At 47.1% G+C, this 272513-nt stretch overlaps 2 protein-coding genes across 8 annotated transcripts; both read left to right on the top strand.

Annotated features, from left to right (window-relative positions):
* Nucleotides 1–35954: 35954 nt before the first annotated feature.
* SRGAP3 (SLIT-ROBO Rho GTPase activating protein 3) lies at nucleotides 35955–161300 on the top strand. 4 transcript variants are annotated; one of them, XM_074879241.1, is made up of 22 exons: nucleotides 35962–36196; nucleotides 98023–98215; nucleotides 102426–102588; nucleotides 113515–113577; nucleotides 119236–119421; nucleotides 120856–120984; nucleotides 131863–132084; nucleotides 132586–132687; nucleotides 132943–133140; nucleotides 134504–134588; nucleotides 136990–137017; nucleotides 142323–142353; nucleotides 143026–143086; nucleotides 143486–143563; nucleotides 144651–144785; nucleotides 148208–148313; nucleotides 148595–148822; nucleotides 150281–150360; nucleotides 153016–153196; nucleotides 153781–153930; nucleotides 154299–154626; nucleotides 157059–161300. In XM_074879241.1, exons 1-22 carry the CDS (start codon nucleotides 36130–36132, stop codon nucleotides 157473–157475), a joined length of 3231 nt encoding a protein of 1076 aa, XP_074735342.1. In that variant the 5' UTR covers nucleotides 35962–36129; the 3' UTR covers nucleotides 157476–161300. The 4 variants fall into 4 exon arrangements, 3 of the variants coding, with proteins under 3 accessions (XP_074735342.1, XP_074735341.1, XP_074735343.1); XM_074879240.1 differs by lacking the exon at nucleotides 142323–142353 and adding an exon at nucleotides 140235–140337; XM_074879242.1 differs by lacking the exons at nucleotides 142323–142353; nucleotides 154299–154626 and adding an exon at nucleotides 140235–140337 and having other exon boundaries at nucleotides 157059–157232.
* A 30570-nt stretch (nucleotides 161301–191870) lies between these two features.
* On the top strand, nucleotides 191871–249864 carry RAD18 (RAD18 E3 ubiquitin protein ligase). Of its 4 annotated transcripts, XM_074879235.1 has the most exons (14): nucleotides 191871–192025; nucleotides 192131–192212; nucleotides 195737–195798; nucleotides 197247–197317; nucleotides 205764–206119; nucleotides 208242–208341; nucleotides 211082–211266; nucleotides 215166–215242; nucleotides 215946–216006; nucleotides 223039–223173; nucleotides 226374–226530; nucleotides 239099–239161; nucleotides 240994–241113; nucleotides 249331–249864. In XM_074879235.1, the coding sequence occupies exons 1-14, from the start codon at nucleotides 191966–191968 to the stop codon at nucleotides 249431–249433; spliced, it is 1632 nt and encodes a 543-aa protein (XP_074735336.1). In that variant the 5' UTR covers nucleotides 191871–191965; the 3' UTR covers nucleotides 249434–249864. The 4 variants fall into 4 exon arrangements, with proteins under 4 accessions (XP_074735336.1, XP_074735337.1, XP_074735338.1 ...); XM_074879236.1 differs by lacking the exon at nucleotides 240994–241113; XM_074879237.1 differs by lacking the exons at nucleotides 240994–241113; nucleotides 249331–249864 and adding an exon at nucleotides 239853–240976.
* The last annotated feature ends 22649 nt before the right edge of the window (nucleotides 249865–272513 follow it).

Raw genomic sequence — 272513 nt, 5'->3', positions numbered from 1 at the left:
GAGAGGGAAGGTGTGGGTTTCATTCCATCAGTTTATTTTTAATGTGTGATTCGAGTCTGAAAATACAGAATTAAAACCTTGGAATTTGGGTCATAAACATACAGGAGAAAGTTTCTGTGAAATGGCTTCTTTGATGAGAACTTAAAAATAAGCTAAAGCGGAGAGAACCACTGGGTTCAGCTTCTTCTGAACCGGAGCTGGCACCTTGTGAGATCTTTTCAGCAGGGTGACAGTGCCACGATGCAGGCTGTGGGGGTGGCCGCGCCGGCGTGTATCCCCACGCATTACGCCCCTGGTGACTGCTGCAGCAGCCCGTGACACTACACCTTTACTGCAGCATTTTCTAAGTTGTAGATAAAGTCGGGGTGGTTTGCCGGCATCCTGCTTGCAGGCCTCTGCCCGCGGAACAGTGAGGGCCGGCTGGGGCAGCTCCCGCACTCATCCCGCTGCAGCAGCAGGGAGCCTAGGCAGGCCAGGGCCCACGACGTGTGTCTTGCTGCTCGCGTTGATTTTACAGCTTTTGCTTACCTCTGTGCTGCCACAAGGCCTGTAGCAAGGGAGAGCGTTGTGATTCAAGTAGGATAAACTAACTCAGCTTGCTGAGCTGCTTTCAGTAGCAGAATTTTCAGCATATTTTGATAAAGGTGTTTGCCAGACGCTTAAATTAATTCCATATGTCTGGCCTAGCAGCAGCAGCTCTGACCTTTCCTGGTTGGTCTCAGATTGAAAGGTGAGAACTGGTAATCAGCCTGCTATGCTTCAGCTCTTGAAATGTGTCCAGGCACCACTCACAGAATCATTTCCTGCCAGTGGCCAGGTCCTACATTAGCTGAAGACATCTGCTTGTCTGATACCTATGCGAGGCTGTTTCTTAGAATAACACCACACTTTGCTTGCAGGTTTCCTCCGAACATCTCCTGACGTGCTCTGTAACTGTAGAGCTGAAGCATCCTTCACTTTGAAGAGGTGGAGACGTTACCTTTACAAATGGCAGACGCAGCACCGCATGGCACAATGCGTGACAGTGGGTGCAAGGAGGAATTTTCGCCTAAGGATTCAGGACAAACCCTCCCATGTGGGAGGCACGCTGGCAGGGTAATACGTGTGACTGCGTTAACGTTTTTGTTAAGATCTTATCCTGAGTAGGGCCCCATGCAGGCAATTAGAGGATAATCCTCCCATGTGATCTGGAAGGTGCAGGCTCAGCTGTGTGAGTGTCTGAGTGTCCTCAGCTGCCACTGAAATTGCTGTATTTATTGAACTCTTATGAGAATTTTGAGGTTGCATTCAGTGGGAACATGGTGGTGCACTGTGGTGATGGCATCTGCTCAGCACTTCATGAGACAGAAGAGAGTTGACCCTGGCAAAACTCAGAACGGTTTCCATGGAATCTAAGTATTTTAATTTTCATCCTTTGATCAACCCTTGCTTATAGAAAGCTCCTGTATATTTCAAAGCCTTCTTGAGTGACTGTGAGGTTAAAAACTGGTTTTCAACTGTGTATTATTTCTATCTCTTTCTGTAGAAGCAGACCATAGATATATTGGTAGTTGGTGCTGCATAAATATGTAAGCTGGGACATAGTGTTGCAAATGTTGGTGGAAAAAGAAACTCTTGCCGTGCTATCCTGTGGGAGTCGGTGTGTGTTGTCAGGGTGGTACTAGCATACGTATTCTCATTTATCCAAGCAACCAGTGTATTTTTTCCAGAGTTGTATTTTGATGCCCATTATGAACCCCTTTTTCAGAGCCAAGAATTCGAATTGGCTCCCAGAAGAAGAAACGTTCGGTCAAAGCAAGAAGGTACTGGTTGGGTAGATCTGTTAGACTCGTTTACAGACAATAGCGCTTCCTGATGAGCTGGCAGCATCGATTTCATGGCTGGTTTAGTACCTCCCTGAAGAAGAACATTGCTGTCCATTTGTCTGGAAGGTTTTGAACGCTGGGTGAGTTGGGTCTGTCCGTTTGGAAGGCATGCTTCAGATGGCAGGCTGTACCCCGGAGGGCACGGTGGTTTTCTTCACTCCTGCTCTTCAGGGTTAATCAATAGAATTGTGGAAACAGCGATCGTCCAACTTAAAAAAGTGTCCTAATGTTATCCTGGAGTAAATTATTTGTCTCATAATATTGGCACATAACTGAAGAACATTCACAATAAACCTAACTTACTAAACCCAATAACTTATCCTATAATTAGGACTATAGGATGAATATAAAAAAAGAACAATCTGGATTTTATGTCGTCATGTACCTCAGAATAGGCACATGGCTGTGCACAGCAGCTGGACGGTTGGTTTGGCACTGACTTGCTGTGTGACTTTGGAAGAGTAACATAAGCATAATTTGCCAATTTGTTTTAAAAAAGCATGGTTCAGATCTCTGTATGATGAATTGGGGTTTTCTTTTAATTTTTATTACTAGCTTTCCACATGAGAAAATTCTGCGTTTCTGGCTTTTTTGGGTGTTTGGGTTTTTTTGAAGGTGACCTGCTAGACAACTGGATGGATTCTTTCAGTTCATACCTAGTAAGGCAACTTGAGTGACAAATCTTTCAGAAGTGTATGATTTTCCAAAAATGTTGTTTGACTACAGATAGTGAGGCAACCAACCAAACAAAAAGCCCAAGAGCCTCAAGCAACTCAGCCAAGTACTTTCCTTTCTCAGAAGTTTGGCTGCCACTTTCAGACTGCTTCTGTACCACCACTCCCCTATTTTGCAGGGATCAGAGTTTTCTCCGGAAAGTCTCTGGAGTCCTTTGGTGAACAGTTGTGAATTTCATAAGTAAAAATCAAGCAAATGAATCCCTGGTTGGCTCTAGGACAATGTGAGAAGGATGCGCTGTGTCGGGGACAAGATGCGAGTCAGTTTTCAGCACAAAACGTGGGGCTGGAGGAGTTTTTAGCACGGAGTGTGACGGGTGGAGATGACTCTGTGTTTGCAAACCGCTGTCAGGCAGCTTGGGAGAGCGGCTTCCCCTATGTGCTGGTGGTGAGGGGCTGCCACGGCTCAGCTCACCCTTGGAGCAGCTCGAAACTGCAGTGCCAGCCTTCCAGCCCACTCGGGGAGCGGGAGCGGTGGGCAGCACGGTGGTGCGGGCTGCGGAGGCCTCGCAGCCTCCCTTCCTGTCGTGCCAGGCTGGCAGAGCACCGGGCCGGGAGGCAGGGCTGTAGGCCGTTCAGCAGCAGCACTCTTTGTGGAGTTACTTCACTTTTCTTGAGGTTTACTATTTCCATCTGTGGGAGAGAATATTGTATTTGGGAATCTCCAGCTGAAGTATAAAGTAACATTATTTTGAAACCCAGAGATCAGAAGAGGAGGGACTTGGCAACTCAATGGTTACTGGATGGGGGAGAATTTGTCAGTACTTACTGTAGGTGAGCCCTCAGCCTGAGTCAGAGGAGGTGTGAACTGAGGCTAGCAGGTGATAAGCCAAGGCAAACAGTTAACAACTTAGAGTGAGAAATTGTATCACAACCCCTTACTGCTGGAGGTATTCTGTTAACAAGGGGACCTCCTGCCTTTCCTGTCCCTCCTAGATTTTGCACATGAACAAATAAGCTGCAATTAGCAACTTCTGTAGGGGCAGCAGGAGTGGTGGCAGAGCTGCCTGCTCCGGAAAGTCAGATAAGTGATAAGACGATACAAGAATGAGAAGCTCACACTACAAAACAAAAGATGTGCTTAAAATATCAGACTGATGAAGCCGTTCAGTGCTGGGTAACGTACACCTCTGCCCAGAGAAACCAAGGTTTGTCCTCTGTACGGTTTGTTAATGAAAACTCTGCTGATGGAGCCTCATCTAGCAAGAAAATGCGCACGTAGAACTTCACACCACGGAGAGTTTCATGAAAGCAGTGAAAGGTGTCCAGAGATCTTGCTTACCTTGGATCAGAGGAACTGAAATTAACTTATTGCTAAGCCTGGAGTGCTGGCTGGAAAAAACAGGCATCCGTGGCTCCAGACATACTGTCCCTAACTTTGGTAGCAGAAGAACTAATATCATCACGATTTTATTTGGGGTGTTTTGTGGAGACTTTGAGTTAAACCTCAGGGCCAGCAGAGCTGAATACCTGAAACATCCTTGAATGGAAAGAAGCATTTCAAGCATCCTAGAAATGATTCTTTGGCAGAATGGCTGAGGAGGAACCACAGTACCAAGGCCGATGAGACAGCGAGGAAAGAGAACATAAATGGATTAGGAGTACTGACTTGGGGTAGGATCAGGGCTCCCCAAACAGTCAGCACTCTTGTCATTCTGGGAATTACCAGATAACTGCTGGTGAATTCTGCATCCTGCAGAAGCCGCATGCTAAGCAGCAGTGCTGGCGCTAGCACCACGCTGTGGCCTTTATTTGGTGCTATAGTGGAACCTGTGTAGATCTCACCCGGGTTCAGTACAAGTCTATTCTGCGTGGGCTTTTGCCTCCAGCTCGGTGCTGCATGAGACCTTTTTTGTTTCTGGCAAGTCACAAATATATAACATTTTCCAGCTGTCTCTGTCCTTGTACTAGTGTGCCACACTGCAGGACAGGGCAGGATTATCTCTTGATTGTGGTGACAAAACATTTTAGATCCAAGTCTGTGAACAGGAGAAACACAGTTCCACACATTTTCTTGTGGAGATGAAGAAAAGCACACATTTATGTAAGAATGACTGGCTTTCTATATTCTGCTTATTTAACCATAGCTTCTTTTAAAATACAGGTGAAAATAGTAAGTGAATTAATTTCTGGGATAACCTCATTGGCTTCACTAGATACATTTGAGGCTCATCTCAAGGTAATCCTGGGTTCACCCTGATAATCAAAATCAGCAGAAACTCAAGAAATAGTAGTCTTTTAGTCTATTTCCATCTCTTCCTACATCCATAAAGCATCCTCCCTCTGATGAGCTATCTGAGATTCCCATATCACAGATCATATCAGCTTACTGCTAATGAAAGTTAGTGCCCTGCAGCCCACCCTGTATTTGGGTCTTGCACATGGACAGGAAATTACTGCACTGTCTGCATGACTGTGAAGAGAAACGCCAACAAAATTGTATTCATATGATGCTGAATGTTACTAAAAAATGGCTTCCCAAGGTATTCCAGACCTGTGCAGATTTTTATAGATCATGCTCCATTTGGCAGTTAGAGGGTAAAAAGGAGGGGTGGTTGGACAGCTGTAGTCACAGGTAGCTGAAGCCTGAAGCCTTATTTGAGTATGGATGAGCAGGATCCCATTATTGTTAAGTTTTCCTTTGATTTTGGAGGAATATATATTTTAGAAAATTAAATCCTTTGAAGAGCGCACTCAGGAAAAGAGTTGCTTGTTATTTCAGCTAATACAGAGCTGGATTGTATTTTTGCCTCTGGGAAATGGATTGGGCTGGTCTTTTGTTCAGAGAACAGGGCAGTGGTAACTCCCAGCTCCAGCCACCCAGTCTCCAATTCTTGAGCAACCATTTTCCTTCTCTGTGAATGTGTGCAAGTCAGTCTTTAGGCATCCCAATCCACTTGTCAGGTGCCTCCAGCAACTGAAAAGTCTTGTCTACTCTTGTAGGTACCTAAAAGCCGTGGATACCTAAATTTCTGTTAGCAGACATGAACATAACTGCTGAATTCCTGAAGCTGTTCATCAGCTTGTACCCAAAGCCTGGGAGGATTGTCAGACAAGACCTTCTCTTTCTCCAACTGGCCCATGGAAACTGATCCAGAGATATCAACCTCTTGCTTAAATCAAAGCGTGTCTCCCCTCCACCCCAACCCCTCCCAAAAGAAAGATGCTGAGACCTTTTAGCTTTATGGGCTGTCTTTCATCTTGTCAGTCAGGGGAGGAAGCAGGTCCATCAGAGCTCCTCTTCTGCATGACCTGGAGAAGAAGGCTTCTTCCAGGGTGTCCTGGCAGTTTGTTTCAGCCTGGGAGGGTTCAGTTTCTGCTGTTGCAGTTAGCTCTCCAGGCCTCAGCACTTACTGGACCATCAACTGTTCTGGGAGCTGAGGTGCTTCCCTGAGACAAAATGGACCTGCATTGCAGCTCCACCTCCAAACCTGGCAGGGCAAGTGGTGTAATCCAGCCTGTGGGGCAGGGGAAAAGCCATTTTTCTGAACAAAAAGATGATTTGTCTTACATGCCGCAGGCCAGGCAGGGAATTTTGAGTGAAAACTCAGAAGTGTCTAACTGCTCTGGGGCTTGAGCCATACCCCTCCTCTCTGTGTTTCCTGCCTAGCCTAGGTTTAGATGGCTTTCTGGATCCCTTGTTGACTATTTAACCATTCCCTTCCGTTGTGGCAGTGTGAAGAATCTGGCTGCACGCCCCTGTCTGAGCTGTGGATCCCCCTAGCAGCAGAGCATGCACACCTACACCATCCTGTCGTAAAGCAAGCTACCCAAAGCCCAAATTCCAGTGATTTTCAGAGAGTGGTGAGCTCCAGTGTGATCACGCACTGTAAATGGAGTCTAGCCTCTTACGTCATTTAGACATATCTGAAAATATTACCCTCTCTGTCACAGTGCTCCACCTCTGAAACATCTCAAATAGCATTCCTCTACCTCAAGAGTTATGAGAAATTCAGGGAAACTATGAGGCATGCAAAAAGCTGTGGTAAATAAATAAATGCCCAATGAGAAAGAGCAAAAAGGTGTTTGAACTACACCAGCAACTTCTATGTGTTCGAACCCTGAGTAGCCCAGAGATGCCAGACACCCTGATAAAACCCGGCAAAGGGGCCGGTGGCCACCATGGCTGGCATTTGGGGCAAAGCAGCTGTGGGTCCCTCCTGGAAACCTGTGTGATTTCCACATGTCCTCCCTTTCTGTGCAGTCTGAAGCTAAAAGTGAATCACCGGCACTTTGCTGGACAGCACTTGGAGCGTTTAAGTGAGCTTGTGCTCTTGTAGAGCCTTATATTAAGCACTGGTGTGACCTGCAGGAGAGGTGTGCCCTGGGGGGGACACTGCAGGGCCACCCCTGGGCCCCCACACTGGGCCGGCACCTCAGGAGGTGCTGGAGTCGGGAGGGACACCCACCCCCGGGATCTGTGCTGGAGCGGGGCGGTGGCACTGGCCTGTGCTGGTGAGCTGGCTCAGCAGTGACATTAACTTGACAGCCCTCAGATGGTAACTGCTCCACTCATTCATCACTAAAGATCCGATGATTAACAGGTGAAGAGCCCACCAAGATGAATTCAGCTTTGACAGGAGGAAGGATACTTCCTACTTCCTTAGGGAGAATTAGACTAGCTGGTAAAAGGACTGGATTTAATTGGATCAGGCTTGGGTTTTGGGGCAATGGAAAGCAAAACAATACCAGTTAGGGAAGAAATTTCAGAAATGAAATGGGGTTCAAATATAATTTAGTAGATTTCTTTTCCTAAAAGTTAATGCCAAACATTGCATTCTGCTTCCTGGCAGTTTTTCCTTTCTTTCCACTGCAGGCAGCCTGCGTGCTCTCTCACCATAAACCTGTGACCTGAGGAAGGATCTGAGCTGCTATGGCTGTTGGTTTATGGGCTCAGTCCTCAACAAGTACAAGAATTTAGAAGAACTTGGAGAAGGTGAATTTCATTTCCAGCACTACCAAATCCATCTCTGAGGTCTTGTGACCATTGGCCTCAGAGAGATAATTTTCAGAAATACAGAGTAGATCGTCTGTGGTTTCAAATTTCTTCTCCTGGAGCCATATGTGGTGTCTCAGAGGGCTGCCTCCTGCCTCCAGAGGGTGGTTTTTTAAAATATATTTATGTTTTAACAGCTTGAGGCTATTAAACAGGTAGTGTGAGCCGGACTTTTCATTGTTTCAAAGCAACACCTCCACTGGTCCTTGACTGACGTCAGAAGCTGGCACAGCATGTTCCTCATCAAACTGCCTAATTGGGGCTCTTGCTAGCTGCCTGGAAAGTAGGTTTTGGCTTAGTCAGCCTCATCCTGGAAGGACAATTCAAGGTGTGGCTGTAAGAGAATAGATGCCTCCAGTTTGATTTCTGACAGGATAGACCCCTTAGCTGGTTATTTTTATTGGGATCCTTAGTGACACTGAGAATGAGAACTGTGTGGGATCTTTTAGACAAAACCCGAGTTCCTTCACTACTGAGATGAGATGTTGATATATTCTACAGCTGTGTGGGTTTGGCATACTATGTTAAAAACAATGTAAAATTCTTTGAACTTTGGTTTTAAGGAACCACTTCTGTGACTTCTGGTCAGGTCTGTTACATGAAGCTCCACTCAATAACTCCTGCATCCAACCTCTATCTTCCGTTTGCCTATAGCATAGCTTTGAAAAAATGACCTTTATGTAAAACCATCAACTGGAAGAGAATCCTTCATGTGCAAGTTAAACTGCTCCCGTGATTAATTATTCTTACTGCTTTTTGACAAAGACCCAGTATTTTATAGGTCTGTTAAATACAGTGCACGCCTGATGTTACTTTCCAAGGCTTTGGAGCAGAGTGTGTTCGTGTATCTTGCTGGGCAGAGGCCAAATTCTCTCCTTGAGGAGTGATTTTATATAGAAAGGAGAATGTTCCAGCCAGAAAAGCCACCCCCTGGATTAAGACTGCAGAATTCCTGGTACTGGATCAGGCCCTGATAAGTCAGATCTTTTCTACAGAGGAACATCTGATACAGCAGAATGTTTGTTCTCATTCCCCGTATGAATATATTGCCAGGCCCCGACACGTGGCAGAGATATTTCTTTCTTCCAGCTCCTGTAGCTGATCAGATTACAAGTTTAAACCTGAGGAAAAACACCATTATTGCTTCACATCCACAAATGTTTCTAGTCCTTGGGAACACTGCTAGGCCTGGTTTGGAGAAGGACATTCTGGATGTCACTGGACTGCAGTTCCTTGTCTTGCATGTGACCTGGCAGTGCTTTCTGTCCCTTCTCCATCTGGGGGGAGCTGTGCTGTTCATTCAGTCATTGCTGCCAGTAATTTTCATGTAGCTTCTTACTGGGAACAAGAAAGTTCTCTGCAACAACAGCAAGAGTAATAACCACGGTGAGACTGGGAGTGTGGAGGGGAAGTGACAGTATGGAAGGGGACATTCTGCCCAGCGAGAAAGTCTGACACAGAAATCATAGTAATTAGGGTATGAGAGAGCAGAAGTAACAAATTGGCGGCAGAGGACTGCTGGCCCTCATGGAGGGCAAGGAACAAACTCTTCCTTTGAGTGATGTTTCATGTTGTTGTATGCCAAGAGGCGCCAGCACCACCACACCGGTTTCGTGGAGGTGTGTGCAGGTTGCACCTGTAACACCGAGGGAATCAGAGAATTCTGGTCTTACGAGTGACCGCAGAGACTCACTGCCTGCTGATTCACTTAACTCCCCTTGTGTTCGTAAACGTGAGTGATTCATTAGACCAGAACTTAGGCTCGAGTAATGGATAGTAAAGAATGGCAGGTTTGGAAGATGAAATGGACGATGATAATACCTTCATTGCTGAACAGAAGAGGGGAGAGTAGCACAAAGCCCACAGCCATGCTCTGCTGGGACGAAGCTGAATTGTCCTGGTCTTCTTTTTGAAATAAGGTCTGTTTTTCTGCACAGGAAGACTGTGAAAGAAATCAGAAGCTAAACTTTACTTGCAGCTTCTTGTACAATAAGTTAGTAGCTAAATCAAAACCTGTCTTTATTGCTATGACATTGATTTATTGATATATAAACCAAAAACATTATCTCCTCTTTATTCCATTTCTTCATAGCTAAAATGTCTCCAGAAGGAGCAACCAAAGTCTCTGGGGTGTTCTAGGTCCCTTGTTAGAAACTGCCTGGCTGGTCTCTGCATGTTGATGGATCAGAGTTGCTCCCAGGTGCTGGCCAAGGCTTGAGTGTTTCGAGACCTGCTGAAGATCATACAACATATCACAACAAGGCTCGGATTCCTCTGGAGTAATAGCAAACTTGCTGGCATCTGGTTTTGTATTTAAGTAGATGCATTGGGAAGTGAAATCAAAAGTTCGTTCTTCCAGTATAAAAATGTTCTGAACAGTATGAGCTTTTTAGTGAGAAATGCACATGAGGGTGTCAGGCTCTTTCCTGCTGTAACCTCTTTAAGAGAGTGCAGCTTTCAGGGGACTTTGGGCCATGGCAGCTTTACTGCTTCCTCTTCAAATATCACTCTTGCTGCGTGCTTGTTAGTACTGGTTCTTCCTCCCTCTTCGGTACTTCACTGCTACCTGGAAGGCTGCCATGGATTTACCACCAAGGTGTGGGTCAAGCACTGGGATTTGTTCAGATAACCTTTTAACCTACAAGCATCTACTTGGTAACTGACCGCCAAATTTACTTTGAGATAACTTCCTGAAGAGAAGATTCTTATGCGCACATGAATGAAAAAGAAGGCAAAGATGAAGTAGTTTACAATTCAAAATTTTTCATGAGATTGTAACCTCAGATGGTGCTGGTGAGGCCTGAATGAAGCACAGATAGATGGCCTGTGGTGTCAGCTGCAGACCAGCCAGCCAGGTCTAATCAGATCCAGAGCTTTGTGCTGTCTCAGTGGTCTGTGTGGGGAGGAGAAGGGGCTGCACAGTTCGGGAGCTCTCGCTCTGCCAGCCGGGGATACAACTTCAGGGTACTGAACCCCCTTTGACATCCAGAAAACGGGGATTTGTCAGAGTGCCTGCTGAGCTAGCACAGGCTTTAAAGACTGGAAAACTAGTAATCTCTTAACCAATTTCTAACAGCTCTGGAAGCAAAACCACCATGTGTTTCTAAGATTTTCTGTCTTTGTACCTGGCTCACTTTCCTTGGGGAAGGGAAGGGGGGAAGGAGTGGGATACATGCACATGTGTGTTTCTTGTGATAGGACACCCTGGGGTGGGATCTTTGAGTAAACAGGGTCATCCACACCCCACCTTTCGAAACCCAAGGCAGCTCTGCACACTGTTCAGTCCATCTTTTGTTGAAACTGCCTTCACTGGAGAGCAGCTGTGATGGCTTCCCTGCCTGTGACCGTGCTGAATGAAAGTCCCTCTGCATAAACTGCCACAAAACATACCCAGGCTTCACTGTTGTCAGTAGAGATCGTGGAATTACTGCAGGGGATCTGCCGTGCCACTGCCAAGACTTGCCTACATTTGTAATATGTTCTCCATTAATGACAGAAGTTTGTCTCCTTAAGAATTTTTAGTGGAAACAGCAAAACATCATCAGGTGGCTGCTAAGAGAAGCAGCTCCTCATTTCCTTGGGCTGTCACATCCTTCCATCATCAATCAGAACTTCCCCATACAACCAGCACACGTGGCTGGGAAAAAGCCAACGTTTGAGCTTGATGTGTTCCCGTAAATGGTGTTATGCAGCTGCAGCACTGCCCACAGCACTCAGAAGTTACTAAACACTCTGTGTACATGTGCTGATTCTTTCATCAGGGGATCGTTGCTGTCTCCTGCTGGCACTGGGTTTGTGTACTGCTGGCCTTGCCGTGACGTCCTGGGTTTCTGCGCACGAGTGTGTGCAGGGTGGCAGCATGTCTCGGTGCGGAAGTGGAGGTGGAGGTGTTGGTATGAGGAGCACGTCCACGGGGCCGTGCTCAGAGCCTCAGCCCAGAGTGCCGGACTCGGTGGCTCAGTCCATGCTGACCATGGGCATGGGCATGTTCCACTTCTGTCTGACTGGACAGACCCATTCCCCCCACAGCACGGCCGGGGGGCTCTCAGCACACTGCCTCTGCTTCCACCAAAACACGATCTGGCCATTACCCGCTCGCCCACGTTCATTTTCATGTGTGGGCGTGTGTGTGTATATTAGAAAGTTGCTTTCTGCTGAGAGGCCTGAATCAGAAGGACTTTTCGGATCCTTCCTGTGGCTGGGGGTTTTTCATGTCTGTTTCGGCTTCAGTCAGCATTTCAGACCGAGCAGGCTGCATTCACGTGTTTTAAATAACGCAGCGTGATCAAGAAGACCACACACAAGAGAATGGCTGCAGGAAGAGGCTGTTGCCACCGGCCGATGGATAATTTAAAGGAAGCAAATCTTCTGCTTTCTCTCTGCCACTTTAAGAAAGTTGTTTAATTGAAAGGGAATTGTAATAATGAGAATCTAAAAGGGCTATCTGCTTGTCCCAGTTACCGCTGTTCAAATCGCAGCCTCCGGCTGCTCTAATGAATGCACCATCGCAGGCTATGGACATTGCTGAAGCCAAAGTCTGTTTGAAGGCAAAATATTATCAGTTGGTCTAATCACAGCTGTAGTGGAAGGAGAGGGGAATAAAGTCCATGGCAACTTTTTGTTTTGAATTTTACCCCCTGCCCCTTCTGCCCGCTAATAAAAGAAATTCTGCAAAACTTATTAAATCTTTAGAGCTCCATCTTTCCTCCAACTCCACCGCTAGCTCTTCTGCAGCCCCCTGCAGCTCTGGCACAGCTGTGGTGTTTGGCTGTTCGAAGCTGCGGTTGCCGCAGGCGCCAAGGTGCTGTGCCAGCCGTGCTTGGGTGCAGGAGATGAGTGAGGAGCCCCATGACCCTCCTGAAGGTCCAGTCCCAGTACCTGGCCACCCCCCACCTTTGCCTACTCGGGGAAAGAGCGGCACCGAAAGTTCTTCTGAAATGACAAAGGACCTATCTGGCTCCCCAGGGCCCTGCTGGCGCAGCAAAGGCAGTGAAGCCGGCCTGCCAGGCTCTCTCAGAGGAGACTTAGGTATTTGTAGAAGAGAAATGAGCAGGTTTGGAAAAACCCCACCCCAACCCCAGTTCCCTGGACATGACAGTAAAGGTCCTTTCACTGACAGCAGCGGTTTGTCTCAGTGGGGGGTCGGGCGTGCTGGTTAGTCTTTCCCCACCCTGACTGGAACAGCGGTGCTGACCTCGCTCTGGTGCAGGCCAAGCCTGGAAGATTCCTCCTCACCAAAACACTCCGGCCCTACATGACATTTCAGAATCGTAAGTCACTGTAAATGTTTTCAGTGACCAAACTGGACAATTTTCTAGCAGGCCAGGAAACCTCACGCTTTTTACTAATTAGGTTGATTTCAGCTGTGAAGCATGAAATTCAGTCTCTTTTTTAGCATCCACTTTTATTTTTCTTTCTGCTCTTTTTATTCCAATAAATTATTTTGAGTTTTGCTGAGTTTTTTCTCTTCTAATGTTCTTTGACAATACTTTCCTCAGTCTGATTACATATTAAGGGGTTAGGGAGCACATTTTTTATTGACTGTTGAAATTTGCAACTGTTTTTTATTTATTTATTTCTTATTTATTTGTTGGTTTTGTTGCTGCCAGCATCATGAGCTTTCATTCTGCCCAACTTTGTCTCTGGAATGTTTTTTTTAAAATATATTTTTATACCTTAATATATACCTTTAATACCTTATATACCTTAATATATACCTTTTACACCTTTAATATACCTTCTTCTTTTGCTGCTGAGGCTAAACAGTCCCATTTTTCTCTATTCTTTTAATGTCTCCTTGTCTTTTTCTGAGTCCCTCTACCCTTACAACACTTCCAAGAAATAAGCTGCCCAGAGGGCGTGCGTTGCACCAGGTTTGTGTTCCTTCCCTGTGCCCCACGGGCATGATCTGAACTCCACAATACCTTATTTTGGCCTGAATTCTGCTCCTGGCTCTCCCATCCCAGGGTGATTCTGCTGCTCCGCGATCCTAGAGCGGGTGTCCGGCATTACGTGACAAGAAATGTGAGTGCTAATCGTGCAGCAGAGCGGCTTGTGTGGCAGGGGTGGCGTAACCCCGGGACGAGGGCTCTGGCCTTGTCTGTCACACAGTAGACGTGTGAGAATCGTGTGGCAGGGGCTGGGTTGTGCTGTACGGGCACCAGCTCAAGGCTCCATGACAAGGGTGGGGATGCACCTGTGAGGTCTCTCCGTCCGTCCAGCCCAGCGTAGTCCTCATTGTCCTCCATCCAGGCTGTGTGGCATCCCACAGTCACCCCCTCCTGCCTTGCTAGCTCTGTTCAGTATTTTCGTTCATGGTTGGGATGATAGAGACAAGATTTTATTGGTTTTTCAGACGACGCTGAACTTGGGGGAACTCCAGGAGTGTTGGAGGAGAGGATCAGGATTTGACATGAGACCAGGGTGATGAGCGTGAGGGCTCTTCTCGGGCAAGGACATGGAGCTGCAGAGCGCGGGGTGCAGCGGTGAGCTGGCGCTGCTGGGGAGGCTCTGCAGGAAGGAACCTGGGGATGGCGGCGGGTCACGAGCTGGGTGTGAGGGAAAATGGGCAATCCTGTTTTGGGGAGATGAAGAGGAGGGTGCGACCAGCAAGCAGACGATGCAGGCTGCCTGCTCGTACTGGCTCTAATGGGGCCTCGGCTCTTTCTAGATTTGCATGTTGCACTTCCCAAAAATGGAGAGTATTCAAAAGGTGAAAGGAGCATGGTCTAAAAAGCATGACTTCTAAGAGAATTTGACCAAACTGGAACTGTCTTTTCTTAAAAAAAAGAGGGGAGAAGGAAAGGGAGGAGGTGTGTGCAAAGATAACACAATTTAAAAATACTGTAAGGCTAAGAGCAAAAGAACAATCATTTGCCTTTGGGCATAGCACAAAGGTCAAAACATTATTTCCTTTAAAGTGCAGCTATAAATACTGAGATTAAGTGCCAGAAGTTAGTTCCCACTCTTCAGCCATGCTGAGGCTAAAGGTGCACGGGGCAGAGGAGACTTTCCTGACAGGCAGGTACCTAAACTCCTCTGCTGACACAGGACCTGTGGAGCAGGAGTTCCTACTAGTCCCATTCCTCTTTCTTAATCCAGAATTCTTAATTCTTAGTCATAATTCAGAAGGGGGGGGATAATCTTGTTGTGGCCCTGCAATGGGCATCATTATGTTTTCTGTTACACTTGACGTGTCTGATTAGTTACTGAGTCCAAAAGGATGCTGATGCTACATGAATGTACAACTTCTGTGAGACACTGTGGATACTGATGAACATCTTCATAGTTTGCGTTTGTGTTTTACTAATACCTTCCATGTGAAGCTTTGTTTTCCCAACAGCTAATTTGTTAGTGACTAAATTGAGACCTGCCAACTATCACTTAGGGGCCTGAATAGAGTAAAAAAGAATTATAAAGCCTCTCCCAGAAAAGCTATCTTATAAAGTCTTTTAAATTATTCTCTAGGATGGAATCTTACAGGTTCTATAAAGTATTGCAATATCAAAAGAGATCTATTAATTTACCTGCTGTTGAACTCTCTGTGACCCTGCTATGGGGATGCAAGGATGTGTAAGACTCTGAGCTGTTGTTCCAACGTCTGTCGTGTTAAACCATACGTTCAAAAGGTGTATTAGATGCGCAGTAATCCTGCCATCTCTGATATTTGGAGCTGAGAAAAATGGTTTCATCTTCTTTTCTGTGGAACCAGGCTGTTGTATTCAGCGTGGTGGCATGTATGTGCTTTGACCTCTTTCTTTCTCTGAAGTCATTGTAATAAGCACCTGTCAGTAAAACTGTCCACACAAAAAAGCTGTTGTTTCAGACCTTCGCTTGTGGCTTGTCAATTGTTTCCAACTCATCGTTAGTCATTTCTGTGGTAGAAAAAGCAGAATTATTTTAGTGCATTTCAAATAGACTGCACTGACGTTTGAGGTGGTGTATGGATTGGGCATTAACAGCGGTGTGCGTGGCGCAGCGAGGCTCCACTGACTTTACTGGGAAATTACAACTTCTTAAACAGCAGAAGCTTGGCAAAAATTTGAGTGACCTTCGTGACAATGACTCTGCTGAGAATTATCTTGGCCTGCATATAACCTGTATGGGCACTGCAGCTGAACTCGACTGTGAACAGTTGGGCTTAATTGTAGTCTGAGTTCTTCAAATATGTCCTACATAAAAGATCTAAATTATGTTACCAAATGGAAATCCTTCTGTTAAGAATATTTGAAAGAAAATTGGCACACACTTACACACTTAAAAGACCTTTTGGGGAGCCTGGGGTTTGGGGTTTTATTTTTAAAAATCTGTTAAACTGATCTACTAGTAAAAATTCATTTCTATTTTAAACATAACTGCTTTTAAGTGGGAAGCCTGCGCTGTCTTTTAACATGTGAAACAAAGTTTGATCACCTACTTGAATTCTATTTTGCACAAAAATGTGCCTTTGCAATCATATCTCTGTGCTTTTGATTTCGTAGAGTAGACGAGCTGCTCAGAAGTGCCTGTAACCGGAGTTCGTGTTGACAGGAAGCTGGGCTTGCTCTGAGTCACTCTGAAAGGGGGTTTCCATGAATGAAATGACTGAATCTTATTTATTCTTTGTGAGCCTGTGTGACACACATAAAGAAACTAGATACAACGTTTTCAGTGCGAGAACTCTCCAGATTCATCTGTGTCTTTTAATGGGATATGGCCAGTACTTAATTTGCTCCAGTGAACTGTGTTCATTTGCTGGCAGAGTTATTTTCACCTCTTGGAGCACTAGCATGTGCAAATCAGAAATCTCAAGTAGAAAAGCATGTTTCAAGAGAAAATATCATCTGGACAGTGAGAGGTCTGAACGCTGCAGATGTGGACATAACCAAGGTGAGAACAGCGTGCGATGGAAGGACTTGCATGGAAGTTGCATCACATTGGCATTAACTTGGTGTTCCTTTGTGCTTTGAGATTGCTGGATGCAAAAATCCACGTCTTTACAAATAATTTTTCAGGGTATTTGTACATAAAGAAAGTGAAAGCAATATCATGATTCAGGTAATGCTTCCACCTGTGCTTCACTCCATTCTTAAAAAGAAATTATTATGTGGAGAGAATACTCGACTCCTGCACATGGAAAAACAATTGGAAGAGAGTAAGAAGTGGAAAACTGTCTGTGTGCTTCCACCTCGCTGGGCAACGTGGGGCGGAAGAAGAAAGGCTTGTGGGGTTCTGAGGATTCAAAATGGTGATACTACAAGAAATTGTGGTTCTGCATCTAGGTGTGATAAAAAGAGGAGCTGCTAAGAGATTTAGCTGGCGTTGTGGCTGCTGCCAGACTTCTGAACAATTCTGAAAACATTCTTGAAAAAAAGTGCAGTACCTTCACCCCCATTGTAAAGATAGAGAGTGGGGGAAATGACCATTTTAAACTGAAAGAAAAAAAAAAAGTTGTGATATCTTTCTCACTTTTTTTAAAAACCCACCACCTACACGTGAATGATTTTGGAGCCTGCCTGCGTTTGTTCTGAGTTTGAACATGTCTGCTGCAGTGGGATTCCTGTTCCCATTGTCTACAGCGGCACAAGGACTTTGCAACTGTGCTCTCTGCTTGCGTTTTAGATTAACAGCTTTGAATTACTGCTACGTGAATTCTGGCTTAAACCAATTAAAAAACCTGAAGAAAGTGTCCAGACCTTGGTTGTCTCCCCTTGAGCACTTGACAGAAAATGAGCAGACAGGGCATCCGAGAGCTGGACACCCTGGACAGTTGCTGCTTAACCTCCTCGGGGCAGCCGGGGTGGGGGGACACAGCCCCCACTGCAGCGCGGGCTCTGGATCTGCCTGCCAGATGGGAGCTGCCCGTGAGGCCCAGCTGGAAAGCTTTTGGAGCAGTTGAGGAAAATCTGTGACTGACTTTCCCCTCCCATTCCCTCTCCGCCGTGTTTATTCTACGTGCTGGCAGTTGCTGCTTCAAGCTGTGGCTTGAGTCGTTGCACGTGCCTTGCCCCGGGACCCTCCTCTCCCTCCCCGCGGGCTGAGCGACCTTTCCATCAGTCTTGTCTGTGTGTAATACTGGCATCGGGAAGGTGCCTGCCTGCAGTGCGGTGCCTGCTCTTCTGGGAGTGTGCGGGGGGCACCGTGATGAGAAACAGCAATGTGTAAACCCAGCGTTTTCTGCTGTCTGTTCTCCTGCCAAACTCAGCAGTTCCTTTGGTCCTTGGTCCCTGCACAGTTCACACCATGGCTGGTAGAGAGTCATACATGCTGCGTGTTATTGTGGGGGGACAGACCTTCCTCTTCCAGGAGAAGAAGTAATCCCAAATAACACGTATGCTTATGCCGCGCCTTCATCTGTAATCACTTTACAAAGGTGATGTAAGTAAGAAAGATGAAAACTCAGGTTTGATAATTAAGGTTCCATTCCCAACCTCCAGTCACCGTCAGGGTCTCATGAAGCACCACCAATCTGGATGAATTCTTCATACATTCACGTGCTCTTTTAGGCCGGAAACAAACCCCTTGCACGTTCTGGTGTGCATATGAACTTTCCGGTATTATTGTGCTGTGATGAATGTTCTCTTTAAGCAGATACCTGACTGATTACTTCACAGATTCTGCATTTTTAAGAGGCTGAGGGGAGATGCCTTCTGAGTTAGATATCGTTGAACTCAACCTGTGAAATCAGCTGTGGGGAATCCAGGCTTCATTTGAGCCCCAGTTATCTGGCATCAAATTATGAAGGTATTTTAAAGTGAAAATGGGAAAGTTTTGCAACTCTACAGGGAGCAGAGTCTAAAACGAACTCCAGGTTTAAATTTTCTCACTGTTTTTCTGCAATTTAGTGATTTGTTTGTTCTATAACCATGACTACGTAGCTGTTAGAAGCAGACTTTTTTCATCAAATGTGGCTCATATGAAATACTTGCAGTCCTCACAGTAATTCCTGGCTCATTAGTCTCCCGGGCTGCGGACACCAATCCTCTGGCAAGGCCGCCTCGCTTTCTAATGCTGCCCCGCCAGTGCCGCGCCCTGTGCTGGAGGGAATCTCTTCAGTGCAGGACAGCGATTTGTCGTAGCTACAAAACAATGAAGAGAATCAAGACGCGTTATTTTGGAACGCTGAAACACGACGGATCATCCAGCTCGTTTCACAGGGCCAGAGGATGACCCCTCTGGAGTAGTGAATCCAATTTACTGCTGATACAGGTCATTCCCCCAAATTCCTATCTGTGGGTATAAAAAAAAACTTCCACAGAGTTACACCTGTTACTCATGTGTGTTCATTGCTTTTGCCACTTGTGTGTGGTGTGGTTTTTATTTAATGTACATGTGATACAGTTTCCAGGGACCAGTTTCCCTGCATTTTGGGGAAGGCTGCAGTGAAAAATGACCTGCAGTGTTATGCTACAGTATGTCAGATGTGGCTCCCAAATGGGAATGAAAAGTGGTGTTTAATCAGCTGTGCATTATTCTGTGGGGTAAATCAGTGGAAGTGAACTTTAGGAAGGTGCCAGTGGCTTTCCTTGCCTGTTGAAGTGCTTTCACATTGTGGGAGAGAATGGAGGGGTCAGTCACTATTTCTGCCGACCTGGTTCTTCTTTTTTAACCTGGATACTCCATGAACTGGAGCTGTTTTGGATGAGAAGTGATAGTCAAGGGCACAGGGAGCAACAACTCTCCCCCCATGTTCAAACCTGAACCTCACTCATAGCAAGCCTTTTGTGGATTAGTGATATTTAAGTTCGTGCAGAATGTGTTAGAGCCAAAATCTTGTTGTGTTGATGCAGAGTTTTTGTAGCATTTTTAAAACCTGTGCTGTTGAAGGGCCGCAGTGTTTCGCGTGCTGTTCTTCTGTGGCCTGGCTCAAGTTTGCTGGTTATGAAACGAGTGACAGTGCTGGGTGATTTTCTCAGGAAATCGGGCTCCCTCTGCTCTGGCCCGCTCTCTGCGCATGCAGCATATTCTCTATGAGGCTGCAGCAGGCTCTGGTGCGGGTGTCAGCTCCATTTCCTCCTCTTAGGTGCGTGCCAAGGGCTGGATGCCAGAAGCTGGCAGTGAAACAGCTCTGGGAAGAACCTTGCTCAGGAGATGAAAGGGGACATGGGAAGGATGCCAGGGCTTGCAGAAACAAGACACAGCAACTGTCAGGCTGGTGGCGGAGAAAGGACCGCATCTCCCGGCACTGTTTTCCTTCGTCCAGTAGAAGGGAAAGGAGCTGTTAATGCTGGAGACAACTTTTAGTCTTCTTCTGTAAATATTTCTGGGCTATCTGCATATCTGCCTGGGGAAAAAACTATCCCAAATCCCAGACAAAACCTCTATGCAAACATCCTGTTCCACAGATACTTCAGAGCAAAAAGAGAATGAGCAGCTATTAGATGAGAGGGGTGGTGGTGCTGTTTGGTGACTGGGGAAGGGGGCTGCTGCCGTGGTCACGAGGGTGCTGCAAGATCCCGCGCAGCTTGGGCTGTGTGCCCGGGAGCAGGAGGAGGCGGGAAACGCGTTTGTAAGGAAAGCAGGGGGGACTGAACAGGTCCTTCAGCCTGTGACATGAGAAGAGCTTTGTAAGTGGCTCTTTTTGGGTTATGAGAGAGGGAGGGAGGGAGGGAGGGAGGGAGTGTGAGAGAGGATGGAAAAAGTAATATCCCGAGTGCAGGTAAATCAGCATCTTGTGACAAGAATGAAGTGTGGGCTTGTATGTACGACTTGGTTGACATTTAATGTGTCATACAGAAAGTCAGACTGCAAGCATTAAAAAATCACGAGTTAGTTCTTGAAACCCATGATGCTTTCTTTAGAAAAATGAAATTACAATTAAAACAACAGCAGCTGAGGATATCGCTCGTCTGTGATATTTGAGCCTTTACTATGCTCTTGGATTATATTTTTCAGGATTTTTCTCTGCAGCTTTGAGGCAGGGAAACTTAACTAAAAACTGAAATGAAAGATCAATTTGTTATCACCGACCGCCAAGGCCTGCCTCAGCCTTGGTCCCGGGGCCACTGCTGGCCAGTCACCGTGTCTTGCTGCATCTCCTGGGCGGTGCAAGGTGCAACCCACTCCTGGCCTGGCCGGTGCACCAAGCGGCTCTGCGTTAGGCCGCCGTGGGAGGCAGACCAGCATGGTCTTGAGCTCAGTGTGGATGAGCAGGCGTACATCCCTCAGCGAGTGCATGCCAAGTGCCATTGGCCGTGGGCAGCCTGAAGTGGGTGGTGTGGACCGAGGAGCAGCGGGTCTGGGACCAGTTTTGGGCTCTGCTGGCAACGTGCTGTGTGAGTTCTAGCGAGTTTTGTGTCTTTGTTTCCTCTCACCTCATCCTATCTGTTCTGAGTTTCATTTTGTCAGGACAGGAATATCAGGATTATCTCTTTCTCAAGAGCTAAGTGCCTCTCTGAAGTATTCTAAATTAAAAAAAAAAAAAGGAAGAGCTCTTCTCTCTTCACCCTAGCCTTTATTTTAAATTAAAATTCCCCCAAAACATTGCCTCTCATACAAATGAAAATACTGGCCTTGAATCCCTGTGAGCAAGCAGGCTGTAGTGTTGTTTGTGTTACTGTTGAGGTTGCCAGTTAGATCTGACAGCAACATTTTGCACCGATTCTGGGCACATGGACAGCTGGCAGAGCGCTGCTGGGTTCCTGTTTTACACGTGTGTTTTACTCCACTCCTCAAGTTTTGGAGCTGTTGCATCCAGAGCACATCCCTGCAATGCCAGGGCTTAGGCACAACTGCCCCACAACGCGGGGTTGGGTCCTCACCCAGGAGAGATGTGTTCTTACGGTGAGAGCCAGCTGGGCATCGCACCTCTGCAGCGCTGTGAGGTTCCAGGACAATAGTGCACAGATCCCTCTGAAGCCTGAGGCAGGTACTCAAGGTCGCTGCCGTGTTTTCTAGTAGTGAGATGAGTAAAAAAGCCCATCTGGCTGTTTGAGAAGCTGTGTCTCCACTTTGCCTTTGGAGATTGCTAACTCGAGTTTTTGCTCCTGATTTTCAGAGGTCATGCCTTGATTTCTGGGCTGTGTTTCTGGAGAGCCCTCAGTAAATGGAAGTTTTCCTTTTCGGAATAGTACAGTCCTGAGAGGTCTTCTGTGCCTTGGGAACACTGCCGCTGGGGAACACTGCCGCTGGCCTACGGACCCCATTACTTCCCGTTTCAGAGAGTCTGTAACTTGGGTGAATTAAAAAATGGCAGCCCAGTTTTGGCAGGTTTAGTCCTCGGCTGGAGCAGTGCGGTGAGCCGGGCCACTGCGCTGCTGGAGGTGTCTGCTGAGGAAGAGGATGGTGAGGAGGGGTGAGGAGGCAGCAGGGCAGTGGCAGGGTGACGGCACGAGGCCACGCTGATGGTCTGCTGGCTCCACACGAGGCCTTGCTCGGGTGCATCTCTCGTTGAGGGGCAGCACATTTGCTTCGCCAGGGGAGTAGTTACGGATGGCCCCGTGCTCCTGCACCCCTTGATGGCGCAGGCCTGGCTCAGCTCTAGGACTGCCTCGCTGAGCAGTGTTTCGCTTGTTTGGGAGTGTGGTCTTTTTCCTTAAGACTGGAAAACACAGATATTAAAAGCTCACAGGAATTTACAATAAATTTTCTAGTATTGTTTAGCCAGTCTTTTATTATACCATGTACTTTTTATGTCTTGTGACAAAATATCTTTTGTCCTCTTTTCCTCCTCGAGGTGTTTGAATCCAAGTACATTTAAGCATCTATGAACCTGTATACATATAAAAAATAGCTAATGGATATGCCACTGTCACCATAAACCAGATTTTTCTTACTGCAGTGATTAGAGGGAGGGTAGGAAAAGGAAATATATCATAATGATTGGCACATGAGAAACTAGTGCCAAATCAGCGCCAACACAAATTAATGCAGCTTTCTCTGTGGGAAGTGGCCGTGGCCGTGCTTAGAACATGCCAGGGCATTCCTGATCTCGTCCAAGAGGAGGGATTCACATGCACCTCACCCCACGGGAGGCACCAGCCCTGCGGGGGGCACGGAGGGCGCTGCTCAGCTCTGCCGGGCAAACCTACAGTGCTTCCAGAGGAACAGCCCGCTGGTGACAAACACGCTGTTTCTCTGCCCGCCTTCGTGTTCCACAGAGCTGCAGAAGCAGCGCAGTCAGTCAACACATGGCGAGTTTAAAAAAAGGGGAAGGAGAAACCAAACATCAGGGTGTAACTGAACAACAGCAGGGCTGCTATTTTTGTCAGGGCTCTTGGAGCCTTCCTGACACAGTCCCACGCAGTCGCTGCAGCTCTAGCGAACACAGCGCTTCATCTTTGCATAGTGCAGCTCTCCACTAGGAGAACCTGCTCCAATACAATTGATTTTACTGCTATTGTTGAAAATCCCTGCTCTCCTGAGTCCCCCTGTTGTGAAAGCTTCCCCAGCTTATAAATAGCGTCTCTATTATGTGACACTTGTCTTTACTCTGACGCTCTGGCAGCCACGGCTGGGCAGCCTCTCATCACACAGTAAATCTGCTTTTAACTTTGTCGGAACAAAAGCGTAATGTAGTGTGCAAAACAGAAAGAGGGAGACAAAAGTGATAAAAATCAAATTAGATTCACTATGCACACAAATTTTCAAACCCAAAGCACAGCGATGCTGGGAATTCAGGGAAGAAGCCGGAGCTTGACAAACAAGGCATCAAAGCAGGTTGCTATCCTCGCCTCCCTTCTGGAGTCGCGTTGCGTTCTGCGGGCAGGGCTCAGGCAGGCTCGCCCACAGGTAGTCACTGTGCTGGGTTGCAGGACTACTGCCTTTCCTCACCGGCTGGCCGGCCCCAGCCCCGTGGCAGCACGAGGGCTCCGTGAGGCCCCTCTCCATGCTGAGCCCAAGCTGCAGCCTGTGCTGAGGTGCCAGGACCTGCAGCAGGCTGGAGGGAGGATTGCTGCCCTCGCAGGCGAGGCGATGGACCCAGAGACCCTCGGCAGAGGGGGGACGTGCAGGGCTGGGGCACGGGGACACCTCTTGCCGTGGGCGTTTGCCCAGACCCTTCTGCAGACCCAGGAAGGGCGCTCGGCCAGTTCCAGGCATGCTGGAATGGTGTATAGGAGCAAAGTTCTTATGTGGCTTCAGCTGTTCCAGGAGAGTTTGATCGACAGGAAGGAGCCTTTCCTCCCAATGGGGAGGCACATCTCTATCAGCACAACTCTGTTGGGTTCAGGTGTCCCTTCTTTTCTGTTGTTCCCTCCAGCACGCAGGGGTGGAGTGAGCTGGCAGTGTCTTCACATGGTAAAAAAAGAGAACATGGGTAATTATTACTGTGATTATACAGTGAGATCCCAGAATTAACCCCATTGTGATGGATGGCTTAATGTGGATAAGAAAAAGATGGAGAGGAGAGGAGAGGAGAGGAGAGGAGAGGAGAGGAGAGGAGAGGAGAGGAGAGGAGAGGAGAGGAGAGGAGAGGAGAGGAGAGGAGAGGAGAGGAGAGGAGAGGAGAGGAGAGGGGAGGGGAGGGGAGGGGAGGGGAGGGGAGGGGAGAGCAAGAAAGAAGAAGAAATGGGAGGCAGAGGTAAAACAGAAAGTACCTGGTTGCCTGCTCCAAGGCTGTGGGCAGACCTGGGAGATGATGTGCGGATGGGGCTGAGGTGGGGAAGAGGTGAGAGCCCCTGTTATGTGAACCTTGTGTGAGTGGGCCAGGGCAAGTGTGTTTACCCAACCCATCATGGTGTGTAGGTGGACAGTTACACTGAAATTTCTCATTTTGATCTCTTTGCTGCACTTCTCTTTCTCATGGTTTCCCCTTTATCAATGCTTTTCACTGTCCTAAGCAGCACTGAAGATGTAATAAGAACATGGTCTCCTCTGTTTTAAGAGATGAAATTATGGTAATAATAATTAAACAGGTGAGTCAGATCCTCTGTGATCATTCTTTCTCAAAACAAAAAAAAGCACCGACCACTCTGCTTCCCCTGCCTGTGCAGGTTTGGAGAGCTGTACAGCTGAGCTGTGGAGGAGAGGAAGGGCTTCCTCCTCAGGCGTGTGTTACTGAGAGGGGGTGCTTAAAAAAAAACCCAAAACTTTCCACTCTGCTTCAGGAAATGACACTGTCGTGCTGGAATTTACAATGAAGTTGTGAATGTGGCTGGAGCCCAGGGCTTCTCCACGAGAAGGCCCCTTGGCCAGCTGTATTCAGCTCTAATGAGAGGGCTCAGTTCTCCCTGAAAGGCGCGTTTTCCATTTGGCCCCTTTTCCTTCATCAATCGCTGTCACTTTAGACAGGAGGCCCGGCACGCTGCTTCCCTTGGGCCTGCGTGCCGCCCCAGGGCTGCGCTCCGCAGAGGACAGGCTGGCCTACTAAAATGCATCACTGAGCCCCCCGAACAATAGCGCTTTGTGTGAGCAGCACAGTGCAGTCTCAGTTTCCCAGGCTTTTTCTTTTCTCTGCTCCTCTCCTGGGCTGGAAGCCCCCGACGGTGCGGGAGCGGGCAGAGGCTGCTGCCACACAAAGAGGTGAGGGTTGAGGGGGCTGCCAGGCAGTGCGGTGTCCCCTCCTCCCTAGGGCCTGGGCCCAGCTGCGGGTCCCTGCGGGTCACTCAAGTACAAAGACCTGAGTAATTTCAGCCAGAAATGTAACCCAGGGTGCAAACAGGGCTCTAACAACAGCTGGGCACAGGCAGCCCGGGGTCGTTTCGGTGAGGGCAGCGTGCAGTGGCGTGCCATGACCTGCTGCAGCGTGCCAGGTGCTCGGCTGCTCGCTGCGAGAGGCCTCCTGGTACTGGGACTCACTATTCCGCAGTGCTGTCCCAGACAGGTGAAGATGCTGGAGTGAAGAGCAGCAAGGTGGAGTTTAAAAAAAAACCCCATAAAAATAGGCTGAATCTCCACAGCAATTTGATGGTGCTCATTAGCACAGACAGGACAGCAGCAATACCTGGCCCACACACAAGCTTTGCATCAACACAGGAGACTACCCCCAGAGGAAAGCGGGAATGCCAGCTCCAGTCAGACCAGGAAACAGGGATGCGCAGGGCCTCAGTGTCCCAGATCAGACCCCATTTCTGTCCCGGTGGGCCCTGTGCCCACCCTCATGCTCCTGCTGCCTCGTGCCCCTCACTGCTGCCGAACGATGGGGGCTGTTGGGCACACCGGGCCCTGGTGAGGCACAGGCTGCCGAGCGGGGAGGCTTATCAATTCTTAGTTCTGTGTGTTGTTGGCAAATGAAATCAAGTGCCATGTGAGGATGTGCCGTGCTGTGACTCTGTTTTGTTGCAGGGACATTTGGGGAGTGCCACGCCCGGGCCGGGAGGGTGCTGGTCCCGTGGCAAAGGGGCTGCTTCAGAGGGGCACGCAGGGACATGCGCCCCATCCCTGGGCAAAGCTCTGGCGTGGCTGCACTCCAACTGTGACTGAAGCAGCTCCAGGCTTTGACCATCCTGCATGTGTGAGATCTGGATCCCAGAGTGCCTAAAAACACGATCAGGGGGTTTCATAGAGCAGATGGAGAAACGGAGATCGTGTGTGACCAAATTAATTGCGAACGATAAATAGCAGGTGACCCAGATGTCAGAAAGCAAGTCAGCGCCCAACAGCCACTGACAGGCTGGAGCGTTTCGGTGGTGTCAGCTGGACCCGAGGCACGTGGGACCCCAGCCCCAGAGCTGCTGCGGCCGATGCCCCGAGCCCTGTCCTCAGGTGCTCCTGTGCTGTCTGCGTTGGCTGGAAAGAAAGTGGTAGGAAAAGCTGCTTCTTATTTATAGGGTGCGTGGTCACAAGCAGTCCCGATCTGCAAGGCGCAGAGCCACTGGTGATGTAAAGGGATCGAGGAACGGTGACATCTCCCATCTGATAAAAATGGGCTCAATCCTACAAAAGAAAATTGCTGCGGTACAACCTACAGAGAGGAGCTGAAAACACAGGTCTTTGTGCACCAGGCTTACTATCTGCAGGATCCAGCGTTCGGCTGCAGTCACTGATACTGCTGGGTGCGACTGATTGTTCATAAACAGTAATTCAGGGATGATAAAAAGATGTTGTTAAAAGAGCAGCAAGCTCCTCCTCTAGTGCAAGTTCTTTTTTTGGTCTGTTGCTACAGCAACTCTCTACTAAGAACAAAGATGACAGCAAGATATTAAATTTTTCAGCAACTCAATTGACTCTTGATTTGCCTTCTTTTTTTGCCTTCAGTAACTGAATCCTACTCCACTAATTGTGTTAGTTCTCAGATAGAAATCATGCCTTCCTGCGACAAGAATTCCTGTGTTTTTTTTCTCCTTCCCCTTAGAAACCAATTAAATCAAATTAACTTATTTAAATCAGTGGGTGATTATAGACACTAGATTTCTTGGCTTTCTTTTGCATGTGGACATCATGTATTTTAAGCCACAACTCACATTCTGTACCAAAATCCTCAAAGCCTTAATATTCTTTAAGAAGAAACAAACAGTTCTTGGCAAGTTCGGTTTTGACAAAGTTCAATTTATGCCAATGGCGCAGATCAGAAATGTATAATCTAAATTACTGTAACAGAGGTCGTCTGAATTCATGAATGTTAAGATTGTTTTTAAAACACTACTGCATTTCAGTTCTTTTCCCCGACCCTGTGGTGTTTCTTTCTTATCGGGCAGACGATGAGGCGGCCGCGGGGTCTGTACCTCTGGGGGTTCACTTCTGCACATACAAGGACACCCCGCTGCAGGGGGACGGTTTGGCAAAGGACCCGCATGGCTGTTGGCGGGACCCGCATCTCCAGAGCCCCAGCACTGGGCTGGCGGAGGTCAGGGGCTCCTGCGTGGAGACCGTTAGAGCTGAGCCTTCGGAGCAGCTGTTCTGCGGTGCTGTGTTGGACTGTGCCCACGTGTGCCACGTGTGCCGGGCGCTGCTCCGGGCAGGGCTAATTCTGCTCATCCTGGCGGGAGGTGGCTGCGAGTGTGGGAAAGGCCGGTGAAGTCTGTCTTGGTGACACAAAATGTGGGCTGCTACTAAAGCTGTGATGGACTCCTGGGAGCAGGTAACCAGGGGAGAACAGCAGCATCCCAGATGGGCAAAGCACGGGTCACATCACATCCAAATTACAATTCCAGCTGCAAGGAGCTGAACAGGTCAGTAGCGAAGCCCTGATGTCCTTGGGGAGCCCGGCTGGAGAGGGCTTGGGAGGGGCTGGACAGCGGCAGGCACAGGGGGAAAGGGAAATGGGGAGGAACATCAGTGTGCAGGGAAAGGGGGGGGACTGTCACCTGTGGAGTATGACATATTTAGCTTTAATTATAACTAGCAGTATAGCTCAGGCAGCTCCAGCTTCAGCATGGTGTGTACCGGAGGGACTGGCCCAAGCAGAAGGTTGGGCCACCACAGTTTTAGCACAAGATTAAACTAAGGAAGTAGAGCAACGGCGTGAACCAGAAACAAGGTTCCTGCTGCTTTTTCCCTGAAAGCTGTTGTGCAAGAGCACTTATCAATGGACTTAAGTAGTCCAGGGCAAAGGACTCCAACCTGTCCTGTGGATGGGACTTAAAGAGCTACCTGGATTGCCGATGCATACCCTGGGTATTAACATGCACATGGCAACGTTGTGCAGGGGATGTCCTTCCTGAAGAGCCTGGGACAACAGACCCCCCCAACCTGTCTCAGGGGCAGCTGTGGATATCCTAAGAGGAAGGATGTGGGTCAGTTTGGAGGCTCCAGCTCTGAAGACGGGTGTCTCCAAGCCCCTTCCACCACGGCTCGGGTCCCTGCACCCATCGGAACGGGCACTGGGTGCCCCTTCCCTGCAGCAGCGGCTGCACAGGCACCAGCAGAACCTGCAGATCGCAGCAGAGAAACGAAAGCACAGCTTTGACTGCACGGTCTTGGTAATCTCCCCGAGGAAATCAGAGGTAGCAGATCTCTAGCAGGAAACTGTCAGCAAGAGACCTTTCACAACCGCTTGAGCAATGTGCAGTGCAACTTTGGCCTTGCGCAGTTACACCAAATTCTGAGTAGATCGTGACTCAAATGCCTTTTACAGGAGAATTATAGCTACTGGGAAGAATTGCTGTTGCCAAGTTGTTTATCATAATACCTCGCACTTCCAGTTACCAGCAAATATTCCCATTTCTTACAGTGACTTGAATTATTGACCAGCGTAATGCTAAATTCTACCATTACTACAAAGGCTTAAAAATGGTAACAGTAAAAAAGACAGGTATCCAGGTGGGCTCATATTTTTAGAGTGCTCTTTTTCTTCTCTGAATATTAATGTCTTCAGAGATACTACACTCATATTTTTTGAAGTTATCCTTCTACTTACAACTGAGATGTTGGAAACCCAAATAAAAATAAAAAGCAAACTTCTAGGATGCTTTACCTGAAAAGGAACATGCTTGCTCTCCAAATTACATCCTCCTACGCGAACTGTTTGTCAGGCAAAGAAGCCCTCTTTGCTAAGAGTTCTGAGTAAAAATAGGCTTGTTACCTGTGGACATTAGTGAAGGTAAACTGCAAATAACCTGGAGAATAGATGGTGGAAGTTGCTTACAGTAAATTTGCTGCACCCAGTCTTGTCTGGTGCTGTCCACAGCAGATCACTGTTCCAAAAGATTCCCAACACTGCTGCGTTGGCTCAGGGCTGTTGTTGCAGGACACAGGGCGAGCTCCAGCACAGATGAGCCCCTGGCCCTGCCACCAGCTTCAGCACCACAGCTCGTGCTGAGCGTCACTTCCAGGACTGCTAAGGAGGGAGTCCAGGTCAGCTCACCTTGTCCTTGTAGATCTGCACTGGAAAACCCACATAGTGTAAGAAAGCCCGTAGATGGAAGTGACAGCAACTGCTTCTGGTTTCCTTTTGTTCCCCTCACAGTTGCAGCTTTTCTTTGTTCATGACCCCATGGACACCGCTCTCTCCCGTGCTGTTCGAGGTGTGCTCTGTCCCTCCAGGATTGCAGTGAAGCAGTTACAGGTTTGGGGTATTTTGGTGCATACTGTGGGGCTGCTGGGAAGGGCCATCTCCAGTCTCCTGGTGGGAGAGGGGAAGAGGAGGAATCTGCAGGATATGTCCGGGAGTCAGAGCTGTAGTTGGTGATGCAGAGTGCAGTAGGCAGGCTATCAAGATTCGTATGAAGCACGGGCAGAAAGGGGCTGCTGTTTCCTGGGTCTGCTCCCTAGTTTGTTCTTCCAGCTCTGTATCTGGCTAAGGAACCATACCAGTACCATCCTAGAGAAACGCGACACATTTTTCATCTGAGTATCTCAAATGGCTCTGGAATGTCTCAAGCCTTGCAGCCTCCCAGAGTTTTCATACGGAAAATCTAAGGCATATGGAAATCAGGATTTGTCTCTGGATGCAGTTATTTTGGGTGTGAAGGCAGGATCCATCGGTATAGGTATGTCAGTGCCGAGTTACAATGGCACTTCACTACGCACAGACAAAAAAGGGCACAGAGGGAGAACTAGTTCTCTTGTTAATATGACAAGATAACAGCACTTAGCTGGCAGGAAGGAGGATACAAAGTTCAAAAAACCAAAGGTGATGTAGCGCAGCACAAACATGTCTCCAACCCGTTTATTCTTACAGTGGGAAACATGTACGTGGAAGTCTTTCCAGCGGTCCAGCTATACTGATGCCCTGCGACATCCGCAGAGCAGACACACCATCAGGGCTGGATTCATGTTCCCTAGTTCATATTTTGTAGATTTCATTCCACAGCTGATCCCCCTGAAGCTGAGTGCTCTCTGTGTGAGCAGTCTCCCTGAGGCTGGCTGCTCTCGGCCATTTGCTGAAGGTGACACAAGCCTGAGGAAGAGCCCACATCTCCTGGCGACTCCTGAGCCCAGCCCGGAGCAGTTGCTGTCACCAAGCAGGGGGCTGCGGCAGCTTCCCAGGTCGGTTGCCCAGGGTCCTGCGACAACCTAAGGTAAAGGTTGTACCCCTTCCCCAACCCCTCACACCAAGGTATGGTAGAAACCTGCCTCTGGAAGATCTCAGGAAGGTAGAAAGATCAAGGAAGAGCTGGGGTCACGCAGCGTGAGCTGCCGTACTCTGGGATGGGTCACGGCGGCAGTGCCGCAGCTGTTCACACTTCACGCGCATGAAGTTGTGGAAGGTTTTAGCCCACAGCTCCATGTGGGTATCAGCTGGGGCTCAGCACGCCCACCCAGCCTGGCTCCAGCCTGCCCTTCCGAAGCCTCCCTGATGTGGGAGCTGGTACCGCCACAGGGGCTGCCCGACTTTCGGTAATACTGTGCCACTACCTCTGGAAATGGTACCTGCATGTCCTTCTAGGGCAGCCGTGGATATGTTAAGCATATTGTGAAACACAGGCTGAAGCTGGAAACAAATAGTGCAAGGCAGCTTCTGCCTAAAGAATTTTCCTTAATTTAGGAGTTGCTTTAAGCAAACATTACCTCTGCTTCCTGAGCACACACAAGGCTACTGCCCTGGAAATAACATGCATTAGCCTTACTGGAGTGACCACGTTGCCATAGTTACTGTTGGTTTCTCTATACCTCAAGCTTGAAGTATTTATTATGATTAAAGCCCATCCCATCCCATTCTTCATTTAAAAATTCTGTGTTGGAAGTGTCACAAAGTGAATTACAATGTAATCCTTCCTTTTAAAAAGCTGTTTTAAGTAGAAATTCCACAAATGATCTTAGACATTGATATTTATTAAAGATCATTAATTTGTGATTTGATTATTTTTCCTCAGATATCACTGCTTGTTTATTCTTAGTGATATCTGAATAGCAGAAAATCCTGATGCTATTATATAATTTCACGATTGCTTTTTTTTTTCTTTTACCACTCTATTGCAGACCAAGATGTTTTACAGCCTCAGATATTCAACTTTGACCTCAGAGGCAGCCAATCTGGCAGGAAAATCAAAATCTGTCCTATGACACAGCTTGTTATTAGAAAATTTTGGTATTTGCTCTATACTTGTGAATGTTACAAGGAGAAGTAACTGCTGCTGGGATTAATCTGTTACAAAATGGCCTGTGCTTCTCTTTTTCTGTTTTTGTTGTTTTTTTTGTGCAGAGAGCAAGCTCTGAACTCTAAGGCCCCAACCATACTGGCCTTTGCTGCAGAGGCACACAGCATCTTTATCCCAGTGTGGTTTGTTACAAGCACGTAATTATTATGCAAGTGAGCTTCCCTTGCTCTGGGACATACATTGTGTAGGACAGATCCTGTCACGTCCCAAGGGCACCCTCTCCAGAGTCCCAACACTCCTGGAGGTTCATTCTCTGACACCCCTCAGCTTTCCTTGGCTCCACTTCCCAGCCCCGCTCCCAGCACAGCCCCGGGCAGTCTTTTTGCCACAAGGCTGACCCCAAGCTTAGGCTGGGACTCATGCAGGGCGTCCAGCCCCTTCCCGATTCCCTGGCAGGGAACGCAACCGCATTTGTTGCTTGCAGACAGCTGGGTTTGTGCTTGCCCGTGGCTAGTGCCAGCGGCAGCCCTCTGCCCCAATGTGTGTGAGGCTGCGGGCGAGGGGTTTCCAGTGGCATCACAGTCAGACCCCCCAAGGCCGACAGCTGTGGGACTGTCACTTGGCTTCCAGAATGTTTGTTATTATTCTTCTTTCGCACTAGAGTGGTTCTGCCAAGAGCTGTGTTTTTATGTGGAGCAAGATTTACTACCGAACTCATGCTTTTGGAGCAGCGGGTAAACATTTAGTGTGAATAGTGAGCATTAGTGGTGAGGATTGTGTGGGTCCTCTGTAGCGGACTGAGGTTTATCTCCTGACCCTTTTGTTTGACAGGTGATTTATTATGGCCAGTAAAATGCCTGAGACACTCCCATTTTCTCCTTTCTTCAATTACAATGTCCTACTATTTTCTTGTTTTCATGCCTGCACCCAGACACCCTGGGATCAGCTCCTCGCCTGGCTCAACCCGTTCCTCTCTTATGGCCTGTTACATGTCTGATTTTCTGGACAGAATCCCTCTCAATGAAAAATCTCGCCATGTTCCCATCTGTACAAATTTGTGTTATTTTTCTATTTTCCATTATCACAGCTGCTAGGAGCTTAATAGATCTCTGATCTTTTTTTCCATTTCCCCATGTCAGCTGTTACATTGCTCACCACCAAAAACTCCTCACCCAACCTAAGTAGAATTTTGGAGATAAGTTTGTCTTCCAGCCACCTCCCTGCACACAGCATTTTGACTCGTTCTTGTCTGCCTTTTGCATCGTCCATTCTACTACACAATAGCGTGCCGTACTGCTGGCCCGCTCATTTGTCCCATCCCACCATTCTCAGCACTGTGAAACTCCTCAGACGGAGCTAAATTGTATTTCAAAGATATTTTGACACAAAACGTTAAGGGTATTGGTGAGTGGTGCAAACAAAACTGGAGCGAGGGGCAGGGCCGGCGTGTTCCCTGCACTGCTGAGGGTTTACAGCTGGTCGACAGACACGGAGTGGGCACAGCATCCTGGTTTCCCCATCCCAAACTAACAGCTTCCCCTCCCTCACCTCTTTTCTTTATCTCAGTTCAGCAACTGATGTTTTTCCTTCCAGTGAAGGACAACTGAGGGGTTGACACTCCTCCGCTTATGTTTCCCTAATCCAGCCCCACCTTCCTGGCTGAGGACAGGGAAGCACCTGGGTCCCTCCTGCATCCTTTCAGCCCACCCCAGGATTCCTCACAGCCTCTTTCTTTCTCCACTTGTTTCCTCCTGCCCCTTTCGTGCTGGCTGCACCCAACCCTCCCCCCATTCCTACCCCTTCTCCCCACTTGGCTTCCTTGGTTCCTCTGTGCCCGGCTCAGGGATCGGGGGCTCACCAGCGGCACCACTGCCTCACCAGGGTGTGCCGGGGCTGCCCTGCGCCCCGCTCCCGCCCGGCAGAGACGCTCAGTCAGGGACTCCAGTGGCTCTGTGGGTCTGCACACTGGCACAAAGTGAATCCCAGAGAGCAGCTCCACCGAGTCGCTTGCTCGTGTCCCTGTCGCTTTGCGCCTTGATGGCTGCCGTCCCCACTTGCTCACCTCCTGGGGAGGTTTGCTCCTCCGAACCCCAGGCTGTTGGAGCAGAGCATCACCCCGCTTCATCCACACAGCAAACTGCTCCTAGAGACCCTCACCAGCTCACGGGCTGCTTCTGCCCCGCCACTAAAGGCTGACTATGACCCATGCTCATAGCCGCTGTTCCAGTGCCCCCTCCTCCCCTGCGGTCCCTGTGCCCTCCCTGTGCCCAGCGGGGGTGTAAAGCAGGTTGCTGTCCTCCCTCTGCGAAAGGCTGGGAGCTCCTCAGCCCTCACGGCAGCCGGGAGCAATGGCTGTTCAGCCCCACAACCCTGAGCCTTGGCGTTCCGCAAAGGCCGCTGCTTCCCCCAGCCGCGCTTTCTTTGTCTCCCTCCCCTCCGGGTCTTTTTATGGCTGCTGGAAATGCAGAATGCTCTTCTGTGTTGCCTGCTAGGGCTAGGTAAATTATTTGTTTAATAGGCTTGGTTTATTTTTTGTAAGCTGGCAGAATAACTGTGAATCATCAAATCTCCCTGAATTCACTCCACACAAGATGCCAACAAAAGGATTCATTATGCAGAGCAGTAACCGGAGTGTAGCTGGGGTTGGACAGAGAAACCATACAGTGGGGCTGGCTCCCAAGGGCTGGATACGCAGGCGCTGCCGGCGCAAGGCCTAGTGTGTGCCGCTCTGAAAACTCATTCCCGACAACACTCTCTGTGTTTTATCATGACGCTGGGTGTCCCAACTACTCTTTCTTACTTGATCAGCAATGTCCTGAAAAAGAGCCTTCAATAGTATTGCTGCTTCTGTGAGAATGAACATTTTTTCCTTTTTTTCCCCAACTGTTAACAAAAAATGACAAATGTATTCAAGTGCAGCCCCTTTCTCAAAACAACTTCTGGGTGAAATTGGAGAACTCAGTGGGATCAGACCCTTAGTTTGCAAAGGGGATTCCTCTCCCGTCCACCCACTCCCTGGTCCCTCGTACGTCACACCCTGATCTTGCATGGGGCTCCGCAGTGAATGCGTGTGCTGCAGTCATGTGCAAGGCTCTATTTCTGCAGAAATGGTGCCCACAAAGAGGAGATTTTCCAACTTTTACATCCCTAATTTAGCTGTCTCGGCTGCAAGCTTTCAGCTCCCAGCCCGGTGGGAGGGGAGGCTGCTCCCACGGGTGCTGGGGACCCCTGAGCGAGCCAGTGCCTGCCCAGAGTGGGTGTTGCTGCCTGGCTCCCCCGGCCACGCAGCATCGTCCCTGCTCCCCTGCCCAGCCTCGCACATCGTGTATTTCCAAACATGATTTGCCTAAAATACATGTATTTCAGTGATTGCCCAAGGAGCCAGGGCCAGGGTTAACGTAACGATGAATTAAGAGAAGGGAGAATGAACCTCTACCTCCACGAGCCAGCCTGCAGATGCACCACAGGGCGATGCTCTGTCAGGATTACCCAAAGCAGGACTTTCTCTCCTCAAAATGGCCTTTTACGTGTGCACTGGGCCAGCTCCCGGGGCTGGAAAAGAAAAAGCACACTTGTTTGTTTCTCTGAACAACAGGGTTTGCCGTGTTTTGGGACCTGGAGCTTTCCCGATGCGGTTTTAAAAGACAGCGCCAGTCAGAAGATAGCGTGGCTTGTGCTGAACAGCCCTTGAATTAAATGTACACCATCAACCTCCCCCGTGCCGCTGCGCTCGTGCCCGTTTCGTGCTGGTAAATCCCTCGCGGCCGAGGTTTTGGCCTGTGGGTATGGATCCGGCGTGCCTTTGTGGAGGCGAGGGGCGGCTGCGTGGGGCGGCGAGGACAGGGGTGCCTTGGAGGTGGGGTACGCTGTGGCCCTGGAGGCACGGCCCAGCGCCCCTCTGCTTCCCTGCGGGGCACGTCACCCGGGTGCCTCAGCCGCCAACTGTTTTATTGTTAATCTTGTAATAGCTGACACTTTTGCTTCAGAGGAACAACTTCTCTAATACGGAAAGCTTATCCGTGCTAAACCAGCGCGGGCCTTCGGCCCTCGCAGCTGTGACGGCGCGCTTCCCGGGAGGCTGGAGCACCCGGTAACGGTGACGGACCCCAGGCGCGGTGCGCGGCTGACGGGGTGGAGCGTTCGGGGGGTGCAGTCACCGCGCCGGGAGAGCGCGCAGGGCCGCAGAGCACCCCGGCGGGGCCGAGGCAGCGGCCCGGGGGCGGCGGGGACCCCCCGCCCTCCCCGCGCTCCCTCAGCGGGGCCGCCCCCGCCCCACGGGCGTCCCCGGGGTCGCCCCCCCCAGCCCGCAAGGGCCGGACCCCGCCGGGGGCGTGGGGCGGTGGGAGGAGACAGGGCGCGAGGCCGCCCGCCCCGCCCCGCCCCTCGCGGCGGCCCCGCCCCGCCCCGCGCGCAACCTGAGCGCGGGAGCGGCGCCAGGGCCCCGCCTCGGCTGGGCTCGGCTTTGCTGGGCTGGGCTCAGCGCGGTGCGGTTGGGCTGGGCTCGGCGCGGCGCGGCGCGGCGGGTCCCGCCGAGGTCCGGGCGGTGCGCGGCGCCGCCAATGAAGGCAGGCGCGGGCGGCGGCGGGGCCGCGAGTGGCTGAGGCGGCGGCGGCGGCGGCGGCTGAGGCGGCGCGGCGCGGTGCGGAGGGGCGCGGAGCGGAGCGGGTGTCCCGGCGGAGCCCGCGCCCTCCCGCAAGATGTCATCGCAGGGCAAGTTCAAGAAGGACAAAGAGATCATCGCTGACTACGAGGCGCAAGTCAAAGGTGCGGAGCGGGGCCGCTGCATTGCGGGGCAGGGCGGCGGGGCCCGCCTTTGTGTGCGGGGCGGGCCGGGCCGGGCCGGGCCTGGCTGCGGGGTTCGGCGTCGCCCTTTCCCGCGCCTCCTCCGCGGGCCGTGGCCGGGGCGGGCGGCGGCTCCGCGGAGGTACCGGCCGCGGGTGCCGGGGACGGGTGGGGGGAGCCCGGCGTCCGGGGCGGCTGCGGTCGTTAAATCATTAAACCCCGAACCTGGCCCGTTAAATGTGACCGGCGCCCACCTGGGCGGCGTCCCCGCTCCGAGCAGCCGCCGGCCGGGGGGACGGCCCGCCCGCGCCTGAGGAGAGGAGCTGAGGCGGGGTAGGAACGGCTGTTGAAAGGAGAAACGTGGGTTTTCTCGGTGTTTTTGTGCAGCCCCGATGAAGGCCTCCCTGGCGGGGAGGCACATTGATCTTGCAGGTCTTATGTAAGGAACTTTGCCGTGCGGCAGGCCCAGCGATCTCGGTCGTTATTATGCAAGTGCCAGTATTGCAGGGTGAAGACCTTTGAAGCAGACCGCTTGATTTCTAAATATTGCAGAAGAGTATAATTAAAGGTTATGTCTGTTGAGACCACTAAGCATCAAATGCCAGGCTCCAAATTAATTTTTATTGCAGCTAGTCTTATTATAGAAAAGTTGGTACCCTCTGAAACATCACAGATGTCTGCAGTCTAGTGAAAGACTGACTGTGTTAGAGTAGCTGTAGTCAGAAAAAAATTAGTCTGTTAGCCACCTCTCCATTACAAAAATAGGATTTTTAGTATCGGTAGCAAACTGTATTAACTGATGTTTTTGAATAACTTCAGTTTGTAAATCTACTCCTTATTGTAACAATTTCTAATTGTGTTAGTTGATGACAATTCCTTTTCCCACTTTCAGCTGGAGGATATTTAATGCATACTTAATGCCTTTTCATTAAGTTGCCTCCTTCGAGACCCCCTACTATTATATAAAATTGTCTCCAGTCTTCCTTTGGCTGTTTGTTTTATATAGGTATGCGTTCACCATTCTGTTGTGTTTAAGACAGTTAATGAAAAATATAAAATAGCTTTTCTGCAGCTTAACCCCTGAATGTGCAAACTAAACAGCTTTCCTATTTTCTCTAGAGGTCACTTAGCGTGTCGTCTCCTGAGCTCAGCTGGGTGATGTCTTATCTGCACGTACCCTGCTTTGGAGAGTGGCTGCTTAAGTGCTGCAGTGCAATGCCAGATGGAGGGATTTTGGGGAAGGGGCTGTCTGTTGATTCAGTGCCATTGTTTACTTTCTTGCATTTCAGTCTTTTGTAGTTGGCTTTGAAGAGTGATGTAACAGTCACAACATGCTCTGCTCAGTGCCAATTACCTTTCTGCTTGTGTGTAATTTGGGCAAATTGATGTTATTGCACCCTGCAGTTAAGCAGATGAAATATTCTTTTAGCCTGTGGTATTGTTCTGTTTTACGGGAGGGGATTTGCATTTATTGGTAGAGCCTGTCCCATGTTTCCACGTTGCTCTAGAAGATGTGCTGGGCTGGGTGGTTCCTGCTTCTGGGATGCTGGGGGCTGCAGAGGGGTAGCTGGAAGCAGGACTGGGTCTGATCTGTTCCAAAAGCTTCACTGCAGACATCTCCAGTACTTTTCCTTGTTGTTGTTTGTAACTGGAGTGCTCACTTGCCATGATCATTCTTGGCCCGACTTCTGTAGCCTCATGGTTTCCATATGTGAGGCAGTTAATTCTGGGGTTGTATATAAGGGTATTTTATTGCACCACAGCGATCACGTTTTGGGCTGCTTTTCTGGGCAGCTGTAATGCAGACAGTTTGCTGATGGCCTGGTAATAATTTCCTTGATACTATTCTGTGCCTAATTATACCTCCAGAAATGTCAATTTTCTGATTTAGGTTATTTGGTCTGTATTTTCATCTGAATAAAGGTTAATTCGGATGTGGTCAGGGCTTAACTGTGCCTGAAGCTGGGGTGAGGCAGGAAGAGTCAGACAACAGGGTCTGCATGTGCTGCCTGCCTGCTGCCTTTGAGGTGGTGGCAGCTCTGTCCCTGAGATGCATCGCGTCTGTCACAGGCCCAGCGTGGTCTCAGGGTGACCTCGGTGAGGTGAAGGAGCTCCGGTGCTCACGGCTGGTCCTGGCAGCCACCACTCTCGCTGTCACCTCCCTGCGGGGCCCAGGGCGGCTCGGACCTTCCTGCCTTGCTACACTGTCAGAGGAGGATAACGTCCGACTCCAGAGGAATCGGTGCAGAGGTCTGTTGTAGCCTGTGATTCGTCGTTAAATAGGGGCAGGGGAAGAAAATGTAACTGGGCAGAAAGGTTTAGTAAGAAGTCAGTGGTTGTTGTGTGTTGGTAGGGACCTGAGGGGGGCCAGGTGCCGAGGACGCTCTGCAGAGGGAACGGGGCTTTTTCTTTGATTAGTTGCGTACCACACGTGCAAACACCACAGATCTGTGTGTCGTCGGTGTCAGCAAAACCTGACATGGGGGAGGGTTTGTCATCATCTGAACCTGCTCCTGAGGCTGTGATGGTGACCATAAACACCCACCTCTGCCTCTGCTCCCCTTCTGCGAGGCCTCCTCTCGCTTGGCTCAACCTAGGGGTTTCATGTAGGCTGCCTCGTTATCCCAGATACCCTGCTTGTTTCCTTCTGGATCTGGTCGTTATTCAATTTGTATCTGAATCCCTGCTACCCTGTTGAAGACAGGTATGCAGGTCTCCAGAGAAAGACTAAAATGGAGAAGTAATAGTGAGAAAGAAAGAAAAGGGGGAGCGGTGGTGAGGAAGACTAATGGAAAGAAAATGTTGGTGCAGAAGAGCTGAGATATGAGGATGATAAAAGATGAAAACTTGAGGAAGTGATGTCCTGTTATGGAGCATGGGGCTGAAATCTGAATGCATACAGTGGTGGTCCCCGTGGCATGGTCAAGAAAATAGCAGGGAGAAAGGTGGAAAACTCTGCACGTGAACTCCAGGGAATGCATTGGCATGGGTGCCAGTGAAAGTAACTCACAGCAGAGGTGTGTTTAAAATGCATTTAAAGGTGGATGGCAGAGGGGATGGGGAATGCTCAGGGTGTTGGCCAGCGCAGAGGCTCTCGCAAGGCAGTAACCATCTAGCAGTGCCTGAAGTGCATAAAAAACCTCGAGGTGCCCCAGTATTGCTAGAGGAGCCTGACAGGCAACTGGGGATAACAGGATGGAAAAAAAAAAAAAAAGAGATGTTGCTTAGACTGATCTTTTAGGAAAGTTCTGCTGAAAGCCTTCTTGCTCGGGCTGTTGGGAGGTGGAGTAAAGGCCCAGAACTGTTCAGGGACAGTCTGTCAGTAACTGCAGCGTGGGAGTTGAGCCCTGCCCTGACATCCCACGCGCCAGGGTGCTGCGGCCCCAGTTAAAAAAATCAATGAGTCCACGCTTTGTGTGGGGAGCAGGACTGGTGTAAGCAGAGCTTAACTGGTGAATAATCTTCCTGCACAGGGGTGATTTATCAGCCATAACGAGTGTGTATCTCCTTTCCCTCCCTGGAGAATTGTGTCTGCTGTTCTCATGGTGGGAAGGAGTTGTCCTGAAAATGCTTTGAGAAGATAGAGGCTGTGTGCGGGGCGTGTGCCTGTGTGTGCCGCACAGGCTCCGGCTGGGGGGCTGGGGGGGCTGGTGGGCAGGGTGACAGGGCGCTGGCAGTGACGCGGAGTGCCCGAGGCTCTGGGTCAGTGCCGCTCCATTTTGAGGAGTGGAAGTGCTGAATCGTTGGTGCCCATGGGTGCTGCAGGCTGGCTGTCCTCACAGCAATCTGCAGTGTTTGCCATCTGCCCGTGCGTGGGGCCTGCTCTCCGTGAGCTCTCCTGGACATGCGCCTGCCCATGGCCTGGTGTCTCCTGTCGGCTGTCGTGCTGTTGGTCTGTCCATCCTGCTGCTGCTGACCCGCATCCTCAAGCTGTTGGGAGAGGAGAGGGCTGGCCCCTGGACTGGCAGCAGATGCTCTCTTGATGGTACCAGAAAGAAAATATTAAGGATACTTTTTAGGAGGCAGTTTCTTATTTGCCTTTCTTAGATTGGCAGAGAGGAATGGTTGGCTTAAAAATAAATGCCAGTAAAGATATGGCTGTGTATTTACAACTGCCACATTAAAGCTACTTGCGGAATACAGAGCACAGTAGATCCTTAGATGCATAATTTAAAGAGAGTGTTTTCAGACGTACAATTTTAATTGGTCTATCTGGCCAGAAAGATAAATAAATGACTTTTCCTCATTACTGTCGAATGCATGATTTGTTGCTTTAATGCAGCAAAACTAAACAGTTTTAATTATGTAGATGCAACTGTCTATGGCACAGCTTTGTAAATCTTGCAGAAAATTGGGCATTGTGTTGATTGGCTGTTTAATTTCAGATTGTTTCCTGAAGCTGTTCTTTAACCCTGGCAAAATTCAGGTCATTGTACAATGGATTTGGCTATTGTTGGCAGGAAGACTGCTGTGAGTCACTAGCAGCATCTTCTGCTGTGTGGCTGGCAGGTGAAAAGCATCCCTGGTGATCCGAAAGATGGTCGTCTTTAAATGGTGCAGCTGGCTGCACAGTGACAAGGGGATGATTTCTTGCACTTTTAGGACTCTTAGTTGCTGTGTAAATTGATAAAAGAACTAGAGTTTTGATGGATTTAGCATATAAAGACATTAAAAAGGCTTGCAAACCTGGGGCCAAAGAAAACTAATGTGTGTTCTTCCATTTTCCTAGGAGAACTGTAGCTTAGGTTAATTTACCATTGCTTGTTAGCTTTGTTTTACTTTTCTGTTGCAGTAGCTGCATCCCTTCTTTTATGTCTGTTCTCGTTTCCTACCTATTGCTCTCTTTCCACTTTGCTCAGAAAATTTGGGGAAAATTCCCATACCAAATTATGTTCTGGGATTATGGCTTGCTCAGGAGGTAAGCTTGGCTCCCAATTGAAGGAGGCATTGAGGCTTGAAACATGACAGCCCATTTAATAAAATGCTTCTGTGCAAAAGATGAGAAAGTTCCACCCCTTTGGGTGGGCTGGTAGGAAACTGCTAAATATTAATCACAGAAACAGATACAAAATTTCCACTGGCTTAATTATCTTCCCTCACAAAATGAGGGGCCGTGTGACCCGAGGGCCAGCTGGCATGCCTTGGCACAGCTCTGTCAGCTTCGGGGGAGTTGTCTGCAGCAGATAGCAGATCCTGATGAATCAGATCTAGTTTCTACTGTGAGGCTTCAGAATAACCGCTCAGCACTGCTCCTTGTTCGGTTGATTCCCATACAGATTTATTTGTTGTTATCTTTTGCTTACCCTCTGTTTCCTCAGTGGGGTCTGACAGCGTGGCCTTGACAGATGGGTTTTACACGAGACCTCCGTGAGTGGGACTGGGAGGGCCGTGTGAAGGGAATAGTGGAGAAGTATGTATGTGATTCATAATAAAGATTAATTGGCAGTCTCTAATGGAAACAAATTGAATCTATCGGAGATGTTTCCTGCAACGCTAAGGTCCGGAGCACTTTGATGGAGGCTGGGATGGTTCAACCGAGTCAGCAGGTTCCTGCATGCGGCCAGCCATCAGCAGCTCTACAGAGTTGCTGGTGGGATGGACCTTCCTGAAATGCCTCAGATCTGAGCCCCTCTGCAGTCAGACAGAGAGGAGAAGGAGTTGCCAGCTCGCTGAAATGCTCTGCAGCATGTGTACATGTGTGCTTGGGCACCTTGCTCTGGGTCAGAGGCAGCCGGTACGTGGCCCAACGCTCTCGCCGCCAGCTCTGCGGGTTCGGCACTGGGCGGTTGGCCTCATGGCAGACAGTGGAAGCAGAGTGTGCCAAGGCACTGGGGCTGCTATTTCTTGTCAAGATGTCGCTAAACCCAAAGATTCCCTAGGTGCATGGCTCTGTTTCAATGGGGAGCTGGGTGGAAAGCCTGTGTGCTGGCCTTCTAGCAGAATGTGGGGTGATATTTTGAGAAAAAGACAGGTGACATCACTGGAGTGTTTGTTTTTTTTTCCTGGTTAGACACAGCTCTTTGGCCCCAGCTGAAGCTGTTTAAGCAAACACAGCAGAGTGGAGGTGCCTCTGGCAGGATAAGCAGGAAAGCATTGCTTTACTTCTAAAGATGGAGAAGCCAGCAAAGAGAGTGATCAGGGGACAAGCCAGGAACCTTTTTCAGGACTTGCTTCTGCTGAGTCTAGGTCGCTGGCTTCTGCTGCCAGCCTGGGCCTTGTCTCCCAGCACCTCATGGTATACCTACGTGACATGATGGTGGGTGCGGGAGGCTGTGCTGCTCCTGCTGCGTGGTGAGTGAGCGGGGAGCTGAAGCTCTGGGTTAAAGCTCATTGGTGTGGCCAGACCCCCGGAATGGGGCAGAAGGTGCATTTAGCAGCCATGGTTCCTAAACCCTTGGATTCATGTGGAAGCATCCATGTAAAATGGAAGCCAACGGCTGTTCTTGCAGCCAACAGCACGAGGCAGAGCCTGCACTTCCCACAGGGAGGTTGAAGGCGCGGCCATCAGGCTTTGGTTCAGAATTTTTTTTCATTAGGGTGACTTTCTTCTAATGCATGAAAAAAATGAAATCCAGCCGTGTTTGGAAGCACGTGGTGGCGAAGAGGCCTCCTTTGGGCTTTGCTCTGCTTTGGACGCCCACTTTGTGTCCCTGAAGCCCTGCCCTGGAATGGGGCCTCGCGTGGGGACCAGGAATGAGCGTGCCTGTGGGTGCACGTGGCCGCAGCGCACTGCCCTGAGCGGGTCCGTCCGTCCTCAGCAGCTCCTCTGCCTTGTGTGCGTGAGGAGCAGGAGGGGGGTCTCCAGCCTCTCCTTACCTCTGTGCCTGGGGGGTGTCCTGTGGTCAGAAGTGCCAGACAGTGAGTCCAGCCCAGAGGTGGTGGCTTGTCCTTGGGAATGGGTCTGGTAGCGTGCAGGAGCTGGCATCCTGCAGTGCTCGGATGCCTCTGCGGAGAGCTGATTTCAATAGAAAAGAAGGGTCTCTTGATCCTTGTGAACCTGGCTATTTTTTTTTCTGGTGGCTGGCAGGTACCTGGGTGCAGCAGGGGCTGTTTGTCAATCTACCCTTCTTCCTGATAATGGTAAAAACCTCTTACAACACTTATTCATGGCCTGTAGCTAGTCCTGGTTCCAGGTGAAGAGTTTTAAGGGCCATAAGAGTGCAGCACCAAATGTGCTTCAGGTGCTTAACAGATATTTATAAGCCTCTGCAAGGTGTGATATTTTAAGTTCTGTGTGCACAGTTTCAGCACCTGTCAGGAGCAGGATTTACTCTCCCCTTCTGCTGGCCTGCTGAAGGTGGGGGGAAACCCTCCCCCTGGAGCTCTTAAATTTTCGCATGCCTGGCTTTGGCTTTGTTTCAGTAGCTGTTTGTCAAGCTACCACCCACGGCTACAACAGCAATCACCTGCTGAAATGTATTTACCGACTTCAGAGGTATTTATGCTCCCGAGAGGTGGCCGGTGACTGAGTGGTTCAAGCAGGCAGTGCCCAACATCAGGCTTGGGGCTGGAGAGGGGTGCAGCGGCCTGCACAGTCACGTCCCTTGTGCTGATCTCCAGCAAATCGGGCATGAAGTAATCTCCCCTTTCTTACAGCCTGGGTGGCTGTTTAATCCCAGGAGGATTTTGCTGAGCTGCCAGAGAATTTTTCTCTTTGAAAAAGATTAATATTTCTTACTAACAGCTATGGTGTTGTGTGTGCCCCACCTCTGTGTATTTTATTGGTGTGTATCATAGCAGCAAGGGAGGACATAGAAACGAGTAAACAGCGTGAGCCCACGCAGTGACAGTGCTAATAATGGTTTGTACCTGTCACTGATGACCTCCTTAGGGCTTCCAGTCCTCACCAAGCACCCTGCTTTGTGTCTGCAGTTGTTGGATGCACTTCAAACTGTTCACATCTCCAAGAGCCTGATTTGTAAACTTTTCTCTGAAAAACTGACCTGAGATGACTTATTTTGGTGTCCCTTTGCTCACCTCTAAGGCAGCTGCAGTGGTTTGGGAAGACGCAGGTACTGAACAGTGTATTGCAACGCACAATTTTAGGAAAGGGAGTATTGAAATAAAATTACTGAAGGAGTCTACGTTGTTGTAGTATGACTCCCTGGGCTGGGACGGAGTTGGTGTGATGGGGGTGATGTGTTCTTCACTGTGCTGTGGGATTGTTTAATGGCTGTGAGCGGTCAGCAGCTTGGTTTTAGAGTTCATGTGAAAAATGGCACCATCAACAGCAGAGCAGCCCTTGCCTGCCAGGCTGGGGAATATACAGCCTTGTTCTTTATCCCAGTGTTGTCGTTACTCATCAGTGAGGAGGCAGCTGTTAGGATCCCATCCATGCGGGGAGGGAGAGGTTTTAAATCATCCTCTTTGTTTTAAACCATTCCCTTTGTGTTAAAACATCCTCTTTATTTTAAATCTCCCCTTTGTTTTGAAAACAAAGATATGTAAAAAGGTGTGGTGTTACAATTCCATGCTTCTGTCCTACCCCCTTTGAGAAGGTGGGTCCCCAGATTTAGCTCTGTGGGCGCAGCCTCGTCAGACCAGAGCAACAGCAGCGCCTCTTGGCTGGTGCTTGTGTGTGTTCGGATGTGGCTGTGGTGTCTGTCTGTCTGTACTGGCGTGAGTTCCCCAGTTTGGGAACTCCTGGCCTGGGAGCAATTTGTGGAACCAGAGAACTGGAAACAAGAGAAATCAATGGCTGTGAAATTCTCTTGCTTACACATCTTGTGCTTTGAGCTGCCTTAAAACAATGTGCCTCCCTGAATGACAAAACTGTTCCTGTTCACTTTACTGATGTCCTTTCCTGACTGCTGAAGCCACACTGACATTCAGGGGAGGTTCTCCAGGAAGGCGTTTGGTGCTGCAGGCTGTTAGTCTGGGCGCTGGAGAGTTTGGGAAAACTGCGCAGCCTCTCTGTGCCCTACGGCATCACAAGGGAATTTGCATTAGTGTCTGTCACTCTCCTTTCCTTTGGAGCTGAAGAATAGCTTTGAAGAGAGGAAAAAAAAAAAAGGTTTTACTTTCCTTTTTCACCTAGGCCTTTGTGAGGAACAGGCATGTATGTGGCAAGGGATTGCAGTTGCTCTAGTGCATCTTGCTTCTCAAAGTAGCTCTATAAAATATTGCTTCTTCTTGTAGCAGTGGCAGGTGTGCAGGAAAGCTCAGTAATTTTCTGTTGGAACAACTGCAGAGTTAAACTGTCTACAGTTTCTTGCTTGTGTCTATATCAGAGAGATGAGAGGGGAGAGGAGGTCGCTCCTTAGTTGAGCATCCCTGATATTTTAGCTCTGTCCCTCCTGGCCTCTGAGCCTCAGTGGCCTGTCTGTAAAACAAATAGAGAGGAGACAATGCAGCTCTTTGGGTGGCTGCGAATCCTGCTGCTGCTGGGAACGCTCCAGGCTGCAGCTCTAGGGCAAGGATTTAATCCATATGGCTCTTACTTTGGTTATTATCTAGATAGCAGAGCTAACTGTAGTGATTAGGTGAGACTCAATGTTGTTTTACTGTCTTGTATTGTAAGAGTAAATATTTTAAAAAGAAAACAGGATACAAAACCATGTAAATGACCAGAGATCAGGGGACCAAGGTCTGGCTTTCATGATTCCCACTAAGGGAAAAGGGAGGCTGGTTTTCTGCTGCATTTCTCAGTCTGTTGGACCAGCTTCACCTCTGAGATCTAGCTTTGTGGAACAGTACCATGCATTGGAGGGCCACAGCAGAAGTCCCCGTCACGGACTTTGTGAAACTGCAGCTTCCCCTTCACCATGGAAGAGCCCCAAAGATTGGTTTTCTTTCAGATGTTGTAGCACTGATTAGCTTTGTTTGAAGAGTTATTTGTGGTCTTGAGGCTCTTCTGTGGCGTGGTTAGAGCCCAGGCTGATGTTCTGCTACTTGGAACAGCTCATTTAGAGAAGATGACAGCAAGAACAGATTTCTTAGCTCAAGATCACCAGTTAGATAATTTTAGGTTGCTGGCCTTGTGTGTGTCTATGTAAGCTTACAGTGGGTCAGCCCCTGAGATCCGAGGGAACTCATAGCAACGAGTTACTTTATATATTGATGGTGTTGTTTAAAGCTTCCGGCTCAGACAAGATCCTACTGCAGTAGGTAGGACTTGCTGTCCAGCGTTAGTGACCTAATGGCTTTAAATGAACTGTTTTTTGGGAAGAAGTCTGCATTTGAATTTTTCTCCACCCCTCTTTTCTTTTTTACTTCATGGAAATTTAATTCTGTGGTGAGGCTATAATTTAATCATTGAGATTACAGAAGAACTCTTACAGAAGAGTAAGAACTAGAGATCAAACTGGTGGTGTGGCTGTCTAAAGCTTTTGTGTTGGCAAAGGCTCTAGAGAAAATTCAAGATTTTTGTCTGTGTGAAAAAAGGTTAATTGATATTTGGGAAGAGCCTAAAAGATGTTTAATTCAAGACAGCTTGTTACTGTTTGGAATTTTAAAGATACAAACTTTTATCTGATATAGAGAGAAAAAAATCCAGCTATCACTTTACAGTATTGGCAGTGTAGCAGGATTAAAGCTGCACGAGAGCTTGAAGGTTGGAGTTGTGTTGCTAGACAGTGATGATCAGGAGGTGAAGCCTTGCGCAGAGTTCTGTTTGGGAATGTAGCCCTGTGGCGGGAATGCAGTGAAACAGTGGGCTGTAGCTCAGGCCAAGATGGAGACGGTGCTGCTGACCTTTTAGTAAACCACTTTGTGTCCTTAATGGGAAGTGATACACTAAACCTGTGTGAGAGTGTCGAAAGCCACTGTGTTCAGCTGGTCAGTTAGGAAGAAATACTGTCCGCAAGATTATCCTGCCAAGAACAGAGAGTAGGTTTAGCTTTTTCTTAAACTCCCCATCTTCTGTTGTTTGCCCTCAAGTGCTGATTAGTTACCCCAGATTTATGCTGGTGTGGCAGCAGGTGACCCACGGTTGTTGTGGAGTTGTGTTTCTGGACCTTGTAAGCTGGGTGGGACTGTGTGTTCAGTGGGGGCTCTGGAAGGGTGCTGGGGGCCACTTGTCAGCAGTGGCCTCCGCTGCGAGGAGATACGTGTTAGTTCATGAAGAAGTATTGGATCTTCTAAGAAAATGTTATAGTAGGCAGCTGGTTTCACCTCGCTGTTATTTGGGAGGATGTGCAAGCCCCTCTGGAGAGACAGCGTGCCCTGAATGACCATGAAGGGGTGGGAAGGTCCTGCTCTGGCCAAAAGATAGAGACTCGGCCACTGTCGAACATAGTGCTGTGGGTTTGAAGCGAGTCATCTTGAATGAGTGGGACATCCCCTGTTGACTTTGGTGTGTGGTGCTTCATGCCCTTGAGATCATGTGCTGCAGTCCCTGCCTGCATGAGGGATTGTGCAACGTACATTGAAGGTTAGAGAGAGTTGGGGTGAATCCTCCACCTTGCTTTCTTACTGCAGTGACTGAAGCCTGTCTGCACCCATCCCTCCAAACAGGCAGTGGTGGGAAGTCTGGCAAAGGCTGTGCCCTTGGTGTGTCTCTTCCTGCAGGTAAAAGACCTCATTGGTTGTCACACTGAGTACTGCAGCAGTAATGCGGTGTACAAGAGGGTGCTAATTGCTTACTCAGAAGTTACTTGCATGTTGCTGCTCAGTAGGGTTGCACTCTACCAAGTACAGGCTGGAGTATCGTGATGTGTTCTTATTTTGCAGTGTTGCCTAATGATTATTTCTTTCTGGAGCTGGGCATGTTTTCAAAAGGGCTGAGTACTTTTACAGTCAATATTATGTACAGTTAAGCATGCTGAGGTCAGCACAATTGAATATCATGCTTCAGGGTGGAATGTGATTGCTAGAGAGATCAGAAAACAGTTTCTATCCACATGTAGAGCATTACACAATTGGCTGGATACATTACAGTTTCCCCTGCAGCATCAAAGCAACACTCCAAGAGAGGCTCATGGATTAAGTAACATTGGCATTTCTGTAAATACCTGTGTAATAGTTTCAAAATGTTAAATAAGAGTATTGATGATTTTATTTTCCCAGTGCTTCCAAGAGGCAGGCAGGAGCGTTCTGCCTGTTTGGCTGACGGGGTGATGCATAGGCATGGAGACTTGGGCTCCTAGTTAAGAGGAGGAGCAGAAGTTGGGTCCTTGAACTCTGAATCTTACACGAGGGCCAGAAACTGCGTGTGCACCGGCCGTTTGCTTCGGTCAGATGTGTCTTCTGTGCTGCTGCAGCAGCTGGGTAGAGTGTGCGCCGTGTGATTCTCCTTTAACCATCTGTTGGAAGCTTGGAGGTTTTGTGAGGTCTAAAAACCCGGCTGATCTGCTGATCTGTGGCGATAAGTGACACCGAGGTCCCTCGCTGCCTCTTGCCTGTTTTCTCGACTCAACCGCCGCTTCCTGTTTTCAAGTGAGATTGTTGGCTCCTCGGGGCAGGATGAAGTGTTCCTCTGTCTCTGGTGCAGAAATAGAGGGATCTTCACCACCATGGCACAAGTAACGTGTAACTTCACATCTTGGAGATGTACTGCAACTCCAGGAGAGAGCAAGCTGCCATCTGAGATTACACCCATTGTGGTGTAATCATTCAGGTGTTGCACAGAAGTACTGATAATGGGACAGAGAGCCTCGTTCTGCAGTGGAAACCAGTTTCTGTCACACCTTGGGGGAACCGAACTGTGTGCTGAAGCTGGGGCTGGGTATGTGCGTCAGCCAGAGAGAGATGGAGAGGGACGGATTCATAGTACAGGTCATTGTGCAGCAAACGGCTTGTAAGTGTGCTGTGAAGGGGTGAGGTCTGTGCATGTCCGGTGTGGCACCCAGAGGAAACTAAGCCTGAGAGCCCAGTTAGAGCTCTTTGAAATGACTCTAACAATCATATACAGAAACTCTGCAAGATTAACCTTTTATTTTGCCAGATTTTCCTTTAACCATTCTACATTTAGTTTTCCACTAAATACACTAAATGTTTTGTAGGGACTTTTGTATTGCTCTGTTCTTTTTTACCACTAAAGTGAATGGGACTTCGACTGTTGTAACAAATGAAATGAAATCAGGATCTCCACTGTAATTGTATTTTTCGGATAGTTCAGGAAGAACCCAAGGAGATGTGGCAAAACCTGAACAAAAATAAATAGCAGTGTTGAACCAGTTTTAACTTGAACTGTATCAAGTGAATTGAGAAGCAGGCTGTCAGCAGCAGGTTCTTCCAAAGCATTTTTTGTTTCTTTTAACATCCTTGCTTGATGGTGTTCTGAGTGATTCATGTTTTTAAAAGCAGTTTTTCCTGCGCAGTGCTTCTATGCTCTTGACCTACTCTTGCTAAAATCCCTAAAGAAACAATAAGCAAACAATACTGTAAGTGAAAATGTCATATTATAAACCCCTGCAAGTGAAACCATAACAAAAAGAGTACTCATGTAGTCATTGTTCTTGTGGGATGGCAGTTTGAGATACACTGTTGGAATAACAATAATCTGTTTCATGTAAGAGGTCAGCTCAAAACTAAGGGTGAGTGGGAAGAAAAGATAAGAGAAATGCACAGTGTTTGCCTCTCGTCCTAGTCATACAGCATGTTCTTGTACATCTCATGGACTGTGCTGCTGGTGTAGTTGGTTACTGCTTTACAAATGCTTTTCGAATGTGGTGAGAAGACATCCGTGTCAGATGGGAGAGGAACGTCTAGCAGATGGCATACCCCTCCTGAGGCACCGGGTGGAAGGAGATAATTTTGCAGGTCACAAAACCAGAGAGTAACTTCTTCAGAATTAAACTTTCATTGAGGATTTAAAAAAAATTCAGGAACCTTTCTTGGAAACCACTTTACACAGATAGATAGATATGAGTGTTTGTTTGCCGTTTTCCATTTTCAGACCCAAATGTGCTCCCAGTCACCTCGGAAGATGTCAAGCCAGGCTTCTGACACTCGTGGCAAATGTCCTTTTTGACTCTAGAACCAATGTAAGGTGTCCAGCTAGCTGTGCATCGTAGTGCATCCAAACACATCGCACCTCTGTGTGCCATGGTACTGCGGAAATGAGGGGAGCAGTGGACATGCTTGGGGTGTCTCCTTGATGGTGGAGAACACAACAGGGAGCCAGCTCTGCACTCCCGCTCCTGTGCCAGGTTTGGGAGCAGACTGGCACTGTGACTTTGAGTGGTGAGGCTTCTTCACACCAAAGCTTCTTCACCTGGACAATGGGGTTAGTGATGTCTCTCTTGCACTGGCTGACACCCAAGAGATTTTCTAAGGAGGGACAGTGTTTTGAGGGTTTAAAGCAGTGTATTAAAGATGAGGCACACCAGCAGAACTGGTTCTTTGGTTTGAACATGGTGACACAGGACCCTTATTTATCAGCTGTAGCATGTTCTTGTTGTGGAGGTAATCCAGCTGCTCTGGCAGTTTGCACAGAACTGTGGTGATAAGCTCCATGAGGGAGCAGTGGTTGGTCATGGGAATAGTCACAGGCCTTCTCCATAGGGGAGTTCCACGGCTGCATCAGAGCCAGGTGTGAACCCCGGCTGCCCTGTTGGTTCCCAGTGTGTGTAGTCTTATCAGCCTGCCAAGAATTGATGTGGAGGCTGGTCACATTGTCCCTGGTGAGTGTTTGGTGCAGTGTCCTTGTCCATGGTGTACCTCACAATGACAATGAAAAAGACCACCAAAATAACTACTGAGCCTGCAGAAATTCATGGTGGCAATATGACTTTGAAAAAAAGAAAAAAAAATCTTCAGTGACCTCTTCCTTAGCTTTTTCAGGGGTCTTTACCAGACTGCACGTGTCCAGAGCTCGCTGGAAAGGGCTCTTTGTCCCCAGTAGCATCTTCATGTGAAGACTCTCAAGTTTCCCAGTAGCTGAGGTGTTCCTCATAAGCCTGCCATCCCAATGACTTGCCAAGATGGAAGGACAGCTGATCTTTGCAGGTTCTGAATTACCAAGGTGTTTGCTGTGGCTCCACTTGCAGCTGGAATGGGCCCGAGACATGGAGGAGGTGGCAGAGGCTCTGTTTTCTTCTGGAATCACGCTGGCAGTGCTGCTGGGTTTTCCTGTTCTAGCTGGCATCACTAGGCCCATCTCAGGATGAAACTGTTTGTGTATCATTGGTAGCACTTTCATCGCTCTCCTCTGCTTTTGTCCCTCTCGTAAAACCCATTCAGTGTTGCACACTGTGGGAGCTCTGTGCTCTTTAATTGTTGTTTGTCATTGTGGGAATTGCTTGTTCTAAAACCAATTACAACCTGACAAAACTGATCTGCCTTATTTACAAATACATCCATCTGGTTGTGGACTGCCTGATACCACTGCCAGAATAACATGAGGCCTTTATTGCTGCTGCTGAGTTATTGAAGGGTTCCCGTGCCGGCATCATCTGGGGCTGAGTGATGGCTTACTGCACGCGTGTTCTTTATAGGACAAAGGGAATTAATGTTTAAAGTAACAAATCCTATGTAAACTGAATAGAATTAGTGCTGTTTCTCGGCATCAGCTGGCATGGAACCTCATGGCATGTTTGGAGTGTGCAAGGTGATGGAGGGTGCTCACGTGGTGGCTGCAGTGCCAGGACTGCTGGCCAGCCGGGGAGGAGCCTGGTTGATTCCTAATCTTCCAGAAACTTGTTCAATAATTGAGGTAGGACTAGATTTGTCCTTGAAAGCTGCTGTCTCCTGGTAGGTTTTGTGTAGAAAATAGGCAAGAGAAGTAGGCAGGCGTCTGGGGTGTGAGACTCCTATTTCTGTGTGTGTTTCCAGAACTCAATTTTGAAAAGGCTCAGAAAAGGAGAAAAATGGATGACTGGTGTCAGGACATTGGATCTTAAAAGCCATCACAACTGGTAGCCAAAACTGTTTCAGACTATTTTCATTTTTCTATGAATGTTCAGTTGTAGCTTAAAAAAGATCCAAGACATTATGAATCAGTACTGATTTCAGCCTCAGGCCAGCAGTTCAAAGCTGAATATAGTGAATTTTAGAAGCACTCACTGAAAGCCTCTATTCCGTGTTTACTATGTGAGTTATCCACAAAGGGTAGAAAATGGAGACATACGTATGTAAACAAATTTAGCATGAGGGAAACAGGGAAGAGTTGCCCCCTAAATTAAGTAATTCAAATTAGTCTGACTAGGTTTTGACATAATGGGAGGTGAGTGAATTAGTCATTGTGAATAATATATATGATAAATTCAGACCTATTTTTGTTTGCAGCTTATCTAGGAATGAGCTTTAACTTTTATATTTATAAATAATCACTCAGTTTTTGCTGGCTGGCTGAATAACTGAAAATTCATAAATCAGTATGAACTGGAAGTACAGAATACTGCAATCTGCATATGAAAACCTGTGTTTACATGAATCTAAGTGGTGTTTTTTTTTTGATTCCCTGTCACCATAGTAACTGAACATTTTCTATAATGGTGAACTAGTCTTGCAATGTGAGTGTGAGATAGGGACACTTTCATTTTACATCCGGGGGCTGAGATGGTGGACCAGATTCTTGGGGTGCCTGGTACCTGCTGGTCCCTTGACATGAGCTGTGAAAATTGGGTGTGTGGAGTCAAAGTGGGTATTTGGTAGTGCTGTGGTGAGTTGAACCCAAATCCTCCTCATCAAGGGTGGATGCCTGGGTCTGTCAGTGCCAGGAAATAATCTCCAGCTGTTTGGCCAATTAAAGGTCTGTTTGAGAAAATACATTCCTGCCATAATTTTTGTGGCAGAAATGCACTGTAATGTGGTCTGGGCAGTGGCTCAGCAGTTGCAGCCCCACGGTGCTGCTGACTTCTCTCCTGGCTTGGTGGTCCTGGCATGGTGCTCCTGGTCCCCTCCATGCTCCCCAGCTTTGCTTTTAAGTAGTGTGAAGTTGCTCCATGGGCTCTTGGTGGCTGTATATCCAAAATGATGGGAGACCTGCCCCAAGCTGTGAGCATCATAGTACTGGCCAGCAGCAGCCTGTGGCTCGAAGTGACCGGGTTGGTGGTTTTGGTGACAGATGTTCCCCAAATGGATCAAAGCCACTCGTGCCCATGGCAGCTGCAGGAGCAGGATGGGAATGGCTGCTGTGCCCGCTCTTGTGCTGCGTTGCCTGTTTTAGCTCAGATCTTTAGTATCACATCAGCATGGGCTTTTGGTGTTGGGCTTTTTGAAATTGGTAACAGCTATCGTGCTGAAACTAGTGTTTATGTTATAACCCGTGGTTTCCCTGTCATTCTTGAGCAGTGCCTGTTTCCTGTTGCTGGCAGGACTGTTAAGAGATTTTTAATACAAAATTTTCTGAAATTAGAGACACATAACAGCCCTTTGATTCCCCCTCCCCCCCCTTTTTTTCGCTCTGTTTAACAGGCTGTAGTTTATTGCTAAAAATTGCAGATACAATGCTCCATGGGGAAAAATATTTTTTTGACAAAATGATTAATGTAAATACACATAGTTTACAGTTCAGTGTGACAGTTTGCTGGTAATCTGTTGGCAGGGGTATGTTCTGCAGTCCCCCAGCCTCTCTTTTAGCCCTTTATAAATATCAGTCAAATAAGGATGTACCACTGAGTACAGTGGACAGCTGAAAGCAGGAGAAGGAAAGGCAGAGAGAAAGCAGAATAGCGATACGAAAAGAGAACTTGCATCATCTCTTGTAACATGAGCTTTCAGTATGCATCAGGGCTAAGCTCTTATGGTCACTGCAGCTGTAAAATAATGCTGTATTTTCTCTTCCTTCTCTCTTAGGAGAATCAGTGTGCCGAACGCGGCTGTGTCCTGCAGGCAGGGTGCATAACGCTGTAAGGTGGTTATGCAGATCTTGGCTAATGTCCTGTTTCTCAGTAGCTGATCAGCCTGCGTTGGCTTCAGCTGGATCCCTGTGGCCCTGTGGCCCTGCCACTGAGTGTGTCTGCTTGGGGGTCTTCTGTTAAAGAAGCCAGAAATGTGGAGATTCTCAAAAGGAGACAGATTTTACATTGTTATTAGCATGGGGGATTGATTTTTGTTCACTAGTGTTAAAAACAAATAGAAAATCATACTTCCATGATGATGATCTTTTCCTTAAAACATAATTATAGCTTTGTGTTATACAGCTGTTCTTTATCCAGCAGTTAATAAAATATCCTAGCTGGAGGCAACTTACTGGACATAATTTATATGTAAAGGGATCTTCTGACATTTTTTGGTGGGAGAGGGGGAAAGAAAATAATCCATTAACACAGTAAAATTATTAGGATAAACCCCATGTATTTTAAAAAATTTCACTTGCTTATAATTATTAATGAAATCTGTGGCTAAATTTGCTTCAGTATTTGCACGTTGCTTAGTCTGGACAATAAAACAGGACTGGACAACTTCCCTACCCTGTTTACTTCAGTTTCAATGTTGGTTTGAGTCAAAGGCTCCTAAATTAAAGGAAGATTTTTTTCACTGAATTCAAGAGTTTGGAATTAATCCCTAATAAGATATAGTCACTTAACAGATAGACTGACATTATTGCCGGGAAATACTAATATGTAGCCTTCCACTTTTTCACTGAAGTGATAGTATTTTTATTTATAACTTACATTTTAAAAACTTTCAATAAAAGTGTAAATCTCAATTGTGATCTTAAAATTCCCAGTGTTGTTAGAAAAATAAGATTGTTTCAAAGTGCCTCAGATGTCTTCTTCCATGCACTCTGCCTCTCCTGGTTGATCTGTCCCTGCCTGCTGCCTTCCTCAGCTTCAGCATATTTTACTTAATTAGTTCCCTGAAGGCCATTATGTGTGATTTTTCCCAAACAGGGAACGAGCACAAGGCCATCAAAATGATAAAGGCCTTGAGAGCTCTGGCTGCTGCTTTGTATGCTCAGATGAATGAGACACCCCCCTGCCCCTCCTTCTGAGAGGCAGCATGCAGCTCTTGGGAGAAGTTTCTTGTTTATTTCACTAAAATATTATCAGCTGTACCCTTTTGTACTAATAACTTATTTTCCTGTGTTTGTAAGGGGAGGTTTGTGGCCTGCCAGAGCCCCAGGCAAGCTGAGCGCTCACTGCCGGCGCGTGCCCTCAGCGGGGCAGGCCGACCCGGGGAGCCCTGGCCTCCTTGGCAGGTCTGGCCACCCTGTGCTGGGGAGGATGGAGAGGTCTCGACTGTCCCTGGCTCTGTGGAAGAGGCTGCTTAGCCAAAAAGACTTCAACCCATTTCCCTTTAAACTAATATTTTATCTATTGGCTTATTAAACCATGTATTATTTTCCCCAAAAAAGCTGTCTCTGTATCTTTAGATCTTGCCGGCAGCATAGACATTTTCGGCAGATGCTCATCTAATCTGTTGATAAAAACCTGCAGTGATGGGAGATCCAGCATCCTCCTTGGTTAGTCTGTTAACAGTTTCTGATTAGACCACTTTTTTTTCCCCAGTATGTAAACGAAATATTATCTTGTGAAAAGAAGCTGACTTGTTCATGTGTTTCCCTTGGTGCTTATAAAGACCAGTTGATCAGCCACCCTTGCACAACAACGCCTCGTGTGGGGGAAGACTGTTACCATGTCTTCCTCCAGTTCTGTCTTTCTCAGGCTGAGCAAAACCTCCCTCTTGAAAGGAAGCCATGACACGGAGCTGTGTTTCCACTATACTTTACTTCTACCAGTTAAGTGCACAATGGATCAGACCTCAACCTGTTTTAACTCTCCTGCAAATCAGATTGACATCTGTACTGCCATGTGCTAAACCCAGTAGACATCCTTTGTAAAACCCAATAGTTACATGGGCTAAAGTGTTACTACTTTACTTAGCAAAGAATTTAGAAAGTAGCATAAATCTCCTTTTATATCCATTATTGCTCTGTGAATGAGAGAGGGAAATGTGAGTTGCTTTTTCTGGACCTGATGAGTAGGTTTCAGTGTGATGGATGATGGGTGACGCTTTCACAACCCATCATTCATGGAGGTGCACAAATGGAAAAGCAGCGGTGCCTTGGCTCATCAGCATACACGTTTATCATATTGTTTAAGGCAGCCTCATTAGCTGCATCGGCTGTTGTGCTCTGTGCGCTGGGGTGACTTGGTAATAAGTGATGTGTGGCCTGGACTCAGCAATGGGAAATGACATTATAAAGAAAAACTGTCAGCTCTTAGACTAAGCCTGAACTTGAATAGAAGGGGCAGCACAGGGAAGCACCAAGACTTTAAAGAGAAAATAGCTTCAGAGCAATCATAAAACTTTTCTTGGAGTCCAATTGTATCCTAGGTGAAAAAAGCAATCATTGCAGCAATCCTCCACCTGAAATACTTGACTGATGCTTTCAAGGAAGTTGCTGTGTGTTCTCAAGTGAGAGGGGTTGATAGACCAGATGCTTGTGCTGCCATTCAGAGGGGCCTCGAAAGGCTGGAGAGAAGGGCAACGGGAGTCTTGTGAAGTTCAGCAAAGGGAAGCACCAAGTCCTGCATGTGGGGAGAAACACTCCCAGGCGCCAGTGCAGGCAGGGGACCGACCAGCTGGCAAACAGCTCTGCAGAGAAGGACCTGGGAGGACAAGAGGTTGAACATGAGCCAGCAATGCGCCCTTGCAACAGAGGCCAATGGCATCCTGACTGCATTAAGGTCTTGTCCAGCAGGTCGAGGGAGGTGATCATGAGCCTTCCCCTCTGCTCAGCCCTGATGAGATGCATCTGGAGGGCTGTGTCCATGCTGGGCTCCCCAGGACAGGAGACACATGGACACACCAGAGCAGGTACAACATGGAGCCATGAAGATGACCAAGGGACCGCAGCATCTGTCACATGAGGAGAGACTGGTGAAGAAAAGGCTTGGGGGATCTTATCCATGTACATAAATACCTGATGGGAGGGAGTGAAGATGACCAAGCCAGACTCACCAGTGGCATCCAATAAAAGAGCAAGAGGCAGTGGGCAGAAGTTGAAATACAAATTCTGATTAAACATACTGTAAAATGTGGCATTTTTTTGTGGTTTTTTTTTTTGTTTAAATGATGATCTAACACTAGAGTGGGCTGCCCAGAGGGGTTGTGAAATCTCCATCCTTGGAGCTGCACAGCACCTGTCTGGTCACAGACTTGGGCAGCCTGCTCGAGCTGCCCTGGCCCCCAGTAGTGGGGCTGGGCTGGAGAAGGGTCTCCAGAAGTCCCTGCCAGCCTCAGCTGTTTGGTGCTTCTGGAGATCCATGAGGTACTCCCAACAAGGACTTGTCAGTCTAAATGGTTACTTGATTTTCTCCTTGCCTTCCTCCTCCTGAAGATTCACAGTCGATTTGCCCCTGATCCCGTGGCTCCTCCGTCACTGTACTGCCTCCCCGACACCGAGCCCTGACAGCCCCTTCCCCATCTCGGTGCTGAGCCACAACTGGCTCTGCCAGAGCGGGTAAGAGCAGGTGCCTTGGGTCATCCGCGCCCTTCTATTTGGACATTCTGCAATTTGTACAACAGCTTCAGCTCCCTCTGGGCAGCCCACCTGGGCATTTGATCATAGTTTGAAAACAACTGCCCACGAAGTTTCCTCGGAGAAGGAGCTGCGGTGTCCTGCTGGCTGCTCTGGTGCTCCCCCTAAGCAATGTACTAGCTTGGGCAGATACCGGCATCTTCTGGCGTGCTTCACTGCTCTAGGTGAGACAGGTCAAAATTATGCTAATAAGTAGCTGTGAAGTGCTTCAATCCACTAAGAATACCTTCTAACCTAATAAAACCAGAAACATTAAATATCTGAGTAAACATGCTTTAAGCTACAAAATTGGTTAAATATGTGTGTAGGACTATATAGGTGGATCTCCCCATGCAGCGGAAAGCTGTATTTATGCCCACCCCTGATCATCAGTTGTTCTTTCCTAAAGAAAATAACTACAGATTACAAATGTAAAACATACTGAAATTGATTTCCTGCTTGCAGGTTTAAAGTGTGATTTTGAAATAGTGAGTGCAAATCCGTCTGCTCAGATCCAGACTCTAACTTGCACACTTGCAGTTTTGTAGCAGAGTGTGTTTTCAGGAGATGATTTTGGAGCCCAACAGGTGAGTGGAAGCTCCAGACAGCTTCTGAGACCTCGATTTTAGAGAAGGGAAGTGCTGGCTCTTAGGTGTGGGGGAAGCGTTTGGGGAAGGGGGAGTGCTTATATACATACCTGGGTCAGAGAGACAGAACAGGGAGTGCTATCTAAGAGTGTTTCAGCATCCAGTGATTTAGTAATTACTGTCTGATTACTATCCTGCTTCTTGCTAATTTGACTGCATCATGCTTATATACATAGGCAGTGCAGATATGAAGGTTGCGTGTGTGGCTTTGAATTTTTTTGTCTTCTTTTCAAAAAATGGGAAATAGCCCTTTTTAGATTCATTATACTGTTACAGGTTAAACTTCCTAAAAAGTGCATTAATAAAATAATGGTGGGCTGGACTCCAACTGGATTTAAAATGTTTCATATAATTCACTAATGTCTTTCCCATCATGATGCCAGAATGTTTGTCGTGACTTTGAGGAGGTAGCAAAAGCAATTTGGGGAGAATTCGGAACTGTTATTTATTTTAAGCTGTATCTAACGTCTTACTTGTAGAGCTTCCTACCATTCCTAAGAAGGCACTTAAATGTTTCTTCTTGTTCTTGTGTGCCATTTAATCCAATTAGTGTGCTGGAGGTCCCCCTAAATAGCGCTGTGTGAAGTTATTCAGTTTAATAAAGTTTAATGGAAATTATAAATGTTAAATGCTTGCTTGGGGCAATGTGCGGCACTGACTGTGCTGTGCGGTGATGGAACGGTGTGCTGCAGCCTGCAGTGTCACATTTTGTGGCAGTGCCCGTGCTGATTCAAGCAGTTCCTGCTCCTGGCCACTTGCCCTGGCCCTGCAGGGACCTGGTGCTCACTGGTACTGAGCTCTGCATGGCCATCAGAGGAGCAGGACACTGAGAGTTAATGACAAATATCTGTATGAGTACGACCTTCTGTTTTCTTCCGCTTGTTGGCAATATCTTCTTTTTCTTGGTAGTATCTTTGTCTTCCTCTTCTTGGTAATATCTTCTTCCTCTTTTGTCCTCCCCTGTGAGGACAGGCTGAGAGAGTTGGGGGTGTTCAGCCTGGAGAAGAGAAGGCTCTGGGGAGACCTTAGAGCAGCCTCCCAGTACTTAAAGGGGCTACAGGAAAGGGGGGAGGGACTCTTTATCAGGGGGTGTAGGGGTAGGATGAGGGATAATGGTTTTAAACTGACAGAGGGGGATTTAGATTAGATATAAGGAAGAAATTCTTCCCTGTGAGGGTGGTGAGACACTGGCACAGGGTGCCCAGAGAAGCTGTGGCTGCCCCCTCCCTGGAAGGGTTCAAGGCCAGGTTGGACGGGGCTTTGGGCAACCTGGGCTAGTGGAAGGTGTCCCTGCCCGTGGCAGGGGGTTGGGACTGGATGGGCTTTAAAGGTCCCTTCCAACCCAAATCATTCCATGATTTTTTTGTAGGATCATGGATCTTTAATAATATAGATTCCTATAGGATTTTGCTAAGAGAAAACCTTCTTTGGTAAAATCATGCTTTAGACCAAAAGCAGGAGCTATGCTTCTGTCACTCTTTGCCATACTGAGTAACTCCTCGCTCTTGCAGTAAGGACACAGCTACCCTCCCTGTTCCTTTGTCTGTGGTCAGGAGGTACCCTTTTACTGGAGTGGGCATCATGGGCAAGAACTGTCAGTGCTGGTAAAACTTAGTGTTTTGTCCTATTTTGCATTTATTAGCATGCACTAATTATTCATAGGAATAATTAACCTTTACCAGTTCACATTAAATTAGATCAGTTTTGAAAAGCAAGCAAGAGGAGCAGGGAATGATAATACGTCAAAGTGAATAAAGGTATGGCACAAAAGAAATGTGGTGCATTTTAATGGAAGAAATCGTATCAAGTCACTGTCAGCTTTTTCCTTCAAATGGCAGTTATTTGAACTCAATTTGATTGTTGGTGCTAAAGGCAATCTGTTAAATGTGCTCCCCACCTCAAAAGTCCGTTCATGTTCTTCATCTCACTTCTGTATGTCTTTGACAAGGAAAACCATCATCAAAGTATGAAAATGGACAAAAAGATGTGCTAGGCCATTCTGGCATTAGTAAGTTGCTTGCCTGTCCCTAAACAGGTAGGCTTGAAGTCTCAAGTGCTTTAATTATCAGGGAGCACATGAAGTTTAGGAATACAACAAATTCTTGGCTGCCTTTGGCCACAGGGATGGGCACTGAAGTCTCCCTCATTGCCACGGTGTGTTTCTTCTTCTGTAGGGGTGGAGGTTTTGCCAGTACAGTCAGATCTGGGTGTCTGTTTAGAGGGTCACATGTCTGCAGTGCTGTTAAATGTTACTGCCTCTAGATCATTGTTGGTCATTCCTGACTTTGAACTGGGCAGTGAAGATGAAAAACCTAGTATCACATGAAACACATGGCCTAAAAATACTTCCTAAGGTTTTTTGCTCTGGGATACAGTGGGCAGATGCTTCTCTGAAAGCCAAATGTGATGTGATGAAATCAGTGTCTTGGTAGACAGAGATATTGAGTGAGTAATCCTTAGAGAAGGACAAGAAAGGGCAAGATGAAGTTTAGGTTAGAGGACAGAATGAGCAGTGGAGTGTAGCTGGAGGTTTCCGTGGTCATGCGCATGTTGGAAGAGAAGAATAATGACCTTATATTGGTTTACTGCTCGCTATGCTTCAGAAGTTAGAATCTTGTTTTCTCAATTCAGTGAGAGAAATCTCTTCTGTTTTTCCAGTGAGCTTGAAACTGCTCCTGTGCGTGATTGCTGCTGGTGTTTGATCAGCTGGTGCTGCTCGGCAGAAACAGTCCAGTAGCTTCCAGTGATACTGGTCAATATTGACTGTTCGTAGCCAGCACAAATCATCTTTTATTGTGAGCATCTGAGAAAAGAAACGGTTCTTGCACAAAAAACAAGTACCAGTGAGTTGTATCATATATAGTTCCTGGATTAATTTGCTGACTGACAAAATTTTAGTACCTAAGAAGAAATCTCCATTCAGGAGCATTTGTCAGGGTATTGGTTACACACTTCACGTGCAGGAAAGGGTGAGTGTCAGTTTGATTAGACTCAGATAACGTGGTGTGTCGGTAGAGACAGAGTTGGGATGCTGCTCAGGCTGGTTTTGTGTATTCTGCTGCAAGTCATTAATACGCTGCAGCACATTCCACATTAATTACTGACGGCTAAATAAGTGAGTCCCCTACATTTATTTGTTCACTGCTTCATCTTTGTGCTGTCAAATTCAAATAAGGATGCGCTCTGTGTGCTCTATCTGTGTTCCACCACAGAGGCTTGTGTTAAAGGAAAAACACAGTTATAGTCTGATTGTAGTATTGATGGCAGGATGTAATCATAAAATTCGGAATTCATATGAGAAACAGTCACAGAATGTTGCCACCTTCATTTGCTTAAAATTTTATATTTAAAAAAGCCTGTCTACAGCATAAGGATATAAGGAAAATACAGTTTTCTACCAAAAGTGCTTCAATATTTAATTTGATTTATAAATGATTCGGTAAGCATAGATGTGCAATAGCAAAGGATGAATTGAAATAAAAAGATTGTGAATGTTTTCGTTTACTTTGGGATCCAAACCCGTGAGATTTGCTGTCTGGGGCCTCAGGAATTGCTCTGACTGTGCTGCGTTTCCCCCTTTCCAGCAGCAGGTGCAATTCCAGGGGGGATTTCCGTCTGTAAAGTGCTATCTGACATTGATGGTGAGCTGTTCACACTGGCAGGTTTTCTCTGGCACTGCCAATCGGGAGCTATAACTCTCTTTAAAATAAATCTTGCATCAGGCAAGGGAGGGCTTACCATCGTTGCTTTGTGGCTTTGGGTTTGGACCACCCTTCTCCCGCAGCAGTTGGAGTAAGCTGGGGCTCTTCAGGCTCCCACCCTCTCACACCTAAAGCAGGAGGGAAGCTGTGTGCTCGCTGCAGCCAGGACCCATCTGGGAGGTGCTGCTGCTCAGGCTGTCTGCTGGCCGGCGGAGCCACGGGCAGGACCCTCCTCGCTCTCCCAGGCTGCCCTGAGCCTGGCTTTTGAGCCCTTCGCCAGACAGAAATCACTGTATTACCTTTAATCTCATTCAGGAGGCACTGGGTGATGAATGAGACGTGAACAAAACCCAGTCCTCCGAGGTGCCCACTCTGCTGGTGCTGGACAGACCACTGAAGAGGCTGCTGGTAGCAGGGGCAGGAGGATGGACGGTCCCTTCAGGAGATGGTGGAGCACAGCTTGGGGGGATGGGGGGCATATGACACAGAGCTGGGGCTGGAGGAGGGGAAACTCAAAACGATGAAAAGTCATTTTTGATGCTTTGCTGTTGCTGTCAGGTGCGGGTGTTGGATCCTGAGATGTCTCTTTGCTTGATGGAGACTGATGGCCCACGGTGCAGCGTGCCCGTCTTGGGCTGACGGTGGCTGGCAGCACCGAGGGGTTGCTCCGGCCTTGCTCTCCCTGGTGCTGGGAAGGGATCGCTGCCTTGCCGAGGGTGCTGTATCACTCGTGTTTCTGACTCTCTTGACAGTTGGCTTATAGTATGCTGCTCAACTGGGAGAAACCTCAGATTAACAAAAATGGATACAAAGTAATTGGGTTTATAAGGACAGGTGGCTGCTGCTGGTATGGAGGAAAACTCCCAGATCATAATTTTGACGTTCGATCCTGATCCTGAAGTCTGTGGTGCCTTTATAGTAACGCGGTATTACCTTACAGCCTTGGGGTGGTGGTTTGAAATAAAGGCTTTTTTCTTTAGTATCCTTAGGATCCCATGACACTTGGAGATAAGAATATGCAGGGCTGAATTCTAAAGCCAGTACTGATTAGGGATTTATTATTTTTGATTTAGCATTACCGTGTCAATGGCAGTTGTAGGATGAGTTGTGGTTGGACTGATGGATCTTGCTCCCTGAGACTTTCAGATGCCTGCTCTTCCCTGATGCTGGTCTGACAGGTACCCAAAAGCTCAGAGGCATGCCCTTCCTGCTCCTGTGTGGTGTCTTGTCCATCTTGTGTCTCAGTAATACTGAAAATACCCGTGATCTGTCAGTGGTGACTGGGGTGGGAAGAGTTCTGCCCAAGGGGGTGGGGAAGCTGCGGGGGAATGCTGACCCACACAGAACCCTGAAAGCAGAGGGCTGGGTAAGTGGGGTTTTGTCATGTGTTTATTAAAAGATGGTTCAAACCACAAAAATAGTGCAGTGGAGAAGGGAGAATGTGCTCCCTGCGTTGGGAGCTCTGGGTTTATGCCGAGACGGAGAAGAGACTGTTTAGGGACAGGGAGGAAGCATGTGTCCTGTGTGTGCTGAAATACAGTGCTGCAGGTGGGGAGTCTGATCTGAATCCCAAACCCACTGGTGCCGTGTGAGAGGCTGCTCTGGGGCTGACTCCTGCCCCTGTGCACAATGAGGAGACAGACCCACATCCACCTTCCATGCTGCCTTTTGTCCTCCCAGACACCTGGTTTGCTTGTCTTGCTCAAGAGACAATTGGAGGAGGCATTTTATACAATAATTACACGTTGAGTGGGGAAATGATGAGATTTAGGCTTTAGTTTAGGTCTTAGCTGTTGAGTGAAGAGATGGTGCTAAACAAATTTCAGAATCACGTAAATTTGGGCAAGTTGATGTATGGGAGAGAATCACATATGGAGCAAAGCAAGGAAAGGATGGCCTTACAAGGAGCCTGGAGGATACCCATTTCTCGAGAGTTAATCCAGGCGAGTGGTGATTGGTATCTGAAGGGCAGAGGTTAAAGGTGCTACTGAATGAGCTGATGCACTTGCCGTGAGAACTGGGACAACGTCCTTTGTAATGCTGTTCACCAGAATAAATGATGACGACGTGATGCACAAAGGGAGCTCGGCTCCAGGAAAGAGGAGAGATGCAAGCTGGGACGCGATGGCGGGCAGCTGCTTGCTGGCCAGGGAGGAGCACTCACAAAGAAGCTCTGGTGCTGAATTCTGCTGTTTTAAGATGAGTAAAATTGTGGCTGATGCCCTCAAAACAAAGAGACCGGTTAGAGCAGAAAAGATAACGTGTTTGGAATGCTACCAACGTACAATATATTCTTCTACATGTATAGGCTCAGGGAATTATGCTTAAAATAGCTGAGCCTACAGGCTACTTGGACAAGGCAAATATTAGTAACATTAAGTTGTCGTCTTGCTAAGCTTGACTTGCTGTTGTTATCAAGGTCATTTCATTGCGTGCTTTGATAATCATGAGGTACTTGTCTAACAACTTTGTACTTCAAAAAAATTTTTTACTTTAGAATGAAAACATTTTGCCAGATTTCTGTCAAGCTGTCAGTGGGGTTTCATACATGCAGGAACAATGAATAAACACTTTCAAAGTCATTTTACTTCTTTTTTGCTCTTAAGCTGACAAATCAGGAGAATAAGCTTTTTTCGCATCACATAGATCAGGCAGAGGAAGAGAATAATTTTCAGAGGGACTACAAATGTGCTGCGCTGTTAAAGGAGGCGAGAGCCTCTGATCAGTCACTGCTGGGAGTGGACAGGGGAGGGTCAGTTCCCTGTGTTTTTAGAAGGCTGTTCCAGAGTCAAACCCAATCCTAAAAATGCGCTAGAGATTGTCCGAGGATTTTGACCCCTAGAGATGATCCTGGGACCAAGGGAAGCTCAAGATACCTGCCCAGAGAAGCTCAGTATTTCAAAAGGGGGTTCTGGGAGAGCTTGGAAAAAAATTTTCCATGTGGAATACAGACTCATACAATAATGCATTAAAAGATGATGATGCATGTAAGGCAGTGCTGCTACCTAAAACCTGTATGTTTTAACTAAGTATTAATACATTAATTCCTAGCAATTTCTTAATAGGTGCTAGCCTGTTAGGCAGAGGCCTTCTCAAAGGTTTGGGGACTGTGCTCCAGAAAAGGAGGTTGAGTGTTTCAGTATGAAGAAGGCTTGACTGTTGAAGAAACATCATTTCTGAACAGATACTTTTTTGTTATCATGATTACATGGAAAGTATAAATATAGATATAGATTTAAAAAAATAGTGTTTGTCAATCAGTTCTAATTGGCCAACCTGTGGAAAATCCCTCATCTCTTTGTAACACGTTTCCAGTTCTTACTGCTTTCTTTAGTCTCTTTCCAATTAGCCTAAGTTAGTGTTGGAGATACCAGTGTAGCGTGAATAAGCAGCCTAAGACCAAATGAAAAGATATACAGGGGAGAGGATTGAAAAGAAGCAGTCTGTTAGCTCAAAATAGACAACAGCAGCTCGGTGCTTTCTGCATCTCTGCCTATAAATGCCCCCTGCGTCAAACCAGGCATGTGCGGAGTTGGCAGCCCTATGTGATCTCTCATCTCTTGCCAAACTGTACTATTTCTAACAGGTTTAGCCAGGTTCTGTTCCTTTGAAGTTCTGAAGGGGGTAGGACGAAAGAAAGCGCACCACAAGGAAACACCTAATACCCCCCACCCATCTGCACAGAAAGAGGCCAAGGGTGTCTCTTCTGTATCAGTTTTGGAAGGGTGAAGTGTCAGAATTACATGTTTGAGTGATAAATATCATATTGTCAAAAGCAAATTTAGTTAAAGCAGCTTCTAAATAAGCAAGGAACGATAGTGAATTGGCAGAGAGAGGGTATATAAATCTGTAGCTGATGCAGCAGCTGCAGCTGGGATGGCAGTTAGGGGAGAAGTGAGCCGGGAGGCTCTGGGGTGTACTGAGAGATCCGCAGGATATTTTGAGAAGCTGTCAGATAGAAGAGAGCCAGAACTAGTAATTACAAGGTGCTCTCAAGATGCATCGTACAGAGTTAAATGGTTGATTTCGTTTAAGTCCTCTGTTGGATTAATGAAAAAACTGAAATGGTGACTCAGACTTGTACTTCAGTTCTGCAGGTGGTGGAAGGGAGCTCACTCAGATTCCTGTGCCCTTCCCATGCACTACTGCAACGATGCTGTTGCTTTGCATCTGTATTTCCAGCACTCTGGAGGCAGAGTTCACAGCAGCAATTAAGCCCTTAATTTAACAGAGTCTTGAAAGAGAAAATCTACAGTGACTAGCTATGTGTGCTGTTTTTGAGAGGTGCAGAGTTTTGGGCCTGACTGCCTTCAGGAGGATGCACTCGGCTGCACCCGCACTCACCCAGAGCCAGAGGGCTGATGCCTAACGAGCAGGGCAGCAGAGGTCCGGGCGCTGTGGGATTGAAGAGGTGCCTAGGGCTGATCCCTGCTGCAAGTCTAACCTGAGTAAATAAAATGGGATGTGGAATCTTTTAACTATTCCTGGCAAACAGATGAGAGTGAATGGGAGAGATGTCAGAGAAGACCCCGCTGGGTTCCAGCGAATGTTGTCCGCTCTGCAGCATGCGTGCCAGGGCAGCAGCGCTGGCAGCAGAGGAGCTGGGCATGGGGAAATGGAGGAGAGGGCAGGAGGGAACGCCAGACAGGGACAGGGAGGAGAGAGCAGAGAGGGCTGAACTCCAGTCTCAGCTGAAAGGGGAGGGATGGATGGGTTAAAGGCTTCATTCCTCAATGTTGCCGTGCACAGTGAGCACTGACAAGGATGCTGGTGTCAATAAAGGTGGCAGGATCGAGAATTACCTGCTGCAAGGTTCTCGTGGAGAGCTGCATTTCAGCACTCACTCGTGGGCCCTGGCGTGTCAGCTCTGTGGTGTGCTGTAACTGGGGCAGTGGTGATGGGAAACGTGCGCATGGAGAGCAAGCAGAAACCTTAAAAAATAGGAATTCTTAAGTAGGGGAGAGGATTGGGAGATTCACGAAGGCAATCTTCCCAGTAAAACACAGAGCAAAACAAGGAAGCATACAGAGCATGAGATAAATTGGAATATTTTTGGCTAATCCTTAAGGCTTGGAATTTGTGTTTGCAGCTAGAAGGAGCGGGGGAGAAAGAAAGGGAGCTGTCTGATCTCCTGGAAAAATGAATTGGGGGAAGCTGGAGGCCAGGGATGAGGCATGGTAGTGCTGGGATGTGTCCTGCAGTGGCGTTCTCAGAGGCTGGACCCTGTCCTCAGGGACAGCTCGGGTTTCTGCTGTAGCAGGCTGGGGAGGCGTAGGAATGCTGAAATGCGTTGGGGTTTTCTGTTTGTTTGTTTTTTGGAAGCATTGCGTGGTCTTAAATAGTAATGCATAGTGTCCAGATGGCAATAGCCTTCCTAATAGTTGCCAGGATTAGGGCAGTAGTGGTTTTAATGTCAGTTGTTCTTCCAGGGAGATCTGTGCTGGGGGAAGTCAGTGATGTAAAGAGTGCCGCTAATGCAGAGGCAGATAGCATTTTTCTCCCTTGTGTACTGAATGGTTTAATTTCTAAGAACTTGTCTGGAGGAGACATTTGCTTTTCTGTTACCCCTGCTTTGCTGTAGGGCTTTTCTTCATGGTGAAAGCATCTGCGCTGTTTATTCTTTTGTTGTTGTTTTTTCACCAGGTTAAATAGTTAAGAGTTGAAAGTAAGAACAGTTGTCCTTCTCCATGGGCAGGCAGAGAGATAATTCACCCAGGCAGTGACCCAGGGCAGGGTGAGCACCGCTGGCCTTGCAGGTAACGCACAACAGTCCTGCCCTGCCATGCCACTGCCCCTTTGCTGTGGAGGTGGCCCAAGTTTGACATGAATATTTGTCAGCTTTTTCCATTTGTGTGAGATGGTGTGTATGCCCACCTGCGTGCCAGTTTACGCGTGGACCGTGTGTATTTGCCATGACTGTGCAGCAACTGGAATAGGGAAGTGTGGACCTGATTTATGTATGCAGTCGCTTGGTACTCACCGAAGGCCCTCTGTGTGGATACAACTGTGCATGCTTTTTATGTGGCAGATAATTTGGAAATAAAGGGCTTACAGGCTTCATGTGTGAGTTTCCCCTACCTTGATGTGGTGGTGAGTCTCTGGTCCATGGGAGCATCACAGAGTTTAATGAGTGTGAAACATTTTGATCCTCCTGCGGAGTGGCAGATGGAGGAATTGGTGGTGGGATTGTGTTTGAAAGCAGAGGCAGAGCAGTGCTGGCTGGCGGAGGTTTTGGAGCAGCATGCCTTAGTGCTAAATGGTGGGGATGCCTTGAAGGTGTCACAGTCACAGCTGAGGATTCAGAAAGATTAAAGGGAAAGTAATGTTTTGATGTGCTCTTGCTATTGAAGATTATTTGGTGACAAAGTCATGAAATGTGTTATGAGATGTTTATTTACAGAGAGATTTGTTTACGTAATTGCTTCCCTTCGCCCCTTGGAGTGGACATCTGCAGTCATATCTTTTTTTAAACGAATGGTAGAAACCAGGGCTGACAGTTTAATTCATCCCCCATTTCCCCCACTACCAGGGGCTTGTGCCCACCAGCACGCTCCCTGTGTTTTCCCCACTCTGGCTCCAGTGATGCAGTGATGTGGTTTCTCACACTTCCTTTTAGTCTTCATTTTCAGTGCTCCAGGTAAAAATCTGTTGCTTTATTTGGAACCATCCCTGCGTGTCCCCCGCTTGCACCCAGAGCGCTGCTGCTGTGGGGTGGGCTCTGGGGCTGCCCCTGGCCGCGGGACCAAGCCCGGGCCCAGCGGCCACAGGGAATGGGCTCCGCCACCGTGGCTTCTGCCAGCTAGGCAGGAGGAGAACGGTGGGCAGCTGCCTGGGTGCTCCGGCACCCTCCAGGCACACGCAGGCTCTGACACAAATAGCAAGTTCTGCTGATGTGCAGAAATCTGTGAATTTTGACCTCGGTTTGGTGTTCCTCCCTTTGCTCCACGTTGTGTTGTTGGGTCCCTGACATCCCTCTGAATCTCTAAATTGTGGGATTGCATCTTCGGAGCGAGGGGTGTCCGCACGGGGTGGCGGTGGCACAATGAGGGTTGCTAGTGGCTGATTTCACGCCTTCTGTCTCCTCTGTGTTTTGCTAAAGTCTGAATTTCAGGTGGGCGGGCAATTCATTAGTCTCTGCCACATCTATGCAGATTGCAGTCTAAGCTTATTTTAGAAGAGCAAAAATCAGGAGCAATTAGCAATCTGCTTCAGGAGGAACGCTCTGTCGCGTGCAAAGGACTGGACTCTTGGTTAACTTCAGGCAGCATATCCCCATGGCAGCCTGTGGGGCAGTGGATGTACATCAGTCTGACATTTACCTGCAAGTGTCTCTGCTGGCAGCCAGCAGTTGAAATAAAGCAGTTGCAAATAATTAATATGGGAGTTCCTGGGCTTGCTTTTTTTTCCTGATGTATTTTAGATGTAAGGTGCAGTCTCGCAGTCTCACAGTCTCAGATAAAAGAAGGGAAATGTGACAGCAGGGCTATACGGAAGAGGCAGATGTGTCCACAGCCTGAGGTTCAAACAAGGCTATGAAACCCCCCGAAGGGCACAGGCTGCTGGAGGACGTCCCGTGGTGCCGTGTTGCCCAAGCTGCCAGTGGAAAGCTGAGGTGGGGATGCCGGGTCAGGCAGTGGCATGTGCCAGCTGACACTATACAGGAGTTCAGAACAAAGGTTGGATCTGCTTCTAGGTAGGTAGCAGTTCAAATAAATAAAAAAATAAAAATATTTGCTTTACTCTGCTAGGATGACATGTTATTTTTTTTTTTTTTAAACTAAGTCATTATCTGATTGGTACTTCAGTCAGCCTGAAAGCCCCATATTTTTACCTTGTTATGACCAGGTATGAATGCAAAGAATTGGAGAATTCTGCACATCTGAATGTGAGCAGAAAAGGAAGGTATTTTCTTTATTAAACAGTGCCTTAACAGAAGGAATGCTTACCTCCAGATCTTGACTTTCTTGCATGGATGATAAAAGGCAAGCATGGCAGGAGAGTTCTCCAGAGAGACATGGCAGAAATTCTGGCTATGTGCATACCAAGGGAATAAAGTAAAATACTTGAGGGATTATTTTCTAGAAGTGACGGACACCTGCAGAGACAGCTGATTTTAGCCGGAGCTGTAGCTGTGGGGAGCGCTTTCTGTTCAGATGGTACTTCAGGAGAAAGCCACATACATTGGTGCCCATCAGTTGCCTTCGCCTGCTGACTCGCTGCCTCTCGTGAGCTGCCGGAGTACCATTGTAGCACCAGTGCCTTTTCTGATGTTGTGGGTGGAAATTTAACACCCTTGTACTACAACAGGCTATTTTTGTGTTTCGTTTGTATTGTTTATCTATAACCATCTGGTTCTGCGTGCACTAATAATAAAGCCTGGAATGGTGGGGAAAATGGTGAGAGGAGACAATGTGCTTTACACTGATTTTCCCTCCTTTAGAAGGGAGTAATGTGATCACTTCATACCAGAGGATGTGATGACTCTCACAGAAATGAAGCAAGCGAAGGCGATTATCTCAACTTTGTGGGTGGCAGCTGCACAATCCAGTGATCCCAACACGATGCATATTATTAGCCTCAAGTTGAGCTGTCTGCAGCCTGAAACACGCTCCAGGTCTGTAGCAGATAATGAATTATGATGAAGTTGTGAATTATTTGGCTGGATCCTGTCTGGTAGGGAAGGCCCTTTGGACACGGTCTCCCCACAGCTGTTGGCTTCTCTGTTGTGTGTTCTTCACCTTCTGAATATCCATGCGGTCCTTCTGCTGTGCAGTGGTAAGGTACAGCAGGTCTTTTTTCACCCTAAAATGGAATTCAATTAAAAATAGACCTGTGTATGAGAATGGGCACCCAACCCAGCCCAATTTTGAGAGTAAAACAGTCTCATTGAATATTAAACTCCTGCAGAGTGCAGCACTGCAGTCTGTGCTGACTGTCCATCCTGGAGGAAGTTTTCCCCTTTGTTTAAAGGGTCTGCTGGTTTGGATCAAGAAAACCCATCAGTCATTTTTTTTAACTGCATCTCTGTGATAAGGACGGTGCTCGGAGGCCTGCGGGCCATATCTGGTGTGCGAGGTGTCCTTTGGCTGCCCCTGACATCAGCGGCTGCCCAGAGCTGCAGCTGGGGACATGAGGGGTCTCTGTTTTTGCGTGGCAGTCGAGGGCTGGCCCCCTCTCAGGCAGCACTGCTGTCCCCGCTGCCCGTGTGATGTCTGTACCCCTGGGATGAGCATTGGTTAGGGCCCCAATCAAAACCGTATTTCATTTGGTTTTACAAAGCCTAAAGCAGGTCTCTCCCCTCCCTCTCTGTCCCGTGCTGGAGCTGCATATGCTGGCGCAGTCTGAGGCTGGGTTCGCAGACATCAGGGAGGGCTGTGCTGGTTCTCGCCTCTCAGAGGCACCGAAAGGTGAAATTCCTTCTTATCTTTATGGTTTCTCTCTGCAGTTTCCAAGCTGGCTGGATCCAAGGACAATGTACTTTCAGTGGTCATGGCATAGTTCTCCCTTGCTATTTCAATATTATGCTTTTTCTGGGAATGGAGGAGGAGTGAAGAGGAGCGTCAGCCTTGGGCTGACGTTTGGCTGGTTTCTTTTGAGGCTTCGGAGGAAGCAGCACCGTTGACCCCTGGCAGCAGCTGAGGCTTTCCCATCCTGTGCTGATGAAGGCAGCAGGCACAGCACCCTGTGCTTGTCTTCAGCCCTTCTCTTCTGAGCTGGAATTGCGAAGGCACAGTGGGGATCATTAACTGGGAGGACATGGAAGAGCAGTGTTTCTAGGTGATCAGGACACGCTTCAAGTGAAGCACAGTCAGCCCCTGGAAATGCACGGGACGTTTTTGTCTGGAGGCATAATTTTCTTAAACGTGTCCCTTGGTACCATTCCATCCCAGGCTTTCCCTCTGTGCTTATACTTCCAGGTGATTTGGTTTAACCCTTCTCCTGAAAGATACACCCATTACCTTCCTGTCTAAGGAGTCTGTGTTACAAAGCTGCTGATTCAGGCATTTCAGTGGGAGGTTTCACTTTAATTGAGATTCAAAGTGACTGCTCTTACCACTACTTTTCTTTCAGACTTACAGCACAGTGCCGTAGCTGGAGAGCCTCGGGGTGATCTGGGGAGCTGCTGAGGAGGGGCTGGTCCCATCCTTGGCATTGCTCCTGCTGGTCTCTCCTCCTTGGTGCGCAGAGGCGGAGTCCCCACCGGGCTCAGGACATGAACTCAGCTGATCCCACGTGTGCCCTTCACGGGTCATGGGATGTTGAAACTCTGAATGGGGAAACACTTTGGTGCCCTGAGGAAAAGTTGTTGCAGTCCTTGGGATCTGGATGAGCTGTGAGTTAATGCACGAGGTATCTATGCTTGCCACAGACTTGAAAACAACTGGGGTCTTGTGCAATTTGATTGGTATTTACAGGCAGGGTGTATATGGGGTGTTCGTAGGTAGTCTCATTCATTCTTTCACTTATAATGGGAAGTGTTGGGCAGCCTTAAGTATATGTGGTGCTCCACCCACTGAGAATGAGGGATTGTATGGAGAGGCAAGTATATAAGATCTATAAGTTACCTTCCAAAGAATTCCTCATACCAGGAATCTGGAGTGCTCTGGTGGTTGGTTACACAGTCTGACAGTTAACCTTCTCCTGGGCAGTCCTCCTCAGGCTTCTCTACACTTCAGGGCTGCTTAAACCTCCCCTCTAACATGGTTTGCATGTTGACTTTCCCTGCGTTTTATCTTCCTCTTCTGTAGTGCTCTGTACTGGGCTCAGCCTCTGCAATGGGACCCTCGGATCCACCCAGAGCAGTAGGACTGGAGCACCGCTTTGTTACGCTGCGGCACGCTCTCCTCCTCATGCACAGCTTTGAGGCTATTGCCTGTGATTGTTTTTCTTTAAAAGTAATAAGCCTCTGCCCTAGAGAGTAAAGGCAGCTGATGCCCTGCCAAACTGCCTGGCCCCTGAACAAATGGTGCGTGGGCTGCTCGGTAGCCTGGGGATGCCTTCGGAGGAGCTGGTGTGTGCTCCGGCAGCCTTGCCTGTGCCCCTCCTGTGCCTGCAGCAGCTGACTCCACTGACCCTCCGGGGTGTAAATTTATTCTGCAGTCCGAGGAGCTGTGCTGGTCTATGAGCTGAGGATCCCAGCAGCAGAGACCAGCTCGCTGGCTGCAGTGGGTGTTAGCTGGGACGCACTCACCTGGAGCACATCCAATCTTGGCCTTGAACTCAGGAAACCTCACGAGCCTTTCTTAGCTAGGGTTGTCCTCTTCCTGACTCGATCGTGCTCTGGCGGGGGCAGCAGGAGAGGTGAGGCAGGCAGGCATCAGAGCTTGATAGGGGTGGAGGTCTCCCTCCACGGCCTAGGAAGGGATGTGACACCCAACGCGGTGGCACCGAGGTGGTGGCACTGGGGAGTGCTGGGCACGTCCGTGCTGGGTGCAGACTTTAGGGAATCTGTTGCCCGTGATATTTTTAGGAACATTAAATCAAGCAAATACAAGAAATTGGGCAACTGTTGTTGTCAGACATGCCGATTTCTACACACTCCCAAATTTGAGTCTACTGTTTTGCAATTCGTTTTTATTTGCCATTTTTTGTGTCCTCCTCAGATTGTAAGAGTGAAGTTCAAGCTCGTTTCCACTGCAGAATGGCATGGTGAGGGACAGAGCAGTGGCAGAGAAGTCCGAGGAAAGACTTTTTTTAACCTATCCATAAAATTAGTGTGGCTATCCTTCCCTCCTTCTCAGAGATTTTGAGGCTTATATGATTACAATTTATAGGATGCTTTGAGATATTAAATGAAAAGTTCTTTAAGGAATTATTATATATTTTTAATGCATGTAGAGGTGTAAAGCATTAGCCTGGAAGAGAATTGCTTCAGTGGATCCATGAATGCACAGATTTTTTCAGGCCAGAAGGTGCTGCTGAATAATCTGGTCTGATTTCTGTGTATAATATTTTATCCTGTCACTGCTGTATAAGAAGTTCGGTAGCTCCTGCGGATACCCAAGGCTAACTCTAGTAACTGACTGTAAAGCTCCGCTCTCTTAATGATCTGTGAAATCTTTCCATGTCTGGATTAAGGAATGTGAGGTGCTGGAGTGAACCATTTAATGATCTTCTCCTTTATTCCGTTTCAATGACTCAGGGCGTGATTCACATTCTTGTACAGCTCTCTTTCTTTCTCTGAGTTTGAATGCATTCTCCTTTGCATCTCAATAGCCCCAAAACACAGAGCTCCGGGTTACGTCATTTAGGGGCATTCAGTGTAGAAAGGACTTTCTCCATCCGATCCCACAGAGACAAAGCCCGCTCTGAATGCGCTGGGGTTTTCATGCTGGAGAGGGGCAGATAAAGCCTCTGGAGCTGATGGAGCCTGGGGCGGGAGGGCGGCCGGAATATCTGTTTTCTCTGGAGGAAAAAAACACCATCTGTTTTAGTGAAACTTCCTTTTGTTCTTCTTAAATCTTGACCAAACACAACAACAGATCTGCTTGGCTCTTTTTAATGCTTTAACCGGTTCTTACGGATTTCTTGCATCTTCCTTGTATTCCTAACAGAAAATAGAGGAGGAACGAACCCAGGGAAGCCAGCTGTTTCTCTTTCCCGCCTGCTTAGGCAGCAGCTGGGGACAGGGCTCACTTGGGCAAGCCCCTGGCTGGTGGCACACAAGGTGAAGGCGGAGGCCAGATCCCCCCAGAGACCCGGGCAGCAGAGAATTGCCAGGAGCGTCTGGATGCTGGAGGCTTGGAACGGACCTCTTTGAAGTTTGGCTTGTTTAAAACCAACACAAACCAAAAAACACCAAACCCCAGACCACACCAAAGTCTTGTGTTGCTGAGTATTTCCTTGGGCTCACTCCACCTCAGTCCTATAAATTATCCTTCCCAGTGTATCAGTGTAATCAATACAGGGCTGTGTAGCCCAAACAACAGGGTATATCGGGCAGTAAATGAAATTTACTTCCTCGGTGTGGTTCATGGTCAGACAAAAGTGGAGACAGATGTGGCCAATTCAGCCTGTGTGTAACTTTGCTGTAATTCCCAGAGGATGCTTGGGCTGCTGGTACGTGAATGCACACTGTGCGTTGTCAGGTTTTTATGCAGAACATCCCTTGGTGGCAGAGAATGCTCATTCTCCTTCATGCAGGAAGAACAGTTCCTTTTGCTGTGGTTTATGTGGATTTCTCCTTAGAGCTGGGTGCCCAACCCTCACAAAATCTAGAAAGAGGAGGACTAAAGGGAAGAAAATATGGAGAAATCAAGCAATTAGAGGGATTGGTTAATTAAATAAAGGAAAGAGTATAAAAGTCAAGTAGAGGTGCCAAGACAGTGACGTGCAGAAAACAGACTCTACAACTCGAATAGAGTTATAAAGCAGGTATGTTTACTAGGTGTGATTGGAATGGGTCATTAGCGATCTCTAGAGGACAGCAGTAGGGGGTTTGCTTACTGTTCTGGCTTTGTTCAAAATTTAACTAATTCGTTGTGGTAGGCCGTATTCTTGTCAGTCGCACTTCGTCTTTATTTTGTTGTCTGTGCTTACAGGGTACCTATGGCGCAGCTCTGCTGACCTTAAGAGGTGTGCTGGGGGGTGCCCGGTGCTGTCCTGTACTGGTGTAAGGCCCTGTGGTTCATGGTCAGGTTGGTGCGGGCTTCTCTCCATGTCCCTGATCGCCAGGCACAGGACAGCCAGCCCTAACTGGGCACGGACACCTGTGCCCACGAGCAGGTTTGCAGAGACTTCAGAATGATCTAGGATTGGAGTCTGCTGCTGCCTTGGGGTGAGTGGCTGCTCTTCCTTGTGAGGGAAGTCCTACTGTGTGTGGGCTTTGACTTGAGGCTTCATTTTGAGAGCAGCTGACTCGGCTTCCTCTTAGGAGACTCTCACTGAACAATTTCTTCTATGCAATTGCACCATTTTAACCTTCCTTTTTGCAGTAACTGCCCATTGCAAAAACCGGTGATATCGGAGTTTTGTGATGAGCATGACCTTCCTTTAGGCTGCCAGAGACTGCTGCTTCTCCAAAGAGTTTCCCTATTTTGTGTTCAGATATGAATTTGGGGTTGAAAATGGAAGAAGCAGGGCAAGAGAGTTTTTTGCTTATGTCCACGTTATACCATTTTGAGTATCTCTTTTTGGGCGTTGTGGCCTGTGATGCTGTTGGAGCCTGTGATGGTTACATGTCAAGGGGTGGGAGCACAAGTGTGGATGCAACTGATGGGAAGAAGTCAGGGACAGTTTAAATCACTGGTGATGTGCAAAGATTGTTATGAATAGTGAGGGCAGATAATACTTCTTGTTTTTACGTGAACTTGGTCATCGTCTGCTCTCAGAAGACTCTCCACAAGAAAGAATTATCTGTTAAGAGTGAGGCTGTATGTTCATGGAGAGATTATAAAGTACATCCTAAGTATCCATGCTTGCCTAATTTTTTTTAGCTTTGCAACAGCAGACCTGCTTCTTAAATACTGCTTATCCCTAAGTTCAGGGGACATGGTATGTATGTTCTTGCTCCTGCTTTCTTTAAAAGAAAAAAAACCCAACACAAAAATCTGAAAGTCCTGTTCTGAGCTCCCACCTCATCTCTTAGATTTGGTGTCAGGGGTTGAGGGCCTTGTGTCCATTTTTACACATGGCAATGAATTTCGTGCAAACTGTGGCCATGTTTTTTGATGAAAAGAGCCTGAGTTTTCATTTAATTGCTTTCTGACTTCCATGCAGACACCTCCATTTGAGATATGGCTTTTTGAGGTTTACTGACAGTGATATTATACCGAGCTTTATGTGGCCCTTTTAAAGTTGTTAATGTGGAATGGAGACTCTTTAGAAATCAAAGACATAGCGGAATAGAATGAAAACTATATTTTTATCTTTATAAAAAGATGGAAAAATACCATACTGAGTGGAGAGACCAGTCAAATTTAGCAATCTGACAAACATTTCATATCCCATTTATTTTTCCAACGGGCTGCAGCCTGTCTGGGTGTGTGCATCCAATTCTGGTCTTCCAAGGAGGGGTCCCAGTCTGGCTGGAGATCTGGGAGGTGCCGTGCCTGGTGGCCTTGCCTTAGGGAGTGTTTTCATCTTGTTTTACTCTGAATGCCAGGGTAGAACAGAGCAGGACGCAGTGAAAGCTTTCATGTTTACTCTTCCTCTGGCATGCCTGGCCCTGCTGGTTTTCCCATTTACCTACTGGTTTTTCATTTTATGCTTTCTTAAAAGATCCTATGAAAGACTCCATGAAGAGAAGATGTATTCTTTTTAATTGTAGAGGGAAAACTGCAACTATAAATAACTTTAAGAAAAAGAATGATGCTAGATTTTCAGATTAATGATGCCAACTTTTGTTTCAGTTTTAATCAGAGATGTCTACATACTGTTAGCATAGAAGAAACAGCAGTTTGATAGCAGCTTTTTGTACAGACAGGAGCGGCCGAAGGGAAAGTCAACAGCAAATGCACTGTGGTTACATTTTCTGTGCCCATTCCCCCATTACAGTGCTTCTGGCGATGCCAATGGGGTTTTTGTGATCCATTGTCCACGCTCCAGCATTGCTTCTTTAGCTCGCTCACTCATTTATTGCAGCTTTCCAGGCTGTTGTGTCTGGCTGTGCCGCCCAGTCGCAGACAGTGCTCTTGCCAGGAGGACGTGGAGGGTGTGTGACCGCGGTGCTCCCACTGTGTGTCTTGGGGAGTTATTCTCTGTCTCCTCTTTTGTATAGAGCTTGGAGATGGAAGACACCGCAGTGTTTGGCAGGCACGGGGCTCTAACTCGACCAAGAGCTGCGCTGCTCCTTCCCTATGCACTCCAGGGTGGTAGCGATAAAGGCTAACTTTGTTCAGTGTGCAGTGTCTGGCTAATGTATCTGCTGACATGGCAAAAACCACATGTGACCAAATAGCTTTTGCAGTTTTCTCCTCCTGGAGTCTTTCAGCACTTACCTCCTCTACGGAGAAAGGCAGAAAAAGGCTGGAAGTCTGTCAGCACAGCCTGTGTTTTTTGGGTGCCGTTCCAATGAGACTGGATACCTCGGCATGTGGGGTGCACTTTGGGCTGATTTCCTGATGTGCATCCTTGGTTGAGGGACCCACACAGCTTGGGGCCTCTGCAAGGCTCAGTTTATTCCCCGACCTGCCCTTGGCAGGCAGCTGCCGGAGAGATGGGGGCTGAGGCACTGTGAGTGCAGCCGTGTCTGGTGATAACCTGCTTTGCTGCTGCTCTCCGAGGAACCCTAATCCTGCTTCTGGCTGGTCTCCTTGCAAAGCTGGAGAAAACATAAAAATATGCATTTCTGCTGCCTAAATTTAGCCCCCAGAGCTTGTTTGGTCCCAGCGGCAACTTGTGGTAAACCACAGCTTGAAAGTGAGGGTCAGCCACATCTCCAACATCTCCCTGACAAGGACCTGGGTAAATACCTGCTGCGTGGACTCTGGCTGTGCACACACTTCTCTTCCTGGAGAGAGGAAGGGAAGAGAGCCAGTTTGGGTTAATTTGTTTAGTTTCTGTGGTACAGAGTGAAATAAAACAGACCCTGTGCTGAGTGCCAGGCAGTGCCGGGAGTTACCCCAGTCTGGGTCTGAGAAAGCTAGCTCAGATACCACGGCCAAATAGCCTGAAAAGTGCAAAGCTCTGCTGAAATTCCACTCTGTGGAAACAGGTTCTCCTCTGTTGCTGCAGATATTTTTTTTGGCTGGAGCAGGCTCCCCAGACCTGGTCCCCCCTGCGAACTGGGGCTGGCTGGGTGCCTCCTGGCCACGCAGCCCCTGAGCTGGCCAGGGCATCGTTTCCAGCAGAGCTGCCATCCGCACAGAGCCCCTGGGTTTGTTCCAGCTCTTGCATGCCAGGGCTGATTTCACTTCTCACTTGGTCCCTCCTTGCCTTTGCTTGTTTCCGTTTAACCAGTCGCATCTCCGCTAACTTATGTTCTGTACTGCTCAGAGGTGGCTGTAAAAAGGTGTATTTTAGGGGACTAGTTAAATGTGTTCTTGCTGCAGTTCCTTAGGGCTGGATTCTGCCTTCAGCAGCACTGGAGCGATCCTGGTGGTGGTTTAAGGTGGACTGTATCACATTTTTCCTCACTCTTAATGGTAGACCCTAGCTAGTTGCAGTGGTGAGTAAGGGACTCAGGGTATTGCATTACTTATATTGTGATTTTTACCATAATTTCTATTTTTAATGCTTTCTGCCAAAGCTAGTATTGACAGCGGCTGTCGAGTTTGTTACCTGGGTCCCGTGTTTTCCTTGCTTCAACTGTGTATCTATGGCTGCTTCATCCACCGCCATCGCTGCTGTCCCCAGCACTGCTGTGAATCTCGTATATCTGAGACAGACAGACAGTGGAGGTCTGTCAGCCTCTGGAGGAGGGAGCTCTGGGTCAGCGGGCCCTTCACAGGGGCAGCCTGAACCATGTGCCCCACAGTGTGCTCCTGCAGGCCGTCACCTACGGCCATTCTGCAGTGTTGCAAGCACTGTCCTTTCTCATTACAGTGGATGCCCTTCCTGGACAGATCTGCCAATCCACTGCCTATGCTTACGCTGTAAATCTGGTCCATGTGCTCTGTCAGATGTTCTGCCTCCTTCTGCACATCCCAGGAAGAAGGGACACTCACGCACCCACTGGCACTCTCTCGCTCCTGCTTGCTATGTTGCAGTCTGGTTTTGAGACGTACTTTCTGTGCCAGAGTTTTGTTGCAAAATCCTGAGTCATTTCTGGCTAACTGATATGGCAATTTTTGTTAAGGAAGAAGGAAATTTATTCTCCAAAAAGAATTATTTACTCTGAAAAGCCAAAATGTTCTACTTGGATAATTCAGTGTCCTGACCTGTTTTTTTAAGTTATTATGTGGTTGGCTTTCCTGTACTGTTCACAAAACCTTTGGCCAAAACTTGTTAGAGACGGAAATTGAAGAGGAGACCTTATGGTGAAGGTAAAACTCATGTTACCATGCAGAATTCAACTGCTCAGTTGCTGAAAATTGCTCTTTGAAGACTGGATCTGCAGGTGGACCAGGAAGCAGAAGTTCTGTCCATCAGCCCTGGTCTGTAGGCGAGACTAAGCAAGGTGGGACCTATGTCTAAAGCTGGGCTCTGTGCTGAAGTCAATGTCTGTCCCCGCTTACACTCCTGTGGCTCTGACAGAGATCTGCTTGGAGGAGACGTGCTGCAAGACGACCGATCATTGCCTGCCAGCTCTGTTCTTGAGCGACCAGCAAAAACTGCAGGATCCTGCGTGTGTGTCAGAACAACTCTAACTCCCAGATGGTTCCAGTGGGAAGTTCAGATTCAGATGTGTGGATTTGGCCATCTTTTCCGTCAGTCCTTCCTGTGTCATCATCTTGCCTCTGGTGGAAGTGTCCGTAGTTACCCTGATGGGACTGGGATGTTTCTTCAGTTATTGGAAGACTAAATGACTAAATTCTGCTTTTTTTCCCTCTCCTCTCTAATAATGCTGAACATCTTGCCAAATTCTTTAGAAAACAGTGTAGTCATCAGCGCATTGAATTCATTAGGGGTTGATGTTTAGACAGTGTGTGAGAGCAACCGACGCCCCATGGAAAAATTTGCAGTACATGCACTTGAGGACCAGTTTTGCTTATGGATTTATCTGGGTGTTTTCTGTCCACACTTGAATTTGTTTGTCTTACTAGGAAAAGAGATTTTGAGTCTGGAGTTCAGCTTTTAAAGTTATTTTTTACCAAATAATTTCCCTTTGCTAATTTTTATAGGCAATATCAAAAGAGCTTTTTGTCTATGATAAAGCATAGCAGCCAGGTAGCATGAGCCATCCTGCTCCTGGCACGTCTCCTGTTTCCCAGCCTGCTTCGATGGCATGGCAGCCTTTCCTCCTCGAGTGAGGCTTTCTCCTGGGAGTGGGTTTGCCTTTTCCTTGGTCCCAGAAAGGACAGACCACGTTCTCCCCTGACAACACCCTGCTCCACACCAAGGGCCTCAGGGGAGGTGGCCGCTCTGCTGCGGTCGGTGTTCCCAAGGCTGGGGAAGCTGCGGCCAAGGGCAGAAGTGCCCGTGGGTGTCTGGTCTGGGTGCTCCCACCGCCGGTTCTCCTGGACGTTAGGCTTACGCTTCCCATCTGGTGCATGCGTGTGGTTTGAAGGCCTGTTTCTGTTTTTAAATGTAGCATAATTGCAACATACCATTATATTTGTCAGACAGTCTTTATCCGTGGAAAGTTTTGGTCCTGAAGCTCTAAAGTTAAGAATAAACACTGGTTTGTGTTGGTTTTTCTCCCTTTCCTGTCCATGGAGGGCATTGTTGTCGAGCTTGGCAATGCTGTCTGCAAATGGAAGAAAACTGGGTGCTTTGCTTCACCCAAACACTTACTCTTCCTTGCTGCTGGGTAGTGCCTCTTCATGAGCCAGGCTGGCTACTTACAGATGTGCTTCCAGAGTTAGGCTGTAAGGGGAATGCACTGTCAGTAACTTCTGTAGGTTTAGAATACAGAAGTTTGTGATGAATGCCATCACCTTGCCAGCTGAAGTGGCCGCCATCCTGTGCGTGGGTCAGGAGGAGAGAAAACGGGAGTGCATTAAGAGCAACATGTGAGATCTGCTGCCACAGTGGCCTTCGGTGGGAGAGCTTTGGCTCCTTGTTCTTAAGTGCTTGCCCAGCTTATTTTTAATTATTTTAAGACTTCATTGTCACCACCTCAGTTTTGATCTTTGTTTCAGGCATAGAGAAACTGCCCTCATCTTCCTTTGCTCTCTACGTAAAACGAGGGGCTGCTCAGTGGCTCGTGTGAGGAGGATCTCTCGAGGTAAAGGTGGGCTGAGCATCTCCAGGGTGTTTCAGACAGACCTAAAAAGAAGCAACAGTCTTGCTGCTGCTACTGGTAGAGTGCTGTCATGATGGAGAGGAGAGGCTGATGGAAATAACTGTGTTGGTTTTGAAGGCTTCTTTCATCCTATGAGCTGGAGTGTGAGAGAGACTGGGCAGACCACCTCCAGGGACTCAGGGGGGTCTAGTGATAGTGTCTGGTGCACACTCAGGAAAACAGTTCAACCTTGGCCCTGCTGCGGCTCAGTCCCAGCATGTTGTTTTGAGCGAAACCTTGTTTTTTCAGGAGTCTTTGTACTTCCAAAGAGATAATGTTCCGGGTAGATGAACTGGGCCAGTTTTGCCATCAGTTGTTACTCTGTCTGGTGAGAGGGCTTGCGGCCGGCAGGATTGTGGGCGAGATCTTGGTTGAAGCTGTCCTGTTGCAGCAGTCAGGGCAGGCCATGTGGGACCCCCCATGCTCTGTCCAGCCGAGCTGGGATCACGGTGTGGCCGCCGGGAGTGGGGCTCAGCCTGGTGCTGTGCACGGGGTGAGGAGGTGAGGGATGGGCAGTGTGGCAGGGAGCCCCTCCCCAGCCTGGCTGCCTCGTGGATGCTTTGTGATGTTCCCCAGGCTTATTTACAGCACCTTTTGGCCATGGGGAGTGGACGTTACCTACATCTTAAGCCAAACTCAGTGCTCTTGTATGCTTGGTGTCTGCTTAAACCAGGGCTAACTTGATTTGAGAGGTTTCTTGGGGAAAAGGTTGATGCCATGACGTTTTCAGTGTATAGGTCAGAGAAAAGTTATCACTGCATCTGTGTCATGGTTTTTTTTCCCCTTTTGTTCATGGCACCACTGACTAATTTAAAAGCCACTGATGATTTTGATTATAGGTCCTGCACAGCAGCAAATGCCTGGGTGGGAAACCTTGTGCATGTGCAGTCCCCTACAGTGGGAGCCTGTGCTGTCTTAGCAGTTGCATTTTGTCTTTAATGATTTTGTAGCAGTAGGCTTGTTTGTCATCTAGGAAGATGTTTTATGACCTAGAAAGATACGTGAATTCTGGCATCTCGTTTCTAGTGGAATGGAATTCCCCTCTCTGAAGTTCTGATGAACAGTAAAACGGAAATAGCTGTGTTAGCTGTAACCAGAGTATCGGAAGTTCATAACCTACTTCTCATCAGGCTTGTTCTACTCCTAAATCCGCTTTTCTCATGAAGAATGCCTTACTAACTTATTTTCTTAAAGTATAAAAGCAAAAAAATTATTCACTTGGGTTGTTTTCGAAATTTTATGACATTTTCATTTGCATTTTGAATAGCAATATGGAAAGGAAAAAAAAAAAAGACACCGGTGTTTTCCTGAGCCTGGCCTAACCTGTTGCCCTTGCTACAGTGGTGTCCTGGGAAATGCTGGATGCTGTAGGGTGACTGTCTGTGCTTTGTTTGAAAAGAAGAAAGGGATAAGGGGGAAGAGTTTCTCTTGTATTTGATGTGGAGCTGGGCGAGGCTGCAGCATTGCCTTCAGAGCAGAGCAGCCACGTGGGTGCTGTGAGTCGGGAGGGCCCCCTTTGGAACGAGGCTTTGCTCTAAGCTTCGGGATCAGGCGTTCTGACCCCCTGGGGTTCACGCACACCTCCAGGTAAGGTTTCTTCTCTCTTGGGTCCCACTGATGTGCTGTGTTATGGCCTTGAGTAGCTGTATGTTGTGTTGTATGGCTTGAACCCTCCTTGCAGGGGGGTTGTATGTTGCGCTGGTGGAGGAGAGGAGGTGGGACAACTTCTGCTCTGGCATCCACCGCCCCATCTCTTCTCTTACCTCATGGTTGCTTTCTAGCAGGAGCCCCAGCACAGACCCTGTGGCCTGGAGAGGAGGAGTGAGGTGACCACAAGCAATGCCTGGTGCTTCAATCCAGCTCTTGATGTTTCTCCAGACCACTGTGCTGGTATTGGCTCTGGTCAATCCAGGTTCTTGCTCTGGTTTCTGCAGGCTGCTAGGCAGGGCTGCAGGAAGAAGAGACTGACTTGTCTGGCAGCTTTTTTCCGCTGGTGACGTTTCATGTTAGGGTGCAACTGCTTGGGAGAGCTGGAGCAGTGTCAGAGCAGTGGACCCTTTGGCTCACGTTGCTTTGCAGAAAGCTGCCTGTTGTCCCTGTGCAAAGGCATTGGCTGCCCCAGCAGGGAAAGTGTGAGCACCTCGCTGGACCCTGCTGATCAGGCCTTACTCGGGGTGGCCTCAGGCTTGTTTGTACTAGGACACAGGAGCTGGCAGGTTTCATGGAAAGGGCAACACTTGCTGCCCTTGGCTCAGCTTCGTGTGCTTGCCCGAATTCCCATGGGGTCAGGAGGCCCCTGGTCTGCTGGGATTGCAGCAGGACACTGTTTCGGGAGTGCAGGGCAGTAGATGGGGTTTATGCTCAATGCAGACAGCTAGACAGCCATTATAAACCCATTTTTACCCACACTCCACTGGGCCCTCTCAAAGGGGATGCATGCAGAGATAATTCTCATAGCCATTGATGTGAGGGGCTGACCACAGTATTAAAATGTTAATGGAAAAAACCTAATGAAGGACAGTAAAACACTAAAGAGTGCCCCCTGGTACGCACCCGTTCGCCCTAGAGTCTGTGTTACCTGTCTTGGCCAGGGCTGCTGCGCCCAGGAAACAGGGCCAGCAGAAAACAGCCCAACCAAGTTATTTACCTGTTCATTTTTCTGTGGGTGAGTTGGGTTTCAGGGGAGTCTTGGTCAAAACAAAATTTGTAGGTAACTGGAGAGAGCAGGTAGGAGAAAAATAAACTGCGAGCAGTCGTTAGTGTGTTCCAGTTGTGTTGCTGCCAAAGTCAGCAGGGGAGGGCAGTGACCTCCTGCCTGGCTGCTGTGTTGCTGGGAGGAGAAGCTGCCCGGGTGTCACCTTCCCCTCCCCAGGCGGTGCTGGCACGGCCGCTCCTGTGACAGAGCGTGTTGAGGTATTATAACACGGCCCCGACGGCTTTGGGCACCCACCCTCCAGTATAACCGTGCCCTGCTCTCGAGGGTACCAGCACAGCCTGTTCCCTTCTGTCGTGTTGGTTTGGTTGGGGTTAGTTTGACGGGAAGGATGCCTTGTTTAAAACTCCTTATGCAAATATCCCTATAGAAATGGAATTTTTCTTTGTGGCTTGGCTGCTTTTTCCTGCAGGTGTGGTAGAGAGCCCGCTGGTCTTGCAGAAAACCCCAGAACCTGGCCGTGCCCCCTCCAAGGACCAACCGGCGAGTGAGCAGGGGCTGGGGCAGGATCCAGAAACCGGCTTGGTTAGCAGCAAAACCAAGGTGGTGTTTTCCTGACCCCGGCTGCTCCGAGCTGCCAGTCTGGGCTTCCAAACCCCGTGACCCCACATCTCCTCCCCCCAGACACTGCCCCCAGGCCCCCCGTGCCCTGCCCCAGGCTCCCTCCAGGTCAGGGACTGTCCTGGGGGAAGAAGTCACTCAGGTCAAGATCTAATTTCTTCCGCTTTCACTTCCTTTTTCAGTAGTTACAAATAAGAGGTTGCCTTACAGCCTAGCAAGTAACGGTGTAAGGGCTCAGCGTGGTAGAAGGCAAAACCAGGGCCGTTCAGTGGAAGTGCCTCTGGTCTGGTGCTGCGGCCGGGAGCAGGCTGGCTCCTGATGCACTCCCTTAGGCTGAGCATTGTAAAAAAAATTTCGTGAAGTAGAAAAATGCCAATGCCACATGGCTTGTTTTCAGATTTGAGGGAAGTGTTTTCTTCTCTCTGTTTTTTTTTTTTTTTTAAATCCAAAACTTCTAGTTTCAGATAAAAGGCTTGTCTCATTCTTTGTCTTACTAAGAGCCCAATCTCTTGGCTTTTTCTAGACAGGGTTGTTAATAATGACATGTAAGGGAAGGAGGGAGGCTTGTCTGCTTGCTTTGGGCTGTTTGCTTTCACACTCGTTCGCCACCACTGAGGGCACGGTGCCAGGGAGTGGGAGCATCCCGTGAGCATGTCGTGTCGCCTGGGCTCTCGGGGCTCTGGCCTGCCTGTCGTCCTACGCTCGTAACTGTCCGTGGGGCTGAGCATTGCGCCGTGGGGGTGCTGGCCGCTGCCTGGCCGGGGGCACATGGGTTTGGTTGGTGTAACAACCCCTTGGCATTTTAATAATTAATTCAGGCGAGTGTGGCACTAGATGGGGGTGAGGGTGGGTGTGTGTGAGGGCTCCCCCAAGGGAAATGGTGCACTCTCTTGGAAAACAGGATGATAAAGCACTGAAAATATACAAGAGGTAATTCTGTGGTGAAGAGGGCTGGGCTTTTAGTGAAGACAGCACATGGGTCGTCTGAAGAGGAAAATAAAATAAATTGGGAGTCAGATGGCCTTCTTATTGTATTCCATGTTTGTAGAACTGGATTCTCCTCTGAGTCCAACTTGCCATTCTATATTTGCAATAAACTATTGGGTCTAATCCCAGTTGTGAGGAAAATAATGGCTTTTGTTGCCAAACATATTTTCTCACTTGTCACAAATCAGTGGGGTGAAACATATGTTAGAGGAGTGGTTGTCCTAGGCTGCCCGCTTGGAAGATCAGCCAGCGATGCTGTTCTCGTGGACAGATAATCCAGCATCCTCAGCACAGCCAGGGCTGGTGGGTGGGCTGCACCCCAAGCCCCAGTCCGGAGGCTGGCAGCAGCAGGGCTTGCTCCTGCCCTGTGGAGCATGGTCCTGCCGGGTGAGGAGGAGGAGGTCTCTGAAAGCTTTCATCCCAGGCCGTTGCTAGAGAAACCTCGGCTTTTGTCTGTCCCTGTCTGAGCAGCTGGAGCCTGGCACTGGCCCGGCAGGGGGCTGGGGAGGGGGTGGCATGCCAGGACTGATGTCCCCCTGAGGAGGGAGGGCTTGCTTGTGGGGACCCGGCCACAGGCTGCAGCTGGTGGGGCCGGGGGCTCTGCTGGCTGGAGCATCACTGCTTCTCTGCTTGGCTCCTGTGGTCTCTTGCATTTCAATTTGGGCTACACACCTTCCTGAGTCTTAACTACCCAGGTTTTCCCACCACCTGTTTTTCACCTGTTTTTGCCCATGTAGAATTGGGTTTATTTAATAAGCCCATCCTAAACTTGTCACGCGTTGCCCATATGTGAACTTTGCAACAGGTCCAGGTGCTGGTCCTGGCTTCTGCACGTGATCTCACCTCTTCCGGCAACAGGCTCTGCCGGGACCCAGCTGAGTTTCCGCTACTGGAGTAAGCGTGTGGGTGGTTCTAAAGCCGCGGTGTTGGGCTGCGAGTGTCACGTTGAAGGTACAGCAGCAAAAACTGCCACTGTTCATCTCGTGGTGTTTTGACCTAAGATGGGACAAGTAAGAGTAAACGTAGCTGTGAACCATCATACCTTCTGCTGCTTAGCTTGTGGTTGCTTCAATGAAACTTACTTTGATTTTTGTTTAAGATGTTTTACTGTTTATGAAGACAGTAATTTCTAGAGTAGCAGTATGCTACGAATCACTTCTGGTGTTGGTTTCCACTGTGGTTGATGCCAGTTAAGGAGCTTGGCCCTTATCAGCATTTGAGGTAAGAAGTGTTGGAGCCAGGGGTTACTGTGAGAGAGGGAGGCTTGCAAAATAACCGCTGGAGAACACAATTATCTCTCTTGCTCCATTTACTGCCAAAGGATGAACTCCCAGCTCCACTGAAGCTGGTGGGAGTTTTGCCAGTCTCAGCTGAGGCTGGGATTTCAACATGGTGTTTGTAAATGCCTGAAATTCAGATTCTGCTGCCCAGGAGAATGTGTGAACTGTATGAAGACATGAGGAGTAAGTGAATAATAATTAATAATAATGAATACCACTGGTAAAAGTTGTGTTGAGCCAGTGGCATTCATCTAGAGTTTAATTGTTATATTTAAAAAATGAGACCGTATGGAAAATATCCTTCAGCAAGCTGAGGGTGGGACAGGCTCTGTCTTCATCTTGACCTCTTGACATAAGCATGTTACTTCTGAGTGCTCAAATTGGCCACGGTTTGTCCCAAATAATTTTGTTCTTTGTAAAACACTGCATCATCTGTGTTGTCAGAGGTATGCTATTTGGATATGTGTAATCATTCTCGGGCTCAGTGCATGGCTGCCAGCATTGTCCTCACTGGAGAATGGATGAGGTGGACAGCCTAGGAGAGGAAAAGCTGAGACTTACCCGAGATGTCAGCATCAGCTCAAACAGCACTTTTCTGAAGTCTTGAGAAGGTTTGGGAAGTTGTCTTCACTTTACTCTTTCACTGGCACTCCAGTGAGTATCAGTTTCCAGCCCAAATGCAGAGGTCCCTCAAGGCACGAGAGCTGGTCTTGCCATGGTGGCGATCACGTGAACCCCAGCATTTTTGAAGGTCCCTGTTCCCAGAAGTTCTGCAGAAGTGGCCTGGAGCGTCAGCTTGTCTCGGGCCGCCATGGAAGATGATGGTGATGTGCTGTGTGCCGTAGGCCTGGGGTGCTCATCATCCTGCTGTGGCCCCTATGCGCGATGGGGAAGGGGGCTTAGCTGCAGCTGGTGGGCACACGGGGCTGGGCTCGGTGTTGCCATCTCCCACTGGCACAGGTTGCTGCAGGTGTCCAGGGCCAGTGATGATCAGACCGTGGTGGAGACAAGTCTTATATTAAGAAAGCAGCCAAAAAATACCTTTCCCTGGAGATCTTTCTGTCACTTTGCTCAACAGACTTCTCTGTTGACATCGAGCACTGCCTTCATGCGCTGACACTGCAGAGGCTGATGCCCGGCAGAAAACACTGTCTGAGCAACTGTAAACCTTGCATCGGAGGAGGAACAGCACCTGCATGGCAAGGATTGCTTCCTCTGTGCGGCTCTTTGCAGTTTGCTGCAGAAGCATGCTGTTTTGCTGCAAACCATACACAGAACTTCAGCCAGACTCAGCATCGTAGTGGCCATAATGTCCAAACGTGCTGCCTCTGAGCCCCTGCCCAGCTGTAGGCTCATACGGGTGGCAAGGACTGGCTACCCGGTCATCCCACCCACCCTTGCTCACAAGCAGCACCATGTTACCGTGTTCACGGCATTACTGACTGCTACTGCCAGAGTAGCTACACCTTCTCCCATGCCTCCAGTTGGCTGACCCAAAAGCTTACTGATTTTTCCAATTTCTCACCTAATTTCCTTCATGGCGAGTTTACATCTATTTATCTTACGCTAATACACTTTCATCAGTTTTAAATTGCTCCTTTCTTGGGTCTGCTTCCCCAGAGGCAGCAATTATATATGCACTAGGCTGTTGTTTTCCTGAGCTGGCTTTTGAATAGCTCTGTCAAGTTTTTGGGTGGGTTTTTTGGGGAGTTTTTTGGCATTTTTTTGATGTTGCTATTCATTTACAAACTTGCCAAAGGCTGAATATGAAACATTTTTCTCATCTCTATGCTGTCTGTAACACTCGCGTGCCGCTTGGCTGTTGGTGGTGGGAGGCTGTTTGCAGTGGCTTTATCCCTGCTCAGGCACATCAGCCTGTGCACGGCGCTCTGTTGCAGGGCTGGCTGTGGTGGTCACACACGTGTTCCTTCTGTGTACCCCCTCAGAAGCCTTTCTCCGGCTTTCAGAGGGGAGTGAGCGTTCTTGGGGGTCTTTGACTCACCAGGGACTTCTGCTGTATTTGAGATCTCATTAGTCCGGTTTGACAGTGGGGCCCATTGCTGGGGCTCTGCAGAGCCACACTCCCCTGCGTTGGGCTATGTCGGATGTGGTCGTGGTGGCCGTGGTGGTGGCTGTGGTGGTGGTGATCGTTCTCCCACCTGCCATCCCGGGGAGGCTGCTGGGTCCCAGGGCTGCAGCACGTCTCCTCGGGAAATCTGATTGCTGCTGACATCTCCCGTGGTTACGTGTGTGGTGTAAGAATGATGAGTGGTGTCGGCTACAATAGAGGCTAATTGATTTGAAAATATTTACCAAAACCAAATCCCCAGATCTTCTGATTGCAGATGTTCCCTCTCTCGGCTGGATTAGCAGTCCCGCAGCCTGTCTTGAGCATTGCTGCTCTCCTTGGTTTGCCAAGGAATTTTGTTTTCTCCAACATCACTGCCGCTGTGTTTCAGAAGAGCTGAGGAAATCATGTTTCTTGCATTTTCTACCTCTGATCCTGCATTTTAAATAACAGGACTGCTCACAGTGGAAACTCCTTTCTTCTGAACAGAACGAAACAAACTGGGAGGAAAAAAGCAGCAAATCTTGAAAGCCAGCTGTCCTGCAGAGTTCAAGGGGACTCGGAGTTTTTTAGCACCCTTGTTTGTCGAATGGCTCACTCTGTTCTCCTTTGGCACTGTTGGTGATTTCATATATTGCAAAATAAATTATGGAACCGTTTCAGACAAACTATTGTTGGAAACGTGACCAGCTACACAATTTTATTTGATGTTTTGCTTTCTGCTTTTTGGCAGATGCTTTCAGCTCCTCCTAAAGCAGTTTGGTAGGTTTTTGTTTATTGATTTCTACTAAAAGTTCCTATAAATTCCAAGTTCAGAAACAGAAATTGCGAGGTGGCGGTTTTTCTCCTGCAGACCTGCAGCATTTCTGTTCACATCCTGATGGTGCTGGGCAGAAAAGCCAGAGTTGTAGAGTTTTCCTAGGGAGGTTTGCTCTCCATGGCAAGGAGCTTGTTTTTAATCTAGCAAGGAAAGCTCTGAACACAGGATATTAAAAAAATCATGTACTAGTTGAACCAAGAAAGAGTCTGAGCCCAGTTCGGGTCATTTCTTTGAGACATTTAGCTTTCACAGAATAACTTGTTAGTGATGCTTGCTGAGGCATCCTATTTCCTTTTTGTTTGCCAGATTATTTTTATTCAGTGTAAATAAGGACCTGCTGCCATTATGTGAATTACAGGAGCTACCAACCTGCTACTGTGTGACAGTGTCTCCTGTACACATTTCTTCAACTGCGAGTAGAAGCACTTCTCCTATTGCTGCAACTTCTTAGTAACCGTTATGCAAACATGTGCAACTGGGGAGGTTGGGCTGACTGAAAATGGTGTCTCGTTAGGTTATAATGGCTCCTTCCAAAGCTTTGGGGAAGAGGAGTGCAACTGAGAGCGTTGGCAGTCCAAACCTGGGCCTGCCATTTCCATTAACAGCCAAAGCAACCACTCCATCCTTTCGGAGATGCTGCGCTGCTCCGTCAGCCTCTGACGACTGACTCTTGGATCACTCGGGATCAGACGCTGAGCCAAGGGTTTCTCATTTCCAGTTGTTTGAGAGACAAAGAGGCTGTTTGGCCGGGTAACAGTGGTGCAGAGGCAGGGCCATGTCCAGCTTCCCTGGGACTGCGGGCAGACACGCTCCTGGCCATGGCCCATGGGGAGCTGTCAGTGTCCCGGCTTGGGGCACCAGCGGTGTGGGCAGCCCTGCCTGAAACCTTTAGCTGAGAGGACGCCTGCTGCCGGAGACCAGGAATAAAGGGGTTAATCCTTGAGTGGTAGTGGACTTTTTAACAGTTTAGCTCTTTCTGTGTAGACTTTACCATAGCCCAAGAAAACATGAACTCTTCTGTTCCCAGCTGCCTGTGCTTTGGGCTTGTCTAACTCCAGTCGTTTCTAACAGCCAGTTCTCGGCGAGGCAGGTCAGTCGAGTGCCTGGAGATGACTCCCCTCTCTCCAATTACAGAAGCACAGTTAGTGATCTCTTCCCGTGAGTGTCCTCTGCTTTCTAGCTCTTGTCTTCCAGAGTGTAAGCTTTTGGGGTCAGGCACTGAAGAGATACTTGTCTAACATGGAAAACATAATTGGCACTCGATTGAAGGTTATAATTAAAGGCCTGTTAATCCTCCCATGATGGACAGGACTGATGCAGCTCATGCAGATGCTGCTGGCTAGAAAATTGGTTGCAAACAGTGCTGGTAAGGACAGTGCAGGTTTTGGTCTGGATTGTCAGCTGGTGCCTATCAAGGTGTCACCCTGGACATTAGTAGAGACCTGTTGGGTTTGGGTTGAGCTGGGGATCCGCTCTCTCTGTCTCCGGTGTGTGAGCAGAGGGGGAGGCTGGACGGTATCGGGATCAAACAGCAAATGGTGGCTGCTTCGTCGGTGGGGCTGGTCTCCAGCTCCACGGTGCAGGCAGGAGAAAATGGATGTCCTCCAAGTGTTCCTGCCTGTTCCCTAGGCAGCAGGCATGAAGGGTAGAAAAAGGCTTTTCTGCCTGCCTGTATTTTTTCATGATTATCTGAAAAGGCTACTTAAGAGCAAGTTCATTTTAATTGAAAGGAGGGTGCCTCTTAAATGCAGCAGCAAAGTAATGATGGAAGCAGGGGAGCGACAATGCTGGCGCTGTCGGGGGCTGTGTTTGTGAGTGGCTGACTCAGAGACCTCCGGAGCACCGAAGAATGTCGTTTTCGCTGTTATTGCTTCTGTCTTTGCATTAATGATGCTGGCAGCCCTTAATTTTGTTTTTTACCACAAACCTTTTCCGTTTAACATGCAGCAACAGCTCCTGGGGTCAGTGGCCATCTCCATTTATTTGTGTGACTGCTCGTAGCTGAGTAGCTTCAGGGCCAGGCCTAGCGGGCTCTCCATGTCTGGCGAGGCTGCCCTTGGCCTCCGTGCCCTTAGACGGTACTGGCTGGCTGAACTTCTGCAAGGGAACTTGAAAGTGTCAGAGCAACGCCTTACAGGAGTGGGGAAAACAAAGAAATTCTGTTGACAAAGGTCAAAATGCACCTTGCTGATGCCTGGGTACCCAAGAGCGTCCTCGCCCGCCAGTGGGACTGACGTGCCACTGCTGAGTCCTCCCCGGTACCAGGGCTCCGGGGCGAGCCAGCGCCCAAGGGATGATGGCAGGGAGGGAGCTGGGTCCTGCCGGGCTGGCTGGGGCTGGTGCTGGGCTCGCAAGTGCCTGGCCAGTGGTCCAGAGGCGGTGACCCTTGCTGAGCTCGCATGGTGGTGGCTGGCTGCGGGTCCCACGGGCACATACTGCAAATTCCCGTTTCTCGGAGCAGGGGGTGGTGAAAGCTGCAGGAGTTTCGGTGAGTCTCTACGTTTGCTGCTGCTGTCTGAACTGCCTTGAATGATCCCTGCAAGAGTCGGGGAGAAATCTTTGTGCCAGATATAAAGATCAGACGAGCAGCGGTTGCTCAGATCTGGAAAAAAATAGGAAGAGGTAAGAAATTGAAAAGATTGGAGAAGCATTATTGATATTCCTTGTATTTCTGTGCATTGTCAGGGTTATTAAGAGCTGTTCTGGAGACCACCTCGGGTTGTAATCCACTATGAAAAGAGAACTAGAGATCAAATCTGTGTTTTTAAATAAAAATCTCTATCAAACTTGTGCAGGAAGGCAGAGCTCTGTAAAGCAAGTCCTGTGTTGGCACCAGCAGGAGTGGGAACGTAAGATCCATATGGGATGTAATGAAATTTCCACTGACCTTGCGTGGGAAGGAAACTCTTGTCGACAGGGGAACGTGAAGGTTTTAAAAATGTTTTGTAATGAAACTGGTACCTTTGTATCCTGTAGGAACGCAGCAGTGGGTTTCTAAGAGGCTTAATTCAAAGGCGGTTACTCTTTGCCACCCTCAGCTCCAGTGAATGTCGTCGTTAACCCCAGAAGTTGTGTAATGGGGAGACTGCTTGCCTGCAAAAGGGGGTGCGCGTGAGGCAGCGCTGTGAGGCAGCAGGCGTGCCGTACCCCGGGAAGCCGCTCTGCTGAGCTCGGGGAGTGACAGCACCAGCCTGCTGTCGCCCATCCCGGCTCTGCTCGGGCGGGAAGCCGGGGAGCTGTCGGGAGCCATGGCTGCGTAGGTGGTCGTCTGCTGCTGATCCCAGAAGGCATCGCAGCCCTTGCATGGCACAGAGCCCCTGAAGAGCTGTCTTCCTGATGAAATCAGAGCCGCAGTGCTGTGTACACGTGATCTTTCTGTAAAGCCTAGGCTATTTTTCAGCAAATGGTGGAGTCCCAGCTACCAAGGACTGGACCAGCTTTCAGGTGTGATGAAGCTTTCTGGAAGTTCACTCAGCTTCTCCAGGCATTCCCGCACATCTCTATAGCAAAACCAGGCTAAATATTGCTGTGTGGCATTAAAGCATACTTCCTCTCTCCCCAGAGAAGGTGTTGTTGCAAGGGGAGCAAATCTATTTTCTGTGTATGAGTGCAGATGTGAAGAGGGAGGGATGGAGGAGCAGCATTGTTTGTGAGGTGTGCAGCTCTGTTTTGGCACAGTGCTGGATACTGTAGGAATAGGATACGGCTTATTTTGATGCAAGAGTAAAGACCAAGACACTCTGACGTCAGTCATTTTGAGACCTCATTTGCAATGAGAATTCAATTTCTTTTTCTCCATTCTTTTAGCAGCCATATATATATTTTTAAAAAGGGTATTTCTAGCATTGCTTATCTAGTGGAATTGTCTTTCATTTCAGGGTGCTCTGCAGCTCAGCTGTGAATGAGGGCTGATGTTTGTGTGCAGCAGATGCCCAGTCACAGGGGAGCCCTGACCGTGCAGCACTGCCTGGGTACAGGCAGCAGCTGTGCTGAGCATCCCTGTCACTCTTTCTCCTCTGCCTGGGGCCTTGGCCCTTCTGGCTCCCGTGTCCAGCGTCCTCGTGTCCGCAGATGGGATGAATGTGAGTCAGAAATGAGTTGGAGTGCATTGGCTACACAGGGACACCACAGGCAGACATCAGGAGTGGCGTTGCTAGTGGCCAAGTGCAGTGTGCTGAATCCCTTGCCAAGACAGTGCATGAACCTCAGATGCATTTTATGAATAACTGTGCTATCCTCTCATAAAGTGTCAAGAACACAAAGGAAGTACTGTAAAAGCAGTGCCCATGGAGGATCCCACATAAGGTGACTGATTAACTTCGGAGCTTTCAGCGTTCGTTACTTCCAAGGAGCTTTTGGTTTTTAGGTGACCTTCACGCAGCCTGCAGCCTCCAGTCCCATTACTGCCATCGTTAAATTACCCAGTAATGAGATTGCTGCAGGTGTCCTTGTTCCTGCAGCTCTCAGAGTTCACCTGTCAGGCTGCGAGTAGCTCCGTCTCGCACGATAGTTGTTATACAAAGAAACGTTGAAAAATAACAGATTGCCAGATTCTTATAATGACAGTTTTAATCTCCTCCACTTGGGATCCTCACAAATTTAAAGAGCTTGAAATTGTCCATAAATCTTTTGTGATTTCAGTCAGTGCTTTGTGTCATCATTACTTCATAATTAATTAATTCATCATCCAGTATGAAGTAATGATTATCTGGATAGGACCTTGCTGTAGCTATGAAGTTGTGGGACAGCCTGATGCTGGCAGTGGACTGGTAGGGCTAGCCTGGCTTATGTGCATATATATATATACACATATGCATACTGAAGATTGTTTCACACATTGAAATGACACCACTGTATTGTTTTGGTTTAGGTCATTTTGCTTCCCAGTTATGATGCAGTGATTTCAAGCGCGCATGCTCAGGCAGTACAGGTATTTTTAGTTTGCTGAGGCTCTTGAGGGTAAGTTACCATCTGTCGTCTTACCATGTTGAAGTTGCAGAAGGAACCAAGGGTGAGGTCTAGCCCTCTTGTCAAAGGGCTTTACTAGTTTTAGGACTTCCTCCTTAGCACAGGCTGAGTCCTCCCATCACATAGGCAGCGACAGTTCAACGTGCTGCAGCCTTGCACCAGAAGGTGCCCAGGGGCCGGCAGTGCCCACGGGCTCCCATAACATCGCTGGTGGAGTCCCTGGGAGCTGCTTCCTCTGCCAGGCCAGCGTCCTGTGGCATGGCAAGATCCCCGAGCTGCATGGAGAAGCGTTTGAACTAAACAAGCACCCACAAATACCTGTCATCTTCCTCCTGTCATGTCCGTGGGCCGCTTGGCTGATAATCGAGCCTGAGACGCGCTGGGGAAAGAGAACTTGGGGCTGCCCAGTTCAGCGAGCCCTGATGCCCGCCATAAGCATGAGTTGTGTTTCTCCTGTGTGAGTGTACATGGTGGTGTGCACGTTTGTCATCTTGTTTGGTGGTGCACTGGGTTTGGGAGCTAACTGTTAGTGCGTGTAAGCTCACAAGGTGATGGAGGGAAAGCTGTGAGCTGTAGCCTGGATGCTGCCTGTGCTGGGATGTGATGCTCATTGAAATGGTAAGCTTTGGTGCCACCAAAATCATGTTCTTTCCCCTCTTGCTCTCGAGTCCTCTGTTGCCCCCCCACCGCCATCACCTCCCAAAAAGGGCCAGAAGTTTGGGTGTTTATAAATCAGCTAAACTTGATGTTTCAAGAGCTCCCTGTAGCTGAGATCAGGTGTGGGTCTGGTCCGTCACGTTAAAAAAGAGATGTCTCACTGAGCAGCGAGGCATGGTGCGAGTGTGCGGGTGCACTTGGGGAGCAGCCGGCCGGCCCCAGGCTTCGATGGCCAAGCACAGGATTTACCCTCTGGGTTGCACAGATCCGCAAGACCATGTAAGGAGGCTGTAGGATACTTGGACAAAGAGCAGGTGGAGGTGGGGCCTCACCCTCTTGTTTGCTGGGCTGCAGGGCTCGATGGGGTCCAGGCGCTAATTGGGAAAGGAAGAAATAATGTTAGTGCAGGAAAGAGGGAGTTGAGTTGTTGGTGGTGCTGTTACCGCTACCGTTAGGCCAGCAGTGAGCTGGTACATCTGTGGGAGCCAGGGAGGGGACGAGGTGGGACGGAGACTCTCCGAGGCATCTCTGTGTGCTGCCCTGCCCTGTTCTGGCCCTGTTGAGCCCCGAGGGTGCACACACAGGCAAAGGGGGCTGGCATGGGGCTGAGCTCCTCCGATGGCTTTTGCTAGGGACACTTCACGTTGGGGTCCATCAGCTACGGGTGACCAAAGTGAGAAAAATATACTTAATCACAAACCTTAGGAAAAGATAAAGAATACGTTGTTTGTTACAGATTGCTTATAAAAATGTTTTTAGCACTAAAGAGGCTATTTCTGTGGATGGACTGAAATGGCTGCAGGTGCCTTGTCTGTTGAGCAGAGTGCATTTCTGTGCACCATTCTCACCGCTGGGGAGAAAGCCAGGTTCCTCAAGGTGAGCACGTGCAGTAACACGCTGTTGCTGGAGCTGGCCTGCTCAGCTGGGGTGTCCGACTGCCTTCTGTGGTGGGGAGGGCCGGGGGCTGCTCTCCTCTCTGCCCCTGGGGTCTGGGAACAGGCAGTCGTTGCATGGACCCGTTTCATCATCCAACCTTGGTGATTCTGGCTTGTCTGATCTTCTGCTGTGCAGCTGTCCCCTCTGGAAGCCTGCTCAGCCTGATTGTTCTCACTCTGAATATATTTTTTTTCTACTGTCTAGTCTCATTTTTCCCTCCTGTTTCCAGCTCTGCACGCCGCCTCCCCGCAGGGCTCCCCTTCCCACTGGGCAGAGCCCAGCTGCAGCTCCTGCGAGAGAGCTGCTCCCTGTGCAGGCTTCCAAGAGCTGCTAAAAACCTTCCCTGCAGTTGGGAAGCCGTTTGGAAGGTGTATGTCCATCCCACCCCATGCCACGGGCTCTGCACTGCTCCTCTTGCAGAGAGGGTGAAGGGTCTGGCTGCAATTTGTGAGCAGTGTTTCCTTCTCTGGTGCTTGCCTGTCTTCCCAGGATGAGCCCTGTGTTGGGGATTTGCAGCTGAGAAGGGGGAACTGGAAAAAGCACAATTGGTCTTTTACTGTGGGAGAGAAGCAGCCTCAAAATGAGTGTGCCCAGGCTTCCCTGCCCTCTCCCCCTGCCCCACAGGCGCTGCAGAGCCTCTTCGGCGAGGGCTGCGGGGCTTGTGGGGTACTGGCACAGTGTCTGAAGGTCCGTATGAGGAAGCAGAAAAACCTGGGACAGATAAAGTCTGTGTTATATGAACTGGAGTTTGGAGGGTCTGAAAGACTTTTTAAGCCTTTGAGCCAAAGACGAGTGTGATTTGCCTGTTAACCTGGCAGAGCTGGGGGGATGGATGCGGGTGAGAGGAGTGTGCGTGTACAGTGCCAGCCTCCTTCGGGTCACTGTCAGACGTTCTGTAGGCATTCAAAAGATCGTTTATCAAGAAATAATGCATTAGTTTATATGCAAAGAGTGCAGGATTTCAGGTAGTACTAGATAAATTGAAGTATCATTTTCTAGTTTCCAAAAAGGCAATTGACAAGCTCTGAGGGTTGGTCTCTGTATACTTACACAGCTGTTTATTTTGACAAAGAATAAGGTTTTAATGTGAGACCGGCGAATGAAATTCTTCAGCTCTCCCTTGAAAAAAAAATCTGTTGGCTTTAGCAAGCCTTGAATTAAACCTGAGGCTTGTGAGGGAGCCTGCTCTAGCAGAGCCTATGCGATTTGCTCTGATTCAAGGAACGACAGCCCCTGGCCAGTGGTTGTTGCTGACGTTGTGTTTTCTTCTTCTCCTCTCTTGTGTGCATGCAGAAATCCGAACTCAGCTGGTCGAGCAGTTCAAATGCCTGGAGCAGCAGTCGGAGTCGCGCCTGCAGCTGCTGCAGGACCTGCAGGAGTTCTTCCGCAGGAAGGCTGAGATCGAGCTGGAGTACTCCAGGAGCCTGGAGAAACTGGCTGAACGATTCTCCTCCAAGATACGCAGCTCCAGAGAGCACCAGTTCAAGTAAGGAGGCGTTCTCAGGGGCAAAATGATGGGGCTGAGACTGCCTCAAACACTAGATATTTGTAGCTGCACAGTCCAAAAGTGGAGTAAACTAAATAGCATCAGTAGTGACCTTGTCTGTCTTATCACAGTGCAGGGTCCACAAAAAGGCAAAAAGTTTTTTTTTCAGGACTTTCACTAAAGTGGTACTGACCTGTGCTGCCTGAATTACACTTACTATGCACTTCTTTGAGCAGTACAATAAAAATATGGATCAGAGACTCAGAAGGAGTCAAGCCCCTTGATTTTTTTTTAAGAGGCTTGAATTCAGCCACTGGTTTGATTGTGCGAATAAGGGTAGGCCCTTTCTGTAAACCCTGGTTTCGTATGTGGTCCAGTCCTTAGATATCAGAGTGCTTCACGCTGCACACAGATCTGCTTACAGGCTCAGGCTTGGAAGCAGTTTCTGGAAATGTGATTTATTGCAGTTTTTTAAAATGAAGTATGTATGTTTTCTGTGTACACACCCGTACAGTGTTGAAGCTAGGCAAATCCATAGTGGAAATATTTTGAAACAAAGCTTTGAAATAGGAGGTATGAACTGGATGCTGGAATTGTGTGAAACTCAAACTGATGGTGGAAATTGTAAAATCCGTGAATGTGTGAATATGTGCAAGTTTTCAAAAGCAGACTCTTTTCAGTTTCACCACACTCCCAAGCTTGGCTAAAACAAAAAGGATCCGAAAAACTTAAAAAAAAAAAAACAACCCCAACAAAAAACCCCAAAACAAACTAGAGGCAGAATTTAAATCTGGAGGTAACTGTTTTGTGGTGAGGATATGCAGCTTGTGCTGTTACGCTGGCTCGCTGGTGGCCATGACTTCAAGGCTCCTGGGACCACCACGGTCCCGTTGCTGCTGGAGCAGCGGGTCCCTGCTCTCCAGGTGTACCCAAGTGTGCCCACTCAGAGCTGCGGGGCTGGGCTCTGTGGGACGGTGCTCAGTGTTGGCACGTGTGTGTTGGTAGCTGTCAGGGTTTTCCTCTTCCCACAATGGGCTCTTCCTGGCATTTCTTGGGGTGCAGGTCTTGCTGGGCAGCAGCAAGACAGATGCTCGTCCTGGCTGCTTCCTGTGCAGCGTGGCAGCTGAAGGTCCCCACCTTTGCCTCCCCTGGCTGTAGCATTTGTCTCTGTCTCTTCTTCTGACAGCGACGTCCATGAAATAGTCTTTCAACTGGGATTATGCCCTTTGCTCAAGATGAAACTAGTGTCATTCATTTCAGTGGCCAAAGATGACAGCCACTGTTTAGCTCCTTTCCCAGAAAATTGAGGGTTTTGCCTGTCTGCTGCATTTAGCCTTCCTAGCCCCTGGCTCATTATAGTATTTTTCTTTCTCTAACCTCTTGTGATTTTTGTTTTTTCCTGTTTCAGCTGCAAGAGCAGTGATTTCTGCTGTTACATTACTAAATCCTATTTATTCCATATTACTAAATCCCATTTAATCTGTTTTACTTGGTCTCTCTAGTGAGCAAGGCTTTACTGTTGTCTTATGCAAAATTCTGCTGAAGACAAATTGCCATTCAGATGCTGCCTGGTCTTTTTGCATCTGGCTGTTGCTCATCAGTTGTGCGGTGCTGGGCTGGCGCTGCCGTATCCTGCGTTGGGGATGTCTGTCCAGGGGAAGGAATTGGCTGGTGTGGGCTCGGGAAGGTGCTCTTGTTCCCAGATGGGGAGCCCATGAGGGCTCGGGGTGGGGTGTGTGTGCCTCTCCCATCAGCTGAGAGCAGCGTTACGGCACTGCCATCGCTTACTGTGCTTTCGCTATTGGAAGGATGCTGTTGTGTGGTGTCTATGGGTAACAATGATTCTCCACCTTTATAAAACACCTGGGCACAAGTGCCTGGTGGTTTGCGATGGTGTTTGCAGTGTTAACAGGGTCTGCTTGGTTTCAGAGCGCGCTTCTGCTGAGTCCTCCCTGTCTTGCTCCCTGTTGAGAGACTCCCTTAATATATTTTTCTTCCAGACTGCTTTGTACCTGCTCTTCATCACGTTCATCTGCACTGCTTCCCCAGCTTCCTCATGAATGTCATTATTCTGATGAGGCTTTTGACAGTGAAGAAATAGGGTATCTCCAGCTCTTTGTCCCTGGGTAGCCATGTGCAGCAGGCTGTGGCCCAGCCCTTAAGAGCGGTGATTGCCGTGGTGCTGCTGCTGGGCTGTTGGTGGTGATCCCGGGCTGATGGACTCATTCACGCTTTTATAAGCAGTTGTGTTGTCTGTACGTGCACGCAGAGATGTTCTGGAGTCACTGTGCCTTCCTCTCCACACGTTGGGTGGTGAGGTGGGCTGCACCAGCCCCGCTACCACAGGTGAGAACAACTTGGGTGAGGAGGAGTACATGTGCGAAGGCTTCGGCTGCACAGTGTTGCGGTAGCAAGCGTGGGCTGGTGTTCTGGTTGCAGGGCTTTTGGGAAGGACCCTTGCCAAGCCCAGGTGCACAGCAGACCTGGTCCCTTGTGGGTGAAGCAGGGGGTGCTCCCCGGGCAGCTTGCACGTGTCTTTGGATGCTGGGGAGGGAGAAGCCTCTGGGGCCTGGACATGTCCATCAGGCACAGCTGTCGGCACACGGGGGGACATGCCCGGGCAGGGGGTGGCAGGGGAGGTCTCCACTGAAGGGGGCTGCTTCTCTGGAACCACCACGTCTTGTAGGAAAGCATTGGCCTGACCAGAGGAAGTGGTGTGGGTGAAACGTTTGGAACAAATCACTTGGCTGCCTCATTTAGAGGATTTGTCTCAAAGTGTCTCAGCTGGACAGTGTGAAATATTTTGTTTCAGTTGTGTCATTTCTGGAAATTTTGATTCACTTTTGATTAATTTGCCTTCAGTACTAAAAGCAGTACATGTAGGTTTCTCTGTGTTGAGATGGAACATGTCAAAATTAGTTAAGCTCTAATCAAGTGTGAAATGTTTGCTGAAATTTCCCTCAAAAGAGAGTTTTTCTGACCAGCCCTGGCTTCTGGGCGGGTCAGGGTCTCAGGATGCCCCTCAGCAGGGTCTTGCCCGGTGGAGCGGGGTGGGGCTGAGCTGGCTCCATGGATGCTGTGTGGCTCCCGGGGACTCCTCAGGTCACCCACCTCAACGCCTGCTCCCGCTCATGGCAATCTCTTTATTGTCTCCAGCACGAGTTGGATGAAGACCGTTGTAATTATTCAGCATACATGAATGTATTCACGTTGTGCAGACACTTTGTGTTAAGTTGAATGCAAAACATTTTCTCCAGCACTGTTTAGTGGACTAAATGTGGTACAGCAGATTGTGTGGCAAATGGACTCCTTCTGAAATGGAAGTGACAGCTGTATTAATAGCGCAAAGTGGAAAAAAGCAGCAAAACTCTCTCCTTTGCAAAGCACTGAAGGGATTGCCAGGGACGTCTCTTCTCCTCTACCATCTTCCAGAGCACCCAGTTTGGGAAGGGACTGGTTGGGGCTCTGATTTGGTACTTGTGCTTGTGTGCTGCTGGACATCCCTGCGGGCAAGTGCTTGAACAGCTGAAAGAAATTCAGGTTCCTGGAAACTGGAGCAGGGCCACAGAGGGGTTCCCAGCCCAGCTGGGGCAGAGGACCAGCTCTTGCAATGTCTCTGTCTGCCTTGTGCATTTTCAGGTCCTTCAGAGCTGTGGACCAGAGTATCTGCACTGTGTTACTGCAATAACTGACCTGTTGCAGATCACGCCTTTTTAAAGCATAGGTATGGAGCAGCGGAGCAGAAAGTGCACTGGGTGCTCCAAGGGGTTGATGTAGGGCAGAAAAACCAAGGTGTGCAGGGCAGAATGTATGCTAAGATCCATATATATGGGTGTTGAGTGAAGCACAGGGCTGTGCCCAGGGTCAGCATTAGAGCATCTATCTCCCCTGCACAGAAAAGCCTCTGTCCCGTCTCCGGCAGTGGTGGGAGGCTGGTAAATAAGGAGGAAGCTGCAGGAGAGAGCAGCTTGGGGCAAAGAACGGGAATTCCTTGTCTTGATTGAATCCCTTGTGTATAATATTTAGACCGTGAGCTTCTGTGCTGGCAGAGATCTTGAAGCACCATCTCTCTGATGGGTCACACAGCCCAGTTGGGGCAGCAGCTCAGGGTCACCACCCAGCCCCGCACTGGTGACCCTGTGGTGTCTGGCTAAGGGACATGACTCTTGATTTTTTTTTTCTTTTTTTTTTTTTCTTCCCAATTCCCTAGGAAAGATCAGCACCTACTTTCCCCTGTGAACTGCTGGTACCTGGTTCTGACGCAGACCCGGCGAGAGAGCAGAGATCACGCCACCCTGAATGACATCTTCATGAACAATGTCATCGTTCGGCTGTCACAGATCAGTGAGGATGTCATCAGGCTCTTCAAAAAGGTAACCAAAGCAGTGATGGAGAGTTCTGCTCAGTGAGGATCCATCCTTGCTAAAATATAAGTTTATTGTGGAGTTCCACACAACTGTGCCCTCCCAAAAGTCTAATGAGGTACAAAAGAGCCAACATTGTTAAAAAGCAGAGAAAGGTAACAGGAATTTCTACATAGTACACATCACCTCTTAATGAGAAAATGAGAGAAGAGTTTAAACTCTGGGCAGTGAAAATGTAAAACCACAGTAAGGCAGGCCAAGTAAAATTCTCAGAGACAACTTGCTAAAGACGTAAAGCTAACAAAAACTTCTCCAAAATCACAAGAAAGAAACCTGCTGCAGGATGTGAAGGGGAATAGATGGATGAGGTGCAAAAATGCTACGAGGTAACAGCCAAAGGTCAGCTGGCTTTTTTAGCTTGGTACTTGTTATGGAAAAGCTTAGACTGGACATTTTCTTGGCGGGATGGTGGTGTTACCAACCTGAGGAACCTTATGCAGCTGAATTGTCATTATATGTTGCAGAGCAAATCTTTACAAGGGTCTATCACTTGTAAGCCTTTCCAGATAATATTTGTCCAAGAATTTTAAAGAAACTGGGATATAAAACTGTCAAATGACTAGCAGTGAGGTGTGACCTGATGCTTAAACTGGTGTCAGTGCCAGAGAAATGAAAGGTGGAAAACGTGATGACTTTTTTAAAGACTCCTAGAGGGCTTCAGAGAACAGCTCAGCCATCTGACTTTGAAAGCAGACTTGTTGGGTGAAACTTTACTAAGGAGAAGAATGACAAGCATGTAGGCAGATACAAGAGTCAGCGTGGCTTTCTGAAAAGAGGAGTCGTGCCTCAGAAATCTAGTGGAGGTATTTCCAGGAGCTGGTGGTCATGTGAATAAGTTGGCACAGTACCTTCAGTGTCTTACTGGCTTTGGAAAAGGTCCCTTGCTGAAGTTCTTGAAGTAGAGAAGCTGTTGAAGAATGAGGAGTGGTTGTTTTCTGGGTTAATGATTGGTTAAAAGACAGGGAACAAAAAGAAGGAGAATTTCAGTGGAGTTCCTAATAAATTATTTGGAAAAAGGATGACTAGTAAGATAATAAAGTCTCCTGATGATACAGAATTATTAATGATAGCCAAACTAAAAATGAGCATCAAAGACTTGCAGGAATCTCGCAGTCAGGTGGACCAGGACTCCAGCTGAAAAGGAGGGGAGGAGTGTGTAATGTGTTAAGAGCATGAGGAGTCACAGCAGTTCGTGGGCACGAGGACCTCGCTGTGCCTGCTAATGTAAGCCCTGGGCACTCAGCAGGCGCCAGGCAGAAAGAGAAGGTAAAAAGGAAAGGCTTCTTAACATCACTTTACTATAGATATTTTATTACATTTGCAGTATTATAGGTCATGGTACATGTTTGTTGGCTCATACCATGTTTTTGAAATCCAGACGTGTAACCTGAATCCTCGGGTAGTTGGAAGGATGTGGAAGAGCGTTCCCTGTTGGCAGCTGCCTGGCCCCACTGCCGGAACAACTCTGGGCTCGGGAATCAGCCTGAAATTGGCCTGAAATCACACCCTGAACGTGCTTGGTGGCATCGCTGGCCCTTTTCATTCACTCCTGGGCGTTTGCTAATGGCTGCCTTCAGGGATACCGTGGTGGGCTGGATGGACCTTTTGCCTGGCTATGTGACTCTTGTTTATCTTTGTTTTTGTTGCTTGTTTTCAGCAGGGGTAGCTGGAGAACTGCAGTTAGTGAGCAGAGTGAGCCCACGGGGATGCCTCTCCAAACAGAAGGGCTCTCAAATCAGTGGTTATCCTGAAATTTTAGCCCAGCTGAAGAGTAAATTTAGTGTGGTATTTTTATGGCCGGTTTCCTCTAGTTTATAGATCTGACCTAGAAATTAAACTGCAAGGTCAGGTTTGGATTTGCTGATCTGATATGGGACATCATCCCTTTTTCCGTCCTCCTGGCCTCCAGAAACTGGGCAGATTTGGGATCTATCTGTTAGCTCAGTTCTCAGTCTTTCTCAGAATCTCCCTCCCATTTGCATTTTACTCTGAACCTGTTTTTGAGATGTATATTAAGACTATACTTCTGCTTGACCCTTCCTAGGTCTGTGAATGGTATAGCTCAATTTGAACCATAGGACAAATCCAGTCAACATTAAAACAAGGACATAAATAGAATGTTTGAAGTGTTTTCTTGTAGTAGGTCAATCCTCAGCCAGGACAAGATGATAAAGTATTTCATCCATTCAGCAGAATTATTTTGTTGTGCTTGCTTTTCCTCAGTCTCTCCCTCCCTCCTCCTCTTTGAATTTAAATTTCAACTTTTAAGGCACAGCACTTACATTCTATAGAAATTGTTGCTCCTTGTTTCTCCCTCCCCCATCTTCTGCCAGGAGAGGTGAAGTAGCGCTGACTCCATCTGCAGCCTGCCAAAGCCAGCACCTGCTCTTAATCTGAGTGAGGCTTTACAATGGAGTTGGGGGGATCTGTGATTTCACTCTCATTTGTCCCTTGAGGTTTAAATTGTAGCAGGACTCACCTGTCCCTGGAAATAATGCTCAGCTAGATCACAGAAAAGGGTTATCTTGTGTCATCATTTGCCCTTAATGTGGATAGGGAGGCTGCCACTTTTGGGGATATTCAGGTTATTTATTTTTCTTAACCTATTGCACGCTGTGCCCAAAAGGGATCTGGGGCTGCGCTTCCCACTTTGCAGCAGTGTCTGGTGAGGGGCCTTAGGCACGTGCGTGGGAATATGAGCACCCTGGTAAAAGGCTTCTCAAGCCATCCAGTCCAGCCTTGCAGCTGGTATGAGATTGCTCAGAGGAGCTATCTTTCACTGTTTTATCCAGTCTGGGTTTGAGTATGATGAGTATAAAGTGCCTGAAGCACTGGGGAGACAGTACCATACAGGACTATTGGGCAAATAAACCGTCTCCGGAAGGGTTAAAGGCATCCACAGTTGTGGTTCAGCTGTTGGGTTTTGTTGTAGATTGCTCTTTGATGGTAAATTAGGGTAACATTTTTTTCCAGAGATGTCACTTTTAATTCCTCCCATCTAGATTTTATTAATGGGTTGTGACACACTGCGGGTACACAGAGGAACTGGAAGGTTTTGTGCTTTGTGCTTTCATTATGTAAATGTAAACAATCTCAGCAAGGAAGCGGGGCCCTAAAATCTGGGGTACGAGGACACGCATAACTAAGAAGCAATTGGTCAGCGTGGTGGTAATCTGCCAAGGAAGATGCCAGGTGCTGAGCTGCTTCTCCCCTCGGCTTCCCTGGCTGTGCTTGGCAGCAGTGGGGGTCGTTTGTCAGTAAATGGGGGCAAGGGCTGGCGTCTTGGGACAGTGGTGATAGTATTTGGGGATTTGATGAGGTTTGGTGGGGTGGAGAGATTTTCTGCAGCCAGGATTTGAAGCTCCTTTTTCCTGACAATTTTAATACAGAATCAAAGAGAATTTTTAAAACCAGATGTTATGCTGGTAAATCAATGTACATCACTGCAATCCGTGGATCCACTTCAGTTTTCCATAGGCACTGCGGGCAACATACAGCCAGTGTCTGAGCTGAGTGTTTGGCTCAGCATACCCAAAAAGGAGAGACTCCGGTTTTAGGGAAATACCATCAGTTATTTATGAAACATTATTTACCCAAAGTATGTATGCTTTTAGTGGGGAGGGGAAGAGTTGTTAGTAAGGTGGTCCTGATACACAGAAATTGTTTGGAACTCCAGGAGACCAGAAAACTAGAATAAGTTGAAAAAAACCACTTCAAAAATTTTAAAATAAAAAGTGAAATTGTAGGCCCTAAGTCATAGTTAGAAAAACCTCACAAAGCCAAGAAAAAAAATGGGTAAAGCTTATAATGAAAATATGAAAAAGAGATGGGGATTGAATTCATGAAGTTGGCAGACAGTGGAATTAAATACAGAAGCAACAACTTTTAAATAAGTGTGTGTTTGCATAAAATATATGCAACTGGCCTTCATGCACACATACATATATGTATGTGCATATTGAGTGTCTTTGTGTGCCTATGCACTACTAAGTAATTTAGTAATGAAGTGGTACATAAAATCACTTGCAGACAAATGTCAAGTGATGCACATAAGGAAAAGCAGCTTTCCAGCTTGGATGCATAAGGCTGGGCTCTGCACTAAATTTGGGCTGAGACATGGAGTTAAAGCATCAGGCTCGGAGCATGCCAGCTCAGCGCTTGCTAGCAGTCAGAAAAGAAATCAAAAGTTAGGAATTGCGGGGAACAGAGCAGAAAACATCGTTAATCCCCTGCAAATCCATGGCACGCTCACATCTCAAATCCTGTTTTGCTCCTTTCCCCCCAACACATACATGCTGTCACCGTGCTCGGTGGCATCAGGTGACAGAGCAGCTCTGTGTTGTGACACTTGCACCGGTGCTCCCCGAGGCACGCTCGGCTGGGGCAGGCTTGGCAGCAGCGATGGGTTTGGGGTGTGAGGGTGAAGGACTGCAGCCCAACGCGGTGGGTAATGCGAGGGGTGGCCTGGCAGGACCCAGCCCCTCTGGGGACAGGAGCTGACGGTCTCCGTGATGGTGCCACGTCCCCCAGGACTGTCATGGGTCGCATGAATTTGAGAGTAGAGCCTTGGAGAGCTCTGAAGAGAAGAAACCTGTCTGTCTGTGGGAGGGTCTGTAGACGGTCTTGGCATCGCTGGCGTTCAGGCAGGGTGATAGATGTCAGTTAAGCAATCCACAGCCCTTTTTTTGGCCTTTCAGGCATTTTTGAATTGCGTCCAAAGGAATCCCAGTTATAACTGCAGAAACTTGTCTCTTTCTCGAATACCTGCAGAAAAAATACACAGAACAGTGGGGTTCATTCAAAGGTGGTCTTGAGGCAGAGCATGGAGATGCTTGTAATGGATATTGGTAAAGGCAGGACCATTTACAAAATGTGAGTGGAATCTGGACTTGGACTTTGATAGTTCTTTTGTTACAAAATGGGCAGTTGTTCCCATCCAGTGATTTGTTGTCTTTCTTCCCCTTCCTTTTCTGCCTTTCCCAGGTGTGGAATAGAGGAATTCCTGTCTCTGGTGATCTGGCTCCATGTGGGTGTGATTTGGCTTGCCCTCTGAACTCAAGTTGTTCAGCTGAAGCCCTGTGCACTGAAGTCATGTAATTTTGCACAGCTATAATCCACCCCACCTACTTGTATTTTATCCCAACAGTTAAACAGTGCATCTTTCTTCTCTTGGCAATGCTTCAGAATCCAGTATTTAACATATTGCTATAATCGAGGGCTCCAACTGCTTCCCGTTGGTGTGGATGTTGTGAGGGCAGGAATAGCAGTGTAGATTGGGTGTTTTCCTGACACCTGGCCCTGCTGCTGTGACCCTCTAATCTGAAGCTACAAGATATATATAGATACATATATACGGCATTTTTCATGGTGGGAGTTTGCTGGAGCCTAGAGACCCAAGGCCAACGTGTCTCATTAGCTGTGCTGCTGATGGCTGTTACAGTGAAGGAGGAGCCCACAGGGATATTAAATGTGTCCCAGCATTTTTATAGAAAGACACAGTAATGATATCATTTACTTGTTGCACCCACTGGTTATAGTTGCAGTGACAAAGGACAATTGTCCTCCGGTGGGTATGGCTTCTTGCTGCACAAAAACTACCATTCTCCAAAGCGGGACAATAAATTTCTGCAGTGAGGTTTTTCAGGTCAGGCCCGTTGTCGTCTGGAGACCAGGAGCTGTGTATCCAGGCTGAGAGAGAAACACTGATCTTTGCCGCAGGAAAACCACAGTGTCGCTGGTTAGATAGCTGTGGGTGCCTTTGGGGTGCATGGGCAGCATGATTAAAAATGGACCAAGAAATCCTCGTGTCTCCTGCTCTGAATCTCTTGGTACAAGACATGAAAGGTGGGGTGCGGCTTCTTCACCTTCAGACTTCTGCCATGTATTTGAGTTGCTTCTCTGGACTCATGTGGAGAGATGGGCGTGTCTGAAATGCCCCCCGGTCTGTGCCGATGCCTGCCTTGGGATGGGGTGAGTGTTGTGGCTCTTCGCAGCATGCATGGGTGGCTCAGTGGCAGCTGTGACATTGCAGACACCAGACCGGGGCCAGTGAAGGCCATGAAAACCTCTGCAGTTTCTCTCATTTTGTTTGCCTTGGCATCCTGTGTCTCACAGCTGATGCCCAGGATGTTTTCCATCAGAAGAACATCCACAAGTGCCAGGAGCGGTCAGAGGAGGCTTCCTGAGCTGAGGCTGCTGTGAAGAGCCCAGCGGCTGAATGCAGTTCAGGGCAGCTCTGGGTGCCTTCGTGTCGGTGGTGGCTCGCCCCGCAGCTCCTCGCAGTCTGCCCCGGTGTCACATGTGGCTTGAAAGGCGGGTGGTTTGGGTAGGGAGTACAGAGCTGCAGGAGCTCGAGTGGAAATGGGCTTTAATTCTCCAGCTCTTCCTGGTTCTCCAGCATGGCTGCTGCCAGGACTGACTCTGGAGGTGGGCTGGGGTTTGAGGGATGTCCCCCTGCTTGCTGCCAGCCATGACAGTGACCTTGAGATGGATGTGGTAAGGTGAGCTTGGCTTGCACATGCGAAACACAGGGAGCGTGTGGCCTCTCTGGCATTGTCTTCTCTTTCTCAGCAGAAGCTTTCCTGGGAAATGTAGGACCTGGAGATGGAGTGCTGCTCACCTGGGTGAGGAATGGTGTCCTGTCAGCGAGTGCTGCAGAGCTGCACAGATATTTAAGGGTATCGGGGTGCTGTGGGGGGACCCGCAGGTAGGTTGGGGAGCTCTGTGGGCAGTCTGGGGGACCGTCGGCCTCTTGAGCATCCCTGGCCTGCAGCTCAGCTTGCACCATCGAAACAGCTGGGCGGCTGGCCTGCCTGCCCCAGCAGACAGGCAAGCCCTGCGAATGAGGAAAGCAGGGGAAGAAACCTCAATTGGGCAAATTTCCCTGGAGCTTCCAGTGTGAGTCACGTTCTGGCTCAGGAGGAGATTATCAAGGCAGGTGTGTTAATGTTGCTGATCGGCAGGCAATAAGCAGAGATGCGGAGATGTCACTGTAGAGATCTGACTTGGTCTGTTGTAGAATGAGTCCCCGTCACCTCAAGATCTCACAGCACATCCTGGCAGAGACAAACCCCGGGTGAGGGATGTGCCGCTGGCCCCCTCAGCCAGGCAGGTGTTGTCTCCCCTTTTACCTCCTGCGGTGGCAAAAGGAAAGAAGTTTGCTGCTGCTTCCAAGTATGGAATACAGGAAATTATACGTTTGAGACCAGAGCATTGCTATGTCCGAAATAACCGTGCTGCGTTATTCCCCAGTGTGAGATTTAATTACGTTCCATGACAGTGAATTTAATTATGCCCCATACTGCAGTGTCCTGGATGGAGATTTAATGACGAAGTGGTGTCTGTCTGGAAGGGAGTTCTTTTCTTTGTCTTGAAAATAAGCATTCTTCCTTGCCAGGAGTCCGTGTCGCTTCTTCCCCTTACTTTGTCTGCAGTGGCAGGAATTTTAATAAACCTGCTAAAACTGAAGCCATTGCTATCCCAGCAAGCAACTCTGCTTTTTAGTAGGACTGGAAGGCATAAAGCAAGTGGCTAAATCAGAATTTGGGTTTTGCGGATGGTACCAGGGAATTGGAATGACATTTTGGTGTTGTCTCCCATAAACACACAAATGTAACTGCTCTGTTATAAAAAGGGCAGGCAGCAAACGCGGAGGAGAGGCGAGTCCTTCAGCCTCCCGCCTTCCTGCCTTTGGAAGAGGCTCTGGCATTGTGGGGTTGGATGCTGCCCTCAGGGATGCTGGGAGACTTGATGACACCAGAGACCACTTTGGTCTCCAGCAACAGGATGTCGGGCGTTTGGTCTATAGTGTCTGTAAGCAAGTGGGTCTTTAAATGTAGTACCCACCTGTGGTCCCCCCATGTCACTGTCACTCGTGGGAACAACACGCTGCTGACAACTGAGCCATTTTTTTTTTTGTTGCTCTATTTAGGAGTCTAAAATTAGGTTTGAAAATTACGGCTCTGTGGCCTTGCCCTCCACCGCACAGGAAATCTGGGGCAGAGACGAGAGCTGCAGCTGCCTTTGGGCCATTGCTCCTACCACGAGCCCGTCCTCCTCCTTTGGCTTTGGGGGGGCTCGGCTCAGGGCCACTGGGGTCTGAGACCCCCCTTTATAGACCCTGACTTAAATAATTCCTATTTGGGATGTATCTGGGAGGGATGTGTGCTTTTAATAGCTCTGTTGCTTATTAACAAGCTGCAAGTGAGATTTTCGAGATGAGCTAATGACTGCCGGTGTCGGCGGGGAGGGGAGGGGGACTGGGGTTCCCAGCAGAGGAGGTTTCCAGATGGCCGGGGGTACTTAGCACCTTCTGGTAATTGGCATCTTCTTGGCACCTCGCGCACGTAGGAATGGGAGCAGCGTGCCTCAGTCGCGCTTCTGAAGATGGGACTCTTCCAAATACCCTGATGCGAAATCACAGATAAACTGTAATTACTGGATATTCACTGAATGCAGAGTGCTTCTACTCTTTAGATTCCTTGCTTCACTCTTTGCATTCAGTTCCAACTTTCAGTAATCTAAGGTTAAACTTTTCAAGTATGTAGGTTGCCCGCTTAGCTTTAATTAGAAGACCTCTCTGTGTCCTGGGCTCCTTTAGCCACTCAGCCAAGAAGCTGATGGGGTGTTGTTTTCCCTGACTGTGTGCACAAAAATGCGTAGAGTTATTTGAGGAAATCTGAAAGAAACTGCTCGTTGTTTTGGTTTGAGGTTTTTCTTGGGGGGGAGGGGGGTGTGACTGTACTTAGATTAAACACATCTTCAAGCTGTAATAAATGTTTCCTAGCCAAGAAGATTCCACAGAGAGATTTGGGGTGTAATTACAAGGGAGGCAGGAAAGCAGTGCATGCACATCTCCAGTAGCATCCAACCACTGGATTTCTGACTTGGAGTTGACTTGATCCACAGCCAAGCTTAAATGTTCAGCAGCTCCCCAAGTTGTGGCCTCTCCTGTGAAATGCCATGTTGATGCTGTAGGAGGGAGGCAACTGGATCTGCTTCATCCTGCCTGGCAGGAAGAGTGAAAATACAAAATGATAATAGGATTTCAGCAGACAGGGGGTGGAGGGAGGAAGGTGCTGTGAGTTTTTCACTCACAGTGAGCTTTCTCCCAAACTTGCTGAACTTTGACTGTTGCAGTTGTGAAATTGGACACTATTATGTAACTGTGGTGTAGCTATTTTGTAATAAAATGTCCTTTTTGAGAGATACTTTGGTTCACTCAGGTCAGAATAATGAAAATGAGCTACTGAAGACAAATTGGGAAGGGTGGGTTATGGCAAGGAAAATCTAAAATGAGCATTTCAGGAAGCCCTGATAATCTTCGTTCTGAAATATCAAAGTGGATTGGAAATTGCCAGTCCAGGTGCAGGTGTCTTTAATGAATCTTATCAAATCAAGATGGGTTGGCAGGTGATATGGTATGACTGGAGAATGCAAATCTAAGCGATTTGTGTACCCACAAATGTTTACTGTATAATATAAGTTGTACAGGGGAGTTAATGTAGCACTAACACACAGCCAGCTCAGTGCAGAGAGTGTGATAGCTGCTCACTCACATCCAATAATGCAGGTTTTGTTGAAAAATAGGCAAAGTCAAGCTATAAACCACTTCTGGCTACAGAGCTTGTGTGCACTCTGCCAGTCTTAATGTGAAACAAGTCTCCAGAATGGGGGAGGGTGTTAGGTGTTAGATCCACACAGTGAGCTGTGGGCTGGTGATAAATACTGCCAGTGGAAGGGCAAAGCAATATTGTCTGTGATTCTAGTTTCATCCCTGTGTGTTTGCAGGATAAATAAATTAAATGGTGTGATGTTCCTCATCATGGTCTATGAAACCCAGGTTGGGTGATCCATGGACAAACATTGACCTCAAATGAAAATGCAGCTGTTCTGAAATAGCATGAGGATTTGGTGTACTGTATGTGTTCGTGTTTATAATAATGCATTTTATTTTGTTAAGGATTTGTAGAAAATTAAAGGAAATCAAAATGCCAGTTTACTTTTAAACTTCACTGTCACAGGCAGATTTGGAAGAGGAGGCCATCTGTATTTTGGTTTTAATGTTTAGAAATGGAAAAAATGGAGCCCAGATGTGGATTGGCAGCCCTGTTGATGCTGTCTCTTCAGCTCCCAGAGCAGGAAGGACATTAGACAGGATTTCTGAAGTGCTGTAAATAAGGCCCCTAGGGCATTTCTCATGCTGCGGGGCCATTTTGTTTATTAAAATAATACCTAGAATTAAAATGTACATGGTTTTGTTAACACCACTGCAAAGCAAAGAATGGCAAGTCTTGTGTTGGGCAGGGGAGTGAGGAGAGGGCAGGTTTCCGAGGGGGCAGACAGTCTTGAAGATGGGCATTACCTGCAGCTGGTTGTGCTGCCAAGGTCCACCACTCCCTTGTCAGCTGAGAGGAGAGAAGACAAATGCTCCAGACACGAGAGGTGGCTGTGGCTTTGTCCTCTGTGGGGTGGCTGTGAAAGCCTTTGTTGGGGATTAGCAGGATCCACTGGGGTACAGGGGTGGATGGGCTCCAACAAGTACTTCTGGCTTCGTCAGGATCAGCTTGGGCACTTGGCTTAAGAGAAGAGAAGAACAACTCACTGCTTCCCTGTCCTGCCAGCTCACCAGTGTCCCCAAACTCTGTTCCTTCTGCTGGTGCCACAGTGTCCCATACCAGTACTCTGGCAGCACTGGAGATCTTCCACATGTCTTTGGTCAGCTAGTCAGGAAAAAAACCTGTCACCTCATTTCTTCTTCCTGTAGCATTTGGAAGTCATACAGTTTTACTTTTCCCTCCAAAATGTATTTTCCTTTCAGAAATGCATGTTGTGAGCGTAACAGAGTCTCCACTCTTTCTTCTTTTTGTCTTCCAGAGTAAGGAGATTGGCCTACAGATGCATGAAGAACTCCTGAAAGTCACCAACGAGCTGTACACGGTGAGTAATGATCTGATCCTGCCCGTGCCTCGCCTGTGCAGTGAGGGGAACGTAGGCAGTGTCATTTGTTAGAACAAAATGTCCGTTCAGTGTTTCAGTGACTTGGAGGCTGGCTCTCCCTCCTGCCATCCTGCATACAGCCTCTCGCATGTGCTAGAAGTGTTTCACCCTTCACCGGGTTTGACGGCAGCAGAGGGGGATTTCCCAGCGGTCCTGCCATGAAGGGCTTCTGCGGCCGCATCAGGCAGCAGATCATGCCACATAACTGTGTCACTTAAGCCTAAGTGGAGATGTTTTGGGCATGATCCAGTGCGATCCCTGGTGTCTGTAATGCTGTCACCTGCCGGGCCTTCTACACCGTGTTGCCTTTAGGCCCATTTCAGTTTTCCCTTGGTTGGTGATTTCTGCTAGGTGCTAATGGCTCAGAAGTCCTGCTCTGAGCTGGCAGAGCTGATTTGTGGCTGAAACCTGACCTGCTCATGTGAGTCTGGTGGCCTGTGGATGATGGCTGAACACAACCTTCTGCTGGGGAATGCATAAAGCTTCTAGCTCATGTGTGCTCAGCTTCATCTCCCCGCTCCAAGCAGCGGTTTGGTTGCGGAGCTGTCTCTGTGCCTCCAGGTGAAATCATCCGCTGTTATTCAGGACATTGCACTTCAAGCAGGTTTTCATAGTAGGGCAGTAAAAGTCTTTATGTTGCTTCTGTCTTTTGCCCTGCAGCAATTGTTTTCTTCACTTTATTTGTGGTTTAGGATCAACAAAGCAATATAAAGTCTGTCTTGTGTTAGAAAATTGAGACGATATATTTGCTTTCTTTGGTTGTCTCTGTTACTGGTACATAAATAACACTGCAGTAGGTTTATTCCTAAACAATCATTTTATTCCATCTCTTGAAAAATAGGCCTAAACAACAGAGCATGAATGATATTATTTGAAATTTCTGCCATAAATCTTCTCTTAACAGGTTTGTTTCTGCATTGGTTGTTGAAGGATTCAGTTTTTGTGAGACCTGCAGTGTGGGTGGACAGCCAGGTTGGATTAAAAAGCCTGTGTGAGATTTGGGTGTGTGTTGTTGATGGTTGAATGTCACAAGCTGTGTTAGTGGTGGTGACTAATTAAGATTAATTACAACAGCAGCATGACAGATGCAAAACAAGGAAAGACTAACAAGGGCTGGGCTGACCTTAATACCTGTGGACCAGTGTACTCAGAACCCAAACCCAGGACAGGAGCATCACCTGAGGGACGTGGTTAGGTCAGTCTGAGGATCAGAAGTGTACTGAGGTCTGAAGTGCCTGCAGTTGGCCAAGGAAGAGCATAGAGATTAATTACGCTCCTGATGAGTCTGCGGCAAAGCTCGTCTTCCCTGGAGCTGAGATTTCCCCCCATTCACTGCTTTGCTCTGCATGCTGAGCAGAACGTGTTTGGATGGTGAAGCAGACTGGAACGGCTGGAAGAGCTTTGTGTTTGCTTTGAACTGACCTTGTTGCTAAGATAACAAACCAACGGTGTCATCTGGCTGGGAGGGAGCAGGGAAGAGACGCTCATTTCAGTAAGGATGATGAAACATGACGAAAAAGCAGGCCCAGTGGAGCCAACGTGATCATCTTAAATCTGTTCAGGGCAAACCAGCTCCCCTCCAGTCAGTAGCTTTCTGTCCTTCAGACGTCAGGTAGGACAGGCTTCACTGCACACTGGGCTTGGATGCTGAGCCACTGTGCTGGTGGTGTTTCGGGACATCTTCAGGACTGAGCTGGCGCTGGTGTGTCCATTGCCATGTGTTGGGTACCCAACAGCAGCACATTCAATAACCGTGGCTGCTGACAAAATCAGATACGGAAGAAGGATGCCTGGCTCAAAAGACGCCAGGCTGCAGCTTGTAAAATATCATTTCTCTGCTGTCAATGCAAGGAAGTCGTTTATCTTGCCTGTGGCCAAGCCTTGGATCCATAGTACGTCTGTGCCCTGGCTAGGCTGCTTTTTAAGCCTTTCAGAGGGGAATTCTGTGCACGGTGTGGAAACTATATAATTTTTTACAGGCTTCTCAGGCATTCACTGTCTCAAACTTAAGCCAAAATAACTAAATTGATTTTAATTCAGCCTTGTTGCTGTTCTGATGCAAGTCATCCTGTGGACTGTGTGTGGAAAGAACTAAACCCCCAAACCACGCTGATTTCAATCAAAAAGGAAGTAGATGGCTTTTGTTCTGAAGGAGGGGTTGCTTGTGAACGGTTTTGCACAGAAATAATTTAGCTGTGCATTAAAGCCAGCTTCATTCTTTTGATTCCTGCTTAGACTCCAGCAGGCAGATACCGAGTTGGAGTCTGTGAAGTTTGGAGGTTCTTTGTTCCTCTGCTCACAGGTCCCTTGCTGTGTTGTATGCATTCCTATCTGAAGAAGTCAGGCCTAAATATTAGGGTGAGAAAAACAGTAACCCCAGAGCACTGTTCTGGTGGTGTTTTCTGTAAGCCCTGGCAATGATGTGCAGTTTGGTGTATGGCACTAACAGTGGGCTCTTTGTATGGGCTTTGCTTGCCATAATGGAGGGCTACGGCTGCAGCGGAAGGCAGTGCCTGGAAGTCCATAGAAGTACGGTGATGTGAACCAGTGCAATGCTTTGTCACAAGGTATTATGGAAGAGGATTAACAACTGTGAGATGAATTGTATTAATTAGAATGATAGCTATAGATACGTTACCCAGGTTAAAAATAATAATAATGGTCACCATTCACTGTGTAGCAGGATGTGAATTGGCTGGAGGAAGTTTTCCCTTTCCATCAGGAGTGCTGCAATGGGGGAGGCCCTACCTCTGCGGTTAGTGGGTGTTTTCCACAAGTGTCATGCTGTAGAAATTGTTGACTGTATGTTGGTACGTTGCTCTGTATCATGCTGTAGAAATGCTCTGGAAAGATGTTTACTTTCATGCTTTCTTAAAAGAGCAGGGAGGTGGAGGTCAGCGTCTGTCTGGATTTGCCCCTTTCTCAGACCTTATGCTACGGGTGTCCCTTAGGCTCCATCCAAAGAGGAGCGGGCTGGGATCTTCGATAGGCTTTTGCCCATGGCCATGCTCATCTGTGTTTCACCCCATGTGCTGGGCCTCTCTTTGGGTCTCCTCAGCTTTGCGAGGGCCTGAGCCAGTGCTTAACACGAGTCACCCGGTTTCTGATCCGCCTCCTCTTCTGGGTCAGAACCGTAATGATGAGCTGTTTGGAAATGTAAAGGACTTTAGCTGAAGACAGCAAACAGTGCCATTGATGGCTGGTATTTTGGCAATGGCCTTTATCCAGAATGTGTTATTAATATTGGAAAACACAACTCGTGTTGTTAAATAACTAATGAACATTGGAACATATTTTTCTCCCTCCACTGCAGCTAATTAACTTATTTGCAGAAAAGATCCCAGGGACGCAGCTGTGACAGTTTTTCTTTCTGACACAATAGTATAAGACAGGGACAGTGTGACTTGACTGCAAGTGCTGAGAAGACACAAGGGAATTGTGGCTCAAAGGGCTGATTGCTGCAGTGCAGGTAGTCCCCATTCAAAATTAAGGCAGATATTAAAACAAACAGAAATATCCCCCAAATTTCCAAGCGTGAGCTGTGTGGTGTGGCAGCTGATGAGGAACGCAGTCGGCACAGCGAGCTGTTTAAGGCATCTGTTTCAACAACGTGGATGCTGAAGTCTGGGGAAAATATTTTAATGGATATTAGGTCCTTTGCATTTTGTTAAAGAGACTGTCAGAGGACTTTTAAACCTGGTTCCTATGTTACCTTTTCAGGTTCAATCAGGGGGAAAATATGGAGGAGGGAAAAGGGCCTTCGTTAAGGAAAGTTTCTCCAGTCATTAGCAGATAAGTCAGTAAGAGCCTGTGCAAAGGCACTGGATCGCAGTGGGGCTCAGACCCCCTTGCAGCACTCTGTGTGGTGGGGTCCTGCCTTGCGCTCCAGTGCCGATGTTCCCCTCGGAGCCGCAGGAGCTGTTGGAGTCAGTGGGAAGAGGGGTTACAGCAGCGTGTCCCCAGGCCTGCGGCAGAGCTGCGTAGCCATGGGTGAACAGAGACAACCGATGAGTTGTGCTGGCGTTTTTCTGGCTAGGTAACCATCTTGTAACTTTTAGATTTCACAAAAATCATGCAATTTGGACCACTGTTTAATTGCTGGGCTTTTCTGCTGCATTGCCTTAGGGCCTCTCCAGGTGCTGGAGAAACCTCTCTTATTACTGCCCGACAGCACTGAAGTGCAGGACTTTTCTTTTTCACTTTCCTCTTGAGTTTTTCACAAAAAGATGGAGACAGTGAAGATGAGGAGGGCTCAGCGAAGCCTCTAGTCTTTCTCCTTAGGAAAAACCCCAGAATTGTCTGTTTTGTGTGTGTCCTGTGATGTTCACTAGAGAAAATGCAGTTTGAAATGTGTGGTTTGAACCTGTGTTAGAATTTGCAGGATTTTGAAATAAAGCAGCTCAGAGACAAGGCACAAGCCTTTGCTTACTAGTCCTTGCAGTTGCCTAAAATTGTAACTCCCAGCAATGGCACATTTGCACAGGCTTCGATGCAGCATTTGGAGCTCGTTTGCAGCTGACGTTTGTGCTTGGCAAGAGGAGAGATCATATGTTTCAGCCTAACCTTGTCCAAGTTAAACACTCTTGGTTCCTGCTGACAACCGCAGCTGAGGAAAACTCTGTATTTTCTTCATTAAGGCTTGTGTAAAGTTACTCTGCTTTTGTGGGTTCCTGTTCCTTTTTAACTGGAGGCAAGCCTGTCCCAGCGCCGTTGCCGGTGGTGCCCAGGCACTTTGTGTGAGACTGATCTTCAGTGAGAAGTCAGGCATCCTGAGCCTTGTCAAGGCAATGTGAAATAAAGCATCCAAATCCTGAAGGGAGATGATAAAAGGGGACAACATGACTAAAGGCATAAAGAGAGAAGAGCAGATGTGTTCCACTTGCCAGCCCCATTAAAATGATCACAATGTGCCCTTAGGGCTTTTGTATCTGAAAGGAGAGGCTGTGGTAGTTTTGCCTGCAGGACTTTTCCTGACAGTAGATCAGCATGGTCTGTCCAGAGTCACTGATGGCGGTCCTGAATTTAAAGGACTGGGTGTTGTTGCAGTCCACCCTGGCACTGACTGTGCTTACCAGCAGCAGCAAGAGGAGAATTAAGTCATGATAGGAGACAAAGACGGGATTTACTGTCAGGATGGTGATGCGGGGGTTATGGTGATGAGTTGGTTTAGCAAGGTCAGGTGCAGGAACAGAGGATTGGGTCAAAAGTGACTGGGTTGACTTGGGCCACCTCACAGTCTCATGTCACGGAGACCCCATCCCAGCCTCAGAGCACTGGAAGTTATTTCTCATGTCCCTGTAGGAAGATCCAGAGTGCTCCTTGAATGCAGGTGTGTGCTGGAGGCACATCTCAGCCCGTCCCTGCAGCAGGGTCTGAGCGAGGATAATGGTGCTTGCACCAGCTCTGTGCCATTTTGAAATAGAGCTAGTGATGGGGTTAACTTTATGGGCTTTTCCGTCCCACCTTGTTGTTCCTTAATGCCATAGTGGCCTCAAACAACCCTGGCACAGCTGAGACTGCTCTGCGCTGCCCACAGTTGTTGCCTTCTCCTGTGCTGATGCTGCCTGGGGCAAGCAACTCAAACTTGTGTCTCCTCAGGTGATGAAGACCTACCACATGTATCACGCTGAGAGCATCAGCGCTGAGAGCAAGCTGAAGGAGGCAGAGAAGCAGGAGGAAAAGCAGTTCAATAAGTCGGGGGACATCAGCGTGAACCTGCTACGGCATGAGGACAGGCCTCAGCGGCGGAGCTCTGTCAAGAAGATTGAAAAGATGAAGGAGAAGGTGGGTGAGAGGGAAGGAGGGGGCAGCCAGGCTGGGATCGGGGCTCCCTGGGCAGGTGGGTTTGCCTCTGGCCCTGCCTGTTTCCATGCAGCCATTCCTGTGTCCCTGGGAAGGGGTTAGGGGGGTTGGTGACTGGTGTGTGTGTTTTGCTGAAGGGAAGTCTGAGAAGGCCATAGTGAATCTCTTTACTGCTTCCTGGCTGTGGAGAAGTGCCAAAACCAGCGGGTAGCAAGGATTTGACCCAAAGTTGGGCTGACACTGCTCAGCACGAAATGGGGATGGAGGTCACCGGGCAGCGCAGCCTTGGAGGGGGTGGTGGACCCACACGGGAGCCACGTGGCCTCCTGCGACACCTTCCAGGCTGATTAAATCTGGAGAAAAGGGCTGAGAAGGGTGGCTGGGGCAGCCTCAGAGGCTGACAGCTCCGAGAGCACATGGCAGAGATGCCGTGGGCTGGACCATGCCCTGGCTGGAACCCAAGGGCTCTGACCGCACCAGTGTGTCTGCCTTGGCACAGCCATGCTTTCTGATCCAGACACGGGACCCTGCTACGGGGGGCTGTGGTTTGTTCGTGACTTGTTTTTTTTTAAAAAAGTGCTTTTAACAATGAGCAACAGCTGTCCCGGGGTTCCTTCAGTCAGAGACTTGTGTCAGGCAACAAAAAGGGTAGGATGTATAAAATAACAGTGTTTCTTCCTCTGCAGACTGGGAGTTAAAGTGCAGCATTTAGTTGGCTTTGCTAGTCAAAACACTTAACTCCATTCTGGCTTCAGCAAATCCCCCCAGATCCCAGGATGTCCAAAACTCTCATTTTTCTGTTAATTTCAGAGAAAAAGCAATAGCTTCCCCAGCTGGGAAGTGTTTCCTTGTGTGTTGACCCACCACTGGGACACTGTCTAGCAATATGGTTCTTTGAAGGGTTAATCTTTTGTGCTAAACCTTTAGACTAGTGATCTGTCTGAGCAAATGCCCCAGATCTGAGCACATCTGCTTTCCTACAGAGTTTTGAATTCTGGGTGCTGTTCTGAATTTTGTAGCTTGGGCCTCTGGGCCAGATTCCACTTTGATACAGCTGCGTAAATCTGGAGTGAGTCCAAATGTATGTCAGTGTTTCTGGGAGGAAGATTTGGCCCTCTAATTTTGATTGATGCCAAAACCTCCATGAAAGCACAGATGAAGGAAGAGCAGCTGTGCTCAGGATGCGCTGGGTACATCTGAGCAGAATGCACTCGTTGTGCGCTGGCTGTCGGCACCAGGGATGTCCAGATGCAATCTCCTCCATCCTGGCAAGGGTGCCTGTTTTCATACCTGATAGCAAATTTTATTAATTAGCACATCCCACCCTGGCTGCAGGGTGCTGTGTGGCCCTGCAGCAAGAGAAGCTGTGAAAGTACCATCCCATTTGTGATTTGACATTCCATTTTGCTTTTTCAGAGACAAGCCAAATATTCTGAAAACAAGCTGAAGTGTACAAAAGCCAGGAACGACTACCTGCTGAACCTGGCAGCCACCAACGCGGCTGTCAGTAAATACTACATCCACGATGTCTCTGACCTCATCGATGTAAGTGCTTCCTCTCCCTGCGTGCATCCGGCCCCTTTTCTACTGATAAGCTCACAGCTAAATCTTAAGCATGGTTTGCACAATGCAGAATTCCTTACTGCTACAGTTGCTTCAATGACCACATAAATAACTGACCTATAAGTACCAAGTTAGTCTTCTGGCTTCATCATTACCTAAATCTATGATTTAAAAATGTGCTGGAGTGTTTATCTCCTTTACAAACACACTAACATATACTTATTCTTCTAAGCATTAATTAAAGTAAGTCTGATGCAAAACCCCTGATGATTTCAAGATTTTGAGGTATGAGAAAATGTCCTTAGCATGTCCTTTTTGTTGTCTTTATTATTTAAGATGTATTTAGCCATATTAAAAAACTAATAATGTGATCATGGAGACATGTGAACATCAAGATATGATAACACCTTGATTTGTTTTGAGGTTTCTGCTTTTGTTGTATATATTCTCTCATTTATTTTTCAAGCAAGAATGACTTATTTTCATGGAGTTTGGGGGACTTTGATTTTCTGGAGAGTTGCCGAGTTCTGGCTGTTTATATTATTCCTCCCAACTTTATTTCCTTGCTGACACTTCCACTGGAGTCAGCAGATGGCTTTTCTTCTGCACTCCAGGAATCCCTTCAGGGGACTTTAACTAGAGCATCTTCAACTCTGTGCAGCTAAATTCCCCTAATTATATATTCTGTTCACCAAAGAAAACAAAATATCGGATGTGTGAGCTGTACACGGTGTCCCAATTTTAAATCCCCAAAGGAAGAGCAGTTCATTTGAACAGACTTTTGCACAAATTCAATATATTTTGCAAGAGCGTGGCAAGAAGTGTTTCGGCATGTTCCAGAGGAAGGAGATCCCATTCACTGTGTCCCACTAGTTCTGGAAGTGGTTAAAGACAAGACGGCCATCAGAGCCAGCAGCACTAGCCTTTCTGTAGGTGTGTAAGCCGCATACGGGAAATGAAGAAAACATATTTTTAGATGTAGTTTTAAAGTTAGTGTTTTAATCTTAGTACATTTAACAGCCTTTCGCTCTCAGGAACGATGGTGCTGTTTGCAGGCACTGGGTCAGTACTGTGGCAGCCCACAGGACGTGGGTCCTCTGCCCCATGGGGTGTTCTGTGGGATGCAGCAGCGGGGCTCTGAGCAGAGAAGGGGAATTTTGCCTTTGGTTGAGCGCTGGCAGAGCTCGTGGTGCAGCAGCGTGAGGGCGGTGCAGGGCCCCGGGCTTCTGTGTGGGGATGCAGGTCTGCAGGGAGAGTGAGTGCAAAGGGGCTTCGTGGTAGGAACAGAGTTTTGGTTTCACTCAGAACCTGGCTGTCCATGCTCTAATGGGATCCTGGCAGTGTCCCTATATTGCAGTGATGCAGATTTTCCTGGCTCTTCCCCCCGGCATCACCAAGGGGGATGATTAACGATGTACCAGGCTGTCTTTCTGGGCCATGGGAGGGGTGATGGGGGCTCTCGCACACTCTTCCTATCAAACACAAATTGCCATGTGCAGTTTTTTGATTTGTACGCAAATCTGAACTGTCAGGACACTGGAGCAGCTAATTTAGCAGCGTTTCCCCCAAATCCCAGATGGCTCAGTGTCATCTATTAGGCACAGCCTTGACATTTCTTGTGCCCTCGGCGTCACCGCAGAGTAGTGACTTTTATAACAAAGCCATTCTGCTAATCTCCCGCTCTGGCGAGAAAGAAGGTCCCAGCTGCTCTGGGAGAGGGTGGAGAGTCCTCCCAGGGCTGGCGTTTTAATGAGAAATGTAAAACTCGATCAGAGGCGCTGTGAAGTGGCACAGAGCGCATCTATCCCTCCCTCTGTCTCCAGTGGCCTTTTTGTTTTGTCCTTTAGAAAGGAAGGGAAGAATATAGAGACAGATCAAATTACCCTTGGACTTAAAGTACACTGTTGTGCCTCCCTCGAAAGAGGCATGTGTTTATATTAAAACGCCCAGGCTCCTCTCTCATTTCTGTCATTAACTATGTGACCAAGTTAATCTCTTTGGCCACATATGTGAAGTGGAGATAAAGCTGCTTATCCATCCCTCTGGAGTTCTGTGTGAAATGGCTGCAAAATATTTTGAAGTGGTCGCATGAAAGATATCGCTAGATTTAGCAGAGTAAAATGTAGCAGTCGGTGTCGATACGTACTGATCCACCGGTACTTGTGCAGCCTCCTGTAAATCCTTTTGAAACAGCAGTTTGCTTCTCTGTGGATTAGTGTGTTTGCCGTATCTGGGACAAACAAGCAAGTAAAGGAGGGGAATTCTGAGGCATTTAATATGGCACATTACTGCCAAATTGTTCAGCCCCTAGAAAACTTAGCTGATGGCATTGTCATTTTTCACACGGTCAAGTGATGCTGAGTCAAGTTAGGAAACAGAAGCAGCAGTCAAAATTGTTATGCCAAAAATCTTCAGTTGGTTTTGCTTACCTCACAGTAAAGCTCTAGGTTTTGCAGCAATGTCAAGAGGGTAGAGGCCAGAAAGTATAATCTACGTGTGAATGCATGTTATATCTTTAAAGAAAGAGTGAAGAAAAAATTAGAGGGGAAAGGGAAGGGAGCAGAGCAAATATGGAGAACTGTTGTTTTCCAGCTAGTGCTGGGTACTGTGGAGGACTAGGAGTTAGGCTGCTGTTACCTGGTAAGTGAAGTGATGGATGCAGACGAACTGGGACGCTTGGGTTTTGCTCCAGGATTTGCCACTTGCCCAGGTGAGGCACGCAGTGAGCACTGTGCTGACAGCCTTGGCGGTGGGACTGGCTGCGCTGGGCGGTTGGGCACCGTGGCTGCGTTCCGTGTGCCGTGTTCAGCCTCCCTAATAAGAGGGAGACTCTAGAGTGCTGAAGCCACAGACCACTTTATTAGGATCTATTTTCAGGCATCTCCTGCAGCTCGTGTCGTCGTCATTTCCATCAGTGGCTAATTGCCTGGGCATGTCTGTGCCTGCAGAGCCAGCACCAGCAGCAGCTCCGCTTTGTGCAGCACTTTCCCTGTGTGATTGCACGGGGACGTTCCCCCGGCCTGGGCAGCTCTGCGTGACGCCACTGGCTTTAATGAAGAGTTGCTGATTTATACAAGCAGAGGGTCTCTTCTGGGGAGGTTTGCTCTGTTGTTTGAAGCCATTTTTTCAGCACAAAGAGCCTTTCAGTTCCACAGAGGCACAGAGGTTCCTCCCACACTGTCCTTTGAGTGGGCTTTCTGCCAGATACCAGGCTTCTGCCAGCCCTAAGAGCCAGGTATGTTTTATCATGGAAACCCCATGCAAACCATCACCATCACCACACTGTCATGCGGAGCCACATCTGTAACTCAGAGCTCGCACTCTTCCAGGGAGGAGTGCCTGTACGGCAGCTTCCATGCTGTGCGGCTGCAGCTAGGAGATCTGGCTTCGGGGTATTTTAAATAAAGTCAACAGTGCAGCAATAAAAAGAATAAACAGCTTTCATCAGGAGGAATTAGGCTGTCTCAGGAGGCTCAGGGCACTTTACTGCACGGCTGCTGTGTCCCTGCTACCCGATTTCCCGCAGAGACGGCAGTTTGGGAATGCCACCAGCAGCCCGCGGCACCTGAGCTGGTCAGCTCTACCGGGGAGGGACCTCTGGGAAATAGCAAATGCGTGTTTTTAGGAGGTGCTGTCATTACCTTTGCAGAGAGCTGTGAGATGAGGAACTAGAGGTGCCACACAGCCACCTGAGTGCGAGTTGCTTTGCAGTGGGAGGCTGCAGTGGATGCCGGTGAGCGTCCCTGACGTACGCTGGGTACGCATGCAGGGGATGGGGGGCTTGCTGCTGTGCCCTGAGTCGGTGAAAAACAAAAACCTCAGCTGCCGTGGTTGCAGAGTTCACCCTTGAGCTTTAATGGTGGGTGCAACAAAACGTGCCTGAGCTTGCAGAGAGCCCCAGGCATAGTCCTGGTGTGTGAATTGTCCAGGCAAGGCAGAGGTTGTCAGTGGTAGTGGGCAATAAACCCAGAGATGTCCATATGCCATTGAAAGTTTCATGCATTTTAAGAGCATAAATGGAAGAAAAAGGATTAGATTTGTATGATCTTTTTCAACACAGAACTTCTGTGAATGAAGAGAGGAGGGGAAAGAGGTGCATTTGCTTGATCTCCTTTCAGGAATTTGACATAATTTTTTTCATATACCAGTACCCTGGTTTAGTAAACTTACTACTCTTCTATATGCAGGTTAATAATAATAGCTACCTGTTTGTAAGCAGGAACTGTGAATCATCAGACTCTAATAACTAAGCTGTTCTTAGAGTACTATATTAAACTGAAAGAAACCAACCAATACATATTTCTTAAATTTTGCTGGTCCTGGCTTTAATAATATGGTAAAACTACATTTTTTGCCAAAATTTGCACATAGTAAACAATTTATTCCTCATGTGGATTCCACATACGTTAGAACTGGCTTGCTAAATTAAGTACATGTGCTGATTGTTTTATGATTTAGAAGTGTCATGCATTCTGTAGGTTTTACGGCCTGAAGACTGTGATCAGTCTTTGTCTGATAGACCTTGTTAGCTTGGTACAAAAAAGCAACAGTACTTCAGAGAAAAGAATTTCTTGACACTTTGGGTTGCTTTTCTCAGTAGCTTGAAAGAATAGGCTGAAGGTCTTATTGTCCTTTAAAAGATTAACTTACCAATGCATTCATCTCAAAACCAAAACACCAACACCACCCCCCAAACAAACAAAACCCCTGACCCTCAAAAACCCAAACCACCAAACAACTGAAAAACCCATTAAAACCCTAAGAAAATGCACATGGGAGAGGGAGTCACTATAGAGAGAATAAAGAGCAAAATAAAATGTAGGTTAAAAATCCTCCAGAAAGAAACCTACTCCGGGGACCATAGAGTTAATTAACTATAGCTAAATTCAAAAAGGACTACATAATATTTGACTCTGTAATACTCATAGTTAAGGAACCTTTGATTAGAAATAATCAAATCTCATGCTTCAGGGCGTGAGTTGATTACTGCAAGGGTCAGGGAGGATCCTGTCCTTCCCCTGCCGTATCCACACAGCATTCCCTGTTTGGCTAAAAATAAATCAGTTGTTCAGGAGTTTTTATGTCTTTGTTGCTGCCTCAGGCAAAACACCGAACTTGATGGACCAAGACTGTTCCGTTGGAAAAGATTGATGGTAGCTGTTGAGCACTGCAGGCCAGGCCAGGGCGTGCACGAGGGACCCTTCACTCAGTTCAGGAAAGACTTTAAAAACATGTACGTGTCTGTGGGTGTAGGAGAAAGCCAGCCTGGTAGCGGACATAACATCCACCTGGTGCTACAGCATGGGCTTCCCGATTCCTGCCTCAGAGTCCCCCGTTTAATGTGTTATGACAGTTTACATACTCTATAACAACAGCATGGTTTTGCTGTAAATCAGAAATACGGGAACTTGTGGGTTGGTCGCGTGCTGTCAGACGTGCGGGTCGCACCCGCACCCTGCACAGCCATTCACTCGCAGTGCCAACGCTTGGAGCTGCAGCTGGGCCCCCCTCAGTGTGCTCGGTGTCCCGGGGAGAGATGCCAGTGTTGGCATTTTGGGGGCAGAGGAAGGATTTTGCCAGGCAGTGCTGGGCTGCAGTGCACTCCTGCGCGGCGAGGGGACCTGCATTCGGGTTGGTTTCAGGCTCCCTCTGCACCCTCTGCGTTTGGCAGAGGAGCTGCTCGATAGGGTTGGGCAGGCCTCAAAATGCTGAAGCTTAAAAGATGGGGTCAGTCTGGGGGATAGTGCCTTTATATTTAAAATAGTGCACTTTCCGGGCTGCACCCACTTTACGGTGGTGAACAGTTCAGAGACCCTCAGCCCCACCCCGGGCACGATGTGGTGAGTGCCTCCATCGCTGCATCTCAGCATCCCCAGTAGCCAGCTCCCACCCAGCATCAAACTTGCTGGGGAGTATTAGGGGTAATATTCATCAAAGGGAGACAGTCCTCACATTTATTTGGTTCTTCCCATCTTTTCTGAGCAATTATTTGTGGTTGCTGATGCATCTCAGCCCTTTCTGCCTTCTCTTGGTGTGGTTTAATTTCCTTTGCTGCCCAGATCCATCTTACAGCGTGCAGAGCCTGTTTGTTGTGGTGGAGTGTTGCTTTTCTACGAGCATTTATCATACCTTGGCTGGAATACCTCTTGTAGCAGGGTTTGTTTCAACACTGTTTTGCTTTGAGGGAAGTGCAGTGACTGCAGGCTGCAGACGTGTGACCATTTTGTTTTCTGCATATTTAATACTTAGCAAATAAATGTTCTCCATAAACCCAAATGAGAACAGAAGCAGTTTGTATTCTCTTTGAACATTTCTCCTAAGATCTGAAGATACTTTCAGGTGTGAGTTAGGCTCTCACACAATACCCAGCATTGTCACAGCCAAACACCATCCTGGTTATTTCATGCCTTGCAACAGACACGTAAAGTATCTTTTAACTGTTTAACCAGTGAGGAAGTGAGACAGATGCATCAGTAGCTGGGAAAGCATTCCATTCCCTCTGGAACCCAGTACAGTTGCAGCCTCGGCCATGTAAAAACCCTCAACACTTCTGCAGAGCTTCATCGTTTGTACTAAACCTCATCAGGTTCCTCGGGACCCGCCAGCCTCTGTCCTCGCTGCCGTCACCTCTCTTGTGGAGGTGGTGTCTAATTCGTGGGGCTTGGAGTGGCTGGCCTGGTGCATCGGGGGATCTGCCATCGACCTGCCTGAATACATGAGGAGGGCGAACGGAGCAGCAGGGCTGTGTCGGGACGTCTGCCTGTCCTGCAGGGACGGGGCAGCGCTCTGCCAGCGTGGAGGAACGTCTGAAGGTCACTGCTGGAGTGCCGAGTGGTTCGGGCTCCCGTATTTTCCACCCGCTGGATGTTGCTTTGTTAAAGTGTGGCCTGTTTTCCTGTGCTGGGGCAGGCTGGTGCCTCAGCTCTGATCGGTGGCACAGCTTACCGCCTCAACCGTTTAGACCATCCCAGGTCTGATTTTCCCAAAAGATCACCCTCAGCACGCAGCATGACCAAGTCCTGGGAAAGAGCTGGCTCTCCCTTGGCCAACTGATTGTGGCTGCCCAAGGGAAGACGTTGAGATGCTTGTGCTGGGACAGAGACTTTCCTCCCAGATTTGGGAGAACCTTTTACAGAATCACGGAATCGTCTAGGTTGGAAAAGACCTTGAAGATCATCCAGTCCAACCATCAACCCAACATTAACAGTTCCCAACTACACTATATCCCTCAGCGCTATGTCAACCCGCCTCTTGAACACCTCCAGGGATGGGGACTCCACCACTACCCTGGGCAGCCCATTCCAATGCCCAACAACCCGTTCTGTAAAGAAATGCTTCCTAATATCCAGTCTAAACCTTCCCTGGCGCAACTTGAGGCAATTCCCTCTTGTCCTATCACTTATTACTTGGTGAAAGAGACTCATCCCCATCTCTCTGCACCCTCCTTTCAGGGAGTTGTAGAGGGCGATGAGGTCTCCCCTCAGCCTCCTCTTCTCCAGACTAAACACCTCCAGTTCCCTCAGCCGCTCCTCGTACAACATGTGCTCCAGACCCTTCACCAGCTTCATTGCCCTTCTTTGGACACGCTTGAGTAATTCAATGTCCTTTAATATCTGTATATCTAATATACCTTTTAATATCTGTTTCCACTCCTGTGTCTAAAATGGGGTTACTGGCACTGGCGTTAATGGCTAGCGGTGGTCTTCTGCAGCCCCTGGCCCCTCCTCCGGTGCATCTCTGCGGTGGGAGACACACACACATTTGGCTGCTTCCACAGTGTTTTGGCCAAAACCAGCTTGCTTGAGCTCCAGGGTGTCAGTTTGTTTCTCAAGTTGAACACTGTAATATTTCCACCCCTTGCAGGGGTGTTACCAGACTTAATGAATTAATATATGGGGAGCTTTGAGGTCTCCAGATGAAAGGCACTGCAGAAGGGCTAAGGATCATTATTTGTGGTTCTAATTTATTTTCCATCAAAGGGATGAGGGGGGTGAGAAAATGCCATTTGTTCTGGAGCTGGGAACAGGAGTTTGAAGTCTTTCTTTTCTTTCTTTTTCTTTTCCCCTCCCCTTTATGTGTTTCTCTGGGAATTTCGTGGAAGTCCCTGCTCTGTCTTTTCTTCTCTGGGCACCAGTGTGTGAAGCAGCCAGCACGGTGCTAATCACCAGAGACTTCAAGGGCCGAAGCATGTCAGGAAAATGCCTGCCCTGGTTTTCAGTAGCAACTGATTTCTGGGTACTGCAAATAACTGCTAGCTTCAGCATGAGTAAAGGGAAGATTTCACACAGAATTTTTTCTCAAAACAGTCTGGCAATACCCTGAGCCCTGTCTCCTCAGATTCTGTGGCATTCAGTGGTTTTCCTTTGTAATAGCTCAGTTTTGTATGCTTTGGGAATTCCCACCCTTGAACAGTGGCAGATATTTCTCCTGGTATTATTTTTTGTAGTCAAGTAGCAGTAATTTCTAAGGGGGTGGGAGAATGACAGCAAGGGGGTGAGAGGTGCACTAGGAAACGTGTGCAATCCTGTTATTGGGGCGCAGAACTGCAGTCAGCTGGCCGTGGTGGCAGCAAAGGAGGTCTTCCTCCAGCGTCGGTGTGGGGGTCTCAGCCCTGAACCCCCCTTGGTGATGGGTTGTGGCAGCCCCCTCAGCCATGGCTTGCTGATGGTTGAGGGGACCAGGTCCACGCTCGTGGTCCGAGCGCAGAGCTTGCCTCTCGTTGCCCGTGGCTGTGAGCTGCCCAGGCACTGCTGCTCCCCCAGCCGGGGCTGCTCGGGGTGCTCCCAGGCATGGCTGAGGGGAGCAGGGCAGCTGTGGTGCTGCATTGCCTCGGCGCATCTGTTTCTGTGAGCAGCCCGGGAGCAGTCGTACAGGCGGTCATGCTAAAATTGTCTCGTGGGAGAGACTCGCAGTGCTAGAATGAGGCTTCGCCCCAAGTGGCAAATAGAAATTCACCCTGATTCCTCGATTTTTGTGTTGCTTGCTGATTTATGAAGGCAGAGCTATACCAGTCCTTAACTGCCCATGTTTTCAACTAATAAGATTAGAAGCTAAATAGAAGCAGGATAAATGGTGGATTATGACCATTCGATAGTTCCTGCAAAAATCCTCATTATTGTACGTGTGGTTTAACTGCTTTAAAAGACAAGATAGGGATAGGCAGACTGTGCTCATATATCTGTGAGGAGGAATCGGCCTGTTATGGTTTTACTGCTGCTTTTAGCACAGACTAAACCAAATACAACTCTGCGTGTGACTTGATCTGAGCTGAGGTCTGTCTCTTCAGATTGGCAGAAAGTGTGAGATGACTTCTTTGGTTGGAGCTGCTTGTGGCACCAGCTGAGTTTTCATATTTCACTTCGAGTTTATGAATACTGAAAAAGAATCACTTTTTGTGCCTTTCTGCACTGGTTCAGTAATGCCTGTGGGTGCCATAGAGCTGGAGAAGGTGCCTCTGAAATGCCAGCTCCCAGCAGGGAGTTCTGCCGCTGTGGAAAAGTTGGTCTCATTTGGGGTTGTTGAGATTACACTAGCAATCTTTCTTATCTTTTCTGTAGCTTTTTGTGCCGTGCTGGTCCTCTTGGCGGTGGTTTTGGTGGGACTATGCTGGAGTTGAAGCTAGCTCACCACATGCCTGCCTGTGCTGTGCCGGGCTGGTTTTGGTTACAGCTCAGACAGTGAGGACTTCCTACCTCTCATGTCCCAGAGACAGTTGCGCTTCAGTTTTGCACTGCAGCCCTTATGTTTTGCCGCGCTCTCCTCGCAGCCCCATGAGCGTGGCTCAGGCTGATGAGCCTCCTGCTTCCAGCATCCTCTCTCTTGCCTTTCCCCGCAGAACAGTATCTGTTGACCTCCAAATTTTGGGTGCTCCTTTGGTGTCTGTCCTTGCTGCCCAGTCCCAGGGCCGCCCGCTCACAGCAGAGCCAGCCGGTCGGCGTGGAGCCCTGTTTGGGTGGTGCCAGGGCTCCCGTCAGGGACTGGGAGGAGAGTTGCTAAGAGTTGCTTTTTGCTCAGCTGTGATTAAGTGTTCATAGCAGCAAATCCCTGTGCTGTAGCTATACTTAACATGCCAAACTCAATTATATTGAGAAGAGAGTTTAAAAACAGGCTTTTGTCTAATGTACAGTATTTTGGCAGCAATTAGCTCTGAGTTTTATCATTTTCCCCAAGGTGAACATGAGAACGATCAGTTATGCATGAGAAGCTGCTCTGTCGTGAGAGAGGAAGGCAGCTTCCTAGTGAGGATAAAAGGGTTTGCACGTACCACAGGACACGTTTTTCAGTGCCACCTTGCTTGAACATCCGTCTGTATTTGGTAACTTTGGGAAATGGTTTCTTTGTGTAAAAAGCACTTGCGGGGCAGTTCACAGGGTGAGAAGGAAAGCTCTGGGGACAAGCAGTGGCACAGGCCTTCTGGCCATTTCTTTCCTGGGGGCCTCTGCCGGGCACAGGTTTTGCCTGTGGGGCCCCTGTGGTCACACTAGCCCTGGAGCTGAGCAGGTAGCCAGGGAAAACTGTGCTTTTGGATGATTTTTTTTTCTTCTGTCCTGTCTGAGAAGATCCTGTTCCCTTCCCAATAAAATGAAGGGTATTAACCCCTGGTGTCATGGTGAGGGTCCAGCGCAGGGTCACTGTACTGTTGGGCTGTTTGTTCCCTGGTACCTCTTCTCCTGCAGTCCTCTTTCCTTCTTGCCTTTTCAAATGGTGTTGCAGTGTGCTGTTAAATGTACCCCAGTACGACAGGGCTGGTGTTCCTCTGGTTCATGCAGTGTTCTTTTGGGCATTTTAACATACACATGACCCTCCAGAACAAGGGGTGGGAGTGTTTGTTTGACCAGACCCTTCCTCGGTGTTTCTCAGTGCTGTGATCTGGGATTCCACGCCAGCCTCGCTCGGACCTTCAGGACATATCTGTCTGCTGAGTACAACCTGGAAACCTCCCGCCACGAGGGCCTGGACATCATCGAGAACGCTGTGGACAACCTGGATGCACGGAGTGACAAGCACACCATCATGGACATGTGCAACCAGGTCTTCTGCCCTCCACTGAAGTTCGAGTTCCAGCCTCACATGGGGGACGAGGTAGCGTACTCACCCGAGGGGCTGCAGAGGTGCCTTGCAGCCTGGCCTGCGCTGGCTTCCTCCTCTTAACCACCACCATTAAATTATTTCTGACTCCTTATCCCTCTGTGCTGTCCTCACATGCTGCTATTCATGTTTCCTTTCTTAATGAGAAGCTTGGCTCATTAGGGCTCCTCCTTTCGGCCTGCCTCTTGCTCCATATCTCTCCCAATTAGGAAGCCTGTGGTGTGATTCTCAGCTGAACTGCCCAACAGATTTGTAAAGTGGAGCTTTGATTTATCTGCTGTAATTAGAAGACTTCAGAGTGCAGCTTCCAAATGCCGGGTAGAAAATGCTTTGTGCTGGCCCAGGTCCAGAGCACTGCTGGTTAGAAACTGGGCAATACAGCCTTCCTGGAGGCTGTGAGGAGCTTGCAGGTGCTGGAGAGAATAATTTAGGTATTTAAATGTGTATGTCTGGTCAACGCACAACCCACTGAATGCTCTGTCCTCTCTGTTTCAGGTGTGTCAGGTCAGTGCCCAGCAGCCTGTGCAGACCGAGTTGCTGATGCGGTACCACCAGCTGCAGTCACGACTCGCCACCCTCAAGATAGAGAATGAAGAGGTAAGAAGTCACTCTGGGTCTCGTGTTTGGCCTTGTAGGCAGCATTGCTCAGCCTTTTGCTCATCATGCAGCGGGTTTCCTGGTGTGCTCAGGTGTGGAGCCCTTCCAGCGGCAGTGCTGAGAGCTCCCACTGACTGCAGCTAGCGCAGGAGCAGGTCCAGTGCTTAGGAGCCGGCTGGTGGCTGGTTGTTTTGGCTAAAGATGTGTCACTTTCCCAGCCTGCTTCAAAACCACACTGTCTTCTGTTTCTGATAGGTGCGAAAAACTCTGGATGCCACAATGCAGACATTGCAGGACATGCTGACGGTAGAAGATTTTGATGTTTCAGACGCCTTCCAGCATAGTCGCTCCACTGAGTCGGTTAAATCAGCTGCATCAGAGACCTACATGAGTAAAATAAACATTGCCAAGAGGAGAGCCAACCAGCAGGAAACTGAAATGTTCTATTTTACAGTGAGTCTCATCTTGGGTGCTACAGGACAGAAAGCATTAATTGCTAGGGCTGAGTCCCATTTTAAGTGCTCATTAGTGAAGGGCAAGAACCAATTCAGCCTCTAAGTATTTGTTTTCTCTTTGATTGGGGGTTGGAATGCATTTCTCGGTGGCAGGGCAGTGCGTAGGGACTGACAGTCCAGTGTCTGCCTTTGAAGGAACAGCTGGAGCAACTAGTTGTGACCAAAACCGAACACGGCTCAGGAGAGTGGCTCAGAGCAGGGCAGCAGACTCCAGCCAACCCCGCAGTGTGTTGCCATTCAGGGTCTGTTCTGGAGGCCTTTACAGTACTGAGCCACCAGCCAAGCCTTCCTTTTCTGGCTTACACAGCTAAAATCTGCCCTTGGCCCATGGATGAACTAGACGGTGACTTGCAGCTCACACAGGGCATTGGAGGAGGCTGTGACAGCCTGGCGTTGCCATGCCTCGCTGTCATCTGTGTGCTGAGCAGAGGCAGCCGTGCTGTGTCTCCTTGCAGCCTTGGTTTGGTAGCTCACTTCCAGGCAGATCTAAGGTTCTCTGTTATAGCACTTGTAACTTAAGTAATGAGCCATCAGTGCAGCAGAAGTAGCCCTCATTTAAGCATGGTTAGTAGGCTAAAGTTAATAGTATCTTGTGAGATATTACAGATGTGTAGAAAAGCTTCAACTTTCTCTTAATCGTAGTATTATTCCAATCCAGGGGGAAAAAGGTTGCAGTTTTTGTTTTGAGTTGTGCTTGTTTTTTTTAAAATGCTTTTTGCAAGAATTTGATCTTTCCCATTCTCTGTCTTTTGTTTTCCCTCTCTGTCTCCCTCACTCCTCTTATCTGTAAGACTGCTTGCTCTCCGGTGCTACTGGGCGTCAGAGGGTCTCACAATGAAACGAGAAGTTGTGCTGTGCCGTTAGTGTCGCCTGGTGCATAAAGCGTCCGATGGTCCCTGACCTGGGACGGTCTCATGCACTGGGAGTTCTCGCTCTGCATCGCTTGTTTGCACAAAGGCAAAGTGCCTGTCAGTGGAGGGGAAGCCTCTTTGGTTTTCCAGGCCGTTCCCAGCAGCCTGACAAAAGAAGGCTTGCTTTGAACTCTTTTCTTTGGACCTCCTTGCGTTCCCAGGCAGGAGGTGCAGCACCAAGGAGACCGGGCTAATAAGATCATCAGGACTGTGGCTGGAGCAGTGATTAGACTGTGCTCAGCCCTGCGGCGCGTCTGACGTCTGGTTTGTTAGAGCCTGTCAGCCGTGCCGAGTCCCCTCCAGCAGCCCCCGGGCAAAAGCCTACATCAATGATGGACTATTTTTGCCAAGAGTCTTAACCCACCTTGTTTGTTTTATTTTTAATTCCAGAAATTTAAAGAGTATTTGAATGGCAGTAACCTTATCACGAAGCTCCAGGCTAAACATGACTTGCTGAAGCAGACTCTCGGAGAAGGTGAGTCGTGGGGTTAGGTCCAGGGAGGAACCTCCCATCACATGAGACGACTTTAAACCAGGCATCATCTTTCAATCTTACCCGTTGTCTGCGTTTTCCTGAGTGACTGATGGCTTCTGTGGTTGGCTGTTACTACTAAGTTTAACCAGTGACATGCAAAATCATTATTTCCCTGGAATGTTACTCTTTTCCCACCTTTCTTTGGACGTGCACATGGAGAAATTTGTTTGAATCCTATACTGTGTGCCGAAGTGCTGTGTTACTTCTCCAGTGGCAAAGAGATTCCCACCCACTCCAACCCTCTGCCTTTTTCCTTTCTCTCCCCCTTCTTCCCCAATTAGTGCAGCCCTGAACACACGTATTTTCTTGCCCTTGACACCGTGCTTCTGTGTTACAGGTTTGCCAGCAGCCTTGCTGATGTAATAGGCCCCTTGCCCCCCAGCCATAGGTTTCTGGCTTGCTCTAAACCAGAACTGCAAAATCATCCTTGGTTTTAAAACTAACTTTTCCATAGCAGGCTTTTATTACTCCAGATAATTTTACAAGTTCGGTTTAGAGCACATACACCCAAACAGGCTTCATACAACAGGGGCAGTAACTCCTGAGGGAGGTAGGAGTGAGTGGCTCCAGGTGGGATCTGCCACTGCTGGGGTAGCGCTGTGCAGCCATGTCCCCCGGAGAAGATGTTAGCTCCCTTAAAGGCTTTTTAAAAATAGCATTATTTCCAGTGTAAAGAAGATGGAGATGAGTTAGTGTCCTGATTTTCCAACAGGAGAGAATATATTTAAATTAAAATACACAAATGGTCTATGGTCGTGTTTCAACAATAAAAAAATTGGACTCCTCATCTCAGAGTAAAAAAAAAATTTAAAAATACAGCTTTTTGTTGGCTATTTTGCCAAACATATTTTTTCTGCCAAATTTATTTAGCCTTAAAATCCACCTTCTAGTTAGATCCTGTGCTGTGTTCCACTCGGTGAACACTGAGCCAAGTCAAGGCACAAAATGTTAGCACAGGGAAGGTTGCAAGGGTAGGCACATGAGGCTCCATTAACATATTTCTTTTCCCAGGAGTTTCAGTACTCCCCGTAGCCTTAACCCCTTCTCACCCTGCCCAGTAGGGCAGTGGCAGCCCTGGAGCACCCTCGCCAGGGCAGCCCTGTTCCACTGCAGCGTGGTGGGGGTTGTGCACGGCTGGGTGGGTTTCTTCGTGCTGCCGGCTCTGAATTCAGGCTCTGACAGGCGGGGGGATGGAGCGCGCGCTTTGAGAAATTGGGCCCGTCAAAGCTCTTCCCTAAGATCACAGATCTTAATACAGAAGAGAGCTCTGTTTGTTGGATATAGTCCTAAGACTCTTATGGATTGGTGCAAGAAGTGATGAATCTGTTGAAGATTAATTTGATTGCCACCCTGGTCTGTCACACAAGAGCCGTACCGGTACCATATTTAGGAGGAAGAATGCAGGGTCAGCCTTTTTAATTCTCTAGAGTTGTGCAAAAGCAGCCGTGGAAGATTTTCACATGAAAACTTTCTGAATTTCTCCCAGGCCATGGGATCATCTTGCTATGTAGGCGTTCAGCAAATATTGAGCCCAGAAATGCCAAATGCTGTGTTTCAGCATGAGCTGATTCTCATTAGGAAGAAGTCTGGATTTGCGAAACACTCGTGTGGAATTCTTTTATTTTTCAGTGAGGAATTGGCTGCAAGCTTGCTTTCCGCAGGTGCCAAGGGAGAGCAGGAAGGAGACATGTGCAGCCAAATGCTTCCTTTCATGTGCCTTAGAAAAAGGAAGAATAAATCAGCTTTCCTGGCCTTGGGAGAAAGGCACAAACAGCATGTGAAATTAGTTTAGTTTTTTTCAGTGGATTGACAAATACTTTAAAAAATGAGATCTTATCAGTGGTGATATGCTGCCGTTTATATGAAATCCAAGCGCTGAAAATACATGAAGGGAAGGAGAATATTGACAGCCAGACTAGAGTCTGCCTGACCATGATTAGATGGGTTGTTATCTCGCAGAACTGACTGCCCCTTTCCTGCGTGGGTTTGGCCGAGCCCCAGCTGGGGTAAAGGAGCCCTTATTGCAGAGGACCTGCAGCGCATCTGGGCTTTGGATTGCAAAGAAACCTTTAATATCAGTGGGGATTGAAGATGCTTTCCCTCTCTTGTGGCTGAGTCTTGGACTTCTAATGTCTTTTAGTGGTGGGGGCTTGTATAGCAACCAGCTGGGCATCTCCCCACCCTGCGGGGCCCTCGGGCACGTTCAGCTGCTTTTTACCAGAAGCCCTTACCTCGGGGCATACAGAACCAGCAGCAAGTGTGTGAGTGCACGAATGTGTTTTAACGGTCCTTTGGTGGTGACTAATGCGGAGAGATGATGGAAGCTTCTGTTTCTTCCTAGGTGAAAGAGCTGAATGTGGAACAACCAGGTGAGCTGTTTCTTCCACTTCCTCTGCTCCTGGGAAGGGCTCGCTCTGGCAGGCGGGCGGCCGTGGGAAGGGTGCTTTGCTCTGCTACTGATATGGCTTGGCAGGGTTTGGATTGAACCATCTTCCAGCTGCCCTGTGCTGGCAGGCTGGAGGGCTCCCCACATCACTGCCCTGCTTCTCAGCTGCATTGCCTGAAGTGGATTAATTAGGGTGATGACAAACAGGCCCTTGGTTTTGCTGCAGTGTAATTTCTAGCTGGCTGGCTGTGAAGTGCCTGGAAGTGCTGTGTCAGCACGGTGCGGTGCCTTGTAGTGCAGCTGAGGTTGGGTTGTGTTCAGATGGTGCAACACGAGGGTGCCCACCCTCTCCCTACCATCCCTGTTCATCTGGGGACTTTGATATGTCCCTGAAAGCCTCTTCCAGCTCTGGCTTCTCTGCCGAGGCGTGCAGAGCGTGCCTGTGCTCACAGACTTTCATTACTCTGCAGCCAGAGATGGTGCTGGGGGTGAATGTGACAAGGAGGAGGCTTTGATCTGTGTCCAGTCCACAGAGCATCTCCACAGAGCGCTGGTGGCTTGCTCGGAGTGTGCTGGTTTTCTGACAGTAAGACGTGGGCTGGCAAAGCCTCTGAACTTCTCCCCAGAACATGTACAACCTCTGTCACCTTTTAGAACCCTGTTTTGGTGTTTAATAAAATTAAAAATACCATCAAAAAAAAAAAAAGCTCATTCCATGTTAGAAATGCTGAAGCAGATGGCGAAGCCTGGACTGCCTTTCCCGGCAGGAAGGGGCTGCCTCAGCCAGGGTGGCGGGGAGCCTCATTCTCTGCTGTGGAGGGGACTCTGCTGCCGGCGCCAGCCCCAGGGGTGTCAGGGCTGGCACCCACGGGGGCTGCAGGGCAGGGCACCCACACAGCCAGGTAAAATCATAGGAGGTAAAATCATCTGGAGGATGTTTGTCAGGAGTGGGTGCCCATGGGGTGCTGGTGTTGCAAGCCAAAACAAAGGAATGAGTAACAGCCTCCTCCAGGAGGGATGATGGCACAACTCCCCGCTGCTTCTGTTTGCTTTTGTTTCAGCAGTTGCTTTTACTTCACAAAGGAAAACAAACAAGAGACAATCTCCTCCTTGTGTGAGGCAGAGAGTGTAGGCAGAGCAACCTTCCCACCAGATACAGCCGGTGACCAGGGCATCCCCAGGGAGGAGATTGCGCAGCAGCAAACAGCACTGGGTCTGCAGCTGACAGGCGGGCGCTTGAATGGGCAGCAGCCTTTTCTGCTCCTCAGTTACCAGCTGAAGGAGAGGTTAGAAGCTATAGGAGTGTAGAGCCAAACTGCTTATTTAAAGGCATCTGATTAAGCAACCAGCAGACCACAACTGTCACCTTTGCATCGTAGCTCTGTGTAAATTGTGCATGTCCATTTGACTCTGCTCTGTGAGAACTTTTCCATGAAGGCTCCTAGCACTCGTTTTTGTTTGCAGTCATGATCTCTCCTCTGCAGGCATCAATATAGCCTGGGGGTGGAGCACAGATCAGAAAGCCGTTAGAGCTTTTATGCTATTTTTCTCCCTTTTCTAGATCTAGGCACTTTGGTCTTAATGTCCTTCATTAGCTGCAGAAGAAATCCAGATGTGAATAGCATTAATGAAAGCAGCCCTCCAAAGCCCCGATCACTGCACTGAGACAAGTCACGTTGCCGTGGCCTCATTTCCAGAAGCAGTAGCTGTCTGTTACCCTTGCTGAAGGCAACAGAGTCTTCGAGGTCTGGTCCCCGTGACTGATGAGGATCCACAGTCAGTAGCTAGTAGGGGTGGGGGCATGCCACCCCCTAGTGCCATGCCTGCTATTTCTGTTCTCACAGAGTGCTGCTGAGTGTGCTCATCTCTGTTGACTGGGCTCACCTTTTGGTTTGGTGCTTTTGAGTCTTCGGAATGCCTGCCAGGAAGATGCAAGACCGTTCCCATCCCTGTGAACGTCTCTCAGACAGAAGTTAGCTACAGGGAGGTGAAGGTGTTCCCACTTTCCCCTTTCTGGCCATCTCTGAGAAGAATGAGATCTGTTTAGGAATAAACAGGAATACCCCAATGTTTTTCAGGGGTAGCTGTGGTTTATTTTGGATCTATCAAGGAATCAGTTGAACTCTTCAGCTGCTGTTGGTGCTTTTTCAGGCTGTCAGAGTGCTGAACTGGTGGAGGTAGGAGGCAGGTGTTAAAAATCCTGCTGAGCACCAGTACCTTTGTTTTACTTCCAAAATGTCATCCCTGGTACTATCACAAACACTGAGCAGCAGTTTTGATATTTGGCATCTCAGAGAGGGAGAATTATATCTGCAGGTCGTGTGTGCCACAGACAGTTGTGACCAGCTGTGTTTAGCAGCTTTATTACTCTCTGGGTTGAGTGAAGCAAGTGCTGCGTGAAGAGCATTCCCGATCACCCATTGTTCATTCAAGCTGTGGTGGTTGGTATAGTTACTGCTCTGTCACTGTCTGATTTCCAGAGATGACTCTTTTTTACAGGAGGAACTAGGACTCTTCAGGAGGCCCGTAGCAACAGCTAGGTAGATTGCTGTACGTGACTGCTGAGGCTAGAGTCTGTCTGAAAGGGAAACACTGGAAGATTATGGGGATGGAAAGTAACGGCTAGGTTGGCTTATTGCTGTTAAGTGTTTCTATTCTAAAGATCAATTTGAATTTATTACTTAAATAAAGGTTGCAGGCTTGACCTTGACTTGAAATTATGTCTGCAGCTCATAGTGAACAGCTCTGATTTAGCTCTGGGCTGCTCACAGGTTGGCTCTGCTGCCCATTCAGAGGCTGGCCAGTGGCACCCGGGCTCAGCCCAGCCTATGGGACCTGCCATTGTGGCACTGGCCCCAAAATGAGATAGCCACGTTAGCGGGAAGATAACCCGCCCCTGACTGCTGGACAGGGCTTTGGCGTAAGCGGAGGCCACGACCCTGGGAGCTGCGGGTGCTGCGTGTGATGTGGAGGTGTAGACCCGAGCTCCTTGCAGGTCCCTCGGCCCCCAGGGGAGCGGCAGCGGGGGGACATCAAAACGTGAGTGGCTGCAGAGTGCATGGAGCTGTATGTCGAGTCCTCACAGAGGGATCTTTTTGTTTGATTTATTTCTTATTCTTGGTCGTAACCTTTGAGATCTCACCCTGTCATTGCATTTATGTTGGTGTTTTGTTGATTTATTTTGTTCCATTTTCTCCCAGGCCCCCATGTCTTCCCCCTAAGCCACAGAAAATGAGGAGACCTAGGCCTCTCTCAGTCTATAATCATAAACTCTTTAACGGCAATATGGAAACGTTCATTAAGGTACTCGCTGGCTGACAGTAAGAGTTTATGAACGCTGTGAATGTAATGGTGGCTTTCCTGTCCTAACTGCTGGCTGCTTTCCTTCCTTGGCGGGGTCTCTCCAGTCTGCCCTGCACCCAGTTGATGTGGCTAGTGCGCGCTTTGCCTCGGTGACGATTTCTCTCCGTAGCTCTCCTCGCCCCTTGCGCGTTCCTTGCGTTGCCCGTCCCATCCCCGCCTGTGTGCCCTGGGGCGAGGGTGGTGGTGAGGACCCTCGTGGCTGGTGGCCTTTGGCCATGCTGGCTGGCTGTGTGGTGCTCAGCTATCTTGGACGAATGTCCCTGTCGCTGCTTCCACCCATCCTGGGGGGGAAGATTGGCCAGCAAGGTCAACCCAGCCCAGCACCCTCAAAGGATCAACAGATTGACCCACCTTCCCTTTTTCTGCACATTTTTGGTGGTCGTCCTCTCCTATGGCTGAGGAGGAAGATAAAATGCCTCATGAGCTCCCAGAAGGAGCCTCCCAGTTGTAAGGACTGGCAGCCTTGTATTGAAATACCATCCACGTGGGTGGCTGCGGGGGAGGGCAGACGTGCTATCCTCATCCTTAAACAAAATATATTAATAATAACTGGCCTGGCTGGCTCATCTTGGTGCCAACTGCCGAGAGGTGGCTGAGGCCCCCTCGTACAGCTCGGAGCTCACCAGGGCTCTGATGGCCCCTTCCCACAGCCTGAAGAGGAGAGTTAACCTGCAGGGAGGACGGGTGGGAGCCTCTCCCATGTAGGCCATTACCTCTGACTGTGCCAGGGGAGGAGATGTGGCAGCTTGCACACTGGCTGCGACCCACCCAGCGCTGGGCCCGGGCCCCAGGTTTGGCTTCCAGCCTTGGAGCAAAGTGATTCCTAAATGGCTGCCGAGTGGTCTCCAAACCATTGCTGGTAACGTGTGGCGTGCGGCCTTCATAACTGGGGACCAAAGTATTTTCTTCATTTAAGCTGGGGTGAGCTCAGATGAACTCCATTAATACTAGTGCGGTCCCAATGGAAGGGGGCATTTGGCCCTGCTCATCCCGGGAAATTACCCAGAAGGAGAGATTTGAAGAGAAAAATGAAGAGATGTGGACGTGGGATTCATCCCAAAGGATATCTCCAGTTGCTGATCTTCTAAAATCCAGCACTTTGCTATTGCCTGGCTGCTGGAAGGCTTTCCAAAGGAATCGGTGCCATTCCTGTCGCTCAAAGTGTTTAATCCTGTGCTGAAGAAACCTTTAGTGAAAATACTGTAGGAAGCAGTAATGACAAACTGTTGGATTAGGTAAACTAGTAGGCATTGTCCAGCTCTGATTTATTCTCTCAGGCTCCTTTAGTACAACCATAAGCCTAAGGGCAGTGTTTATAAACAGTGCACTGTCACAACTAATATATGGGCCTGACTGACAAAGCCGGTAATCTCTTTAATACTTGTAATTATTCCTTACTTAAACTGATTTTTAAAAAAATAATGCTCATTAAAGTCCAGTCTGTTCAGCAGCATGGAGGAGGAATTATCGGCAGTGGAAACCCATCCGAGCGGACAGGTGTCCTGTGCCAGCGGAGGCTCCTTGGGGGACAGTGCTGTGCTGCCGGGGGTGTCCTCGAGGCTGGGGGCCGCACGGTGCCAGGGCTGCAGGTGGCTGCCCAGTCCCCCATGCTGGGATGGCTTTTCCTGAAGCCTTGCCTGTGCCTGGGCAGGGGCTGGCCTTGTCCTCGGGCTCCGAGTGCCACAGGTTCAGGGAGGGAAGAAATCCGAGAGGCTCTTTGTGCCGGTCACCGAGGCTCGGGTGCAGCGTGCCAGACGGGGTTTGGGTGGGAGGGTGGACAGCCTGAAGGCCTGGGTTGGACCTTGCTAAGCTGCCATTGCATTTGAGCGTTCATGGCCTCCGAAAGAGATGCTTACCTCTAACTGAACTTATCCTTGCTTAATCTTTTCTTTTTTTCCCGCTCTGCTGCTTTTTTGTGTTCTCAGAGGAAGGAGGAATGCGCGAACAAGAAACCAGGTATTTACTGGAGGCCCGTCTATGAGACGGAGTAAATTAACCAGAGAGATGCAACTGTACTCTACTGGAAAAAACAGCCTGACAAAGGCCCTGAGGAAAATAACTGTCTGCTTAGGCAGTCAGGCACGGCTCATGTTTCCCCTTGAGCTCCTTCTGTGAGGGACCTGGAGAGAAGCAGCTTTGAAACAAAAGCCAAAACTCATCGCAGGTTCAGATACAGGCAGTTCATTTCACACACTGTGGTGTTTTGGGGGTTTTTTTTAGCATCTGCTGACAATGGCTCTTTCTTCAGGTGGAAATACTGTTGTAAGCTCTGTTACTGGAAGCTTACTTCATCAGACAGGTATAGCACAAGTTTTATTTTGGCTCAGCGTTACACCTTTGAAATGGAATAGCTGTGATCCAGTTGCATCAATCCCCTGTCTCAAGCAGATAGTGAGCAGCTGTCTTTCACACGCTTTAGTGAAAGCTTGTTTTGTGCAAAATTGACTGCACATAGTATATTCAGCACTTTTTTATGGCTTGATGTGTGTAATGCCTCCTTTTCTTGCCTGTCCTCTTACTAAACTCAATAGCACTGATCTTCAAATCTCTGTTTTTGCAATCTTTAATGCATTTCCCGTGCTTTGTTATCAATAAACCAGTAATATTTTACTCTTTCCTTTCATGAAGGATTCAGGACAGGCTATTCCACTTGTAGTAGAAAGCTGCATTCGTTACATCAATTTGTACGGTAAGTTGATTCAGTAATATCAACAACAACGTTCTGCCAAGGAAATTAAGTACTTGTAGTTAGCAGTGAAATATAGTAAAGATTCCCACAGCCCTCGCTACATGGGCTCAGGTAATAATTACAATGGTGTTGACTGTGATGTAGCATTGGATGACTGACTTGTTAGCACTTACTCAGGTTAGATTGTTCGCTCAGGCCCCGGGCCAACGGGAGCCCTTTCAACCCTTTGATCTGGGGGGCCTTGATTGGAGAATACGAGCAGAAGTGAATCGTAGCAGGCTGTCTGCTTCTTGTTCTGAGCCTTTCTGGGTGCATTGACTCCTAGTTTCTGCTGTTCTTTACCAGAAAGTACCACGTAACAGTTACAGCAATCTTTTCTAAAATGTTGTTCTTTTCCAGGCCTTCAGCAGCAGGGCATTTTCAGAGTCCCTGGCTCCCAGGTGGAAGTCAACGACATCAAGAATTCATTTGAGAGAGGTGTGTTGCCCGGGTGTGCAGCTGGGACGCTGTGTCCTGGCAGAGATCATTGGCGGGAGTGTCAGTGTGTGCTGGGTGCGTTAGATATTGTGTAAAGCTGGTGCTAAAGGCCTCTCTGCTATGAGACTCGAGGAGGTTTTCTCCCATTCTCAGTATTGTATCTCCAGCAATAGTGAAGAGTCGCTTAGGGAAAGAGTGTGAGAAGCAGGGGTAGGTGCAGAGACCTCTTCCACAGTCCTTAATTAAGAGCATGAAAGCCTTAGGTGAGAGCCATAAAATAGTTTATTGGGGATCCATTTTCCTCCTTCCTGCAGCAGTTTGTCAAGGGAGGAGCAGCATTGCCACATGTGCCTGGTGGCAGTGTTGGTTGTGGAGCTGGCAGTGATTCTCTTGAGAAAATCATGTCGAAGGTTGGTGAGACATGGGCGGAGCAATCCTGCAGCACCGATGAAGGTGAAGCTGTGAAAGGGACAGTCTAGGGGGGGGGTCGTGGCCTCCCTGGCATTGATCTTTGAGCAGCATCGGAAGGATCAGGATGAAGGTCGCTAGGCCAGTGAATAAGGCGGTGATGGGATTGTCAAAGGCTGGCAGATTTGCACATCCAATTTAAGAGGAATCAGTATCCAAATCCCTTAGGTTTTGAAAGCCCTTTATAGATTTACAGTGTTATCCAGAACCTTTCATTCTATTCCAGAGGCGTAATTGCATCCTTCAGCCTGTCTTATAAGGCTTTTACCCACCATCGTTTAGATCTGCTCAGCTCTCTGAGCTGTTGCCGTAAGTGCAGTAATGCACTGGGCTGGAAACTGTGAAGGAGAACCGATTAGTAACATCTTCAGGAAAGGTTTAAAATCTCCACAATAAACTGGGGTTTTGTAGGTAGGGCTATAGTATATCTCAGCACAATGCTGTATAACCTTATTAAACTCTCCTCTGGCTGGCAAAATGCTTAGCATTACTGTTGCACGCACCGGAGGGTTTTCTGAGCTGGGGAAAATTTTAGGTTTCCACCGAGTTAGGAAAAAAGACTTGCTGTGTTAGTCCAACTTGACAGTAATGCTGGAAATAAAAACTCTTGTCTGGGCAGGTGAAGATCCCCTTGCTGATGATCAAAATGAACGTGACATTAATTCGGTGGCTGGAGTCTTGAAGCTGTATTTCCGAGGACTGGAAAACCCCCTCTTTCCTAAGGAAAGGTTTCAAGATTTGATATCTACTATAAGTAAGTACATGGGGCAGCTCTTCTCCAAGAATAGGGTGGGACAAGAGAAGCAACAGCCAGGGAGGAAGTACACCTGAGTTTTGCAAATAGCAGCTTATGCCGTAAGAAGGGCTGTAGGTCTGCGATGGAAGTTATTAGGAAAGGGCATCAGGAGTGTGCACTGACAGCACTGGAGGTGAGGGAGAAGTAAAACATCTTACCATGGCTCTTCTAAAATCTTCCTAGCATCATGAGGATCACCAGAAAGGCCTCTCCAAGCTTAGGCCAGTGGGCTGCTCATGCAGCAAGCCCGTATACACATTTGCAGGTTGCATGAGGGGTCGTTAGTTGCTGGAGCAGCGTCGGCTGCTGTCCTGCCTGCTCAGATCTTGGTGGGTAATTGCGGTTCCTGTGCCTGCCCGCCACGTGTCGTGCAGCCGTGGCTCCCGGGATCCAGAGGGGTTTTGCTGCTTTAGCTCAGCATCTTCTACTAAATAGAGCAAAGGTCAGTAACTCTTGGTGACTCGGAAAGCTTCTCCGACTCTTGAGCCTGCAGACTTGGTTTCAACCCCACTCGATCAGCTGTTTTCCATGTGTTTGCTATGTGCGTTTTCTGTCCCAAAGAAAACCAGAAAGTGCGTTGGGATATGAGCAGAGGCAGAAGCTGAGGGCTTTTAATCATGAAGGTCTGGGATTGATGTCAGGGAGAGCCTGGTTGCTTCTTGTTCTGTCCTGAATTCTCCCAACTCCACTTGTTCCTCTGCAACTGAAGAAACAGATATCCCAGCTGGGGTTTATTTCACTCGGTACCTTGTAGCGATGACATTTATTTATTGGCAAGTCATGGAAATTACTCCTCTGGGAGAAAGGAAGAAGAGAGAATGAATTTGATGTTTCAGAGATGATGGAGGAGCGTGTTGCGCACTTTGGCTACAGGATGACTTTATTTTACAGGAAAGGCATTGAGGTGGTTTGGGGATTCAAGTGTCTCAGTATGTGGGTAGCTTCGGGGGGAGTGACTGGTGAACATGTGCTGAAGCCCTTCGCTTGGCTTTCACTGCTCGTGGCTCCTTCCCTGCTTCTTAATGTGTCCAACTGCAAGAGATTTAGCGATGTCAAGAAAGATGATATCTAGAGGGGAGATTTAGCGATGTCAAGAAAGATGATATCTAGAGGGGAGTGATGCAGGGGTGGGCTTGTTCCAGAAGGAGAAGAATGTGCTCTTATTTTTCAAGAACAGTTGTTTTCTATAGTAGCTTTAGGAAATTCACTGTTGCCTTTCAGTTTCAATGTGTAAAACAGCACAGGACACCTGTAACACGGCAAATGAAGCTGTTTCAGCACCAGTTTTGTGCCCCGGACAGGGATTTCTAGCCTGGCTTGCCCCTCTGAGTGGCTTGCAGCAGGCAGAGCGGGGAGCCCAAGAGGGCACACCCCGCTGAGGAGGGGACGGGTGCCCTTCGGTGCCAGGAAATGTCCTCAGTGATGTGGCTTGTGCTTTGAAACCATCCCTAATTAATGCCAATTTGCACAATTTATTAAGCTTTTGGGAGCTTTTAATTGCAAACATCATCTGTTAATTTTCTGGATAGTCTCTTCTCTCTTTATTCTTTTCTCATTTTAAAAAGAATCTTCCTTGTCATCATCTTTCCTTTCTTTTCCTGCTGCTGTTGCTACCTGTTGATTAAGGGTAGATATTAAATGAATTAAAGTACCTTGCTCCCATTAAAAATCTGACCTTAAGTGCGTCTGACTTTCTGCCACACAAACACAGGCTGTGTAGTAGGTGTTCCAACCTAAACAGATTGAAGAAACCTTTCTTTGAGAGCCACTGCTCAGTAACATGCCATCCTTGGTGTAAAATGTTCTGTCTCATTTTGTAATTATGGCAGAAAGGTTAAAGGCAGCCGAGCGGTTTGGGCTCTCCACCGCAGCGCATCACAAAGCCGCCTCGATTTCCCTTGGCTCCCGGTAAGGTATTCTCAGTGAGTTTTTGGCAGCAGGAGCTGCTGTGCCTGTCACAGGGCCACCAAGTGCCCCTGGAAGCTGCAGAGCCGCGTTGTTCCTTGCTGCAGGGATGGGGAAGCCGGGCTGGCTGGTGGCAGGAGGGAGACCGGCTTTTCCTTTTGCCTGTGAGAGTTTACATGGAAGCGTTTCTCAAATGCACATGAGAAATGGATGGATAGAAAAGGCACTTTATTTGCCGAGGTTCATTCAGGGGTGTGCCTGTATTGTAGAGTGATCGATGATTGCTCCATTAATTCCTCTGAATTACAGCCAGTTTAAACATTTTGCTAAGTGAAAAAATGCAAGTGCTTCGAGACAATTTGTTCCTCTGGGTTTCAGAACAGATATCTATTGTTGTAGGTTTTTATCCATTTTTTATTTATTTGATTTTTTTTAAAATAAATGTCCTCTTAAGTAAAACCAAACTGAAGAAGTACAGAACCCATTAAGCAATGACAGGGGATAAATACATTCCTCAAAAGGAAAAATTTCCAAAATGAACTATTATAAAGATTTCCATCTTTGTACTGAAGCCAAATTTTGCTCAGAATTTTGAACAAATGGCAGCCCAGCTACATGTTGTCAGTGAATTTTATTATGGTTAGCAAGTGCCAAAGTTTGAGCCAGCATAGTAGAGTAAGCATCTCCTCCATGCGTCTGGGGCTGCCTGCTCTCAGGAAAGCTTTGGTACTCTTTGCCTGCTTCCTGTAAAATAAAAGCCACAGTATTAACTATCTACATAATATATTGAGCAGATACTGGCTGAATACGGTGCTGAGCCCCTCAGCGGGTCAGTGCTGGAGCGGGGCTCTTGCAGCTCTGCGGACGAAGGAGGCGGCTGCTCTCTAAGATGGCTTGAAGTCACCCTCCTGCCTGCAGAGAGAAGCTGGTTTCTGGGAGCAGCTCTGGGCTTTGTGACTGCTGTGGGGAGAAGAAGGGAATCTTAAAGTCCTGACTGGAATCGGTGCAGATTAAATTCCTGTTAAGACCAGTGGGAGACTGGAGCAGAAGTGCTCACAAGGACCTGATAGTTAACCCAGAAGAGTAACATGAATAAAAACTTCATTAAAAATCTGCACTAGAAAACTGAGCAGTGCTCCATTTTCCAGTGCCATATTGACTTGAGCTTTTGAGAAATAGAGTAGTTGTTGAGGAATGAACTAAATAACACCTAAACAGTTATTTTAAAAATAAAACCATGGAAATGTCTTTGTTTGCTGTTTACACCGAATCTGAGCGTATGTTTGAGTTCACCCATGGAAGAGCACTATGACCAACTCTCTGCTTGCACCTTAGTGCCCAGTAGTTTCCAATCTGGAAACGGGCTACTGTTTTCCTTGCATAGTGGGCTACTAGATCTGGAACAAGTCCCTCTGGTGCCATGTTGTCTGGTCCTGAGAAGGTTTAAAGATGTGCTTTCTATCCATGTGTTGCAGAAATCGAGAACCCCACCGAGAGAGTGCACCAGATCCAGCAAATCCTCATCACTCTGCCTCGGGCTGTCATCGTTGTCATGAGATATCTTTTTGCTTTCCTTAACCAGTGAGTTGTTGTTTTTTTTTTTCCTCTTTTACTGAGTTTCTCCTTGCCCTTCTTTTTTTCAGGGCTTCCCTGTCTTTGTTGCACGAGTCCTTTTTGGTATTGCCATGGAGAATTGTATTTTGCTTCTTCCTCAGCCTTGCCCATCCGTGGCTGTGTGTCTGGGGAGGATGTACAGCTCAGTGATGATTGCTTTCTTGGGTGGTGGGGGTTTGTTGGTGGGAGATTTTTCTAAGTGAACGGGGGAAGTCAGCACTGCACCTCCCCTGTGCTTGTGCTTGCAGCTTGTCACAGTACAGCGATGAGAACATGATGGATCCCTACAACCTGGCCATCTGCTTCGGGCCCACTCTGATGCACATTCCAGATGGGCAGGATCCGGTGTCCTGCCAAGCCCATGTCAATGAGGTCATCAAAACCATCATCATTAACCACGAGGGCATCTTCCCCAGCCACAGAGAGCTGGAAGGACCTGTCTATGAGAAGTGCATGACTGGCGGGGAGGAATACTGGTAAGGAGCAGCAACAGGACTTCACTATTTGCAGAATTTCAAGCCAGGTCCCCTTGCTGGGGTTCTCTTCTCTTCATACGTTAAGACTGAACCTGTGACACAGTGCAGAGCTTTGACTTGATTCCTGGCAGACAGGATTGACCCCAGCTCGCGTGAGCGTAGGGGAAGGGATCTCGGGAACAGATCCCCCAGAGGATGGGGTGTGAGGAGAGCTGTGGGGAAGTCCAGACTTAATATTCAGGGCGGCTGCGCACAGCACTGGGCTGAATTTGCCCCTCTGCAGGGAAGGGGCATGCTGTTTGCATTTATTCCTCTTAAATGTTATGAATTAGGTGTGCAAGAGATTTATACTTGTGTTGTTTGACACTGGTTAAGAATCTTACACCATATCAGGCTGTCTGTGTAGTTCTTAGTTATGATACCTTCATAAAACTAAGAGGACTTTGCACACCTAACCAATTAGTCTCTATTTACTTACATCAGTTTTACTTTTGATTTTAGCCTTGCCAGTTAAAACAGAGTAGGCAGTTCCACTGAGTATTTCTTTCTCATGCTGACTTAGCATTATACACCTTAGTAAAAACTTCAGGAGAAACTTTTTTCTGGTATGAATATTAATATTTATGAAGATTCTTTCAGCTGCAGACTCACAGAATTGTGTTCAGAGCAAAACAGAATTTTAGGTCAATTCTAATCAAATTCCTCCTAGGCTGGAATTTTTCAGTAAAGTCCCATAGTTCCATCATGATTTGCTAGTTGGATAAAATCCCTTAGCCCAAAGTGAACCTGAACCTTCCAGTTTGTTCTGTTTTGTCAGTGTTAGGAGACGGATGAGTTTGCGTTCGCCGCGGGTGGGATCAGCCGTGTGTGACTGCAGTACATCCTGTCTTTCTGGTGTGCAATCCGCCCTACTTGGTGTACCCGGGGTAGGAAAACTCCATAAACAAACCCCACGTTAGAAGTGTCAGTGATATTACACACTTGTCTGGAGGATGCTGGAATTCTAAACTGGCATTCAGATCTGAGTTTTAACAAACCAGACTTGAACTGATTTGTGTGCAAGTTTCACGCATGTTTCTGAGACCTAATCTTCCCTGACGCTGATCACCTGCCACCATCCTTACTGAAGCAAGCGGAGGATGAAATGCTAAAACTCACTGTGAATGACTCAGTGGAATGTTTTAACTTGGTATCACTTTATATTTGTTTTGCCAAATACGAGTAAGACACATGAGCAACAGAATAGATGTTCTGGGCCTGAAGATCGTGAGCGTCTGCTGCTCTCAAAGCAAGTTCAGAGATCTGCTGTGATTTAAAATGACCATCTCAGTCCTATGAACATTAAAAACATAACTCTTCCAAGTATCACTGGAGCCAGTATTTCCCTCAACAACTATTGCTGAGTGCCTTAGGGACAGTCTCATTCGTTCTTTGAGACCATGGTGTATTTTATTTCAGCGACAGCCCACACAGCGAGCCAGGCACCATCGATGAAGTTGACCATGACAACGGCACGGAACCACACACCAGCGATGACGGTGAGTGCAGATGTGAGCAGCAGAAAATTGAGTGTCTGTTGGAAGATCTATGTGTGCAGGAATGCAACGTGCACTTCACTCCTGATCAGAATAGAGGCTGGACTAGTGCCTGGCACTTCAGTGGGGGACAGTGGTTTTCTGTGCTTAATAATGCACATGCATATTAATAAATGTTGCATATAGATTTTCACCATAGGATGTGCGTGGACCTTTGCAGCGGTCTGCTTCTGTGGCAGCATACAGGCTTGGTTTTTTGGAGCTGTTCTGTGAGATTCCATTAATCCCATATATGACTTTTTTTTCCTTTTCCTGGTCATCTGCGCTTACATGCAGCCATGCGACGGTGAGGATGCGCTGTGTGAAATGGCTCAGGAGAACATGAGGGGAGGCAGGAGGCTGGCAGGGGGGGACCCACTCTGTTTGCTCCGGGCCCTCGGGTGCTCTGTGAGGAAAGCGGTGAAGGTCAGTGGCCCTGTTGGGGCTGATTTCATGGTGCTGTGGATCATCCCCTATTAAGCAGTCAGCTCCTTGGCAGAAGCGAAGTGCCCCTGTATTCAAGCGAGCTGCAGCCTGGTTTTCCCTGCAGTCAGTTCGGTTTCCTTTGGGGATGAAGCACCCGCCTGCTCGTTTTCGCTGGTGTCGGGCCCCTGGAGCTGCCCAACTCTGGAGGGCGAAGCAGGACGTGCTGTGAGCCAGGACCATGCGGATGGGTGCAGCCGGGCGTGAATCCCTTCCAACTGGGTGCATCATCCGTGTTTCGTAACACATTGGAGGAGGCTCAGGTCCAGCGCTTTGTAAGCTCCTGCCTGCCTGCACATCTGTGTAAACCAACTCAGAGCTTTGCATATGGGCGCTCAGTAAAAGCTGTGAAGCTCACGGTGATCATGGGCAGGCATGGAAACGGGGGTGCTGGCAGAGCTGGGCAAGAAGTGTGTTCGCTCCAGGACGAGGCACCAAGGCGGGAGGAAGCACTTGTACTTCCTGCACCCCGGAGCCACCAGCACCTCAGCCACGGGGCAAGGCCAGGAGGCCCCGTGTCCCCGTTTAATGGCAGGACTTTGGTCTGTGGAAGGGCCCTGGGCAGCTGATGCCTATCCTGCTTTTCTGCTGTTCCTGATGGCTGCTGTTTCCTTCGATGAGTCCTGCCCCACCTTGGGGAGCAGGGGAAGGGTGCAGCTGGGCCGGACGGCTGAGGACCTGCTTTCAGCTACAGACAGGAGCCGACAGGACTAGAAGATGAAGGAGAGCAAGCTGCCATTTAGCCAATTTTATGCTTGTGTGGTCACATTAATGGCTCTGATTGGAGTTTCTGGGTGATTAACTGTGATGCAAGTGTAGAGAAGAGGATTAGCTTTATTTTGTGAATTTACATATTCCTTCTTCCCTGCACCCTCCCTGCTGGGAAACTCAATATTTTATCAGGGCTGTGAAAGCCCTCCTGGTAGCCTCCCCCACTACGTTTCATCTGTGTGGATTTTGTCACTGAGCAGAGCAATGGGTCACATCCTGATTGCTGCTGATGCCAAGGCTGTGGTTAGCAATGAGCCAGACGGAGCAGAGCAAGTTTCCATTTTTTAATGAGAACATGACAGATCTGGAGGAACTGGGTGGATTTGCCCTGTTTAGCTTTGTCATTGCCTGTCTCCCAGTCTCCAGGTGGGGTTTAAAATGATCGGGTGTCTCACATAATCAAGGTACATTAACTGCTTGCTGGCTGGCTCCGATAGTGGCCAGAGGCAGCCTGTTTTTTCACCCATCTCTGAGTGAAGTGAGGCGGGGTGCAGTCTGCTCCTGCCAGTGCAGAGAGAAACGCTGTTGCTGCCTTGCAGTCGCTGCAGCGGTTTCTCTGGGATTCAGTGCTCCCAGCTGGAAGCAGATTTGCAGAAGAGCTGGGCTCCTCCACAGGCTCCTCAATGCCTCTTTGGGTGCACCAGCAGCTCCTGCTGTGATGCCCTTGGTCAGTGGCTCAAAGGCTGCTGGTATACTCGTGACGTCCCAAAGTGAAGTCCTGCCTCAGTCCTTTTGAATTTCAGGCCTGAGCTCCTGATTTGTGAATCCCTGGTGTTTGGTAGAACTTAGAAAAAGTGGTGAGGTAGAGTGCTGGAAGGTCTGCAGATGTGGGGGTGTGGTGCGGAGCAGCTGCCCAACCAGAGCCGCTATCATGGTTTCTATGGGGATCCCCAAAGGGGGATTCATTACTCATCAATAATTCAGGCCAAACTGTCTCCAGGATAAGGAAAGGAAGAGAAGGTAAGCGGGGCTTTGATCACAGCATCTGACACAGCTTAACAAGATCCCAGTCTGGAGGATAATGGGGTTCTGTAACCAAAGAAATCACTTTATAGGTAGAAAATGGGAGTGTGAGTGATGATGCCATATGCACACAGGGAAATTTCAACTACTGCCCATCTGGTTTGTAGCTTTTTGTAATTGATGGTAGTTTGTGAGTCTGTGAGAAATTCCAGGAAGGCTGGAAGAACAAAAAGAATTGATCAGTCTAAAAATAAGATGGTTTGTACTGAGTGTAAGGTGTTCTCGGGAAGCTAGGGCAGCAGTATTACTGCTGCTCTGGTGAGATGTCTACTTCTAGGATTTATTGCGCCTTTGTGATTGTTGAACTAAGCTTTTCTCTATTGGTGCTTCTCCCCTTTGAAGAAGTGGAGCAGATTGAAGCCATAGCGAAGTTTGACTACACTGGACGATCTCCACGAGAGCTCTCCTTTAAGAAAGGGGCCTCGCTCCTCCTGTACCATCGCGCATCAGAAGACTGGTGGGAAGGGAGACACAACGGTGTGGATGGCCTCATACCCCACCAGTACATCGTGGTGCAAGACATGTGAGTAAAGTGGTGTGTGTTGATCCAGGATGTTAAAATCACATAATTATCTGAGCTCCATCTTTTGCCACCTGAAGTACGTGGTCAGGTTTTCCCAGGTTTAATGACTTTGGTGAGAAATCTGGACCTGTTCACATCTGCCTCTCCATGTACTGGCTCAGGTTGTTTCTCGTTCAAGCTGGTAAAGCCGAGCACTAAATACTGTACTTCAGTGTGCTGAACCCCAGCTATCATTGACTTCTCAAGACAGCATGAGCCAGGCTTAATATTGGCCCTGACTGCTCTGTACATTGCCCCGGCGTTGCTGAGTGCCCGCCTGGCTGTAGGCAGATCCCAGGGTCCTTCGCAGATGCCACTTCTCTTACAAGTGCTGTACCTGGGTTCACTGAAGTGGCAGCTGCAGCGCAGGGGGATATGGACACGTGATGTTCCCTCTTTCCAAACTCCAGGTACTGTCTGAAGTGGTGGCCTTGGTCCTGCCCTTTGTTAACGAAGTCTGGGGCTGCTCAGATCCAGGTTGTGGCTGGGCTCTAGCCAATCTGCTGGGGCAGAGCCCTGTTACTGGTGGGGTTTCCTTTCCCTAGGGATGATGCGTTCTCTGACAGCCTCAGCCAGAAGGCGGACAGCGAGGCAAGCAGCGGACCGCTGCTGGACGATAAAGCCTCCTCCAAGAACGACATCCAGTCTCCGACAGATCATATTGTGGACTATGGCTTTGGTGGAGTGATGGGCCGGTAAGGAAACTCCTGTTTTCCCGTGAACACGGAGGTGGTCACTGTCACACACGGGGAGAGTCGGTGTGTGGTGTAGGGCAAGACAGAAGGGAAGGCTCCAGTAAGCACTGCAGAATAATATAAGCATGGAGGGGGTTTTCACGTGCATTTCTAATGTAGATCTTCACAAACAAAGAAGGCGCAATGCTGTCCCTTTCTCGGCACTGGCTAAAATGTCTGTCTGCCTTCTTGCCTTAGTCTTCTGAAGCTGAAAGGCTCGAGTTTGGTTTGATCTGAACTCTCAGAGCTGAGCAATTGTCTTACAGCATGCAACCAGACGCTTTTGACCTGATGGACGGTGACCTAGTCTTGTGATGGATTCTTTGCAGAGTGAGATTGAGGTCTGACGGTGCAGCTATCCCTCGCCGTCGAAGCGGGGGGGACACCCACAGCCCGCCCCGAGGGATGGGTCCTGGCATAGACACTCCTCCTCGAGCAGCGGCCTGCCCTAGCAGCCCCCACAAAATACCTCTTAACAGGGGCAGGATTGAGAGTCCTGAAAAGCGCAGAATGGCGACATTCGGCAGCGCAGGCAGCATCAATTTCCCAGACAGGAAGGCCTTGTCTGATGGCCACCCGCTGAGATCGACCTGTGGATCGACTAGACACAGTAGTCTCGGAGATCAGAAATCTCTAGAAGCAGAAGCGCTTGCCGAGGTAAGAGGGTTGTGAAGTGGCTCTCAGTGCCCAGGGATCGAGAGGCTAAAATAAAAACCCCTTGGGTAGCCCCGCAGAGCCCCTTCCATCTCAGTGTACTTCAGAACTGCAGTGCTGTTGTAGCTGCGATGGTTTAAAGATGAAAATGAGCAGCCAACAGTTTGCCTGCTTTTCCAACTGTATCGGTTGGTCTAATGAAAGATACTGCCTCCTTCCACAAACCTTGTTTCTTCCAAACAATAGACAGAAACGTTCGATCCACCACCAAAATGCACTGGTAGCTCTTCCCTCCCCGCAGGCAGGGAAGAGCATTATCTTCATCTGTTGCTCCATAAGGAGCTTAGATGGAGAAAACTGGATTTGCCAAATCAGAATTTGATGCTCAGTGTTTGGAGAAAAGGCTTCAGGATTTTGTGACTGGCTGTCTGTAGCTGGGCCGTTGGATCATTAGTGTAATCCCCATATGACACCTCCAGCCACACATCGGCATCACGCCAGCCCGTTGGTTCCACGGTGTTCCCTCCCACGCAGCCTGCGAGTCTCCTCTCCCTGCCGCTGGCAGGAGCCCCCGGCTGCGTATCCATCAGGTTCTACCAAACCCATTAACATCTTGGAGAGTGGTCCCTTCATGGGGCGGGCTGCAGAATTCTCCAGCCTCTCAGCGTCCGTGTGGCTCAGGCACGGTCCCCGCCAACACGTCCCAGCGCCCGTGGGTTGGCCTGGGAGCGTTGTGGACAGGCTGCTGGGCGTGCCCCCTGCTCAGCAGTTTCCCGGTGGTTTGCTTCAGGCCACGCTCTAGCGGGAGCAGCAGCTGTGGGACGGAGGGGGCAGCTGATGGGGAGTCTGTTGCCCACTGCCCCGCAGCGGCTCCTCTGCCGCAGGCTTTGGCAGGCCTGTTTGTGTAGAATCGTCTGCTTTCCGTGGGATAATTAATGACTGCGGAAAGGAAGAACTCTCACTGTCCTGTTTGCTTTTCCACCAGCCACGCTCCTTGTTCTCTTGCTCTGCAGCACGCTACCCGGCTTCTCTGTCCATCAAGAGCTTGCCTTTGGTGTGATCACTGTACAAAGCTACAGTCACAGCATGTGCCCAGAGCAGTGGCTTGAGCTGGGCACCACGTCCCCCTTGGGACAGGATAAGAGCCTGCATGATGTCCCCGGGCTGGGCGGCTGGGCAGCAGCCTGGCACCCCGCAGGGTACCCGGGAACGCGGGGCAGCACAGGGCTGAGGGGACTGGGAGCCTCCAGAGGGATGGGTGAACGCTGAGGGTGGAGCATGACATGCACAATTCTCTTGGGTTTTGGGTTGTTTTCTTAAACCTTGAAAAAGATTCTCGCTCAGCTGATGTAAATAAATACTTACCTTGAAGTCTGTAGGACTGCTGGACTTAGTAGACCTGAGGCTTAGCTCTGGGAGAATATTTTCACTCATTATCTGAACAGCTTAATAGAATTAATTGGAGCTAACTTGAGAATTATTTCCCTTCTGCTGATCCTCTGAATATTATCTGAGGCTCACTGGGTGTTTTGTATGCATTATAAAATTAAGGACTTGTCTACACAAGGACAGGGAGGAGAGTTAACTAGAGCTACTTTTTAAACAGTGGATTTGGTTGCCTTAAATCACTTTTCAGATGGTCTCTTTCTGAGTTAGTAGCCTTAATTCAGTTAAGGTGGGTTTAAGTGAACAAGCCAGGGCCTCTCTGTTTCTGAGTGAGACTATCAGTGCTACAGTTGTAGGCAATTTAGCTAATTTCCTTTAAATGGGCACTTCTAGTTGAACCTGGTTCAGGTTCTGGAGGATCTCCACGGCCGGAGCCATGCAGGCCATGCCTCGGAGACACAACCCAAGGCGGGCGGGTGGTGAGGGGCTGGGGCCGGTCTCACCTCGGCCGCCTCCCCATGTGCAGGGAGAGGCCTCGTTGCTGCCTCTCTCCTGCTTACGGTGAGCTGCCATGGTGCTGCTTTCTCCACGTGCGTCCCTGCGCGTTTCTGCCCCAGACGTGCATTGCCCTGTAGGCACGGGGACAGCAGAGGTCCTGAACATCTGACAGAGGCAGCAGGGCCTCCTTTTTTTGGGGGAAAACCAGCCTCAGTGCTTGGGGGGGAGTGTGGAGATGCCCCGTCTCATTGGAGATGTGGACAGGCTGGTGTTCACCCCATCAGTCATGGTGCTTGGGGTTTGCTCCCTTTGGAGCTGGCAACCAAACTCCTGCTGACGTGGGAGACAGGGAGCATGTTTGTGCAGCCAGAGTTTGGGCTTTACATCTTCTCCCAACGCTCCTGCTTTGCCTGGAGGCTTTCTCTTAGGTCAGACCCCTGCCATGCAGACACACATGCCAGGACGGGGGAGCATCTCCACGGGGTAGGGTGCAGGAGAGGGGGTGATGCTGCGGCACAGTGCTGACATCCCTTTGTTGGTGGCATTCGCAGGACATCGAGAAGACCATGAGCACGGCGCTGAACGAGCTGCGGGAGCTGGAGAGGCAGAACACGGCGAAGCAGGCCCCCGATGTGGTCCTGGACACGCTGGAGCCCATGAAGAACCCCCCAATGGGCGCCACCAACTCAGAACCCGCCAGCCCCCTCCACACCATCCTGATCCGGGACCCCGATGCTGCCATGAGGCGCAGCAGCAGCTCCACCACGGAGATGATGACCACCTTCAAGCCAGCCCTGTCAGCCCGGCTGGCCGGGGCTCAGCTGCGGCCGCCGCCGATGCGGCCAGTGCGGCCGGTGGTGCAGCACCGCTCCAGCAGCAGCAGCAGCTCGGGGGTGGGCAGCCCCGCCGTCACCCCCACCGAGAAGCTCTTCCCCAGCAGCTCGGCGGATAAATCAGGCACCATGTAGGCTGGGGCGTGGGGACTGCGGCGGGGAGAGCCAGCGCCCGGATGGTGGGAGCGGGGCCGGTGGCTCGGCCAAGCGGGAGGTCAGAACCGTGCTTGAGAGGAACCTCTCCAAAAGGGGAACAAGTGCGTCGCCCAGGCTCGATGGTTGATTGTACATACGTGTGTGTGTGTGTGTATTATGTACATACGTGTGCACACACACCCCCATCCCTGCAGAAACTCTTCCCAAGCTTGCAGTCCTACGGCAGGAGGAGATGGCGAGTCTACGTGTTGGCACTGGAGAATACATGCTATATGTAGAAGTATATATTAAAAAAAAAAGCGTACAGAATTCGGTGACTTTTTTAAAAAAAGTAGATTTACCTCAGAAACTGGCTCTGAAACGTCCTCTCTAGAGATGTTGGGTTGATTTGGGGTTTTTTCCAGGCTATTTGTGTGCGTGTTGTGCGTGGAAGTACGTAGCAGCTGTGCGTTGAGCAATACAAGGCCAATCCTGGAATTTAATTTCTGCACCTCTTGGCATTTGAAAAAAAAAGGGGGTGGGGGGGAGATACAGAGGGTTTTGTTCGGTGCTGGCCTGTGGAAAAGAGCTGGAAATTCATGAATGCCAGGGTGTGCCAGGCCGGCTGGAGTGTATTTTCAAGCCAAATCCCAAGACGCCTTGGCCTGCGCCATGATGCCCCGGCCGGCGGCACCCGGCAGGAGCGGGGACAGAGAGCCAGGGGTGCCCCGTCGGCTTCGCGTGGGGAGGAGGATGCTGCTGCTGCACGGGCACGGCACTGCCTGGCCTGCACTGCCGGGGCCACGGAACTCGGATTTTCTTCAAGATTTCAGAATGAACAAGGACTAGTGACAAACCTGTGGTAAAGCATAAATAGAGTAACTTACAGTTTTGAGATGCTTCATTTCCCTTTCCCCACACACTTCTTTTTATTTCTTTTTTTTTTTTAAAAACTAATGGTATCTCGACAGATGGGACTGAACAGACGAGGAGGCTTTGGTACAACAACATTCCTTTATTTGAAGTTGCACAGCAGTACATGAGAGTCTTGATTCAGACTGCGTCTTCTTGCATGAAAAGCATGAGCCATATTTGACCATATCAGATGCGGAACCGATCTGATGGGGTGATATTTTGCACTTTCTGTACTGTACTATATAATACAACAGTTTGAGTTTATGCAAAAGAATCTACATTTTGTTTTCCCTCTGAACATTTAGCCCAGAGAAAAAATATGCAGAAAGAGCTGGGGATTGCATGGTACTTCAATAATCAAGTCTCTTCTGTCAGCGCTGAATTCAAGACACTCTGTGCTTCTCCTGCAGTTTTTTTCTTCTTGCGCAGATTTCCATGCACTGACCCGTGGTTTTATTTGGTCCCTTCCACATGATCACGTAGAACCCTGGTGTGAAACGGGCTGTTGTCAGTCTCTCAGCTGCACAGCAAAGCCGCGCTCGTGGCTCCTTAATGTTCACCCTTTCACCCGCGCTCCCCGATTTCTGCTGTTCTGTCTGTCCTTGGACAAAGCAGCCCGCCAGCCCTCCTGCCTCATCCAGCAGCCACCTGCCCCTGCCCACAGCTTTTGTTTTGTTCTCCCCTTCATCCCCCTCTTCCCTCCAGCCCCGCTGCAGCCCCCAGCTCGCCGGTGGCCGGCGGGGCAGCCCTGCTTCCAGAAGGCAGCGGACAGCTGACCTGGGGTGCTGCCGCAGCTCCCCCCTGGGCTGGGGAGCTCGCCCCAGTGCCTGCCAACCACCCTGGGCATCGCCGCAGCCCCGGCCGTCACGCCCGTGCCCCCTGCACAAGCATGTGTGTCCCTCCCACACCCCGCTCCTGCCCCTGCCGGGCTCTGTACATAGCGCTGTACTCGCTGGAACGCTGGAAAGTAACTGTTAACATGTAAACTGTACAAAAAATAGGCTAAGATTAGATGAAAGCCAATGCCACTCACCAAATCTTTGCACTTAGTAGGTAGCTCAATGTAAAAATGAAACCCAATAATAATAATAAAAAAAAATAAAAAAAGCCGCAAAGCTAACCTTTCAGTGTACAGTGGGAGAGCAGTACTGTATGTAGTGATTCTGTCGTTGTTCCTCCGTATAATGCTGTAAGGGGAAATGGTATTTATGTACTTTGTCTCTTAACATTGTTGACATTTGTAATTACCACAATTGGTTCATATTGTTGTTTATTTTTCTTCATAATTTTTCCCCCCTTTCCTAGCTTAGGCTAACCCTGAGGTCAATGCCTCTGTCGTTACGGGCAGCAGATGTTCAAACAGTCTGTCAGTCTGGTCTAGTAATGAACCAGCAAATGGGCTTTTAGGGGGAGGGAGGAAACTCATTTGGCACGAGCGCTGTGTATTCGTTGCCAGTAATTATTGTTATTTTTTCCATTTAGTTCCTGGAGAACATTCACTTTGCCAGTCTTCTGGTTTTTTTATATACTTTCAAAGATGACTTGATAGCAAAACCACGTTTATTAGGGTTATTTTTTTTCCCTCCCGTCTTACTTTTGAAGATACGGTACAAGTTCCAGTGTCTTTCTATTAAATTATTGCCTTTTGTTTTCCTTTGTTTTGTTTTGTTGTGGGTTTTTAATACAATTGTTTTCTTATCTTTAAGTGCCTTTTTGAGCACCAGAACAAATGCTTGGAGTTAGTGTCCTAGGAGCTGTACACATCATGATTTCCTTTGTACAGTTGCGTTGTGCTGGGGGTGATTGCTTTTAAAGTCCTTTTTAATTTTTTTTTTTAAAGGAAAGAAAACCAAGACGTTTTGTTGAAGAATAAACTACCCCTTTTTAATATGGTATTCAAATTGTAGTTTTAACTACTGTAAATTTAAGGGAAGAAATGTATTTTTCTGTAAGCTAACTTGGCACAAAATTGAAACACGTACGTTGTAGGAGTATCGTAACTGGAACCTGCTCATGTTTTATGAGTAACTTTACCCTGATCCTCGATACCTCTCTAAAGGCGCAAAGACTGTAGGCTTCAGAGAGTTCACAGAGCTTTCACTGTGACAACTTCTGGCCGAGTAGCTGATGTGAGCGGGAGGTGGGAGCACCCTCCCGAGGGGCCCCGCTCCTGCCTCCCCCTGCCCCGCCGGGCCCAAGGGACCAGCACAGCCCCAACTCGGGGACGTGCCAGCCAAGGGGGCCTCTTCACGGAGCAGTCATTTCTCTGCTGTGCAGAGCGAGTGCCGACCTCCGGCTTGGCTCCTGCAGACCCTGCCGGGTAGCCGTGGGCCTGCCCCATCCCGTCCCGCAGGGCCATGGCCACCCTGGGGAGGGGCAGCTTGGTGCTTGCCCACCCTCCCCGGGGCTCGGCATCGCCTTCAATGGTGCAGACTCAAAAGCAACGGCACCCACGGTGGGCTCTTCTCTGTACAGACTTCAGCAACGCGCACAAGTGTGTCGGTCCCCGGGGTGGTGATGACAGTGCACTTTCTTCCTTAGGCTGAAGTACCCCTGGTAGGTCATTTTTGTAAACCCTGGACTGTGTTATTTAACTAGCAGTGTTGTGGTTTTCACGGTGCGGCAGTAGATGTCCTGAGTCTGATCTGCTTCCGAGGGGCTGGGCTGCGTAGGCTGGTGGGGATGGGTTTGGTTACGCCGGGAAGCCATAGGAAACCGCTGGCTGGCTGCCCTCTGTAACGGTCGTCCTCCTCCTCCGGTGTTGTCTCTGTAACGTATGGTGAGATGCCGTTCAGCTAGAGTGTCTGAGTGGGTCCTCTGTCATGTGTGCTGATGATGCCATGTAGATGAAGCCACTGGTTGGGTGTGGACTCATCCTGTTGAATAAAACTGCTTAACTTTTCTCAAAAACACCGGCTGGAGTTTGAGAATATTTGCTGCCTCCGGGAGCCGTGTGGGCCAGCACCCCTGCCTGCACTTGTGCCTACACCCGTGCTTGCAGATTCCCCTCCTTGTGCCCCGTGTCCCCGGTTAGAGGCGGTGGCCAGGGTCCCCCATGCAGCAGCCCTGCGGCACCATCCCTGTGCTGGCAGGCGGCCGCGGTGCCGTTGGCTGCGTCTCCTGGCCACTGCTCCCCTGTAGCTGCGAGCCAGGCCCGCAGTTGCTCGCTGTGGCTGACATTGTTCGCTGTGTTTGTTTAGATGAACTGCTGAGAGCACAGATGGGCTCCTTCCTCTCAGCCCTGGGCATATGGTGAAAATACGCAGGGAAGAGAGATGTAGGCCAATAAAAAAAAAAAAAAACAACAACCACCGCCTCCAAGAGGGTGCAAATTTGCCCATTTTCACTGGTGTGGGAGGACCTGTGCTGAACTACACCAGCCAAGATGTACCCCACGTTTCAGAGGTGTCGTTTCTTCTTCTAAATGTTAGTTAAAATGCATTTAGGTAAAAAAAGGGAGTGTTCTTCCCTTTTATTTTGAACAAACCTTTGCCTTGAAGCTCACTGCCCTGAAACCGCAGTAGTTAAAGGCTGAGGAAGGGGCTGTGCGGATGTGTTGGTTCCTCGGGGGGCGAGGGCTGGTGGGGAAGGGCTGCTCTGTGCTCCCCTAGCCCCTGGTGCAGGAACCACCTCCAGCCCTTGGTGCCTGCACCCGTCTTCAGGCGATTCAATCCCTTTGCAGACCTGTGCAGGAGCGTTAGGTCAGTGTTGCTCTCAGAACAGAGGGCTGCTTGGCAGTGAAGCACTGAAGGAGTACGCTTGCTTTTATTTTTGAAGTCTGATTACACAGACGTTAGTTATCCCAGAAGGGGCAAACGGGGGTTGCAAACAGGACAAGAGGGATTATCTCCTTCCAAAGGGAAGGCTCCAGGGGGCTCAGGGGGCTGCACAAGCCGAGGAGACGAACAAAGGCCCTCCTGCGGCAGCAGCAGATCCCCGTCCGGCACCACGGCCTTCAGGACTGGCCTGGTACTGGCTTTTAAAGGATTAACTTGAGCCAACTAAGTGGATATGAAAAGCATGGCGAGCACAGGAGGACATCGTCCATCGCAGCCCGTTGCACACCCGGCATGGCACGGCTGGCATCCACCTGGGTCATCCAGCACCGGTCACCACCTCGCCAGTGGTCCCCAGCCACGCTGTGTCACTCCTGTCCCAGGGCTCTGCGCTTCAGGGCAGCACCTCGTGGCACGGGGGCTTTAACCCACAGGATTTGTTACCAGATAAAGTAAAGCAACATAATTAAACAGTTTTCCTAACGCACAGGTGCTGCTGGTGTCATCGGCAGGTTTGTCCCGTGCCCAAATTATCCTTTTGCTGGGTTCTCTCTGGGTTGAGAAGGTCCCCACAGTAACGCTGGTACTTAATAAGCCAAATGACACCTTTGTTGGAGACTAAATATCAACATTATCAGTAAATTAATAATTGATTTCCAGTCAAAAGTCCCACCACTCCTAATTAATACAGGCACATGATAAGCTATTTATCCCCTCTTTTCCTGACAACAAACCTTTTAGTGCCATAACTGCAATATTAAATGGGCAGTGGGACCTGTGTCCTTTGTCACTTGACCCTGTGTCAGGAGGTGACCTCTGAGGATAGAGACGTGCTGCCACCTCGGCACCAAACAGCATGTTCCATGCTGGGAAACTGTATTTGTAATGAAAAATAAAGGGTAACAGCCCTAAAGCTAGCTCAGGAGAGAATCCATGTGGTAGGATATAGCTCTGCCTCATTACCCCTAGGGTGGCCATCTCAACCCGATTCTGGCTAAACTTTGAATAGAAAAGGTTATAAATTTGACGGGAGGGAGAGGGAAAGGCAACACCCCGCGCTGGCAGCAGCAGGACATTGCTTCTCCAGCCTGGAAGAAGCTTCAGAGCTTGTTTTATTTATCTGCTTGGAAACCTGCGGAATCCAGACTAAATACCTGGAAGAAGATGACTTTGCAGAGGGCATCTGCTTACAGCTGGAATGACAAGAACACACAGAAGGAAAAAACTCCACACAAAACAGCAGCCGCAGAGGCTTCTTGTTTGCAATGACAGGGCTGGGGGTGAGGCTGGTCTGGCCGAGCCCTGCAGGGTGAGCTGGCTGTCATGTGCGTGCTTCTGGGGAGGAGGGGAGAGGACACCTTAAAGTGCTGGGCATGATGCTTTGGAAGAGGGAAATGAGGCACTTTCTGAACAACACGGGTTGTACCAGTCCTGGGGCATTGCCCAGTTGTCACGCCCAGCTGTTTCTGCTGCCACCGCTGCGCAGCAGCATGGCAAACCCGCACCATTTGCCTTTTCAGAGCTATTCTGAGTTCTTGCTCATCGCTGCCATTTGTGTTGCCTGATGCTATGGCTCCAAGGTCTTCAGTTCCTGGACCAAGGGTATAGGCAGCTTTATAAACTTACTTTTGATACGGCTGCGTTGGAGTAACAAACCTGCTGCAGTGGTGGGGCTCACCGCCTTACCCAGAGCTGCGGGTGCAGCGCTGGCAGCTGGGCTCGCTCCTGGGGCTGACCCTGCTGCAGTTACTGCTCGAGCAGCCACCGGCCCGGCCGCAATCCCTCGGCCACTGCAGCACCGTGAGGAGCACCTGGCTGCCTCGGCGTTACACCGCCATCAGGGGAGCCGTGAGTCATTTATTTATTTAGCCTGTGGATTTCCTTGCACGTATGTCTTGTAGGGCTTCACTCAAGCGTGCTGCCAGGGAGACATGAGCTCGGGTGATGAGTGGCTATGAATATTTAACGTCATCCCATCCGTGTACATTCTTAATTCAGTCCTTGTTACCATTCTTCCTGACTGATTGCCACTTTGCTGACCTCTGCATCGCGTGCTGCTGCAGACACAACGTTTCAGCCTTCATCAGCTGAGACCATCTCCACTGCGGCTCAGGGAGCAGCAGGGTGGGGGAGAGTCACCCCAAAGCTGGCAATGCTGCAGCCTGGGGAGATGGGGGGCCCTGCCACCGGTCCCTACCCCCTCCCCACAGCCCCTCCTGCACTCCCGGCGCAGACCATCAAGGTGCAAAGCACTCCTGCAGGGCCAAAGCCCCGTGCAACAACAAACGCCGTCTCCTGCCCCGGGAGAGCCAGGGCTCTGTGAGGTATTTCTAGCTGCTGGGTGGGTAAAAAGCTCCACATCTAAACAAACAGCCCCAGTAAAGTCAGAGTGCACTTCACACCCGGGCTGACGAGAGGCTGCGGCCGGCAGTTTATTCAGAGGCTGTATTAAGTTTCTTTCCACTGTTTTTTCAGCCACTGGTTCATGACTCTGCTTTCCTCCCCATCCCAGCAGTGCAGAGGAGCAGAGACCTCCCAGATTTCTTCAACCCATCCCTGGTGTGTGGGAGAGGGTTGGCTCAGCCGCAGGTGGGGCTGGACCTGAGTCCCCAGGGGACAGTGGCCCAGCCCTCCTGGCTCAGAGTTAATTAGCCCAGTTCAGCCCAGTCTGGGGGAGTGAGCTCAGGACTGGTTCTGGGTTGCTGGTCCAGTCTGGATTCTTTGCGTGCTGTGCAAGGTGCTGGTCAATACCCTGAGTCGAGGTATTTGTCTTTTATTGCTCTTCTGCAGAATAGGGTGCCAGACATCGAGCACAGGCAGCATGCCCCTGGGGTGCAACTGGCGGCTTTTGTATAAAATGGCATCCACGGAAAAGTTACAGGTAAATACATGTTTGGTTACTGGTGCTTATTTCTCCAACGCATGCACAAACATTCATCCATCTCGTGATGCTGAGGTGGTCCTCTATGTACATGTAAGGTCCGCTCCTAGAGGTGTGTTTTTAGCATTATGTTTATCTAAGGTAATTAGAGGTTGTACCTTCATCGTACCTGCTACCACTAAGTTACTGCTTAATCTTGCCTCCTGTTGCAGTCCCCACTTGAATAGCTAGCTTTAAGGAATGTACTTGCAGAAATTAATTTTGAGAACTTGTTGCCACAATTTCAGGACTATCTATTCTCGGTTGTCCAATTTTGTGAATTTTTAACTTCTTGACATCAGTATGGCCCTGGTCCGTAGCTCCTCGCCCACCCTCTCCCACACAGCGGGAGCAACTGTGGCAGCCGGGGCCGGCACTGGCACTGTCAGGGCTCACCCGAGGGGGTCCCTGTGCCGGGGGGGCGCTCCTGGGGGGAAAAAAGCCACCGAGGGCTTCGGGGGGGCTCCGGGCTGCGTGTGTGGGACGGGGCCGCGGCTGGGCCCTCGCGCAGGGCGGGTGTGGGGAGGTGAGGTGGGCACCGGGGCGGGTCCGCCGCTGCCGTGGGCCGGGGCGCGGGGGGGGTGAAAGCCCCACTCGAGGGGGGCCCGCGGGTGCTGGGTGTCCCTGCTGCCAGCAGGGGGCGACAGAGGCCGCGGCAGCGCCGGCGGCCCAGCGCCCGGGGCGGGGCGATGGCGGCCCCGGGTGGACTCGCCTCAAGGCCTCGGGCCTCGGCTCTGCCTTCCCGCCCCCCGCCCGCGGGAGGAACCGGGCCGCGCTCAGCTCACCGCCCCCCTGGCCTGGGAGAAGGTGCTGGGGCGGTGTCGGGCACCGACGGACGCGGAGGGCCCGAAACCTCCGAAATACCCCAAGATGCGGTGGCTGGACGGTGCCCCTGAGCGAGGCGGATCGCGCTCTCGGCCGTGCACGTTATAGCACGTTGTCACCGGGACTGGGAGCTCAGGGAGTTATAAAGGATCTGTGGTCCCCTTGGGTTAAATTAAGGTGAAACGACCCCAGACGACCCTTTAAAATGTTTTACTTGTGGTAGAAACAGCTTAAACTTGGAAAAGGGTACTAAGCGATGTGGTCTCGTAGAAATCTATAAGAGAGAAAAGAAAAGAAAGAGAAAGGAGAGAAAGAAAGTCAAGGAAATACCATCACCATGTTACCATAAAGTCGGTCACAAAGGAACCCTCTAAGATTCGGTAACAACCACCCCAGGTTCCAGCGTTGTCTCAGGTCTGGTAATCTTGGGTGGTTGGTGCACACACGGCAAAGTTTTCTGTCACCTTTAAGTTCATCTTATCAGCTGCTTAGCGTGCTCGACAAAGAGAGGCAGGGATTCCGTGAATTCATTTCCATGAGAGCTGAGGAAAAGGTGGAGCATGGGTTCTGTGCACACGTTGAGGGGAATGGGGTGCACCAAACCCCTCGTCCAGTTGACTCGGTGGTCGTGCTCGCTCTGCTGCCTTTACTTCACCCCAGTTCCCACAGATTTTTGCTGACTTTGTGCTTTTTGAGCAATCATCCAGCTTCTGGGGCAGGATGCTCCCCTCTTATCAGTCCTTATCACCTCTTCAATGGTGAAGTTGTGAGCAAGGCCTGGATCCTCTCAGGCTGACACAATGGCGCCGGGCATGAGTGGTCCTTGGGCTTGATGAAAAACATTTGTACAGGCTACAATTCCCCCCCTTTGAGACTCATCTAAGGAGTTTGTCAATACAACTGCAAGGGAGTGGGGACGTGCACCCTTGGATACACTTCGTGCTTTCCTGCGCAGCATTCCTGAGACTAATCACAAAGGCCACAGCTTGTCCTTGAGGTTTTCTGTGTTGATGAATGTTTGAGGCATTACTTCCTTCAGTTCCCTACACACGTGTGTGATGCTCAGTGTCCTCGGGCAGTGCGCTCTGGGCTGAGCATGAGCCCCGTCTCTGGCTGGACGACGTGCGGGTGTTGTGTTTGGGGCTGCAGCATGGGGCCCTGGAGCCAGGGGAGCATCTGCCTGCAATGGCTTTGCAGGAGGGACAATGCCAGGGCTGTCGGAGGACACCTGTGCCTTCTGTGCCCACGGCAGAGCCCTGCGCATATGTCTGGGACTGGTGGGTTAATCCCTGCTTGCTTGGGCCCCTCAGGCACCTGCCCTGTGTTTAAGCATCAGATGTCTGTCTGAAATGCCAAATGGCCCCATCTGAGCACATTCTGCTTAGCTGAGAATTAAGATCTGAGTCATTTCTCTCGCAACAAGTCAAGTTACCTGGATGAAGCGATAATAATTAACTTTCAGTATAAACAATAAATTGAGTGTATTCATTTCAATGGGGGAAAAATGCAGCATTTGCATTTAAATTAACTTTCCACACTGCTGCACACTTACATATGTGTTGATTTCCCTCTAAAGTTAAAAATATGTGTAAATACTTCCCAGTCTGGTGTATCAGAGAAGTTACGGCACAGCGCTGCTGCGTTTCTTGCCCCATGGGAGCGTGCCAGCTCTGGGACGGTGCAGCCCATCAGAACAACGTGGGGTTCAGGAGCAGGAGGACCCTACGGCTTGGAGGTGCCTGTGGTGCCCCAGGAGGGGACTCGGGCGCTGGACCTGGTCGGGGTGTGCTGAGTTGCTCTGTTCCAGCCTGGCGCTTTGCTGCTCGCTGCGACATGCAGGGCATGGAGTGGGGGGGCTGCAGGTAGCCCAGCTACCCCTCCTGAACCAGGAGCTGAGCCGCAGCTCTCCCCAGAGCTCCTGGAGCTTGGACACAGTGGTGGTGTCTGAGGTGGCTGCCTGGTGGGTCTTGCTGATGCCTCTTGCTGGAGGATGTCACAGGGCTTTGGAGACAAGCCACATGATAAAAAAGGAGGTGGAAGTAAAATCGCATATCTGTGGTTTTCTTTCTTGGCATTCAGGTAAAAAAAGGTTTCTGACAAACCTGTGCTGAGTCTGGTTTTGCATGAAGCCGTCCTGTGAGGCTGTGGCACGAGGGCCATGTCGTGATGGCTGTGTCGTGACCTGGCCCGAGCTCATCCTGCCTGTGTCTGCAGGGTTTGCTGATGGCTGGCAAGCAAGACAAGGTGAGCCCCAGAGCACAGTCATTGCTGTGGGCATGCTGGGGGTGAGCTCCATTTCTTGTTTTCTTCTTTCTGTCCAACACTTTACAGAACAGAAGGGTCCTATGGCCCCTGTGAAGGGCATTTGTGCGTGTGGGAGTTTATCCCTTGGAAATTGCATTATTTTCAGATGGTATTTCCAAATTTAAAGTCAGCTGAATCACCAGGGACCTTTAAGGAAAAATTCACTGTATTTTTGGGAACACATCCTTCAATCTTTCTCTGGACTGAAGCTGGTGACACTTTTATCTGAGAAAGGCAAGGCTTGAGATAAAGGTTTCAAAGCACTTTACAAATGAGCTAAAGCTGGGTTTTGAAAGGTGGATACTTTTGTCTGCACTATATTGTAGAACCATTCAGAGGTTCCCATTAGTGAGATCTGTACAAAAGTACTATAAAAGATTTTTCTCCACCAAGATTTCTGCCAGAAAAGAAAAGGGGGGGAGGAAAGTGGAGGCAAACTCACCATTTGGGTGTTAAATACCACTTGACTCTTGGCATTTAGAGTCCCATTGTGCCTTTAGCTTGGTTTACTACCTCACTAGTTACCAAAAAGGACATTAAAATGTATATTTATGGTCTGTGCATTGCACTGTAATTATCTGCCAGGTCCACTTGAGCACTGCCTCGTGAATCTAACAGCATATGCAAATGAAATGAGAGCTGATTTGCATGATGATTTGCATGTGCGTGCATTCCATTTCTGGATGCAAACTGCTTGACACAGAGGTGGCTGCGATCCACGTAGCCCGCACTGTGCCCCGGCTGCTGGGGGTAAAGGAGCAAACGTGGCCCTTTGCTGCACTGCCCCAGTGTCATTCAGGGGAGTCCCTGGGCCCTGCTGGGGTGGGGGGCTCAGCTGCAACCCCAGGATGGTGGACACATGGGGACAAGTATCTCCTCGGAGACCACTGTGCAGATCCAGCGCTCCCCACATCGCACGTGAGCTTCATGAGCAGCTTCACGAGCAGGCAGCCACGTTTTGGTCCGGGTCTGGAGGGGTCGGGGATGTGTGTGGGTGTCTCGCAGCTCTGGGGCATGCTGGGGGGCCTCTGTTGCCATCACCCTGCAGCAGGGTGATGCCTTGTTGGTGCACCTGCCTGAGACTTTGCATACAAAATAATTGTGTTTTAAAAAACATCTAGTTTGGCTATTTCTGAGTATTTTGCAGTGTGTTTTTGTCCCGATGCCAGGGTCAGTTATTGCATTGCACAAGAACCGAACTTTCTCCAGAATTCTTTTCTCAGCACTTCTTAATATTGAGATTTGGGTATTTTATTAGAAGGGAAAACCAGCAAAGATGATACGAAGAGCATGATAGCAAACAAATGATTTCTAAATTTTTCCTCAAGCTTGATCTAAATCTTATCCAAGACAGTTATTACAGCTGAAATTCGCTGACTTTGTGCCCAAGATCAGAGATTTGATGCATTTTCAGAGGAACTAGTCAAACAATGGTGACAATGGAGGAATGAAGCTGATCTGTAATCTAGGGCCCTCAACATCAGAAGGACACGGACCTGCTCGAGCAGGTCCAGAGGAGGTGACGAAGATGATGGGGGGGCTGGAGCACCTCCCCTGTGAGGACAGGCTGAGAGAGTTGGGGGTGTTCAGCCTGGAGAAGAGAAGGCTCCGGGGAGACCTTAGAGCAGCCTCCCAGTACTTAAAGGGGCTACAGGAAAGGGGGGAGGGACTCTTTATCAGAGGTGTAGGGATAGGATGAGGGGTAACAGGTTTAAACTGACAGAGGGGAGATTTAGATTAGACGTAAGGAAGAAATTCTTCCCTGTGAGGGTGGTGAGACACTGGCACAGGTTGCCCAGAGAAGCTGTGGCTGCCCCCTCCCTGGAAGGGTTCAAGGCCAGGTTGGACGGGGCTTTGGGCAACCTGGGCTAGTGGAAGGTGTCCCTGCCCATGGCAGGGGGTTGGGACTGAATGGGCTTTAAGGTCCCTTCCAACTCAAACCAGTCTATGATTTTTGTAGTATCATGTATCTTTAATAAGATAGATAATGTAGACATATATAGATAGATCTAGATATCCAGATAGATAGACAGTACAGAATTGGTGTCCTCTCTGCAATTTAGAGTCTTCATCTGGGGTGGGCTGTGACTTCCGGCAACCCTCTGGGGTTGCTTTCTGCCATTATTTCTGAGCCAATATTTTCTTTGGGAAAACCAAGATTAAAAAAGCTCTTTTTCACCTTCTGAAACTGTTTTTGGCTTGGCCTGGCACCATGGGGGATGCTGGTGCGATGCACGAGGCAGAGATCCTGGCGACATCACAGCTGCATCTTGGACGCAGTGGTGAACAGGCTCCTTCATTTCCTAGCCCCACTTTTTAATGGGCTGAGGGCAGATAATTTTTTCTAATGAAAAATTAAGTGCAAACCCAAAGAAGACAAAGAGAGGGCTGGGTGGAAAACACTGAACTAACTGGCCCTGGTCTTCCCTGGTGAAGAGAAATAGCACAGTACTTATTTTTAACTTTGCAAATGCTTCTGGTGCTGGGAGCGTGGCAGTGCCCCGAGGACCTGACAGTTTAACATGCGACCGCTCTGAAGTGCTGAAACGAAACCTTGGCCTCCTCCAGTCGTCTTTCCGGTAATTAATTGTCAAATGCTCAGGGGGTAATTTGCTTTTTATTAAGGTGGATCCAATAATTCAATGCTTAGATGGATCCATCAACCATTCACTGTATGTGCTGTAAAGATGCACCTAAGGGCAGTCTGTCATTTGTCGTGCTTATAGCTAATGAATAAAAAAATGTCATAGAAATGAAATGTAAAGGAAACGGTGGCAGAATTTAGAGTGATTAATGCTTTGAACCCAGACTTGAAGTGCAGCAAGTGCTTTCAGTCTTGCTGACTGAATTAAATAATCCAAATTAGTAATGCATTTTAATATTTCTTTTTTCCTGTGTAAAGACATTAAAGTGCTTTTAGCAAATGAGGTAAAGATTTTCCATCCATGTTTGAAACAAAAATGGAGCACTGTGCCTTGGCGTGCCCAAAGCCTGCAGCAAGCTCGTGGCGTGGGCCGTGCGTGGCCGTCCTGGCAGTCTCTCCCGTACTGCCCGTGGGTCTGACTGCCCTGAAAATGGCTCTGGGTGCTCCCGGTGACAGCGGCCATCCACACGCACCCATGAGTCGTGCTGTGGAGCCAGTGTTGAACCTGGGGTCATTGTCTGTCCCTTGGAGAGAGGAGCATCCCTTCCCGCTGAGAGCCAGGGCCCCGTGGGGTGGTCTGGGAGTTTTCCCTCCCTGATGCCCTCAGCTCTGGCCTCTGCGGGGCTTGCTGCTGCCAAGGGAGCAAACACGGCCCATGTCACGAGCAGAGGTTTTCCTGAGTGGGTGCGCATGTGTTTTGGGGACATTCCCTGCAAGCATGCATTTAATTTCCTCTGGAGAAGGGAAAGGATTTGCCAGATGAGATTCTTGAAACTGGCAAAGTGTTTTTTGAGAAGTAAATTATCCCGATCTGCCTGGCGACAGCTAGTCAGCGAGGGGGGGGGAACTGGGACCAGTTAGTGCCGCTGTGGTACATGCTGGGTTTCAGGCCATGAAATCCTCCTCTATTGGGATGTCTGCGAGGCAGGAGGGGTTTTTGCAGAGCCACCCCCAGTGCAGGATGCCTACAGGACAGGTTTCAGTGCTGGAGGGCAGAAGCCCTTGCAGCCTGAGCCTGCTCCACTGGGGAAGCTGTACTGTGTCCTGTGCCTAAGCAAACCTCTGTAGCAGAGGGAAAAATAAGAGTATTTCTCCAACTTTTGTTAGGTTTTTTTTTTTACCCCTTAATATACACCTACAGGCTCACTCTCTATGGAAACATTGGAAGCTAGATTTTAGCAGGCCTTAGGGACTGCAGCATTATCCATCTTCTGTAAATACTGTAGAGCTGTGTGGAGTTGGAAACTCTTTTATGATTGCAGCTCGGCTGAACAACAGTGCTGCCTTCCTGGTGTGCTTCAGGATCACTTCACTTGTCAGCCGGGTGGAAGGCAACAGCTGTTGGAGCATTTTGAGAACAAAATGCAGGAAATGGAATGTACTGGATTTTAAATACATCTCATGCATCGAGATCAGAGTGAGTGTTGCAGGGAAACTAGTATTGCTCCATACCACAGGGATGCTTCTTCCCTCCCCAGAGATCTTTTAGAGACTTAGGCTTGGAGTACTTGATGCTACAGAATTAATGTAAGTCTGTGTCTTGGAAATGAAGCTCCAGCAGTGGAGCAAAACTTACCCCAGCCCTTTAAATCTGATAATGCCGGTTGTCAGCATCCAAAGGCCAGACACTCTCTTGACAGCGCCTAATTCCACCCGAGTGGCCATCAGTAAGAATAAGACACGTCTCTGTGGACATGCAAATGTGTTCGGTCCTATTTAATGAAGATAAATGTCTTAATTAAGATAACCAACTGCCTGGGGGATTTTGAAAATTAGATGAGCGTGGGCTCCGCAGTGAGAGCTTGGCGCAGATGCTTTGGCTGCTCTTCCAGAGAACCGCAGTCTCTGACGGGATGCAGCTCTGCAGCTCTTGCCGGGGCCCTCTGCTACATGGGGTGCTCCCCATGGGGAAGGATGGTGCTGGCGCTGGCCACCAACCCAAGCCTTTGTACCCTGGTTTAAAACAAACGTGCTCATTTCCCACCCTGATCTGTCTCAGCCAGCGAGCCATAAGTGTTCTTGACAGAGCAGCTTAACCGTCCCCTTATGTGCTGCTGGTAGAGACTGACGAAACTTTGATGAGTTTCTGTCTTCAAACTGTCATTGCATCCATTTTTTCATTCCCTTCATAAAAGCCTTTTTAAAAATCATATTTTTAATAAAGACTAGGCAAGTGCTGAGGCCTGTCGGAGCTGTGGTGTGGAGCTGGGGAGGTGCTGGGCTCGCCGGGAGCCATGGCTGAGTGCCTCAGAGGCAGGAGCCAGACCCTGGAGACAACGAGCCCCTCTGGGGTGGGCCAGCATCTGAGCCTGTACAGAGCCCAGCCTGGTGAGCAGCACCGCTGCAGGGCAGGAGGGACACACAAATGAAAGAAAATGACTGCAGAGCCATAATAATGGGATTATTAGCATCCTTTGGTTTCTTACTTGGCTTTCGGGTGCTCTGTGGGGCTTGTAGAGAAGAGTGCCTCGGGCTCTTGGGCCAGCAGCAGCCTGTCCCAGCGGCAGACTTTGCGTCTCAGCATTTCTCTGCAGCGTTTTTGCACGGGAGATGTGAGCTGGCTTTGGGCTGTGAGCTGAGGAGGTGTGCTTGGCAGCAGCTGCCTGTGGGCACAGTGGGCAGAGCCCTCCGGCCTGTCCTTCCCGGGGAGGTGGCAGCCGGTGATGGCTGTGGACTTTCTGGATGCTCCCTGATGCTGGAGGAGCTGAAGGAAGGAGAAGGAGAGGGAGTGTAGGCTGTTGCTCAGCGTGTTTCAGCACACACTGTTGGGACTGAGGAATGGTGAGCAGGGCTGGGGCGCAGTGCTAAAGGCAGGGGATGCCAAGGCGGGATGGCTGTTTCACATTGGAGTGATGGAATGGGAAGGCACGTGAAGATGTGTCTGTGTCTCTGCGTGGTCAAGAGAGAGACACCGACGTGTGCCGAGGTGGAAGCCGCCTCCTTTTTGCTCCCCTCACCATGCTGAAACCTGAACGCGTTTCGTGCAGCGTAGCTGGTGCACAGTTGCAGGGTGCGCTGTGCCTCTGAACATGGCCCTCGCCTCCTGAGCCCGAACCGCAGCAGAAGGCATGGCTCCTCGGGGAGACACTCACCTGGGTCCCTGGCGCCAAGTGTGCTCAGCCACTGAGACAGGGACTGGCGTTCTTGGCCGTGGTTTAGAAAGCTCTGCACCTTCCCTCCGCAGCAGCTCACTCTGCTACTTGGCAAAAGAGACTCAACTGATCCTTGTGGGAGCAGAGCCCCAGTTTAGCAGCTCTTTCTGCAGTCCCGAGACCTCCGAACTGCCCCACCACTGAAATGACCGAGGGTGAGGGGGCTCTCAAGAAGCCTCCAGGCTGAGATGCAGCCTTTTTTTTCAAAAGAAACGAAAAAAAGAAGTCTTACATAAGTCAAAACATCTGCTAGTGCATGACTAATGCCTTCCCTTCTCCCCCCTCCCCTGGCCTGGTAACAGAAGTTCACAGGAATTATATAAATGATTGTTTCCTGTAAAATGTTATACATTGTTCATAGGTCTTTTGGGGACAAACCTCGCATTCTGCAGTCCATTACCCTGCCGTGTTTACTAATAGCTTTGGATCCAGCTGACGAACTTGCTCTGCTGCCCCACTGCATTTCTGAAATGAGCCGGTAACAACAGAAGTCCAAACCTATTGTTCATGGCCCGGCTGGTGCAGGGTGGCTTTAGTCCTGCCAAAGTCAACTTAATGGGGACAATTATCTACGTTTTAAAGCAGAGGTTACTGATGTACAGCGCTGACAGCTGAATGCTGGTGTTGGGGTGCGGCAGTCTCGGACAGCACTGGCTGTGCCCCCCCAGACCCCCTGCCCCACGGTGGGGGTGTCCGTGCCTCCCCTGGGGACGTGCACGCTGGCAGCAAGAGTAGTGACAGCACCGAGGATTTGCAGCTTTTTGGTTTAAGGACGTGTATTGGCGAGCTCCTGGAAAATTATGTTATGGTTGGTTTGTCTTATGAAAAGCGCAAGGAAATGTTTTAAAGACCTGACAGTGAAACCAGCCTTGAGACATTATTTCATTCAAGCCATTGTCTTTTCCCTTCTTTTTTTTTATGCCATGAAGGAAAAGAGAAAATTGAAAAGAAATTGCAATCACTTGGGAGCACCAGCTTTCCTAAGAAAATTTCCTAAAATTTCCTAAGCCATTTCCCCATTCTGGCAGTGCTTCTCTGCAATAGCCTTCTAACTTCTTTGCTCACTTGTTCACCTCTGGCTGCTTTAAAGCCTTGGTGGGTCCTGTGCAGTGGACCAGCACGGGAGGGCAGCGGCCAGGGGGAGGATGAGGCGCTCCCTGCCCATCATGCGGTGCTGGCAGCAGCCCCAGCACCCGGCTCCACAGCAGGGGACCAGCAAACCCAGGTGCGGGCAGCTGCCCTCTGCCCAGCTGAAGGCCGCCGGCCTCCCCTCCTGCAGCCCCGCAGGAGCAGTGCTGCTGCCAGTCTGCCCAGTACCACCCAGCAGGGAATGGGGCTGAATCACTTCTATGCTGAATTTTTAATGATATGTCTTGCTTGCCTGCATGGATCTCTCAGTTCTGGACGTTTTGGGACTGTGTCTCTGTTTAGACTTGTGTCATTTCACATGTCCGCAGAAGAAAGGCTCTGGGTGCCAGCGGGGGTTCCTCAGCCTGAGGATTTCAGGATCTTTTTTGAAAACGAGCTTCTCTACACAAGAATCTGAAGAAAGAGGGGTGCGTATATACTGACCGCTGCCGTTTTTTCAGACAGTGATTTCACAAATCTGCATGATGTGGCAGCACATTCAGGTGAGACCCTCTGGCCCCAGCCCGATGCACAGCAGTGCTGTGGCCTCCAGCTGCCCTGTGCTGCTGGCCACGGGGCTGGCACCGCTGCCAGGGCCGGCAGAGCTGAGCGCTCCAGGCAGAAGGAGCCGGGGCCCGAGTGCCCACAGCTCCCCAGGTCCCAGGGGGACTGGAACGGAGACCCCGCTGCCGCTGCGGCCGGGCTCGGGCAGCACTGGGGAGACAGGGTTGGTTTGTTTCTTGTGGCCGATGACTTTCCCCTGAGCACTTGTCTTCCCTCAGCTGTGGCTGAAGCAGCTGGATGGGCGCAGCGTGTCTCTCGGGTTTCCAAATACCGTACCGCCGCAGGACCTGCTCTGGGTTTCTGCTTTTCTGTGGTCTGAGAGGTAAACTGCTGCTGGTGTTACTAATGGACTTCTGCTTTTAGCCCGAGTGCTGCAGGCTTCTGTGCCAAGGTAGAAGCCATGGAGTCGATTAAGCAATTACCTGGTGTTTCAGCTGTCAACAGATGAGACTTTCTGGTTTTTACTGTTGGCGTCAAACCCTACATGCATCTCACCCCAGACTCATCAGCGATAATTTGTCCAAACTGCTCTGCCCTGCAGGTCGGGGGTGGGTGCATGAGGTGATGCGAGGGAGCTGGGGCACCCTCCCACCCTTCGGGGCTCGCCCTGCTCCTGTACCCGGGCTTCGGAGGTGGCACAGGGCACCGTGCCGGCCCCTGACCGCTGCCTGGTGCGACCTGGCACAGCTGGGGCCGTGCTCACTGCTGGTGCGGAGCGTCATCCTTTGGACAGCAGGGCTCCAGCTCCTGTCTCCAGCAATGATCCGTGCCTGTGGTGGGGAGTCAGAAGTTATTTTGGGGAGGGGAATAGCTTTTGTGCTGTGGCTGCTGGAAAATTGCGCTGCGTTTGGTTTGCACGGGCTGTGGTATGAGACCCTGGAAAAATAAGTCCCTTCTGCTGAGTAAGATGTATCGTAAATGAATAAATGTCATACTGTCCTGCTCCAGATTTCTCTGTTCCTTATTGGAATGGGCTCTTGAGATGCATCTCTGCAAGCTGACTCGTGCTGGATCTGAGTAAAATGTCTCCTTTCGGCTTGCACCCCTGTGCAAACCAGGAGGCAAACAAATGGCTTGCAGACAGCGGAGCAGACATGGTCAGCCTGTGCACAGCTGATGTAGTTCTCAGAGCCTTCCCTGTCAGAAAAGGGGCCACGGGACATATCTGACCATCCAGCAGCATAAATCTGTCTGTGTGGAAGGGATTTTATCTTCCCCCACCTCCTCAATGCTAACTTCAGTGTGTCTCTTTCCATTTTTCAGCGGCTGCTGCCTGACACCCCTCTGCCCTTATCCCATCAGATGTTTCCCAGAGAACTGTGATGTACTCCAAATGAAATTTTAGTAGTAAAAAGAATAGAGTCACTCTAATTTGTTTTTTCCTTTGAAAGCGGGACAGCGAGCAATATTGTTTACCAGGCTGCAGTTAATTTGGCTTTTAGTCTATTTTGCAGTTATTCACCTGCATTTCTTAACTGTGCTGTTCACTGCAGACATGGATAATGGAAGAAATCATAAATCTTGCTGCACACTATTAAGCTAAGGAAAACCCTGTGAATCAGCAGCATCGGCTGGGATGCTCTGAAGAGCCCTCTTCTGCACCCCCTCAGCACGGGCTGGTCTTTGCGTGAGTGCTACTGCCGAGCCGAGGGGTTTAAATCCCAGTAGTGTAGTGTGGGCTGAAAACCCTCGTGTGGGGAGTGGGGTGGGAAAGGGACTTTCAGCTTTTTCGGGAACAGCTTAAAGAGCTGAGGTTTCCACAAAATCTGTCAAATGCGCTATTTCTTCCTTGAAGTTAGATGGAAAAAGAAAATATCAGTAAGCATTGCTAAGGAGGAGGAACCTGCTTTCCTTTTTTTTTTTTTTTTTGTCTCAATACCTCACTTCTCCAGAAGAGACTTTCAGTATAGTAACGAAGTGTTTTATAGCAGAGAACATTTTCCGACTACTACCAGTGAGCAGATGTATAAGAAAAGAAGCGGCAGTAGTGAGGCTGATTAGCCACAATAAATTATGCAATCTAGAAAACATGTCAGCCACTGAGTGTGCAGGATGTCTGATGGGCAGAAAATCTCATTACTGAGCCGGGGAGAGCGGCCAGGCGCCGTTTTATTCAAAATACAAATGTGCAAATTAGCCACGATGAAAGGCCAAGCTGTCGGAAACACTAGCTGTTTACATCTCGTTGCAAATATGAAAGTAGAGCCCATTTCATTATAAAAGATGTCACAGGCTGGGATTTGTACTTGAAGACAGTCTTACTTTCCCTATGGGAAATTCAGGTTTGTGGCCGTGACATCCGACAGTGCAGGGCCTGGATCTGAATCCCTGCAAGCGCGGCCAGCCCTCTGCAGAGCCAGGCTGAGGGGAGCCACAGGGGCCAACAGCAGAAATGGTTTTGCTGCAAAAGATGATGGAGAAATTTTCCGTATTGTGATGGTAATTCCTCTCCTCTAGAGCTGGGGCTAACGGACTGGTGGTAACCACCGGTTTTGTCCTTATTTCTATGGATTCTGGCATCTGCAGTGACCCTGGTACAATTTACAGCCAGTTTCAAGTACTTCATAGAATCCTATCACAGAATGATTTGGGTTGGAAGGGACCTTCAAAGCCCATCCAGTCCCACCCCCCTGCCATGGGCAGGGACACCTTCCACTAGCCCAGGTTGCCCAAAGCCCCGTCCAACCTGGCCTTGAACCCTTCCAGGGAGGGGGCAGCCACAGCTTCTCTGGGCAACCTGTGCCAGTGTCTCACCACCCTCACAGGGAAGAATTTCTTCCTTCCATCTAATCTAAATCTCCCCTCTGTCAGTTTAAACCTGTTACCCCTCATCCTATCCCTACACCTCTGATAAAGAGTCCCTCCCCCCTTTCCTGTAGCCCCTTTAAGTACTGGGAGGCCGCTCTAAGGTCTCCCCGGAGCCTTTTCTTCTCCAGGCTGAACACCCCCAACTCTCTCAGCCTGTCCTCACAGGGGAGGTGCTCCAGCCCCCCCATCATCTTCGTGGCCTCCTCTGGTCCCACTCGAGCATGTCCGTGTCCTTCCGATGTTGGTGCCCCCTGAGCTGGACACAGCACTGCAGGGGGGGTCTCACGAGAGCAGAGCAGAGGGGGAGAATCCCCTCCCTCTACCTGCTGGCCACACTTCTCTTGATGCAGCCCAGGGTACAGCTGGCTTTCTGGGCTGCGAGTGCACATTGCTGGGTCATGTTGAGTTTATTGTCAACCAACTTACTGAAGAAGTGTTATAAAAAACCACATGTGGGTTTTCAGGGCTTGGGTCTCTTTAGCAAATAATAACTTCACCCAGAATCGGTTTTTATCAGCCTCAAATTAGTTGTGAATTCATTTCAAATGACCCAGACAGCATTGGTTGGGAAAAAAAATTATGAAACTGTCTGTGGGGATGGTCTCTGCTGATTCAGCATTTCAGAGGCTTTACACAGAGCACTGAACACCGTGCTTGGCTCCCTGCCCTGCCCCGGGGCTGCCGGGTCCTCTTGATCTTCCTCCTCCTCCTCTCCAGGCCATGCTGGGGGCACTTGCTGCTCCACAGCACTCCTCGGGCCACACAGCCTTCACCCACCCAGCGCATGCCCAGTTGCTTTGTGCACTGCGAAGCAAATCCCCCAACCCTTCTTCTACTCCTGGTTTAAGCCAGATTCATGCCTCTTGTTCCGTGTTGCGTGCGGTTGGTTGGCCGTTGACCAGAGAAGAGCTTTGTGAATCCCAGTCGCTGCCACTTTTCCATTCATCCCAAGCTATTAAATACTTGCACACTGGTTTTAAGCAGTTACTCTATTTCTCCCCCGAGACAGCTGAATTTCAGAGCTGGGAGAAGGATGACTCCTATATAAAGTTTCCATATTCAGTTAAATTCAGCAAGGAAGCCTCTATATAAATGTAAATGAGATCCAGCAGTAACGCAGGAGTTTGTGCCTTCAGGTCTGCTCTACAGGAAGGAACCGAATGGTTTCTTGGAGGCTGGAACAGTTGTCTGTTGAGGAGCAGCCACAGGAATAGATTTTCCTTTTAGTGAGAAGCTCTGAGCAATATGGAGAAAACTGGCTTAAGTAAAAATGCAATTTTTCTTACCCTATATTCATGCAGAGAAGGAAAGACAGTTTAGCAGGTGCAAATTTATGGTGAAATTATTTACAGAACAAGAAAACTTGGGCATGACCTCTGTGACCATCTGCCGCACTGAACTTCCACTGATTTATGCTTCCGGTGGATTTTGAATTAATACCATTATTTTCTTTCTTTTTTCTTCAGCAATTACAAGCAGAGCATCAGCTGACAGTGAGTTCTGCAGAGTGCCATGACTGCGGGAGGAGCTGCACTGCCCAGCGAGTACAGCTCTGCGTGGGGAACAAACGCGCACGTTAGGGTTTTTGGATGAGAAAGGTAAACGTGCAGAAAGAAATCATGCAGAAAGGTAACAATGAGAAAGAAGTAATGCAAGAGCTAGCTATGCTTGATGGCTGGCAATGATGACAACAAGCCCTTTTTGCCTGTTAAATGGTTTCTGGGAGTACCAGACCACATGAGAGTGGAGGAGAAAACACTTGATTCTGGGACTGTATTGGAATTTGTACTGGGAAATTAATTTAAAATGATCTGGAGAGGGTTTTGATGGGAAAAGTGGTGAGAAAGGCTCTTGCTCATCTGGTTGCCCAGAAGATGCACAAATAAGCCTCTTTATGGTGCCATTAAAAAGTTTATGGTCTCTTTGCCAAAGCCTCTGAGGGACGATGCAACTCCCTTCACTTGTGCCTCCAACAGACTGGCATCACGCAGAGACGCTGGACTGGGAATTGGGTCTCAAGGTGCAGCTTCCAAGGAAAAGGACATTTTGACCGCAGCTCTCTTGCTGCTCTTGGCATTGGCGTGGGGAGCCCTGTTCCAGCCGAAGGGAGCAGATCCCCCCGGCCCGCGAGATGGAGAGGGGGAGCGGTGCAACCCCAGCACTGCCAAGGCTGAGGGCCGCTTAGTGTTCAGGAACAGGGGAAGGCACCAATGAAGTGATAAATACAGCAGCAGAATAAACTAAATGTGATCTTTAGCAAAAAAAAAGTCCTGGGGATGAGTGTTTCAGTGGCAAATCAGAAGCTGTCTGGCACAAGAGGCTCAGAACAATTTGTATCTGAACTCTGCTCCCAAGTCCTTTGGCTGAAAAAGGCTAAATCTGTGCAGGAGAGCTGAAATACCACCTGAGAATGTCAATTAATGTATTGACATTTTTGCCTTCGTATTTCACCTATTTTACCCATTTTTCCTCTGCATGGGAATGCAAAATGTTGTTTCCTATTTGATAGCTACTGTCTGCTACCTTAATTGCAGCTCTCACTGGGGGTGAATACAGAGCACTGAATGTCCTGCACACCCAGAGACATGGAATAACTGCATAGGAAATTAATAAAAGAAATTTAGCACTGAAAAGTAAAGTAATCTCATGCTGAGAAACAAAGGGTCTTGGCGCTGCCTTTCCTGGTGCTTGTATGCTAATTATGGGGTCTTTTTGCTTGTGCTATTTCTCAAAAGCACGCAGCATCCTTGCTTTTCTATAAGTAGCTGAATTAATTTTGTTCAGATTTGAGGGGAAAAAAAAAAGGAATTGCACCCAGGCTGAGAATGAAGCAGCCAAACAGAGAGTCTCAAAAAGCTGGCAAAAGAATAAGCTGTTGGAGATGATCAAATAGAATGGAAAATATTACAGACCTGCCAGTGCATCTAACTGTGCACAGCTTATCAGTACGGTAGTTTTTATATTGGCATAACTCAGAGCTAGTGAGATTACTCATGATTTTCATAACACTTATTGGATCAGCATCAGTGTCCAAATGGGAGGTATCTCCATGTGCTAGAACAACGGCTCTCTAACGTCAACAAGCATCTGCTGTGGCAGAAGACCAAAATCAGCAAAGGCTAATTCATCGATGGCTTATTATTTGAATTTGTGTCCCTGTCTCGAGTCAGGGCTGCAACGGGTTTGTCTGCTGCCTCCTCCTCCTGAGCTGCCTGTCAAGCAGTTGCTGGCATTTCATGCTGCCCTTAGGTCAGGTCCAACTCGATCAGCATCGGTTTATTAAGAAATGCCCAGAGTGATTTTACTCATCGTGTCTGTCTCAAAACAGTTCAAGACAAAGTTCAAATATTATTTCTGGCTCCTTCAGCCACTAACTCCAACAGTTTTTTCATGGAAGTTTCCATGCTTCTCTGTAAAACTGTAAGATTTTTTTCCACTGATTTACATTGGCCTAAAAACATTGAAGTAGCTGAAAAAAAAAAAAGAAAGGATTTTGTTTGTGCTTTCAAGGTATTTCTGTGTGAAACGACAAGCTACTCACAGACATGTGGCACAGATAAATAGTGGCAGAAGGGAGCTGACTGCAGTTCGTGTGGTGTTACCTGTCAGTATAACCTCCGCCGGGGGTGATAAATACATTTCAGCACACAGGCTGTGAACATTTTGACTAATGAAAGGTTATTAGCGTTTCCCTGTTGTCTTTTGTGCTTGGAAGGCACCGACTGAAGCTCTCGGTATCACTGGCTGTGCTTTGCTCGTCAAGAAAATGGTTGTGGGGTGGTGGGACCATCATTACACTGGAGGCTTTTAGCCAACAACTAGTGACACGAAGGAAAACATAGCACCTCTGAATTGGCCTCTGCTGTCCATGGGCTTTGAATCTCACAGTGATTTATACATGTTTGAAAACACAATGGACACTGCAGGGTGACCCTGGAAGGGAGCTCAGGCCTTGGGTTCCCTCCCAGCAATGTCCCATTCACGTGACGGGGCTGGAGTCAAGCCTGCACGGCCTCGCCGCCTCCCGGAGCGGGGTGCTCTGCTGTGCCCCCCACGCCACCCCGCTGCTGGGCCAGCACCTGCAGCATCCCTGATGGCACAATTAGTCTAATTGCAGAGAATGTTTAAGACATAAAAGTTAAGGCCAGGCTTTGAGTGGAAGGTACTCTTTGTCTCGTGAAAGCTTATTTCATGGCTGCTGAGGTCTGTTTTTGTAATGTCTCTTCAAATAGTTCCTGGTTTCTCTATTCAGCAGATGCAGGCTTCCCTGTTCCATCAAAGAAAAGTTAAGAGTGGGTTTCAAACACCAGAACCCAATTAACAGTGCTTTTAAATCCCATTTGGTAATGGCTGCCTGACCTGATGAGGCTCAGGGAGGTCTGATGCTGTGCTGAGGTGAGCAGGATGCACTCACCTGGTTCGAGGAGGAGGAGGGAGAGCCACGGGTGGAAACATGGATGATCAGCAGACGTGGCTGCTGTCACCTGTGCTGGCAGAGCCATGGCAGGAGGGAGCAGGACAGTGGCTTTGCTGAGGGCAGAGGCGATGGCAGTCCAGTGGGACACGACGCCAGGAGAGGGTGATGTCCTTCAACTGCACCGTGGGGCAAGCCCAGGCTGCCAATGGCACAGCTGTCCTGCCTTCAGCTCGCTCCTTCAATTACACCTAAACCAATGCAAGGTGTGCGAGGGACGTTCTCACCAGCACGTTTACTCAAGGAAGGATCCTGTTGGTACTTAGAGCCACCAAGGAATCTGCCTGAGTTCTGCTGCAGGCAGACCTGCTCCCCACAGCAGCTAAGGGGAAACCTGCCCAGCGAGGCATGGGAATTGCTGCAGATCCTGCCTGGCGAGGCGCAGGGATTGCTGCAGATCCTGACCTTTTCAAAGCCATGTCGCAGATGGATGCTATCCTCCTAAGGTGGCACAGTGAGGTCAGCTGGAACACGCTGCCCGCTCCTGCTCAGCGTGGGCTGGAAAAGAGAGCATTTATCATCACGTGATGATTTGTCTGTCCTGCAACGAGAAGGTGAGGTATAATTAAAAAGAACTTCCCTAGATTTGGGGCCTTTGTGTCCTACGCAGAGAAGGGACTCTGTGTGAGTGGACTATGATATGGATCATAATCCAAATATACAATTTGCTCTGCATCTCAACTTTGAAGATCATATTTTTGACGTCTCAAAGAGATGCTACAGCATTACAACAAATTTTATTCCTTTTGAAAACAAAAAATACACATCAGGAGAACTTTTCACGAGAGGGCAATGTATGAAATGTATAACGCAATGGTTTTGTTTTGGTTGTATGTTCAGGCATGGCAAAAGTGGCAATATAAATTGTAGACACTAAAGCAGTCATCCACATTCACAGCTTTACAGCCATCATGTGAAGCCCCTGATCAGCCTGACAGCTTAGGAAAGCGAGGCTCAGGGGTGGTCCTTGTCTGAAGTTGAACGAGTGGGTTTTAAAGCTGGGAATAGGCCTGAACTCTCCAGAGAGCCAGCACTGAGCAGAGCCAGCACTGTTACCTGCCAGGGAACAAGGAGCCGAGGAACAAACACCAGCAGTGGTGCTTCGGCAGCAGCTGGTGTGGTGGGTGCTTCAAGTGGAGCGTCGAGTGCACTGGAACCGTGTTGGGAAGCAGAAGGTCCTGGCATTGGGCTGGTGCATGTGCAGGGTGCCTGGCGGTGCCAACCACCAGAGAGGCTGAGGATGCTGATGGCGTCCACAGCTTGGGCACCAGAGCAGGGTCATCACTGTGCAGAAATCCCGAGGAAGGGAAAGAGGCTGTAAAGTGCATGAGTGTCTTTCAGGACCCCAGTGTCAGCTGGAAATGCCGATCATCAATTTGGAAACTGCCACTAAAGATGAATTGCAGTTTAATTTGATTTTGTAAAAGCAGCCATAAAACATCTTGCCGCGCAATGCCATCTCCTTTATAAAGTGGCTTATTGTGCAAAATACCCTCGATACCATGTGCTTCAAAGCGGTGTGGATCGTTACTATCTGGTGATTCTGTTTGCTTGCAGTGCTCTAACTTGCCGAGTTCAGGGCTCTCTGAGGAAAGGATGGGAACGCAGAATCAAAAGCCTTGGTGCCAGCAGCGCCCGGGCTCCACTTGCGCGTTCCTCTGAGGGTGAAGCACAGAGAACGCAGTGATTTTTGGTCAGGTTAGTATACTGAACCAAACAGCATCAAAGACATAGGACAGAAGTGTTTCCTGATAGTCACTGCAAGGAAACAAATAAGTAGCATTCACAAAGTTTAACTTTCCATTCTGCTTCCAAGCTCAGTTACACCACTCAGGACATCAGGTTGATGGTAGGAGCAGACGGCAGCATCGCTTACCCAGCAGAACAGCCCCTTCTCTGTTTCTGCCACGCTAAATAGCTTTTTGGTCAAGCTCTTTGCCAAGCGGGTGGTATAGGGAGAACTAAAGTATTTAATCAACAGTTAGAGGCTGTGAACATTTAGTGGAAAGGCTTGTAATTTTTGCTCTAATGTATTATCTCATTACAAGTCATCTATTAATTTCAGGAAGCATTTCATATACTGCTTGTTTAAAAAACAGGAGGTCCGTATTAGAGAAATGCCTGCGGAGCTGAAGGCCTGTCTGTGTTTCGTGTGTTTCATTCCTTTGCCCTTTGCTGGGCTGCCAGAAACGCTGTTAATGGAAAATGTTCCTGGCTCTCTCCTCTCCAGCACAACTGGCTCCTCTGAGATGAACTTCCAGCACCACAGGTCTGATTCCCCCCCGCCACTCAGCCCCTCCTGCATTTTGTTGCTTGTGCTACAAACCGGTGCTCTTTCCCAGGTGAAAAGCACCCCATGAGCTCATTTTATTTTCGCTAAGGACAAAGCACCTCAAATTCACAGTAATGTACATCAACCTCCGGATTTGCTATTTATGTATTTCTTATGGGGTTTTTTGGCCTTTTCTTTCTTTAAATTAAAAAGATTGAGCAGGTCTTTTATACCCATGTAGGCACATTTTATTCCATGCTGTTCTTCACTACCTGCTGTTCTCAGCTAAAACACTCAACAATTAAACGGCACGCACAGACGGGACAGTGGGTCCTTTTCTTACAGTGCTGGTGAGCCAAGTGCTGCGCGGTGCCCGCTCGCCCAAGCTGACCCGTTCCATGGGTGTTCTGTTCACTGGTCCCACGAGCTGCTAACGGCCGGGCGGTGCTGGGCATCCCTGCTGGGCTGACAGGGTCTGGTCCCAGTACTAAAACTGCATCATCTCCCTGCCATGAAAAATCCTTGAAGCAGAAATGTTAAATTTCTTCAGTGCCTCCTGTCTCTGAAAAGGATATGACAGAAAAAAAATCTGCATAATCTTGTTAGAGTAATGCTATTATTTTTAATGAACTGTTTCAGATTGTGCCTTGAAGAAAGAAGGGGAAAAAGCATAAAATTTCCTGTTTCTGATGATTCTTTTTGTCTCAGAAAAGAGAACTTTGGCACAGGCACTAGACATTTGCTAGGAATTGGATGCTGACACTGAGCATTGGAATGTCCCGGTTTTCCTGCCTGTGAAAACAGAAAATGCCATCTCTGATGCAAGAATATTAAGAGGATAAATGCATTGAAATTAACACAGTACTTCAAATATTTATGTCCTGGTCTTGCAAGGTGTTAATGCGCTGGTGGTCTGCACCAGATCCTGGGAAGGTGACAGAAGAGTGTTTGTCCCCTCGGGGATGCATGAAGGAAGAACCAAGTATTGCCGCGCTGGCGGGAGTTTCATTCTTACCCTGTCCCAGGCCAGTCCTAACGCTGAGCACCCTACTGCAGTATGTGAAAGAAGAAAGATTTAGCTTTGTAAAATAGTACCATACTTCCAGAGTGAACTTTTCAGTGAAGTAATTTATGTCTCATTTAAACTCTTCTCTTCAGCTTCATGCCTGAGAAGTCTGTCTGCATTTTTTTCTAATAGTCAATAGTTCTTAAATGACAATCTGGGTAATAGTGGCTATTATTAGAAGATTAAGGCAGCCAAATTGAGTACACTCTAGAGGGACTTTTGATCCCAGCTTTACGCACTTCTTTCCACATAAAACACCAGGAGCAGACCTTTCAAGCACTGGTGGTGTGCTTCGAAAGGGAGGGCTGAAATACCACTGCAGCTCCCAGCCAGAGTTTCTCTGCTAACTCCTTCCAACTTTGACAGGTTCTCCCCAGATATCATCAAAAATAAGAAGATGAGCAGCGAGTCACTCTCGTGCATGGTTCACCCTGAGCTTGCTCCTGGGAGTTTTCCTGTGGCTCCTGGGCCTGCACCTGCCCCAGGGCGAGGAACCCTGCTCCCCCCCGAACCCCCCCAGACAGGCTCTCCTTTCTTCAAAAGGCTGCACCAAGCATTGATGGAGGAGGGGGGAACGATGTGATTTCTTCTGCTTCTGTTGCCCTGAAAGGTCTGATTTAGAGGGAAACAGACTGCAAACAGATTCCTGAAGAAAAAAAAAAGTGCTTAGTGCTACCAGTTACTAATGCAATATCACAGCTGGATACTTGAAGCATAAAATTAGGGTAGAAACATCTTACTGGACATGACCATATACACCCCTCTGCCACTGCAATGACTCTGTTTAAGCCCCTGTGTTTGAACCCTCATGACTTGCTAAATGACAAAGGTTGTATGTATTGATTAAAATATGTATATATTTATAGCTCGTAATCTCGACTGCTTACAAACCTTTGGAAGTAGAAACAAGACAAAATATAAATGACCAGTATGTTCAGGTGGTATTGTTTTTTAGCTAAAACTATTTATTACAAAAAGATGATGCCTGTTGATGTGCCAGCTATCATGTAAGTAACCTTGGACACTAAACTGTAAGGTCACGCTGTGGTGCTAGGCCTTCTTGCACGCCCATGACTTACCCAACGCCTGTCACATGCTATGTCTTTGCTGTGTTGCCGCAGGCTTTTGGCCAGTGCTCTGCCTTCGGTTCAGTCCAGGGAAGAATGAGTAAAGCTCTTGGACAAGTGTTGGGTCTTGGCTGTATTTCTGGGCCAAACCTTGTCTTGGTTAACTTGTGTTGGTGTGATGGGCTGTTCAGGCTATCTGCACTGGCAGATGTTAGATCTGAAATGCCGTTATTTGGGTTGGCATGGTGAATATTTAATTCAGATTGCTCTTGAGAGGATTGCTTTGACAGGGACTTTGTATAGTCCCATTTCAAGAGTTAGTACTTCATGGTGGGATTTTTTTGTTCTAAAATTCTCAACATCAGACTAAATTTAGTCATGTAGAAATCAATAAATTACTGCCAACTTTAACATAAGGGCAGAGTTCAATGTTAAATGTTTTTGAACAATCTTACTCATGGTATTTAGGCTCTTCTCCTCTTTAGTTGGGAATGACATGACGAGAAACTTTCCACTGCTTTAAATGTTAAGGAATCTCTGAAAATATTTAGAAACAATCAATTCAAAATGTTCTATGGTTTGGGTTTTGATTTTTTTTGAAGTACAGTATGTTCTTCTGCAGATTTTCATCCAAGCTACATGTTCATGTCCCAGAGGCTTGTTTCCATGGTGCATTTGTATTTCTATCACAGAGTATGTCCAGTGACACAAATATATGAGAGGCAGATCTTGGTGGAGTATTTAGTTTTAAGAGCAATCTACTAAGGGCAGCTGAAGACGAGCCCTTTGTCTGTCCGAGCATGGAGAAAAAAAACAGTTCTGTAAGCAGCACTGGAGCTGGAGCACCGTTTGGGAACAAGCACTTTTCACATTATTAAGTTGTGCGCAACCAGTTGGGAACTCTGTAAAACTCCACTTAAATATTTCCTTTGTCTTAACAGTACATATGAAAATAAGTACCTTTTGGAGATTTGTTTCGTGTCAGGCTATTCCACCTCCTACTAAGCTTTTCCATACATTTTTCTCTGCTAACAGAACAGGGCAATAAGCTTACAGAAGTGCAGGCTGGTACCTACTGCTATTTTAATTTAAATGAATATTTCAGAGGGTTGGGAGGAGGGTATATGTTCTCTGTTTTGATGTTCTGTGTATAATAACAAGTTGTAACTTGGTAGTTCAGCAAAATAAACCAGTTCAGTACTGCTACACCAAAGTCCAAAGTGCCAATAAAACAGCGGGAAGCATTCTTACAGAGGAGGATAACTGTCCTCACGCTGCAGGAGTCCTTGGGTTTAAATCTGCTCCTGGGGACCCGCCATGCTCAAGCAGGCTCCAACTGAGCAGGCGGGAGCATTCTGCCTGACTGAATTCTCCCAGCGGCCCAGTATGGCTGGAGGGGGGTGAGAGGTTCCCGGTGCTGCTCCCCACGGTGGGAGAGCTGTTGTGGGACAGCCCGTGGGTCTGTGCCCTGTGGAGAAAATGCTCGCAAAATCCGTGCTCCTTTAGCTGCCAAGGCTGGGAGAGACATCCATGGCTCCGCCGGACAGAGCTCCGACTGAAACGTTCTTTGCTGCCTCTACAGAGTGACTGCCCCTCCGTGGGGTGAGAGCCTGGGCGAGACGGCCCCTGCTCCATCCCTGCCACCCCACCGTGTCTTGCCAGATACCCCGATACTGGCCACCGCAAACCAGAGGCACGGCGGCTCTGCTAAACGCTGCCCGTGGGACAGAGCGAGCCCCAGCCCTGAGCTCAGCCCTTGCTGCAGGCTATGAGGAGCATTTGGCCACACTGCCTAGGAAGGTGGATGCTCTCTGACTTCTGAGTCATACAGGTTTTTTTGGTATAATGGAGAAGGATTCAGGTGAAAGCACAGGTTTTCCAGATTTTTTGATATGGTGCTTTTACCTGGAAATCGTTTAAGTTCCTTTTTATTCAGTAGCAGCCTGTGTGGATGGTGCTCGGCTATAAACTCATTGCCCTTTGCTGTTCATCAGTCTACCAAAATAAAAAACAAACATGTTGCTGTAGTAATGAAACCCTTGTGTCCGTTCCTAGGGAGGATGAGTTAATTGCCAACCAATAAGCTCATGTCAGAAAGTGTGTGAACCTGGAACGAGATCTGCAGAGTGTGGGAGGGAAGAGAAAGAACAGAAAATTGAAAAAGAACCATAAGGGATTGATACATTAATTTTTCACAGCTCGCAGAGAAAGCAGAAGAAATGGATACCTTAAGGTGAAAAGAATGGGCACTTAAATGGCAATGAAATTATTCTGTAAATGCTAGCACTTTTGGCAAGTACCAGACAGTAATCAGATACATTCAAATATATAAATTCAGAGATTAATAACGTGTAAGGCCAGCAGAGACCATGATAAGTTCTTCTGACCTTCTCCCTCATGTGGGTCATGGATTACCTTTTTTATATATAAATGTAAGAATTATCGAGTGTCTGTTCATGGAGCTTGACTTTAGTTTATCTGATTTAAAAATCAGACTAGCACAAATCAGGAGTAAGACCGTGGAAATTACACTGCTACAAAACCCCATCTTACAGGAAAAATCAGGCATGCCTTGGTAAATGGCTAGCTTCTGACATTTGGATTGCACTGAGACAGTGCATATCCTGTGTGACTCTGTCAATGTGCTAAATTCCCCCAGACTCCCAGGCAATTATTGAACCTTCTGAAACCTCACCGGCAGTACTCAGCCATGACCATTGCTACCTGCCATTTTTTTGTTTTTCATCCATAAGGCCATGTATTTTTAACCTGGATTTTGCACTGTCCCCTCTGTGCAAATCAAAGAGCCAGATCTCTGCCCAGGACAGAGGTGATGGTGATGATGCCCGTTTCCATGGCAACCCAGCACAGCCCTGTGCACGCCTGTGCAGAAGTTCATTCCCATAGCAAAGGGCTGACGTACACCTGTACGTAATTGGAAACCAGGACTGATTGTGCGGTGGTAGAGTCAGTTGATGGCAGAAGAGAAGTCACGTAGTGGGCCGTTTTTCCAAATCTCATTGACACAGGGCCTTAGACGTTTCTTAAATGAACACCTCCTGGAAGATACGGCTGAAGACTCTCTCATCTCACTTACGGGATCACTCAATGACACATCTCATTTGTCACCTGAGTAAACAACTTATCACAGTGGTTGAGACTTGTATTGCCTCCATAAGTTGTCCATGGGAGTTCAGGGAACACGACAAACACGTAGAAATCAGTGCCATTATTTCAGCTGCTTTGGGGATGTCCAAGTTACGAGGTAACTTCTGCAGGTGTGTGAAAAAAAGGGGAGAGGAAGGTATTGAAAATGCCTGGTAGGTGATGGATGTGGTGCTGAAAAACTACATCTGTTAATACTCATTCATAGTGTTGAAGAAAGATGCTCTTTGTCTATGTTAAAGCCAAAGGCATCCCTCATCAGCAGAACAAGTAGATAGCCTTCTTAGAGCAAGGGCATCCCGGAGCCGTTAGACCTTGAAGAGGTACACTACCACCTTGGCAAGCAAACTCAAGGTTCATGCATCCTTTAGCTGAACTACCCTCAACAGGATACTAAAAATCTCGCCTGTATGTCAAGAAGACCCTTGCCCAGGTGAAGACCCTTCCCCTGAGCATGTGTAGAAGTATTGTCAGCTGTATTATAATCGTAACCAATCATCGTAGAGAGGATGGACTTGGAAAATTACTAACTCTGCAAGTTCTGTGTAGAAATATAGTGTGGAAAGTCCTGTTGGTGTGCGTGATTTGTGGGAAACCACCGAGCACCAAGGCTTGCACAACCCTGAAATAAATAAGCAATGTCTCTCCTGAGTGTGTGATTATTGACCTATTGTCGGACAACAATAGGATTTTAAAATTTCCCAAGTAGGTGTTTTGTTAAACATCATCAGAAAATGAGAAGTAACCATGTTCTGGCTGTGACACGAGGGTTTACAGTTCGAAAGGCCTCTCCGGCGCTGCGCAGGGAGCTGGGCCGTGCCGGGGCCGCACTGGGCACCCGCGGACAGTCGTCCCTGGCCCGCGTTTCGTGGTGACAACTTCGCTCCCCGCAGCTCTTTGGGGGCTCGGAGCCGCGGCCGAGCGGGCCCGGGGCTCGGCCTCAACCCGTGAGGGGAGCGGGGAACGGTCACTATGGAGCACGGCCTGCGTGCCCGTTGGAAAGCGACGGGCACCGGGGCGGGGAGTCGGAGCTGAGGCGCCGGCGGGCTCCGACGCGGCCCGGGGAAGGCGGCCTGGCCTTGGCGCCTTGCCGGGCGGGGTGGCCCGGCCTCGGCCTCGGCCCCGGCCGGGAGGCCCCGGGCCAGCCCCGGCCTCGGCCTCGGCCCCGGTGGGGAGGCCCCGGCCCAACCCCGACCTCGGCCTCGGCCCCGGCCGGGAGGCCCCGGGCCAGCCCCGGCCTCGGCCCCGCGCGCCGGACTACAGCTCCCGGCTGCCGCGGCGCGGCCGGAAGCGCGGCCCGTTGGCGGCGCGCAGAGCTCAGCGCGGGGGATTTGGACCCGTTACCGGCGGGGCCGGGCCGGGCCGGGCCGGGCCGGGGAGGGGAGGGTGTGAGGGGAGCGCCGGGCCGCCATGGCCCTGGCGCTGCCGGTGCCCGAGCCGCCGTGGCCGCAGAGCCTGTCCCCGCTGAAGGTGCGTGAGGCGCGGCGGGGCCTGCGGGAGGGCGGCTGGGGGATCCCGGTCCGCGGGTGCGGGGCCCCGCCGGCAGCGGTGGGTGAGCTGGGCTTTCCCTTGCAGGCGGTGGATGACCTGCTGCGGTGCGGGATATGCTTCGATTACTTCAGCATCGCGATGATCATTCCACAGTGTTCGCATAACTGTGAGTACGGCCGCGCGTAAATATCTTGTTCATCCCATCCTCCCCTCTCGTGTACCGAGTTCATCAGTACCAGCTGCGTTCGTAGAAGTCGACACAAAACTGTTACTTCCTTTTCATTGTAAATGTGGGCCTCCTCTCCTGTGAGTAATGTATTTTACAGAGGGTCAGTTAATATCTCACTATTGGCTTGCTGGTTGCAGCATAAATTTACTTGAGTTTCAATAAAAAGTGCACAGAAACAGCAGTTTAAAGAAAAATTGCTTGAGTAGGAGCAAAGGTAAGTGGGGCATTTGTGGTAAATCAATATGTAGGTGGTGAGGTTGCTCCTCCCTCTATCCTGTGACTTTGTGGAATTTAGATTTAATGTAGTTCACGTAAATGCCCCTTGCCATACATTCCAGGGAGTACTGGGGTGGCAGTGATGGGAGTGTGTCTTGGCCCTGTGGCTCCCCTTAAGCCTGACTTGTTGTTCAATTGGCAGATTAAGGCAGACAGGTAGGGTTGAAGAAGGTGTACTCAGAGAAATTAGGAGTGAATGGTTTGGTCTTCATACATCTTGCCCAGGAAACACAAGACTGGAGAACGACCTTATGGGCCCTGTGGGCTGGCAAAATCCTTTTGCACCTGAGCTGAGTGAAAAACTATTGAAAAATGTTCTCAGAAAAGAGTTTTCTCCTTTAGAGTTTCAGAGACAAGTCATCATTTGACCATTTATTATTTACTGGCATGTAGAGCAGAGGTTACCAATCTTTTACTTCCTTTATAAAATACATAGCTCTTCTACTTGCAGCTTAGCCAGCAAGGACAAATGCCTCTGAGGAGCTCTTTTGGATAAAAGCTGTGAAGCAGCCAGCAACCCTTCCTCATGGTTACGATTGCAACCTTCTGACAGCACAAACACATGTTGTCTGGATTAATGCACTTAAACACCCCTTATTCCTACAATTCTTCATTTAATATCTTTCATATCATCTTGAGGATGGAACAAAATGTAAAGCCGTATGGCAGAGAGCAGTAAGTGTTACGAGCTAAAATTTTCCATGCTGCTCTGTCTGCCTCAGGCTGGTATCTGCTGGAATGTGGTAGCGAAGCAGTTTACTGAAAGTTAGATTAGGGGGAAGTACGTTGCCTTTTCTCATGTTAAAATAAATTCTTATGATTGTTTTGTTCAGAAACTACAGCACTTCCTCTTCCTTACATGAAGGAGGACATTGTAGTTTGGCAATGAAATTTAGTTTAGCTTGGCAAAACTATCACTATTGAAAGCAGCATATTTATGATGGGGAACACTGGAAGTTCTCTACAGTAGCTGGTGTTACAGCCTGCCTGTGACACAGCTGGGCTCAGAGGCCCTGAACTTTGAAAAGAATCTGTCTACCTTCTTTTTTTTTAACAGATTACATGTCTAATTTCCCCCTGCAAATTTCAGAAAGCCTAAGTTTTTTTACAATAAATCAAGATTTCTTGAAGTATTTTCTACTCAGCTGTCTCTGTGTAATCTCTTCAGACCACTGGGATTGTACAATTGAAGGAAAAAGCCCTCTGCCATTAATGAGTAATTATTTGTGAATAGATGAAAATGAAACACATTTGCTTGCAAAATTTTCTTCTGTTTCTCCTTTTCTTAATGATCTATTACAGGGCTTCTAAACATGCCTATAATGTTTGCACCTACAGCCACTTAAAAATTCCTTCTCTGCTCATTCTTGGGTGGCTGGTAGCATTCAGTAGCTCTCTTGACAGTAGTTAACTTTCACAGTGCTTTGGGTTGTATCGATGTATCTGTGGCTATAGCTGTTGGAGGGAGCTCTTTTGCTCATCCAGGATTTTCCTTTCTTTAAATCTCTGAAGTTACTACTATGCTTCCAGCTAAGCAGGTTTCAGAATTACTTGCTCATTTAAAAAAAACACCTATGGTCTTCGATGTGTGGTGTGTAAATTGTGGCGCTACTGACTTTTCTTGTGCCAAGCTTGTTTTATTCCTCTTTCTTATAACCTTGCTACTTCCAGGTGAAACTCAGTAGAGATTGTTATTTGGTGGCAGTGACTTGTATGCTTTCATTCTGTCATTGTCATTAAGCATCCATGATGGTTGTCGGCTTAAATTCATACTTTGGGATTCTCTTCTGTATACTGAAATACAGGGCTGCGGCTGAGTCTTATAATTAGTTTGGTAGATGCGGTTTTACAGGTGGGTTTGGTCTGTTGGTGCAGGTGGAAGTCAACTTTGTGGCACCATTCAACTCTTTGTATGTGCTGTCTACAGTAGACAGAGACCTGTTTTGTTACCCCGGGAATGGTGTTTTGTTACCCCAGGAATGGCAGGCTGAGACCTGAGCCATGGCAGGGCTATTTCTGCCACAGGAAGAGGAGGCAAGGGGGAGAGAAGGGACTGGGGACAGAGAATTTTAAGGCAGTTGTCTTCTCTGCATGGGCCCAGCCCTAGGCACAGCCATTAATGCTAAGAGCTTGTGTTTTATTATCCTTCAGCTACCCTGGCTGTGAGCAGCAATGGCTGTAAATGTAGGTCGGCCCCATTGCCTACTGAACGTGGCGGGGTGTCGGATGCTGGTTCAGTTGATTCACATTCATACAGTCAAAGTTTATTTCTTTTATCTTTTTATGAATTTCTCCCCCCATATCACATTTTACTATATAATGTAATCTTTGAATATTCAGATGGATTTGCGGTTTTAAGTGTTGAATTAGTGCATTAATGCTCCTGCTGCTTTTCAGACTCCACAGAGAGTTTGAAATACATCTGCTTGGGTAGCTGTGGCTAAATGCGTTAAGTGCTGAGACTCTGACCAGTAATGATCTAGTAAGCGAATGTCTGTGTTGCTGGAGAGTGATGAAACCTTTTATATCTTGAAGTGGTTATGAAAGCTCATAGATAAGTAGAGAAAGTAGAATAACTGCAGGAATTTACTGTGACAAAATGAAGTTTATGGCATATTTCACCAGAGTCTACTGAAGCATCCCGTGCTGATGATACGACTTGCTTTTCCTGAGAAACATATAAGTCGTTTCTCAGTGCTCCAGTGCTGTTTTCCCTCCTTTTTAGCCTTTTCCCTCAACAACAGGTTGGTATTGTTTTGGAAAGGGGAAGAAACACCTGGGAAAAAAAGGGGATAGAGAGTTTGTCTGGGGCTATGCAGGAAGATGGAAGTGATCCAGCATCAGTCATGTCAAAAGAAAGTAGTGGTGGGGGAGTGAGCAGTGCAAACACACTGCTTTTATGGTGGAGGCAGACTAAGGTTTTCTTGTCTTGTGTTAAAGAAACAAAAGTAAACACCTGCTTTTGACAGAGGGACTGAGATTAAATCGTGAAAGATGCTTGCATAAAATAGGGATTTTTTTGCTACAATGGTAATCTTAATTCCGTGGAAAAATGGTGTATTTTCAATATTGGGGTATTGTGGAATAATTTGCGTATATTGTACAAAAATAAGATATACTAGTAAAGATGTTGAACTGCATTTGGAAGAATGCCTGTTTAAAAATTATGTATTTCCTTTTTCCAGATTGTTCCCTTTGTATACGCAAGTTTTTGTCCTACAAAACTCAGTGTCCAACATGCTGTGTGGTAAGTGTTTTACTTTCTGTCAGCTTGTTTTTTTGTTTATTTTTTGGCAAATCTTAGGAGCTTTCCCTTTGGACTATGCTAAATAATTAATTATCGTCATATATTACCACCTTTCCTTCTGGTGAGCAGAAGGACACCAGAGCATTTGGACAAAGTGTGCTCTGACAACTGGAATTCTCCAGTTTCAGAGCTACTCTTCTGTCAGCACAGGCAGAAGCAGATGGAGCATCAAACCTGGGTTTTGGCTCAGAGCTGTGTATACAACCTGTCATGAAACATTTAACATTGCCTCCTAATTTGTTAAAATACACCATCATTTAAAACATGAGCGCTGAAATCTAAGCGCTTAAATTTTCCGTGATTGAGTGGCCTCACTTCATCTTTCAAGGGGTCTTCAGAAGTGTCCACAGACCACCTAGTCCCTAAAGTCACCAACTGCACTGTGTAGCCTGTTTGGGGATGAGAGGACTATGTTACACACCAGGGAGGGGAGGCGTTTGCCACGAGAATTAGGTTAAATATGAAAAGCACCAGAGGCAGGTTCGGCCTGCTCTGCAGGTGGGTGATTATTACGATCTGACTTGAAGGCCTTTTTTGATTAAAGAACACAGAATGCAATTTATTCTAGGCCTTAATCTGACTTTTCATCTTAAGCCAATTGGGCTTTATTGAACTCCTAAAAATGGTAAGCTGACTAAAAACAATGAAAGGCGCTTCAGGAATATTGGCAAAATAGAAGTAATTTTCTACTGTGTTTTTAAAGCATGAACCAGACTAGACTTTTCAAGACTGGAAAACAGATCTATTTGTAGCTTTGCCAGTTTTTAAACGCTCAAACAGGCGCAGACTGCTTCATGGAGTACGTTTTACTACCGCATTCTTAAAAATCACAGGTATTGATGTGAGCAAGACTAATAAAAGCTTTGTAAAAATGAATAGCAGAGAGAGACAGCCAGAGAGATAAAAATCAGAAATTATTTAAAAAGCATGAATTGAATGCGCAGAGCTGTCTCATAATTAATATTTTCATTCCATAATCAGAAGATTAACATTTTCCTTCATCAGTTTTCATGCCTTGTTGCTTAAGGTTCTTATCACTTTCATGGGATCCTTGGTTTGGTTTTCAAAATAATTTGAACCGGGCTACAATAAAGCATCGTTGGAGACTGGGTGCACTGGGTTTTGTTGCTTTAGCTTTACGCTTCATTTTTATCTATTACCTATCATTTTGCAGACTTACAGTTCTCAGGCAGTTATTTTAGTTTGAGATATTTTTCAGGAAAAAATGCATCTTCATTCACATAGCAATTTAGCGGGGGGTAGTTGAGGCATTGATCCAAGAAACAAATTATTGATCACCTGAACATTTTCTGGGTACTTGTTGTTTTCGCTGCATTTGAATGTTTGTTTGTTTTTTTTTCCCTTTTCTTTCTTTCTTTTTTTAATAGGCAGCCTCGGAATCTGACCTGAAAAATAACCGGATGTTAGATGAACTAGTAAAGAGCTTTAATTCTGCAAGGTATAGTGTAATTTTATGAATGCTCTCTCTGGTTTGGCAGCTGGAAAGGCAGATGTGGTTACTTCGTGTGACCAGGCTAGAAGTCCTTGTAGAGAAGCAGAGTGAGGAGCAGTGTGAGGACTGAGGGGAAAAAAACTGCGGTGTCACAGAAATGTTGTCACAGACGAATGTTTATGCTTTTGGAAAAATCCTGCAGTTTTCTGGCTGAAGGTTGTGTAAGCTTGTTTTGGTTTTGTTTCTGGTTAGCTGCTGTGTAAGTTACAGTCTGTTCTAACATGTAGGAAGTCAAGCAGATGTGTCAGGATTCTACAGGGAAAATAATGTTAATAAAGGTTTTCTTCTAACAGCCTTCCTATATGTGCTGGGGAAATTCTAAACAGAAAGATTTTTTCCAGTGGTAATAGTCTGCTTGCAAGAGAAGTCTCTTTCTGAAGTCATTGGATAGGAAAAATTTAAGTATTGAGGGACCACAAATGTGAGTTTTCCTGGGTAAGAGAAGTAATGGAGTATTGTGCTTTCACCTGGATTTCTTACCTACTTTTCACTTCATTTTTTGATCTCCTCATCCCTTTGAAAGACAGGAACAACAGAATAAGCAAGTAAATGCGTACCACAGTGGATATATGAGATTTTTTGTATTCTCTCTGTTTTCTTTTGATTAGAAGCAGCTCGGTGATTTGCTAGGTATTCTGTGGGTATTCCCGTGTCTATGGGAGACAAATACACTGTCATCTTTTTCTCTGAAATGAACTTGGAGCTTGAAGTCAATGAGATTCTTGGTTTCATAAGTGATAGCAATATAATTCAGTTTATGGCTTTGTTTCTTGAGAGAGTTTCTCTGTGATGAAGATCTAATCTTCTGTATGACCACTATTAGATTGAATTGATTTTATTTGAAGAATTGAAATTCTACACTTCCATTATTTTAGCTTGAACTCTGGTGTTTCCTAGTGATAAATGGATTACTTTTTTTTTTTTTTTTTTTTTTTTTTTTTTGGTAATGTCCAATTTTGCAGGGAACAAGTAGTGCTGACTTGGATCCATTATGATATTGAATCTTAAATGTTAATTTTTTTTGACTGCTTTAATGGATTGGTATAAATCTTACCAGTCAGAGTAGTTTAATCTTTCCTTTTGTGACTTGGAGTTCAGTCAATTTCTCAACATAAAGTTAGATCAGTCAGACAAAAACTGTTGTATTGTGTTGTGCACCGGGTGGGGGGTGAGGAGGGGGAGATCCCGTGCAGGGTTCTTTCTGGATCTCAGTAAGAAAGGCCCAACAACAAATGGCTTACTAACAGAACTGCTTTAATAAGACAGACCCATAAGTGGAATATAGATAGTGAGTAAATCTCACGTCAGTTCGGATGCTGGGCACCCCACATTCGTGCCTCTCAGCCTGGGATTGCGTTTACTCTGCTGATGGCCCTGAGTGCGAGGGGAACACCGCTTGCCTGGGGAGGGTTATATGATATCAGTATCATTAAATCATAAGAGCACTGTTGATTTCTGCCCTGGCCATGTTGGTACAGGACAAATCTTCTGTCTCCCCCCACTCCTTCCCCACCTACTTTGTTTCCTTTTGGCTTTCCCCAAAACAAATCCAAAGTCCAGGGGTTGATTTTTGGAATGTGCTAAGCTCTTCGAGACCATCCTGACTTGACTTTGAGCCTCAGGTAGTTTAGCATTTATGGGAATTAGGCCTTAAATCTTTTCAGTAGTTCAGAAAATGCAAACACATTTCTTAAGCCTGTAGGGAAAGAATATGTTAATGTTAGTAGCACTTAGCAAAGCGAGCTGTGCTCCAAGGTCAGTGTGTGCGTGGAATGGAAATCAGTCTAAATAGACCTGAGTGCTGATCCCATTTATACTTCTGCTCAACATTCAGCTTGTGCACAAGTGTTTGCAGAATTGGAGCCTTCACGATCGTTTGTGCTAAGGGAGTGTTGCCTTGGGAGTCCTGCTTCCTCCCTGTAGAAGTGGTGGACTCTGATGTTTCCCAATAAAAGTGAAGATGTTTCGTTGTTCATTATGGCCCATTAATGTTCTGTTCTGTGTGAAAAGATAGAGGAGCAGTTTTGAATAGGTCTGGATTCTCATTGCCCTGCCCTTGTGCTCAGGTACAGGCCAAGATCCTGAGCAGTGAAGGAGAGAAGGGAGCGTGTTGCTCTGACCCATCACGCCCATGGGCTACTGTGAGGGGAGAGCAGCCTTTGCTCAGCTCTCTGCTGCCGGTGCCGTGCTGCGCAGGCAGAGTTCATATCTGCTCAGGCCAGGAGAGCAAGGTGGGCACTGCTATTTGTGCCATCTTTCCTTTATGAAGAGTATTTGTATCAGCTGCAATGAGGCCAGTGTCTTCACAAATAACAAGTTTTGGGGTTGTTTTGAAATTAATTTCATTGTCCTCTAATAAAGAGATTATTTTGATACAAATTGTCAGTTTCTGCATCACCCAGTTAGAAAATTAAGCAATAGAAATTAGAGCTACACTTGCATAAGTAGAGAACTAGTCCTTGCTGAAAATGATCTGTGCTTTTTTTCATACACAGGGAAGAAAAATATGTTTTTACTTTCAAGCTTATATCTTAGTTTCCTAGTCAGGGTTACTTGACAGCCAGTGAGTCAGAGGAATACACACATCCACACATCTGAGTGCTCAAGAGAGCAGGTACTGCCATTTCTAATACACTGATTAAACTTCCCAGTGGAGTGCAGAAGGAATTTCAAGGAGAGAAATTGTCCTTTAGCACAGTCAGGACTGTTCTGTGTGAGCTGTTCATGGGAAGATTCACAACCTCATCTCTTCCCTGGAATTTATTTATGTGGAAGCACTAGATTCCCACCTGCTTTCCCTGCTTCATAGCTGCTTTGGCAAGAGAGAAGTAAATGGACCATAAAATGGGAACCAGGATCTCGATGAAGGAGGACACAGAGATTTTTTTTTTTGTGAGTCTTGCAGATCTGAAGAGAAAAAAATTTCGCAAGATGTTTATACTGTTACTAAAGCATGCCTGGCAGGGAGAGGGTCCTGTACACAGCATGTTAAAATGACTGTCCATTTTTAGTTAAACTAAAAGAAGCATAACTCTCTGTCCTAACCCAAGCCAGTGATTAAAGAGGATGGGGCTCAGAGGAGGGTTTGGGTATTGGTTGTAACAGTGCACGTTAGGACTCACTAACATCTTGTTGATTCATCTTTCAGCTTTTAAAGGGTGCTGCTTGTGCTCTTAAACCTAGGTCTATCAGCTCTGATGCCTTTACTGCTTTTGTGCCAGGAAGGGGAAATTGTATCTGCTAAAACCTTTCAGAACTGAAGGTAGTTTGTGTTAAATTCTTACGAGTGTAATAGATAATGTTGAAAACTGCATGCAGAACCCAGAGCTTTTTGAAAATTGTGTGGCCCTGAGGTTTACCAGTAGAATTGGTTTCTAGGGGAGCTGGACAGTCTGGTGGTGGTAGGGGGTGGACCTCTCTGTCGGCTGCATGCTTTATCTCGGCTCTGCTGTCTGCCTCTGAATTGACCGAATCACTCCCATAACAACTATCAGAATTTCTGTGAATAATGAGAAATTTGAGTAATTCTCTCTGGCGTTGAGGGAGGGGAGTGGCAGTTGGTAACGCTACCATGGGAGAGCCCAGGGCTGTGTGAGGAGTGCCCGTGGTGCTCTGGCTCTTCCATCCCGGGGGGCCCTGGGTTTGGGGGGCTGTGGGTTTGGGGGACCAGTTGGTGGGGTGCAGGTCTGGTGGGGCCACTAGATGTCATCACACAGCCAGTGAAGCTGCTCAGCAGGCCCAAATTACCACATTCTGGGAAAAAACAGGCTGGGACTTTTCTCTTTTGAATTTAGTACTAGCATTTTCTGTATTTTCCCACCAAAAAAAAAAAAAAAGAAGGACATACCGAGATTTCATGTGTGTTTTGGCAAACAAGTTTTCATATTCTCGTCCTAGTGTTCTTTCCATTGATTCTGTGCCAAGATCAGATCCCTTCGGAAAGTCTGTTCATAAGTCTTTATCCTTCAATATGAGGAAAAACTCTGTATGATTATTTGCAGACCAGTGGTATAATTAAAGCTACCTTTATTATCAAATTATTGTTAGGATAGATTTTGGTTTTTGTAGTTTTTCCAATTTCTCTCTCTCTGTTTTATACCAGATCATATTTTATTGAGACAACTGTTATTACAGAATCTGAAACTTCTGTTCAGATGATTTCTCCATTCTGGCTGCCTTCATGCAAGTATTAACAACTTGCATTTGAAGTGAGATGGCCTTCTGTTTGGGTAGTCCGTCCTGGCAGCTCTGGAGCAGCTCTCCCAAGTTCAGAAGTCTACCCTTTCGTACAGGACACATGGCAGAAATGCTGAGCTTTGCGCTCTGAGCCTTTGGCTGTGTGTCTGCTGCTGGCTTTTGCTGCCCACGGGGCTGCCTCCCTCCCTCCAGCCTTTATCGGAATTGCTCAGCTGCCCTATGCGTGAGCTGGCAGCTGTGTGGATCCAGGCCCACCCCCAAACGGGTGTTTTGGCCGGGTAGCCTTCCCGAGGGACAGATCAGACTGCTAAAACCTCTGCTTCGGAGAATTTGAGGCACTGTAAGCTGTGCTATTGTGATACTTCCTGAGAAGGAAATGCTGAGAAAAAGATACACGAATCCATCTTAAGTCTGGTGAAAAGATAAACTGATGTGAAGTTTGAATTCTAGAAGTATTGTCAGCTAGTGTGAACACACTGGGAAATACGTTTTAGCTAGTGAATGCACGTTGTGGAAAAATAAACAGACATAATTGGTGGCTGCAAATAGTAGAATGTGTTACCTTGACAGGACCTCTCAAAAGCAATAGAAAATACACTGAAAAGATGAGGGAGATCAGTTGTGCTCTCTCAATGAAGACGAATATAGGTAACTGGCTAATTGTTCTGATATTTTTGCCTTTTGGGGCTGCATCCTTCTTTATTTTATGGGAAAACTAAACTGATACAGGAAATAAACTGATATGATGCCAAACGCATTTATGGATCTGGTTTATGTTATCTGAGCCGTGCAGAATGCTCCTGTGCTATAGCATAGGATGCTGGGCTTTTGTGTAAAAATGGTTGTTTAACAGCCAAAAGAATAATATGATAAGACTATGTGTTAACTTTGATTAGCTAGTTTAATGGTAGGCTGCCTGTATGAGAATCTGGGGGAGTCTGAAGAAATCGACTTTTTTACATAACCAAAAGATAAATTCCATGTTCAAAGAGGGGAAAAAACATTTTTTAAAAAAGTACATCTTTGGTAGAACACCCAGCTGCATCCTTTTGAGGATTAAGCTTTGCCTAAGTGTATTAAGAATAAAAGGTAACTAATTTGTTTGCTTTTGAACCTGATTGTAGAATAGAACCATCTGTGATGTGACAAGTCTTCTGAGGCTGTAGTTTGTTACCTTTAAGTTGAAGAATACTGTGTGCTTATTTGCAGTAAAATGAAATACTTTGCCAATTATTGCTGCTCATGGCCATGTTGAGCAGTGATGTGCTGTCAGACCTTTCCGATACTTCTGGATGAAATACACCCCGTGTAAACAGCAAATGTGAAGGAGGAGTGGGGCAGGGCTATTTATGTTCCCATTAACAAGCCCCTGCGTTCTCGTGAAGTTGATGCTATGCCAACAGTAGCTAGACCACTCTGTGTCTGTGTCAGCCAGGGAATTAACCTCCTTAAAAACTTCCAGTCCATATCTAGGCATGAGCAGACAGAAAAACATAGCTTTGCTGCCCCATTTAAGTGCATTTGTGTGCACTGCAGAAAGTTAAGAGTCCTGGGACGGATGTGAATTTACACTGACAGTGGTCATTTCATCCAGTAATCCAGGCAGTTTAAACTCCAAATCAGGCTTCCAAATCTGGCTGGAATATAACTGCTGCAGAGTGTTCGGCGTGCTGAGCTGGCTGCTAGGGTTGTTCACCAGGAATGTATCTTAAACTGGTGTAATTGTGGGGCTGCCTGGTGACTTATATGAACTTGTTCTTAAAAGATGTATGTACAGACAGTTCTTAATTAGTTGTTCTTCTTAGACATGAAAAATCTTTACCTTAAAAGACTGAAAGTTTTTTAAGTAGTTACCCAATACTGAAATGTCTTCAACTACAAAACCTGAGAGCATAGCTGCATTTCAGACTTCTTATGGGCCTTGTGTCTTCATGAGTGCTGTAAGAAATAATTTTATGGCAGTACACATTCTGTAGGTACATCACCCACAGTGTCCCACCCCCCCTTTTTTTTTTTTTAACAGAAAAGAAATAGTAATCCAAATTAGTTCAGCTGTTATTTATTCTTCTTGAGTTAAAAACTTTGCAAGTTGAGAACCCACAGCTGTTTTACTTTCACAGGCTTTGTCACCTCAGGTGCAGTGACTTGTGTTACAATCAAAGCGTAAAGCTGTGGCATTTAAATAAAGAGCGTGTACTTGCTGAGCAATGGCAGGAGTGAAAATCGTAGTGCTTGAAAAAGTTAATGTGTAACAGCTGGGAAGGAGGAGGACTCTTTGGTGGTGTTTGTGGTCTTTGGGGGCTATGCATTCTCATCTGAGGGATACCAAGTGTCTTGGGCAGTTGTAACTTGTCTCCTGGTAGAAGTTAACATCACCCTGTGCCCTGAAGGCAGAGCTCTGGGCCCGCAGCTCTGCAGCAGCTACAGCAACAGTGAACCCTGCGGTGTGGATTGGAGAGCTGGAGGCACAGGAGTGCAGCAAGGCTCTTAGACTCCTTGGCATCCTCAAAAGCTATCCCTATTCCTCTCCCTCCCTCTGTTATCCTGCTATAAAGAGAAGTGAAGGGAAGATCCCCCTACGCCACTTAGCAAGTGGGGACAGAGTACCCCTTAGAGATGAACCTGTCTCCTCCATTCATTGTTAGAGACATGCTGCCTTTCCTTTAAGATCTTCCATTTTTTGTAAGCTGCCCCAGTTTGTCAGAGCTTGTAAATGATAAATTTTTTTTTTTTGCAATTGCCTTTTTTTTTTTGGGTAGTACCACTGACGATGCAGCAGGCTGGGGCTTGGCAGGTGGTGGTTGTGAGGGTGGTAGCAAGTCAGGGAGGAAGTTCGGGAGCACTGGGCAGCTGTGCAGGGTTTGTGCTCCTGGGGAGCTCGATGAGTCACTGGTGTGCAGGTTGCTGAGGGATGATGGAGCGGTGAGTTAAAGGTTAATGACTGCACGTGCACTTCTGCTGGCTGTTCTTGGCTGGATGACAGATACTTCACTGTGACTCTCAGGATCTGGAGGACTCTTGTCAAAGTAGTAGTGGGTAAGAGCGAGACGTGGTTTGTCCATCATTGATGTTAGTTGGAAAGCTGTCCCTCTGCCTGTGGTGATACAGGAGTGGGAATGAACCACAAGTATGTGGGCAGGCTGTGCCATCTCCCTGCCAAGGATGCCGTCTCTGGCTTAACTTATTTTAGATCAAGCTGTATAAAATACATGGTAAAATAAACAGGATTCTGCAAAAGCCCCTGGGGCAGAGGTAGGAATAAAACATATCTTTAAGAACTTATGTAACTGCCTGAGTAGGACAACTGTGACTTTGTAATTCTTTGTATTACCTCAAAGCTGAAAGTACTAATGAGGGACAGGAGAATGAGCCTTCTGCTGCTACTGTGTTCCTACCAGTAAAATACAAGTTTATTTATTGGAAAAGAGACTTTTGTTTAACTTGCATCTTGACATTTGCTAGCCCTGAGGAGGGTGGGGGGTAGAGCACATGTAGATGGGTGGTAAGCATTCTGGTGGAGACTGAAGTGGGCTGTGCTTGAGAGCAGTGATGTTTCCCCCTTATTTTATATGAGAAAAGAATGGCGGGTTTGTGCTCTTTGGCTGATCATTGATGAAATGTGAATGAAATCCAGGTTATCTGACACTAAATCTCAAGACCTTACAAGCACGCAGCTCTCTCTTGGTGGGGTTCTGCTTGGCTGGGTGGGCAGGGAGCAGCCATGTTAGGGAGACCTACAGTAAGGAGGGGTAGAAGGAATATGGCAGCGCTTTCTGCTAAGCTGTTTGGTTTCAGAAGCCTCTGTCACAGCTATGTGACACAGTGCTTGAAGTACTCTGGCTTGAAAATGGTCATCTACCATCTTCAAATAAGGGGGAAGATTTCTTGTTCTTTACTGCATTCTGTCTGATGTTTTGAGAGTCATTTTATTACATTTGCAAAAGGTAATTTATTTTGTTTGAAAATCAGGAAGATAATTCCTAGGTTCTTTCGAGTGTGGTGAGGCTCAGCTGGTGTGCTCCTGCTCCTGGTTTGTGTGGGCTAGCCAATTCCCGAGTGCTGCGTGCGAGCAAGGGGGAGAGGGAGGAAGGAATGGAGGAAAAGCTCCATCTGTTTTCATTCTGGTTTCTTCTGAAAGAAAAAGCTAATACTGTCCAATGTAGCTAACTGCATGTTGTCTCCTGGATGCTTCTAGACAACAGCTGTTCCAGCTGGTCTTGGATACTCCACTGATTTCATCTCCATTGGCCTGTAGCAGGCTTTCGGCTGGCAAAAGCCACGTTAGGAGTCCTGTTTCTTGGCCTGTTGTAAAAGAAGAGGTGCCAGAGATTGACAGTTTCTTGAGCGAGGAAAAAGTTTGCACCTTGACAAAGGCAGACGGCCTGGCAGGAACAGATCAGAAGATTTTCAAAACTGAGGAACACCATAACCTTTACAGCAGTTTTGCAGAGGTTGGTGGTAAAGATAATGAAGTGGGATCACAGGAGAGTCCTGAGTGCACCAAAAGTCATGAAAAGCCTTCTACATCTGTGGCAAAAGTAGTCAAGAAAGGTGAGATGCTTAATTTTTGTTTTTGTGCTGCTCTCTTCCCCACGTCTGTGGTTGTGGTTGGCTGTGTGCATTAGAGTACCTTCAGTACACAGCACTCCTCTCATTTCTCTGCACTGCTCTGATCTGCACTGGCATGTTCAGATGCTTCCCGTTTAACGGACTGTGCTTCATTCAGATTAGTGCTTGTGTGGAACAGCTCTGTTACAGGCATATTCTTGATGAGGAAGCTTGAGCTGATGCCAAGTAATTAGAGTTCAGCGCCTACAGATTCCTTTGCTTTGAGTAACAACTCTGAAAAACAATAGTTGCACAACAGACTGACTCAGTAAAAAATGAAGTCATTTTCTCTTCTCCTTCCCCTTAGTGGCTAGACATACAACATGGACATTCATTCTGCTCTCGTATCCTTAAGTGAGCAGAAGTAAGATATTTTATGTTTGTTATTTGAGGGGTGCACCCACAATCAAAATGATCATGGCCTCAGTTTTGTTAATATTCCTATTCCTACACTCTCCAGAAGAAAGTAATCTGCTTTATTCTTCTGTAATTCTACAGTGATAATATTAATTTATTTTGAAGCATGAAAATGCCCATTTATACTAATCAACTACAATGAAATGACAGTCCTCTTAGTTATGACATGATGCAGCCATCCTATTGACCCAATTAAAAACCTAAATTAAAAAAAACTATGTAGGAGTACAGCACTGATTCTCACTAGTTTGTATTTATCTGTTCTTTTGTTTAACAATTTATTCAGCTGGAACTCTGAAGTTTATATTATTCATTAGCTGGGTAAATACTGCTTAAAGATGTAATACAGCCAGAAAAGTAGCCATCTGAAAATTACATCAACTTAGCCAGAAGTTACACTTCCTATTTTTATGCATCAGATTTGCTTGCATTAGTAATTTGAAACTCATATGAAATTTTACTGCTCATTTATTCTTGAGCAATTGAAATTTTCACTTGCTTACCATTTTATGACCTTATTAAATTGTCAGGCATGCATTACATTGAAATTATTTCCACAGATGCAAAGTAGTTGGTCAAACAATATAAATGAAAGACTTGAAATGAGGCAGTGCTCAAGTGGTTTTAGTAAGTATTATTTGTTCCCGTGTTAAGAATTGAAATGTTAACTTCAAATACATAATAGACTGCTCAGAACTATTGTGTTGTGTTACTCTCTCAACTCTTTTTTTTTTAAAAACCTTTGACTAGAATATGATGTCATGGGAGTCAGGAATTGCAAAGCAGTGTTACCAGATAACTCTCTCAATTCCCACAACATTTTACAGCGTTTTTCATAGGTTGTTTTTTGTTTTGTCTTTTAAATCAAAACTGACTTCCTTCATACTAATGCAGAGGATGTCAGCTGAAGTCTTTCTCACACTGTTCATTTAAAGTTAGCCTTTTGTTTTTGACCTAACATGATTGCTAAAGACGAATATTTTAAGTCTGTAGTTTTTGACTGTTTTACAGGTAATGTTTATAGGTGGTTCTTGAAAATGTGATGCAAGAAGAATTCTGAGTTGGGTGGGACCGTGCTGTAGGGCGTTTGTGAGCCTCTGAGCCCAAGTCGCAGAATCTAGTTATCCGTCCTAAGAAATGAGTGTGAGGCATGGTTGGGTCTCAGGATTCCTGTGAGGCTGAGTTAACTCATCCATTGACAGTCCTGTTGAGAGCCAGAGATTGGGATCATTATGTTAATGTGAATAAAGTTTGTGCTATACCGTTTTATGAAAATGAAGCAGCTTCCTTTAGTTAGGAGTGAAATACTGCAAAAGTGAAAAACATTAGCATGGCAATACGCTTATGTTTATATTAGCCCCTAGGTTTCTGTGTAGTATGTATGTTATTCTAGATTTTTATTAGAGATTCCATTCCATCTGACTGCAGGGGAGATGTGAGCTGTTCTGATGTTACGTAGAGAGGGAAGTAAGTGTTCTGGAATGAAAATGAGAGCTAAAAATGAAGAGTCTGGATAGACATGCCAGATCTTTTAAAAGAAACCTGGAATTCTGGATTTTCATTTTCTTCAGTTAACCATTAGTTTTTCAGGTGGAAACATCTTTGCTGTAATATACGTGCTAGTAACTGCCTTCTCCCTTGCCTTCAGTGGAATGTCCTGTTTGTGAGGTTGCTATTCCAGAGCACTACATAAACAAACATCTGGATAGCTGCTTGACAAGAGAAGAGAAGAAGGACAGCCTCAGAAGGTAAGAAACAACTTTAAGAACTTTTATACGCATGTAGCCATTTTTCTGCACTCTGAAATAAGAAATACTGGTTGATGGGTTATAATACAGTGGGTTGTGTTTGTTTCTTGGTTATCTGCTGTATAGATCACTTTAAAATCACTGTATAAACATGATAGTGGTGATTTTCCCCTCTCAAGGAAGTATGTGGATTGCCAGCAGCACTACTTTTTGGCTTTTAGTGGCAAGAAAACACTGAGCAATGTTTTAAAGAGTTTAACACAGGCAGTAAAACTTAGTCTGTACATTATTCTTATCACGTTTCTGTTCACTAGCATTAGAATTCCATTCAGATAATACTTATTCCCATTTTTTACTTGGTGAATGAATTTCTTCCCTCAATTCAGGTGGGCCAAAAGACAATTGCTTCACTAGCTGTCAAGATAAAAAATAAAATGCACCTTACTCTGCTCACTGTGGTTCTTTTCAAGTTGCCCCAGTCAAGGTTGTTTCTTTAAGATCTCAATTCCCATAGATCAATGTGTGCCTTTGACTTTATGCCTCCGCCTTAGAATTTGTCGCGGTTGCCACATTCACATCAGAAGTGTGGATTTCAGTTTGTTTTACTTACTAGCATAAATTTAGGCCATTATTATTTCTAACTGATCAGACTTAAGAACTGTGAGGGACTTTTACTGCATGCGGTTTTACTGCATGCTTGTATTTCCAATTCCTCTGAACCTTGTATTAGAAAGTAATTTCATGTTAAAGTTCTTATTTTGCCCAGTCGTGCTTAGAATGCAATCTCTAAGCTAAAGGACTTTGAAGGTGAATAAATGGTAAATTAATATTGAAATCTGATGTTACAATTTAATTTTCATTTGGGATGTTTTTAGTGTTTTCTCTGTTCTTGATGAATGGAAATAAAAGCCAGATCTTTATTTGGTGTCAAGCCCACATCCCTAACAGAATTTAAAATTTTGCTTATTTTATCTAGACTGCTTGGATCTTAAGAAAGTATCATGCAAGATATTTCCCTGGGACTGGCTATGGTGTGTTAAATGCTGGCTTTTTGGCAATGTGCTTGTTTTATGGCAGTGTTGGTCAGGTTTCAGTAACAGCACCCCTCTAGTTCATCTTGGAGGAATTCTAGCTCTGTTTATTCTCAAATTAGGAGCACATGGCATGCTATGTTAACAGTTGAGCAGTATTTCAGCGGAACTGATAAGTTAATCCCTCAAACCTGCACAGGAGTAATGACAACAGGTAAGTGTGGTTTCAAAGAACACTGCATTTCTCAAGGATGGGAAAAAAACCCCACAAACATTAAGATTCTAAACTGTTGTGAACTGTTTTCATATCTGTCTGCTCGCAAAACTGTCATCACTCTTCTAGGTCATGCTGCTGGTGAATTATAATACATACAAAGCTTTTTTAGGATTTATAAAGATTTAATTATTCAATGAAATTTTTTATATTACCCAAAAGAATCCGAAAAAAGTCTTTTCCTGAAAAGTGTATTGTTGTAATACGTCTTTTTTTGCCAGCTATGCTACAGGGCCTATATAAGAGTAAAATAATTAACAACAATTTTTGTGTAAGCCTTTTTTTTTTTTTTAAAAACTTTGATATTTATTTTCAATGTGATAAGTTGAAAGTGCTGAATACAGTTTTCAAATGTTTCTTGCTTTCACAGTGGAAAGCTGTTAACTTCTATGTAATTCAGATCAGTGTAGCTGAATTTTATTTTGCTGCAGGAAGAAGAGTGTCTAACTAAATGCTGTTCTTCTGTAACTAATAGACTAAGTTGACGAAGATGAGCGAGGCAGTAGATGGATTTTGGTACCTTTGCTGGCTAGCTTGTATTTCACCGGGAGGTGTAGGGAAGACTGAGCTCATTTGTGCAGAAGGAAACTGTTCTGCTAATTTTAGATGACAAAAGTTGTAGTAGGGCTTGAATTTTCTATGGCAGTTTCCTGTAGTTAATATGTTTTCCCTAACTATGCCAGGAACGTTGAGTTCTTCTAACATAAGGCAGTATGAAGGAGTAAGTTTTGGGTTTAGATGTTATTTGAGAGCACTATTAATTCTGTTTAATGCCACTTTCTCTATTACCAAACTACCCTTCTGTTAGATGGGAACTACAGATTGGCTTTCAGGTACATGACTATCTTTCTTGAAGTCATATTCCCAGAAAGCTGAAAAATCTCCTAATTCAAGTTTTGGCTTGCAGTTTTAATGCTTTTAAAACTTCACCAACTGATTCAGGTAAGACATGGCCAGTATTTGGGTGGAAAACCTGTGTTTCCACAGTCTGAATGCAGTACACTTCCTTTTGAATTCAGGGCAAATGTAAGACTTGATCCTAATGAAGATGAACAATACTGTGTTTGCTGATGTGGTTCTGAAGCCTTTGCTGTACATACTAAAAACTGAGCTGCAGTACTTGTTACATGAGTAGTGTTTGCATCATTGCCTAAAGAAAATCAGACTAGACCTATTGCTTCCTGCACGTTTGAAATTTTCTTTGTGGTAGATGGAAAAAGTGTTCTGGCTTCCTAGAGCTGTTCCATCTGTGATACATGGTGTAATTGGTTGTGTGTTTGTCATGGCTGAAATGATTCTTTCAGGTATTTCTTAGCAAGAGTGGGTGAAATACCCTGTAAAAATGTGAGTCAGTATTTTGGTTTTCGTAGGAGTATATTTCGTAGAAGTATATTTCATAGGAGTAAAGAAAGTTTGTCTCCTTTTCCTTTTGCAGTTCTGCTCACAAAAGGAAGCCTATGTCTAAAGTTGTTTACAACTTGCTCTCTGATCGTGATTTGAAGAAGAGACTAAAGGAACATGGTCTATCTACCCACGGGACCCGACAACAGCTTATTAAAAGACACCAAGAGTTTGTGCACATGTATAATGCTCAGTGTGATTCTCTAAATCCCAAATCAGGTAAGTTAGAAATTCTAGGAAAGTTGTTACTATTGCAAACTATTTGTATGCATTTCTCCTTCTCTTAGTTCTCAGGGTAGGGATAACACTGGTTTGATTATTTGGGAAAACTGGAGCTGGAAGAATTTATTTTATAGAAATCAAGATTAATGCAAAAAATGGAAATTTAATGAAAAACAGAAATGTGTTGTGATACTCTGGAAGTATCCAGCAAGGATGTACATTTGTGTTGAAATTCTTTGATACTTCCTGGTTTACTAACCCTGTTCTGAAAAATGTTCTGTGTTTTTAGTGACTTTGCATTTTAACGAGCGCCTCCAAATTAGACTCTGAGGCTTTAGTAAAAAAACCTGGAAATACCTGAGGTTCTTCGTAAGTGAATGGATTATTAATTTATCTTCTGTTCTGAATTTGTTCTCTTCCTCCTATATACTGAGACTTTTATATTCTTACTGGATTTCATTTCAAAATTAGATTTCTTTTTGGAGATGATAGGTAAGGGTAGAGTGAATTAATAAGAACACGTTAATGTTTTGCTGGAGTTTATATCAATTTAGGTGTTTGGCAGCAATTTTATACAATTAAACTCAGACTATATACAGCATGAAATGGCTGTATGGGATAAGGAGAATGTGTTTTAGCCTCTAATGTGAGTGCAGTATAAACTGCCTTAAATAGTAGTCTATTGTTTGCATGTGCTCAGGCTTAATGCTTGGGAAATGCCCGGGCTGGAACACGGAGGATGAGATGTGAGTCAGGTATTTGTGCTGCCTGGCTTTGTAGGTAGTGTGACCATTTTAAAAATTTTGAATAGCATGTATGAGATAGAGGGAGAATTGTCCCAGCTCATCTTGTTATATTCTGTTTTATACAAGATGACAACATGCATCTTTAAAAAAGATGTGTCATTTGTCACCTCTCAATTCAGTTTGCAAGTGGAACAAGTAACAGCACAAATACACTGGCATGCGTGGGTGAGAGAGACACATCAGATTTATAGCTATATTATTTTTTTATTTGATTAGAAGCTTATGGCAAACAATCCTTTTAAAGGAATTTTTAACAGGATCATGTTCTGATATTACTCTCCTGGGAGCTGCACAGCCATTAAGTGTCCTGGGAATTCTCCTGTAGTGGGTATTGCATGCTCTGCACTGGTTTCAGGATGCAGCTTGCCGTCTGCTAGGTCTGTAGCATAGGTCAGTCCTGCTGCTGACAAGAGCTGGTGTCAGTTACCTCAAAGGTAGAGAGGTGAGAAATACTGTTCCTCATCCTCAGTGTGATCTCTTTAATTTCCATGTTATTAGAGAGACTCAAGTCCTGAAGCACAAGTTCACCGTTTTTTCCAGGAGTTGTAAACAATTCTGAATGTCTTTGTGTGTGTTGAAGGGCTCAGAAACTCTTTGGACCAGATAAATTTTTGGTCTCGCTGGCAGTGGGACTATTGGGTGCTGAGTGAGCGGGCAGGGCAGTGAGCTGGCAGCTGAGGAGCCGGTCGTGCACAGCTGGGCTCAGCATCTCTGTGGGTCAGACAGCACCGCTAGAGGTGCACAGCTAAACCTTACCTTTGCTATTTGTTGCTTGTCTGTAACAGGAATAATCTGGGGCCGGGGTGAGAAGTACCCTTCAAGAAGGCTGCCAAACTTAAACACTGTAAAAAAACCACTTAATTAGTCAGTTATCATTTCACAAATTTGACAGTATAGGGGAGTGTTTATTTCAAGTGAATGTTAAAAGCTCATATGTTGACTCCATGCATGTGTGGTTTTATATGTGATCAAAGTGTTGGAAATGCTGAATATCCACAACTTCTACTGTGGCATTTCAAAAATAAAGTATGTTTTTGGTGTTCAACTCTGTTATTAAACAGGCAGAACCACCAGATGCGGTGCTTTTTGAAAAATAACGTCAGTCACTGAGGAGTATAAATATGAATCTAGCAGCCAAACATTAGGCTTCTGCTTTTTGAAATCTTGATTTCACTTGCCAGCTCTTGGCCTGGATTGTGGGAGCAGGTGTGTGAGAAAAGCGAGTTTGCAACCAACACTACTTATGTTTCCATTTTGCTCCTTTAACCATTTTAAGAACTTGACTAAGAAGGTTGAGTGCCGAAGTGATTTAGGTGCCAAGTGTCACTGCTTAGTTTGTGCCTAAGCACTTCCAAAAATAAACATAAACGCTTTCAAAAATTGTCTTCTAGGACATCAGAAAGTCTCTGGGATGAGAACCAGCTCATCTGTGCTCATCAAACTGTGTTTGACTTGAGCAATGCGAGAAGTTTGGGACGTTTGTTGTTTAAGTCTGTGAGAACAGCACTTCTATCAGAATTTCAATTGCATTATGATTTGTGTTAATTGTGAAAATGTAATGAATCACTCTGAGTCCCCCTCCGAGCTCCCCGGCAGCAGGAGTAGATGTAAGGCTGCTGTAGGTGGTGGGGGTATGCTGTGTCCGGTGGCTGAACAGGAGCAGAGCAGTTCTGAAGCAAAGTGAGGAGTGGACTGGCTGGGAGCTGCGGCAGGTCCGGGTGAGGGAGAGGAGGGGTCGCGGGGCTGGGGCTGCACCGCTGCCGTTACGACAGCGCGGTCGGTGTGGGAAGTGGGTGCTGGTTCGACTGGAGCCTTGGGTCTGTGCGAGGCGTGCTAGAATGGACGCAGCACAGAACGGACGGTTCTGTTAGTCCTTGGACTTGCTGGCGGTACTCGGCTCTTGGGGCTGTTCTTTGCTCGATGCTGGTGATGAAGTAGCACCAAGTCCCAGTCTATGCTGTTCATCAAGCCAGCTAAATGAAGAGCTTCACAGGGTGTTACAGTCTGCTTTAGTTACTCTGCCCTAAATAGCGCAAAACTTTGAGTTCTGGCTCAATACTTATTTATAAAGGGTAAGTTATTAAACTCGCACTTAAGATGCAGACATGCATTTTCAGTGGTAGCAGTGAACCTAAGGTCACTATATAATATGAATAGCCAAGCTTCTGAGGAAGCATAGGTGCCAAATTCCTGATTTTGCTTAAACCAGTTTTGAACAGGTTTTATTCCTTCACAGCTTAATAAGCTTTTGTTCTCAGGCTACTTTACTGTGTTTGTTTTAATAAATACCCATAGCTACGTAGTAGCTCTGTGAAAATGAGTAAGTGTAGAAACAGCTTTGTAAAAGTCAATGTCAGAATAAACTGTGCAGGGTCCTGCATAGCTGTAGTTGTAGTTGAAATGTTTACACACACAGTGATGTCTGTTTCTATGCTTTTGAGGTGTCCAACTTAATCATTAGAGTAGGTTGTAATGCACCTTTGGACTATGGGTTTTGGACATAAGCCTGCAGAGTTTCGTGTTGCCTTGGAAGGTAGTCCTTGGAGGTGAAAGTAAGATAAACAGTAGATGACATTACTTTATTTTCCATTGAAAGATACATTAGAAAATGGAAACACTTTATATAAAAGAAGGGCCTGTGCACCACAGAAACACTACAGTGTGCTAGACTAAGATTCAAATATGGTTTGAAAAGACTGCATTTTCCCATGAATTTAACAAAGGAGATGACAGTAATGGCCCGGGAGGTGGCTGAGAGCCTGCTGCTGGCAAACGCTGCGGGGCTTCCTGCAAGGCTCCTTGGCCCGCAGCTCCTGACCTTGCCCCCAGTCCCGAGTCTCAGGCACTGCCTGTGCTGCTGAGCCGCCGTGGATGAGAGCTGTTCCTCTGTGTGAGCAGACACCTGCCGAACAGTGTGTAAAACCATCCCCTTTGGATGTGCTTGTGATCGGGGTCCCGAGTTTTCACTGTTGGAGAGCTAATGCCGGTTTGTGTCTTGGTGATTGAAATTCATGGTAGTTTCATTCAGTGCTGTTACATCGTTTCATTTAACAGCTGTTTTAGTGATCCCTTCTTTGTATTTTCAAACAGTTGCAGAAGTTGTTAAACAGCTGGAAAAGAATGAGAAGATTCGGGTTCAGCTTGAATGTAATAAACCAAGTGAAAATGTAAGCTAATTGTCTTTGTTCTCAAAGAGGGGGGGTGGCTAGGAGAAATTGCAGAGTGGGCACTGAACATGTTTGCCTATTGCTTTATTATGAGAATTCCCAGGTTGCATGTTGGAATTTGCATATACCATCTTATAATCAACATGATTTTCTCATGCCACTCATTTGTTGTGGGCAATTCTTTGTGTACCGCTGATGTTTTTATGCCCAAACCATTTAAGTGGGAACGTTTTTTTGATTGCAGTAAAAATTCTTGGGAAATATTCCCCTTGGTCATATTGGAGGATTTTGACCCTCCATGGCAGTGTGGGGAGTATTTTGCTTCCTAGAATTCTCTAGGATTTAGCTAGCAAATTCCTTGCTTCCATATCAGCAATAGTGCCTGTTCTTTTCCCATGACATATGATACTTTTGTGACTTTTGGAGTGTTTGTTGCACAGTATTAGGAAATACTTTATGGTCCACACATGCTGGGTGTTATATGGGGTGGCCTGGCTTAGTCCTGTTGACTTTGTGAAAACAAAGCAAGATAGCGTGTATACGTACTTTAAATATACATCACTGTCTGTGGATGAGGTGGTAAGAGCAGGTGTGGGAAAAACAGATAGCTGATCCTTCTTCTGGTTTTAAGTCTCTAGTTTTAAAGTATGTGGCTTTATCATCTTTCTGTTTCTGTGAATAAACATTTGTGTGATTTCTGTAGAGCTTGACCTTCACAAAGGACCAGACAGAGGAAGAAATAGATGAGATCCACACTGATTATCGTAAGTAATATGCAAGTTTCACTTTATTTTGCTTTTAAATTCACCTTATTTTCCTTTGTACTAAAATGTGCACACAGAAGTTATGCTTTCCATGTGTGTGTGCTTCCCCTGCCCTCCATTTAATAAATCAAAGCTGGAAGTTCTGTTTGGGCTGAAACTTCCTCTTTGAAACTCAGTCTGTGTTAAGTACTGCTGTTTGACAAAGCTCACTGCCTGGGCTGGGTAAGATTGAGATGGAAGCTGATTGCCTCCTTAGCACATCTCCACTTACTTTCTACTTACCTTCTTCGTGGTCCTCCTGTGTGTGTTGGACATAAAGAACAGCAGAGTGGAGTTTTTCTGTCTCCTGCACTGGATGTGCGATGTGTAGTTGTACAGCTTCCCTGGGAACCCTCAGGGAGAAATTAAAACCAGAACTTCTCCAAAGGGACTCCCTGGGACCCCGGCAGTGCTGGACATGCGTGCCGGCCGTGTCCTGTCGAGTGGCCGGGTGCTGGCTGTCATGTGGAGGGTGAGCCCTGTTTCAGTGTCCTGTGCTGCCTGAGACTCTCCCTGCAATTCTTACGATGCTGGTTTTGAAGAACAGAAGAGCAGTTGTGACTGCAGTGAAGGCTGATCATGCTTTGCTTGTGAGACTTCATCCTTCCTTGCCCCAGGTTTTTTGGCATGTTCTCTGAGAACAATCTGAATTATTCAGAGGTTCATGTAAATTGGTTAATTAGTTTGTCAGTTCTGTACTTCACTAAAACTTGGGCTTGCAGCATATGAATCTGTGTGTATCAAGTCACTCACTGGTTGAAAAAAAAAAAAAAGCAGCAGCTTATTACCCCCTGTTGTGCCCCTGTGAACAATGGCATGCACTCCTGAGTGGTTTTAGATGTACAGAATTTTCTCAGCCTCAGGTTTGATACTGCTTTCTCCCTTTTTTTGAGTTCTGGGCACTGTACGGCTGCTGCTCTGCGGGCAGTTCTGCCTGCACCAGCCTGGCCTGGGCATAGCTGGGCTACCACAGAGGGAGGCATCTCTGCCAACAAGGAGCCTGCAGAACTGGCAAGATGGGGTGAATGCTGGCTGTCTTGGGCCTGTACTCACCAGTATACCCAGTAACACAGATACTGGGTTTTCCTATTACTCAGGATATTCCCTCCTCCCCTACACATTTAATGATTGGACATTGGCTTTATTTAAAATGCACCTGTATCCTGGGTGGTGGTTGGTCTTCCCAAGTCCTCTAACTCATTCTGTAGCAGATAAGTTTGCATGAATTTACTCTTTCTATACCTTGTTTTTTAGGTTTGTTGTCCAGTGCAGAGTGACATTAACTGACAGGCAATGTAGCCACAGTAGTTTATATTTAATACAGCATTTCTGAAATACTTTCTGGCTGCATGTTTCCTCAACGATGTGTTTTTTACACTTCTGCAGTTGTCAAAGTGGCCCTTACTGCTAAAAAGTATGTTTTAACTGAGCCAAAAATGCTTTTTTCCATATTTTATTTCTATGCTATGATTCTCAAATCATCTAGGGTTTCACAGTGCTACTCACATTCACTCCCTTCCTTCATACCCCTCTCTACAAGCACTCAGATGTTTGCGTCTCCTTCCTGCATCCTCTTCTACTTTCCACCCCCGTCCAGCTCTGTGATTCTGAAGCAATCTCTTAGAAAGAATACTCTGCTCATTTGGTTGACCTCTTCCCCTCCATCCTGTACAGGCAACTGGGATTCAGTACAAACTGGGTGATTTTTTTTCTGGTTTTGTTGTTGCTGTTTGTTTAATTTTTATTTACACCACGTTCCCTCTGTTTCTGCAAGAGACCAGTGTCTGTGTTGGTTGTTAAACCTGCTTTTGCCCTGACCAAGTAACACCAGTTGTTTCAGGAAGTGTAATTGGAATAAATATTTAAGGAAAAGATGAGAAGAGACAAAAAATAAGAAAAATATCACAGGGAGAGCTATAGGTCAATGATACAATTTTGTTTGGTTTTTTTTTGTGTGGGTTCAGGTTTGTTTTGGTTTTGTGTTTGGTGTTTGTTGTTGGTTGGGTTTTTTTGGGTTTTTTTTTATGGGTTTTTTTTTGTTTTGTTTTTTTTTTTTTCACCAGAGAACTGATTCCTGCTTAACTTGAGCCTTGGGAAAACAGTATTTTAAACTGTGTTTTTCCTTATTGTGTGGTCAAACTTGAGAATAGTGTTTTCTCTCTCCGTGAAACCATCTAACCATCTTTATGGTTAGTTCAGAAGCAAATATTCTCATGAGAGTTAAAGATTACAGGACTTGCATCCTGTTGTAGTACTTTAGTAAAGAAATGGCTAATGATTTTTTTGTAGGTGATTTTTACAGATTTCTTTTTTTACAGATGATTTTCTGACCCTTCTTTGTGTGTTTGTACATCAGGTTTGAAATAACATTACTTTGTACTTAGTTCCCTAGTGGTGTTTTATTATTCACAATTTCTTGCCTGTTGTTTACCACTTATTTTGCTTCACCTGTGCTCTGCTTGCACCCTCAGACATAGTAGTTGGCCATGTAATATGAAAACAATATTCAATGAACATTAAACTTCTCTGCTTTCAGCCACAGAAGAGCAAAGCAATGAAGGGACAACTTGTTCTGATTATACTTAAGGGTGTATTTAAATCTGCAATATGGTTATATTTCCTGTGTTTCCTTGCGTTGCTTCAGGCGTATAAATTACTCCATAATGCAGCTAGATTTAGCCTTGTTGATTTTAGCTGGGTTTCTGTGAAGGCTAAATAAGGGCCTAAATCTTCAGTAAATTTTTCCCTTGCTTTTTGTTGTTGTTCCTGAGAATATATATATTTTAAGTATACATGCAGTGTTTGTGGTTTTTAACCTTAAGCATTCTCCTCTAATTCTGAGTAACTGGTTAATAATTATTCTCTTGCCATGCAGAAATCTCTAACAATAAAAATAAAAAAAACCCAGCAAACCAAACAGAAAGATACTTTAAAAAGTATTAATTCCAAATTGGATCTTTTTCCCCATGAGGCCTTAGTAGCTCTGTAATGAACAAATCCAAAGTTTAGTGAGTGCGGGAGGCCCCCAGAGCAGCGCACGTGCCTTGTCACCAGCCGTTAGTGCTCTGCTCCTTGGTGTTCTGCTCATCGTGGAAGGTGAGTCTGACCCAAAGCCCTCTGAGAAAGGCACCTGAATTTGGTCAGCTGGGAGCAGGTTGCCCCGATTCCTCTCCCTGCAGGCGGGGAGCACCTGGGGGTGGAAGGGCTGGTGTGGAGTAACCCCGGAGCGAAGGAGCTGCCGAGGGGATGTGCCGCTTTGTAGGGCAGTGCTGTTGCCAGAGAGCTGATCCTATGCAAGAAACCCACTTAACTCACTTTTTAATAATTTTGGATGTGCACAAATCCCTTGCAGAACTGGATCCCTGCTCGTGTTCACTTTGTAACCTCACAACCGGTTGTGCTGTGTGACTGGGGAGGGTGTGGAAACAGCAGCCCCTGGGCCAGGTCTGCTCCAGGCTGCTCGGCGCTGCAGGCAGTGGTTGCTGGGGACTGGCATTGCCCGTCCTTCCTTTTATTTTCTTGAGCTGTTGTAAGCATTTTAGAACAAGAAGATACTAAGTGCTGTCTTAATTTTCTAGAAACAGGTATTTATCCAGAAACAAGGATAGGGTTTCAAAATTGTCAGGATCTTCAAGTGAATAAATGAGCCTCAGGCAGCTTAATTGAACATTTAAAGGTCTTTAAAAGAAAAAAAACAAAGACAGGAAAAAAGACAAGGTAGAAAAATATTTTAATGGGATCATATGGTTTTAAAATTAATAAAAAGTGATGACCAAAGAGGTAAATGTTAACTAGTGTCAGCAAATTACTTCTCAAAAGCAATAGGGAAGAAATTCTAAGCATGAAAAAAGAATTGTACATTAAAATTAGAGGACAGAGATTAAAAAAACTTTTATCAAATGCCATTTTTTCACTGTAGCACAGGCGGACTTTAAAAAGCTTTGTTATACAATGAAGGGGCTTTTTTTCCCTTTCAATTTACGACATTTGCACCCTAGGTCCCTAATTCACGGCTGAATTAATGTATTAATTAACTCTGGCATAAGTTCTGAATAAAAAACCCCAACCATATGCTTTTTGTTCTGTATGAACACATTTCCATATGAAACACACTGGAGCTGTGTAACAGCCTTGTTGAAAAGGAAGATAAAACAGCTGTGATAAAACTTTTTTTCTTCTTTACAATTTCCCAGGCTCTTGGCAAATTGCAAATTATACTGTTGGTATTTTTTTTTTTGCCTTTTTTTTGTGTGTGAAGTGTATTTGAAATGCCAGTTAATATTTTTGGCTTGATGAACTTGAGGATGGTTTATATGCTGGCTGGAAGCTCTGCTTGAGCAACTGCCTGAGTCTGTGCCTGGAAGGTACAATTAAATGCACTGTGCCCTGCGGTAGCTTCCTTCTGCTCCTCGAGAGCTCAGCGACACCCTCAACGTGGTGTCATCCTCATTGTACTTTATTCATGGTCAGGCCTCTATTTAAGTTAAAAAATCTACAGGAAAAGAAATACATTTGTTAAAAAAATGTATTCTGTTGCCTTTTCTGCTTATAAATCTTTTAATTTGCAATGTTATTCAGAGACTTACTGATTTATGTCTTGTGTTTTAAATATTTGTAATTACATGTGTGGTTGTTTTATTATTGAAATGCCTGTAGTTTTATGAAAAGTGTGTGGTATGTCGTTTCAGCACAGTGGTGATTTACAGTGTATCTGAATAGTGCCTTGTTTTGCCAGGACATTTATTTTTCACTTGCAAAGCTTTGTAGTTACACCATAAAACAAAACAACAAAAAATAATAATACTGGAAAAACTGAAGCGCCAGAGGGATGGTGTAATGAATGTGCAGCGATTCAAACACAAGCATCTGGGACAAGAACTTTCTTTTTATTAAAGGAGTTGTTGACCTTATGTGGCGTTTTCAGCTACGCAGGGAGAGGGAGTTGGTTTTAAATCTGTTTCCTTCTGTGGGGCAAAACTTGTTAGGGTTTTATCTTGGCTTTTTCCCGCTCCTGTCACTGCAGTAGGACATAAAAGTGGGTTAGATGCAGTGATTATTTGCACGTTGGTGCTTGGCGAGGGGTGTCCACTCCTTGGGGCGCTGGCTGTGCTGAGCGGGATGTTGAGGCTGAGTGGTGCTGTGAGAAGATGTGTAATGGTCGGGGAGGAGGTCGGGGCGTTCGTGGGGGAAGCCAGACCCCATCACCGAGCCGGGATCGGGAGGGATGGGAGAGTGTGGGGAGCAGGAAGGGAAGGAGGTGGAGAACTGCTGGACACACACTCGTGGTTTGGAAACCTGGGGAGTGCCCACGCTGCAGCTGCAGGGAAGGTTGGCGTTGTTCCTGCCTCTCCCCACCCTGCAGAGGAAGAAGAAGGTAGTTCAGAGGCTGATTCGAAAAAAGAAAACAAAAGCAAACAAGTTATGAGGGAGTTCTTTGTTTCAGCTGGGCTCAGAGTTGGTTTTGAAGTACCCTGGTTCACCAGGACATGGCTTTGCTGCCATCGGTTCGAGGTGGCTCTCGGTGCTTGTGGGGTGGTGTGAGCCTATGTGTGCACCCCCGGTGCGGGGGGTGCCCGCTGGGCTGGCTGGGCCAGGGCTGCAGTGCCAGTGGGCTGGAAGGAAGGTGGCCCTCTTCGCCTGTCGCTAGCCCTCGGCTCTCATCTGTCCTCAGGATTCCCACTTGGTTTTCTGCCCATTCTCTGTGCTGGGGTTTGTCTTAGTCCTCCCTGCAAGTGGAACTGGGCAAAGGACTCGGAAAGGGCTTGGGCTGGCAGCCGAGATTTCATCGTGTCTTGGGTCTCTGAAGGTGTCTGGACACTGCTGGGAGAGGCAGTACGGAGCCCAGAGCAAGGGTTGCGTGTGCTTCACCTTCTCGTGCGGTTACAAACAGCTGCTCTGCCCCAAGGACGTTTCGGATCTGTATCGGCCCTTCCTGCCTCTGACGTGGAAAAGGTTTTGAATGCTTTTTCCGTAGACAAAAAATTAGGCTAAAGTTTTTAGCTGAAGTACTTTATTTGTCTCAGAAGGACAAACCCGTTTCTCAGAGTGACTTTTTGTTGGAAGTCCTTCCAAATAAAGGAAACTAATTTGTTGCCTTTGCTGTAACATATCAATATAAAGCCACGCATGTGGGCTGATGGACTTCCATGATGTATTAGCTGTGGGTAGCTACAGTCAAATACACAGTTTCAGTAGAAGTTGGTGCATTCTGTAGGGAAAACAGTGTGTTCCCTTCATACCCAGTGAGGGCTAGGTAATCCGCATCATCTATCTGAGGAGACTGGGTATTTTCCCAGCCTCTGACTAAAGAATTTGAAGTATCTAGATTAAAAAACAACATTGCTTTGACTGAATACCAGAGGATTGCTTAAAACATACTAAGGGATTGAAAGTGCAGAGTATGCCAACAAACAATTAAGTGTGATTTAGAGGATCTGAATCAAACCAGTATAATAAGCTTGACACAAAAGCTTTCAACATTGCTTTACTGCAGGAACAGGGGGGAAAACCCAAAGCAACTTCAAAGCAATTTGCATGGTCCTGAGATTTTACTCTCTCTCTGGCAGAGTGCTCCTTGCAGGATTACCTAGAACTAGACCATATGACTAAGAGCATCGTCCAGACGCTCCTTGAGCTCTGACAGGCTTGGTGCTGTGACTACAATATTAAATCTTGTCACAATGGTAATTGCAATACTTAACAAGTTTAAGGAGAAAAAAAAAAGAAAGAAAAAAGAAACATGGTTCTGTGCAAAAATTAAGTTTTCATCTGTGCAAGTGTTTTTGATGACTGGGTAACTGTAAAAGCATAGACATGGATTTATATCATTAATAGAATATGGAACATTGCAGTGATGAGTTGGTTTTCATTTGCTGTAACAAAAATGTTTTTAATTCAGTGTTTTCTGTTTATTTCTGTTCACATTCTTTTCACCTTTTATGGTGTACCTAAGAGTCCTGTGGCAATGCTCAGTAACACACTGTTACATTTCAGGAAACAAACACAGAAGTGAATTTCAGTTTTTGGTGGATCAAGTAAATAGTCGGTGGAAGAAAAGTGGTAAGAGGAAAACAGAAAATGCTCAAAACAAAGAAGTCATCACTGTCAAAGAATTGCCAGCAGCCACAGGTTAGTAATGTTGTTTAATTTCCCCTTCTTTGATCCACACTAACAAGTGGGGGGTTTCCCAGAGAAATGTTCTTTCCTCCCATTGTTCTTCAGCCCTTAAGGGGGAAAAAAAAAGCATAAAAATCAAACAGACCCTAGAAGGACTGACTGCCATTGATTTTAGTGTGATACATAAGCACAACCCATAATAAATATATATTTGTTTGATTTTAGTGGGATTGTGTATAGATGTGCTTTATATAGGTACATATTTTAATGAGCTGCTTGAAATGGGATCTTAGGTTCCAATCCAAATCTACTGAAGCTGCTGAGAGTGGGCATGTGATGATCCATATCTTTGAAGTGAAGGTGATCGTGGGTATTGCTGGCTAGATTTCAGCTTTTCTGTATTGTTAGCATGATAGGGAGCCAGTAATTGGGAACTGCGAAGATATTTGTGTGGATTGGAACAAGTATTTGTCCCGAGGTTGAAGCAATAAAATACTTCAGCATCTTTTACACTGTTCATACAGTACGTTGCCTCTTTTTTTTAACTCTCTTCATTTTCAGTTTATATACTTCAACACAGTGAAAAGTGGGAATGCACAACTGCAGTTGCTCAGTTCTTTATGAGTTAGGATCAACATCTAGCATGTGTTTGTTATCCTTGCTACCCACAACATCAAAGAAATACCCACATGTGCTTTAACTTGTTCCCTGTAGGCTTGTGCAGTCTCATTTGGTTTATGTTACTGGTCGCTTTGGCAGCGTGCATGTGTCTTTGAATGTGTGATTTAGAAGAGCATTCCTCACCTAATATAACTTCTGGAGTTATAATTTAGTCAAGATACTGAATTTTGGAGAGAATTCCATTGGCCAGAATTGGATGCGCTGTTGTCTGTATTCTTGGGAAAATATGGCAGTTTAGTTTGCATCAGCTCTCACAAATCCCTCCGCTCTTCAGTTGAGCTGAACTCATCTTTGGCAGTCTCCTGTGCTGCCCCCTCTTGCAGAGCTCTCAAGAATAAAAATAAATGAAAATACCAATATAATAGTATGAATTTTATCCTTATAATTTCATGCCAGACCTTTGATGCAATTCATAATCCTTTTCATGTGAAGGGTAAAAAAAATTAAGGAATCTGAAGGTAAAGTTGATCTTGTTTGACGTAATTTACAGTGATGTTCCTCTTCCATAGCAGTGGCAGAAGCAATGTGTTACTAGATAATGGGATCATAGACTTTGAAAGACTAATTTCCAGCTATGCTCTGTGGAGAGATTGGCTACTATGAATTACGGGGTTTTTGTCTTCCGTGTAAGCTTTTTCTTTGTGTGCCGAACTGCAGACTTTGCGAAGCTGAGTAAAGCTATATAGGTTTTCTAAAAGAGTGCTCAGGTAGAAGATAACTTATAGCAGGTGTATCATCCTGTATTGTGTTGACTTAAGGACATGATACCACCCTGTCTGGTTCTGACAAACCTGAAAAATTTTCATTACACTTTTCGTGGGCTGAGCTTTCAATAATATTTGAAATTTCAGTTTCTAGTTTTATGCCAAACATCTGCATCTGGTTGGCTGTAAACTACTTGAAAAACAAAACAAAAAGATGATTTATGGGTGAAGGAACAGATGCCTAAAGCCTGTTTCCTCAGTGTTTCTTATTAACAGCAATTACCTTTTTATTAAACTGGAAATTATAATACGTGAAAGGAAGAAAACCAGCAGTGATCTGATGACTTGCCATTTGAAAGCATAACTGCTGAGAAGAGCAAAGGCTTTGTCTGCATTCCTCACCTGCTTTATTCGCATTCTCATGAAAGTAGTGGAATTGTACACAATTAGAACACACCTTTTTTTTTTTTTTTTTTTTAAACCCTTCTTATCTCCCATTGCCCTCTATTGTAGTATTGGTTGATGTAACTTAAACCTCGCTGAAAATCTCGCTCTGTTTTTGGTGATGTTTTAATCATCAGTTCCTGATTTATATCGTCTTGTTTTGCATCTTTAAACTTCAAATGTCTTTATATTTTGTAATTTTTAAACATAGGGTTTTGCTTTGCCCTAAGAGGAAGCACCATAAGAATTTGATAAATATTTGTGATACGCCTCTTCTGGGTCTCATTATTTCACAGGGCCTTTGCTATTTTTAACCTGTTAATTTCAGAGTAATGTTTCATTAGTTGAACCACTGCCTTGCTGTAATCTGCCGGTTGTTTTCAACAGGCAAAAATGTGCTCCTGATAATTTAATTAGGCATTTTAGTGGAAGGGAAAGGGCACGCTGTAGCTGAATTCAAAGACGGTATAGCTCCTCCATGCTTTTAATTACACTTCTGTTTGCCATTTCTGGAGGGGTAAAAAGTCAAAGTGGTTGGAGTGGGAATGCTTCTGTGAATGGCCTTAATAAGGATTATTATTGAGATGAGTCTCAGTATGGTTTTAATGTCCCGTGCAGCTTTCTAGGTAAATAACTCATTTGAAAATATTTGTGGGTAGTAGTTTATCTTTACATACCATACTTTCTAGTCTATATTTGTTTTCCCTTTGGAGAGGTAGAAGGTATATTTTCAGAGAACTGTTCATCTTTTTATAGATAAAAACACTTAACATAAAAATAATGGAATGGTTTTACAATTTGTGTCTGATACGTGTTGTCTAGAAAATATGTTTCCTATTAAAAGATGGGAATGTCAGTTATCTAAATTGATAGTGTCTTTCTTAGATGCATAAGGAAATAAATTGTAATGATTCTCTTATTGAAAACAGGCCTATTAATTTGACCTGTAAAACTTTAAAGCTGTTAAGCTGTCTCATGCAGTGGGTGAAGTGAATTGGTGGCAACAAGCAGCAACCAGTGCTGTCTCATTAAGGGTTTGCTAATTTCTGAACTAACGTTTCATCTTATGAAAAGTGATAAATAGCCTTACCCTTTGTTCCTTTCTTTGTTTGTGTTTGAAACTCATAACAAGGAAACATTTCTGTTTCAGTCTTTGGTTCTTAGAGGGTGGGTTGTTTGTTTTGGTTTTTTTACTATGCAGGAAAAGAAATTAAACCTTTGAAACTGAGAGAGTTTTGGGAAGCATCTAAGTGGGAATGAGGTGTTGGTGTTTAAATATTTGTAACTTCATTTTTTCTTAAAAGCTATTTACAGGCTGCAAAAATTTAAATAATAGTATTTTGCTTTGTCATTCTTGCTAATCTCTGCCTTTCTTCTTGGTAGAACATAAGGAAGAGCGTCACACAGCTATTGTCCTTGGAAAAGCCCAGATAGTCAAATCAGAAACTCCTGATGGCAAAAGAAGTGAATCTCAGTCTTTGGAGGAAAGCCAGAGATCAGTCTCTCCTGCATTCTCACTGTCGTCTGGATCAACAAGCAGGTTGGTGAAGAAGAGTCCATTCTCCCTGGTTTGTACCAGATTAGACCAAACGTGGGAAAACTTTGCCAGTAACCTCAAGCAATATATATATCCCCCTTCATAGGATGGGTTCCTAAACTGGTTACTGAGTCATTCTCCTCCATGTTTCTGGCTGTATCAGTTGCTTGAGAGATGGGGCTGAAATACATTCAGAATTCACTTAACGGTTCTGTAATGACTTGATAGAGGGGTGATAGTGTAAGTGTTCCTTTTGAGTCAGAAACAGTGACTGGAATGTCTGTGGAACCAGAAGGTTTGGTGTTTCTCTTCCATTGCGTCATCTTCCCTTCTGTTTGAAGTTTTATTTAGAGAGGTCCAAAAATTGATATAGCCTAAGTCTTTTAATAGCTCTTTTAAGTTGAGTATTGCTGTAAGAAACAGAGTTTAAGTGATCTATATTGCAGTGGTAGTATGCCAGTGAACCTTGAAGTCCTGACAGGCATTCACTTTTCTTTCTTCATGCATTTAGCTTTGCTTCCTGAAATTGCCTTATTTGGTTTCAGAAAATGAAGGATGCAGGAAGGTTTTATAAATAATGTAAGATTTGATGCTTTTGATAGTTCAATGATAATCTTATTGGAAGGAGACTCAGCTGTTAATGCTGATAAGATCTATCTAGTTTTTGAAGGTAGTGTTTGTATCTAAGATCTTTACTTCATGAATCATAATTTGCTATCTACTGCTGATCAGTTGTCAAAGGTGACAACGATGAATACTTAGATAAGCCTCCTACTGCAATGCTGGTTGCTGTGGCCCCAGTTTATGGAGGAAAAGTGAAAAAGTCATTGAAAACAAATACCAAATAACCGTTTTTTGATATGTGACTAAAAGCAAGAGAGCTAGTCTTGAAAATAATCTTGCTATCTTGTTGATGACAGAAGTGAGAGGAGAAGGCACCCTTTGTGGGTCTGCATTACTAGGAAGAAAAAAGTTTCCTATGTTTAGAAGTGGGAGATAATCAGAGGAAGTAGGTGAAGGTCGACAGCTGAGCTAGGAGAGACATTTCTTAATTTCCCACCCATTACACCCATAGTATGTGCTTCTTCCTCCTTGTTCTGCAAATATTGAGAATAATATACTGCTTGGCTTCATCATCGTTTATTAAAAGAACAATTTAGTTGTTGAAAAGTTTAACAGAAACAAGTTTTTCCAAATTCATTTTGGCTCACAAAGAGGTTTTAAAAGTCAGCATGGGGGTTAAAGATGTAGCCTTTCACAAAGGTAAATATTAAACAGTGAATGAAAGCCTAGGAAGACCTAGGAAAGAGGAGATCAACTCGGGGGATTAGAGAGCATCAAATGTTAAATGTCTTTGTTTTATATGATCAGGCTTTGCTGCCTGTTTCCATTTACTTGAGCTAAATGGGAGCATATAGTAAATATTTGTCTGTAAACAGCAATATGCTGGCTGGGCAGATCACTTATGTGGAGGCAGAAAGGGTCTTTGTTGCTGTTTAAAAATATCACTACATTTTTGTTTGGCTTCAAGCCTGTGTCATATACCAGTAAAATCGTTCCCCTCCTGGTGGCCTTTCCCCTCTTTGCTGTACGTGTCTTTCTGCCTGAATTGTTACTGTAAAATCAATAAATACAGCATTTCATTGTATTTGCTGTTTAATGTGTAACAAACCTATTAAGATTACTGAGGTACTAGTTTTATCTAAGTTTCTCAGGATGTCATGCAAATGATGATAGCTTTTCCTTCCCTGTGATGCTGGTAACTGTTATCTCAGTAATTTCTGTACTTTTAAGTAAAGAAATTTCTTTATCTTTTAAGATAGGGTTCAGTGTGCTGGACTCATGAAGAGACTTGCACGTTGTAATACCCGATATTTGAATATCTTATTTTCAAGTCTGTGGTCTTCAGAGCAGAATCCACAGGTCTCAGCAGGACACACTGAATCACAGAGGCTGGGTGACCCTCTCTGGAGCAGGCTGCTCAGGACTGTGTCCAGGCTGGTTTTAGTATCTCCAGGGATGGAGAGTCCGTACCCTCCCTGGGCAACCTACTGTGGCGTTTGACCATCCCCACAGTACAAAGGCTTTTTCTTATATTTTGTGGGAATTCCTGTGTTTCAGTCTGTGCCCGTTGTCTCTTAGTCGGTCACTGGACACCACTGAGAATAGACTGTTGTCTTTGCTCCCTCCCATCAGGTATTGCTGCACATTGGTAAGATCACCTTGAGCCTTCTCTGCAGAAGGCTAAACAGTCCCAGCTCTCTCAGCCTCTCCTCTTAAATCTTAAGAATTAAGGGTGTCAGAATTGGCTTTGCGTGAAGCAGCATGCCGAGCGGCGAGTTCTAAGGACTTAGCAGCGGACACCACAGACCAGAGTGTCTGAATCCTGCCCTTGGCAGCGTGCAGGCACCTGGCTTAGCAGTGCTGCCTTGTGATTCACTGCCAGAGCCCTCCTGATTTTAAGCACTGAAGCCCTTTTAGAAATGGACCAAGAACTAAGCCCTAAACTGGAGATTCACCTCCTAAAAGGCTCTTGCAGGTTGCATGGCTCTGGGTTGTGACCGTCTCTGTTTGAAGCTGCTCGGCTCAGGATCTGTACTGAAAGATGAAATGGGCCAGGGAAAACAACTCTTCAGTGCTCACTTAAACGGGAAGAAACTGGCCCTGTGGCTTTGTTCTGGAGACTGGTTTTGTGTGCCTGAAGCCTCAGCTTTCCAGTTTGCAGCTTGGGCCGTGGCTGCTCTGCCGCTGACGGGCAGTTCTGGGGAAGCGCCTGGATCCTGACGTTTGGTTTGGATAGTGTTGGCGGGCAGGAACCCAGGCAGAAGCTTTCCCCCAGGGCGACTGCAAGGCCAACTCTTGCAGATCTGTGCAAGCTCGCACGTGTGCCAGGCGCACAGATGATAGATGGACCTGCTTCATCCTCATGGTGCCTGCTGCTGCGGTTGCCCTCAAGCTCCGATTGTTATTTTGGCTCCACAAAATAAATGCCTTCAGCTTAGGTCTTCATCCAGAGTTTAAACGAGGTGTTCCTGTTCTTCCCTATTTTACTTAATTTTTTTTTTTGATTGAAAATTAACCTTTTGGCATTAAGGACCTTGGAAACTTGGAATTTTAATCTTACAGAGTAAGTTCTTGGGAGGTAGAAAGGGCTTGATTTAGCTCATCTAAAGTATCATTAAATCTCCGTTTCACTGCCAATTTTGTGTGTGAATGACGTTATGAGTGATTCTCCCCATGGCCTTTGACATCAAAATTAAACTTTTATTCTTTACCTTTTTCTGTCTACAGGCTTGTGTATATCACCTTAAAGTCTGGATGAAAGTGTGTCTAAGAGACTGTAAGAAAGTTTGCTGAAGGATATTAGCACAGGGCAGTTACTAATGATCTGAATGTGCTTTCATGAACCAAGTTGCCAGATTTTGTTGGAAAGTGTGCATTGTTTGCATTATGTCTGGCTCAAAGCAGAGTTGTTTATTCTTTTTATGCATTTGCTCTCCAAATGAAATATTTCCATAGACTTCTTGAATCAAACACAGAATCTCTCACTTGTACAGACCAGTGGGTATGTATCGCAGATATTTGGACCTTCTTCTAAAAAAAACATACTTAATAGCTCCCTGTGGTTTACTCTTAAATTCAGCTCCTGTGGAACAGGAACAGAATTACTAGAGTCTGCACAGAATTGTTTTTTCAGAATCTCTCTGGGATTTTCTCTTCACTTTCCTACTTTGTGCATATCCCCTGGTTTGTATGTGTGGTATGGTTTCTGTTTATTTTTCTTTAAATATAGGGCAGTTTGCTTAACCTTGGAAGCTAGCTACTGCACTGGTCAAGAAGTTCAACAAAGTGGTGGGGCTTTTGGGGGGTTTTTTGGGTGGTTTTTTGGGGGTGCTTTTTTTTTTGGTCACCCCTTCCCCCCTATTGTGTATTAGACTCAGCTGATGGGCAGTTGGGCTCTGGGGCGTGCCTTAGGGCATTACACGCTGTAGATTCTCATCCTTTACATCCAAACCCCTGGTTTTATACTCTGCTTAGAGAGGTAAAAACAGCGATAATAATACAGTGAAAGCTTAGCTGAAGTGACAGGAGATCCCTTGTGATGCATGGACAGCCCCTCTCGTTTGACCACAGTGTTCTCTGTGCCAACCTGTACCTTTCTGAAGAACAATTCAGTGTGTTTTCTAGGAAACAAACAGAGGTTGCAGGGATCACCCCTCCCCAAAGACTGATGTGGAGGAACGCTTATAAAAAAGAATTAAACGTGTTTTTCATCTTTACTGTTTCTGTTCCTGATAGCTGCTCTGAAAAAACAGCAGCTCTGAGGTGGCGGTGCAATACCCAGGTCTTTGGCCCTTTGAGACCTGTCAGGTTCTGCCGTGTCCATGGACTGGCTTCAGGCTGCAGAGCTCTGGGTGTTCACGCTCCCAGTATGCTGCTCACACATTTCTGGTATAATCAGAATGGACCTGGATTGTGGCAAGATCTGCAGGGATTGTAAAAAGTAGATGTAGTCAGATAAACTGAATGAGAGATGTGTTTTGCCACTCTGTGGTTGCCATAGGGTTAATGTTTTGTTAATTGTAGTGAAATAAATATAGCACGAATCAAAAAAGAATGATTTAGATTTTGAGAGTTTAAGTAGCATTGTGCTATTGTACCAAGTAATGATTTTCTGAAGGCTTGTATTTTATTTCTGATAATAAGAGGATATCCTTTGACAAGGGTAAATGTTTTTCACATTGAAATGTCAAAACTTGAAATATATTTGGAAATCCAAATCTGCGTGCTGTGTTTTTATGAAGAGAGCACTTCTAAATGGAGGGCTGATGTTATGATGGATTGAAAGAAAATTAGGATTTTTGAGCAGCATATAGAATATAACAAAACAATCTTGAAGTTGGATAGTTGAAATGGTTGCTCTGTAAAAAGATGATGCCAGTAAATTAACGATTCTTATGTTTTCTCCTTCATAAGACCTTCTGTTTTTTGTCGATCTCATATCAATATTTGCTAAGGGAGCAGTTGGTCAATATTAGAAATTCATACCTTATACAATAATCACTGAGGTACTGATATTATTCAAAACTTGATACTTTAATTGATAAAATTAAAATTTTACACCTGCTGGGAAAAAGGTACAGGCCATGCATGGAGGCAATGCCGTTGACCCAAACATGTTTGGTCTCTTCATAAATTGATGATCCCACCAAGAGAGCAAAATGTGTATAACAGATAAATACTGAAACAAAGCCATGGCTTTTAGAGGATAATTTTTTGAAGCTATGAAGTCATACATAAAGCTTTCATAGAGCTTTAGTGCTCCAGATAAATAGTCCCGTTGCGTTTTTACTTTCTGGGACTGAAGCCAAATTTTGTGCAACTACTTAAACAATAGGGAAATTAGAAAAGAAACTAGGTGGGACAATGATAAGCCAGTTAATGAACTATGCAGAGGAAATATTCTATTAAAAGGATTTTATATAATGGGGATAATCAGTTTTTAAACCAAATTATTTTTCTTTAAAACTTTGTGTTAGAAAAAAATGTCAGTTCTTGATGACTAGAGTGGAAGACTTGCAACAGTAGTTGGTATATATTGTTGCCTTTGTGTGAGGTATTAAGGTGTACACTGAAACATGGTGACTTAATTTTGAAATCTGGGTCGCAAAGTGCTATATCTGCAGCTCGTATCAATCTCTCTTGTTGGAATACTCAGAGCAACTGCAGTGTCTGCCTGCTGAGATTCATGCCCAAGTAAGGGACCTTATTTGCAATAAGTGGGGCTTTTTGGCTCTTGATCGGGATCTAAGATCTGGATTTAGCTGGTCACTTATTCTTGGATTTATGTGCATTGCAGAATTTGGGCTTTCGTTCATCAGCAGAAGAAGAGGTAGAAATAGGGAGTTGTGCTTCAGTTAGTCTGGAGTTCACTGGATGGCAGCAATCCTCTGAAAACCTCTCAGTAGGCATCAATTTGTCAAAGACACCGTTGACAGGACAGAGCGGTTGAAAAAGCTGTGTAAGCTCTTCCCTGGCAGTTGCTTCAGTCTGAGTTTAAAGAAAGCATTGTCCTGATCCCGAGGCTGGCCATCACTGTGAAATGAGAGAAGTATATGAAAATGCGTCGATCACGGGAATAACTGCTTTTTTCAGTTCTTTAGTACATTTTCAAGTTAATAAATCTTGAACTCCTTTGACTCAGAGATGATATATATTACAATGTTAGGAGTGTTTTATCTTTGATTTTTGGCCTCAAATACGGGTTCATTGTGGAAGGATGATGACACTTCTCTGCTATGCTGCCGATTGATACCTTTCTTCCAAAAACTGTGAGCCACAACAAATAGCCAAGAACTGTGAGACATGGTGGAGACGGTCCGGAGAAGTTATTTCAAACGGTAACAGCTGATGACCTCAGATATGAAAAGTGATGATATACGACATGTATCTGGGAGGACATCAGTCCCTAGTGTAGAGCCATGGGGTCTGCATGTCTGAGCCCTGAAAACAGAAGTGATGGTACACCAGTGCTCTCTAGTGCGTTAGCCTGGATGGCCCAACTGTCGGCACACTCCTAAGGAAAGCAGGTAAGGTAGATCCAGCAGGTCTTTTCCTTTTCTAAAGGCAGAGCCTTAATGACATGCTCTGGAGCTGCAGGGAAGGCCACAGAAAGTCTGGAAAGAGTCAAGAAAAACAGTAGAACCTGTGTAAGGTTTAGTATAGATGAGAGCTTTCTGGGGGAGTCCTGGGGAAGGTCTAAGACCAGCAAACCTGCTGTCCTCTAAAGACAGGAAGGTGAAGCCATGCTCGGGGTGCCAGGGGTGCATGGTTTGGGAAGGTACTGGGAAGCCAGGAAGACTTTATGGTAAAGGGTTGTAACACAGGACTTGCAGCCACCTCAGCACCAAGATCATACTATTTATCACAGGCAAGTCAAAGTGGAAGCAGGATTGCAAGGTGGAGAAAACCATTTTCCTTCACTCTTTGCAACTGGGCATTCACCTTCAAATGACATTGGTAAAATGAGACAGGCTGCAGCTTGTTTCTGATGGCAGCATTGAGGAAAAAAATGCAGAATGCATGTGCCAAAGCTAAGTACATCATGCACAGCAAGATGGCCTGATTAAAGGACACTGGCTGTTCACCGTGAAGCCAAGAAGGAACTTAATCTGCCTTAAAATAAACAAATTCAAAGAGACATTTGCTCCCTTCATTTTTAGAACAAGATGTGTTCTTCACACTTACGTCAGCTTTTTTCTCTCTATTTTAAGGTGGTGTGTTTATCTTAACAACAAAAAAAAGGCGGGGGGGAAGTGGGTGGAAGTCAAATCCAAATGATGGTCAAGAAAGGAATAGTTTACTCTTGGTTGGTTGTCTATAAGTGCTCAGAAGAAACTAGTCCTGTGGAAGAGTGAGGCAGAGTTGGGGAATTGCCCGAGTCACTGGAGCTGCACTTTTCTCACTGTGGAGACACAAAGTAGTGCAGGAAATGAAAGCTCTTCACACCCTGTCACCTTGTCTGTCAGCCTGTGGCATCTTGAGCAGTTATGTTTCATAACTTTTAATGGTTTTGCCATACAGATTTACTCATCTGGAACGGATATGTAAAATCTTAAGATAGAATAATGACCTTTATTACAGAAAAGGACAGAAAACCTCTTGTGGGAAATTGTGATGGATTTGGAGTCTGAATAAAAGTCTGAAGATGTGTTTTGCTTTGTCTGGCTTCAGTGTAGGTAGATATCTATGGGGCATCAAAAAGACAGAAAATACTGAAGAAATTAACAAAACTATTTGAAATTCTGTGATGTCTTTGGGTCCCCTAGACAAAAATTTATAGAAACAACATAATGAGGTAGCTGTTTCTTTTTATTTAATTAATTTTCTTCAGTTTAAGGGCTAATCATTCAATGATAAGAAGAGCTTAGGAGTTTTCTTCAGGGGGAAAAAAGATTTATTTTAAAATATGAATTCAGTTGGTGGTCAGAATTTCTTTTGCTTAGTTAAAAATGTTTTTTGATAATTGTTTTTCAACTGCCATATTTAAGGGGTTTTTTTTAATTTTCAAACAATTCTTTTCCCCTGCATGTGAAACAAAGGTATATAATTACTTCAACTCAAAATTGAGCAATTGCTTGGTCTTTGTAAAAGAAATTGATATTTAAGAGAGACTAGATGCAGAGAACTGTTTTGTTGAGTGACTGGTTTGGAACAAGGGATTGTTTGAAGAAATTCAGAAACAAGGGGCTTTTTAGCTACAGTTGAAAAATTCATAACCCTGCAGCTTGGTTTTGTACAGTTACGTCACGTGTATCCTCAGTCTCTGAACGCAAGTAGAGCCTAAGAGCTGATTTGGTTCGCTGGGGGACTTGGGTTACTCTTGAGTTGATAGCCTACTCACATCTACACGTATAGGCTAAGGTGGGAACTCACTGTGGTACATTTTGTGCTCGGTTTTAAAATCATTTGGTAGTCACAGACTGAATTACACATGCAAGTTATGAACTTGCATTATTGTTCTGAGTGTTAGCCAGATTTTTTCACTTTTATTGTTTGCTTGTGACAAACAGTGATAAATGATAATAATGCTACATTTTTCAAGGCAAGGAAGTACATCATGTTCAGGCATCAAACCTGTTCTTTTTCTATTTTAGGAGACTAAAAGCACACAAATAGCCCCTTGTCCTCCTCCCCCTCTTTTTTTAAATGTAACTGGAACATCGGAGTAGGATTTAGAAGTATGATAATAACTCATTCCTTGGGCATCCAGTTTGCGTGCTGAAAATGAGTTTTTGATGGCCTTATGGTTTTGATAGTAAAAAAAAAATGCTGGACTTCAAAACTTTCCGCATCCACCATTGTTTTATAGCATGTTTTACCATGTTTTTCATTTGAACATTTCGTATTTGATTTGGTGCTGAAATAAAAAATTTAAATGGTTGCCTGAGCCCAGGCCATGGGAAGAGGCAAGCTCGGTAACGGGTCCAGCAGACAGCTGCCTTGCCAAGACGTAGCCCTGTTTAGCTCATGCTTTAAGGAAGCCACGGTGACCCTCATCCTGCCATTGACCGTGTCCTGGGGCTTCCTCGCCTCCACCCCAGCACTCACGCGTGGCGCTGGGGCTTGGGCTGTGCTGGCTTCTCTTCCAGTTACTGTAAGCAGAGGTATTGCTGGTCGGTGTAGGGATAAAACATTTTTCCCTATAAACACAGTCACTGCTTTTAATTTCAGGTGACTTTGTTTCCATATTAAAATTGTTTTGTTGGGTAATGTTGTAATTTATCAACAGTTCATGAAAGTTCTTGGGGAATCATTGAAGAGTTTCTAAAATTGCACACAAAACTTTTAAATCCATTTTGTTTCAAAATAATTTTCTCCATATGGCACTAGTGCTTTGTGTATATTTCTGGTATCTTTTTCCTTTTTATTGTTATGACTAAATGTACATATGTTAAAGGTTTCTCTAATCCAATCTGGTGGTGTTTTTCCCCCTTGAAATCCTGTTGATGATTCTGTACTCATCACTGCAGAAACATCTGGTGAATCTCACTGCAGAGAGGGGAACAGGAAACAGGAGGAGACAAAATGGTAACGGATGAAAAAAATCCTGCCATCTTATACAAGTTGCATGCCATTTATTAATTTATTTAAGAAAAGCTTTTTTTAAAAAAAAAAAAAGGGGGCTGTGTTTGCATGTGATTTCCAGTGTGTGCTAGGAGCTGGTGTTTTCTGGTGCGTTACACTGAGGGTGTGGAGATCTCTGCGGCTCAGCCCTGGCTCCACGTTGGGCACATTCTGATGGTGGAAGTGCTGCTCCATTCCCAGTGCAAGGACACGCTGGCTGGTGTCTCCTTCTCCCGTTTGAATTATTATCTTCTCTGTAATTATGCCATATGTTATGACTATTAAGTGTTTGGTGAACTTCTGACTCCTGTTCTCAAAAATCTGTGAACGAGGTAATGAGCCAAGATGTTAGACTTCTGTCCTGCACCTGGGACATGGAAGTTGTGTGCAAAGCGGTTCTTGCTTTTTAATTTGTGACTCTCCAACAGAGATGGTGCACAGTCAGTCACCTGCAGTTCGTGGTAAGGAGCGCTGTTCACCGTGTGTTTGCACAGAGTGGTCTCCAGCCAGCACAAACAGTGCTGGGATGGCAAAAGTGGGCAGCGGCCGTGGTACCCGCACAGCGAGCAGCTCTCGCCTTCCCCTGTCCCAGGGACTGGCAATGTGGCTCTGCCTTTGAAAACTGCCCAGTAAAATCACTACGTGGGTCTTCTAGACAAAGACAGCCTCTCTAGTATGAGACATGTTGTTTGTTAAAACTGTTTTTTTCTGGCAGAAATACCATTTGTAAACTTCAGCAGCAGTCTGTATTATCAGGACTCTGCTTTGCCATGCTGGAATCTGTCCTGTAAGAATGAGTATTTTTGGGCTGTTTTCCTTAATATGTGTTTTGAACAAACATGTAAACACACTGATATCTGTGTATAAAGTTCTGGCTTGAGGGATGTATCTTTACAATTTATGTCTGCTCTCCTCTAACAAACAGGGGATTAATTTTATTGTGAAACCTTTAAAGTAAATCCAAGAGAACTGGTATCCAACTGCTGTCCCATAGTTTACACTAAAATCTCCCAGATGTTTGTGTAACATAGTTTGTTATGTAATTTCTGCAATAACATAGAGACTGTTGGAGCTGACAGGCATCTTTTTGAAAGATAGTTTTTAGAAAACAATTTCTGACTTTTTAGTTGATTTCTGTAACCCTGCAATTTGGCATATACTTGAGAACTTTGCAATAGTTTATATCACAGAGTCTACAATGAAAGTTGTCAATAATTGACCAGCGTATTGTGTTCATTTAATTCAGATTTTATTGAAATTTGACAAAATTTTCTTATAATTTAAAATACAGGCTGAAGTAATCTGTGTAGTTTTGGTTGGTTTTTTTTTTTTTGACTTTGAGCATGTGAAGAGATCTGACTGATGGCACAGCTCATACTTGTAGTTGATTACATACGTGTGTATGTGCATGCGTGCATATATCTACACACACATGGATTCTTCCAAAGTTGATGCAATAGTGATAGCTAAATTTAACAACGCCCTGATTTAAGTAGCCTCTGTGACTACTGTAAAATACATACAGATGTAGCAAGCCAAATTCTGCTCCATTATTGCTGAGGGCACAGCTGGTAAGCACCCGTGTCACATTAGTGCCTCGAGGAGGCACATGAGACAGGTTCCTTTAGGAGCTGTTGTGAACCCTGATTTTGTGATGGAGCTGTTCCTCAGCTTTGCAGCTGGGTGCTTAGCCCCTAGTCCAGTGAGCATCGAACAACTCTTCGCTACAAGAAAGCTTAAAAGATATGTTTAAATTTTATATAGGCCTAAGTGTTTAAAAGAAACAGAATAAACATAAAGATTTTGTGGAGTTGTTCAATTCCATTGTTAGCCAGGTTGGTAGTTTATTGCCATAACACTCATGATGTAGGGTGGTTCTTATTAATTAATTTATTTATTTTGAGCTACCATCTTAAATCCTTTATATTGAAGCTTCTCACCTGCCCAGCACTGGTACTGAGTTTGACCTATTGTGTTCCGTACTGTAAGTATATAAATACTGGCTTAGAAAATAAATATTTTCCTTGTCATGTTAGAATGTCGAATTGTGTGAAGATGAAAAACTAAATAATCTTTTCAAGTAAGTCTTTTTAAAAAAGTTTTTTCCCTTTTCTAAGAAAAGCATCCATTACAGTTTTAAATTAATTATTTTAATTAAGAAACAAGTAGCTTTATAAAATACATCTTTCAATGGTCAGTTGTATTCTTTTCAGAATACGTGATCAAGCCACAGAACAAAACCATTTTACTTCAGGGGTAGATAGAAGCTGAAGATTGTTATGACCCTGTGCAGTGTATGCTTTCATCTCTTTTCTAGTTGTGCCTTTTCCTCAGAAGGTCTGACAAGGCAAACTTGCTTCAAGCAGCTCGGCATGAGCCACCTCCGTTCGTGTGATGAGTTACTGTGGTGGCTGGCAAAGTTTCACTTGGCTTTTATCTGGATGCGCCGACAGTCTTGGCAGTTTGGATTTTTGTCACTAACAATTTCCATGTGAAGGTTTTTTCTTTGATGTTGATTTGGGGTTTTTTTGTCAAAATGTGAGCTCACACTTAAGCCTTGAGTTTTGAGGTTGAAAGTGCTTCACTCTTTGAAATGTTGTATCTGTACTTTACCCACTGAAGTATCTTGCACATCCTCTCTGGCAAAATTGTCTGGTGCCTGTGAATATAAAGCTATTGTAGCTACCAACAAGCAGACATGAACAGAGAGAATTGTCATGTGTGTTAAATAATGAAAATGAGACCCAGTAATAACTCTGAAAATTATGTGATGCAGAGACAAAGCTTTCTGGACTGTGCTGTTGATTGAAGTGATTTCTCATTGCCAGTGCTGTGTGGAGGGTTCAGTCTACTCTATGGATTGTACTGCCTTTGCGAAGTAGAGCCCTACTTTGCTGCAGGTGTTGCTAAAGTAACTTACATCTGGTTTTATTTTCCCCTTCAGCTCCTGTTCAGACATTTTGAGAGATCTGCAAGGGCCTGAAGCATGTTCAGCATCCTCTGACAAGTAAGCAGAATATATGAGTGGTAAAGTCATTGTGACTGATTTAGGTCAGTAATTTCCAGTTTGTGGAATCCTGCATGTTTTCTGCAAATGCCTCTGAAAAGTCAGGTTCTTGGAGAATCTCCACAGTTGTGGAGTGACTGCGGCTGGAAGTTGTGCCCTGTGGGTGTTGTGGGGCTCTGCTGATTTGTGCAAGGGCTTGGAAGCAGTCACAGAATCACAGAATCATCAAGGTTGGAAAAGACTTTGAAGATAATCTAGTCCAACCATTAACTTAACATTGACAGTTCCCAACTACACCAGATCCCTCAGCGCTATGTTGACCCAACTCTTGAACACCTCCAGGGATGGGGACTCCACCACTGCCCTGGGCAGCCCATTCCAATGCCCAACAACCCCTTCTGGGAAGAAATGCTTCCTAATATCCAGTCTAAACCTTCCCTGGTGCAACTTGAGGCCATTCCCTCTTGTCCTGTCGCTTCTTACTTTATTAAAGAGACTCATCCCCATCTCTCTGCAACCTCCTTTCAGGTAGTTGTAGAGGGTGATGAGGTCTCCCCTCAGCCTCCTCTTCTCCAGACTAAACAACCCCAGTTCCCTCAGCCGCTCCTTGTACGACATGTGCTCCAGACCCTGCACCAGCTTCGTTGCCCTTCTCTGGACACGCTCGAGTAATTCAATGTTCTTTTTGTAGTGAGGGGCCCAAAACTGAACACAGTAATCGAGGTGCGGCCTCACCAGTGCCAAGTACAGGCACCAACTGGACTTAACTCCATTCACCCCAACTCTTTGGGCCCGGCCATCCAGCCAGTATTTTACCCAACAAAGCGTGTGCCCATCCAAGCCTCGAGCAGCCAGTTACACCAGGAGAATGCTGTGGGAAACAGTGTCAAAGGCCTTACTAAAGTCAAGGTAGACAACATCCACAGCCTTTCCCTCATCCAATAAGCAGGTCACCCTGTCGTAGAAGGAGATCAGGTTTGTCAAGCAGGAGCTGCCTTTCATAAACCCATGCTGACTGGGCCTGATCATCTGGTTGTCCCGCATGTGTTGTGTGATGGTACTCAGGATGAGCTGCTCCATCAGCTTCCCGGGCACCAAAGTCAGGCTGACAGGCCTGTAATTTCCCAGATCATCCTTCCAACCCTTCTTATATATGGGCATCACATTGGCTGATTTCCAATCTCCCCGGTCAGCCAGGACTGCTGGTAAATGATGGAGAGCGGCTTGGTGAGCACCCCAGCCAGCTCCTTCAGCACCCTCGGGTGTATCCCATCCTGTCCCATAGACTTGTGTGTGTCTGTGTGATGCAGCAGGTCACTGACTATCTCCTCCTGGATTGTGGGGGGGGTCGTTCTCCCAGTCTCTGTCTTCTGGCTGAGGAGGCTGGATTCCCTCAGTACAACTGGTCTTGTTATTAAAGACTGAGGCAAAGAAGGCATTAGGCACCTCAGCCTTTTCCTCATCACTTGTTACCATGTTTCCTCCCGTGTCTAGCAGGGGATGGAGGCTCTCCCTGGTCTTTCTTTTGCTGTTGACATACTTAGAGAAACATTTCTTGTTATCCTTGATTGCTGAAGCCCTTCTGCCACGCTGTGCCCTGTTTGCCTGTCCTGTTGCTGCGCTCCTGGTCGCTCGTGCTCCCCGGGGGCTGCTCTTGTACGTGAGGGCCGTTGGGTGTCGTCACTCCAGGCTCTGCCCACTCTGAGTCCCCCCTGCCCTCGCTCCCAGCTCACTCTTCCCGCTTAGGGGGAGGCGGCTTGAGGCTCTCCCTCTTCCCTGGGCTTCTGCCTTCTCGGCTGGCGGTTTTGCTGCGGGTTTTTTTATGTTTTCAGAAGGGTTCCCCACCGCTATCCTCCTCTTTGGAGCCCCTCTCCTCAGCAACTCTCCAGGAGATCACAGCCATGGAGTGAGTTGTTCTGCAACAGCACCAGCATGAATAATGGTAGCAAGAGGTATATATTTTTAAAACAAGCTTGCACTTAATGGTAGAACTGTAATTAATTACCATGGGGAACTGTATACTTCCTCATTATTTTCTATAAGAATTAATTGCAGCCTCTTTTATTGAGGGAAAACTTAGGTTTTGATGATTTTGTGCTTCCTGTAGGAGGATAATTAACATACTTTTGATGAGATTTTAATTATCCATGTAGTGCCTGGAATATATGACTTCTATATATTACATCTAGCTTTAAATTTGTAGGTAGTAGCTAGTCTACCATACATGTTAAAAACATCCAGTTTAAAAGTATTTTTGAGAAATTTTGTAAAAGTGAATGGCAAGGCTAACAGTCTTCACCTTCCCAGTCATATTTTCCATATCTTTGGAGACTGTCAGCTCCAAACTTGCAGATGGTGCACTATAGTTTTTTTATCAGCAGAGAGTGATTTGCAATTAATTTTGGTGATGGTACAATCAAATTATTGTCTATTCTTTTTTCGTACTCCCTGAGCTCCATTCTGGAGATGCCAATTGGCAGAATTTTCTCTGCAGTACAGGAGATAATATGCTGTGGCTTAAGGGTTTGGCATCGGTGCCTTCTTGCATGAGTTGGAAAAACATGTTCTTTAGTGGAAAAAGAAATGGGAATGTCAATAATGAAAACAGTACTAGAGTTCGTTAATGGAGCGTTTCTGCCTAGCAGTAATGGATGTTAACGTTAGTTATGATATGTATCCATAGCAAAATCATTTGTACCTGTGATAATTTCCTTCACCCAGGAAACTTCTCAGTCATTCAGTGGGTTTGTTTATGTTGAGTGGTAATAAACCTTGGCCAGGTTGATAAGTGCAGGAGAATGTTAAGAAAAGCAGAGCTACACTTTCACGGAAGTTCCTCTTTCAGTTTGTTGCAGAGCGGTGTCCTGCGGGATGCTGAGGGGCACGGCAGGTCAGACAAGGGCTCTGCTTTGGCAAACGTGCCATGGGGAGGCCCAGACCAGCGTACCAAAGAACGGACAGATGGTATCTTTCATAACCAGCTCAGGTTTTATAAAAGCTGGGTTATGCCAGAAGGATATAATCTCTCTTACTTTAATTTTATGAGTTAATAACCAGATATTTGCAAAACAAGAGAACCAAGTGATATAGAAGCTCCAGTTTTTGGCTTTGTGTTTTAATACACTTTTGAACATAAGGTAATTACCATTCTGCTCTGGAAAAATGCAGGCATCAAAGCCAGAGATGGGCAGAATACAAAACAGTAAAGCTAGCCTTAAACTAAATGAGATTTTTGCTTCATTCTGTGTCCTAAATAATTTATTCTTGCAAGGGTAGTTGTATTTTGCAAATTCTCAAAAACAAACAAAAAACCAAAAATGGAGGGGAAGGTGCAGCTGCTGGTGAATGCTCTTTGTGAAGTGACACATTAGCAAAATTGGTAGTTTGAATGTTGTTTATCTTTGCAGTATGTTGTGTTCTAGTTTAGCCTTCCAGATACTTAAACTATCAGCTTTGAGTTATATTGCTGCCTTGCCTCTGGAGTACATTAAACGTTTGCCAGTGGTTGAGTATTATCAGAAGTAGGTTTTTCCATGTAGCACGAAAGCCTGTAGCTAACAGCCAACTTGAATTCCTGGGCTAGATATGCCTTTTCATTAGCTGTTTGAAGTTTCTTGCTGAAACTTGAAAGATGTAGTGATGGTCTGTGTGTAGCTTAGGCTCAAGTGCACATTTTGTACTGATGAGAATACTTTTAAATAGTCCATATTCAGACTTTTATGTATTTTAGTGTCTGGAAATCCCAAATGGCATTATGTGATATTGGAGTGCGAGGGCTGAACATTTCAAAGCGTTACTGTGTGCTGCCCTACAGAATCTCACTTTTGAGGTACGTAGGTGCCCTCCCTGGTGATGGGTCTAGTGATGGAACTGGCTGAGGCTCCCTGCAGAGCAAGACCAAGGGAAAGGGTCTTCATTTAGATACAGGTGTGATCATGGAGAAAATACGTCTTTATACTTTCCTTGTATTTTAGATGCAAATCCTTATTATTGCTCTTAGTTTTACATACTAAAGGACAAGCCAATATTGTTCCAGAGTGTGATCCTTAAAAGCAGGATTGTTTTGTTAGCTGACACTTTATCTAAGTGACTCATTTTTGTCAAATATGATTTTCAGTCCTTCTAAAAAATACCTACCTTTTGTGCTTTTCCACAGTTTGGATTTGGGGTTTCTTGTGTCTCTGGAAGGGCTAAATTCAAACTAAAGCTTCAGTGGAAGGAATAAGAACAGTCTGCTCTTTGCTCAGGAGTGAAAGTGTGGCTCAATAATTTCAATTTACTTCATTCAGGGAGTGCATTCCTGGGAGAGGGAATGATCACTGCTTTTTAACTCCCCTCCTCCCTCCCTCCGCGGGGGGAGCAGTGAGCATCCTCTGGGGTGTGCCCGGCCAGTGCGGGGGTGCCCAGCACGTGGTTGGGCCAGAGGGAACACTCCGTTCAGTGTTCCTGCCTGGAACCGGGGGTGGTCTCTGTGGTGCTGTTGGGAGACATGAGCAGGGCTGGGTTTTTCCACTGCCCATTTTGTGAGCTTTTTGTTTTTGCCAGTGTTCTTAGTGGGAGAGTTGCAGGTTTTGTACAGTTGCGGACTGAAGGTCTCTGAAAGAGAATTAGATCTGTAAAACAAGCTTAAAACTCATGCTGACCCTTTATGTGCCCTGAACAGATGAAAAAATGTCAAAAGTGAGATGGAACGGCTGGGTCTTGATTGAAATCTGTAGCTTCGATTTCTGGGAGCAGCCTTCTCGTCTGTTCGGGTGTTAAGCTGAAGTGGGTCTGACCGTACCAGCTTCTCTAGGTGCAGTTGTGTCCTAGGAGACAGCGAGAGACTCGTGAACAGAGGAAGTCCTGAACCAGGCTATTATGCCTTTTTCAGTGGGAATGGTGTTTTGTTGAGCATTTTCATTGACGTGACAGATCTAATAAAGAAGCACTAAACATTCATATTCTGCATTTAGAATAAATAGTATTTTTTAAGATTTTAATGAAAATTGAGACATTATATAAACTCCCTAGAGTTTTTTTTCATTTCTACTAATTGTCTCATTTTGACACAGATTAGAAGATAATACTCAAAAATAAACCCAGGTATTTGTATATGACATCTTTGCTATCTGTTTGCAGAAGTGCACAAATGGAGCAGTGTAGGGATATTTTAGTGGCAATTTGGAGTTCATTTTTAGGAAGACGTCTTTCCTTTCCTGAAACTTACTTAGGCACAATTTCAGTGTTCTCTGAGCTTTCAAAAGCATTTATTGTCTTGTTTTTTCTTACCTGTTAAGTAACAAAACCAGTGACTGTGGAATAATATAGTTGGGATGACATAAGTTTGTATCACTCTGTATCTGATGAAATTGAGGCAGCCCTTCAGACTCTCAGTAACCCCTTGGTGAGCACTTATGAAAGGTGTCACGGTTCTCTGATGCAGATGTCAAAAGGTGATTGATGATGCCAACTTAACTGCAGGTTTTCGTCAGTTCCTTGGGCAGTATCAGATCTGAATGCCTAAAAATTAATGTGGGGTTTGATGAAAGGCTGTTATAGTGACTTTGCCGTTCACTCATGGCTCAGTTTAACTCCTAAATATAGTTGCAGATTTTCTGTAGAGCGTTTAATGAAATTCTGAAAATGATACCTGGTGGATATATTTCCTATATGACTCTGTTGTGTGGAGAAAATGAATGTAAAAAAAAAAGGGACAAAAAGGACAATCAGTCCTGAATTGTGCACTGTTGCAATTCAAGATCCCTGCCTACTTGAAAGTGTACTTTGGTGTTGTGAGAAACAACTTCATCCCTAAGGTAAGGCAGGGTGCTAGAAATGTCATCGCAACTTCTCTGTACCTGACTTGACCCAAGGTGGGGATAAGTGACTGTGTAGTGTGTAGTCAGGATCTTCTTGTCCCTGGGCAAGCAAACCTCATTGTTACAAAATGCACCATAAGATGTGGGAAGGGATCTGACTTACCAAAGTACTAACATTTGCACGTTTCTGTAGAAGGTCAAGTACATTTGCTTTGTGTTTTTAATATTGGTGGCACTATGCCACGTGACCAGTGGATCAAAGTCTAGGAGTACAGAAATGTTCTTACCCTAATTAAAATGAACCTAACACAAAGTTGAGTCTATTTTAAAACCCCTGAAGTAATCAGTCTTGTGTCCTTATTGCTCAAGGAGATGTGTGAGGAGGGGCCGTGGGGCTCCCAGGAGCTTCCCGAGGCGCAGGACACGCTGCGGCGTGGGCTCCTTGCCGCGCTGTGCCACAACTGGTCCCTTTTGCTTGCCACGGGTGTCCCGGTTGGGTTTGGGCACTGGCTGTGCCGTGCCAGAGTCTCTGCAGCATGGACACAGTGCCACTGAGTAGCTTCCTCTGCCTGTGATGCTCAGACCTTCTGAAATGCCTAACAGTGCCGTGCAGAGCTCGGAAGGCTTCTGAATACTGCCTTCATTCTTAAAAAGAAAGCTCCTGGGTACGGAAAGCATTCCCAAGATCAGAACACACTCATTTTTGTCCTAGTTCAGTGTGTCTTTTCAGCCATGCAGTGGAGAGATGCTTTTTCCATGTGCTTTTAAAGTATTCTGCTGTAAGACAGTTTGGAGTTAAATGCTCCTTTGCTCTTCTGTAGTTAGTTATTGAAGTAGTTGACTTCCTTCTTCTTTGGGTGAAGAACATCCCTAACTCAATCAAAATGACCTTTAACTCTTAACTTTCTGGAGACTATTTAAGCAGCAGTCCCACATTAGCAAGATACTGTGTATTAATTAACCAGATTCATTTGTCACTTGATCCCTGAGTGTTGACTTGCTGCTTGCAGAAGAGCACATTTACTTCAGCCCTGTCTGGCTCCACAAACCAAGTCCTTCAGCCATTTCAACCAGGTCTTTTTTTCTATGGTTTCTGCCTCCCATTCCTTGAGTTGAATAGGTATACCCGAATCGTTGCCTGTTTTTCCCCATGAACCATACTTATTAGTCTGTGCTGTTGGTGACTTAATTTTTATTGGCAGACAAGTGGCTTTAAATTCCAGTTCAGAAACAGAGTAAGGTTTTAATCCATCAGATATAACTTATGTTCCTGATCCTGAGCAAGCATCTTTGTGCAGGTAAGTGTTAATAGGTAAGGCATAAAAATGTGAATCATAAGTGACCTGCTCCTGGCAACAGCTATATATCTGCATAGCTTTCTTGACTCCAGTATGTGACTGACATACCGGATTATATGCATGCCTAAGACTTTGCAGGTTCATGACTTGATGAGCATTTAGTATTACACTGACAAGGACCCTCCGTTCAGAAATTGCCTTATTAAACAAAACCTCCAGGCAACAATTGCTTGTTTAACCCATTTTTGTGTCTGCAGATGACAGTATCAGTCTGCTTAGTGATGGTTTGGGAAGAAGTGCAAATCTCTGAATCATATTTTTGTGAATGATTACATATTTTGTAATCAAAAGATTTGTTTGTTTGTTTTTGTTTTTAATCTTGTACCCTTTGCACTTCAGGAGAGTAAGTCAAGTCACTAGGTTCAAAAAAAAGTGCTGCTCTGTAGGAAGGGCCCTCTGCTCCAGATGGAGCAGTGGAGGAGGCTGCCTACGAAAGAAGGGAGCTGGGCCAACGAGATGAGCATGTGTCTGCAGTGTGCAACCACTGATGGAGTGGAAAACTTATAGAGAAAACGATCTGGAGATTGATTTTAGAAGACAAAGATAAAATTAATTTTCTGTGTCATTTTGGGGTCTGTATTACACTTTCTAGAGTAGTTGGGATTGGCAATACTCCTTGTTTTTCCCCAGACCTTGAGGATATGTGTGTTCTTGTCTGAAGGTGTTAGCTGACATGTGGCATGCTTAAGTTCAGGTCAAGACAAACCCACAGAGGTGTCGGATGAATAAGAAAATATTTTTCTGTCTAAAGCTTTGCAGGTGCAGTCATTTGTATTCCTTGTAACTATAGTAAAAATAATATCAGATGGAGTTTGGGAACTCTTAATAAATCTTCATAAATCCTGTACATGCGATGGTGGGAGAGGGGCTGCTGGGCCTTTATTTAATGGGTTGATGTAGATGCTCGGTGGTGAGGATTCCACAGTCTCCTAGTGTTAATTTGCTTAGCTATTGCCGTCATTAAAAGGACGGTTAAGATTAATTTACTGTGGCGGTTGGGAGCAGTACACCTGGGGAGGTGTCTTGTTGGGGGGAAACTCCATGTCAAGGCCATGGCCGCTGGGTACCAAGTGGGTGCAGCTGAAGGGCTCCAGCTGGTTTGGAGGATGTAATGAGCCAGCAGAGCCCTGGGGTGGGAAGAGCAAAGGGGATTAAGAGGTGATTGTTGATTCTTAATGAGGTTGTCCACCCAGCTTGGGATCCTTCATTCACCAGTGGCCAAAGCCACGTGCTCTGGAGGAGGGTTAGTGTGTCGCTTCCATGTCTTACTCTGTCCCAAAGGAGCATGCTGCTCCAGTGTCATTCACCAGTGGCTGATAACGACCTAACTGTCGAGGTTAATTATCCTTTGCTGTCATACAACTGCAGAGCCGGATGGAGATGGGCAAATTCTCCTTGACCTAGAATGGAAGATACAGCCCATGTACAAGAGCTAGGTACAGTGGATACAAAGCACAACAGATCCCTTGGGTTTGGTTGAAAATGGCTGCTTTAGAGCTTAATTTAAATGAAAAAAAAATATTTGTATCATGGCACTCGTAAAACATCTGTGTAGCTGTTTATGAATCCTTTCATCAGTTAGCCTGTGCGTTTTGGTTCGGCGTGGGACTGCCTTTGGCGGTGTGTTACTGTAATCGGAGATTTCACAAAACTCAACCTCAGCATTTGCCTTGAATTTAAATAATGCAAAATTGTGAACAGCAGAGAAAAAGGTGACACATAGAAAGAGGTTCTGTTAATATCTGGTTTCATTAACTTTTAAAACCGTAGCTGCTTCTAGGTTAAAATGAGTGATCCTCTCTACTGGTGGGTGCAGGGGATGGAAACCAGGGAGCGGAGGGTGCAGCTGGGAGGGGAAGGCCTTGGCCTTCGGCCGTCATGCATTATGGAAATCACACGTGTAAGGTTTGTAGCGCTGAGGACCGGGGCGGGTTGGATAGGGTGATGCATATGCATCATCTCTTCCTCCTGTGCTCTGCAGGTACGTGTGTTTAATCACACCGCTGTCTCCGGCAGGACAGACTAAACCTGATGGTGTTGGGATTTGCGCTGACCTTCCTGGACGCGGTTAATGGTCTCAGATGCAGGAGCTCTGTTTCCAGTGTGGTGCTGAACTGAGCTCTGAAATACAAGTCGTTCCTGTTAATCTCTTTTAGTATCTGTCTTGTGGCAGTCAACAGAGACATGGACTTTGGCATTTGAGAGTTTTCCATTGTTGTTTTCAGTTGTGAATTCCCAGTTTAAGCCAAATGAATAGTTCCTGCAGGATGGTTTCATCCTAGCAAATGGTAAAAAAAAAAAAAAGAGTGCAATTATAAGGAATGCTTAATTAGTAATAGCTATTGATGGATGAGCAATATCTTTCATGTCAACACTACATGGAATTTAAAGTTTCAAGGCTGGGTGATGGAAATGAGCTGCTTAATTTAAATATGGCTGGTTTAACAATTTTTTTTTCTTTAAAATTAACTCTATGACTAAAAAGAAAACACTTCTTTGAGTTTCCAGTGGAAAATTCTTTGTCCATAAACGAGAAGAGCCTCTGGCAAAGAGAGCCTGTTTCCTTCTTGGGTAACCGTGACCAAAACCACTTGTCCTTTTCCTCGGTGGCTGTGCCGCTGAGGATGACTCTGTTTCAAGTCAACCTTTTCTGATAGAACGTAATCATGGTTTCATCAGCACCAGAGGCTCTTCTCATTTATGGACAAGGAATTTGAAAGGTTGCTGCCGCCCCTTAACTGCTCCAAAGCAGTCCCTGGTGACAGGAGGAGAGGCACTGCCACTCCCCCGTCCCTGCGGGCTCAGGGTGAGCAGGATGGCTCTTGGGTGCTGTCATCTTCTTTGAACAAGAAGACAGAGCAGTATTTCTCTTCACCATCACCAGTAACACACATATCTGTGTGCCCACGTACTGCTTACAGCGCTTTAATACACCCTTCAGAATTTGCTGTGTTTAGAGCATCTTCAAAACCCAATTTTCCATTTTTTTTTTTTATTTTTTTTTTTCCAGTGGCAGTCTTCTGGATCTGAGAGTTAACAAAAGAAAGTTGCATCTGCCCGGAATGCCAGAAATCAATCAACTGCTTCCCAAGAGCAAGCGGAAGAAGAGCTAACGCTGCAGCAGTGTGAAGCTTAAAACCATGCAAAAGGCTTAGCACTGAGAAATACTTAGTTTTTCCCAGTTTTCAATGTATCTGGGTACTTAATAAAATGCTGAATTTTTGCATAGCTGTCATTCAGACTGCCTTAAAATAACCAGATTGGTGTGCTGATGTATTTTGTTACAGCACTGTGGGCCGTCTAGCTCTGGGATGGGGCATGAAGTGCCGGAGTCCTGCTGGAGCTCCGGGTGGGCTCCCGTGCCGCGGCAGGACGTGGGTCTGTGTGGAACCGCGCTCTGGGAGCAGTCGCAGGACGACGTTTTGCTTGGGGTTGGGCAGATGCTGATGCTCTGGTTCCTAGCTCAGCTCCAGGGGAGGCGTGGGGTGGACTTCTGTTCTACAGAAACTTGCTTTTTTAAAAAAAATATATCCATGTAAACTTACTCATTAGTATGTGTCATTATTTCAGTTTAAAGTAATGAAATTTGAAAGAAATTGGAAGGTCGATGGACATTAAGTATTCTAGCTTTAAAATAAATATTAGCATGAAAAAATCTTGTCTGTCTTAGAAGATGATGGAGTTTTATAATGAAATACAGCAATGCAATAAAATTAAAGTAAAACTGAACAACAGGGTAGGTTTTTAAAAATACAGCCTGTAAGCAAAATACTCAAAGATGTTCTTACCGAGCCCTGCAGCTTTGGTCATAGCCTTTCATTGGGAATACCACAAAGAAAGCACAAAATCTTTTAAAGATTGAAGGTTGCATGTCTTTTGACTTCAGATTGTGGCTGTAATTGGGACTGTACTCCTCCAAAAAATACTCCTCCCCAAACCATGGTAGCTGGCAGTGGTTTTGTTTAGAACGGGCTAAATCTGTGGTGAATATAAACTGTAGTGAATCCACTGAGGTAAGTAGATGCAGAGGAAAAACAGGAAGCTGATTTTGTTTGGTTGGTTTTTACTGAAAGTAAACCTTTTGAAAGAGAGTAATTCTTGACTTCTGCTTTTAGTCTGCCTTTTAATTATAGCAATTAATACAAGACAGATTTACATTTTGTGCAGTTAGCCAGAGAAGATTAAAAATGTTTGCGTGCATAATGGTCAATGTGTCTGAAATTCATGTAGATCAGTTTGCATCAGCTGTTGAGCATCCCTTGGAGGTTTTTATTGCTATGTTTTAATTATATTTGAGTTAGCAGCACTTCATTTTCTTCACTATGTTAATGATATCCACTGTCATACATAGGAAATAGCCTCAAAAAACTCTGTCAATACTATTAGAACATAAAACTTGAGATCTAGCTATAAAGAGGAATGTGATAAATAATAAAACCTGAGGAGGTGCCCGTTCTGGTTTGCTTTGTTGTGGCTTGGAGCAGTGCTGGTGTGTGGGGGCCTGGGCAGCGGCGGGGGGCTGCCCGGCAGAATCGCTGTCTTGGCTTTAAAGCACGATTACACATTTTAGGCAGGGGGCTGTGGGGCTGACATGCTCATTCACTGCACGATGGCCGCCTGGCTAAAGGTAATGGTAGTCCAGGGGCTGCGTACTGCCCAAGGTCCTCAACTCTGCTGGATCGGCAGGAAAATTAGAATCCTGCAAAACTTAAGTACCTGCGAGCTTTCCCTTTTGATGCAGTGAATGGGCTGTAAATGTGCTGTATCAATAGCAGATAGTTGTGTAGCTCTGGAACCAGGTGCCACTTGCAGACTTAAATTTGTGGTTAATTACAGTAACTACTGATGTGAGATGAAAATGTATTTCGGTACCCAGTAAGGAGAAATAGTCTAATTTATTAAGTCAGTATGGACTAGAAAGTACTTGGAAAAAATCAATATAGAAGGTGAATAGCAACATCTGAAGTGTGAAGTACCTGTTCTGTCTGTGTTAGTGCTGCAGCGGCTGGTGCAAGCCCGGTCCTGGGAGGCTGGAGCTGGCAGGAGGGTTGGAGACCCTCCAGAGCGGAGCCAGGCGAGGAGCTGCTGGGCTGTGGAGGTTCTGCACAGCAGCGCTGCGGTCCTGAGCGTCATGGGGACTTCAGGACGTGTCCCCTGACACTTGAAGAACGCAAGAAAAAGCGTCACCCTTGAAGATATACTCCTTAATGTATAAAAAGTCATAAGCTTTGGAAATGACTTTTCTTTCCGTTCGTTCAATCAGGTTGTTATTTCTCCAAGCAGAAAGCCAGAGCTTGGTCCCTCTTTGGTGTGTGCTTCGAGGGATTCCCCTCCTGTCAGCCTGGGCAGAATGTGAGGAGGCATTAACCTTCCTAACAATGTTTTAATCTTTTGCAAATGTTTTGAGTATAAACCCTTCTGTTGTCGTTTGCAGTGAACCACAGATCTTGGTGCTATATTGGATCTGTGGCGGGCTTTCCCCAAAGAGCTGTTTTCAGTTAAAATAAAATCCAAAATGTTTATTTCTTATGTGCATCTGCATTGCTTTCTGCAAATACAAGCCTCAGGTGTTTATTTTTTTTATATTGATTTTTGGCATTTAAAGCTGCCCTTGCATTGTCAGTGTGACCGTGCCGGTGCTGGGCTGTACCATGCGGGATGCCAGATCTGAAAATCGCATCTGCAGCTCCGTGCCAGGCTCTTGCCCGTCACCTCTGGGGGCCCACGGATGGGGTGAATCCCCCCACCTTTGGTTCGGTTTCCGTGGGTCGCGTTGGCCTTGGCGTGGGCCTCGGCAGCAGCTGAGCCAGGCAGCCCTGTTGGTAGCTGCTTCTCTGGGGTGGGAACATGTTTTGGGCTGTGTTGGACAGAGGTCGAGCTACAGGAAGTCTAAGGAAATGGTTCTCAAGGGTGTGTTGTCTGTACTGTCTCTATAAACTTTTTGGTATAATTTTTATACTTGTTTTTATATAATTAAGTGACCAAGTCAAGTGTAATGTTCCTGCCCCTTCCTCCTGCATGGTGCAGTGACTCTCCCCAGTGCTGCCATGGGGAAGGACAAGCAGAAAGGAGGAATTCAGAGGATGCACCCTCTCCTTTGCTAGAGGAGCAGAGTCTTGAGGGGACAGATAACACCAAGCACAGATCGTGGCCCTTTCATCCCCACAAATGTCTTGGACCTTCCTGTGACAAGGAAGCCAAGTCACCAAGGGAGCGAGAGCTCCACAGGCACGGGCAGGATTTTGGAAAGGGTTTTGCGCTGGCTTTGCAGCTCTTTGGGAGCAGCACAGGATCAGAAGCGTGTCCAGGATACAGCGTGCTGCCTTCTGCAGAACCTGCAGCAGAATCTCAGGATGCTGGAAACGTGGTGAGTTTGGGTGGGAGCGGGCTGAGGGGGCTGGAGGGGGCTGGAGCAGATCCCAACCCCTCTGCTCCTCCTGCCCAGCAAGGGCTGCCCGGCTGGGATTTCCATCCTGCCTTCGAGAGCTGCTTGGTGTAATAAATTGAATGAAACTGATCCATCCGATCTTCTGCTTGCAAGAAGCAGAATTTAATTAAGATTTCTGTTTCTTTAACCATTTTATTTGTCAAAACTTGTTATTTGGGGACAACACTGTGATGCAACGTTCCTTTCCCTACAAAAGCTTCCTAACTTTCCAGTACAGGCAGCTTTAAATCAAGTATTTTAATGATCAGATAAAATACAATATCATATATAAATTCCAGGATATTAACTTTGATGAGTGAAAGACTCCTTTGTGAGATGATCCTGCAAGTCTGGGGTCTTTTTTATTTTTTTACCCCTGTGAATTCTGTTACTTTAGGTGTATGTTAGGATCTTAAAGGAACAAGAACCATTTCTGGGCTTCTGTCGACCCACCCACCACACAACCCAACCCTCTTTTTGTCTCGAGTTAACGTGTCCTGGTGCATTCACAGCTGACATCTGCTAGTTGGTGTGATGCGTCTCTGCAGTTCATAAAGCACCTTCTGGAAAGGGGAATCTGGGTGAAACGCTGGCTTGTGAACATTGAAAACGAGACTAGAACGTGCTGCCAATGCTTCTTTTGGAAACTGGGCCGCAGTGATTTTGGGAGGGTTTCGGTCAAATGTGGAGCCGTTCCGGGGCTGTTGCCTCAGGTGTGCGATGGCCACGGAGAGCGGCTGCGCCTGGTGCTGCTGGTCCCAGTTGCTGGGGCTGCGTTGGTGTTTTTACAGCCGTGACACACCGCAGTGCCGGCTGTTCGCAGTTCTGTGTCCGGGGCACGGTGGGCGGTGGGATACTGAGGTACAATACTGTGATCAGTGTTTGGGTTTAGTGAGCTCCCAAATACTCCCCTGATGGTGTATTTGCTGTTCTGTTTGCAGAAATCTGTTACTGATTTTAGTCTGTGGTTTAGTGAATTCCAACCTGTGCCTGCACCGTATAACTGGACTGATGTAAAGCCAAATTCAGTCGTGCCCTATTTTCTGAAAGGTGACCTTTCCATGCATCTATTGGAAAATGGTTGGATTTTCACTGGGATATTTTGTGCCTGCTAGAATACAGCTCGGAAAAAGGGAAACCTTGAAACTCAGTCTCCTTCCAAACCAGCTCAAAAGGTACGTTTAAAGATAAAAAACACCAAAAAAAAAACCCCAAAAAAAGCCTGAAATGTTTCTGAAAGTTTGACCTTTTAAATAACTCCCTGAGGGTTTAAACGCCAGCTATGCTACCAGACAGTAAAGGCAGAAATGCCCTCAGATATACCCCCACTCTGACACCTGCCCCAGCACCGCTATCAGCTGCCTCCGGCTACTGGCAGACGCCAGCATCGCCCGGGGATGGGGACACGGGGACGGGAGAGCAGCGGCGTTTGCTGCCATGTCCGGCCTGTGCACGTCGCTCTGCCAGGCACCGTACCCGTGCCCAGCGGTGAGCACAGAGAGCAGCCCTGCTCCCTCTCTTGAGGAAACACTCTGAGTCTCCTCAGGCTCTGGGGAACCTCCCCACCATGTCAGTGGCTTCTCTGAAACCCCTGGGGAGCATCGTTTATCATTTCCAGCCTCTGGCACAGCAGCTGTGACACCGAGCGATGGCTCAGCCACGTGCCCACAGATGCTGAGTAAACCTCTTGTTTGGAAAGTATTTGCAATTCTGCACTTACAGGCAAATGCACAGACAAAACTACTCCAATGGTTTTGGTACATGAGCAATTGCTTAGTGAGTCTGAGAGGGCAAGTGCTGCCTAAATATGATGTTGTGCCACAGTTAGTTGCACGGGCACTGGGTTTTCTACCAACCTTGTAATTTCTCTAAGAAAAGTACAGATTTATGCCAGAACGGCAGAAATGAGCTGAAAACTGCATCATTTTAGGGAGAAGACTAAAGTGTGGGAGTTGCGATTGATTAATCACAAAAGGAATGTGTTTGTTTTCCTGTATTATTTGTCCTGTCTGTTCCTCTGTGCATGCAGAGCTGGGTTAGCGTCGCCGGCATTAGCATTGGGAACGGGGCCGCTGCTGCTGAAGGGACCTAACTTGGGCACTGGGTTAATCTCATTAAATCATCGCAATGATAAGTTTAGGTGAATATTTGGATACCTTCCCATCTCCGCTGCCAACAGGTTTGAAATGTTTTATGGTTCATTTCCTTTTATCCCCCCCATCAAACAGGCTGTATGTAAAGCACAGTTTTGCCTGATGTCGCTGTTTCCACAGCTTGGCCAGATTTGGAGTACAGCAACAGGCTTTGCTAACGAGCATGTTGTGTTCTCAATAGCAGCTCCTGGGAACTTCTGTGCCTGTGGATGGCAAAGGCCTCTGACTCACGCGGGCGTGCGAAGTCTCCATCGACAGCTCCTCCTGCTCAGGGTGGGTATTTCTTATTAACAATTTCCCTGGCCTATTCAGATAGAAAATTACATCTTGAATCGATCCTGCAGCTCAAAGACCATATCAAGTGTCACTGCTGCTCCCTTGCCAGAGCATTTGCACGGCTGTAAATCACCACAGGCAGGTGGCTGCAATCTCTCTTTTTAGGACATCTTTTGATATAAGATATAGATTTGAGTCTTCCTGGAAAAATCTCTGCATCCTTCATTGTGCCACGGTTTTATTGCTGGTAATTTTAGAAGTTGAAATTTCCAGCTAATAATAGTGTGTCAGTGGCAATGCTGCTAACAAGAAAAATTCTTTGCACAAATCGTGTGAAGGCAGAGGCATAAACTACAAACCAAAAAAACATCAGGAACATTTTAAGAAGCAAAATTAAATTTTCGGCCTGTAGGAAGAAAGTGATTGTCAAGGTTATCACTGGAGAAATGGAAAGGTCTCCAGGTACAGCACAGTCCAAATAAATAAAGCTTCCATTTCTATGTGAGTAATGCTATTTATAGGCATGTATGAGCATGCGCACCCGGAAAGGCCCTGAGGAATGTTCTCTTTCAGGCTGGAGTGCGAGATTAAATGAGCTCCTAAATGACAATTGGTTTCTTAATTTTACCTTATGATTTCTTCTTGTTGCTAACTGTGTTTGCACGTGTGCCGGCTTCAGATGAACAGCTGCGTAATGCTCCCATTTACCCCCATAATTATAAATCACTTGTACATTTCTGCAGTCCTAAGCCAGAGGCAGAATTTCAGGATTCAGCCTGGGTTATGAGGTTGAGCCGGAGTTTTGCATTCACACACATGGAAGACAGTTGTGGCAAGCGGAGTTCGGGATGGTGTCTGCTGCCTCAATTCCTGCCGAGCGCACGCATGGCTCTTGCTTCGTACGGGTGAGTGTGGGCTACCCTTCAGCGGGCTTCTGAAGGAAAGCCTCTCTCAGTAAATGAGACATTTGTAAATGTGTTTTAAATCGTTATTGTGATATTATGTGCAGCCAGTTGGAGATCACTTCTAAAATGCAAATGGGCAGGCTGTGCATCTGAAAACAACCTGTTGCTGTTGCCACCAAACCTCGAGTACTGCTTCCCTCCAGCATCCGCTCTGCCTTGTCTTTCGTTGGAAGGATGAGGTTTAGTAGCTGTCTGGAGATGGGTGAATGCCAGGCAAGTTTATCTGATGTAAAGGTGCACTTTATGTCACTGTTTTATGCAGCTGAAGTGCCCCAGAAGCAGAGCATCGCAAAGCCTTCGGGAGCTTCTCCTCCCCGGGTAATCCCATGTGCATCTGCAAGCACAGGCTGTTGTATGAGGCCGTTGCGTTGCAGGGAGCTGCGGTCCAGTGACGTTCCGAACTGCTGCTGTGATGCTGCCGAGGAGCTGCAGAAACAAGAAATCCTGGGTGATTTGTCAGGGTTCAGGGTGCCCATGTCCCCCTGGCCCCGGGGGGGTGGCTGTGGATGGCAGTGGCAGTTCGGTCCCATGCTAAGGGCCCTGGGACCACCTGTCTGAGGGCGAGCTGGGCCTTCCCTCCGCTGTCGCCCAGCAAGGTGACAAGGTGACCTGCAGCATCATCCCTGCCATCACAGGCATTTGGGAAGTCATTGCACGTTATTTAGAAATAAAATATTTCACTTTCCTAGGGGGTTTGATTGCTGGCATGGGCTGCGTGGGAAGCCCTTCTTCATACAGTAATGGAGAGTGCTGCAGTCATAAAGCAACTTCATTAAAAATAATGTTTCCCCCAAATGGCACAGAACTGCCTGGTCACCCTGCTCCCTGACTGCTGGAGTCCCCGCTTACGTGGTAAATCTTCATAAAAGCCTTCTAAAATATCTTTCAAATAATTGCATTATTAAATACTTAATGTACCTCCTGATCAAAGCTGAGCAAATAATTCACAAAGAGTATTTAGGGAGGTTTAACCATGTTTTTTCTCACAAAACTTCAATGTCTACCCCATAAGTAATTAACAGTTATTAATTGTTCATGTTGGTTCTCTGGGTTTTTAAATGTTATATTAGCTTTTGCTGTGACGATCAGTCCTTAGACAGGTCCTTGAAACCAATTCACTGTGATATTGAAATCTGAGCTCTGCTTTTGTGTTCTGAGAGGCACTTCTGCCTGTAAATACTATCAACAGCAAATTTACAGTTTATCTGCTGGAGATTTTTGTTTGCTCTCTGTGACTGGTGTCTGCTCTTCTCCCTCTTGTGCTCTCCAGAAATAAGACTGAAAGACCCTGATTGCAGCTGAAGGGTTTTCAGTGGAGCATGAAATGGGGAAGGGATGCTGAAGAAAACAACCTGCAGGATTTTCCATCTCCTCTCTGCTACAGGTGAGCATCACTGAGGGAGCATCGGGTACGGTCAGTGAGGCTGCCTGTGCCCTTGTGCAACAGCATCTGCTCAGCAGGAGGGAGAAAACAGGAAAAAAATGCATCCTAACGCTTCTAAGGATCTGCATTTTAGAGGGTGAGCAGGGTCCACATGATGATCTGTGATAATTACTGCTTTTACGTGCCAGACATGCCTCCCAGCATCATGATTTTGCTGCTGCAGACAGTGCAATTTATAACACAAATTACTGAAAATTACAGAAAAAAGGCCAATTTACAGTAGCTGGGCATGGATCAAAGTTGAAACCACAGCAGGTTGTTTCTACCACAAATCATTTAAACCCTTCAAAGCTGCCAGGGCCTTGGGTACATTCCTGTGGGTGCAGCAGTTGGGGCACCCGTGTGTTGCAGGAGCAGGAGTGGCTCGTTCCAGCCTTCCACATGCTACATTCATGGAAGGGGCACTTGGAGCGCGCAGCTCTGGGGACAGAGGGCGTTGTCCAGTTCCCTGGACCCACATCCACACCGCTGGCTCCTGCCAAAATCTGGTGCTTTGGTACTTGGGAAGCAGCTGGAGGGATGCTGTCGTGCCGTGGTAGCAACAGACGATGCTGAGCTGGGGCAAAACCCCCGGGTCATTTTTGGGCACTCACATGAATCACTTCTCCAACCTCTACAAGTGGGATGAAGGTTGTGATCTGAGCAGTGGATATGTCATTGCCTCTGGAAGCAGATTCATGAATGTGTGTGGGTTTATTTTCTTATCAATATGTCAAACATCAGTGCTATAAAGTTGCACAGATTTAATTTTTCCCTCAGCCAGCTGGGTATGATCTATTTTTCATAGCACACTCTGGTCCCTGCAAGCGAGCGAATGCACTGAGAAGGTCTGTCTGGTGGGCGAAGAGAAATGGCTCTCGGGAGAGAGGCAGGAGCTGCTAGGGTCCATGCCTGGGGCTGTGCTGGAGCATGGGCTTTGCTGGTCCAGGTGAGCCCAGGCCTGGCCTGGCAGCTCCCTGGACCCGTGTGTGGCATGAGGAGAGGACTGAAAAGATCAGGGTTCATCACCACCTTCATTTGCAAGCTCCCTTGAACTGTCTGGAAGTTGGTCCAAGAAGTCTGTTTTCTCTTGGAGCACATTAAGCAAATTTTCCAGCCAATCCCTTTTTTCACCAGCCTTAACAGAAGTAACCCACCTGTGCTCAGGTATCCAGCATGCTACTGAGAAAATGACTTCACAGGCTTATCGCTCTGAAAATCCTTTCTGTGCCTCCCTCCCCTGCCTCCTCCCCTCCCTCCCCACGCTTCTCCCCTCCACTGGGTACCCCATGTGATATATGTGGTCACCTACACAATTCTCTGTGGCTTGTCTTCTCCTGGCCACCACCCCTTAAATGATAACAGAATGGCTACTCGAAATACAAGCAGGAGAGTCAGCAATATGAACGTGAAAATACTGCCATTAGACCACGGTTCAACGGAACGGAGTTGGCTGCCTTGTTTTCCCTGGGTGAAGAGGGAGCAGTGACCCACTCAGGTCCCTCATTTTGAGAGCACCACTGGGACAACTCTCCCAGCAGATAAACTGGTGCTGAGCATCTCTGCAGGAGATCTCTGTCTCCGTGAGGAACGTGGGAACTTCAGCAGAAGAGGGGCTGGCAGGGACAGACCAGAAACTGAGCCATGCTCCATAAACACCCAAGGCCACAATGAAGGGCTTAAATAAAAGCAGCGAGATGTGAATCCTGAGTATGCCAGCAGCAATGTCACCGGGGTGTTGTGCTGGGGAACCCTGGGCTGTTTGTGGTGAGCTGGGTTTCCTACACCTGCTTCTCACAAAACTCTGTTAATTATCATCAGTATTTCAGCAATAGCATCACTGTATCCAGTGCAGATTTGGGATTTTTTTGGGTGATTTTTATTTTTTTAGTGGTGCTGAAAAAAATGTTTGACTGCTTTATTTGGTGCCACTCATAACGGCAGCTGAGCGAAGGGTGTTTATTTCCATGAAGCTCTTAATGACTGTAAAGGAAATGTGAGTAGTTCATAAATAGCTGCAAAGCTAAAGACATTTCATAGATTCATTCACTGCTGGGATACGATACTTTTCCTCATGAATATGTCATCTTGTTCTTCAGAAAGATTTGTTAAAACACCTCAACAGTGAGAAGACCCGCGCGGTGCCTGGGTACTGCCCCAGCTCTCCTCGTGATGAAGGTGCTGGGGCAGACGGCGTTGTGGAGGCTCAAGGGGATCCGAGGGCATCACCACTGCTCCGTCTCCACGGCGGCTTGCTGCAGCCTTGGTCCCATTTCAGCTTCAGTGGGAGCCCAAAGCCAAGCTGTCACTGGTGGCGGGAGGAGCCGGGTCCCGGGTGTCTGTGGGGGCCGGCTACCACAAAGGAAATAATTTATTAGCAAATGTGCTCGTAAAGAAGCTGAATTGGCAAACCAGACGAGTCATATTTTCGGCTGAGGAGCAGCTGCGTGGCAGTGACTCACTAGTACTTGGTGGTAGATACGAGCCACCAAGAGCTCATAAAATCATCGCTGGGCGGTTTAACAGCACCATGGTGCTGCCGACCGCCTCCTGGGGCTGCTGGGGCGGCCGTCCCACCAACAGCGGCTCCTGCTCCTGGGGCCAGGACCCATGCGTCAGGGAGACGTTCCCGAAACGAGGAGCCTTTTTTCTTTTCCTTCTTGCAGTGCCTATACTTGTTTTTCTGCACGAAACTAGAGATTTCAAGGCATTTTTCTGTAGGAAATTGGAGCTTCCAAGACATGACTCCAGCTTTGTAGACTGAACAAAATCAAGGTGTTTTTACTTTGTTTGCACTTGGTTGTGTTTCCATCAGAGACCCTTGGCTGAGCTCTGCTGAGCCAGTCGCACCCTCACTGGTTTGGTGTCGATGGGCCATAACATGCCAGCGCAGGGATCCAGCCTATTGTGCCCGGGTGACCACCCCAACATCACTGCTCCCGGGGGGGAACAGGAAATTTGTTTCTGAGTGAGAGGTGAGTGGGGCAGCGAAGAATTTGCATTCTTTCTCAACAGTGGTGGTTTCTGCTACCAAATCCCAGCCCTCAGTGGGCCAGGACAAGGACTCGGTGTGGGCAGTCCTTCCCCGGCACTCTCATCCCTCTCCTCCAGAGCTTCCAGTTTGAGTTTTGTGATCAGAAACAGAAGATCTGCCTGAGAAAAGGGTTTTTAGAAATATTTTTTATAAAGTCTCGTTTATAGAAACTTAAACAAGGCTGTTTTGAATGGCTTTTGCAGGCTTAAATGAAGTTTTAGCATTCCAATGAAATTAGAAAAATATGTCTGAAGATATTTATAGATCCAGCATATCTTTGGGGTGATCTTTGGGTCTATGAAATAATAATTGATAGTGAGAAATATTATCTTATTCAAAAGGGAGACTGCCACATTATGTTTAGCTTAAGATTTAAAGTAACTAAAATTCTTAAACCTCAAGATGCCTTGCTTTTAATCCACATGCTTGCAAGATAAACACTTGAGCAACAGGGTTTCCGGTTGAAAACCCTTTGAATGTGGGAATTGTCTTTTCCTCAACCTGTGTGCGGGATCTGAGCACTCAGTGTGTAAAAGTAGAAAGTAAGTGTGATTATTTTGCATCCAATGATCCATCTTGCCTATGGTAAAGTCACTCTGGTGGCCGTTTGGCAGGGAGCTGTTTTTCAGTGCTGTTGTTTCTCCGTCATTGCTAAATACGTCTGGTGTTGCAGAACATTCTTTTGTTTCAGAAGTTACCAAAACCTATTTTATTAAATCAAGAATATAACTCAGTGACTGGGAAAACACACCCACAAACCAAGCTGAAAGTACCCACAAACCTGATTTCCAAAAGGGAGAGACCAACATTATAGTGAAGACTAGACCTTGCTGAGTGATCTGAACGCGCCAAATCCCATCGTCTTCAAAATGTGGATAATCTTTTTTACATCCACGTCTCACATTTCATTCAGTGTTTTCCCTTTCACCATACAACTTCTTCCCCTTAGCACTGCCCAAACAGCTTGCTAGTTGGTTTCTAAGGGTGAAGTTGATATCGTACTTTTAATACAAGGCCCCTGAGAGGGACAGAAGTGCCAAGCAGCCACCCGCTGCCGTCGGGTGACGAGAAGAACGGCACCTGGCTCTTCCTGAGAAATGTGGAGCATCTCCCCATGTGTTCCCGGTGATGGTGGCTGGAAATGTGATGAGCAAGGGAGGTGTGGAGGAAAGCAGGATGCAGCACGGTGGATGCAGCAGATAAGTTCCAGCCTGGCAGAAGGCAGCTGCCCAGGCTGGAATTTGGCAAGGACAGCCGGGTTCACAGCTGCGAGCAGGGCTGTGGGAACCGCAGAGATAGCCACAGCAGGTCAGGACCTCGTCTTTGTGTCCTCTCTGAAAGTACAGGGAGCGGAGAAAATTAAAGGCAGCTATAGGGTGTGTGATGTGCACAACTGCCTGCTTTCAAGGGCAAGAGCAAGTGTCTGATGAGACAAAAGAGAGCAAATGTGCAAGTGAAATGAATGCAAAATGGGATAGGTGAAAACCCAAATAAATAGGTTTAAAAGAAATAATTGAACAGAACAAAAATAAGGGTGAGATGGCTGGAAAGGGCACGATGTGGGGACCAGGAGTGGTGGAGACCCGGCCGGAAGGTGTGAGCCAGCCCTGGAATGGGGCAGTGGCTCCCTGCGGGGGCAGACAGGGCTGTGACAGTTTCCAGGGGCTGACCACCGATCCTTAAAATGGCTTCAGCAATTTTTGCATGTGGCAGGGCAGCGCTGAAGGGGTGCAGGTTAGGCAGCACTTGGACTGTTCTGCTGTGAGGGTGCATTTCTCTATGGATGCGTTGCCCATGGGTTGCATCCTAGATGTGGGGACACTTGTTTTGTGGAAGTGTTTAGGAGAATGGCTCCAAACTGGCTGCAGTTAATCATGCAAATCCAGCATGGAAATGAATGTCCAGAAAACATATTTGATGGCAATTACAAGGCAAGGATGGAGGTGGTTTCCCTGTGCATGACAGGATGTTTCCTTTTTCCTTCTCTTGGCTGCTGGAGGAGGGGGAAGTGCCCCGACCCCTTTCCTTCTTGATGCCCTCTGCTATGACTGTGCCTAATGGAAGCTCTAGAAAATTTGGTTTTCGGCCACACTTCTCATCCTGTGTTAGGTCTCAGTTAGAATAACAAACAGTGTTTAATTTGAGCACTCAGAGCAGAGGCTCACTAGGCCTGTGGTTTGCTATTCTGGGCAGGGCTTGGTATTTTGGCTCCGAAGAGACAAAAGGGAGGATTACCGTGGGAAGCGGCTCATAAAACTGACGAAGTGTTTTCCATCTCAGGCCATAACGTTGCACCTTGAGGAGATGCCGTTGCTGGGCTGTGAGGCTCCTGGGGATCTGTGTGTCTCTGGAGCTCTGCAGCACCGGCCTGAGCCCGGAGCTCTTCCTCCTGCTCCGTGCCCTCCCGCAGCGACCGGAGATGCTGTTGGGGCAGCTGCCGGCACACGGCCCCGGCTGGGGACTGCGCTCCCTGGGATGCCACTGACCATGTCCCAGCACAGGAGGGGTGCAGGCACCACCGTACCCCTTTCCTGAGGTGACTCTGTTTTCAAAATGAAATGTGAAGGCATGTTTTGAGGCATTTTGCAATGAGCTGAGGACTGGCGGAAGGGAAGACCCACTGGTAGGGGAGAGGCTGGGATGTGGTTCTCCTTGGGTGTCTCGGCCCCTTCACATTCTTCTGGAGCTGCAGTGCTCATCTGTCCAGGGAGCGGAGTGGGCTGAGCCCTGGCACAGACCTGGGCGGGCAATGGGAGTCAGTCTGGGGGCCCTGGCCCAGCTGACAGCAGCTGGGGGGATGCCCTGGCTGGGGGATGCTCTGGTTTGGGGGGATGCCCCAGCAGCAGGTGATGCTGCAGGATGTAGCTGTGGAGTGCTGGGGGGTCCTGAGGGGCAGAGGATGAAACAGGTGGTGGGGGTCTGCGGGATGGAAAGGCTGTGGTGTTTCTGAATTGCAAAGGACTGGTACTATTTCATTTCTTCTCTTCTGCTGAGGCCCCTCAGCTGGTACTGATTTTCAGTGTGCTGTTGATTTCCAGTAAGGCGATCATCCCTGCCTCTCCAGGTACAGTCAAAATCAATTGACTACCACTTTGTATTCTCTGGGAAAAGCCTTTCTTTATAAATCCCTTGCTGGAGTAGCCCTGCAGACAACAGTTTATTTGCAATTCACATCGGATCTTGGCTCGCAAATGCAGATGATTTAGCTAAAGCACAGCTTCTGGATGGTGCTAGCCTAAATAAACACAGAAGTCTCACCGCAGTGTGTTTGATCTGAGCACAGAGCTACCAAAAGTAAACACATCTGCATTCTAGGAGCGTCCCCCAGAAGAGCAAATTATTTCTCTGCAGTATAGGTGTGTTGCGTAGGTGACTCATAGATATTGGCTCTGCTTTGAACAAAATTTTGGGTTTCTATCCCGCCTTAAATTTCATAATGTCTAGTCTGGAAGCTGCTGCATCGAAGTACCTGTGTGCCAGAATTGCCACGTTCCCATCAGGTCAGGTTCTGCAGGTTTTGCTGGTGCAGTTCCTGGAGTCAGGACTCAGTCCTGGCAAGGTTTTGGAGCTGCAGGAGGGTATGAAAGGAAGGAAGATTTTGCTTTTGTTGGAAAATGACTGTTTTCTCCATGCCATTAAAACCTGTGCCCATGTTAAAAACTGCAGTCTTGATCAAAATGTTTAATTTCCCATAAAAACGTTATGTGGCCTGTTTAACAGGCTGTAGAGCCCCCTCAAAAGCCTGTTTGGTTCTGCTGACTCAGCTCCCCAGAAGCATCTTGCCTGAGTTTGAACCAAGTTTCCCATACAAGTTGGGAAAGGATTTCATAAAGGGTGAATTTTGGTTTTCTACTGCTGCAAGTTGGAGTCAGAGCACAAGGAGGAATTTTTCAACCCCGTGAGTCAGATTCCCCCTCGAATGTCTGCTCTGCCAGAGAGCTTGGTGACAAACGCTGCCGCATGCGGTCGAAACAGTAAATAAATCCCCAAAGAGGGCACAGGTGAGCGCATGGGGGCATCGGAGAGCAGGAGATGGTGTATGAAAATATATACAAGAATAAGACTAAAGCATTGTGTGTTTTGGTTTTTTTTCAAGTGGAGCAAACTCAATTCCATCAAGGGCGAAGTGAGTTACTCTGACTTTTACCAACCAGAGATCTGGTTTATTGTGTTCGGTGGTGAAATGAGGAAAACTGAAACTAATCTGACTAAGAGTAATCTAGAAACTAATCTAATTAGGAGTAATTACTAAAAAAAAAGAATATAAAATTGGGTGATAATTGCTGCAAAACTGATGGGGGTTTTCCCACATACATCCTGTACCTGCTGAGCTTCCAAGGTACAGTGCTCCTGACCCAGCAAAACCAGAGAGTATTTTCAAACGCTGGAATAACATCAGCCTTTTTCCCCTTTCTCTTTCAAAAGCCTGATGATTCAGGTTGGTGAAGTGACCCAGCACACCGCGTGCCTGACCAGCAGTATCCCAGAGCAGCGCTCTGAAACGGGGCTTCGCACCGTGTCCTCTGTAAGTGCTGATTATTATTATTGCTGTGTTATCGTTCTGCACGTGTTATATCTATGTTTAAAGTTGCTCCATTATGTTAGAGAGCCTCTGGGCCCCGTGTTTAATTTTTATGCCAACACCTGCAGCCTTCTCTGAGGAGGACTTTGCACAGAGCTGGCTCTCTCCAGACACAGAAACCTCTGAAACCTCTGAGATTTCAGCTCTGACATCCTGGTGCCTGAGTACCGTGGGGTTAACAAGTGAGTTAGAAATCAGCTCTGACGTGAGCTGTCATTCCCGCCCTGCAGCCGCCTGACCCTGATCTGGTTTGGGCTTTAAAATAATTTGGCAGAGGTTAACATAAATAAATTGTTGTGCTTCATGATGTAGTCTTGACTCAAAGCAGAGATCCCAGCGAGCATGAGTACATCTCATGCGCCTCATTCAGTGCCAGTGTCAGGCAATTAAACAAGCCTGCAAACAAAGATGCAAATCAGATGCATTTGTTTCAGGGTGAGACCAAGGGCCTGAGTAGTTATTGCAGCTCATCTGAAGCTGGATGGTCTGTTGGTGAGCCTGGGTGTTATGATGACATCCTGCAGGTGGGACATCCCTGGGAGAGGCACCGGTGCTCCCGGGTAACATGGGTCCCCGCACTCAAAGCCCTGAGCAAGCCCCACAGAGAGCAACTGTCTGCCTTGTTCTGCCAGTAACTGCTGTCCTGGAAAGACGATTTTCCTCCTCGGAGAGCTTTTCCACACTGCAGGAGCATCTAGCAAAGCCTGGACCTGCGTGATGGTAGTGATCCTTTCATGCAGATTCAGCTGTTACTGACTCCTTGCCATGCACCATTGGGTAAATTGCTTAAACCTTTGGTGTTGGAGGAGCAATAATATTGTAAAGAGCTTTCTCTGAGCAACAGCAAACAAACCAGGTTGTTGCTGGATGGCGACTTGGAAAGATGTTTGTACGCAGGGATGAAGCAGGTTATCAGTTCTGCAACATCTTTGATCAGTGAACTGGCATGGCTGCAGATAATTACATTTCCATTGAAAATAAGCTAAAGAGCCATGCTACCACAGTAATTGGAGTGTTAAGATAATGAAGCAATTACTCGGTGTAATAGAAGAGAGACAGAATGGCTATGCCGCGTTAAATACAGGCATAAATCAAACTGTTTTGCTGACAACCTGTTGAGATTCATTTTTTTATATCACTTATTGTCGAAGTCACCATTTAAAGTCTGGTTATCTTTGCTGAAGATAGAGATTTTGTATTCATTTAATGTACCTGTTGTAAGCATCTTCACTGACGTACTTACAGACCTCTGAGTTGAAGAAACTGTTTTGGGATCTTTCGCAGGCAATCGGTGTGTCACGTCCTCCCACGGTTGTGTCACCTCTCGGGGCTGTGTCACCTTCTCCTGGAGCTGTGTCACCTCCTCCCGTGTGTCACCCCTCTGGGGCCAGTGTGCAGCATGTGGGGCAGGAACAGCCGCGATCCTGAGCTGTGGTCCCATGCTCCTGTGTGACGATGAGCACGACAAATGGGGATAAGCAGAACATCAGTATGGGGCCTGAGACAGGTTAGTTTTTGTGTCCCTTTTGTAATGAGTTGTGAGTCAGCGCCAAAGGTGGCGGTTTTCTTTGCACATGTGACAAACCCAAGTGGGGTGTTTGGCTGCGTGAGGCGGTGGCAGGTGGAGGCTGCACAGAGCAGACATCCCTGACAACATGGATGCTTAGGAAAAGCATTGATCTGATGTCTCAGTGCCTCTCGTTTCCATCTCAAGGCCATGGCAGGGGCTGTGGCAGCCCTGCCTGCACGCTGCCAGCCTCTGCACCAGGGCCATCATCCGGTGAGTGCTGCCGGGTACGGCCTTTGCCGTGGGTGTCTGCCAGTCCCTGGAGTGCCATAAATGACTCCTCCAGGGCTGTTTGCTGTGTATTTCTCACCAGACCTAAATTCACATAAATTGGATAACGTAAGGGAAAAAACAACAACGGCGAAGGAAACGCGGTGTCCTCACCATGCTGTCCTGTCCCCTCGCTCCCTTGGGCAGCTCTGCTCCTCCGTCACTGAGTCAAGGGGCAACTGGGGAGCAGTCAGGGACTTGTGAACAACCGGACTGGGGACAAAAGTCACAGGAAAGAGAAGCAAAGGCAGCACTTAAAAGTGGTGATGAGCAGCAAGATGTTGATACGCTTCCTGTCGCCTGAGCAGTGCTTGCTGAGCATCGCCTTCGCTTCAGCAGAGCCGAGCCGTGTCCCAGCCCTCCACCCGAACAAGGGTGGTAAAGGCCGAGAAAACCACAATTGTCTTTCTGAAGTGAGTAATCATAAAGTGGGTTACTTCACCCTCTGTTTGCCTTTTCACTGGGTTGATTTTGAACGGCGTTAAATCGCATTTTATAATCACCCACAGCTAACACTGGGCTTGTTAGCACAGGGGGATGCGGGGTCCTTGGGGACCCTCCGCCCTGCCCTGCTGCAGATTCAGACCCTCTTCAGACACCCCCAGGTCGGCGGAACTGAGCCAGAGCTCTGGGTTGTGGCTCGCTCGGGGCTGGGGGAACAGCAGGCAGGGCAGAAGCTCCAGGGCAGCCAGGGCGGTGATAGGCTACGCGGCGAGTCATTACCAGAAAGCTTTGGGAACAGCCGCTTTAGGCAGAAAATCCATTCAGGAGGAAATTAATTTAGTCACGGAGCAGTCCTTCAGGCCAGGGCAAGAGGGCAAAACTTGAAACAAAATAATCACAGACACAGTAAAAAATGTACCCCCGCTCCAGACCGTCACTGGGAGCCGTGTGAAAGGCAGTGATTCCCGGGAATGGTGGAGCAGTGTAACGGAGGTCGGCTCTGATGGGGCCCGGGCCTCCCGCCTGCCCCTACTGCCTGTCCCTCTCCAAAACGCAGCACTGCGGGGTTTAAACAGGGTTTGGGAGGGCCGGGGTTATCTGGTTTTGGGGTGATCTGGTTTGGCTTTGCTTTGCAGATGGCAGGCCGTTCCTATCAGATTGCTTTTGTCAGGCAGGAATGTCTTTGGAAAGGAAGGGAATTGCTGCAGACTGTGACACCCATCACTGTTAGCTAAACCCATTTCCATGCCCCTGTGCACGCCCAGGGCCTGGACATCCCGGGAAAGGGGGTGAAATGCTCCAGCGCCAGCTGACTTGGGGAAAATGCAAATGTTGCTTTGGTATCTGCTTTACATGTTGAAAAGAGCAGTGGGCTTATTCTCTATTGCTCTTGGCCCCAAGGAAGGCTGGTGTTTGGGAGGAAATAATAAGGAATTCACTTCTCTTTCGCCACGTCTCGCTCTTTTCCAGAGCGGACCCTGTGCCTGCGGTTGGAGGGATGTGCTGCAGTTACCATTGTTTTCCTGAAAGGTCTGATTTTGAAAGAGAACTACGCTGACGGTCGAATTCCTCCCGTCTTTGTTTTGATGTTCTGTTTCAGAAATAATAGGATCGCAGCTGTGTTTTGTAGATACTTTCGAGTCTGAACAAGAAGAAAAATGGTTTAATTTTCTGAAAATTTGTATAGGATTGGGTGATTTGAAAATTTTCCGTCTCAACTTTTCTCACAGGGGAAAATTCGTTTTCCCAGTTAATGAAAGCTCTTACAGAAACTATTTTGCTTTCTTTAACTGATGCTGACTTATTTTTTTCTTTGACTCTCCAGATCTAATGTTTGGTTGAATTTTTTATATTTTGCACACTTGGACTAGATGCTCTTAAAGGTCTTTACCAACCTAAACAATTCTATGATTCATCTTTCTTAAGGCAAAAAGGCAATATTTTCTGTGGCAAAAGCATATTTATTCATCAGTATTATAGTTGGCCTTTCAGCAAAGGTCTGAAATGCTTTGGTTAAGTGCTAAAGCAGTGAATATATTTCCTGTTTCTTGTGATTGGCTCATGGTGAAAGCCCAGGTTAAATGCAGGTTCCTCTGTAACTGAATCATCAGACAGAGGGCTAAAGATCCAAAACATTCATTTGTCCTGGGATAAAATGAAATGATCTGCAAATGAAGCAGAAACAGTTTACCTGCAGGGAAAGGGATCTAGCAGCATGTACCAAAGAGAAGAGGAGCTGCAAAGAGACAAATGTGTGTCTGTGGGTACGGCTTCTTTCTCCCTTCTCACTCAGCTGAAATAGCTGAAAGTGATAGGATTACATTAAAATGCTGATGAAGAAACCAGTTGGCTAAATTACAACATTAGATACAACATAGCTTGCATGAAATCGAAATTCAGCAGTTTGGGTTTGGGTGAGGAGGCTGGGCTGGGTGGTCCCTCTGCCAGGCAGGCAGCACACTGGGCCCACACGAGAGGCTTTGTGCTTGGAGCAGCAGCTTGTGTAGGGAGCGGATGAAGCCAAAAGGGAAGTTTTTGATGCTGGCAGCAGAAGGGAACGTTCCTGCAGAGCGCTTTCCAGCTCAGCGTGTCTCTGATGGGTGAAGCTCGTCCTCGCCACAGGCCCGCAGTCCATCCTCCCCCACCCTGGCGGAGCCACCCCCACGCTGCACCGCCGTTATTCCACGTCTGAGGTGTAGCATTAATTCTAATTACGCACTCTGCTCTGAAACTCGAAAGGTTTCTAATCACCTTTAGTCTAGTTTTAAAACTGGCACCTGATTCCTCACTTCGCCCTCGCCTGCTTTGGAATATTTAATTCACTGTTGGAAGATGAAGCAATGCAGGGTGTGAAGCTGTGCACATGGGAAGACTTTTGGGCAAAACCTTTGGTTCCCCCAGCACTGCAACTGGGGAAAAGGGCAGTAGCTGGGCAATGTTGAGGATCTGTGCTTGGGATTTCAACACCCATGGTCTTTTTGTCCCTGGTTCATCATGTTGTTCTGGGTCACTCCCCTTTGGCTGTATGTGTTGGGCAGTTACGTTTATGCATATGATGTGGCGTGAGGAAATTTCAGTGAAGCATCTTTGTTAGTAAGTAATTTTCCACTAAAAATGATAGCAACAAAAATATTTTTTGATTCTTTGTTTGTGAGGCAGGTGGGTCACAGGTATGTCTCTCTTGGGCAGTGGAGAGAGAGGTGCTCTGAGGGGGTCGGTGGCTGTAAGTTCACAGGCCTCCCTGAGCCAGGCTGTGTTCCCTACCAATCCGCCCGACATGGGCACACTGGGATCTCCAGGTGTGGGATTGGGCTGTCGGCATCCCCAGGGAGCACAGAGCCGTGCTGGGTTTTGGTCCAGCAGTTCAGGCTGGCACACCAGCCCCTCACATCTCATCACTGGGGGATCTGGAAATACTCCGGTAACGTTGTGAGCTCAGTGAGCGAGTTGTGTCTGACTGTGGTTAGAAAGAACCTTTTTTTTTTAGGTTGACATCTGAATCATGTCTCTTTTTATAGCCAGGCGGTGGGGTTGCTGTGATTGCAGCTCCCAGCCCAAGCCCAGCGCCTGCTTGGGTTAACGACCATCGTCACGCGGGACACAAGAGAACATATTTTGTTCATTTCCCAGAAAAGCGAACCTCTCTCTGGGTATGCTCTCCGTGTGCTGGCTCTGCTCTCCCAACAAGATCCTGTGAGCAGCCCTTGCTGCCGGCTGAAGATGGGCTCCAGCCTGTGCCGTGCTGTGCCGGAGCCACACACCCTGTGCCTGCGCCGGTGGCAGCAGCTTCAGCTGCCTGAGAAAAGGCAGCAAGGACGAGATGTTGCACAGTTGTGTCTTCTAGGATGCTGCATCTCCACCACTCGCAACAGCTTCCAAAGTTCATGAGGATCAGGTTGAGGTTTTGATTGGGTCTAGGAAGGCCCCACCACCCCGTGAGCGGGGGTTTCTGTGGCTTGGGTCTGTGTGGCAAACCCACGCGTGGCTGTCCCCAGGGTCTGTCCCTGACAGCCAAGTTCCCGGTTTCGTGTTTCGTGGCGGATTGGCCATTCCTCACCGCTGTGCTCTGGAAAGCCTTTGGCAGGGGACCGCAACATGCTGCCCTCCCGTTCACACTAGTGACAATTCATAAACAAGCTGGCTGATTTCCCTTTACCTTGATAATGAATGACAAATCACAGCTTGGTTTTCCGGTTTGCTCATTAATTGCTATGTTTGTTTGTTTAGTTTTCATTCACACCTGTTAAGACACTTTTGGTTGCTAGCTCCTTTTATCAGCGATGGGCTGGGTTCATCTGAGGACAACCCATCGCTGACCCTGGTAGAAAGGGTGTGATGTAAAAGCCAGCCAAATATGTCTAGATGCATAAAGAATAATCAGTTAAAAAAAAAAATTACTTCATTTGGACTTAGTTTGCATAAGGGAAAATTGCTGTACGTGTAACATTAGGGCTTTTTAGAAAAAATTGCTGTTATCTTGTACTCCGTTGCGTTGACTTTTAAAGTGATGGTCATACATGAGAAAATTTAATTTGAAGTTTTTTTAAAAAAAACAAACCCACATAAAACAGAGTGAAAAAATATTTGATTACATAGCTTGATCTGTTGGAAGGATCACTGTGACTGGGACCTCTTTGTTCATACATGCTGTCGTGGCTCTGTGGGGATCTGCGGGTCGCCAACACACATTTTAAATTGAAATGTTTAATCAGCAGAAGTATTAATTTTGCTATTAGGAATTTTCCCAGTCAATGCCTTTCTTTATAAAGCAGCTATTTAACTCCTGATGTTAAAAAAATGTCAGAGTGAAAGTAGTCCCTGCAGTAGGCGTTTCAGTGGGATCTCTCCATTTTGCCATTTTCAGTACAATTGGTTGAATGCAGAAGTGCTGATATTTTAACAGGACCAGTGCCATGCATACAGCCTTGTGAAGCGGAGACCAACCTTGCTGTTGAGGGCAGAGACCAAGCGAGGTGACCAGTGTGTGAGATGCGAAAATGGAGTGTAGAACTGTGCGAACACACAGAGCATGAAGCATGCAATGACTGGGGGGCAAATGTGTGTCATCTTGAAAATTTAATGCAATAATCCTGAAAAATGACTTTAAATCTGTCTGTTCAGTGCACGCTGTGGTTTTGGGGTTTTTTGTGTGTTTTTGCATAAGTGTTTTACACATCTTCATGCAGGGTTTCAGATGAGATGTTTCATAATAAATTATTCTGTCCTGATTACTTTAGACATAGCAGAAGTATTGAATAGTACCTGCCTGGAGTAATAAAGGCTGAGCAAAGGTAGCCCACAGTTCTATGAGTATTCCCAGGAGGTTTGAGCTGTATCTGTTCAAGTCTTGCAGTCACTGCCCCTGGATTTGTGGTGTTCCCCCAGAGCTGCCAAGCCCTGTCCCACAGACCTGGTGTTGGGCACAGGTGTGTGGGGCAGCTGCAGACCTGCTTCCACCAGCCGGCTAAAAAGCAGCCCAGGTCCAGCATCCAGTGTCCTGCATCCAGCATCCTGCATCAGCATCCAGCATCCTGTGTCCAGCATCCTGCCTCC

Source organism: Strix uralensis, chromosome 10, assembly GCF_047716275.1.
Source record: "Strix uralensis isolate ZFMK-TIS-50842 chromosome 10, bStrUra1, whole genome shotgun sequence".
Taxonomy (NCBI): Eukaryota; Metazoa; Chordata; class Aves; order Strigiformes; family Strigidae; genus Strix; species Strix uralensis.
Note: the sequence above shows the minus strand (reverse complement) of the source record. Positions and strands in the feature narration are given on the sequence as shown.

Bases quoted from the DNA above. Each gene is read 5' to 3' on its own strand.
- RAD18 (XM_074879235.1), top strand. From the start codon at position 191,966: ATGGCCCTGGCGCTGCCGGTGCCCGAGCCGCCGTGGCCGCAGAGCCTG. The intron at 197,318-205,763 runs GTATAGTGTAAT...GGATGCTTCTAG, and splicing joins AAGAGCTTTAATTCTGCAAG to ACAACAGCTGTTCCAGCTGG. The intron at 239,162-240,993 runs GTAAGCAGAATA...TTATGTTTTCAG, and splicing joins TGTTCAGCATCCTCTGACAA to AAGGGTTCCCCACCGCTATC.
- SRGAP3 (XM_074879240.1), top strand. From the start codon at position 36,130: ATGTCATCGCAGGGCAAGTTCAAGAAGGACAAAGAGATCATCGCTGAC. The intron at 143,564-144,650 runs GTGTGTTGCCCG...TTGTCTGGGCAG, and splicing joins CAAGAATTCATTTGAGAGAG to GTGAAGATCCCCTTGCTGAT. The intron at 154,627-157,058 runs GTAAGAGGGTTG...TGGCATTCGCAG, and splicing joins AAGCAGAAGCGCTTGCCGAG to GACATCGAGAAGACCATGAG.